At 44.6% G+C, this 284,048-nt stretch overlaps 7 protein-coding genes and 1 long non-coding RNA gene across 19 annotated transcripts; 3 read left to right on the top strand and 5 right to left on the bottom strand.

Moving 5' to 3' along the window:
• Window positions 1-5,217: 5,217 nt before the first annotated feature.
• Window positions 5,218-18,365, bottom strand: C1QTNF8 (C1q and TNF related 8). Of its 4 annotated transcripts, none has more exons than XM_081170224.1 (5): window positions 18,025-18,365; window positions 12,899-13,169; window positions 10,952-11,044; window positions 8,370-8,607; window positions 5,218-6,460 (listed from the first exon to the last, which is right to left on the bottom strand). In XM_081170224.1, the coding sequence occupies exons 3-5, from the start codon at window positions 10,982-10,984 to the stop codon at window positions 5,913-5,915; spliced, it is 819 nt and encodes a 272-aa protein (XP_081026350.1). In that variant the 5' UTR covers window positions 10,985-11,044; window positions 12,899-13,169; window positions 18,025-18,365; the 3' UTR covers window positions 5,218-5,912. The 4 variants fall into 4 exon arrangements, with proteins under 4 accessions (XP_081026350.1, XP_081026352.1, XP_081026353.1 ...); XM_081170226.1 differs by having other exon boundaries at window positions 12,899-13,240; XM_081170227.1 differs by lacking the exon at window positions 12,899-13,169.
• Window positions 18,366-43,384: 25,019 nt separating this feature from the next.
• LOC308573730 (tigger transposable element-derived protein 1-like) lies at window positions 43,385-45,550 on the top strand. Its single transcript, XM_081170967.1, has 2 exons — window positions 43,385-44,942; window positions 44,994-45,550. Exons 1-2 carry the CDS (start codon window positions 43,707-43,709, stop codon window positions 45,405-45,407), a joined length of 1,650 nt encoding a protein of 549 aa, XP_081027093.1. The 5' UTR covers window positions 43,385-43,706; the 3' UTR covers window positions 45,408-45,550.
• A 7,004-nt stretch (window positions 45,551-52,554) lies between these two features.
• Window positions 52,555-84,056, bottom strand: TEKT4 (tektin 4). Its single transcript, XM_081170203.1, has 6 exons — window positions 82,631-84,056; window positions 81,407-81,477; window positions 59,599-59,742; window positions 58,065-58,287; window positions 56,252-56,406; window positions 52,555-52,909 (listed from the first exon to the last, which is right to left on the bottom strand). Exons 1-6 carry the CDS (start codon window positions 83,162-83,164, stop codon window positions 52,693-52,695), a joined length of 1,344 nt encoding a protein of 447 aa, XP_081026329.1. The 5' UTR covers window positions 83,165-84,056; the 3' UTR covers window positions 52,555-52,692.
• A 10,987-nt stretch (window positions 84,057-95,043) lies between these two features.
• Window positions 95,044-121,153, bottom strand: HAPSTR1 (HUWE1 associated protein modifying stress responses). Its single transcript, XM_081170279.1, has 4 exons — window positions 120,573-121,153; window positions 118,712-118,792; window positions 109,262-109,537; window positions 95,044-99,226 (listed from the first exon to the last, which is right to left on the bottom strand). Exons 1-4 carry the CDS (start codon window positions 120,832-120,834, stop codon window positions 98,982-98,984), a joined length of 864 nt encoding a protein of 287 aa, XP_081026405.1. The 5' UTR covers window positions 120,835-121,153; the 3' UTR covers window positions 95,044-98,981.
• A 10,440-nt stretch (window positions 121,154-131,593) lies between these two features.
• Window positions 131,594-221,882, top strand: USP7 (ubiquitin specific peptidase 7). 7 transcript variants are annotated; one of them, XM_081170135.1, is made up of 34 exons: window positions 131,722-131,739; window positions 136,638-136,738; window positions 171,195-171,346; window positions 180,241-180,345; window positions 185,511-185,709; window positions 187,130-187,268; window positions 187,805-187,893; window positions 188,331-188,439; window positions 194,671-194,801; window positions 196,731-196,785; window positions 198,282-198,362; window positions 198,464-198,554; window positions 199,038-199,120; window positions 199,353-199,462; window positions 200,926-201,082; window positions 202,431-202,575; window positions 202,829-202,959; window positions 204,242-204,376; window positions 204,494-204,595; window positions 205,749-205,854; window positions 206,782-206,880; window positions 207,332-207,424; window positions 207,648-207,715; window positions 208,400-208,500; window positions 210,148-210,301; window positions 211,047-211,114; window positions 214,560-214,668; window positions 214,759-214,836; window positions 215,450-215,550; window positions 216,469-216,568; window positions 217,209-217,328; window positions 217,730-217,801; window positions 219,674-219,764; window positions 220,297-221,882. In XM_081170135.1, exons 3-34 carry the CDS (start codon window positions 171,313-171,315, stop codon window positions 220,401-220,403), a joined length of 3,363 nt encoding a protein of 1,120 aa, XP_081026261.1. In that variant the 5' UTR covers window positions 131,722-131,739; window positions 136,638-136,738; window positions 171,195-171,312; the 3' UTR covers window positions 220,404-221,882. The 7 variants fall into 7 exon arrangements, with proteins under 7 accessions (XP_081026258.1, XP_081026259.1, XP_081026261.1 ...); XM_081170132.1 differs by lacking the exon at window positions 171,195-171,346 and having other exon boundaries at window positions 131,594-131,739; XM_081170137.1 differs by lacking the exons at window positions 131,722-131,739; window positions 136,638-136,738 and adding an exon at window positions 142,162-143,274.
• A 6,975-nt stretch (window positions 221,883-228,857) lies between these two features.
• Window positions 228,858-240,441, bottom strand: LOC308573363 (lipopolysaccharide-induced tumor necrosis factor-alpha factor homolog). Of its 2 annotated transcripts, none has more exons than XM_081170230.1 (5): window positions 240,258-240,441; window positions 232,617-232,823; window positions 232,082-232,177; window positions 230,989-231,148; window positions 228,858-230,045 (listed from the first exon to the last, which is right to left on the bottom strand). In XM_081170230.1, the coding sequence occupies exons 2-5, from the start codon at window positions 232,807-232,809 to the stop codon at window positions 229,937-229,939; spliced, it is 558 nt and encodes a 185-aa protein (XP_081026356.1). In that variant the 5' UTR covers window positions 232,810-232,823; window positions 240,258-240,441; the 3' UTR covers window positions 228,858-229,936. The 2 variants fall into 2 exon arrangements, with proteins under 2 accessions (XP_081026356.1, XP_081026355.1); XM_081170229.1 differs by lacking the exon at window positions 240,258-240,441 and adding an exon at window positions 239,951-240,086.
• A 24,922-nt stretch (window positions 240,442-265,363) lies between these two features.
• Window positions 265,364-283,972, top strand: CARHSP1 (calcium regulated heat stable protein 1). Of its 2 annotated transcripts, XM_081170231.1 has the most exons (4): window positions 265,364-265,479; window positions 277,256-277,422; window positions 280,124-280,246; window positions 282,288-283,972. In XM_081170231.1, exons 2-4 carry the CDS (start codon window positions 277,265-277,267, stop codon window positions 282,448-282,450), a joined length of 444 nt encoding a protein of 147 aa, XP_081026357.1. In that variant the 5' UTR covers window positions 265,364-265,479; window positions 277,256-277,264; the 3' UTR covers window positions 282,451-283,972. The 2 variants fall into 2 exon arrangements, with proteins under 2 accessions (XP_081026357.1, XP_081026358.1); XM_081170232.1 differs by lacking the exon at window positions 265,364-265,479 and having other exon boundaries at window positions 277,237-277,422.
• Window positions 273,494-278,756, bottom strand: LOC308573369. Its single transcript, XR_014002061.1, has 2 exons — window positions 278,237-278,756; window positions 273,494-276,124 (listed from the first exon to the last, which is right to left on the bottom strand). It is a non-coding gene; the product is annotated as an uncharacterized lncRNA (long non-coding RNA).
• Window positions 283,973-284,048: the final 76 nt, after the last annotated feature.

A 284,048-nucleotide genomic window follows, 5' to 3' on the forward strand; every position in this document is an offset into this window, starting at 1 on the left:
AGAAGCAGAGAGGCTAATGGCTGTTCCCCTCCCCTCCCTTCAACTCACTCACTCTGCTGGGCTTATTATTTAGCAGAATGCCTTACTCCAGGAGTAGGCAGAAGGTATATTGGGGTCTAATGATAAATGTCTGGCTGATTTGCAGCAGATTAGCAAGTGTCTCTGACTGCCAATGGATTTCCTCCCCCACCAAAGAAAAAAATATTTATCATCTTATCATCAACAGGCACACCACATTTCTCGTAGAATTTGCAATCAGCAGCTAATCTGACAAAGGGCGAAGTGTGAACAAATATGGGGATCTGTAATTAAGCTGTTAAAATCACAAGGATAAATCATGATGCTGCTTTATAGTCAGTTTGCAGTCTCGGGAGAATCAAATTTATGATTTTTGAATGGAACTCCTTCCTTCAAGATGTAATGATGGCTGCCAACTTGGAGGGTTTTAAAAGAGGATTAGACAAATTCATGGAGGAGAATAAAGCTCTTGATGGCTGCTTGTAGTCACTGGGGAACCACAAGTGGGGAGAATATTGTTGCACTCAAGTCTTGCTGGCTGGCTTCCCACTGGGGCTTGTGAGAATAGGACGTATTACCTGATGGGCCTGAGATTGGAAGACTCTTGAGAAACTGCAGCTGGCAATGGCCAACCAATTGTTGAGAGGCTTGAAGTGAGCTTATCATATGCTGTCTCTTCCTAGCACAACTACCGTATTTTTTGCTCTATAAGACTCACTTTTTCCCTCCTAAAAAGTAAGGGGAAATGTGTGTGTGTCTTATGGAGTGAATGCAGGCTGCGCAGCTATCCCAGAAGCCAGAACAGCAAGAGGGATTGCTGCTTTCACTGTGCAGCAATCCCTCTTGCTGTTCTGGCTTCTGAGATTCAGAATATTTTTTTTCTTGTTTTCCTCCTGCAAAAACTCCTCCTCTTGTGGTCTGGTGAGTCTTATAGAGTGAAAAACACGGTATTTGCATGCTTCTGAGTCATTTAAAAGGGCCTGTTCCAAAACAATATGACAGTCAAAACCACAAACACAATTCAAAATTTGTACATCTACAGATTTATGATGTAGCTCTCCAACCTTCCCCCCTCCCAAATATGCATGTATCAAGGGGAAGTGTTTATAAAAAAATGAATATATTACAGAAAATAACATAATAAAAGAATGCATTATATAGCATAAATGCTTGCAAAAAAATGTACAATGGTCAAAACTACATTAAAAAATTATTTATTAGGAGAAATCCACACTACAGTGCTGAAGAATTTTCTTGAGGATTTGTTTGAAAACAACTTTGTGAATTGCTGATGAAATATGGATAACTGAATTTAAGACAGGGGGGAAATGAGAAACTGAGAGAATAAAAATGGATAGATTCTTCCCTATGGGAAAGGGAGAAAGCAGAAATGGACTCCTCTGTTTCTGTCCAGTGCTGTGCTTCTGCATGGTATAATTTCCACAGCCACATGACTCAAAGGTGCTTTCTATTTGTTTAAGCACTAAGTTATTTCAATGCACTTTAAACCTTGGTGAATAAATGTATCCTGAACATCTTCATTAAGCCTCCATTCAGCTTGCCTTAAAGCCTCTCCATTAACGGGATTGGTTGCCAGGCATCCTTATCAACGGAAATTTTTATCCGGCTGTTCCTGCCCTCAGAAGAGTTTCCTTACTCGTTGAAAAAGGAAAGATAAGACTGAAGGGAAAGAGGGAGGGAGAAAGAATGACAGAAAATTGCAATGAATTTGGAAATCCTCCCAGAAATCACGTCAAGTTCTTGTGTCCATTTTCAGCCTAGAATGGAAATTTGCAAGCAAATATGAATGGTATTTGCTGTCGCATTTTTAAAGGCCACACCATATATTAAAGCACTATGATGCCACTTCAACTGTCATGGCTTCCCTGCAAAGCATCCTGGGAACTGGAATTGGTTAAGGATGCTAAGAGTTGTGAGGAGACACCTATTCCCCTCACAGCATTTCCTGGGAAGAGGGCTTGATGGTTTAAATCATTCTAGGAACTGGACTGGACTGGTTGTAGGTAAACATAGGCAGGGAGGTGGAAGCTAGCTGAAGACCAGAGACCAGTTTCACTTTTCCTCCTTCTCACTGGTCCTCATAACATCTCCACACAGCGCTCCAGAAAGCGTTGCCAAGAGGATGGTGCCCAGGGATGGCCAGTCCGTCAGTGTTTAACATCTATTGAAAGAATCGGACGCACTTGGCAAACCCACCCAAGGGGTGGGAGGGGGAGGGCCTGGATAAGTACTTTGGCTCGGCTTTTTTTGTTGGTGTGATTTATTGATTTGTCTTCTATAAGAAGTTAATCTCACAAAGTGTTCCCGGAGCGCTGAGATACGGCGAAGTGCGTGGGCTGCCCTCAGTCACCTCCCAAATTCCTTTCATTTCACCCATGTCAGTTGAAATATGCGTCACCCCCCCAGTAGGAAGGAGGGAGGGAATTGCAGTGTGACCTGTGCAAATGTGCAAATTGCACAAAAGAGGAAGCTCTTCCCCAGTTCAAATCTCACCTTAGCCCTAACACCACAAGACCTACACTCTTAAACCCCGGGAGTAAGTGCCATTGAGTTCAATAGAGCTTACTTCTGAATAGACGAGGCTTCAATCCTAAACCCAGGGAGAAAATCCCAGGGACTATGCAGAGGATTGCCAAGGAAGTTGTCCTTGGCGAGGAACCATCATCGCAGCCCACTGCTACACTGAGCCAAATCAGCAAAACGTCATTGTGTCATATATTGAATGCAAGAGCCTTGCTGGATGAGGCCAATGGGCCATCTAGTGCAACATCCTGCTCTCACTGTGGCCAACAGCCTATGGGAAGCCCACAAGCAGGACCTGAGGACAACAGGGCTCTGCCTACTTGTGATTCCTAGCAAACTACTGCCACTACCAGTGGAGACAAAACATAGTCATCAAGGCTAGTAGCCGTTGATAACACTCTTTTTCATTAATTTGTCAAATCATATTTTAAAGCCATCCAAGTTGGTGGCCATCAGGGCTTCCTATGGGACTACAACTCCCATCAGCTCCAGCCAGCATGGCCAATGGGACATCTGGTAGTCAGCAGGCAAAGGTTTAGCTAATCCTCTGCCTGATCCAACAGCACCATTTCTCATGTAGTTGCACCAGCCCCATAAGTTTGCATGGTGGTGGCCCAGGAGAGGGCATGTATCTCCCATAGCTGCTGAACTCACTCACTCACTCACTCACTCACTCACAGGGTTGCATCTGGTGCCTTCATTATACAGCTTTGGAGAATGCTCTTTGGAGAATGCTGAAGGTGCACCTCTTTATCCTGGCCTTCAATCCGTGAAAGGTATATTTTTAGGACCCACCCTAATATTGTGACTTTACGTTGTTTTAAACTGTTTTTAATGTGTTTTACATTTTCATGAACCATCATAGGTCATCTTAGGGCAATAAACCAAATCATTATTCTAACTAGTACTAATAATATTTAAACAGCTTGATCCTTTTGCACGAAGGCCTTCTGCGCCCTGCTCATTGCCATGCCAACAGCAATGTGTCAATCAGAAACCTTTCCTCTAAAAGGCTTGCTAGCTCAGGTTTCTGAAAAGGAGGCATCTCAGCTGATGTGCATGTCGATAAAGGTCAGCTTTAGACCCACTTACATAGAACATTTGACTTTGGCCAAGTGCAAACAGCTCACAGAGCCTCTTCAGTTTTATCTGTGGACACTCTGGATTTACAAGGGCTGCTGGAAGCTCCCTGATAAAAGAAGCACATTGGCAGTGCTGGGTGGTTGCTAGCTAGCAAAGCGTGCCTGGGCTTGTGTAGAAAACATCTATTGACGGGGGCTAAATGAAGTTGTCTCCAACTAAAGAGATAGCAGCCAGATGATGGGAAGATGTGTAGCTGAGTGAGAGGGCAACTGCCTGTCAGCCCCAAATGCCTCCATCTTTCTGGATGGGTCCCTCGTCCTCAGCCCCAGAGAATCCCTGCCAGTCAGTGCAGACTACAGTGGTACCTCGGGTTAAGTACTTAATTTGACCTGGAGGTCTATTCTTAACCTGAAACTGTTCTTAACCTGAAACACCACTAATGGGGCCTCCTGCTGCTACAGCGCCACCGGAGCACGATTTCTGTTCTCATTCTGAAGCAAAGTTCTTAACCCGAGGTACTATTTCCAGGTTGGTGGGGTCTGTAACCTGAAGCATATGTAACCTGAAGCATATGTAACCCGAGGTACTACTGTATGCTAAGCTAGATGGCCCAAATGGGCTCTTCCAGATGTCCTTTTTATTGCACATTCATGCTGATTTGTGTTCATGATGCTATCAGGGCAGCCATATGCAATCCTGTTCTCAAAACCCTTTGCAGCTGAGAAAGGGTTTGGGCGGGTACACTGCTTCATTTCCACTTCGTATCTCATAATTTCCTGATAAAATCCTGCAACAAATGTTCTGGTTTTTGTTTCATTTCACTTTTGTTGCACCGTAGCCCCTTCTGGACAGTAATTATGTGGAAGAATTGGGGAAGCACCAGAGAGCAAACTAAAGCAGAACAAACCCACTGCTAATGTGTCAAGAAAAGACCTGAAGTCCCCCACCCGATCCCTGTACCCTCAAGGAGCGTCCCAATAGCTCTACTGTTCCCTAAGCTTCAGCCCAGTTGTTCCTGTGGCTTCCTTCATTGCAATTCCAAAGGAGCGCAGCAAATTTTGGGTGTGGTAGAAGTTGGGGAATCTTTTTTCCAGGCCAAGTCACATATTCCCTTGTGGGCAACCTTCCAGGCATTGTGTGCCTGCGGTGGACAGGGCCAGAGGCAAAAGTGAGAGGAACCATGGATGTGAATCTTACCTTTTATAAAGAAAAGGCTACCCTGCAGCCACACGACTGCCAGAGGTTTCTTCATACGCATCTCTCTCTGTCCTCCATGCGGACAAGCAAGAGGGGCAAGGGTCATGGACATATCCCAGCCAGGATAAGGCCTACAAGAAGGGGGTGGGATAGGACCAGTGTGTGGTGCAGCCTGAGAAGGACTGTGGGTAGGAGAGGGTGCCAAGGGCCAGGCAGAGAGGCCTAGAGGGTTGCATTCAGACCCCAAAACCTGAGGCTGTCCAGGCCTGTCACAGAAAGACCAGCGCCAGCCTCTTACCTCACCCATCTTCTGACTTTTCAGAAACCTTTCCAAAACACTTCTCTCACCTGAGTCAGTGAAGAAGTTCAGTCAGATGCTCACACATTGTTAATTTATTCTTAAGTGAACGTGCTTAAGCAAGCAGCCTAAACCCTAAAGTTCCCATCATAATCTCATTAAGCACATATTAAAGGGGGAGATCCTGCAAAACACCATCTCAAATGTCATTCCACCACCACCACCACCACTGCATTTAAGGCCCAGAGATCCTGCCCCGGGTCTGCTAGGCCCCATCCGCATTATACATTTAAAGCAGTATCAAAGCACTTTAAACAGCCATGTCTTTCCCCAAAGAATCATGGGAAGTGTACTTTGTTAAAGTGGCTGAAAGGTGTTAGGAAACGCATATTCTTTTTTTAAAGAAAAATTAAGTTTTTACATCAAGTTTAAAGTATATAAAACAAACAGAACAATAACAACAACAAACAAGTGTGAGACAATCAAATTGATAAGTCTGGGTGCTGTAGCTAATGGAGACGAATAGGGGTCTCCCAACAACCACAAGCTGCACTTCCCAGGATTCCTTGGGAGAAGACATGGCTGTCTCAAGTGGTATGATACTGCTTTACGGTGCAGATGAGGCCCTGGTGGAAACAGCAAGCCTCAAAGCACTTGTTCATGGGTTACCCTTCCACATTTCTCTTGGACCCCATGTAGGTAAGCAGTTCATGGACATGCCCCCTCAAGAGAACAGGTGGGACCACTTATCCTATGTTAGACCTGGAGCCCATTACTCTACGGCCGGCTTAATCAAATGGCCATTGAAGGTGATGTAGATGTCCGACTCCTCGCTGTAGATGCCGTTCTCCCTCTCCCGCTTGAACATCCGCACCCAAACCTCATCCCCTTCGTGGAGGTCGAGCATGAGGCTCTGGCTCTGCATAATACTCCGCTCGCTGGGCTGCGAGTAGAGAATGGCCACCTCGTTGTCGTTCTTCATGATGTGGAGATAGGTTTCCTTGTAGTTCCAGGTGTGGACATTGAGGTTGAAGAAGTAGATCCCCGGCACATAGCAGAAGAACTTCCCTGTGAACATGTTGAAGTGTTTATAGAGGTTGACAAACTCAGTGTCGAAAGTGACGTGCTGGTAGTAGTCAGAACTGTGGAGGGGTTTCCGCCGGCCCACAGAAAAGGCCACGTAATGTTGCTTGCAAGAGTTGCCTGGTAGCCCAATGTGGCCCTTTTGCCCTTTCTGGCCGCTATGACCACGAAGGCCTCGTTCACCCGCTTTGCCTTCCGGGCCAGAAATTCCTCGCTCTCCCATTTCACCTTTTTCACCTGAGGGCACAAGGAGAGGGCAGGTTGTGAAAGTGCTCATCTGCCATGTAGTTGTGGGCTGGAGGGTAGGGGTATCTGGCCAGGACAAAAGTTTGACTGCATTCCTGAATTGCAGGGTGTTGAACTAAATGACCATTTGCATCCCTTCCAACTCTATGATTCTATGGAGGCCAGGCAAGAACATAAGAAGAGCCTGCTGGATCAGGCCAATGGCCCATCTAGTCCAACTTCCTGTTCTCAGAGTGGCCAACCAGATGCCTATGGGAAACCCACAAGCAGAGCCTGAGCACAAGCTCACGTTCCCCTCCTGCACTTCTCAGCTACTAGTATTCAGAAGTGTTGCAGGCTTAGCCAAAGGAGGCAGAGTATAGCCATCATGGATAGGAGTCACGGATAACCTTCACCTCCATGAATTTGTCTAATCCTTTTTTAAAGACATCCCAGATGGTGGCCACCACTGCCTCCTGCAGGAGTGGATTCCATAGTTTAACTGTGCGCTGAGTGAAGAAGTACGTTCTGAATCTCTTAATATCCAGGAGCCAGTTTGCAAAGCTAGAATTCAGTTTTGGCACATGTGAAGTAAGGGGCGATGCCAATAACGAATGGATTTTGAACAAGTGGTATTAAACATATCTATAGTTTACTTGAAGGACCACCTTTACCTGTATACATGCCCTCATGCTGATATTTGCTTCTGGGGTCCTTCTGGATGCCCACTGCTGAGATGGCTCAAGTTGGCATGCACAGACAGTAGATCTCTGCAGGCCTCGTAGTTGAGCTCTGCATATATCCCTCTTCAATGCTATCTTTTACTGAGATTGGGATCAGCCTGAGTGCTACAGAAAAGCTCCTTAAAATATTCTGGATCCAAGCCAGCATTACTACTATAGCTTGATAATTTCTCTTGCTCTTGGCTGTGTATCACTTTGTGAGGGCAAAGCCCTAAAAAGCAACTTAAGGAAAATAAAGGTAAAGGGAACCCTGACCATTAGGTCCAGTCGTGACCGACTCTGGGGTTGCGCGCTCATCTCGCTCTATAGGCCGAGGGAGCCGGCGTTTGTCCGCAGACAGCTTCCAGGTCATGTGGCCAGCATGACTAAGCCACTTTTGGTGAACCAGAGCAGCACACGGAAACGCCGTTTACCTTCCTGCCAAAGCGGTCCCTATTTATCTACTTGCACATGCCGTGCTTTCGAACTGCTAGGTTGGCAGGAGCAGGGACTGAGCAACGGGAGCTCACCCCGTCACGGGGATTTGAGCCGCCGACCTTCTGATCGGCAAGTCCTAGGCTCTGTGGTTTAACCCACAGTGCCACCCACGTCCCGTAAGGAAAATACTTTTAGGTAAATACATAAACGTTGTTCAGCTGGGAGACGGAATTAAGGGATGAAGGTAAAGGTAGCTAAGTCATGAGGACGGCCCCTACAGGAACGTCCATCCATCACCAGATTAGTCAGCACTGAATTGTTTGCAGCTGAATGTGTGAATTTGTTCCAGTGAAAAAAGAGTACATTTAAAATGAGGTTGAGTGCTTTTCCTTTCCAGCTGGTCATTATGAGAACTCTGTAACTAAGAAACAGTGCCTGGGTTTGCTTTCTCCCGCCTCCTCCCTCCAAAGCCTTTTTCCTTTTGTGCTGTGTCTTTTCAGTTATAAGACGGAGGGTAAGGACCGTCATCATTGACATTATTGACATTCATAAGCCTTTGGTGGGGAGATGGGGATGTTGAAAAGCAGGGTTTTTTTAAAAAAAGTATGTTGCAAATCAATAAATAATCAATATCTATGGTTTCTGAATGCTATTCACACACACTAGCTTCATTGCTGGATGCTGCAGACATTGAGTGGTAAATGTGCCCACGTGAAGCGACTGTTGCAGGGAAGAAGGACTAACCTTGGACGGCTGCTTACCTTTCAAGATTGTGATGTTGATGGTGGGCTGGATCCTGGGCATGGCATAGACGGAGTCGCTGGTCATCCGAGTGTAGCGGGAAGCGGTGATGGAGCTGGGCTGCTCAGCTGGCCCGCAGCATCGCACACATGATGAAACCCTCCGGGCCTCTCTCTTTGGGAAGGCCTTTTCACCCAGTAGTCTTGTGGCATGCAGAGAAGAAGCCAGGAGCAGGAGAAGGGGCACCCTCATCTTGGACTAGCCAAATGAGAAGGAAGAAATGTTTTCCAGGGAGAGGGAAGGGACTCAGGGCCACCTAACTTACCCTTGCATTGCAGGTGTCTTGCTGAATCAGGGACCCCACCAACAACAACAACAACTGGTGGTGGTGGTTTTTTCCTGGCTGTCTTCTGAATTTATGGCTAATTTTAATTTTTTTATGTTGTGCTCCTTTGGCAGCCTTTTTGTATCTCCATTGTCTGCTGCTTAAAAACTGCGGGGTTATTTTGGTTGCCCTTTTCTGAAGCTTTTCCAACTCAACAAAAAACTGTTGCTTTAATTTAGTGCTTTTTTCTAAACAAAATGTTTAGGGGTACTCAAGAAAATCACCATTTTATAGTTCAAACTGAAGAAAAATAAACACAGTACAGTGGTGCCTCGCAAGACGAAATTAATTCGTTCCGCAAGTCTCTTCGTCTTGCGAGTTTTTCATCTTGCGATGCACGGTTTCCCATAGGAATGCATTGAAAATCAATTAATGCGTTCCTAGGGAAACCGCCTTCAGACCCTCCCCCCCGCCCCGCTTCGGAGCAGCGTTCCGAAGCCGGGCGGTGGGGGCAGGTGTTCCCTCCCCCCCGCCCCGCTTCGGAGCAGCGTTCCGAAGTGGGGCAGCTGGGGCAGGTGTTCCCTCCCCCCCCCCGCCCCGCTTCGGAGCAGCGTTCCGAAGCGGGGCGGTGGGGGCAGGTGTTCCCTCCCCCCCGCCCCGCTTCAGAGCAGCGTTCCGAAGCTGGGGCGGCTGGGGCAGGTGTTCCCTCCCCCCCCGCCCCGCTTCGGAGCAGCGTTCCGAAGCCGGGCGGTGGGGGCAGGTGTTCCCTCCCCCCCGCCCCGCTTCGGAGCAGCGTTCCGAAGCGGGGCGGCTGGGGCAGGTGTTCCCTCCCCCCCCGCCCCGCTTCGGAGCAGCGTTCCGAAGCCGGGCGGTGGGGGCAGGTGTTCCCTCCCCCCCGCCCCGCTTCGGAGCACCGGGAGAAGCGATCTCCCCGCAGCCCCTTGCTTCAAAAGAGGTCCGGGGGCAGCGGGAAGCGCTTCCCGCTGTCCCAGGACCTCTTTTGAAGCAAGGGGTGGTGGGGAGAAGCGATCTCCCCGCAGCCCCTTGCTTCAAAAGAGGTCCGGGGGCAGCGGGAAGCGCTTCCCGCTGTCCCCGGACCTGGGGCTGCGGGGAGAAGATCGCTTCTCCCCGCCGCCCCTTGCTTCAAAAGAGAAGACCCGCTGTCCCCGGGGCAAGCTTCGTTTTGCGAAGCAAGCCCATGGGGAAATTCGTCTTGCGAGGCAACTCGAAAACGAAAAAACCTTTCGTTTTGCGAGTTTTTCGTCTCGCGAGGCGTTCGTCTTGCGGGGTACCACTGTAAATGGACAAAAGTACAAAGATTCACAAAATGTTTAGGGTCATGTGTATCCCCAGAAAAAAAGCACAGCTTTAACTTATTTTCTTCCACAACACGCCTGATCCTTTTTCAGCTCAGGACTCTCTCTCTCTTTTTTTTTTTTAAGGTTTTCTGACGCCTTTGCTTCGCATGCAGCTGAAGAAGATCGGTAGGAAAAGAGAAAATGCATCAAATCTATTATTAACTATTTTGCCAGAGAAACATCCACCCCACAGTCTCATTTATCTGCTGTAGCTACCTGTATATAAAATGATGGATGAGTGCAGTGGGCCTGCAGTGTCTGAACATGGCAAAAACCGATCAAAGCCCTATTTGCTCACCATGACAGGTGCTTCAACGATGCAGGGTAGTAAAAAGAGTGATGGGTGAAAGGAAGCATCCTGGGGTCTGAGACACATATTTTGGCTTATTAGGTTGTTGTGGAAAATAAAGACACCTTCTATTAGTCCTGAAGTCACTGTGTTTAGTTTCCCCCACTTCCTCCTGAACAGCAAAGATTTGAAGGATCACCTGCTAAACATGGGACATTAGCAGGAATACACTAGACACCTGTAGTCAAAGATTTGGCTTGTGAGTTCAAATCATTATGTGGAATTATGTGTGGAGACTGGTCCATGGGGCCAAATAGGGACACTGCCCCACCAGTCTCAGCCTGTCTTCAACCAGTCCCCATCTGCCTGTTTTCTTACCCTTTTTGGGAGGGTCAATTGATGTTTGATATTGTTTCTTTCCTTGAGAAAGCAGGCCTTGCATCTGCTGAGGTTTACTTTTTGAGCTTCTGGAGCTCAAGGACATCACACCATGCTCACACCATACCCAAACAAACATTGCTTAGTACAGATAACATCTCAGCTTACTGTGCTTCTCAGTGTCCCTGTTATATGCAGATACAAATCCTTCAGAGGTGAAGTGATCGTCATTTTTACTTGCCATGAACTCACCCAGTTTAAGCTTGTCGTTTTCCCCTGTGGCATTACTAACAATCCAAAAGCTTGGCTGTCCTTGCAGTTTTATGAGAGGGTGTCCTAGAGAAACTGAGAAAAAACCATCAATTCATATTGGGAGCCTGTTAAGTCCCCCATTCAAATTTCACCTCCAGTAGAAAAAGAAGAAGAGTTTGGATTTGATATCCTGGTTTATCACTACCCGAAGGAGTCTCAAAGCGGCTAACATTCTCCTTTCCCTTCCTCCCCCACAACAAACACTCTGTGAGGTGAGTGGAGCTAAGAGACTTCAAAGAAGTGTGACTAGCCCAAGGTCACCCAGCAGCTGCATGTGGAGGAGCAGGGAAGTGAACCCAGTTCAGATTACGAGTCTACCGCTCCTAACCACTACACCACACTGGCTCTCCAGGTGACCTTGAACCAAGAGTCACCAACATGGCACACTGGCACCCCGATTTCTTTTCTGGCACCCATGTTTGAGCAAAACTCACTGACTTCCTGCTTGAGGGTGGCTACCTTTTTCTTTCTTGAAAAGCACATAGAGGAGGAAGTTGGGAAAGTGGTCCTCTTTCCATGTCTCAGATAAATTATAGTGGAAGTTATAAGAGCTGTGTGGCCCCCATGGCACTTGCTCAAAAATCCGAAAGGTTGGTACCCCTTCCCCCCCCCCCGCTATCTTAAAAAAACCACCCTTTTTTCAGACTCTGCTTCCTGATCTGAAATAAGGAAATAAGAATACTGCACACATGCCCCACAATATTTCATAGCTGAATATAGGGACATAATTGCAACTTCATACTTTTGGGTACTTTTTTCCTATGGAAGTCCAAGCAAGGCATTGTGGCTGATGTGTTGCTACCATCAGAAAGAGAAGCCCCAAATGTCCTCTTCTCTGTTGCATTTATTAACGAGAGTACTTGACAGGACGTCTTTCCATTATGAGTTTTCTCACCTCCATCTCTTTTCATTGGTCTGCTACGTTCAGGGATGGGGAAACTCAGAGTGCAATGGCATCACATCCAAGATCTTAGGGTATTATTATTATTATTATTATTATTATTATTATTATTATTAAAATTTGTATACTGCCCTTCATCCACAAATCTCAGGGTGGTTCACAAGAGAAAAATATAATACAAAAGCACAACATACATGAAAAAAACAAAAGCAAAAAACTCAAACCCATAATATTGAGAAAGAGCGAGGGTCTGACTTGTTACAAGGCAGCTTACTATGGCAAAAACTGGGGCACCTTTAGGCACCTGATCCAGCAAATGAATCCTAAGGTCTCTCTCCCCTTGGCACAAGAAAGAGTCAAAGAAAGGCTTGGAGATGGAGTTAAAGAGCTAAGCTGATGGCCAGGGGCCGTTCTGCTTTCGAAAAGGCAAGACCGAGATTACATTTCTCTGGGAGTATTCAAAGCTGGTCATGTTATTGAGAAGAAATCCTTATCTTTGAAGTGGAGGAAAAGGGAAACAGACCAATTGCTGGCTTGAAGATTATGGGAGCTTTTTCATTGCAAAGTCAGGAAACACAACGGGGTTGTTCTAAAATCAATAGTGGTGTTAATTTGAAACTGGCAAGTACTTCTCTTTTGTCATAGTGACTCCTGTTCTTAGGAACAAAGTACCTAATCCACTTTATGCCAAGTCAGGCCATTGGTCCAACTTGCTCAGGATTTCCTACACTGACTGGCAACAGCTCTCCAGGGTTTCTGGCAAGGGAATACACTTCAACAGTCCCAATTTTCCCAGGAAAGCTCCAGAATGTCTAAAGCCATCATGGCTTCTGTTTTGACCCCAAGGGCGCCCAATTTCTCCCGGCCAGTGGACAGGGGCAGCTGTGGCATTGGTAAGGAGACATGAGGGCTCCTCCCCTTTCCCCCCAACATAGTGCCCTTCCAGGACCTTCTGAACTACAACGCCCATCGGCCACCCATGTTACCTTGCTGTGGTATGGGAGATCTGAAGGTTCTTCTTTAGGACTGATGGGGAGGAAGTGACATCACCGCCACCCCTCCAGAGGAAACAGAGCTGTCTCCTTCACTCCGTCTTCCTCTTGGCTTCAGAGCTTCCCATGGACTGGGGTCGCTTTCCTCTGTGCGTTTGGGCAGACAGCAGGGGCTGGCATTGGTTCTCTAGCACCGTGTTGTTGGAGTCACGAAAAGGGATGGAGATTTCAGCAAGGAAGCTTTGACTTCAGAAAAGAAGTGCAGCTACAACAATGGTCAAAGTGTTTACAGTGTTTTCTGCTGCTTCTGGGAACATCCCGCTGATATAAGACCCTCTGCCGCCAAATGTTTTTGAGACATTTTGATAGTGTTAGTAGCCAAAACAAGTGGTGGTTCAAGGATTTTGGGGAACTGGTGGCTGCAGCTGCCCATTTTTATTACACACAAACACACACACACACCATGCAACTATTAAGCTCACTTTTCACCTTCCCAACTGTATGTCTTCATGCTAAGCTAGGGTCATAATGAGACACTAGAAATCCTCCCGAAGGGGCTGTATAAGGACAGCCTGGTATTTTAAGGTGTATATATAGGAAGGCATGGAAAAAGAGGGTGTAGAAATGGAAAAGGCACAGATTTCCTGCATTATTGTGACATACATTGTAATGTATAATTATCTTTCTTTATTAGTCGTATTTTTGCACTCAGGTGTCTCAAAGTGATTTACACAATAAAAACAGAAACAGCAGTTCTATACATGCAATGAATGGCCAGGTTTTGCCTGAGGGCCAAATTAAGATGTGGCATTAAGCATGCAAAATACTAATAATTAATAATAGTCATAATAGTAGTATGTATTATGATTATTTTCTTATTAATCGCCTTCCACAATGCATCTCAAGGTGATGTACAATAAAAATGATAAAAAGAACACAAAAAACAACAGAAATGTGTGTGTGTTGCCCTTACATTCCTGCTCTTTTTCCATGCGGCTCAAGGTAGAAGACATGATTTCCTCCTCTTCATTTAATCCCCACAACACCCCTGTGAGGTAGGTTTGGCTGAGAGGCAGCAACTGGCCCAAGGTCACCCAGTGAGCTACATGGCCGAGGAGGGATTTGAACCCTGGTCTCTCAAATCCTGGTCTGACACTCTAATGCTAACTAATACACCACACTTAGATAGATAGATAGATAGACAGACAGACACTTAGACAGACAGACAGGTACCAAAGGATGCCCATGATAGAGACCCATTCATCCAGCTAGGAAAGCTTATCAGAACAGAATTAGTAGCAGTAGTAGCACCCTGCCCCAGCCACTCTTCAGTTGTTTCCAGAAAGTGCAGACAGTGGGTGCCTGTTGTATCTCCACAGAACAGGGGCAGCCACACTGGAAAGCCTGTTTGCGTGAGTTCACAAAGGCTCCAGGGGGCTGCAGACCCATTTTGCCCCGTGAACAGACCCCCTTCATAAATATGGTTGCCAGCTGACCAAAATCAGCAGGTGAATCTTAGCATGGCAAGAAAATGAGCATTTTCCCCTGCTAAATGTTTGTTATGCATATCTGTTCTATTCTCTGCTGAGGCAACAGTGTGAACATCCAGAAAGGAAATATTTCCCCTTCTGAAGATAATGTAAGTTTCCTTCATCATCAGGCAAGGGATCCTGCACTGTCAACAGTCATAGCACAAGTAGATATCTTCTCCTTGGGGAAAGCTTTGCCTGTTGAATTTCTGCCTGTCGTGCAGCTGTTAATAGCACAGGAGCCCTACCAGAAGGCAGGGTGGCAACCCTAGTGGGCTGTCTTGGGCTGAAACGGAGAGCTGAATCATCATCTCAACACATTAAGTTGTTTTTTTTAATTGCCATTGAGTCAGAAGCAGAGCTGTTTCCATTACAGTTATGTTCCTGGCAAAGGGGAAACCTGGGTTTCATACCGTTTCCAGCCAAAAGTATTGGCTAGCAATGATCCCTCACTTTTTGTTCTTTTCCTAGTAGGGGAAAGTGGATGCAAAGTCAGGTTTAATAATTTGATGCAAAGTCAGATTTGCTTTAATTTTCCTCGAATGTCTGCAAAGTTGCATATATTAGAGGAACGTGTGCATAAGAATGCATACATTTGTGAAAATAGCATATTGTTACAGAAGTTGGGTGCCACCCCCACTCTCTGCCGAGCAGTAGCAAGGTTCCAGGGGGTTCCATCCAGGCGCCCACCCAGAGGCAGCTATCATAGCTTTAAGAAATATGGTTTATTTGCCTATTTACACCTTCAGTCTGCATGGAGGGAGTCCAGCTCTTACAGATTGGTCATTTCCAGCAGACCTTGTCCCCTACAGCAGTGCAGCACTGGAGGCAAAGGCATCTCTCCCAGCCAGCCTTCAGCCTTCCCACCCAAGATGGATCTCTGTCTGTCCTCTCCCTTCTTCTTCCCAGCACCCTTTGCTCTAATGCATCTCTTTTCCTGACACCTCAAACACACACCACATCACCATGGCAACCTTTGTCCGCCCAGGCCCAAGAATTCCTTTCCAGTGGGCCATCAACACCTTTTGTCATGTTAATGCCTCTATCCCAAGTGAGGCCCTGGCTTGGAAAGGAAGCTTAGCCTGTATTTTTCCACTGGCTTCCAATCTTCCCTTCTATACTCCAAATAATCAAAATCCTATCATTTATTAATTTCTAGAGTTTAAGCGGGGTGCCCCCCCCCAAATCTATAACAATTTTTTTTTTAATGCATTGTGTTTGGACAAATGTCCTGGAAAAAAAATGTATTAGGCAAATTACCGTATTTTTTGCTCCATAAGACGCGCTTTTTTCCTCCTAAGAAGTAAGGGGAAATGTCTGTGCATCTTATGGAGCGAATGTGTGGTCAGTCGCTGGCTCCCTTTCCAGCCCTGGCCCCTATAAAAACAGAATTTTCCCCCTCAAAAAATGGGGGCTCTTCCCCTTTGCAAAAGAAGCTGCACAACTGTGAGCTGATCCCCCCAAAACAGGGCTTTCCCCCTTTCCTCCTCTGAAAACTAGGTGAGTCTTATGGTCAGGTGTGTCTTATGGAGCGAAAAATACAGTATTTCCTACAATGCAGACAATGCTTAAGGAACACACACACAAATGCAGAGAACTGAACTGGAAAAGGGAGGTTGGGGAAAAAATTGGAAAAAGGAGAAAGTGAGAAACTGAAATTGATAGATTCCTCCACCTCTCCCCATTGGCAAGGACAAGGTACTCTGCATGTCCTCAGAGTGTTTTTCATGTTCGCGTCATGATACTCCTTCTCTTGGCCCTACAGCATAAAGTAGGGTTGCCATACGTCCGGAATTTCCCGAACATATCTGGAATAATGCAGTCAGCAGCAGTGTCCTGGCAGAAACTGGCAAAATGTCCAGGAAAATCCGAACAGTGCCGTTTTTCCCGAATTTCCATTTTTAAAAATAGCTCCAAAAGCTCAGCAACTTTTCCCTCTGGATTTTCACTGCTTGGAATCAGGCAACCCTATAGCAGAAAGCCATGCATCTAGGACTAGAGGGGACAGGACATTATGGTACTCTTGGGTAAAAGAGCTTTCCCTCCTTCTACCAGAGCGCTATACTACTCTGATATCTGCAACAACAGGTCAGTGCTCCTGGCTCAGAGGGTGAGGGTGGCACCTGTGGAATCCTTGCCAACAGCAGTTCAGAAGAATTCAGCAGAGAGCCTCCCCTCCCTGCCCAGGGCTGCTCTTTTCGTGTGACTGCATTAGCATGGCATTGATCATGAAAGTCGATATCACCACCCAGTGCAGGGGAGGCTTGCTGCGACGAGAGCCGCAGACAGACGCAACAGGAACCCGGCACCAGTCTATGCAGCTTTGATGTAATGAGGCAGGAAACCAATTCCATCAATGGTTGCTCAGCTGATCCAGACAGGCTTTCTGCTGCACAGTAGAGGGTGGGGAAAACCCAGCAGACTTCGCCCTACCTATCTATGATGCAACCGTCCCAAATCCTTCTTGATCCAATCTTGTCTTTGGCAAAGGGCTGATGTAGTATATAGGGAGCAAAGTGGCTGATGTAGTATATAGGGATCAGCAAGAAGAGGCCCCAGGGTGGAATCTGCCTTCTTCCTTCATCTCCCACCCCCGTTCATGTCAGGAGTAGGGATGGGGGAAGACATTCAGTACAGTTCACATTTAAAGGCAAGCCTACATAATTTGCACTCTCCCAAACGAAATGTGAATTGAAACTCAACCATGCTTCAGAATTCACACTTCTCTCAATTTTGCAGCGCAGTTCTTCAGCCAAGCAATGTGTGCAAAAATGCACATATCGGGGGAAATTGAAAAGAAAAATTGTGATATTAGGGGGTTTCATTTCATGTCTTGAAAACATGCTTAGCTATTCCATATAGAAAGGAAAATATCATAACAATGTAATCTTCCATGAATAAATCACCTGGATTATATGCCCATTTTTGCACCTCTGTCCAGATCAATCCAGGAAAGACATCACCACTGCCACAATTACCCCACTGACAGGTCACAGGGATGAACAAATCTGTTCATTTCAGCTTCTCTTGGTTTCTCATTTTTCCAATCTTAAATTCAGTTTCCCCCCCCCCTTTCCACAGCAGTTTGAAAAAACTCTCATGAAAATTCGTCAGCATTTGAGTGCATATTTTTCCTTAAAATACACATTTTTTTCTATCCATTTTTGACCAAGGCACACTTTGTTGCAGGCAACATCCCCTACTATAACGCATTTTTGTATGTTATTTTCACCAATATATGCATTTTTAGGCACGCTTTCCTCTAATATATGCATGGCTGTACACATTGTTTGATTGGACCACTACATCACAAAATTTGGATAAAAGTGCATTTCAAAGAATTATATCTTGGTTCGCATATTGGTTCAAGAAGTATGAATTAGCTAGTTTCTCATTGAATTGGGAACAGAGTCAAATTTCTCCCCCGATCCTAGTAACAGATCAATTTCTCCCCCAATCCGCTGTAACACTTCAAACTCAAAAACTTGAGCAACCAAACTGGTGACCTTCTCCGTTTGCCACCCCTATGAATTCCTTGGCATAAGCTTTCATTCTGTTGCATATCACTACTTCGGGTGTCACACAACTTACCTTTGTGACTCAAAAACTCCTTTCTCCTCAGCTTCCTAGCTGCCCTTTGCTCAGCCTGGAGATCTGAGTGCTCCCTTGTTCATTCAGGGATCAGACTTGTGGTTTCTCCCGCCGTTAGAAGCTCCCTTCCTGGTATCCAAACGAAACACTGGGTAGCAAGCCAACTCCTTATGAAACTCTGTGGCCTCACATGGCCAGCGGCTCTCAGGAAGATTTTCTTGGAGTTGCTTGCACACACATCCAATACAATGTTGTGGGTTCAGCTTCTGCATCTTCAGGTTAAAAGGAGGCTGAAAACTTAACCAGACCAATGTCTTCTGCATCCAAATGGATAAGGGGGAGACACATGGAATTCATTTTCCTTTGAGAACTAGAATCACTTAGAAGGCCACTTTTCCTCCCAAAAGAATTTATTAATGTGATCGACAGATGTTCTCGGCTTTGGCAAGGGAGTGAACTTTCCAACCATGCAACGTGCTTTGGAGTCTCAGATCAGCACTGAGCTGAGAATATACATTCTATGAACTTTAAGTGTAGGATTCAGGTCAGCTGTAGCCTTTTGCCCCAAGAAGACATCGCTTGCTTTCTCTTGCTCTTCCTTCAGAGCTCCTCCTACAAGCCATCTATTCCATGAAGCCTATAGCTTTACCTCTGTGCCTTACACAGCATGCTTCTGAATGTCTGTTGCTGGAAACCACAGAAAGGGAGAGTGCTGTTGGACTCAGGTCTTGCTTGCAGATTTCCCATAGGTCTCTAACTGGCTATGGTGCAACAGGATGCTGGACTAGATGGGCCATTGGACTTTTCCAATAGGCTCTTCTTATGTCCTCATGTTGTAGAGCAGTGGTTCCCAACTGGTTGTCTGTGCACCCAGAGGGGTCCACATAACCCACCCAGGGGGTCTGCAGCACCATTCACATAACAAAAACTACCATAGGGATATTAGAATTTTCAAAAGTAAGGGGGGGCGTCCGTGACTTCACTTTTGAAAAACTAGGGACCCCACATTACTTTTGTAAGTGGGAACCACTGCTGTAGAGCCTATGCTTTGAATGCCGAAGGTCCCATGCTCAATCCTTAACACTTCCAGTTTAAAAACAAGGATCTCAAGCATCAGGATTCCTTGAGGAACATCTGCCAGTTGCATAGGATACTGGTGTAGGTCACTTCCATTTGACCTGTTTACTGCACATTCAGCCTGATTTGTCTGCAAGGAGGTTGAGTGTTGTCAAATCAGGCTATTGTTACCCTACCCTGGCTAATGCATTTTGCTGTCACTTTCCTTACAGCAATAAGTTGGAGGGGAGGGGGGAGGGTTCTTGTGCAAAAGCACTGAATATGCTTTAGCGGCACAACCTGAATTTTCTGGGAGGTGATTGAATCCCACGCACAAAATAGCAAGAACCTGAAACCAGCCCACGATGAACCAGAGAAGCGAACACGGAGCAATGGATCCAAACTACAAGAAAGAAGATTCCACCTAAACATTAGGAAGAACTTCCTGACAGTAAGAGCTGTTCGACAGTGGAATTTGCTGCCAAGGAGTGTGGTGGAGTCTCCTTCTTTGGAGGTCTTTAAGCAGAGGCTTGACAACCATATGTCAGGAGTGCTCTGATGGTGTTTCCTGCTTGGCAGGGGGTTGGACTCGATGGCCCTTGTGGTCTCTTCCAACTCTAGGATTCTATGATTCTATGATTCTATGATTCTATGAACCAATCAATGGTCTAAGGCATGGGTAGGCAAACTAAGGCACAGGGGCCAGATCTGGCCCAATCGCCTTCTAAATCTGGCCCGCGGATGGTCCGGGAATCAGCGTGTTTTTACATGAGTAGAATGTGTGCTTTTATTTAAAATGCATCTTTGGGTTATTTGTGGGGCATAGGAATTCATTCATTCCCCGCTCCCCCCAAAAATATAGTCTGGGCCCCCACAAGGTCTGAGGGAAGTGGACCAGCCCTCTGCTGAAAAAGTTTGCTGACCCCTGGTCTAAGGATATTAAAAAGAGCCCACTGCATCAGACTGCAAACTCGTATGGCCTAGGATTCTGTTCTCAAAGTGGATAACCTCTGGGGAACAACAGCCCATGTATGATTCCTGGCAACTGATATTCAGAGACCTACTGCTTCTGACTGTGCAGAGAGAGCATAGCCATCATGATTAGTCGTCATTAGTAGCCGCCTCCTGCATGAATTTGTCCAATTCTCTTTTGAAGCCATCCAAGTTGGTGGCAATGACTGCTTCCTGGGGGAGTGAGTTTAACTATGTTTAACTATGCACTGCATGAATAAGTCCTTTCTTTTGTCTGTCCCGAATCTTTCAGCATTCAGCTTCATTCGATGCCCATGAATTCCATTGTTATGAAAGAAGGAGAAGAACTTTCCTTTCTCCACTTATGTCGTGCATAATTTTTAAACACTTTTATCATTTCTCGTCTAATTTGCCCTTTCTCAATAAAAAGAAATAGATTTATATCTTCACACAAAGACTAAGAATACATAACTGCATTTGCTCACATTTATAACATCTGCGTCTTCCTCTGCTCTCCTTCCTCTGTTGTCCCCTCCCCTGGCAAAATTTTGTGTGAATTAATTTTTTAATGGGTAGTACAATTTATGAGTTTGCACCCATCAGGCCAAAAATCAGCAAAGTCATAACAAAGTCATGTTTTGGTATGCCAGCTCAATTCAAAATGCTGCCCACCATCCAAATATCAATGAAGATGTCCATCCCCTCCTTAGAAACCCTGGTGCCAAACCTTTGTGATATCTCCAAAGGTGGAGATGCCAAAGTCATGCCAAAGTCACTTTTCAGTGATTCAAAATGGTGATTCAAAATGGTGGTCGGCTTCCAAGCATCAACAATCACTGCTCCCTCCTGCTTGGGAACCATTGTACTGAACTTAGCAATGACATCTAAAGAGGTGGCCAAACCTATGGAGAACAGATGGACAGACAGACCACTTTCCAACATATATAGCAGATGAAGAACATCCAGCTTTGTTTCATACGGAGCATCTCAAAACCCAAAACAGAACTTGAAATGGAGAGAGCACAGAGTGATTCAGAAGCACACTGAAAAGGGCAAATCTTGGGGTCTGGGTGAAACTGGATTCTTATAATGCCATATTTCAAATAATGCCATATTTCAAACAGTGAAAATCCAGACAGAAAAGTTGTTGAGGTTTTTTGTTGTTGTTTTTTGCAAAATTGCTAGTTTTGGGGAAAATTCAGCAAAAATGGCACTGCCAACATGGGTTGCCATGCATCTGGATTTTCCAGTACATTTTCCCGATTTCCACCCAAACACTGCTGCCAGCTGCAGTGTTCCAGATATGCCCGGGAAAATCTGGATGTATGGCAACCCTATTCTAACTGCCAGAATATTCGGGTCTCACCTCCTCCCTCTCTACTGTTCCCATTCCTTTTCAACATTGGAAGTCTAGTTCTGCTATCTGGAGCTTTTCATAGCACTTTTTAATAGAAACAGCAGGCGGGCTTACACAGTATCATGGCTACAGTGACAATTACAAGATGAGCACAATCAAGTTGAAATAGAGAGAGGCTATTTTGGGGGAGATCGTGGAGCTTTGCCATCTATTTTTTAGAGAGTGGAAAACGGAGCACTCTCTGACAGGAGAGAAATTGAAGAGGATTTGCAACGTCCAGTCTCCAGCAGCAAGAGAACAACCGTAATTTGGTGCATGCCTTCTCCATTCTTCTTCTGATTCATCTCCTCCTGCTGCCGCTACGATGTACAAGCAAATTGATCCATGCACCACATTGAGAAGTTTGCTGTGAACTTTGGAACAAAGAAATGCAGGCAGCAGAGCAATGGAAAGGCCATCCACAGGAAGTGATCTACAACACCATCTTGGTACCGGGCACTTTGCAAACAGGTTCCACAGACAACCAGGAACATCAAGGGAATGGAGTAATTCCCCTATGAGAAAAGGCTTCAGCCTTTGGGGCCTCTTCACTTAGAAAAAAGGTGAGTAGTAGCAGTCACTAGGCCCTTGACCACCTTTGAAAACCTTCCCCTGGCAGCAGAGGTACACAGTAAAGGGATAGTATCCATAATATACAAAATACTGCTTCAAAATCCCACAAATGCCCTTGACGTGATCAAAGAACAATGGGAGAACAACATAGGCTATGAAATTAACCTAACCCAGTGGACTAGAATGTGGTCTAAACCTCCCTGTGATGGCCTGGGAATCCAATTCAGAGGCTGAACTGGAAGAATCCCAGCCTGCACAGGAGTCCCCGCCTCCAAGGCTGGCTGAGCTGGGGCAGGGGCTTGAATCTGAAGGGCCCTCACCTGTGCTGGATCCTCAGGAGCAAACACCAGATGCATCCACTCTGGCTCCGGAGGTGATTGAGGGCCCATTGCCTGCAGGTGCGCCTCTCTCAGCCCTGTCAGGGGAAGGTGAAGCTGCCCCTGGGTCCAGTAACCCTCCAGCCTCTCCTGAGCTGCAGAGGCTCAGGGCAGAGAGGCGGAGGGAACTGGGTTCTCTCAGGAGGAGTGCTCGCCTTAAGGCCAGGAGAGGCGGGTCACCTGTGGGCCGGGACCGCCCCTGGCCTCAGAGGAGATAAAGGCCAGTCAGCCCAGTCCCAGGTTGTGGGAGCAACGTCGTTGGAAACCTGCTTCTGCCAGCACCCAGACCTGTTCTACCGGAGTTCCCGACCACGCCCGGCTTCTTGCTTTGGACCGCGCTTCGCCTTTTGTGGACTGTCTCCAGACCCTTGCCCAAGACCGGACAATGACCATGCCTCACAGTAACCTCCCCCCAGGACCAGCGCACTCCCTTTAAGTCCGTATCAGCCAAAAGAAGGGACCTCACTCTGAAACTCACCTACAGGTGGCACTTAACACCACAGAAACTAGAATCATAGAATCATAGAGTTGGAAGAGACCACAAGGGCCATCGAGTCCAACCCCCTGCCAAGCAGGAAACACCATCAGAGCACTCCTGACATATGGTTGTCAAGCCTCTGCTTAAAGACCTCCAAAGTAGGAGACTCCACCACACTCCTTGGCAGCAAATTCCACTGTTGAACAGCTCTTACTGTCAGGAAGTTCTTCCTAATGTTTAGGTGGAATCTTCTTTCTTGTAGTTTGGATCCATTGCTCCGTGTCCGCTTCTCTGGAGCAGCAGAAAACAACCTTTCTCCCTCCTCTATGTGACATCCTTTTATATATTTGAACATGGCTATCATATCACCCCTTAACCTCCTCTTCTCCAGGCTAAACATGACCAGCTCCCTTAGCTGTTCCTCATAAGGCATCGTTTCCAGGCCTTTGACCATTTTGGTTGCCCTCCTCTGGACACGTTCCAGTTTGTCAGTGTCCTTCTTGAACTGTGGTGCCCAGAACTGGACACAGTACTCCAGGTGAGGTCTGACCAGAGCAGAATACAGTGGCACTATTACTTCCCTTGATCTAGATGCTATACTCCTATTGATGCAGCCCAGAATTGCATTGGCTTTTTTAGCTGCCGCGTCACACTGTTGGCTCATGTCAAGTTTGTGGTCAACCAAGACTCCTAGATCCTTTTCACATGTACTGCTCTCAAGCCAGGTGTCACCCATCTTGTATTAGTGCCTCTCATTTTTTTTGCCCAAGTGCAATACTTTACATTTCTCCCTGTTAAAATTCATCTTGTTTGTTAGCGCTGATACACCCAGGAACCTCACCAAGATGTTGGAGAGGCTGCACCTCCAGAGGCACATACCTCCACATGTGGTGGGAATGCCCTAAAACACAACCCTTCTGGACAGCAGTCCTATAAGATATATGCAAAATAACTAAATAGGTATTAGAACTCACCCCAGAATTGACCCCATTGAACATCTCCCAAGACCGCAATGACCACTAACATTATAGAAAGCTTATAACTCACCTCCTCTAAGCAGCCAGACACTGGAGAGACCTGCCAGGAGTAAACATGAACCAATGGTATCAAATTATAAACACTAGAACTCGTGGACATCCAATGAAGCCAATGCAATGTCGGGAGATTTTCATCTAGTCCAACATCCTGTTCTCACAATAGCCAACCAGATGCTTAGGGGAGCCCTTCAAACAGGACCTGAGTGCATGAGCACTCTCCCCTCTTGTGGTTCCCAGCAGCTGGTATGCAGAGTCATTACTGCCTCCACCTAACCATCAAGGCCAGTAGTCGCTGATTGCCTTCTCCATTCATTTGTCCAGTCCTCTTTCAAAGCCATCCAGCTTGGCGGCCATCCCTGCTTCCTGTGGGAGAAAGTTCCATAGTTTAAATATGCTTTATAGTTTTATCTGTCCTGAATCTTCCAACCTGCAGCTTCATTGGATGCCTATCAGTTCTGGAAACTTTTTTCCACCCACTTTCTGCTCCCCATGCACAGTTTTATAATCTTATCTCACCTCCATTTTCTCTAAACTAAAAAGTCTGAGATGCTGCAACCTCTCTTCCTAGTGGAGTCACTGCAACATGGTGCTTTTCAGGTGTTTTGCAGTATAGCCCTGCTCGGCACAAGTCGGAAGGGATCAGGGAATATTCAATTCAGCTCATATTTAAAGCCAAATCTATCAAATTTGCACTTTCTGAAACCATCTGCAAACTGACGTTATCCTTTGAAACTTTCCCTGATCCTAATTTTGCTATGCAGTTCACCAACCAAACATTTACCCCCAAAAAATTGTATATTAAGGGAAATTGTGCATAAAAAGAATATATTGGTGAAAATGGCAGACAAAAATGCATTGTATTAGAGGAAATTGAAAAAATGTGTACATGAATCAAAACTGCATAGTTAAATGTGGTTATTAGGAGAAATTCACATTACAATGCTGATGAATTTTTATAAGAATTTACACACACACACACACACACACACACACACACACACACACACCTTGCAAATTGTTGCAAAAAGTGGAGAATGGAAGTTAAGATTGGAAAAATGAGAACCCAAGAGAACCAAAACTAACAGATCTTTCCATTCCTAGCAGTCAGTTCCCAATCTGAGCACTACTTAGACCAGCTTCCTTAACCCATTGCCCTCCACTTTGAACCACAGCTCCCATCATCCCCAGCCAGAACAGCCATGTCATCCACGGCTAATGGGAATTGCAGTCCTAAACATCTGGAGGACTGTGTTACAAAAGGCTGGTCTAGACAAAACTCTTCATTTTTCTACCTTTTGAAAGCTCTTCCTTTTACTTTTTAAAAAATAATATTTTTTAAAAAAATCTCTTGGGAGGGCGGAAGTTTGTTCTAGCCACTTTTGCCATCAAGCCTTCACCTTCCAAATTAAACAGCCATGGCAGAACCTCAGGTGTCTCAGCGAAAAACCTGCAAGCATAATCGCCGCATTCAAGGAAGGGAAATGTTTTGGTCTGCCCAGTAGATTTACGAGGCTTGGCTTTCCCCCTTGTTGGAAGCCTCTTGGAGGAGGGAGGCCTCAGCAAACACATACATGCTGTCTTTTTCAGCACACAGCAAATTCAAAAAAAATAATAATCACTTGTTTGCTTTTTAAAAAAGAACTCAAAGGTACACAGGACTGGAACATTTGCTTTGCCAGCCTAGCCATCTTCCTCCGGAGCCAGGAGGCAAAAGAGCCTCCAGATAGGAATAATAGACTCATCAAATTGTAGAGTTTGAAGAGACCCCGACGCTCATCTACTCCAACCCCCTGCAATGGAGTCCCAAATGCTGTTGGACTACAACTTCTAGCACTGCAGACAGCATGGTCAATGGTCAGGGATGATGGGAGATGTGGTTCGACAGCATCAGGATGGCACCCAAGCCCTACTGCATAAACAAGTCTTTGCCAACCCGGCACCCTCCAGCTATTTTGAACTACCTCCAACCGTTGGTCTGGGGCTTTGTCCTGCTGTCAGGGGCTGGTGGGGGTAGAGTCCAAGAACATCTGGAGGTCCACAGCTTCCCCACCCCTGCCCTAACCAAGCATGTACACACAAGCACAAAGACAGACATCACCCAAGAGCATTCAAAACGGCTTTCTCCAAGGGCACACTCATTGTTGGCGTGGAAGTTTCCAACTCTCTGCCAAGGCACCAGCGTTCTGCCCTGTCTTCCAAAACAGCTGACTAAGCCATCGCTGGAGGATAAATATAGACGCCAACCACAGGACCAGCTGAAATGTCTGCTCTGTGAGTTGTCAGCGCCTGATCAGAGCCACACCCTAGCAGAGTGAAGGAGCGGGAAATGGAAAAACTTTGGGCAAAGTCAGCAGAGGCTCACTGTTGACCAGACACGGTTCCCTTTTTCCTGTAGCTGCTTGTCTGCTAAATGTTGGTCCTCTTTAAGCCTTTGGGGGACATCTTCATCCCTGTTAAAATTTGGTTATTGTGAGTTGCTACAATGATCATTTGACCAAACTGCGGGAGGCAGTGGAAGACAGGAGTGTCTGGCATGCTCTGGTCCATGGGGTCACGAAGAGTCGGACACGACTAAACAACTAAACAACAACAACAACACAATTATCAAGCTTCAGGGTTCATCTCCCTTCCCAGGCTCTGAAGAGGGGAGTGGTTGTGGCTAATGTATTTTGTGTGTGTTTTGGGTAAATCCACACACATGGACCCTAAGACAGCATTTAGGATTGTTTCATGTAGTATTCTCAATAATTCAATACAAAACCATTATGTTTTTCCAAAAAATCTTTTACGCAGAGACCTCCAGCTGTTTGAGGCAACAATGCTTCTGAATGCTAGCTGATGGAAACCCAAAAGAATCATAGAATTGCAAAGTTGGAAGGGACCCATGAGGGTCTTCTAGTCCAGCCCCCTCAAATGCAGAAATCTTTTTGCTCAACGTGGAGCTCAAACCCACAACCCTATGATTAAGAGCCAGTGTGGTGTAGTGGTTAAGAGCGGTAGTCACGTAATCTGGGTAACCGGGTTCGCGTCTCCGCTCCTCCACATGCAGCTGCTGGGTGACCTTGGGCCAGTCACACTTCTTTGAAGTCTCTCAGCCCCACTCACCTCACAGAGTGTTTGTTGTGGGGGAGGAAGGGAAAGGAGATTGTTAGCCGCTTTGAGACTCCTGAAGGGAAGTGAAAGGCGGGATATCAAATCCAAACTCTTCTTCTTCTTCTTCTTCTTCTAAGAGTCTCACGCTCCACCGGTTGGGAGAGTAATCTGGTCCTACTTTGTGATGTCACCAAAAAAAGCTGAACAACGTTTCTGTCCAGATTTTCACTGCTTTAAATATGGCAACCCTAGTTGATGATGGTAATTCAACAGCTCATCATGACAGCTCCCTCTATCTATGCCAAAAGGCAATCAGCTTTATTGATCCATGATTGCACACACGCCAAGGAGCAATGTTTGATTAAAGCTCCCCCTGTTTTAAAGACTAACAAGCTATTTATGTGCCTGTGTACTAAGGACAGATCTGTGTGAAATGGCCTCTTGAAACACTCCAGCTAACTTACAGGGACAGTACTAAGAAACGGAGGAAGTGCCTTTATATCGAGTCAGAGCAATGGTCCATGCAGCTCCACTTACTGGCAGCAACTCTCCAAAATAACAAGTGTCTCCCAGCCATATCTTGAGATGCTGGGTTTGAGCCTGAGACCTGAGAGCCAGTGTGGTGTAGTGGTTAAGAGCAGTGGACTCGTAATCTGGTGAACTGGGTTCGATTCCCTGCTCCTCCACATGCAGCTGCTGGGTGACCTTGGGCCAGTCACACTTCTCTGAAGTCTCTCAGCCTCACTCACCTCACAGAGTGTTTGTTGTGGGGGAGGAAGGGAAAGGAGAATGTTAGCCGCTTTGAGACTCCCTAGGGTAGTGATAAAGCGGGATATCAAATCTAAACTCTTCTTCTCCTTCTGCAGACAAAGCAGGTGCTCCAACACTGAGCTATGGAACACAAGAAGGAACACAGGAAGTCATACCATCTAGCTCAGTATTGACGACACTGACTGGCCGTGGTTCTCAGGGGTCCAGGCAGGAGGTTTCTCCCAGCCCTACCTTGAGATGTTGGGGATTGAACCTGGCATCTTCTGCAGGCAAAGCAAATGCTCAGCCACTGAGCTACCTTTACAGCCTGAGGAAACAAAAAGTGCATTAGGAGGATTTTTGTGTGAGAATTCAGATGCAAGCAAGGTCTTTGGCAATGAGGACGGACTTTAAATTGGCATGTATTTTGAAAAGGTTATCTGTACCTATTAGGGCTTTGTCTGAATACTAAGTGCTAGCCACTATGCCTGTTGCCTTTACCCTTTTCCATTAAATTGAGCAGGATCAAAATGTCTGTGCTCCTTGCTTTCCTCTTTTATTTTTATTTTTGCATTAGAAGTCTCATTTCAGTTATTTGCACTGACCTTCTGCACACCTCTCTTGATGGGTTTGCTGTTGAGCAGCTGCTTGGTGATTCTCTAATCGCATCAAGAGCTCCTTGCCATGAAGCAGTCAAGAAGCAGAACAGTTGGGAAATGAGCAGCGCCAGGAGAGGGAGGCAATTAATAGATCAGACGGCGGTTCACTTTTTCAGGTAATGCTTTCTCCCAATGGAGGGCCGGGCATCCAAACCAGAATGAAGCACACCTTGACTGGCAATTGCTTTGTCCACATTTGCTGGTGGCTCTCAGACAAATCCATTTGCTGTGTTCAAGCAGAAAACATGAGCACTGGTTATTGGTAGCAGTGGGAGGGCATCAAGGGCCACATTCCCTTCCAGGGGCCAAATGCCAGTGTTGGGAGGGGCCAGAGGCAAAAGTGGGCAGAGCAACAAATGCAGTTTTCACCCCTGTCAAGTAGACTGGTTTCTGCACGCACTAACACATCTCTTCACCTTGCAGGGAAGCAAGAGGCATGATCAGAGTTTAAACACATTACAGCCAAGGGAAAATGCTCAGGGTGAGAAACATAGCCAGTGAGGAGCATGGCCTGAGAAGAGTTCTGAGAGCTAAATATCCAGAGGGTCACACACCCCATTGCTAATCTATAAGAGGAACACGAGAAAAAGGTTTCCTGTTCCACTTCTGAATGTGAAGCTCATTAAAAGGAATGGTGTGCAGGCAGTGACCCTACCCTTCTTCCAAAAAGAGAAGTCTCCCAGAGGTAACTGAGATGTACAGTCTAAAAAGACACGTCATGAAAGGAAAAGGTGTTGGGAAGGAAGAAGAATTAAGCAAGCTCTTTGTTACAAGTTCAGCCGGGTGGGAAAGTTCAAGCAGATGAAGAGCCAAAAGTTGCTGATCTTTCAGTGGTGCTGGCCTGTCTCCTCTTTCTACGGCCTAATGTAAGCTAATGATTGGCAGATGAGTTAAGGATGCTCATTTAATGGACAGCTATGTCCAAGAAGCTCATTATTTACTATGACCATGATGACTACAGTAAGAAGGAAGGGAGCCTAAATGCTATGTGAAGCCAGAGCCAATGACAGGGTGAACCAAATAATTCTAGTTTTCTTCCCATCTTCTTCCTCCCTGATGAGGTCTACAAGGAGCAACACTGAAATGGAGGGGGAGGAAGCTTCAGTGACACCCCTCAGAGTGGTTGTAAGTAAGAAGGCAAGCAGGCAGGCAGAGGGGCTGCCTGAGGTGGTGGGGCAGCACCCCATACTCCCTACTGGACCAGCCTCTGCTAACATTTCCAAGCAGCCGGTTGTTCTGGCAACACAAACAATAATCCCGAGTCATCCAGAAGAGAGAGTTCATCTCTCCAGCCCACAATATTGAGTGAGTCATTGCTGGCTGGTAATTAATTACATACTTGACAAGGCAACCTCTTGACTGACAAAAATCACAGCACCCTCTAGAAGGGAGCCCCTGCCATGCACAGCTTGCTGCTTTCCCCTGTCTGGATGGCGGCATAGGAAAGGATGCTCTTTCTCTGTGGCACCGTCAACAGCAAATCCCAGTGGAGAGCATCATTCATGTATTGTTATACAAATGTGTGTGTGTGTGTGTGTGCACGCACACACACACACACACAGAGAGAGAGGGAGAGGGAGAGGGAGAGGGGAGAGAGAGAGAGAGAGAGAGAGAGAGAGAGAGAGAGAGAGAGAGAGAGAGAGAGAGAGAGAGAGAGAGAGAGTAGAGACTGCTGCACTGGCTCACTCTGCCAACCAACCCCCTTTCCTCTACACCTGATCAACCCCTCCTCACTTCATTGCAGCATCCATGTTGGATGGAATCGAGGGAGGGAGGCCTTAAAAAAGAGAAGAGAAGTTTGGTAGACTGCTCTCTGAAGCAGCTCCCCACTTCATTAAACAGCTCACCTGGGCCACCTGCCACACATACTACTTGCCTGCCTTTGTGCCATCAGCCAGGCTGCTGGTGTGATCATCAACAGCCAGCCACGTGAACTGCAGCATGATGATAGCCAAAGATAGATAGATGATAGATAGATAGAGCTGCACCCCTGCTTGTGCCACTCGCCAACCCACCCACCTTCACCTCCCACCTAGAGCCCCCCCTTCCCACCCCATGCAACTTGCTTTTCACCTTTCCCAACCCCATTTCTGAAGCCACTTTTCTCTTCTCTTCTGCAGCCCTGCTTTGCACATTCACACCTGTGTCCATGTCTACCTGCTCCTTTTGTGCCCACAAACCACCCCCCATGATACCCTCCTGCATCTTCCTCCTCCCACGCATTGCAATGACTAAGCATCCTTCTCACTTTCTGCCCGGCTAAGAAGCCTCCATTCCTTCCTCTTCCTCAGACCCTTTCATGCCGCGGCTTTCATCTTCATCCCCATTCCCATGCCTCCTGTTCCCTCCCTTTTTGCAACCTCCTTTGCACCCCCATTTTCATATTCACTCCCCTTTTCTCCCCACCCTCCTCCTTACTTTTCCTCAGCTCTCCCTTGCACCCAGATCACACCCCATTCCCATGCCTCCTCCTCTTTCCTGCAATACCCCATTAGGATATCCATTACTGTACAGTGGTACCTCGGATTAAGAACTTAATTCGTTCTGGAGGTCTGTTCTTAACCTGAAACTGTTCTTAACCTGAAGCACCACTTTAGCTAATGGGGCCTCCCGCTGCCACCGCGACGCCACTGCACAATTTCTGTTCTCATCCTGAAGCAAAGTTCTTAACCTTAGGTACTATTTCTGGGTTAGTAGATTCTGTAACCTGAAGCGTATGTAACCTGAAGCATATGTAACCCAAGGTATCACTGTATCTTTAAGGTGAATGGACTTTTAAGAGCAAGCCTGTCCATAAGTTTGCTCATTTAGAGAAGGTTAAGTCCATTTGATGGATAGTGTACATATTATCACTACTGAATTACTACACTGGAGCTGGAACTTCAGGCTGAAGACAGCACATGGTACCAGAAATGAAATGCATGATTATGGGAAAGTATTATGGGATAGTTGAAACTAACACAACAGAGCCTTTCCCACGTCCCCTGCTCAGTGACTCTTCCTACTCATTCTACTCACACCTGTGCCATCCCTTAAATCACACTTTTTATCTCTATTTCCTTTATTTAAACCTCTGCTATATTTTTTTAAAAAAAACTATTTTAAAACCCGCCTCCTCTCTTTTGCTCCATTGCCTTGCCCCGAAATCATGACAATCCAGGATTGTGATGAGACCCTACGAATCTTCCAATGGGGGCTGTGCAATGACAACCTTACATTTATAAATATATAGGAAGATAGCTGTGGGATTAATAGAACATTGTCCCATGACCCAGTTTGTCATCCTGTATGTAAGATCCTGCAAATGTGGACCCAGACCAAGCCTTTCCTAAACCCGCGTCCACACCCCTTCCTCCAACAAGACCCCTCTCCTTTCATCAATTCATAAGCCTAAGATGGGCACCCATTATACCAAATTGCGACGAAAAGGTGGGGTAGAGAAGCTAGCAGCCTAAGCGACAAAGAAAATATATGCCATTATGTGCACTGAAATAGCTCCTTGGCTCACCCTCATCATGGCTTAGTGGCTGCAATTCATCTCTAGAGCACTTTCCCTGTGTTATCCTATGCAAAAACAGCTGCATTTCTGACCTCTGTGGATGAGAGCTCATTACATCTTGTTTTGACAGGAGCCATTTCAGTCTCCTGTAAAGAACATCCATGCATCAAAATAAGGGAATATGTATAGTAGCTATTAATATATTTCTACAGCATTTGTTAGTGCAAAGATGGGGAACCTCAGACTTTGGGGGCCAAATACGGCCCTCTGGGATCTCTTGATCTAGCCCTTGAGACTTTCTGTGGATCATGTCTCTCTGCAGGCCCTGTGGTGCACCCTCCTCAAGTATTTTTTGCCAGGCTTGAATATGTCAATGAACTGCATCCTCCATAGGTTTCCATGTGTTACAGCTGTCCTACATGCCCCCACACCCAAAGCCAGGACCTGACAGTGTGCTAGAAGAAATTGCAATGTGTTTCCTACATCTGTCTCAGCCATTGCCAACCTGGTGCCCTCCAGATGTTTTGGATTACAACACCCATCCACCTCAGCCAGTGCAGATAAAAGTTGTATCCCAAAAGATCTGAAAGGCATTGTTGGGTGTAGCTGAACTACAGCTTGATAATTCTGATCCTAATTTGTTTGATGCCCTCTCTCTCTCTCTCTCTCTCTCTCTCACACACACACACACACAGAGAGAGAGAGAGAGAGAGAGAGAGAGAGAGAGAGAGAGAGAGAGAGTCTGATTTAAGGGGGAAATACTTTGAAATAAAATTGTTATTAGAACCCAATGCAAGTCCCCATTCCCTAAACTATTTAATCTTTTGGAAGGAAATAAATGGAGCACTCTGTTTCTGGAACAGGATTATGATCACAGAAGTCAGCAGATATGCATTGAAAAATGAGCTAATAAGTTCTATGACGTCGGCTCCCTGTTCCTTTCAGATTCCCATTTCTTGACTGCTGCCAGAAGTGGCTGGGCCAGGCAGAAGAGGAGAGAAGCCGAATAAAGAAAAGTCTGTGGGAAGAACATATTTTGTCTTCTGGTCTTTAACCTGCAAGAGCTTCATCTGTGCATTTAGATCCATGAGGATGTTGTACCATTAATGAACACAGCAAGGGAGGGGAGCCTTCTGCAATTCTCTCAAGCGAAAACGAAGAGGACTCAGTGGTACACACCACACATCAAAAGCACATTTGAGGCACACGGTAGTATACCCCTCACAGAACTGCAACTCCCAGCACCCTTAACAAACTACAGTTCCCAGAGCTCTTTAGAAGAAGTCACGTGCTTTAAATGTGTGGTGCATACTCAGCCATTGCTATCAGTCAGGAAACACCAGAGAAAACAGAAATGTCTAACTCTCTGAGGAACCACACCTTTGTGGGTGCTTAACCCCACAGGGAGATCATACCACAAAATGGGAACCATAACAGAAAATATCCCCGTTCATATCCCAGGCAACCAAACATTATGTCAGTGGTTTTCAACCAGTGTGCTGTGGCACCCCTGGGCGCCTTTAATGATAGTCAGGGGTGCCACGGGCAACACTGGCCTCTGTCCCTCTTTCCTTCCCTCCCTCCTCTGCCTCCCAAAGGCTTGCACAGCTGTTTGTTGCAGCAGCAGCCCTGACTACAAGCTCTGCAGGCGAATGGGGCCTCTGGGGCTCCCAGGGGGTGCTGGTTGCCAGGAGCTGAAGCAGCCTTGGAGTAAGCAAGCAAGCGGGCAAGGGAGCCCAGCCAGCCAGTCTGCCAGCCCTTGCTGTTGGGAATGGACAGACAAGTCCGAGGCCCCTGGTGGGGCAGTGTGAGGAGACACCTCTCTTTGGGGCAGGCGGGGCAGCTCAAAGACCAGGGGTGGCAGCAGTGGCAGCCAGAGGACTCCCAAGGAGAGGGAAGAGGAGAGGAGTCTAAGGGAACACTTCACAAGAGAGGGTGTTCCAAAAAGGGTGAGAGGCTGCCAGCTCTGCAGACATGGGGTGATATAACTGATGGCTCCTGAGCCCCACAGAGGTGCCACAGAAAGAAGGACTCAAAAAGGTTGAAAACCTCTGCATTTAGTCAAAGAAGCCTTCCTGTGGTGTAATGGGTAATTGTGTCTAGCTGTTAAGCAGAAGGTTGGAGGTTCAAGCCCACCCAGGGACAGCTGTGGGCAGGATTCCTGCACGGCAGGGGGTTGGACTAGATGACCCTCAGGATCCCTTCCAACTCTGCAATGCTATGATCCTATGACCCACAACCACAGATTGCAGTAACCTGGGCAGTTTCAGAGACCTGCTTCCAAGCTGTTTAGGGTTTCAGAGGGCAAGACCAACACCTAAAATTTGGCTCGGTAGTTAACTGGCAGTCAGTGCTGATTCCTCTGCATCAGTGATATATTTGCATGGTCAGATTCACAACAGAGCAGCCTGGCTGCAGCATTCAGCACTGGCTGCTGATTCTGGACCAGCCTCCAAGGGTTGCCCCAGATAGAGCATGTTACAGTAATCCAACCACAAGGTTACCTGTGCAGGGACCACAGTAGCTAGGCTACCCCTGTACAAGAATGGTGGTATTTAGCACACCTGACTGAGATGGCAGCTTCTTGCCACTAAGGTTGCTCAGGCATCCAAGATTCCAACAGAAACAGAAATGGGAGTGGAAGTTGCTGTTGTTCACTTCTTTGCCCCATGTCTGCAACAAAATTCAACCCAGCAAATTGGTATTCCCTATTGTTGCTTCTTTCAGTCCACAAACAATATGTAGTTGATAATGTACTCTCCTCTGCCCCTCATTTGCATTGTGTTTCCCATGCATTGAAAGGAATGGGTTGGAGGAACATAATGATAACGTAATTTATACAATTATTTAAATTATGAAAGCTGCATAAATTCTCCACAGTGGGTAGCAAGATGAATAATGTTGTTTTGGAGTGGAAGATGAATTGCAGTGGAATGGAAACAGCACTGCAGGAGACAACCATGGGGCAGAACAGAAAATGGTGCCTTCTTCCATACCTTGCCTCCAGTGACAGAGATGGTTCCAACAATGGCCCCCTAAATGATACCCATGTCCTTTCAGAGAGAGCGTAGCACCGTCTAGAGTATGGAGAGAGAAAGGTGTGCTTGATGAGGGGGGGTGAAGAAGAGAATACTGGGGCCAATTTGAACACCCACCTTTTTAAGAGCCTCATTGGAGCTAATTCTGACCATCGAGAACCCAGCTGTCCTCAGAATGTCCTTGGTTTAGCCCAGGCAAGCTAGAAAATGTGCGTGATTCTCCATTCATTCCTCCACTCCAATGTGCTCACCTCCAGTCTTGGCTCTTCAGTCCCCTCTCATTGCAATCATTCCTCCCGTAGCAAAATCTCCTGGCTCACAAGAGAGCTGTATCCTCAGTTGGTTGTCCTGTTTTGCATAATCCCTATGCAGCTCAGAGTCGGCATACCTCTCCGAGCCTGAAGGACATCCTGGTTTTGTGTTATGATTCAGCAATTAACCTTTCCACGCGAATTGCTTGATTATGATTCTTATCAGTCCTATCTGCTCCATTCTTGGATTCCCACCAGAAGACCATATCCCGCTAAGGCAAAGAGTTAGGGTCAGCTTGGAACGCATAGTTCTTGTTGTACATGAAGATGCATACTTTGTGGATCACACTAGATCGGGATAGCCAACATGGTGCCCTCCAGATGTTGCTTGACTATAACTTTCATCAGACCCAACCAGCATGGCCAATAGTTAAAGATGGGCATGGGTGGGTGGGGGGAATCTGTGGGGTATTTGCAATGCAGTCAAACCAACAATGCATATTTGCTAGATAGGCTGAAGCTCACAGAGTTCTCTTGTAATTTTGCTAGAGTGAACACCAAGGGCCACTGTAACTGTACCCTTGACATGGGGAGGTCATAGCCACATACACTCTCCTCATCTGGCTGGGCACTTCCACTTTCCTCTTTACCTTATTTCAGCAATGTAGAACATATGCTAAGATTGAGCCACAGTTCAGACTCCATTTTAAACTACACTAAAGTATGTCTTTGTAACTGGATTACTATTTCAAGTCTGTCTGAACAAAGCTGGTGTTATTTGTTACTCTTCAACAAGTATTATGAATGAGTAAATGTTATTTTTACCGCTTACAAGTCAGTTTGTTCCTGTGTTGATCTATGCATGTGCGGTTATGAACATTACCATATATCTAAGACCATAAAATTCCTATCACAGGGGGAAATGGGGGGAAATACCAAGAGAATCCAGTCTGCCTTAAAGCATCATCATCATCATTTTATTATTTGTACCCTGCCCATCTGACTGGGTTGCCCCAGCCACTCTGGGCGGCTTCCAGCATGTACAGAAACATAATAAAACATCAAACATTAAAAACTTTCCTTTAGATGTTTTCTAAAGGTTATATAGTTACTTATCTCCTTGACACCTGATGAGAGAGTGTTCCACAGGGTGGGTGCCACTACTGAGAAGGCCTTCTGCCATGATGTTGAAAAATAGCTAAAGAAGCTGAAAACCAAGACCAAATAAACCAAATGAAGACAACCTAAGAGATATATATAAACCTTTTCCTCAATTTTGCTTTAGTCTGCTCTCCTTTTAATTCGTTTCTCCCTTTATTCCCCTTCTTCAAATCCTTTCTTTCCTTTTTCTTTCTTCCCTGCACTGCCCTTTACTCTATTTCCTGAATTTTTCCCTATCCCTATTTTTAATAATTGTATCCAAGTATTCTTTTGTAATTGTAAGCATGTTTTTATATATAATTGTATCCAGGTAATTTTAAATTTTATGTAGTCCCGCCCCTTTTGTAATTGTGTCTTTACTACTTGTAAGTGTGAATTCTTACTGTGACCCTTATGCAATTGTTACATTTGGCATCTTTGCAAAGGGAATCAACCCCTTTGAATACTTGCGTTTTTATCAGCGTTTGTTCAACTTCTCAATGATTGCAACTACTTTCAGGAAAATAAGAATTGGAACCCATGTATTCAAATTGCATCACTTTATTGTAACCATGAAAGTACAACTGTTATTTTTAGCCTCAAACCTAATCATTTCCACTCAGCTCCCCTTCCTTCTTCCTTAAAGTGCCAGACGACCAGATCCATTTCCTTTGATCCTGGGGGAGAGGAACTCGGCTGTTAGATAAAACTCTCATCCCTATTGTTATTCTAGAGAAACCGGATTACCATATCATTTGCCATCTCTCCCTGGATTTCAAAGTATTACCTTACTTATGCAGACAAGATTTGCACCCCACCTTGTATCTTGCACCCGAACCTCCTTTCTGCACCCTGCTCCCAGATATCTCCCCCTTACCTTGTAAACTGATGAACCTGTGACGAATAAGACTACCCACAATTGCGGCTGTATAAAATTCTGAACTTACCTTTGGGCAGGGTTCCTCATACCTTTTGCCACCTTTGCGTAGGGAACTCGGTTGCAACCGAATAAAGGATCTTTTCTTTTAAAACGCTTCTTGCTTCTTTCTCTCCTTGGTTGGACATCATCCATTTTCTCTGACCGTAGCGAACCCCTTTGGGGCCCCGGACCAAAATTCTAAGTATTTTACATCAGCCTGATTCCCTGTACAGTGGTACCTCGGTTTAAGAACAGCCCTGTTCACGAACTATTCGGTATACGAACTCCGCAAAACCGGAAGTAGTGTTCCAGTTAGCGAACTTTATCTCAGTCTACAAACGGAAGCCAAACGGTGGAAGGGCGCCAGCAGCGGGAGGCGTCATTAGGGAAAGCACACCTCGGTTTAAGAACAGCTTTGGTTTAAGAATGGACTTCCGGAACAGATTAAGTTTGTAAACCGAGGTACCACTGAATTCCCTGTATTAAGTAATTACTTAAACTAGAAGGCTAAAACTACATGCTGGTTTTTTATTGTTGTAAGTCGATTTCAGTTACTTTCATTTAAGGAGTGACTAATAAGTTTAATAAATAATCATCATTGGCAGCAAAAAGGAATAAAATGTTCTTAACTTATTAGATGGCTAGGCTTTAATTATGTTGTGGTTCTTCTTGCCTTTTTATGTTACTTTGAATATACTTTTTCTATGTAAAGAATACAGATACACTTTTAAAATAACTGCAATTCTTACAACATCCAGTTAAACTGCAGTGATGGCTTGTTCAATTTGCAAATTATGAGTTTAACACAATTTGCCTGCTGGATAGGGGGTAGGTGGAGAGGAAGAAAATCTGGGGTTTGATTTGTGGTATATCAAGCTTCCGAATCCAATGTTACTAGGTATACTGCCCCAATAATGCTAATTAATGCTGGTTTGTTTTCCCGAAAATCTCATTAACTCACTGGAGCGGACATATTAATTAGCAACTACATCCTGCTTCTTAAAAACAACAACAACGCACAAAACCAAATCCATAAACATTCCCTAAAAGAGTCAATTATATCATTAACATAATGGCTCTCAAAAGAGTCTAAATACAAACCCAGCAAACGAACTAATCGCCTAACAAGCCTGGGACAGATCCTGAAACCAACTTAATAAAGAAATTATATAGGCAGTGAGTAGAGATCAGTGTTCATATACCTGGTTGCTAAAGGGCAGAGATTTGGCTCTTCCTGCAACCAGTTGAATTATCCAACTGAGGAACGCAATGAAATCACAGCGTCAGGGAAGCACTGCCAGAGAGAGACCTAGGCACAGGCATAGGCAAACTCCGGCCCTCCAGGTGGTTGGGACTACAATTCCCATCATCCCTAGCTAACAGGACCAGTGGTCAGGGATGATGGGAACTGTAGTCCCAAACGTCTGGAGGGCCAGAGTTTGCCTATGCGTGCTCTAGAAAGTTGAGAGGCCATGATGGGGCAGGGAATTGCAGGACTCATAAGAACCATAGGAGAATATAGGAAGAGAAGATGATCTTGGATGCTGAATCAGGCCAGTGCTCCATCTAGTCCAGCATCCTATTGGCATCACATTGGCCACCCAGTCCATAAGCAGGACTTGAGGCTGTCCCTTGAGTCCGCTAGATGACATCGCAAGGGATCGTTGCCTTAGGAGAGCGAGAAAAATTCTCAGGGATGACTCACACCCTGGCCATCACCTCTTTAATCTTCTACCCTCGGGCAGGAGATATAGACGTATAAGCAGCCATACCAACAGGCTAAAAAATAGCTTCTATCCGTGGACTGTTAGGCTGTTGAAGGGAAAATAACATAGCGAAATTGACTTGCGAGGTGGTGTGTTGTTCGATAAGAGATTGAGTGTTTGGGGGGGGAGGCTTGTTTAATTTCATTGTACACAGGTTGTACAATGACAATAAAGACATTATTATTATTATAACAGCATTCTCCCCACTTGTGACTCTCAGCAATTGGGATGGGGGGGGGGGACAATTCACAAACAACTTTCTCTGCCCTGTGCACCATTTTATGCACTTCTATCACATCAGATCTTACTCACCTTTTCTCTAAACTAAAAAGGCCCAAATGCTGCAACCGTTCTTCATAGGGGAGTCTTTCCCTCCTTTGATCAACATTTGAGTCACCCTTTTCTGAGCCTTTTCCAACTCTGCAATATCCTTTTGGAAATGAGTTGACCAGAACCGTACGCCATACTCGTAACGGAGGCTTTTTTCAAGGTCAAGGGGTTCTTCAATATGTCTGACTTAGTGGAAAGACAAGAAATTAAAACTGACATTCAGCTATCCCAAATTGTCAGGAAAGGTTTCACCCTGCAAAAGTCAGAAAGGATGAGAGAAAAGCCAAGAGAGTTGTGGGTAAGCCAAAGGTAATCGACAGCAAAGATGATCTTGTTAGAAAGACGCTTTTAAGCGTTGCTATAGAAACAGCAGCATGCATCAACGGCCGAATGATCAAATGGAATTTACCAGTTTTACTGTGGAGAAATCATTGCCTCTTTATTCAGAGTGCTGGTTGTTGCCAAGGTTGATTGCTTGGATTTAGCAAGAGCTGCATCAAGATGTGTCAGCTCATGAAAATTGGTTTCCTCTTCATCAACAACTTAACTATTCCAAGGTTGGTGTAAGGTTTTTTTGTTTTGCAAATGGAGTAGAATCTATGATCAACTGGTGTTTTATCACAGTCTGGCTGACGGAATGGTTGTCAGACTTAAATGAGTTTGCTGCCTCCCACCAAAAAAAACAACACACCCTGTAGCATTAGACCAGGGATCAGCAACCTTTTTCAGCCGTGGGCCGGTCCACCATCTCTCAGACCATGTGGTGGGCCAGACTATATTGGGGGGTGCAGGGAATGAATGAATCCCTGTGCCCCACAAATAACCCAGAGATGCATTTTAAATAAATGGACACATTCTACTCCTGTAAAAACATGCTGATTTCCGGACCATCCGCAGGCTGGATTGAGAAGGTGATTGGGCCACATCCGGCCCCCGGGCCTTAGGTTGCCTACTCCTGCATTAGACTAACCAAAAATATTATACCAGCTAGTGACCATTGACCATAAGCTGCCAGAAGGAAGATCTAAAGACAATTCAGTGGTGTTTCTCTGAGGCTGCATCAAGTGGGGGGGGCACAAAGCAGAGCCCAGTTAATTCTGAAAGCCTTCAGATCTCCTTTTCCACATCTTTCAAAAGCCTTAATAAAATAGCTATCGAATGCCAAGGTACTCTACAGCTCATTATTTCGACAAGAAATACATGGCCGGTACAGATTTCTGGCAATATTCTTGAGCAAGTCTCCCAGATGTGTAAAATCCACTCCCGATTCTTTATTACCACCTTCATCTTGGCTGAATTGTCAAGAGCTTAGTTCTGAAGACACTTCAATGGTTTTATTAAAAAAAAATCTGTCTTTTATTACTATTACTATTATTAAATTTATATCCTACCTCCAAGGAGCTCAAGCTGGTGTACATAGTTTTCTCCCCACCATTACGTATATCATCCATTTAATCCCCACAATAACCCGGTTAGGTAGGTTAAGCTGAGAGTCTGTGACTGGTCCAAGCTTCAGGGTTGTGTAGGGACCAGAACCCTGCTCTCCCAGGTCTTAGTCCAGAACTCTAACTACTACACCACACTGGCTCTCCTTTTCATCATTCTGTCAGCAGGCCTTCTCTGTTGTGGACTCCGGACTCTGGAACACCCTTTTCTCAGAAGTCCAGTGGTGGAAACTCTGATGTTTTCCCAACCATGAGCTCCTTCTTTCAACAAGCCTTCTAAGTGGGAATTTTGATTCCTAACAGTACGTATCTGAATTTGTTTCAAATTGTTTCATACATGCAGTTCTGTTTACGCAAAACTAAGCCGGGGCGCTTGATGGACCTGGGTATGGTTAGTTTGGAAAAGAGGAGACTGAGAGCAGGTTGTTGTTTAGTTGTTTATATATATATTTTAAATATTTTTTATTAACTGGCCAATCACATCAAATTAAATCACATCACATAAAATTCCAAATTACAAAGCCAATTTTTTTAATTTTGTTGGGGGGAACCCATACTTCAAGATCCAAAGGGGGATTCAAATCATCATCTTATTACTGCATTAATGTCCAAATCAGTCCCAATCAGTCCAAACAGAGTTCATAGTTCTATCCAATCTTATCTTGGTGTTTCCACATCATATCTTATTCATATAATTTCTCTTTTTCCTTTACGATCTCTTCTGTTAGTCTCCTTACACCGATAAGCAAATGTAATAATCCTGTGTGAATTTCCCGTTCTTCCTAGTTGTTTAGTCGTGTCCAACTCTTCGTGACCCCATGGACCAGAGCACGCCAGGCACTCCTGTCTTCCACTGCCTCCCGCAGTTTGGTCAAACTCATGTTCGTAGCTTCAAGAACACTGTCCAGCCATCTCGTCCTCTGTCATCCCCTACTCCTTGTGCCCTCCATCTTTCCCAACATCAGGGTCTTTTCCAGGAAGTCTTCTCTTCTCATGAGGTGTCCAAAGTATTGGAGCCTCAGCTTCAGGATCTGTCCTTCCAGTGAGCACTCAGGGCTGATTTCCTTAAGAATGGATAGGTTTGATCTTCTTGCAGTCCATGGGACTCTCAAGAGTCTCTTCCAGCACCATAATTCAAAAGAGGAGATATGATAGCCATTTAGAAATATCTTAAAGGCTGTCACATGGAAGAGGGAACAAGCTTGTTTTCTCCAGCTCTGGAGAGTAGGACTCAAACCAATGACTTCAAGTAACAAGAAAGGAGATTCTGACTAAACTTTTTGACAGTAAGAGCTACTCAAAGGTGGAACAGTCTCCCTCCAGAGGTTGTGGACTCCCCTTCTTTGGAGGTTTTTAAGCAGAGATTTGATGGCCATCTGTCGTGGAGATTCCTGCATTGCAGGGGGTTGGACTAGATGACCCTTGGGTCCCTTCCAACTCTAAGATTCTAAGATTCTAATTAATTTAATTATGAAATGCCAACAGATCCAACAATGTTAGTGAAAAAGGAGAATTTTCAGAGGTGAACGCTGGACACATTAACATTGTATGGTGTCAGCCTGGAGAGCCTTTCTCAACCTTGCATCTGCATATGTTGTTGGGCTACAACTCTAATCATTCCTGACAATTGGTCTCACTAGCTAGGGATTATGGGAGTTGTAGTCCAAAAACAGCTGGAGACCCAAGTTTGGGAAACACTGACCTAGAGGATACTACAGTGGTACCTCGCAAGACGAATGCCTCGCAAGACAAAAAACTCGCTAGACGAAAGGTTTTTCCGTTTTCGAGTTGCCTCGCAAGACGAATTTCCCTATGGGCTTGCTTCACAAGACGAAAACGTCTCGCGACTTTGTTTCCTTTTTCTTAAAACCGTTAAAACAAAGGGTGCTTAGCTTGAACAGCTGCAGTTGCGACTTGACTTTGAGGAGCAACTGTTAGCACGTGGTTTTGTAGCCTTTTCTCAGACTTTGCTCACTTTTGAAGCTTTTCCAAAACTTTTCCAGAACTTCTCTTGCATCCATTTGGTAAGTTAAACTTTTAAAACTTTTTTGGGGGGTTTTGGATTTTGGGTTGGGGTGTTTGGGATTCAAGGACTTGGTGTTGTGGGGGGGATTTGTGATAATCTGGGAGCTTGTGGGGCTTTTTTGGGAATTTTTATGATTTTCTGTGACCATTGGGCCAGGTTGTTTTTTTTCAAAAAAAATCTCCTGAGTTTGAATTTCTGAGTGCTGGCTGGCTGGGGGAACAGTTGGAGAGGTTTCTGCAGGAATCTGGGAGCTTGTGGGGCTTTTTTGGGAATTTTTATGATTTTCTGTGACCATTGGGCCAGGTGTTTTTTTTTCAAAAATTTTTTCCTGAGTTTGAATTTCTGAGTGCTGGCTGGCTGGGGGAACAGTTGGAGAGGTTTCTGCAGGAATCTGGGACCATTGAGCCATGTTGTTATTTTTTGAAATTTTTTTTTTGTCTGGGTGGGGGAACAGTTGGGGAGGGGTTTGCAGCAGTTGGGGAGGGGCTGGGGGAGCAGTTGGGGAGGGGTTTGCAATTTCTGTGTGGTGGGTGGGTGGGTGTCTGTGGGAACAGTTGAGGTTTTTGAAGGCATTGGTGATTTTTGAAGCTTTTCCAAAACTTATTTTGCAGCCATTTGAGGTTTCTGAAGACTTCGGTGATTGATTGTTGAAGCTTTTCCAGAACTTCTCTTGCATCCATTTGGTAAGTTAAACTTTTAAAACTTTTTTGGGGGGGTTTGGATTTTGGGTTGGGGTTTTTTGGGATTCAAGGACTTGGTTCTGGGTTTTAATTTCTGTGTGGTGGGTGGCTGGGTGCTTTTGAATTTTTTGGATTTGAAGCACATCACTGATTTCTTTTTCTTTTTCTGAGTTTACGAAGGTAAGAGCTGTGCTGACATGGGACCCAAGAAGACTGCTGCTGCGGTGGCCGGCGAGAGGAAGAAGGAGAAGGTGACGCTGGAAATGAAGAAGGAGATCATCCGGAAGCACGACGGCGGAATGCGTGTGACGGACATCGCCAGGGAGTACGGGAGGAATCCATCAACCATCGGGACCATCCTGAAGATGAGGGAGAAGATCCTGGCGACTGATGCAGCCAAGGGAGTCACCAGGATCGTGAAGAACCGCCCAGCTGTTCTGGAGGAGGTCGAGAAGTTGCTGCTCGTCTGGATAGAAGAGAAGCAGCGTGCAGGGGACACAGTGTCTGAGGCCGTCATTTGTGAGAAGGCCAAGGCCTTGCACGCTGACCTCATCCGGGAACAGCCAGGAACCTCAGGCGAGCCAGAAGTCTTCAAGGCAAGCAGAGGTTGGTTTGAACGGTTCAAGACAAGATCTGGCATCCACAGCGTGGTCAGGCATGGAGAGGCTGCCAGTTCTGATGTTCCTGCAGCTGAAGACTTTGCAGCGGAGTTCCTGGAGGTTGTGAAGACGGAGGGCTACGTTCCACAGCAGGTCTTCAACTGCGACGAGACCGGGCTGTTTTGGAAGAGGATGCCCAAAAGGACTTTCATCACACAGGAGGAGGCCAAGTTGCCTGGCCACAAGCCCATGAAGGACCGTCTGACCCTGCTCTTCTGTGCCAACGCAAGCGGCGACCTGAAGATCAAGCCCCTGCTGGTGTACCACTCGGAGAACCCACGGGCCTTCAAGAGACACAAGATCGACAAGGAGCGGCTGAGTGTCATGTGGCGATCCAACAGCAAGGCTTGGGTCACACGTGTGCTGTTTGTGGACTTGGTCAATCTTGCTTTTGGCCCTGCTGTCAAGCAGTACCTGCTGGACAACAACCTGCCGCTGAAGGCTTTGCTTCCGATGGACAATGCTCCTGCCCATCCTAAAGGCCTTGAGGTGGACTTGTTGGAGGAGTTCAGCTTCATCAACATCATGTTCCTGCCGCCTAACACCACGCCACTGCTCCAGCCGATGGATCAGCAGGTCATCGCCAATTTCAAAAAACTCTACACCAAGGAGCTTTTCAGGCGATGCTTCGAGGTGACTGACTGCACCACCATCACCCTGCGGGAATTCTGGAAGGACCACTTCAACATCGTCACCTGCTTGAAGATGATCACCACGGCCTGGAACGGGATCAGCCAGAGAAATTTGAATTGCGCTTGGCGCAGCCTGTGGCCGGTCTGTGTGGCACCAAGTGACTCTGATGCACCAGAGTCAACAGTGGTGCAGGACATTGTTGCCTTGGGGAGGACCATGGGCCTGGAGGTCACAGAGGAGGACGTCTGCGAGCTGGTGGAGGAGCACGACGACGAGCTGACCACCGTGGAGCTGGTCGAACTGCAGGCAGAGGCTGCGCAGGAGCAGGCCTCACTGGAAGAGGAGGAAGCAACTGAGGAACGGCTGTCCTCCGAAAAACTGAGGGACATTTGCCTGAAGTGGAAGGAGGTGCAGACTTTTGCAGAGCAGCACCACCCTGAGAAGCACGTGGCACATGACGTTGGGAACATTTTTGATACGAGGGTCATGTCGCCTTTCAGGGAGGTGCTGAAAAGGCGGATGAAGCAGCAGACTATGGACAGATTCTTGAGCAAGAAGCAAAGAGTGGAAGAGGAGCCTTCTTCGAGTGGTCCCCCAGAGCCTTAGAAAATGTACTGTACACTTTGTTGATTTTTAAATGTTTTTCTGTCATGTTTATAAAGTTAATTTATTTTCCCTTCAATTTTTGAACTGCTCTTTACAGTATGTGTGACTTTAAAGAGCAGTTAATAAACTGTTGTTGTACCAAATTTGGCTTTGTTTGGACTTTTTTTGACCATAGGAACGCATTAATTGATTTTCAATGCATTCCTATGGGATTTCATGATTTGCAAGACGAAAAATTCGCTAGACGACAAAACTTGCGGAGCGAATTAATTTCGTCTTGCGGGGCACCACTGTACCAGCATTGATCCTCAAAGCTCTAGAATGGTCACCTTGGAAACAGCATCATTTTTTATCAGGGCAACTGATGGAGGCAGAAGTCAGCATGCTTTAAGAATTTTAAAAAATTCCATTTTGCTAATTACTGTAACAAATATATGGTCTTCTTAGTGATTAACTGCATATTGCCAGGACACAGAACAAACTTGCTTCAAGTGCTGTTTGATGCTTCCATTACTATATACTGTGGTTTCTATTGTAGTGTGAAATTGCTTTGATATGCTTCATGGAAAGATGCTTCACAAATGAAATAAATAATGATACTCCTGTCCTCACAGGCTTTTGCAGTAAAGTAGTAATCATTTTTGTTCAGTTTTTGTCCTAACACTGTTGTTCTGTCGCTTGTTTTTATTAATTTGGATTGTTTTTCATAATCATAACTATGATGCCTGTGTTTTCCCTCCACTGCCAGAGGCAGTAAATGCCTCTGTCTACCAGCTGCTATGAATACGGTTGCACTCAGGCCCTGCTTGTGAGCTCCTCATAAGGATCTGGCTGACCACTGTGAGAACAGGATGCTGGACTAGATGGGGCCCCGTTGACATGATCTCCTCTTTTGCTTCCCCATCAGTTGCTCCAGAAGAAGGAGGAGTGGGGAGGTAAACTTCTGACCCATCGTTTATTTAGCCTCTTTGCCACAGAGGCTCCTGATATACTTCAAAGCACACATAGGACTCCCAAGTCAGTGCTCTGCATACGTTACCATCCCTTAGATCAGTCCTCGGCAACCAAATAGCAGTCACATGGGAGTGAAGAATGGTGGGAGAGGGACAATGCACACAAGTCCTGCATATAGGCACTTGGCTGGCCACTCTGAAGACAGAATGCTGGACTAGATGGTCCATTGGCCTGATTCAGCTGCAGGGCTCTTCTTAGGTTCTGTGTGAGTGTGTGTGTGTGTGTGTGTGTTTTAGTCACTGTGTGCATTATCCCATAATCTTTGCGCCTTCATAACCCAGGTACAGTGGTGCCCCGCAAGACGAACGCCTCGCGAGACGAAAAACTCGCAAGATGAAAGGTTTTTTCATTTTCGAGTTGCTTCGCAAGACGAATTTCCCTATGGGCTTGCTTCACAAAACGAAGCTTGCCCCCACACCCCGGACCTCTTTTGAAGCAAGGGGCGGCGGGGAGAAGATCGCTTCTCCCCGTTGCCAGCCCCGCAATCTCCAGGGACAGAGAGGAAGGCGCGCGCGCGCCTTCCCCTCTGTCCCCGGACCCCTTTTGAACCAAGGGGCGGCAACGGAGAGAAGCGATTCTCCCCGCTGCCCCTTCCCTTGCTTTAAAACAGGTCCGGGGACAGAGGGGAAGGCCCGCGGCACTTCCCCTCTGTCCCCGGACGGTCTCCATAGGAACGCATTGATTGATTTTCAATGCATTCCTATGGGAAACCGTGCTTCGCAAGACGAAAAACTCGCAAGAAGAAAAAACTTGCGGAACGAATTAATTTCGTCTTGCGAGGCACCACTGTAATACAGTTGGGGGGGGGGAGACAGACCAATAGAGGTGGCTTTTTTAGCCATGGTTTTCTGCCATTTGCTGACAAATTCCTCATTGGTCAGGTGTTGGTACAAACCCTTCCCTAGATCAAACACTGAAATCCTGAGCCAATGTTTTAGGGCAGCCCACCACGCTTTAGCTGAAATTGGGCATTCACCAGCTTCTAACAGAAGTATGGAGTTGGGGACACAGTTGGGTACCTGCAGCAAAGTGGCAAAGTTTTTATCGGTGGTTGCAAGAACAAATGATCCCTATATTCTGAACAAAATGCTTGTTTAACCTGGAGGTAGGCTGTATGAATTGTGTATTGCTTTGTAACGATTTGTTGGGTCTCTGGACCATAATAAAGATTGTTGTTGTTGTTGTATTTTAGTCATTGTTGGAAACCACCCTGGAATGTGATGATGTGTTGCCTGTAAATGATATATTTTATATACAGTGGTACCTCAGGTTACATACGCTTCAGGTTACATACGCTTCAGGTTACAGACTCCGCTAACCCAGAAATAGTGCTTCAGGTTAAGAACTTTGCTGCAGGATGAGAACAGAAATCGTGCTCCGGCGGCGTGGTGGCAGCAGGACACCCCATTAGCTAAAGTGGTGCTTCAGGTTAAGTACAGTTTCAGGTTAAGAACGAACCTCCGGAACGAATTAAGTACTTAACCCAAGGTACCACTGTACAGTGGTACCTCAGGTTAAGAACTTCATTCTGGAGGTCTCTTCTTAACCTGAAACTGTTCGTAACCTGAAGCACCACTTAAGCTAATGGGGCCTCCCGCTGCTGCTGCTGCGCAATTTCTGTTCTCATCCTGAAGCAAAGTTCTTAACCCGAGGTACTATTTCTGGGTTAGCAGAGTCTGTAACCTGAAGCGTCTGTAACCTGAGGTACCACTGTAAATGATTTGCCGAGGGGGTGGGTTTACTGTTGTCACACAGCCCCCAGTGGAGGATTTGTAGTGCTGCATCGCAATCTCAGATTTGGATGAAGTCAGGTTTGCTTGGTCAGGCTGTGCGATGAGGAGCAAAGGAGAAGGCAGGTTTTTAAATGGCAGTTCCAAACAACAGCAGGGGTTTGAATAAAGCGGGGATGGAGGGACACAGAGAAGCTGTGGGGGGATGGAGATTTGGGTGAAGTTTAAAGGGAGGAGTGGGGTAGGCAGGGTTGGTGAGCAATAGGAACAGGGACAGCAGCCCCTCGCGTCTCCTTATCTGATCGATAGCTACTTGTGTGTGCGGGTTTCAAATTTTGCTGAATTTCACATTCATGCACATTTCATTTCAGTTCTAGGGCACGAAAACACTGCAAGCCATGCAAACCAGACGCCATCTCATTGTGGTCCCCTTTTATAAGCTCATGTCTAGACTTGCATGCTTAGGTTTTGTTTCATTCTAGCTTTGTCCCCCCCGTGGTCCTGATAACAAGCTTCACTGTTTTCTATATAAGTGTGCCTTCTTGTCGCAGAATTGCAGAGTTGTTCTTTTTCTTTCACTTAATCTACTGGTGCAATATTGAGGGGAAATGATAAAATGCTGAAATTCCAGGAGTAGTGATGCACACAAATAACTGCTCAGCCTGAAGCGCTTGGAATCTTTACCAAAAAAAAAAGGAGTCTGTTAGCAAAAGATTATGGCACGAGACAATGGAAGGGACTTCTGAATATTCAGAAGCAAGTTTTAAATTAGTAATTACTAAAGCACAGCAGTGTGAAATATGCAGCACCAACCCCCTAGCAAAGGCTCTCTAGAACAGAGCCATGCATTAGCCTCTTTCCTGACAGAGAGGGGTGGGTGCCAGGGCAGACTCCCCCTGGAAGAAAGCTCCATCAGGTAGGGGCCTCCACTAACTTGGCAACCTGTTCCATTTAGGCCCCACCTGCGCTACCCATTTAAAGGACTATGACATCACCGTAACCAGTCACAGCTTTCCCCCAAAGAATTCTGGGAACTATAGTTTGCTAAGGATGCTGTGAGTTGCTAAGAGACCCTCCTAGAGCTACAGTTCCAATAACAACAACAACAATAATAATAATTCTATTATTTATACCCCGCCCATCTGGCTAAGTTTACCCAGCCACTCTGGGCAGCTTCCAATCGAGTGTTAAAAACAATACAGCATTAAATATTAAAAATTCCCTAAACAGGGCTGCCTTCAGATGTCTTTTAAAGATAAGATAGCTACTTATTTCCGTCACATCTGAAGGGCGCTTTAACCATCAATCCCTCTTCCCAGGGAACTCTTGAGAATTGTAGTTCTGTGAGGGGGAATCAGGGTCTCCGAACAACTCCCAGCACCCTTAACAAACTACAGTTCCTGGGATTCCTTGAGGGAAGTGATATGACACAGCTTTAAATGTATAGTGCAGAAGGGGCCTCAGAGACAGGTGGCATCACAAGGACAAAAATACTGGAAGGCCTCAGATGATGACCTAGGCAAGCCTTCCCTGACCGAGTGCCTTCAAGATGAACCAAAATTTCCATCAGCCCCAGGACACTATGGCCACATGGTCTACTCTTGGCACATCTGTGTGGGTTTTGTATTCCAAACATCTGAAGGGCCCCAGGTTGGCAAAGGCTGACCTAAGCAATCAGATGCTTCTATTTGGGAAATGTGTAATTACTAGGGATTTTAAAAGAGTGCTAATTGTACTTATTTCTCTGGGTGATGATTCACAGGTAGATATTGTTGAATGTCACGCTTATCCATCATGGATCGTTAGAACTAAGGATCTACCCTGCAATTACTCCACATTATTTATTTTTTAAGGGAAAAAATACAACAAAGTTTGATAACTGCATTAATCTCCCAGTAGGCGACTCAGCAATTAAGCCTGATAATCGCCTTCAATGGCATTTCAGCATTTAACTGACGTTGCCTTCAGATCTCGCACTGAAAATGCAAGCGGGCCCGGCTGGATGTTTCTATGGCATGGACCAGGACAACACGAAGGGATCGATACTTGCAAAGATGCTATTACAAGGTCTTTTAGAGCCTGTGAAAAGATCCAGAGCTCAGACAGTTCTGATCGGTTCTTTTTTCAGGCAGGCCTATTGCTATTAGTAGCTCATCGCCAACATTCGAACGATTCTGCGATTAACCATCTTTTGTCCAAAGATCAATCTCTCTCTAACACCCCCCACAACCCATCTCTCCTGCAAGCACCACATTCCGCTTCTCAATAATGCCTTGTTTACAAATATTTATCAAGCCTCATGCCTGAATTCAGCCTCAAAGAAAGATGGGAAGGCATGCTGTGTCCGGAAGCCGCCTTCGGGCTTCAGGGAGCGCTGAAGTCAGAACGCAGGAACGAACATAGAGAGCTGGATTAAACCATTGATCCACTGGCAGCAATGGCTCTCTAGGGTTTCAAACAGGGAGTCTGTGCGACTCTGCAGTGTGGTGTAGTGGTTAAGAGTGGTGGACTCGTAATCTGGTGAACTGGGTTTGATTCCCTGCTCCTCCACATGCAGCTGCTGGGTGACCTTGGGCCAGTCACTCTTCTCTGAAGTCTCTCAGCCCCACTCACCTCACAGAGTGTTTGTTGTGGGGGAGGAAGGGAAAAGAGAATGTTAGCCGCTTTGAGGTTCCTTCAGGTAGTGATAAAGAGGGATATCAAATCCAAACTCTTCTTCTTCTTCTGCAGAAGCAGGAGACCATGTGGTAGTGCCACTCAAGCCTGTGGAAAACTGTTGCCTGCCGATGCATGCAAAGCAGATCAGGAAAAACAATACAGCTCTGAAGAGGGCAGGGCATCTTTGGCCTCATTAGAACAAAGCAGCGGCTTTTCTTGAGTAGGGCTGGGCGATATATCAACATATCGTCCACAGTGGCAGAGCATATGTCTGTGCTGCCCAGGGTGGGCATGCTCCCAAGGGGGGGGGCGCACTCCCAGGGGGCGGGGCGCAGAGGGTGCCCTCCCACGTGCCACAGTTCAGGGTAGGAGAGGGGCAGGGAAGCTGCTGCTCACTTTCCTCCTGCTCTCCGCAGCTGGGTCACACATGACCTGGCAACGGAGCTGCTGCGGCTGGGTGCCCCTCACCACGGCTGAGGAGGGCTGCTGTCTGCCGCCGGGTCAGAAGAGCTGCTGCCACTGGGCGCGAGGTGTGCCGCCCACTCGCCTGCCATTTTGTCACCCCCCTCAGTCATGACACCCGGGGCGGACCGCACCCACCACACCCCTTCCTGTTGGGAGACATTCTGCACAGAAACATGTGTGTGTACCTTTAAGAAGTTTCTGGGTTAATTGGTTGCAGCTGGCCGTGGCTACAAAAGGAAAAAGCTGCATTTTGTACTCTGCCTGCAGGAATAACATCCACCAGTTTCTGTTTATTGTTTTGTAATAAAGTCTTCGTTTTAGTTTGGTTTTACACCTATGTCTCCTGGAGTCACAGTCTGTCCTCTGCCACCAGTTGAAAATCCCCCTCCAATATTTCCTACGCCTCTGATGGTCCAAAACCTGTTTGAAGTCCATATTGTGATACCGGTATCAGGTTTTGACCTGGCAATATATCATGAATCATGATGTGTGTTAGGGCTGGGCGATATATTATCCCAAACCCAGTTTCAAGTCCATCTCATGATACTGGTTTCATAATTTTTGACCTGGCAATATATTGCGAATCGTGGTGTGTGTGGTGCAAAAATCACAATGTGGTGAAAACCATGAAACCAGCCAATGCCCCATCCTTATTTCAGACATTACATCGGTATATTGTGATGTTTAGCTGGTGATATATCGCAGTGTTGAAAACCACAGGTATCGCCCGGCCCTCTTCCTGAGCTCTCCCTTTCTCCAGGCCCGGAACAGATAATGAGTCAATTGCTCCCAAAACAGCTCAGCCAGTGCCCTCTCAAAGGCATTCAATTCACTCAGGTCTTCGCTGCTCCAACTGCTTCAGGTTCCTTTGTGCTTCCTCCACAGAAAGGAGGACCAGCACTCACTGATTTTATGGCCACTGGGTCAGTTTGTGACCAAGGTGAGATGGGAACACCAGAACATACCGGTAATAGGAAGCTCCCTTATGACAAGTCAGACTTCTTGGTCCATCTAGCTCAGCATTGTCCACACTGATTGACAGCAGCTCCTCGGGGTCTCAGGCAGGCAGCTTCTCCTGCGTGGAAGTGCCAGAGACCAAAACTGGGACCTCCTGCATGCAAACAGATACTCTACCCTTCTCTTAAGGACGTAGCAGCTTGCTCTCTTTGCCACAACACCGTGTTTTGAGGACACCACCACCCCTCCCCACGTTGGTGTTTATAAACCACCTAGTCTCCCAGATAAAAGGCTCCAGTCTCCAGGAGACAGCAGACAACAACTCCTGGCAAAATGTCTTCATTTTATTTCAACACAAACCAAAAACTGGGGGAGGGAAGAGAAGTTCACATTCCTATGCAACTGAATTTCTCGTCCGTCGAAGCAAGTGGGTCACTCTCCTCTACCGGAGGCAGCAATGGCTACTGATAGCCTGCTAGTCTAAGGATGGTAGGGTATCGCGATCGATGGGCCATGCATTTCTGCCTGTCAATAAAGATGCTGTTGGCCTTCACGGCAATCTCCTTCTCGAGATTCATCCGAGAGTCTTCGAGGTTGCGCAGTGCCTGCTCAGACTCCAGAAGCTTCTTCTTGAGAGCCTCGATGGATGCTGTCAGTTCTTCGATTTCGCTGACCAGCCTGGATAGTGGGAAACAGAGCAACGGATGTCAGAGGTGCAGCGTTTAATTTTCTTTTAAAGAAAAAAAAAGGTTGGGCTGGGGGAGCGGGTGGTCCAGCCTGCCTAGAAAACCACACCATCCAACATTTATTTCACAAAATTATATGCTGCTTGACTGTCATAAAACCTCGACGCAGTTTTCAGAAAGAGTAAAACAAAAAAATTACAGTGAAGGCATCTGTCCACAGGCAGGGAGTTCCAAAGTGAAGACGCTGTCACACTAAAAAAATAAAAAATCTATTTCCTACAATTGCAGAATGAGTATTATGTGGTGCTTGTAACAGTGTCAGTTTCACAGATTGAAGCAGCTAAGTGGGCATATATGTGGATAACGCAATCTCTCTTTTTCTTTTCTTTTTTCCAGATCTGTTAATAATACTTCATATATATATATATATATATATATATATATATATATATATATTCACTTTTACACATCAAACAAAAAAACAAAACAATTATCCATCACCACAAAGAGAAAGGGGGGGGGGAGGAAAGAAAACTTGATACATCAACAAATATTCTCCTAATATTGAAATAATAACCGTCTTTTTCTGTCGACCAGACTTCCCATTTACTCCCCACCTCAAATTCTCATTGTTTATACACTGCCACAAGTTCTATTAAAGTTTGATCATCTTTGATCTGTCTTATCTTTTACATCATACTTAAGACTACTGCTGAAATTATTCGAAGGCTGCAACTGACCTTAAACTACAATTGTTATTTTTCAAATAAGTTTTAAAGACTTCCCATCTTGAAGTAAATACCTGTTTTGGTATGTTTTTTATTTTCTCTGACAAGCTATCTAGTTCCGCATATTCGGCCAATTTTTGAATCCATTCTGATCTCGACGGAACTTTGTCACTCTTCCAATTTGTCGCACTCTCAAAGGTAAAGTGGCCCCAAGTTGTTAAGGGCTTTATATAGCAATAACAACAACTTGGACAGATAGCAAATGTCTGTCTCTATGCTAACGGGGTCTCACTCCTGTCAGCAATTGTGCCGCAGCATTCTAGGCTAGCAATAGTTTCTGGATCAAGCGCAAGGGACACCCCACATAAAAGTGCATTGGAGTAATCCAATCTCACATGAAAGAGGAATCCTCTTCATCCAAAGCAGGCGCTTCAGATCTAGACTGGTCAGCAGTTCTCCTTGCCTTCATTTGCATTTGCCTCTGGACTAAAACCAGGCTATATCGTTTATGGCTCATACAAAATCAATTTTGTAATACGGGGAATGAGAATTGCAAGCCATTTTTACATGTCTAGCGAACATCTTCTAAGGCGGAGGCCTATCTCTCCTTGGAGCCCGTTTCTAATTTAGAAGACCGGCAGGTGAAAAGGCATCAAGCAATTTCAGCCTTTTCTTCTCCCTTTTTTCCCCTCTCGTGTGTTTGTTTTGTACAAACATGTTGGTGACGGGAGACGTACAGTGTTGACAGTCTCCCTTCCCCACCGTCAAACATGTTTGCAAGGTGATAAATGCCCACTTTGTTACCTCTGCACTCAAGAGTTGTAGATAACCTTTCTGCTGTAATGACAGGCCGCAATTAGAAGCACTGGGGTGAAAAGATAGTGTATGTGTGTAGGTTTTTAAAGGATGTATTAGTAATATGTTGCAACTTGGAATCAATCTGTTCTGTACAATCCTGTACCCTAAGTACAGTGTACAGTCTGTCTCCTCGTCCCTCAAGTACCTTTCTGCAAGTGAGTCTGCCAACCAGAACTTAAGAGGAACTGTTAGAATTCTGTCTCACTTACACAAAACTACCGCAAAGCACAAAACACAGAGATAGGCCCATGCAGATCAGTTTCCTGGTAGCATCTATGCTGCTTATATAACCAGGTGTAGTGTGTGTGTGTATCAAAGACCAGTTACTATTTCTTCAGCAGGGTCCCAACAAGGTCCCCGTCTCCAGTATCCTAGAACCACTCAAGCAGCATGAAAGGGGAGCTTTCTCATCCCCAAGAAGATGACTTTCTCCCCTTTGTGGTGACAAGAGCCAATCAGAGTAAAGGAGGTGAGTCAGCCTCTGAGGATTGGCTCCTAGGGTCCTTCTGGAGAAGATGCGCAGGAAGAACACCAAAGAGTTGTTATTCTGTAGGCTCCAAAGCTAAGTGTTTAGGAACACTGGCTCCAGTTTCAAGGGACTGGTGTGCAGGTTCTGTTACGTACAATGGAACTTCAAGGAAAATTAAGTCATTCCAAAAGGATGTATTGGAGCACTCCGAATCATTTGCCCACATATAGGCACAGAAACTAGTAGATGTAGCTGAAGGGCAACACATGGAGATCTGAATAGAACATTGCAATGCCTTCCAAGTTCTTACCATTGTATATTTTTAATATTAGTGTGAATTCTTAGAAGGGGCTGTGAGGATGAGTGGCTGCGATGATCATGAAGGGATCCCGTATTCTTAATTTGCCGCTACATCATTCATTGTAACATCTGAATCAAGCTGGATAGTGAGTGGCCCATCCTTGGACCTGATCTTCTTGGGCAGTTTGAGAGCCAAACTGCACATCACTTTAGAGTTCCCCGATCAGATCTGCTGGTGCATTTTGTTCCATCAAACGACACCCAAAGGAGGCCATGGTTTGAATTAAGGTAGAGCGGCCATACATTACAGGGATTTCAAAGGTGGAATTGATATCCGGGGAGGATTTCTGAAAGGCGGTGCTTTTGGTGTTTTTGTAATAAATTTTTAAAACTCAAAAAAATTGGGGTCACCCCACTCCGCAACTCCAGCCCAGTCCTCCCCCTTCAGAGCTGCTATCCATCATGGCTGGCCAGCAAAGCAAAAGTGCTTGAAATGAAATCGAATGAATCTGTTTCTGGCCTCTTTATTATTTTTACCCATAATCCCATTCTGCCCTATATCCACAATAACCTATGAATTATTTTAAACCTATCAGCATATTTTATGAAAAATAGTCAAAATATGTGTTAGTGTATTTTCTCTCCAAAAGAAGTGTTTTAAATGGGCTTCACACACCCCCTTTGATGTATATTTAAAGGCATTTTTCCAGAATTCGTGTTTAAATGCATATTTTCTCTGAAAATGGGACTTAAAATTCATATCCCATATACGCATTTTTCTTGCAAAAAGGAATATTTCAGTTGCTGAGAATCATGTTACCACCTTCAGAGAAGTGCAAGATCTGCTGGGTAATTCTATTCCAACGTGCACATTAGGTTAGTGAAAATTAGGTTATTTCACAGAAAAACTAGCACAGATTAAAAAAAAAAAAACCCTCAAACCCCCCACCCCCCACCCCCAGGCTGGAACAACACTTACCTAAACTGGGCAGCATCTCTGCAGAGATCCACATTGGGCCTGAATGAACGGTCATAGAGCCTCGTCTGAGCTACCTTGAGTGGAGTTTCCTTGTCTTTAATAGCTTGCTTGAGAGCTTCAATGTTGTGCTCTTGATCGCCAATTTCCTTAAGAGTCTGTTTTAAAATAATTAAAATAAATAATAACAGTTTTATTGTTTTATACACCACCCATCTGGCTGCGTTTCCCCAGCCACCCCTGGCGGCTTCCAGCACATATGTAGAAAGGGGAGGAGGACACTTTGGGGCATATTTAGATTCCAAGTCTTTTATACACAAAGTACCATATTTTTCCGTGTATAACATGCCCCCGTGTATAAGACGACCCCTATTTTTTTGGGACTCCAAATTAAGAAAATTGGGGGGGGGGGAAATTGACAAGAGTTCTTGAGCTTTTTTTGGGGGGGGTTGCAGACAATCGCTCACCCGTCTGACTGCCGCTGCCAATCGCACGCTGAAGCCGCTATTGGTATGCCCGCTCATCGCCAGCAGCCGTAAATCGCCCAAAAAATTGCCGCCACAGCAGCCAATCACCAGCAGGCCACCAATCACCCGCCCAAACACCGCTGACAATCTCCTGCTCGTGACGGACACCAATCGCCCAACCCCCCCTCTGCACTATCCGTGTATAAGACAAACCCCCTTGTCTTAAACACAGAGAAGTACGGTAAATCAGCTTGGAGTATCCTGTTATGCAAAGGGTGGTGTTGGTGACAAGTCAATGCTGGAGACAGAGTCAACGCTTCAATTAGAGAGGCTGTTCTGAAAACAAGGAGGATACTACAACCCTTCAAATGGAAACTAATTTGCAGGTGTAAAGTGCACTGGCTGTAGCTTTGTCAGTGGCCTGGTTCTCACCTAACACTAAACCACAGGTTGCCAACATCCCCACTACCGCTTCCTATGATGCCCACTGGGGACCCCCCCTCCCAGGAGAAATTTTGCTCAACTTGCCCAAACACTTATTTTCTTCCCTCCAATCTCCTGTGTTTCTCCTCATTTGAATCTCTCTTGAGGTGAATGCTGGATGGAGAGCAGGGGGGCAAGTCAACTCTACCGTAGAACAATATGCTCGTGGCCGGAGAGTGTGACAAAGGAGGGGTGGAGCAATAAATATCAATTTTACCTTTGTACAGTAGGCTAGTTTCCACACACACACACACACACTCCATCCTCCATCAAAGCAAGCAAGGGGCATTATGGGAGTTCAACGACACACATTCCAGCCAAGCAAAAACACTCAGGGAGGATGTGAAGCAGGCCCAGTGAGGGCCTGTGGCCTAGGGACAGTTCTACAGGCCACACTGAGGCCTTAGGTTTCCTAGCCCTGCTTTATGGCATGCCTGGACTAGTGTCAAGGGCCAGCCTAGTCAGGTATCTGTCAAGTTGCCACTGTCAATGTCATACCCTCCAACAAGTTGAGTCCCGAAACCGGAACATGCGTCTTCCTGTCTGTTCTCCCATGAGAGATCACAGAGCCCAAAAGGACACACTTTTTCTAGGACTCAAAAACTCGTGTTCTTGACACGAGATCGGGGGGCGCTAAATCGTGTGAGATCATGGCGGCCAAAATGGCTGTGCTCTCACAGGGGGAAACGGGATGTCCTCGTTTTTCCCCGGGACACTTGTAGGGTATGTCTCCCCCTGAAGAAGTAGATTCACTGAGGGAAGCTGCCTTGCTCAAGCAACACCCCCCCAAACCCAGTGCTGATATTTGGAGTGGACCAATCCAGGAAGCTTCTCCCGCTCTGGGCCATAGCAAGGGGGCCACGTACTTTCTTCAGGTGGTGCTCCAGTTTGTGCTTGGCATCCTCCAGCACCTCCAACTGCTGGGCGAAGGCGTCGTTCACCCGGTTGCACTGCATGCGGAGGTCCTCAGCTGTGTCGCGGAGGATGTTGTCGATCAGGGCACGGAGATTGATGGACGCCAGCTTCTCTCGCTCGGCCCGGTAGATGTTGTCGTGGCTGTGCTTGGCCCACGTCTCGGGCGTGGAAGCACTGTGGCATGGGCCCCGGGGAGGAGCGGCGAGGGCAGGAGGAGATGGAAAACAAAACGGTGAGCGTCACAACGTCCGCCATCTCCAAACGGGGCTAGGGGATGTTTTGTCAGACTGAGGGCCATGTTCTCTTCTTGTGGGGAGCGGGAATGCCACATGGCAGTGGTGGGCAGGGCCCAAAGCAAACGTGGGCAGACGAAATGATGCAAACATTGCTTATGTATAGTAGGCTAGCTTCTACACAGATGTACACACTGCTGTCTCTCCTCAGGTATCCTCAAGGTTCAAGGACACATTCCAGCCTGGCAAAAATCAAGGAGGCCTGAGGAGATTTCCAAAGGCCAGACAGAGAAGTTCAGAGGGTGGCATTTGGGCCCCACTCCTGGACTGCAAGTAAAAGATAAAAAAAGTTAAAGGATCCCTGGACAGTTAAGTCCAGTCAAAGGTGACCATGGGGTTGTGGCACTCATCTCACTTTCAGGCCGAGGGAGCTGGTGTTTGTCCACAGACAGCTTTCTGGGTCATGTGGTCAGCAGGACCAAACCGCTTCTGGAGCAATGGAACACCGTGATGGAAGCCAGAGCACACGGAAATGCCATTTACCTTCCCGCCACAGCGGTACCTATTTATCTACTTGCACTGACATGCTTTCGAACTGCTAGGTTGGCAGGAGCTGGGACGGAGCAATGGGAGCTCACGGGGATTTGAACCGCCAACCTTCTAATCAGCAAGCCCAAGAGGCTCAGTGGTTTAGACCACAGCACCACCTGCGTCCCATCTTTGGGACTGCATCTATCTGGACTGCATCTATGGGGCATTTACATTTAAGAGACTGTGTATGGTTCTGCTCACCTCACCAGGGATGGGGGCGATGTGTTGGGTAAATTGTTCGAATCTCTACTCAAGCTGTGAAGGTCACTGAGCAGCCTTCATCCTGTAGAGGTTAGTCCATTGGGATGAGTGGGCCCAGCAACCTCAGCCTGCCTTTAGCCTGCCCCGCCCCCACCTTTCTTACTTGCAACCAGTTCAGTGGGGCAGCCCTCCCTATCAGCTTCCTCTATAGCTTCAATTCTGCCTTTGCACAACTCAGCAGAGGGGATAGTTACAAAACAAGAATTAGTTGGCTCTGCCTGTCATCAGCTTTGGCGCCACCTGCTGTTGGTCTCCTGGCCTTCCCTCCTACCAGTGGGCTCCAGCGGGCACTGCAAGTACCTCTCAACTATACAAATGGAGACACCTAAGGGTGGATACAATGGATTCCTTACTCTGTGCCGCCTTCCTTCCCAGGTGTAGGTGATCCAGAGGTTCTCACCTGTCCTCAAACCTTGATGTGCTTGGATGGAACTGGATGTTCGTGCTCTGGTTATTGTACCTCCCACATTTCTCGTCAATGTTGTAAGTTTCAACTTTGTCAGACCAGTCCATTTCACAGATCTCCTTGTGATCTCGATTTAATCTGCAGAATCAAACACCGCAAACCTCAGAACGGAGGGGGGCCTTGAAAGCACACCCTTCCACACCATTCACCTTTGTTTTGTGGGCAAAATGCAACCTACACACCCAATTTTAGTCAGCCCAAGAAAACCTTGTGAAGCTCAGTTCCTCAGAGATTTGTGTTTCAGAGAGCAGCCCATCTAAATAGGTACTGAATGCCTAACAGCAGCCTTGCCCAGCCTAGCATCCCTCCAGATGTTTCGGACTACAAATCCCATCAGCCCCAGACAGTGCTGCCGTGTTTAGGGTTACAACTCCCATCAGCACCAGCCAGCATGGCTGAGCTTCCAGAATTGTATTCCCATACCCTCCAATAACAGACCCAGAATTACGAAAGCCAATCCGATAGCTTTGATCCCCTGCCAGCGCCTCCAAGCTCAGGGAGGCGAATGAACCGGCCCTTGTCCAAAGTGGCAGTGGCAGATGCGAGGGAGCATCTCGTTGTCTCTCCATGGCTGCTGCTGCCACCCTCCTCCCTTGGGCAGCTTGTAGTGGTTGCTGGAGAGCGGGCAAGGAGGAGCAGAAGCTGCTGCCAGCAAGGCCCAGACCCACATAATGCATTGGCTCTGAGGGGCAGAACCAACCTAGGTAGGAAGAAAGGTGGAGCAGAGCGCAAGGAGTCTATATATATATATATATATATATATATATATATATATATATATATAGGTTTTGGTGTCTTCGGGTGTCTTCCCGTGTAAGAGTTGGGGTGTCTAGGCGACGTTTCGACGAGGTCTCACTCGTCATCTTCAGGCTGGTGCTTTCGGCTTCTTGTTACTAGAACAGAGCAGGATCTCAGTGTTTGAGTTCCTATAAATACTGTTGAGGGGGTGTGGTGTATAGCCTCCAACGTTCTGGGCAGATAGGAAGTTCCTAGGTTAATGTGCCTTTTCTTCTTTTGTTCATTAATTACTTGAGGGATATCTTGAGTGATTACTTGAGTGATATTCTGAGTACCACTTAGGAGGGTCATTAGGTGTGGATTAGTTGCTAAAGCTTTCGTGTCTTGACCTCTTGACCTTGTGAAGAGTTTTTCTGAGAAGATGGCTGTACTGCACTTAGTTGTGCTCTGGCTTGGCTTCGTGTATAGGGGCGAGCTGTGGTTTTGTGCCCTGTGCCAGCCAGATCTGTGTAGGGATTGCAGGGGGGTGCAGCATCCGGAGGTGCCACTATGGTTTGGCTACTGGATGGTGTCTGTAATTTATCTGTGGAGAGGGTCTGGGTTTGGGTCTGGTGTGGTTGATTGGAGATGGCGTTCTGTGTGCCTCTGGTTCTGGTGTCGGTTTTTGTGGGGAGGGCTAATTTCCAGATGTCTGGCAGGCGGGACGTGTCGTCACGCTTGTTCATGTTGTGAGGGTGTTTCTCTATCTCGATGGCTTCCATGATTATTCTCTTGTGGTGATGTTCCATGTTAAAGAGCAATTTGGAATCTGCAAAATTAATTTCGTGTCCTGTTTCTTTCATGTGTTGGTAAAGAGAGGAAGTTTTTTCTTCTTTTTTGACGGCATTCTTGTGTTCTGCGATACGTGCATTTATTCGTCTGTTTGTTTGTCCAATGTACGTGGCTGGGCAGACTTTGCAGGGTATTTCATAGACCCCTTGGTTTTCTAACTGGATTTTATCTTTTGGGTTTCTGAGGATATTGGCTATTTTTTGGTTGGTGCAAAAGGCTGTTTTGATATTGTGTTTATGGAGGATTTTGCTAATTTTATCTGTAGTGCCCTTGATATAAGGAAGGAGGGCCATGCCATTGTTTTCTTCTGTGTCTTGGTTTTTGGGGGGTGTTTCTTTTTGGATTAGCTTCGTAACCCTGTTTTGCTGGTATCCGTTGGCGATTAACACATTTGAGAGATTCTGTAACTCAGTTGTCAAGTGGTCTTTGTCAGCCAGACGTTTGGTTCTGGAGATGAGAGTCTTGGCTACGGAGTTTATTTGTGCAGGGTGGTGGTGTGATTGTGCATGTAAGTAGCGGTTGGTGTGTGTTTTTTTCCGGTAGATAGTGTGTCCTAGGGAGCCATCAGGTTTTTTGTAGATTAGGACGTCAAGGAAGGGAAGTTGGTTGTTGGCTTCTATTTCCATAGTGAATTGTATTTTGGGGTGTAGGCTGTTGAGATGTGTGAGGAAGCTATCTAGTTTTTCCTTCCCGTGTGGCCAAATTACAAAGGTGTCGTCAACATATCTGAGCCAAAGTTTGGGTTTGTGTTCTGACTTGTCTAAAGCATTGGTTTCAAAGTGTTCCATGTACAGATTTGCGATGACCGGTGAGAGGGGTGATCCCATAGGTGCTCCTTCTATCTGTTTGTATCTTTGTCCATTGTGGATGAAGTACGTGTTGGTTAGGCAGTGGTTGGTCAGGTCCAGGATGTATTCGGGGGGGTTGTATTTGTTTTGAATGGCTGTCAAGGCTTCATTAATGGGCACTTGTGTGAAGAGAGATACAACATCGAAGCTCACAAGTAGGTCATCGGGATGTAGGTTTTGCTTCTTTATTGTTTCTATGAACTGGAAGGAGTTTGTAACGTGTGAAGCGATAGATTCTGCATAGGGCTGAAGTTGCTTAGCGAGAAATTTAGCGAGATTTTGTAGAGGTGAGCCTATGGAGCTGACTATTGGTCTGAGTGGTGTTCCTTCTTTGTGTATCTTGGGGAGACCGTAGAGTTTGGGGCATCTGGATGATTTTTCTCTGGGGATGATTCTTAGCTGGATTTCTTCACTGATAGGAGAGGCTTTTATTTTGGATTTGGTGGTTTTTTCCAGATAGGTGGTGGGATCTGTTTTTATAGGTTGGTAGGTAGGGTCTTGGAGTAGATTTGATAGTTTTGCTTGGTAGTCCGATGTGTTCATCACAACAGTGGCATTACCTTTGTCTGCTGGGAGAATGATTATGTTGTTGTCTTTCCTCAGGTTGGTGAGTGCTTTCTGTTCTTCTTTGTGTAAATTGCTTCTGGGTGGTTTGCTGGAGCAGAGGATGTTGGTGACTTCAAGTCTGATTTTATTGGCTTCATCTGGGTTGATTTTGGTTAGGCTAGCTTCGACTCCGCATATGATGTTTTCCGTGGGGATGCGTCTCGGGGCGACTGCAAAGTTGAAACCTTTGGAGAGTACTTTGGTTTCAGTTGAGGTGAGGATCCTGTCTGATATGTTATGTACTGTTTGTTTCATGGGTTGTTGTGGAGGGTGGCTGGGCTTCTGGCGTTTCTCTAGTTTGTGGAGTTTGTTGGTGTGTATGTCTGTCTTATGTGAGGACTCTGTTTCAGCTCTCCAAACGGCTAGTTGTTTGCATTTGTCCCAGAGTGCAGGGTGGATTTTGTTACAGAGTTTGAGGTGAAGAGTGAGCAGATCTTTGTTGGTTTGGTTTAGTAGGTATCTTTTCTTATGTAGTTCGTTTCTGATTAGGGATAGTTCAGTTCGTTTCAGGATCCTTTCGGTAGCTGGGGTTTTAGAGTGGAATTTAAGTTGGAAGCATGTGGGAATTAAGTTGTTGTCTCGGCAGTTGCGTAGGAACAAGAGATCACATAAGATGGTGGCTCTTCGGATTTCTAGTTTCTCGTAGGTTCTTGTCAGCTGGAAGGTTTCCTCCCCGTAGAGGTGAGATATTTGCTTTCGTAGATTTTCACGGGTACAGGAATGTAGGTTTTGGTGTCTTCGGGTGTCTTCCCGTGTAAGAGTTGGGGTGTCTAGGCGACGTTTCGACGAGGTCTCACTCGTCATCTTCAGGCTGGTGCTTTCGGCTTCTTGTTACTAGAACAGAGCAGGATCTCAGTGTTTGAGTTCCTATAAATACTGTTGAGGGGGTGTGGTGTATAGCCTCCAACGTTCTGGGCAGATAGGAAGTTCCTAGGTTAATGTGCCTTTTCTTCTTTTGTTCATTAATTACTTGAGGGATATCTTGAGTGATTACTTGAGTGATATTCTGAGTACCACTTAGGAGGGTCATTAGGTGTGGATTAGTTGCTAAAGCTTTCGTGTCTTGACCTCTTGACCTTGTGAAGAGTTTTTCTGAGAAGATGGCTGTACTGCACTTAGTTGTGCTCTGGCTTGGCTTCGTGTATAGGGGCGAGCTGTGGTTTTGTGCCCTGTGCCAGCCAGATCTGTGTAGGGATTGCAGGGGGGTGCAGCATCCGGAGGTGCCACTATGGTTTGGCTACTGGATGGTGTCTGTAATTTATCTGTGGAGAGGGTCTGGGTTTGGGTCTGGTGTGGTTGATTGGAGATGGCGTTCTGTGTGCCTCTGGTTCTGGTGTCGGTTTTTGTGGGGAGGGCTAATTTCCAGATGTCTGGCAGGCGGGACGTGTCGTCACGCTTGTTCATGTTGTGAGGGTGTTTCTCTATCTCGATGGCTTCCATGATTATTCTCTTGTGGTGATGTTCCATGTTAAAGAGCAATTTGGAATCTGCAAAATTAATTTCGTGTCCTGTTTCTTTCATGTGTTGGTAAAGAGAGGAAGTTTTTTCTTCTTTTTTGACGGCATTCTTGTGTTCTGCGATACGTGCATTTATTCGTCTGTTTGTTTGTCCAATGTACGTGGCTGGGCAGACTTTGCAGGGTATTTCATAGACCCCTTGGTTTTCTAACTGGATTTTATCTTTTGGGTTTCTGAGGATATTGGCTATTTTTTGGTTGGTGCAAAAGGCTGTTTTGATATTGTGTTTATGGAGGATTTTGCTAATTTTATCTGTAGTGCCCTTGATATAAGGAAGGAGGGCCATGCCATTGTTTTCTTCTGTGTCTTGGTTTTTGGGGGGTGTTTCTTTTTGGATTAGCTTCGTAACCCTGTTTTGCTGGTATCCGTTGGCGATTAACACATTTGAGAGATTCTGTAACTCAGTTGTCAAGTGGTCTTTGTCAGCCAGACGTTTGGTTCTGGAGATGAGAGTCTTGGCTACGGAGTTTATTTGTGCAGGGTGGTGGTGTGATTGTGCATGTAAGTAGCGGTTGGTGTGTGTTTTTTTTTCCGGTAGATAGTGTGTCCTAGGGAGCCATCAGGTTTTTTGTAGATTAGGACGTCAAGGAAGGGAAGTTGGTTGTTGGCTTCTATTTCCATAGTGAATTGTATTTTGGGGTGTAGGCTGTTGAGATGTGTGAGGAAGCTATCTAGTTTTTCCTTCCCGTGTGGCCAAATTACAAAGGTGTCGTCAACATATCTGAGCCAAAGTTTGGGTTTGTGTTCTGACTTGTCTAAAGCATTGGTTTCAAAGTGTTCCATGTACAGATTTGCGATGACCGGTGAGAGGGGTGATCCCATAGGTGCTCCTTCTATCTGTTTGTATCTTTGTCCATTGTGGATGAAGTACGTGTTGGTTAGGCAGTGGTTGGTCAGGTCCAGGATGTATTCGGGGGGGTTGTATTTGTTTTGAATGGCTGTCAAGGCTTCATTAATGGGCACTTGTGTGAAGAGAGATACAACATCGAAGCTCACAAGTAGGTCATCGGGATGTAGGTTTTGCTTCTTTATTGTTTCTATGAACTGGAAGGAGTTTGTAACGTGTGAAGCGATAGATTCTGCATAGGGCTGAAGTTGCTTAGCGAGAAATTTAGCGAGATTTTGTAGAGGTGAGCCTATGGAGCTGACTATTGGTCTGAGTGGTGTTCCTTCTTTGTGTATCTTGGGGAGACCGTAGAGTTTGGGGCATCTGGATGATTTTTCTCTGGGGATGATTCTTAGCTGGATTTCTTCACTGATAGGAGAGGCTTTTATTTTGGATTTGGTGGTTTTTTCCAGATAGGTGGTGGGATCTGTTTTTATAGGTTGGTAGGTAGGGTCTTGGAGTAGATTTGATAGTTTTGCTTGGTAGTCCGATGTGTTCATCACAACAGTGGCATTACCTTTGTCTGCTGGGAGAATGATTATGTTGTTGTCTTTCCTCAGGTTGGTGAGTGCTTTCTGTTCTTCTTTGTGTAAATTGCTTCTGGGTGGTTTGCTGGAGCAGAGGATGTTGGTGACTTCAAGTCTGATTTTATTGGCTTCATCTGGGTTGATTTTGGTTAGGCTAGCTTCGACTCCGCATATGATGTTTTCCGTGGGGATGCGTCTCGGGGCGACTGCAAAGTTGAAACCTTTGGAGAGTACTTTGGTTTCAGTTGAGGTGAGGATCCTGTCTGATATGTTATGTACTGTTTGTTTCATGGGTTGTTGTGGAGGGTGGCTGGGCTTCTGGCGTTTCTCTAGTTTGTGGAGTTTGTTGGTGTGTATGTCTGTCTTATGTGAGGACTCTGTTTCAGCTCTCCAAACGGCTAGTTGTTTGCATTTGTCCCAGAGTGCAGGGTGGATTTTGTTACAGAGTTTGAGGTGAAGAGTGAGCAGATCTTTGTTGGTTTGGTTTAGTAGGTATCTTTTCTTATGTAGTTCGTTTCTGATTAGGGATAGTTCAGTTCGTTTCAGGATCCTTTCGGTAGCTGGGGTTTTAGAGTGGAATTTAAGTTGGAAGCATGTGGGAATTAAGTTGTTGTCTCGGCAGTTGCGTAGGAACAAGAGATCACATAAGATGGTGGCTCTTCGGATTTCTAGTTTCTCGTAGGTTCTTGTCAGCTGGAAGGTTTCCTCCCCGTAGAGGTGAGATATTTGCTTTCGTAGATTTTCACGGGTACAGGAATGTAGGTTTTGGTGTCTTCGGGTGTCTTCCCGTGTAAGAGTTGGGGTGTCTAGGCGACGTTTCGACGAGGTCTCACTCGTCATCTTCAGGCTGGTGCTTTCGGCTTCTTGTTACTAGAACAGAGCAGGATCTCAGTGTTTGAGTTCCTATAAATACTGTTGAGGGGGTGTGGTGTATAGCCTCCAACGTTCTGGGCAGATAGGAAGTTCCTAGGTTAATGTGCCTTTTCTTCTTTTGTTCATTAATTACTTGAGGGATATCTTGAGTGATTACTTGAGTGATATTCTGAGTACCACTTAGGAGGGTCATTAGGTGTGGATTAGTTGCTAAAGCTTTCGTGTCTTGACCTCTTGACCTTGTGAAGAGTTTTTCTGAGAAGATGGCTGTACTGCACTTAGTTGTGCTCTGGCTTGGCTTCGTGTATAGGGGCGAGCTGTGGTTTTGTGCCCTGTGCCAGCCAGATCTGTGTAGGGATTGCAGGGGGGTGCAGCATCCGGAGGTGCCACTATGGTTTGGCTACTGGATGGTGTCTGTAATTTATCTGTGGAGAGGGTCTGGGTTTGGGTCTGGTGTGGTTGATTGGAGATGGCGTTCTGTGTGCCTCTGGTTCTGGTGTCGGTTTTTGTGGGGAGGGCTAATTTCCAGATGTCTGGCAGGCGGGACGTGTCGTCACGCTTGTTCATGTTGTGAGGGTGTTTCTCTATCTCGATGGCTTCCATGATTATTCTCTTGTGGTGATGTTCCATGTTAAAGAGCAATTTGGAATCTGCAAAATTAATTTCGTGTCCTGTTTCTTTCATGTGTTGGTAAAGAGAGGAAGTTTTTTCTTCTTTTTTGACGGCATTCTTGTGTTCTGCGATACGTGCATTTATTCGTCTGTTTGTTTGTCCAATGTACGTGGCTGGGCAGACTTTGCAGGGTATTTCATAGACCCCTTGGTTTTCTAACTGGATTTTATCTTTTGGGTTTCTGAGGATATTGGCTATTTTTTGGTTGGTGCAAAAGGCTGTTTTGATATTGTGTTTATGGAGGATTTTGCTAATTTTATCTGTAGTGCCCTTGATATAAGGAAGGAGGGCCATGCCATTGTTTTCTTCTGTGTCTTGGTTTTTGGGGGGTGTTTCTTTTTGGATTAGCTTCGTAACCCTGTTTTGCTGGTATCCGTTGGCGATTAACACATTTGAGAGATTCTGTAACTCAGTTGTCAAGTGGTCTTTGTCAGCCAGACGTTTGGTTCTGGAGATGAGAGTCTTGGCTACGGAGTTTATTTGTGCAGGGTGGTGGTGTGATTGTGCATGTAAGTAGCGGTTGGTGTGTGTTTTTTTTCCGGTAGATAGTGTGTCCTAGGGAGCCATCAGGTTTTTTGTAGATTAGGACGTCAAGGAAGGGAAGTTGGTTGTTGGCTTCTATTTCCATAGTGAATTGTATTTTGGGGTGTAGGCTGTTGAGATGTGTGAGGAAGCTATCTAGTTTTTCCTTCCCGTGTGGCCAAATTACAAAGGTGTCGTCAACATATCTGAGCCAAAGTTTGGGTTTGTGTTCTGACTTGTCTAAAGCATTGGTTTCAAAGTGTTCCATGTACAGATTTGCGATGACCGGTGAGAGGGGTGATCCCATAGGTGCTCCTTCTATCTGTTTGTATCTTTGTCCATTGTGGATGAAGTACGTGTTGGTTAGGCAGTGGTTGGTCAGGTCCAGGATGTATTCGGGGGGGTTGTATTTGTTTTGAATGGCTGTCAAGGCTTCATTAATGGGCACTTGTGTGAAGAGAGATACAACATCGAAGCTCACAAGTAGGTCATCGGGATGTAGGTTTTGCTTCTTTATTGTTTCTATGAACTGGAAGGAGTTTGTAACGTGTGAAGCGATAGATTCTGCATAGGGCTGAAGTTGCTTAGCGAGAAATTTAGCGAGATTTTGTAGAGGTGAGCCTATGGAGCTGACTATTGGTCTGAGTGGTGTTCCTTCTTTGTGTATCTTGGGGAGACCGTAGAGTTTGGGGCATCTGGATGATTTTTCTCTGGGGATGATTCTTAGCTGGATTTCTTCACTGATAGGAGAGGCTTTTATTTTGGATTTGGTGGTTTTTTCCAGATAGGTGGTGGGATCTGTTTTTATAGGTTGGTAGGTAGGGTCTTGGAGTAGATTTGATAGTTTTGCTTGGTAGTCCGATGTGTTCATCACAACAGTGGCATTACCTTTGTCTGCTGGGAGAATGATTATGTTGTTGTCTTTCCTCAGGTTGGTGAGTGCTTTCTGTTCTTCTTTGTGTAAATTGCTTCTGGGTGGTTTGCTGGAGCAGAGGATGTTGGTGACTTCAAGTCTGATTTTATTGGCTTCATCTGGGTTGATTTTGGTTAGGCTAGCTTCGACTCCGCATATGATGTTTTCCGTGGGGATGCGTCTCGGGGCGACTGCAAAGTTGAAACCTTTGGAGAGTACTTTGGTTTCAGTTGAGGTGAGGATCCTGTCTGATATGTTATGTACTGTTTGTTTCATGGGTTGTTGTGGAGGGTGGCTGGGCTTCTGGCGTTTCTCTAGTTTGTGGAGTTTGTTGGTGTGTATGTCTGTCTTATGTGAGGACTCTGTTTCAGCTCTCCAAACGGCTAGTTGTTTGCATTTGTCCCAGAGTGCAGGGTGGATTTTGTTACAGAGTTTGAGGTGAAGAGTGAGCAGATCTTTGTTGGTTTGGTTTAGTAGGTATCTTTTCTTATGTAGTTCGTTTCTGATTAGGGATAGTTCAGTTCGTTTCAGGATCCTTTCGGTAGCTGGGGTTTTAGAGTGGAATTTAAGTTGGAAGCATGTGGGAATTAAGTTGTTGTCTCGGCAGTTGCGTAGGAACAAGAGATCACATAAGATGGTGGCTCTTCGGATTTCTAGTTTCTCGTAGGTTCTTGTCAGCTGGAAGGTTTCCTCCCCGTAGAGGTGAGATATTTGCTTTCGTAGATTTTCACGGGTACAGGAATGTAGGTTTTGGTGTCTTCGGGTGTCTTCCCGTGTAAGAGTTGGGGTGTCTAGGCGACGTTTCGACGAGGTCTCACTCGTCATCTTCAGGCTGGTGCTTTCGGCTTCTTGTTACTAGAACAGAGCAGGATCTCAGTGTTTGAGTTCCTATAAATACTGTTGAGGGGGTGTGGTGTATAGCCTCCAACGTTCTGGGCAGATAGGAAGTTCCTAGGTTAATGTGCCTTTTCTTCTTTTGTTCATTAATTACTTGAGGGATATCTTGAGTGATTACTAGTAATCACTCAAGATATCCCTCAAGTAATTAATGAACAAAAGAAGAAAATGCACATTAACCTAGGAACTTCCTATCTGCCCAGAACGTTGGAGGCTATACACCACACCCCCTCAACAGTATTTATAGGAACTCAAACACTGAGATCCTGCTCTGTTCTAGTAACAAGAAGCCGAAAGCACCAGCCTGAAGATGACGAGTGAGACCTCGTCGAAACGTCGCCTAGACACCCCAACTCTTACACGGGAAGACACCCGAAGACACCAAAACCTACATTCCTGTACCCGTGAAAATCTACGAAAGCAAATATCTCACCTCTACGGGGAGGAAACCTTCCAGCTGACAAGAACCTACGAGAAACTAGAAATCCGAAGAGCCACCATCTTATGTGATCTCTTGTTCCTACGCAACTGCCGAGACAACAACTTAATTCCCACATGCTTCCAACTTAAATTCCACTCTAAAACCCCAGCTACCGAAAGGATCCTGAAACGAACTGAACTATCCCTAATCAGAAACGAACTACATAAGAAAAGATACCTACTAAACCAAACCAACAAAGATCTGCTCACTCTTCACCTCAAACTCTGTAACAAAATCCACCCTGCACTCTGGGACAAATGCAAACAACTAGCCGTTTGGAGAGCTGAAACAGAGTCCTCACATAAGACAGACATACACACCAACAAACTCCACAAACTAGAGAAACGCCAGAAGCCCAGCCACCCTCCACAACAACCCATGAAACAAACAGTACATAACATATCAGACAGGATCCTCACCTCAACTGAAACCAAAGTACTCTCCAAAGGTTTCAACTTTGCAGTCGCCCCGAGACGCATCCCCACGGAAAACATCATATGCGGAGTCGAAGCTAGCCTAACCAAAATCAACCCAGATGAAGCCAATAAAATCAGACTTGAAGTCACCAACATCCTCTGCTCCAGCAAACCACCCAGAAGCAATTTACACAAAGAAGAACAGAAAGCACTCACCAACCTGAGGAAAGACAACAACATAATCATTCTCCCAGCAGACAAAGGTAATGCCACTGTTGTGATGAACACATCGGACTACCAAGCAAAACTATCAAATCTACTCCAAGACCCTACCTACCAACCTATAAAAACAGATCCCACCACCTATCTGGAAAAAACCACCAAATCCAAAATAAAAGCCTCTCCTATCAGTGAAGAAATCCAGCTAAGAATCATCCCCAGAGAAAAATCATCCAGATGCCCCAAACTCTACGGTCTCCCCAAGATACACAAAGAAGGAACACCACTCAGACCAATAGTCAGCTCCATAGGCTCACCTCTACAAAATCTCGCTAAATTTCTCGCTAAGCAACTTCAGCCCTATGCAGAATCTATCGCTTCACACGTTACAAACTCCTTCCAGTTCATAGAAACAATAAAGAAGCAAAACCTACATCCCGATGACCTACTTGTGAGCTTCGATGTTGTATCTCTCTTCACACAAGTGCCCATTAATGAAGCCTTGACAGCCATTCAAAACAAATACAACCCCCCCGAATACATCCTGGACCTGACCAACCACTGCCTAACCAACACGTACTTCATCCACAATGGACAAAGATACAAACAGATAGAAGGAGCACCTATGGGATCACCCCTCTCACCGGTCATCGCAAATCTGTACATGGAACACTTTGAAACCAATGCTTTAGACAAGTCAGAACACAAACCCAAACTTTGGCTCAGATATGTTGACGACACCTTTGTAATTTGGCCACACGGGAAGGAAAAACTAGATAGCTTCCTCACACATCTCAACAGCCTACACCCCAAAATACAATTCACTATGGAAATAGAAGCCAACAACCAACTTCCCTTCCTTGACGTCCTAATCTACAAAAAACCTGATGGCTCCCTAGGACACACTATCTACCGGAAAAAAAAACACACACCAACCGCTACTTACATGCACAATCACACCACCACCCTGCACAAATAAACTCCGTAGCCAAGACTCTCATCTCCAGAACCAAACGTCTGGCTGACAAAGACCACTTGACAACTGAGTTACAGAATCTCTCAAATGTGTTAATCGCCAACGGATACCAGCAAAACAGGGTTACGAAGCTAATCCAAAAAGAAACACCCCCCAAAAACCAAGACACAGAAGAAAACAATGGCATGGCCCTCCTTCCTTATATCAAGGGCACTACAGATAAAATTAGCAAAATCCTCCATAAACACAATATCAAAACAGCCTTTTGCACCAACCAAAAAATAGCCAATATCCTCAGAAACCCAAAAGATAAAATCCAGTTAGAAAACCAAGGGGTCTATGAAATACCCTGCAAAGTCTGCCCAGCCACGTACATTGGACAAACAAACAGACGAATAAATGCACGTATCGCAGAACACAAGAATGCCGTCAAAAAAGAAGAAAAAACTTCCTCTCTTTACCAACACATGAAAGAAACAGGACACGAAATTAATTTTGCAGATTCCAAATTGCTCTTTAACATGGAACATCACCACAAGAGAATAATCATGGAAGCCATCGAGATAGAGAAACACCCTCACAACATGAACAAGCGTGACGACACGTCCCGCCTGCCAGACATCTGGAAATTAGCCCTCCCCACAAAAACCGACACCAGAACCAGAGGCACACAGAACGCCATCTCCAATCAACCACACCAGACCCAAACCCAGACCCTCTCCACAGATAAATTACAGACACCATCCAGTAGCCAAACCATAGTGGCACCTCCGGATGCTGCACCCCCCTGCAATCCCTACACAGATCTGGCTGGCACAGGGCACAAAACCACAGCTCGCCCCTATACACGAAGCCAAGCCAGAGCACAACTAAGTGCAGTACAGCCATCTTCTCAGAAAAACTCTTCACAAGGTCAAGAGGTCAAGACACGAAAGCTTTAGCAACTAATCCACACCTAATGACCCTCCTAAGTGGTACTCAGAATATCACTCAAGTAATCACTCAAGATATCCCTCAAGTAATTAATGAACAAAAGAAGAAAATGCACATTAACCTAGGAACTTCCTATCTGCCCAGAACGTTGGAGGCTATACACCACACCCCCTCAACAGTATTTATAGGAACTCAAACACTGAGATCCTGCTCTGTTCTAGTAACAAGAAGCCGAAAGCACCAGCCTGAAGATGACGAGTGAGACCTCGTCGAAACGTCGCCTAGACACCCCAACTCTTACACGGGAAGACACCCGAAGACACCAAAACCTACATTCCTGTACCCGTGAAAATCTACGAAAGCAAATATCTCACCTCTACGGGGAGGAAACCTTCCAGCTGACAAGAACCTACGAGAAACTAGAAATCCGAAGAGCCACCATCTTATGTGATCTCTTGTTCCTACGCAACTGCCGAGACAACAACTTAATTCCCACATGCTTCCAACTTAAATTCCACTCTAAAACCCCAGCTACCGAAAGGATCCTGAAACGAACTGAACTATCCCTAATCAGAAACGAACTACATAAGAAAAGATACCTACTAAACCAAACCAACAAAGATCTGCTCACTCTTCACCTCAAACTCTGTAACAAAATCCACCCTGCACTCTGGGACAAATGCAAACAACTAGCCGTTTGGAGAGCTGAAACAGAGTCCTCACATAAGACAGACATACACACCAACAAACTCCACAAACTAGAGAAACGCCAGAAGCCCAGCCACCCTCCACAACAACCCATGAAACAAACAGTACATAACATATCAGACAGGATCCTCACCTCAACTGAAACCAAAGTACTCTCCAAAGGTTTCAACTTTGCAGTCGCCCCGAGACGCATCCCCACGGAAAACATCATATGCGGAGTCGAAGCTAGCCTAACCAAAATCAACCCAGATGAAGCCAATAAAATCAGACTTGAAGTCACCAACATCCTCTGCTCCAGCAAACCACCCAGAAGCAATTTACACAAAGAAGAACAGAAAGCACTCACCAACCTGAGGAAAGACAACAACATAATCATTCTCCCAGCAGACAAAGGTAATGCCACTGTTGTGATGAACACATCGGACTACCAAGCAAAACTATCAAATCTACTCCAAGACCCTACCTACCAACCTATAAAAACAGATCCCACCACCTATCTGGAAAAAACCACCAAATCCAAAATAAAAGCCTCTCCTATCAGTGAAGAAATCCAGCTAAGAATCATCCCCAGAGAAAAATCATCCAGATGCCCCAAACTCTACGGTCTCCCCAAGATACACAAAGAAGGAACACCACTCAGACCAATAGTCAGCTCCATAGGCTCACCTCTACAAAATCTCGCTAAATTTCTCGCTAAGCAACTTCAGCCCTATGCAGAATCTATCGCTTCACACGTTACAAACTCCTTCCAGTTCATAGAAACAATAAAGAAGCAAAACCTACATCCCGATGACCTACTTGTGAGCTTCGATGTTGTATCTCTCTTCACACAAGTGCCCATTAATGAAGCCTTGACAGCCATTCAAAACAAATACAACCCCCCCGAATACATCCTGGACCTGACCAACCACTGCCTAACCAACACGTACTTCATCCACAATGGACAAAGATACAAACAGATAGAAGGAGCACCTATGGGATCACCCCTCTCACCGGTCATCGCAAATCTGTACATGGAACACTTTGAAACCAATGCTTTAGACAAGTCAGAACACAAACCCAAACTTTGGCTCAGATATGTTGACGACACCTTTGTAATTTGGCCACACGGGAAGGAAAAACTAGATAGCTTCCTCACACATCTCAACAGCCTACACCCCAAAATACAATTCACTATGGAAATAGAAGCCAACAACCAACTTCCCTTCCTTGACGTCCTAATCTACAAAAAACCTGATGGCTCCCTAGGACACACTATCTACCGGAAAAAAAAACACACACCAACCGCTACTTACATGCACAATCACACCACCACCCTGCACAAATAAACTCCGTAGCCAAGACTCTCATCTCCAGAACCAAACGTCTGGCTGACAAAGACCACTTGACAACTGAGTTACAGAATCTCTCAAATGTGTTAATCGCCAACGGATACCAGCAAAACAGGGTTACGAAGCTAATCCAAAAAGAAACACCCCCCAAAAACCAAGACACAGAAGAAAACAATGGCATGGCCCTCCTTCCTTATATCAAGGGCACTACAGATAAAATTAGCAAAATCCTCCATAAACACAATATCAAAACAGCCTTTTGCACCAACCAAAAAATAGCCAATATCCTCAGAAACCCAAAAGATAAAATCCAGTTAGAAAACCAAGGGGTCTATGAAATACCCTGCAAAGTCTGCCCAGCCACGTACATTGGACAAACAAACAGACGAATAAATGCACGTATCGCAGAACACAAGAATGCCGTCAAAAAAGAAGAAAAAACTTCCTCTCTTTACCAACACATGAAAGAAACAGGACACGAAATTAATTTTGCAGATTCCAAATTGCTCTTTAACATGGAACATCACCACAAGAGAATAATCATGGAAGCCATCGAGATAGAGAAACACCCTCACAACATGAACAAGCGTGACGACACGTCCCGCCTGCCAGACATCTGGAAATTAGCCCTCCCCACAAAAACCGACACCAGAACCAGAGGCACACAGAACGCCATCTCCAATCAACCACACCAGACCCAAACCCAGACCCTCTCCACAGATAAATTACAGACACCATCCAGTAGCCAAACCATAGTGGCACCTCCGGATGCTGCACCCCCCTGCAATCCCTACACAGATCTGGCTGGCACAGGGCACAAAACCACAGCTCGCCCCTATACACGAAGCCAAGCCAGAGCACAACTAAGTGCAGTACAGCCATCTTCTCAGAAAAACTCTTCACAAGGTCAAGAGGTCAAGACACGAAAGCTTTAGCAACTAATCCACACCTAATGACCCTCCTAAGTGGTACTCAGAATATCACTCAAGTAATCACTCAAGATATCCCTCAAGTAATTAATGAACAAAAGAAGAAAAGGCACATTAACCTAGGAACTTCCTATCTGCCCAGAACGTTGGAGGCTATACACCACACCCCCTCAACAGTATTTATAGGAACTCAAACACTGAGATCCTGCTCTGTTCTAGTAACAAGAAGCCGAAAGCACCAGCCTGAAGATGACGAGTGAGACCTCGTCGAAACGTCGCCTAGACACCCCAACTCTTACACGGGAAGACACCCGAAGACACCAAAACCTACATTCCTGTACCCGTGAAAATCTACGAAAGCAAATATCTCACCTCTACGGGGAGGAAACCTTCCAGCTGACAAGAACCTACGAGAAACTAGAAATCCGAAGAGCCACCATCTTATGTGATCTCTTGTTCCTACGCAACTGCCGAGACAACAACTTAATTCCCACATGCTTCCAACTTAAATTCCACTCTAAAACCCCAGCTACCGAAAGGATCCTGAAACGAACTGAACTATCCCTAATCAGAAACGAACTACATAAGAAAAGATACCTACTAAACCAAACCAACAAAGATCTGCTCACTCTTCACCTCAAACTCTGTAACAAAATCCACCCTGCACTCTGGGACAAATGCAAACAACTAGCCGTTTGGAGAGCTGAAACAGAGTCCTCACATAAGACAGACATACACACCAACAAACTCCACAAACTAGAGAAACGCCAGAAGCCCAGCCACCCTCCACAACAACCCATGAAACAAACAGTACATAACATATCAGACAGGATCCTCACCTCAACTGAAACCAAAGTACTCTCCAAAGGTTTCAACTTTGCAGTCGCCCCGAGACGCATCCCCACGGAAAACATCATATGCGGAGTCGAAGCTAGCCTAACCAAAATCAACCCAGATGAAGCCAATAAAATCAGACTTGAAGTCACCAACATCCTCTGCTCCAGCAAACCACCCAGAAGCAATTTACACAAAGAAGAACAGAAAGCACTCACCAACCTGAGGAAAGACAACAACATAATCATTCTCCCAGCAGACAAAGGTAATGCCACTGTTGTGATGAACACATCGGACTACCAAGCAAAACTATCAAATCTACTCCAAGACCCTACCTACCAACCTATAAAAACAGATCCCACCACCTATCTGGAAAAAACCACCAAATCCAAAATAAAAGCCTCTCCTATCAGTGAAGAAATCCAGCTAAGAATCATCCCCAGAGAAAAATCATCCAGATGCCCCAAACTCTACGGTCTCCCCAAGATACACAAAGAAGGAACACCACTCAGACCAATAGTCAGCTCCATAGGCTCACCTCTACAAAATCTCGCTAAATTTCTCGCTAAGCAACTTCAGCCCTATGCAGAATCTATCGCTTCACACGTTACAAACTCCTTCCAGTTCATAGAAACAATAAAGAAGCAAAACCTACATCCCGATGACCTACTTGTGAGCTTCGATGTTGTATCTCTCTTCACACAAGTGCCCATTAATGAAGCCTTGACAGCCATTCAAAACAAATACAACCCCCCCGAATACATCCTGGACCTGACCAACCACTGCCTAACCAACACGTACTTCATCCACAATGGACAAAGATACAAACAGATAGAAGGAGCACCTATGGGATCACCCCTCTCACCGGTCATCGCAAATCTGTACATGGAACACTTTGAAACCAATGCTTTAGACAAGTCAGAACACAAACCCAAACTTTGGCTCAGATATGTTGACGACACCTTTGTAATTTGGCCACACGGGAAGGAAAAACTAGATAGCTTCCTCACACATCTCAACAGCCTACACCCCAAAATACAATTCACTATGGAAATAGAAGCCAACAACCAACTTCCCTTCCTTGACGTCCTAATCTACAAAAAACCTGATGGCTCCCTAGGACACACTATCTACCGGAAAAAAAAACACACACCAACCGCTACTTACATGCACAATCACACCACTACCCTGCACAAATAAACTCCGTAGCCAAGACTCTCATCTCCAGAACCAAACGTCTGGCTGACAAAGACCACTTGACAACTGAGTTACAGAATCTCTCAAATGTGTTAATCGCCAACGGATACCAGCAAAACAGGGTTACGAAGCTAATCCAAAAAGAAACACCCCCCAAAAACCAAGACACAGAAGAAAACAATGGCATGGCCCTCCTTCCTTATATCAAGGGCACTACAGATAAAATTAGCAAAATCCTCCATAAACACAATATCAAAACAGCCTTTTGCACCAACCAAAAAATAGCCAATATCCTCAGAAACCCAAAAGATAAAATCCAGTTAGAAAACCAAGGGGTCTATGAAATACCCTGCAAAGTCTGCCCAGCCACGTACATTGGACAAACAAACAGACGAATAAATGCACGTATCGCAGAACACAAGAATGCCGTCAAAAAAGAAGAAAAAACTTCCTCTCTTTACCAACACATGAAAGAAACAGGACACGAAATTAATTTTGCAGATTCCAAATTGCTCTTTAACATGGAACATCACCACAAGAGAATAATCATGGAAGCCATCGAGATAGAGAAACACCCTCACAACATGAACAAGCGTGACGACACGTCCCGCCTGCCAGACATCTGGAAATTAGCCCTCCCCACAAAAACCGACACCAGAACCAGAGGCACACAGAACGCCATCTCCAATCAACCACACCAGACCCAAACCCAGACCCTCTCCACAGATAAATTACAGACACCATCCAGTAGCCAAACCATAGTGGCACCTCCGGATGCTGCACCCCCCTGCAATCCCTACACAGATCTGGCTGGCACAGGGCACAAAACCACAGCTCGCCCCTATACACGAAGCCAAGCCAGAGCACAACTAAGTGCAGTACAGCCATCTTCTCAGAAAAACTCTTCACAAGGTCAAGAGGTCAAGACACGAAAGCTTTAGCAACTAATCCACACCTAATGACCCTCCTAAGTGGTACTCAGAATATCACTCAAGTAATCACTCAAGATATCCCTCAAGTAATTAATGAACAAAAGAAGAAAAGGCACATTAACCTAGGAACTTCCTATCTGCCCAGAACGTTGGAGGCTATACACCACACCCCCTCAACAGTATTTATAGGAACTCAAACACTGAGATCCTGCTCTGTTCTAGTAACAAGAAGCCGAAAGCACCAGCCTGAAGATGACGAGTGAGACCTCGTCGAAACGTCGCCTAGACACCCCAACTCTTACACGGGAAGACACCCGAAGACACCAAAACCTACATTCCTGTACCCGTGAAAATCTACGAAAGCATATATATATATATATATATATATACTTTGTGCATCCGCATTTAATCTTGCCCCTTTCTAAAATTTATTTCTTGGCGTGTGTTCTTCTTTTTGCAATTCTACCAAAGAATAAAATAAGATAAAATGGAGATGAAAAGGTTTTCTCAGGATGGTGGATGACATATGTGCTGTGTCCCATTTGTGTTGCGTGCTGGTGGCCCTCACCCATCTTCTGATAGGAAATGCTCAGAGGAGGAACACAATATGGAGGAGTTTGGATTTGATATCCCGCTTTATCACTCCCCTTCAGGAGTCTCAAAGCGGCTAACATTCTCCTTTCCCTTCCTCCCCCACAACAAACACTCTGTGAGGTGAGTGGGGCTGAGAGACTTCAAAGAAGTGTGACTGGCCCAAGGTCACCCAGCAGCTGCATGTGGAGGAGCAGGGAATTGAACCCGGTTCACCAGATTATGAGTCCACTGCTCTTAACCACTACACCACACTAGCTGGTCAGTTGGGGAGGGAGTAAGAAATGCCCTTATTTTCATCCAAGGAATGTTGGAAGGGATGTATTCCCCAAGATATCTGCAGGACACCAGAATGGAGAAGGTTACCTAACAGCAAGAAAATGTTGGAGAGCCCCGAGATTTGCCTTCATACATACAGTACATTATTTCAGGAGCACATGGTTTGACACCAGTTCTAGGAAAAACCCTTCCATTTAGATCCCCATGGGAAAAGTTGCTATTCACAGATAGATTTCACTGTTGGATTCGAATCCCAGTGAATATTCAAAAAAGGCCCTTTCCTTCCATCTCTCCATATGACACCTGGTGGCAGTTCCAACCCAGAATGTACAAGCCATCAGCCTTAACATTACGTTATGCAATACTGAGAACATTTCAGACTGAAATGCTCATCCAAGAGCAAAATCCATCCTTGACACACGCTCAAGTGAGTGCAATTAGAAGTAATTAGAACATAATTTGAGAAAAGCAAATCAAGTAATTCAGGGTACACATCAAGATCTCACTTTATATAAAAATTAGAGACAGTCATATTTGCCAAGAATGTTAGAAATGTTTAAAAAAAGTGTCTGGGAAAAGCCAGCCAGGCAGCTGCAAAATGAGGCAGAGTTTTTTTATTCTGCCGACAAGGGGAACCTGTGACCCTCCTGGTGGCTAGACTACATCTCCCATCATCCCCAGCCATTGGCCAGGCTAGCTGAGCTGAAGGGAGCTGTAGTCCAACAACATCAGGAGGGCCAAAGGTTCCCTGCAGACTTATTTGCAAGGCAAATCCATACATTTGTGCTATGGGACAATGGCATTATGCAGCTTAGGAAACCAGAAACCTCCAATTCTGCTTCAAGTTTCTAGTTGTTTGCATTTTTCCAGGATGCCCAAAGGGGGAGCTGTGTTCTTTCCTCCTGCAGTGCTACACACAAGCTTCATACTGTATATATTTTACTGTAGTGTGAGAGGGACACAGGCTCTGCCGTGGATGTTACAAGCAAGCGTGGGGGACAGGAAGCTTCAATCATGGATGATATTCTTCCCCGAAACCATCCCTTTCCATATTATCCAAAGCAGTTCTGCAGCTTGCCTGTGTGTTCTCTTGTTTCTTAGTTCATAGTGCCATCTGGTGGCAACTATAAGAACACATTTTCCCTGTAAAAAAGATATACAGTGTTTATTATAAAGGAAATTGAACATTAGGATGGGGCTAGTTTTGGCTCAGTTTGGTAGCCAACCAACTATGCTCTTACCATGAACTTATCCACAGCTCCAGAAGGAGGGGGACAAGGTCTTATGGCATTACACTAAGCTGAAGACCCCAGGGGTGTAGGAACACAGCCAGCTCAGAAGGAACTGGGCTTTGTACACTTGATACCAGCATCCCTTAATTGTGAAATACCCCAGTATTTCACAGGCAGCCAAAGGGGATATGTACTCTGCACAACAGCCAGGCAGCTGCATTCTGCAACAGCTACAGCTACCAGGCTGCTTCCAAGGGCAGCTCCATGAAGACTAGATTGAAGCAGTCCAGACAGGAGGTTATTCATGCATGAATCCCTGAGGCAAGTCTACTGTGGTCCACTAAAAAGTCTCATGCCAATCAATGATGCAATGAACCATTAATCGCCTAGGACTCTGGTAACACGCAGATAGATTTGTCTTGTTATTATCATTGTTTTATCATCACAATCACAACCATTTGCAAAGCAGTTCGCACACTTATTAGTTAATTAGTTCAATTCTATGCCCACCTTGCTTCTATCATGAATTGAAAGATGTGTGTGTGTGTGTGTGTGTGTGTGTGTGTCTGTCTGTCTGTCTGTCTGTCTGTCTGTCTGTCTGTCATTTGGTCTCCCATCTAGACAGTGACCAGACTCAGAACTGCTTAGCTTCAGAATGCTGGCTGGACTGTGCATCACCAAGCTCTGCATAGGGGCACATGATACCAAAGTTACAAGACATCAGTTCACACATACCACCCTCTGCAGAGCATAATGCTTTGATTTTCCTCCCGATTGATCACATGTTACACCAGGACTAGGTTCAAGAGTTAGTTAGAACACCAGCAACCCGCAACAGTGGAAAGGGATCTTACTGTATCTGGTTAATAGCTTGCTTCAGAGTTCGTTTCAGTAGCTCCTGGATGTTTCTGATGAGCTCAGCTTCCTAGATAAAAGCAGTAGAGAGATTAGCAGCTGGCTGGGGCTGCTGGGAGTTGTAGTCCAAATCATCTGGAAGGCACCAGGTTGGGGGAGGCTGTCTTATAGGAACTGCCCAATCTTCTTCTCTGGGTGCCCCAAACTTCCAAAGGTTATGCAATAGCCATTCCAGTTTGGGCATTCAGTGCCCTCCTCCCAACCAGGCATCAAGGTGAGTGTCTTTTAGATATCATATTAAGGCTATTATATTCTCCAAAGCTGAACTGTGCTTCTTCGATTTTTCACTTGTTTTGTATGGAGAAATAAGGTGCATTCAGCCACAGGAAATAATTGCATTAGTTTTCCTGATTATAACACTAGCCCTTCTGTTCCATTTCCTAATGTTCCTTCCACACTGCAGTGACGGATGTGTGATAGAACTGTGGCTTTTTGACCAATATGCCAGCACTTTGCGCCAAATTTCATTCACACCAGTGGGAGTAGTGTGGCACAATAAATGTCATTGACAAGATTGCTGCTCATGCCTCCATCTCTACCCGCCCCCCAGAGGACAAAAGCACTTCAGGAGTGGCAACAGGGCCTGCCCTAAACCACAACCCTTGTGACATGCCCCCCCCAAGCCCTGGACCAACCTGGCAGTGGGCCAGATACCATGCAGTTCTGGGAATGGGGGGGGGTCACTTCACTTCCGGACACAGTGCTTCCCGTAGACAAGTTTTAAATGATTGCAAATATACACGATGGTCTCTATTTGACTGGCAGCATCTATCTAGGGTTTCAGGCAGGGAATCTCTCCCAGCCTCACCTGAAGATGCCAAGGACTGAACCTGGGACTTTTTAAAGCTTTGGCTGCTTCCTGTTAGGGACATGGGATATATAACCTTACATCAAGTCAGACCATCAGTCCATCTAGCTTAGTGTTGTTTCCACTGACTGGTAGCCGTTCTCCAGGGGTTCAAACAGGAAGCCTACCTTTTTGAAGATGCAAAGCAGGTGCTCTTCAGCTGAGCTGTGATGCTTCCCCAAAAGAAATGAGGCCACAACAACATTGCCCCTTGAGAGCCAGTGTGGTGTAGTGCTTACGAGTGATCACAGGGGCCAGATCAGGGGGAAGCGGTCCTTCATGTCCTGAGCCCAGAATGAATAAGGAAATATCCTACCTTGAGCAACTCCACCTCCACCTGGTCCCTCACCAGATCAGGAGGCTGCCGGCGCTCACGGCATTGCAGGTTGTCTGTGGCGATGCTGTACGGGATCTCAGTAGCGTCGAGGGCCCTCTCCAGGCGCAGCTTCTGGGCTGCCAGCAGGTTCGTCTCCTCCGTGAGGTCCTCAATCTCCCTCTGGAGCTCTGACTTCCAGAAGTGGATGTCCTGGAGGCGTTCGCCTACCTTAACGGTGGAGTCCTCCTGGGTGCGCTGGGCCAGCTCCGCCGTGAAGGCGGCCACGTTCTGGGACTCGAGACGGACTCGCTCGGAGTGGTCGCGGTCAGCAAAGGCCTCATGGTACCGGGTGTAGTTGTGCTGGTGCCATTCCTCAGGCAGGTACTTGGCCGTGCGGAAGCCAGCAGTGGCCAAACCACTGGAGGAATCGGGGCCAGTGTTCAGCGCTGGCTCGTAGACCTTCATGGGCAGCTCGCAAACAGGGATGGTCTGAGGAGCCGGCTCCTTGGTCAGGAGGATACCAGGGTGAGACATGGTGCCAGTAGCTCTTCAGGCCTACCACGGGTCCAAGAGAACGCCACAAAGAGGATTCCCCCAGCCAGGAAAGTCCCCAGGCTCACTGGGGATGTTCACCTACTACAAGAAAACTGCAAAGCCTTGCTGAGGCTCCGTGTTGTCCTGTTGCCCATGGTGACGCCTGAAGCCAATGAGCCACGTGGGGAATGTTCCATTAGGCCTGACACGGCCTCTTGTCGCCTAGGGAGACTGCAGCGAGCCAATGGGGCGACAGGGCTGGGAATATCATTTGCAAAAGGAAGGATTCTGGAGCCGAGCCCCCGGTGCACTAATCAATGTGGCTACAAATTGCCCTGTTAGTAATTTCAAAAATATAGCAGCATCATAATCATTTCAGCTTTGTTTTTCCTTGTGCTGTAATTACAATGGGGCTTCCCACTGTTGTCCTCAATTGCTTTGCAATTGTTTTAGTCAATTTTTTGTTATTGCTTAATTACATCTTACCAAACCCTCCCCCTGGAATTAATTTTAATCAAAGGGCAGTATTTTAAAAAATAGATCTCGTCTCAAGGCTCTGAACTCACAGGAGATCTTAGGCAAGCAGTGGGGAAACTTTCTCAACCTAGACCCTTCTGAGGGGCACGTGTCAGTGGCAAAAAAAATAAAAAGGTGAAGCATCGGCTCATAGAATCAGAGCTGGACATCAAGTGGGCAGCAGCTGTAGCACATGATGAAACTGAGGTGGGGAAAACAAAGCTGTCATAGTTTATGGCTGTCTCAGGGCCTAGAAACATCAAGCCCAGAGTCAGATGTGTTCCTCCAGGCCCCTTTATCTGTCTCCTGGGAGGTATAGGCCACATCCCTCATGGCTTTGCCTGGCTGCACTATGCCACTGAAATGTAAGGAAACCCTTGCTTGCATGCATCGAATGAGTTGCCCCCATTTTTAGCTCCAGCCACCCCCTCCACTGGAAAGGGCCCCCCACCTCTATTGTAGTGTAACTGATGGAGGCACCTCTGTCCGTTTCCACTGCTGTCACTTGAAAAGTACATGAATTTACAAAACGTGTGCCAATTATCTGTACAGGATCCTAGTCAACCCATAAAATTGGATTTATTTGGGGGGTGGGGAGAGGACATTTGAAAGAGAAAATTCATCAAGTCCGATAGGGAGAACAACCTAAGCATCAAATGTCACTAAATCCAATATTGAACAACTTTCAAAAACAGACACATCCATTAAATTGGAAACTTAGTTACAGTGGTGCCCCGCAAGACGAATGCCTCGCAAGACAAAAAACTCGCTAGACGAAAGGGTTTTGCGGTTTTTGAGCTGCTTCGCAAGACGAATTTCCCTATGGGCTTGCTTCGCAAGATGAAAACGTCTTGCGTTTTTTGCAAGTTTGTTTCCTTTTTCTTAACACCGTTAATACAGTTGCGACTTGACTTCGAGGAGCGAACGCAGTGTGGTAGCCTTTTTTGAGGTTTTTGGTGATTTTTGAAGCTTTTCCAAAACTTTTCCTTTTTTTGTTGTTTTTTTAATAATATTTTATTAAAATTTTCCAAAAAGTTAACATCCACAAAAAACAACAAAAGTGAGAAAAAACAAACAACAAACATCAATAATTCCAACAGAAAAACAGAAAAAAAGAAAGATACAAAAGAAAAATTTAGCATAAAAAAACACTCTTTTGTTATTAATAACTTTCAAAACCTTATTCTCTTTGCTTCCACCCGCCTTCCCTTCTTGTATTCTACTTTAAAAGTTAATTCAGCAAGATCGTTTAATATTCCTTTTAAACCTTTATCCATCCCTTTATAATCTTATTTATCTTAATCGCTAGAACCCCTTCATTTCATTTTCAGAGCCTTCAACATTCATAAATTTTACAACTTTTTTGTAGATAAGCTTTAAACCTTTTGGCTAAGATCAAGTGTAGTATCTTTTCCAAAACTTTTCCGACACTGTGCTTCGCAAGACGAAAAATTTGCTAGACGAAAAAACTCGTGGAACGAATTAATTTTGTCTTGCGAGGCACCACTGTATTGAAATATATTAAGTGCTTTCCTGTGCAAAGCAAAATAGTTTGTTCAGGGATCTGCTGGAGGCACAGCAATCTTCAAGCAGTCCAAGGAAGGTTTAAAAATGGACATTGCTGGTCTATATCAGACCAGCTTTCCAGGGAACAGGTCTTCTTTGTTTTAGACCAGCACTTAGCTGGAAATGCAAGGGACTGGACAGGAGACCTGCCTGCAATACAGGTGGCTCTACCACTGATTGATGAGACCATTGCAGTCAGACCACTGGTCCAAACTCAGTGCTATCCAGTGAGAGTTGTTCTGCAGGATTTCCGGCAGAGGTCCTTCACAGCCCTCTCTGGAGATGCCATGGGTTAGAAGGTACCAGGTACCTTCTGCTTGCAAAGCAGGGGCGCTACCAAGATAAGGCTCTTCTCCAGGGAACAAGTTTGGTATTTTTGTTTTAATGCAAAGGGTTTTGTTTATTCACAACATCCATTTCAAGCAGCAAATGAAACAACTTGTTGCACCCGTCCAAGTACTTCCAGGTAACATTTGTAGGATAAATGGTATCAGAAGAGTCCTAGTTAATGTATTTTGACAGCTGCCCACAAGGTGGTGCTTGAAGTACAAATCCTATCAACACAAATGGCTGCTTTTTGGACTTTTTGCTCCCATCAGTCCCAGTATGCACAGCAGCATATTCCTCCGGCTGATGGGAGTTGTAGTAAACCATCTTGGAGAATACAAGTCCCCTTTTTTGGGCAGTCTGCAGGTAAACACAATTGTCTGGCCAAGTGGTGAGAATTTGCAGGCCAGTTTGGGATTTATAAAGAGGAGTGAAGATAGTTATTTCCACCCCTACTTGGAGATGTCTGTCAAGGATTACTCATGTCAGCTTAGCTGACAACTCTAACCTCCCCTACGGCTTTTTGAGTTCTACAACTCTACTGGCACAATAGCTGGGGGCAACTGGGAGGATTGGAATGGATTATTACAATGTGCTCTCAGTGGAGCTGGCCTTGCAAATGATGTGAAAACTTCAAGGGGTTCAAAAGGCAGCTGCCACAAATATAATCCATTTAAAACAGCTGCATTGCTTGCCAGTTCATTTCCGGGTCTAATTCAAGTTGCTCAGGTTAGTGTTTAAAGTCGTAAAAGTCTTAAGCCTCAACTACCTCCTTCCCTACAGACTATTTCAGGTGTTAAGATGATCAGGGTGGGAGACTAGTTTCACCACCCTCAGCTCAGGCTGTATGGCTCCAGAGTGCCTTCTCTGTGGCAGCCCCTAAATTGTGCAACTCCCTCCCTACGTAGATGCATCTAGCAACATCACGACAGCTTTCAGACAATGCTGACAGCAAGTCTCTTTACCTTGGCCTTTGCCAGCCAAGATGTAAGTCTACCTTTATGTGACTGCATGTTTTGTAATTGCAAATTTTTAAAGCTGTTTTTAAGGTTGTACTGCAAGAGTTTGTAACCCACCCTGGGATCTTAAGAGTAAAGTGCAGGTAATAAACTAAACAGTAATAATTCCTGTTTGAATGGGCTAGCACACTGCCTGCAGCCCCAGTGGTAACAGCAGAGTGGCTCAGCACCAATGTGACTTTGTGGGTCTAATGACCCCCTCAAATGCCAGGAGAAGGGGCATCACATAGAGGGATCCCATTTCTGGCTTTGCAGGGTGGACTAAAGGGGACATGAATTCCTTTTGTGTTCTTAAGTCCGGACAGACAAATCAATTCACTTTTTTGGAGAAAAGGAGAAGGGACAGTAAGTCAGATTCCTTGGAATCTGGGAAAGGGCTCCAGCTCAAAGGTCAAGCATGAGCTGCCTGCAGCAGGTCCAGTCATCTCCAGGAAGCTGCCTTATACCAAGGCAGGCTATTTGTCAATCTCGCTCAGAACCATTTACACTGAGTGGTTGCAGCTCTCTAGGGTTTCAGGCTGAAGTCTTCTCTCAGCCTTACTTGGAGAAACCTGGGATTGAACCAGAGAACCTTCTGCATGCAAAGCAGATGCTCTTATTACTGAGCAATGGCTCTTTGCTGCAACTGGGAAAGCACACCCCACACACACACACACAATCTCAAAAACCCTGGCAAACTGCAGTAGACTATAGAGATTATGAACCTGTGGCCCTCTGGATGCTGCACTAACTCTAAAAACCCCAGGCAGCACAGCCAACATGTCTTGGTAGTTCATCTGGATGGCTACAGATTCCCCATCACAGGTATAGACAATACTGAGCTGAATGAACCAATGGTCTGACTCCGTACGAAACAACTTCCTACACTCCTGCAAGAAAAATGGGGGTGGTGTTGATTTAGGTCATATGAGCCAATTCATGGGTTTTCTGAACCAGTGAATGAGTGATTAAGATTAGAAGCAGTTGCTGACCCAGAAGTATTACTTTAGGACATAATCCACACTTTGGCCAAATACAAGGCTAGTTGTATGTAATACTTGCCCGGAAACACAGAATATGTTTACTTGGCATGAACACAGGACCCCCAGCAGCTGGGCTTAATCTTTAATTAAAAGGTTTTTTTAAAAAAAGTTTCCCTTGCGAAGGCATTCTTAAAATCATGCAACCAATGGCAGCTGGTCTTGGAAACCAGAGAGGTGGTCATCCAAGTAAGTCTGGTAGGAGCATGGGGGCAGGACTAGAACACTACATGTATTCTTAGTGCAGAAATACCTTTTCTTGGTGCAGAAATATCTTCAGCATGGAGGCTACCCAGTGCTGATGACTTTGCTGTAATTTGGTGGAAGGAAATGGAGGTCCGTGTGCAACTGTGTCAAGAGCGATTCTGAATTCCACACCCATGTACTATAATGCCACACGTGGCCTAGCAAAACCTGGGTTCAAATCCCTAGTCCTGAAATTCACCCAGAGGTCATGGGCATGTCAACTCTTGCTCCAAACCTCACAGGGTAGCTTTGAGGGAAAAGCCACCACATACACAGGCCTGGGCTCAGGGAGAAGTCTACAACTTGCTCAGAGAAGTCTACAACCAAATGTGAGAACTGTCACAATCAATTATCAAGAACAAAAGGTTACCCATTTTAGAAGGAATCCCCTCCCACACACACACTGGATCAGATTTGACAGGGACTTGGTTTCCCCTCCATTCTGCCTATTTTATGGCTTGGGCCAATGGCACTGCCTGTACATGCAACACACAGAGGTCTCTGTTACCCAAGTTGACCTGTGTTTGTGCATCCTACAAGTGAGATGAACTCTCTATCAGGGATGGAGAATCTCCAGTCCGCACTCTACAGGCGAATGTTGGCCCACAAGCCCGTTTCCCCCCAAACTACAACCACCTGTCAATCAGCCATCACTAGGTGAAGCAGATCCCTCCTCGCACTCAGTGGGTGGGACTAACCATCTCACTCGCCTATCATCATTATGCCACATTACTGACAGGTGGGTAGCTCTGCACACTGGTAAAAGTTGACCTGTAGGGTGAGATCACAGATCTGGCCATCTGGGCCTGAAAGGCTTCCTTCTCCTTTAACAACAGGGACTTTTACAACTGTGCATCTCAAACTATCTGATGTGGCCGAGTGGCACTCCCCACCAGTCAATGTGCCAGATTTTGTCCTTGAAGTGTCCCACCCAACTGTGTTGTGGTGGAGTCACTGTGGACCAGCAGCTGGTGGCTCATGGTCTGTGAACCACTGCTTCTGGGAAGCAGTGTTTCAGACCATCCCTTTATAGCTCACTTTCTTCTCATTCCATGAAACTTATGCTACTTTTACGAAGCAGAGAAAGGATGCGCCGTTACAAAGCAATTCAATCCCAGCCTCTGGGCAGGCAGCTTCAGGAGTGCTATTATATTCACAGACTCAGCGCACAAACACACGTCTGAAAACAGGCAGTAACTGTCCTGCATAACACACACACAGTATGTTAAAACAATGGTGGCAATAACGTTCATAAAAATGTAATATAGAGTTGGATCATTTGGTCCCTCTAGTGTGGGGTAGGTGGAGAACATTATCCATGTTAGCATTACGGTAGCAACTAACATGGGTAATGTTAGTTAATCCAGCCCTGGAACCACTTTCCTTATGGGCTGTCTTCCAGGAGCCACAGGCCAGTAGTGGGTCAGGCCAGAGGCCAAATTTTTACCTTTGTACAATAGGTTAGTTTCTACAGACATACCTTTCTTTTTCTCTTCCATCCAGCCAAGCAAAGATCATTATCAGAATCCAAGGACACATTCCAATCAGGTAAACACAGGGCACTAAATAATGCCAATGAAGATTGTGGCCTGAGCTTACACCAAGACCCAGATGGAGATGGCCACATTTGGTCCCTGGGGCCCCTTGATCTGATGGCAGCAACTCTCCAGCATTTTGGGCAAGAATCTTTGTTTGTTAGGGTGTGAAACCTAAGACGCTGGCAAGTTAGCAATGTCATGTAACTTTAAGTAGTCAAGCTCGTTAAGTTGTTAAGTTGCTCAGTATATAAAGAGTGTTTGTTTTCTCTGCGTGGCTTGGGGCGTGAAGCAAAAATGTCCGAAAGCTCCGGAGGTGTTTCTGTTATCTTTCTGCAATAAACCTGTCTTTGGAAAGACAGGCTTCCCTGTGTTGTTATTTCTTTGCTGCTGAGACTCTGAAGCTTGTACTGCAACAAGAATCTCTGCACTGGACTTAATTAATACTCTGCAAAGAGAGCTGTTGCTGGTGGCGCAGCGGAAGCGTTTACTGGACCAGTACAGAAACTCTCTTAGGTTATGGACTCCTTCTACGTTTCTACAGCTGTATTGTGTGCAGAGAAAGTGAAAGCAGCTTTTGGATGAGAGAAGACCGGCTTGGTCATAAATCCAGCTCTTAAAGGAACTGAGAGGCTGGAGGCGTCTGAAAAGTGAGTAAGACAAATCCCAAGGGGGAAAGAGAAGCAAGGGCACACAGAGGGAGTAGCAGCAGACCCCAAGAATGGCAATGGAAAATTTCCAGGTTCCCTTTACAAAGTTGAACTCTGCTAATTACGTGCAGTGGTCTAAGAGGGCTCAAGTCTGGTTGGAAGCCAAAGAAGTGTGGGCTGACTATGTCCAGAGGCGAAAGCCGTTTGTGGCTGTTGCAGCAGATGCCACAGCAGAGCAACAGGCTGCTGCACATGCCCAGAACAGGGAACATGATAAAATGGACACTAAAGCTAGATGCATGTTGATGGTATCGATAGACGATTCCCAATTACCTCATGTGGAAAACTTAAGGACTGCATTTGAAATTTGGGAAGCTCTTAGGCGAATTCACCATAGAGCCACGCCCGGAGAGAAGGTGAACATTATACGTGCTTTGTATGAGTTGAAACTGAAGCCAGAGGATAGTGTGGTTGAACACACGTCACAGATGACTGAGTATTTCAACCGACTGTCATCTTTAGGTGTGAATTTTCCTGAAAATATTAAAGTTTATACTCTGCTTAGCAGCCTGCATGCAGGGTTTGAAAACTTAGTACTAACTTTACAAGTTTTGCCAGAGGACCAGCTGAATATGAATTATGTGACTGGTAGATTGTGTGAACAAGAATATCAACATCATCGAAAACGTATTGATAATTCAAATACCCCAAGGGTTGGATGTTCAGATAATTCCCAGCGTGGGGAAACTAGCAGGCAGAGCTGTAAGGAAGCCTCACAAGTGTCTGCTATGGCCAGCAAGTCATGTTTTCGATGTGGCAGCAGGTTTCATTTGATAGCAAAGTGTCCAGAAAAGCAACAGGAATTTCAACAGTCCAAGGCCAGTTTCCGGAGTTACAGGGGAAGACGACGTGAGAACTACAAGAATCAACGATCCAGAGGGGGAGCAGGTGCTGATAAGGGACTATCTGCAATGGCAGCACAACAGAGTCCTAAAAGGAGCCAACAAACCTTGAAGTGGATAATTGACAGTGGAGCAAGTCACAGTTTAGTTCCAGCGACATCTAGGGGCCGCTTGATGAACTGCAAGACATTGCCAGTTGCAAAAACCGTGACTATAGCAGACAATAGTAAACGAGAAATGAACCTTAAAGGCACAATTTATGTTAACTGTTTGCAAACTAACCTTCCTGTTTTTGTTCTTCCAGGAATGAAGAATGGACTTTTGAGTGTGTCATGCCTGGTAAAAAGTGGTTTTAAGGTTGAGTTTGAAAATGATGTGTGCACCATTTCGAAACAGGGAAAGGAGCTAGTTAAAATTCCCTGTGAGGATGGGCTTTTTGTTTTGGATGAAGAGCAGTTAGCAGCAGGTAGATGTTCAACAGGTGAAGCGCAAGCTAAGTGTGTAAATAAGGCTCCTCATACAGGTTGTGCACATCTACTACACAGAAGGTTAGCTCATATATGCTTTAAGTATGTAAGCAAGATGCCAGATTTAGCTGAGGAGTGTAACATTAAACCCTGTCCAAATTTTCTGGATTGTTGTGCTTGTAAACATGCTAAGGTTAAGACATGTAACTATCCTAGATCTGATAGAGTAAGCAAGAAACCCTTTGAACTTGTGCACACAGACGTGTGTGGCCCTATGCCAGTCAAATCGCTTGGAGGTGCGAGATTTATGCAAATTTTGGTGGATGACTTTTCAAGGGCTAGTTGGGTTTTCTTTCTGAAAGAAAAATCACAAGCAGCTTCCATCCTGATGGATTGGATTGAAGAAGTTGAATGTAAATTTGACACCAGGGTACGTAAAATACAATCAGATCGTGGTGGGGAATATGTGAACCACACGCTGGAGACGTGGTTAAAAAGGAAAGGTATAGTTCATAGACTTACCAATCCCTATTCACCACAGGAGAATGCAGTTGCCGAAAGAAAATTTCGAACATTACAGGAAGCCATTGCTGCTTTGCTGTTTGATTCTGGACTTCCACAGCGTTTTTGGGCTGAGGCTGCACTGTATGCGAATTATACTTTTAACAGAGTGTACAATAGCACAGTAGGCAACACTCCTTACTTCATGCTATTTGGGGAAAAACCAAAAATTGATCATCTAAGAGTTTTTGGATGTCGTGCTTATGTGCTGGTGCCTAGGGCACAACGTAGGAAAGGCGATCCTAGGTCTAAAGAAATGTTTTTCTGTGGTTATCAAGCAAACACAAAAGGTTGGAGATTTGTGAATGTAGAAGGCAATCAAACGAAAATCACAATCAGCAGAAGTGCGGAATTTTGTGAACAGGATGGTTGGAATAAAATTCATGGAAATCCTGACATACTATTTGATGTGGTGAACAGTAGCAATGAAACTCAGGCCCCAGGGCAGGTATTAGTTCCAGAACAGACTAAGGAATTTGAGTCTGAGGACAAGGGTGAGAAATCGCCTAGTTCACCCAAGTCTGTAAAGTCAGAATCTTCTAGCTCTAAAAGTTCACCTGTACAGCAAGAGAGACGTGTAAAGTCAGAATCAGAAAGTTCTTCAACTACTAGTGACAAACAGGTGACGACTAGTGATTCTGGGTCAGAGGGGGAAACTGAAGGAACATCACAGGAACTGTTAAGGCGTTCTCAGCGTACCAACAAAGGTAAACCTCCTGAAAGGTACCAAGCTATTAGTGTTTGGGCTGGTTTGGCAAATTGCGAACCTGAAAGTTTTGAGGAGGTTGAGCAATTACCCCAGGAGGAGGCCAGTAGATGGCGTGAGGCCATGCAAAAGGAGTTGAATTCTATGAAAGAACTGGGTGTGTTTTCCATCACCCAACTGCCAGAAGGTGCCAAGGCAGTAAGTTGTAGGTGGGTGTACAGGATAAAGACAACAGCGATGGGGAAACCAGAGTACAAAGCAAGGCTTGTAGCTCGAGGTTTTACGCAAAGAAAGGGATTACATTATTCCGAAGTCTATGCACCCACTTCAAGGAGTGAAACCCTACGGGCACTATTAGCAGTTGCTGCTCAGAAAGGGTTCAAAGTGAATCAATTTGATGTCTCTACAGCTTATCTTCATTCAGACTTGGCTGAAGAGCTCTATATGGAGCTACCGCCAGGATTGAAAGTTGGTAAATCAAATCAGGTATGGAAACTACATAAATCTATTTATGGACTCAAGCAATCTGCTCATAATTGGAATGAGTGTTTGAATGACGTTTTGGTAGGCATTGGTTTTAGCAGGAGCAAGGCTGACAATTGCTTATATTTCAGAGGTTCAGGAGATGCTCAAGAATCTTTGCTTGTCTATGTAGATGACCTGATTTATACTTCAAAGACACAAGAACAAGTAAAAAAACTAGCCAAAGAGTTAAATAAACACTTCAAAGTTAAGAATCTTGGTGATGTGAAGGTCTATCTTGGTGTTCAGATAGATAGGACCAAAAATGGCAGTTTTCTACTGAATCAAAAAGGCAAGATATTGCAAATGTTGAAAAAGTTTAACATGACAGAGTGTGCAGGTGTTAGAACACCAATGGAAATGGGTTTTGTAAAAGACAATGAGTTCAAGGATAGTGCTGAATTCAAGCGTGCTGAAATCTTTCAGTCAGCACTGGGAAGCTTACTTCATCTTTCGCAATGGAGTAGACTAGATATTGCTTACGCTGTTAACTTACTCAGCAGAGAAGCTTCGAAGCCTAGTGTAAATGCATGGAAAGGAATTCAAAGAGTGTTAAGATATTTACAATACACCAAAGATTTTTGTCTTGAATTATCTTCGGAAGGACAAGCACAGATTACTTGTTGGGCAGATAGTGATTGGGCAAATTTAAAGGATAGAAAATCAGTGTCTGGCTGTGTAATAAAATTTGGTAACTCTCTGATTGGGTGGAGATCCAAGAAACAAAACCTGATTGCTTTGTCGTCAACAGAAGCTGAGTTCTGTGCCTTATCTGAGTTATGTAGAGATCTAGAATTTTACAAATGCTTGGCACAAGAGATGTATGAAAAGGCCATCACTCCAATCACTGTATGGGGTGATAATCAACCGTGTCTTAAGTTAGCACAAAATGGGCAGTTTAAAGGTCGTACAAAACATTTGGATATCAGCTTTCAAAATGTTTGTCAAACGGTAAAAGCAGGAATTGTTAAATTAAATTACTGTCCCAGTCATGAAAATCAAGCTGATGGTTTTACAAAACCGCTTGGGTTTCAGCAGCATGAAAACTTTTGTGAAGAAATGGGTCTGAAGTAATTTTGTTTTTTGTATTGCCAGCGAGAGGGGGTGTTAGGGTGTGAAACCTAAGACGCTGGCAAGTTAGCAATGTCATGTAACTTTAAGTAGTCAAGCTCGTTAAGTTGTTAAGTTGCTCAGTATATAAAGAGTGTTTGTTTTCTCTGCGTGGCTTGGGGCGTGAAGCAAAAATGTCCGAAAGCTCCGGAGGTGTTTCTGTTATCTTTCTGCAATAAACCCGTCTTTGGAAAGACAGGCTTCCCTGTGTCGTTATTTCTTTGCTGCTGAGACTCTGAAGCTTGTACTGCAACAAGAATCTCTGCACTGGACTTAATTAATACTCTGCAAAGAGAGCTGTTGCTGGTGGCGCAGCGGAAGCGTTTACTGGACCAGTACAGAAACTCTCTTATTGTTAGCCTTACCTGAAGGGTTTGAACTGGGGACCTTCTGCATGCAAAGCATATGCTCTACCACAGAGTTATGGCTGTTCTCCCAATGTATGTGAAGAACTGTATAAACATTCTCATGTCCTACATCCAAAACAATACAAATTAGAGCTTTACATTCAGTCACAGCACAGCTAAACACACTCAGAAGTCTCCAGGACACTGAGAAAACGGAACTACCGGTAATCATTTTCTTCTTCTTACAAGTAGGATTAGTCCTCCATAAATGTGAGATTTTAAACAAGCTATGTTTGACCTCGTTTGAGTTTGGAGATACTTCCCACCCTCTTTTCCGGATGCCTAGAGAAAGTGAAGAGAAGTATTAAAAAACCAAACGAGCTAGGTTGGTTTATTTTGAATTTTATTAGGGTTTTAAAAAGGTATCTATTTCTCCAGCAGGGTAAGTCACATTTGAGGATTGCAGGAGTTCAGTTTCAGACAAAGGAAGAAGAAAAAAATCAGCTTTGCATTACTTCATTATAGCTCATGTGTTTTAATATTTAAATTGAACTTTTAGTAATATGCAAGCCAAGCTCAGCTTCAATGCAGGATACACTATTATGTAAAATCTGCCCCACATTCATGTTAAGTTTGGTTTACATGGGGAAAGAGATGAGACAAACGTCACTGGAAGGCATTCAAATTGAACCAGGTAAAAATGCGGAACTGCAATCGACTAATTTCCCACCACATCCCAAAGCGCTAAACATGTCTGTTTTACAATAGTCTTATTCTTCCAGAAGTCACAACCAATGGAAATAATCCACACTGGATATTTAAGTTAATTCGTTACACACCCATTTCCCAGATGAGGCCATCATGCAATCTAGCTTTTTGTTTGTTTTGGCAGGAGGCTGAATATTTCAACAGCAAATACAAGGGTTTCAAAAAGCAGTAAAAATAAATTTTGTCGAAAGACTTACAAGCACACACACTATTAGTGCAGCTAGATTATCAAAGCCAGCTTTTCTTTTACCAAAAAGGAAAAAAAATGGCACCAAAAATATAAAAAAAAAAACGCTTGACAAATTTTGTTCAGAGGAGCTAGACTGATAGCAAAGCTTCAAAGCATTAGTGAACAGAGGAATTATTATATTCTATCTGATAGGGGTTGAGGGAAGAAGAACTCCACACATCAAGATCCACATTTCAATCTTTTCAAACTCATTAAGCGACAAAACAAACGTATCGTATCCTGCTCCAACTAGCATTATGGGCTGGCCCTCACTTAACTACTTTGGAGAAAACATACCACTGATCAGAAAAACCCAGTGTTTAGTGAAGCCCTAGAAAAACCTTCCTCTACTAGTTCTGTACACCTATGAACTAAATCAATTTAGGAGTGAGGGGGTTGGGGAGCATAGCAGTGGCAGACGATATTATGCGACATTTGTCCATTCCAGGCTGACTGCTACCAAAATTACAAGACTCTGCCCAGTGTTCTGGGCTTCTCAATTAAACAGTCTCCTCCTATGTTTCTGAAGTGCCACTTTTTTTGGCAGAAAAAGCTGGTGGGTAGTCAGGTTATTTTGCACTGTGGTCTTAAGTCACTAGGGCACATACCAGTGTGAATTCTCACGATGGAAGCTAGTTCTAGACCACATGCAAATTACAAATGTCACACAGAAGCCGTGGTGCACTTTTTTTAGGTCAACAATAGTGAACTAGCTGTACATACATTGGCAACCTTTAGAAAGTGTCATCTCAGGGTTTGTTTTAAAATTCACGCATAGTATCATGAACTACAAACCTGTAGCCACAAACACCACGTAACTTTAAAAAAAAAATATTTGTTTAGCAACTCCCCCAAGCTGTTTGTATTTTAGCAATACTTAAAAGCTCTACAAAAGCAAAAAAGCAACATGCTTCTTGCAATGCATGTTCCTGGCCTCAGGAAGTTATACGAGTACCCTGTGGTTCAAAGCAGACTTCTTCTAAATGGTGGCAAAAGGGCACCTGTGCCAGGACACCTCAAGGCTGAAAAGGCAGAAAAATTCAAGAGCTACATGTGACTCGGTACCAGCCAACTAGTCATGCTGTTGCATCCCACAATCCAACAGAGTTCCCCGTAGGTATTCGAAGCATACAGATTCCCCCTCCCCTGCCTCACAATAGCCATTTGCAGGGCGCTTCCAGCCAGGAAGATCCACATGCATTTTGAGCTCTCCATCCTGTTAAGTGAAATGCGGAAGTGACCATGGAGGTGGAGACCTGGGTTTGCATATGCATTATATGGTGTAGAGAGGGTCCTGATGCCGCCTTGCTGGTCAGGCCAAGAAGTTTAAATTGAATTACTTGCAGGCTAGGCTGCTTTAAAAAGCCCCCAGTTATGGAAGCAGAAAGTAGGCAAGACATCATTCCATTCACCACTTGATTAAGACTGGGAAGATCTCAGGAACTAGGAATGGGTGGGGCCTTCTGCAACAACTGCCTCAGTTCACACATAACAGTAGCTAAACCATGGCTTAAGTGTGAATAGTTTGAACAAGTGGTGCAAGGGTCCCTGGACTGAAAACAGCAGCCACAGCGCCCTGCCCAAGGTGCCCCGCTAGCCTGGGTTAAGCCATAGCTTGGCTTAGTGTTGCATCCAAATCAGGCCTGTTGTTTTGTCTCTCCTGGAGTGAGAAACCAAGAACAAACCATGGCTACAGTTCATGGCTTGTCTGCCCACTGCAAGCCCAGGTTCGGGTGCACCACTAAGCCAACCATGTCTAACTTCACTGGGCAAAGAGAGTAACAGCTGCAATCTGGAACCAACCAGCCCACTTCATCAGTTGCGCTAAGCCACTGTTTTGACTTACCATTACATGCAAACTGGGTCACTGTCATCGGTTTCTTTCCCACACAGGTGGAGGAGAATAGCCCTTACATGCTGGTCCTCTTCTAAGCCTCCCTTCAACATTCTCCAAGGTTCACTTAGCTGATCAAACACACCACATGACTGACATTGAGAAAATATGGTACAGCCAGAAACCTGCTTCACCAAGGATGCCACAGTGTGGCCAGGGTGGCAAGAACTTGGCTATTAGCTCACATTCAAGGCCAGGTCATCTTAAACCCAAGACTTTTCTTTCAGTTTGCATCTGCTGCATATTGCACTGAAGCCGCTGGAAACATTTCAGGATTATTTCCTAGAGAAATTTATTTCATGGGACTTTGAAAACAGTCACACCTTGCCCCTGTCGGAAGACCTGCACTGGCTGACTTTGGTGATTCAAGTCATGGCTCCTTAAGCGGCTTGGAAGTCACACACAACATAGTGGGAAAACATCCAATATCCTTTAAAAAAAAACAAAAAAACGAGTCCCATTCATCCATTTCCTCATCATTCCACAATGATAATTTCTTCACAGGAAGCACACAATACAAGTCATGTAGTACCCAAGCCACCTGTTCGCCAGTGACAGAACATGTTCCTCTGTGGTAATTAATGAAGAATTATGCTGATTGCTTACAAGGGAATACTCAAGTAATAATGGGCAATCAGCTGAAAGACTTCCAATTAAAAGTTCTTGGGCCAGGAGGGTGTGGGAGGTGAGACTGGTGCAGCAATGTCAGAGTTCTCTCACACACAAAGCAAATCCAATGAAGATCCTTTTTAGCACTGATTTAGTTTCCATTGCAGAACCATCGTAGAACCTCTTTACATTACCACACGGCCACCATCAACTGCTTTGGGAACTTAAAAAAGGGTACAGGCCAATACTTAATTATAAATTTGCACACTTAACTATATAGAAATTAATGCGCCCAGTAGAACTTTTAAGAAGAAAATATTTATATATATATATATATATTCAAAAAAAGAAGCCTGCAGGTCTTACATGCCAAGTCATGTTTTTGACACTGTTGTCAAAATGGCAGTACTGTTGAAGCAAGTATTTAAACACAGCAAGAAAAAAAGGACAGAAAAGCATTTCTATAACCAAATAAATGTCTGATATTTCCTTTTTCCCTTTAAGAGTACAAGTAAGGTCACTTTTTAGCCTTGGAACGGATGCATGTTCTGCCTGCGATGAGCTTGCTAGCTACTACACAACATTGGAAGTCCTCTGCTAAAGAAATCTAAATTTGAAGAAAGCTGTAGTTACGAGAGAAGAATCTACTGTCAGTACGTAAGCTTTCCTTTATGGCAATTATTGAATCTGTGTGACTTGGGAAGAGAGCGCCTCAGGTTTGTTTCCCCAGCAGTAGGTACGCTGCGGATCGAGTGCCTTTAAAGCAGCATGGGGAGGGGGGAAATGAGGAAGAGTGAGAGGTGGGGATCAAAAGGTTTTGCCATTTAGATCATACGATTGCGTTTATGGGTTGGGGAGTCCGTAATGCCATCACCACACTGGGCTGAGGTACGCTTTCTAGTTCCACCATTGTCCAAGTGGAGTGCCATTTCTTCGGATATGAAAGTGTTCAAGTCAACGTCATGGAGTCCATTTCTCCTTCGACTACTGTTGGAGCCGCTGCTCACATGAGTGGGTGAGCCCGGGGTACTCGAACGAACACTTATACTAGCCATTGCACCACTAAGACCTGAAGGAAGGAAGGAGAAAGCAGAAATTAGAAAAAAGTCAGCATCCAAAAAAAGCCTCATCAGCCCAACTCCAAAGTTAGACAGCATTTGTCTTAAGGACCGTTCCCAACCCTCATGACCTAAAGATCAGCTCAAAATAGGAAGTCTCCTCCTGCAAAACAGCCTGCAACGTGACTGGCAGAATCAGAAAACACAAGTCACACAGAGCAATGTACAGTATATTTCAATTTATAAACTGAGGCCTAGGGATCTTCAGGTGCTTTATGACTTTTGAGGATCTCCAGAGAGCAGCCCAGTGGGCATAATCAAATCAGTTAGGAACATTAGAAGAGTCCACATACTTTCCACATGCAAGAAGTTCAGAACAAGTTGGGACAAGTTTATGTAAAGTACTTCCTGTGCCCACAAGATCAGGGTCAAAGATTGAATTGGATTTTTTTTCCCCTTGAAATTTCTCTTATGCAGATTAGGGTAACTTACATTGGAAAATTCTCTTGTGCCCTAATTTAGTATGTTGACATAACAACAGACCTGTTGGATCAGGACAAAGTCCATCTAGGCTCTACACCCAGTTCTCACAGTAGTCAACCAGATATGCCTCTGCGAAGCCTGCAAACAAGGCCCAAGTCTACTTGCATTTAACAAAGCCCAAAACTGCAGAGCCTGCCAAATATTGTATTCACAATGGCCATTCATTGTTATTAATGAATGTATCAAGAAGAAAACCTTCTTCACACATAAAAAAGTAATGGAATTTTGGGGAATGGGGATTTTCTGCCCCACATCACTGATCACAACCAATGTCCTAGTCCAGCCTTGAGCCCCCAGATATTGTTGGACTACAACTCCCATCAGCCATCTGAGGACTCAATATTAGAGAAGGCCACCCTAGCCCTCTTGAGGCTTGCACGGATGTGTTCTGCTTCAACCAGCATCTAATGGAAGGTATCATTTCCTGGCCCCCTTTTCCCTTCCCAGGCAGAGTGCCAATTCAGGCAAGACTGGGAAGAAGGCCAGGTTCTTGGTTGCCTTGGTAACCCACAATGTTATACAAGGGGTTGGGAATTCAAAACATTTTTCCAACTCTGTGTTCTGGTCACTTGCTTAAGCCACAGTACAAGAATTTCTGAATTGGGGGCAGCTGCTTGTTGTCTTTCTGTGGTACTTAGGAATCTGCACTTTTGTTACTTGTCAGAATGTTAGCGGTAGGTTCAACAACAGTATAAGGGTGATCTGGGTACGTTTATGAGATAGTCACATTGAACTTGGGTAACACCAAAGTCAGTCATTGCAAAAGCCACAGCTTGTCTACCTACCATCTAAACCAGGCATGGCCAAACTTTGCCCTCCAGCTGTTTTGGGACTACAACTCCCATCACCCCTAGCTAACAGGATCAGTGGTCAGGGGTGATGGGAATTGTAGTCCCAAAACAGCTGGAGGGCAAAGTTTGTCCATGCCTGGTCTAAACCATTGTTATGCTTGCTAGGTATTAATGCTGCAACATCCTCATCAGGCCATACCAATTTCTGGGGAAATATAATTACCAACTATACTGAAAGATACACAGTTTGGGGAGGGAGGGCTGGTTCTAGGAGAATATCGTTTTATCTGTATATCTCCAAGAAGCACGTCAAGACTACAAGGGGAAAGAATTTCAAAATTCCATTGTCTGACAGCAGAAGGGAGCCTAAAGGACGTAGCACTATTCCCAAGCAAGTACATGACAGAATGAGATGCCCATTTTAAGGAACTTGGAGGCAGCCTGCTGGAACAGCATGCATTTAACTAGCTAGTGGGCTTGTTGTCCAGTCACAGCTTCTACCTAAGAACCTAAAAGCCTGCTGGTTCAGACCAAAGGCCCATCTAGCCTAACATATCCTGTCCTCTTGTGCTGTTGCTCAATGGTGCATGCATTCAGAGGCATATTACAGTAGTACAACAGCACATTTAAAGTAAAATGTTTTAGTTGGTGGTAAGTTTCAATTCACCTTGGCAGATAAGGTTTCACATGTTTATGGTATTAACAGTGTCGCGCAAAACAAGTATTTCTAGCACATGCTTTATGGATATGGTCTGGAGTTCTCCAAATAGTCTGTGGCCCACCCAAGCCCCATCAGCCTTATAACTGTACACACAGACAGACAAGGTTGCAAGGAGGTAACATGCAGATTTATGCCTTGTAGCAGTCTGTGGAACAATTTTTAGGGCCAGGGTGTTAACCTATACTGGCACATAGCTCTAGTCAAGAATCTGTTTGATCGGTTACCACAAGGCGAGTGATCAATTAGGTTTAAAGTTGCATATTACAAGACCCTTAATATAGGTGCTTCCAAAACCTTAAAAGATGGTGGTGGTAATACCCTGCCCCTCTGGCAGGGTTGTCCCAGCCAGTCTGGGCCGCTTCCAGCATAATAAAAACACAGCAAACATCAAACATTAAAAACTTCCCTATACAGGGCTGCCTTCAGATGTCTTCTAAAGGTTGTGCAGTTATTTATCTCCTTGACATCTGATGGGAGGGCATTCTACAGGGCGGGTGTTACTACTGGGAAGGCCCTCTGCCTGGTTCCCTGCAGCTTCACATCTTGCAGTGAGGGAATCTCCAGAAGGCCCTCGGAGCTGGACTTCAGTGTCCAGGCTGAACAATGGGAGTGGAGATGCTCCTTCAGGTATACAGGGCTGAAGCTGTTTAGGGTTTTAAAGGTCAGCATCAATACTTTGAATCGTGCTTGGAAACGTACTGGGAGCCAATGTAGACTTTTAAATATATATGGTCCGGGCTCAAGATACCAGCCATTAAAAGCTACTTTCACTGTTAAAGGTTTGGTTTAGTTCAGACATTATGTCTGTAGCCATATTTTAAAGTAGCCACGGTGCGTCTTTTTTGCTTATTAATAAGCAATCAAGTCACAATGATGCTCAGAGCTACATATTCACAAAAATTAAAATACAGTACAAGAGAATGTGCTTCAGTCAGACGATAAAAAGAAGCGTAAGTGACCACCAGTTCGTGTTACTCTGCTTCAAGGGTTTATAGCGAAACGTTCAGCCTCAGAATGACAACTTTCTATAGAAGTTCTAAAATTCACAGAATTTATTCCTGAAGTGCACAGATTTGACGGCAATGATTTACAAAAGTCAACAGTACTCCCTGATTCAAGAACACAAGGTTCAAATCACATCCATGTTGATTCTCACTATAGACCTCTGAAATACTGTATTTTTTGCTCTATAAGACTCACTTTTTCTCTCCTAGAAAGTAAGGGGAAATGTGTGTGCGTCTTATGGAGCGAATGCAGGCTGCGCAGCTATCACAGAAGCCAGAACAGCAAGAGGGATCGCTGCTTTCACTGCGCAGCGATCCCTCTTGCTGTTCTGGCTTCTGAGATTCAGAATATTTTTTTTCTTGTTTTCCTCCTCCAAAAACTAGGTGCGTTTTGTGGTCTGGTGCGTCTTATAGAGCGAAAAATACGGTACTTGTTTCATTGAACAGTCAAATTGTTATGGCCAAATGCCTGCACAATAAAACTGAATGTGCACCAACAGTATGTAGTTTCCAAAGGCAGGCCCTTGCAAACCAGCAGTCAAGAAACATACTGACAGGCCCTTGAACAATACTGGATCAGAATCCAGAAGAGTAGCATCAGCCTTCTGCAACAGCAACAACAAAAACCTGTGGCACTTTTAACAGAATGTTAAACAGAATGCATCTGACATAGGGAATTGCCTGAAGAAGCCTTTGTTAACGAACACATTGTTGAGTAATGTGCACCAGGGTTCTTACGTTTGCATCTCCCTGCTTTCAGATCTGACAAGAAACAGTTGTCCTTACCAGTCACCAAAGAATCAGCCACATGAGAAAAACACCTTTTGCCTCACCTCCAGCCTCGGAAATATTTCCAGATGGTGTCACGTGAGACAAGTGTCCTTCCCTGCAGGAAGCCTCAGGGCTAGCTTATTTCCAATTAACACCAGCTCCGTCAATTTAATTCCTAAACCTCAACCAGCCCCAAATAAACTTTCCTTAAAAAACAAAGGGACACCTCCAAATCCAACATTCTGCTACACAAGATTCCCAGAAGAAGGAGGAAAGAATATCTGACCAAGTCACACATTCAGAAGACTAGCAAACATATATTCCTTTGGGTTTCATGAATTTACACACTAAATTGGGCAAATCTACCAACTCAATTAAATATATGGTTTCATTTCATGGGAGGCCACGTGGTGCCCTCTAGACATCACTGCCATCATCCTAACCAGTGGCCATTTCAGCTGGAGAATTATAATCCAACAACAGTATCTGGATAGCAAGATTTTAGACTGGCTCCAGGCTTAATTCCATGTAACCTATGCAACAATCTGAACTTGAGAACAAAGAACTTCTTAGAGAAGTTGACAAATTCAGTCACTGATGGCAATCACTTCTCTCCCCTAAGCAGGAACTCTCAACCAATGTCCCTCTGTTCCCTTATAGGAGGCTGTCTTACAGAGTCAAGATTATTGGTTCATCTAGCTCTGGAACATCTACATTGACTGGCAGCATCTTTCCAGTGTTTGGCAGAAGTCTCTCCCAGACCTATCCAGAAAAGCCATCCAACCAATCCAGTGAGTTGCTGAGAGGGACATGACACTGGGCTTTTAAGAAGTAATTTCTACTTATTCCAACATCCAATGCAAAGTGAGACAAAGTCCCCATGCTACCACCATATCCTCTACACACGGAAGACACCTGGGAGAGGAGGGAGAGAAGGTATCACTAATAATGGCTGGCAACAAAGCCAAGCCAGAAAATTGTGGACACCTCTAAAGATAGTCTGCTGTCACATTCTGACCGAAATAAATACTGTTCAGTATAGAAAAGTTGAGGGTCCACAACCAACAGAACCTCTCTCATGAAATGTGAAGACAGAGGTCCTATAGCCCTCGCTTGCTGGTTAACAAGAGTTGGTAATATGAAGTGAAGCAACTCCAAGTACACATTACTGCACAAGTGTACCACAGCTAATGGCAAACCAAGGGGGATGAATTATCGCTTAACAAAACAGTTAACAGAAAGGAAGACTGAGGCTCAAGTACCTGAAAAAGTATCTTCTCTAGTACTGCTCTACCCATCTATTAATATCTGTTCTACTTGTTAATCTGACTTCAACTTCTGTTGGGTAGGAGATGAAATGGCCCCACTCCCCCTAAAATTACAGAATTCCTCCCCAAATGATATTTGATTGTCCCTCATGCTGGCCTCATTTAGGCGCAAGGCAAAAACTTTTATTTACTCAGGCCTTTGGTATGTAATTGACCCTTCTGCTGCCATTGCTCTTCTGAACACTTTGTTATGATGTTAACATTTTTGTTGCTGTGACGTGTGTACAATAGTGTTATCGTTAGCCACTCTGTGCTTCCATCGGGAAGGGCAGGATATGAGTATGGGGAAATGAATTAGTATTCAAATTAACTCTACTCTTGATCTCTCCCAGCTATCAGAATGTCACTGGAGAATAGACAGACTCCAGGCCACTCAAAGTTGCTCACAAGAATATGGGAGACAAAAGCCAGGACCTGAACTGCACAACCAGTTCTCTGTGTCTGAGCAGGTAGCCACACCAGTAGCTGCAAGCCCTTATCCTGCCAAGTAGCAAGCCACTTTGACAGGGAAAAGACTTTTGAAAGCTGTTTGCAAGATGGCAGGAAAGCCCCATTGTTCAGAGAGAACTACAAATAGGGAACAGGGCACATCAAGCCCATCTGGGATATGGCCCAAAGTAGCTTTTCCTGCTGCAGCCAGTGTGTCAATATACTTCCACAGTGCACCAGAGAAACATCAGATGCAGGAGCCAATGGCCCTACAGACCTCTCCATAGGTTACACACCCTGTCAAACAACATCCCCTCTCCCTACCAGTCTTCACCAGTCCTGCTTTGAACCCTCCTTGGAATGAAATGTGTTCTTGAACTCTAATAATGCTTGTTTGGCTGCATTATACCTGAATCCGGAATGTGAATGTGAGATATGGGCACAGGAACATGCATGCCATGCTCCACTCTGAACTTTCCTGCATTGAATGGGAAAGCCTGAAGGGGCCTTCTAAGTGTGTTTGGGCAACTGGGGCTCCCAATTCTGGATCAACTGAATTTGATTAGAAGCCCCTTTCAGACCTCCCCACTCAATGAAGAAAGATCAGTGAGGGCATGTGGAGAGGCCAGTGTGCACACCCACTATTTGTTTTCTGAATCCCCATTCAAGCACAATGCCTGAACAGGGCCCAACCTGCTGATGGAGTGGTTTGCAGAAAGCACAGCTTTTCTAGGCAACAGCTGTCAAAAGATGCAAGGCAGAGATGGAATCCTCCATGTTCAGGGCAGAACTTTAGAACTGAAGTTGCTAAAGTCAATGAGAGTCTCCTAGGCAGGAAACCCGAGAAAAGGGGCTCAGTAACACTAAGCTTTTCTATCTAGGTTTTTTGACCCAAGTTCAGAAGCACAACTGGCAATATGTTGCCATGACTGGCCTGGTGCTTGCTGACCCCAATGACCCTGGTTGAGATTCAGACAAACATGTCCTGAAGATTCTTGTTAGGAAAAGGTTTAGATAATCTTAACAAATAAAACAAAACAATCTGAGGGTTTAGACTATACACTTAACCGTGTTTGCCACCTAAGTAGTGTAATTTCAGATGACTGTGGGGGAACTCCACTGTGTGCACAAGCTGGAAATAACCAGAGCGAAAGACCTCAAGGAAGGAAAAACCCACAGCAACCCCATGTGGACTAAACATGCTACATGGCCAGGAATTGCTACCCAAGGCAATGTAGCACAGCAGTTATGAGTACCAACCTAGGACTTGTGGGGACAGCATTCAAAAACCCCTAAGCCATTCGGCTTCACTGGGTAAGCTTGGGACAGTTATTTCTCAGTCTAACCTACTTCACCAAATTGTTGTGAGGATAAAATGGGGAGTGGGGGAAGCACTGAGCTCCTTGGGAAAAGATCTGATCTAAATGTAAGAATAAGACTGTAGGGATAAAAATGGAAAGCCAGGGAAGGAATAATGGAATGGAGTATCCTACGTGTGTGTGGCATGGATGGCACCCTAAACAGAAGCATTCCAAACTGCAATAACTTACCACAACCTGAAAGAGTTTCTATTCTAAAGCTACCAAAAAAGGACAGAGATTTCCTCAGTTCTGTCTTCCAGACCCAGCATATATCCAATTAGCACCTCCATCAATGCAGAAACATGCCCTAATCCTGGTCAATGGTAGCTTTCAATTCAATACTGGAACTTCAGGTTGTTTCTGAAGTCTTATTCCCAAGCACAAAACCCCACGACATTACTAAGCAGCAAGGCAAACACGAAAAACCAGAAGCCAAAAACAGCTCTACCTTGTTCCAAGTCATAGCACAGCTATGCCTACCTAGCGCTGCATTGTGCTCTCTGACTGGCAGCAGCTCTTCAGCATCTTGAACCCTGTTTCAGGGATCATTTAATTGGAGATGTGGGGAACTGAACCTTGTGCTGAGATGTAAGTCATTCTTCTCAATCCCAGACACAGCCAAATAGATACATAAATACGTACGTAACAGAAAGCCTGAGAATGAGGCGTTCCCACACTCTGGATATTTGCACTCCTACATGAGAAGGTAGAGCATATTCCTCAGCAATATTGGCCATGTTAGTAAAGAGGCAAATATTCATTTTATAGTTAGCAGGCATTTCTTGCAACTATAACTATCTTTGGTATTCATCCAGAAGGAAGAGGAAGCTTGTAGTTACAGCCACAAAGGCTAGGCATCAGCTTGCAACCTAGTAACAGAAGCACTTCCCATTTCCATCTTGCTTTGAAAACATTGGAAGACCAGTGTGTTTGTGGGAGGGGGTTTCAACAAAAGGCTCTGCCAAGATACACCTGTCTCTAATTCCAGTCTAGGCCAGTGGTTTGCATAATTTGAAGATAAATAGTAACCCAACTACAATCCATGCTATTATCTCAACAACTCACTATTTATATTAGCTTACCAAATGAGGACTTGAAGCCAAGAACACCTGCACAATCACAACCCAAACCACTAATGCATGATATTTAGTCACCACTAAACAAGCATCCACTTCAGCTCTCTTACTACTATAGGATGATTAGTGGGACCTGTGGGAAATGCTATCAGTGATCCAAACAACACAACCCACAAGTCTCCCAAGGCACACTACTGAATGTTTCCCTTAAAAATACGCAGTGCTTTGCTCTATTAACATTGGGGCTCTCAGTCTTTCCTCAGGCTGAAGGCCACATTCCCTTCTGGTCAACCTACCAGGGTTGGGAGTGGAGGGTGACGCAAGAGAGAACAATTTTACCTTTGTACGGTTTCTACATACACACATGAACGCACACACCCCTCCATTTTCATCCCAGGCAAGCAAGTCATTATTGGAGTTCAAGGACAATATTTCAAGAATTTTAGCCAGCCAGGCAACAACAATCGAGGAGTGTGAAGCAGGTCCAGTGAGGGGTGTTGCCTGAGCAAGTGAAAGAGGGGCCTGGAGGGCAACATTCAGCACTAGAGCCTGAAGTTCCCATTCCTGGTTATGAGTTGCACCAAAACTTTTTTTAAAAAAATATTGCCTTGCTGTGTTTATCCAAATCTAGGTAACTTTTAGAAGGGCATCATAGCTTATGCCTCTAAAAATAAAAAAATCAAACATTAAAATGTGTTTCTATCCCTCAAAACAATGCAAGTTAAATGTCACCTCTATAGTATGTGAAGTTAAGCAAGTGTGGGTCTGATCAGTGCCAGGATGGGAACCCAAATAAGCTATTCTGGAAGATCAGGTCAACTTGTTCTTCAAACATCCATTATTGAAATACCCACACCTCTGAATGCTTACAACCCTGGCGTCTTCCATCTTCTCAAAACTGAGTCATCAGTAGTAATTTATAAGAGAGCTTGCAATCATTCTAAATCAAGCCTCCTCCCCCATACATGCAGGTGACTTCGAATGGTTTTCTATTTCAGTTGCATCAGCCTGCACTTCAATTTGAGCATGTCTGCACCACTGGGATCTTTTCATAGGCATGCACTCAAGTGGTAAGTTTAGCACTGTGAAACAAGTAGAGAATAGCATTTCAGCAGGAAGCATGTTCTTTTCTTGCAAGGATGAAGGTGTCCAAACAAGCTAGTAATGTTTTAAATTCCTCCATGCTGCAAGAAAGCTTTCAAAGTAATAAGTACACATTCATTTGACTGCTGGCCAGCTACAGATTCCAAATTCATGTACACTTAGCCAAAAACAATCATGCATCACATTAACAAATAGAGAGCATGGATGCAAGCCTCATCTCATGATATACAAGAAGGTGTCAGCCAGTGTACCCAAGTGAAAAGTCTACAAAGCTGGAACTACTTTCACCTAAACTGCACCTTAGACTTTATGATTCTTGCTCAAGTCCCTGGGAAGACAAAATGGCTGAAAGCATGGCTTAAAGAGCCACAGGAGCAAGCCTGTCCCATGGACAAACAAAAAACCACTTAGCAGTTTTCTATCATCAAGCAGCATATCCATTTTGTTAAAAAAAAAAATCAATTAAACTCCAAAACTTAACATTTTTGAAGTGCCCCCTTTTCCCTCTACTAGAAGAGGGAAATGAAGAAAAGTTTCTTCCTTTTCCCAAAATATGTTTCTTAAGCCCTGCTCATCTATGTTCATAACAAGCAAGTGTTTTAGTGTGTTTGGAGCTTGCAGAGTTAAGGAACAGTGATTCAGAGCTATACAACCCTTTGATACCAACATGGAATATTCACTGGAAAGTGCACTAAGCAGTTTCCAGGGCAAGAAACAACAAATTACTCTACAGCTAGATGCAACTGCAGAAAATGCAAATGAGGTGTCAAGCTACTGAGAGCCAGTCCAACTGTGCCTTTACTCTTCATGTTAGCTGCCGTAACACCTCACGGTCATTAAAGAAGTTAAAAGAGTGTAGAGGCGTGAGCTTTAAACACCCATTCCTATGAAAAGCATTGAAAAAGCCAGAACCATTACCATGGAGAGCTATGGCTTCTCGGAAGGGCTGCAAGTCCGTCTCCACAGAGGAGCTAGTTTCTGTCGAAGTAGCTCGGTTAGGGGATACTACAGTTAGTCTTGGGGGAGCTCTAGAGTTTCGTGGAGGAGGCGCTTTCCCACACAGGAAGCTGATTAAGTCTTCTCTGCGAATAGTTCTTCTGCGCTTTTTAACCCAAGCCAACACATCCTTGTTACGACGCTGATAGCCAATATGGATTCCTACATCGAAACTCCGCTGATGGGCATCCACGCTTTCTGGAAAAAGAGACAAGAATTTTAGGAGGTGCATTAGATACATTTAAAATCTGCTTCTGGAGTCAAATACTGACTTCATGTGTCTCATTTAAAACACTTTTGAGCCTCTTTGTGCAACCTGTGAAATGTAGCACTAAATGTATGGTTTCTTTGCTTCCCTCCACCACTTCCCATGGAGTTGCACACATTTGAAACTGGCTTTTGTTTTAAAACATCTTTTTCCTGTGTGAAGTTTCTCTAAACATACAAGTGTCCTTTTAAAAGTTGTGCTTTGCTGGATGCAGCATGAAGGCAAAAACCTCTCTGGTTTGCTGATCTTGCAAGAGGGTGAGGGGAGAAGGAGCAATGCAAGTTCAGTCAAAAGAAGCATAGAAGTTAAAGAAAAGGAGTATACAAAACAAGCTGCCAGATGTCCTGGCTTTGCTCTCTGAGAATGTTTTGTGTCCCAGGGTGAGGAGATAATAAAAATAAAGGCAAAACGGGAAGCATTTATTTCATGATTATGATCATAGTTAGAAAGACTGGTCTGTTTCCTGTATCCATCTCCTCGTTGTCTCACTCCAATGGGATTAAAATGCGATTTAATCCTAATAAACTTCTGTCTGATTAAAAAATATATTTTGCCAACCTGATGCCCTCCAGATGTTTTGAAGAACAGCTTCCATGAGTCCCAAACCTATGGCAAAGTTTGGCTTAAAAGGTTAAGCACATAAACCACATACCTAGTAACTGTATAGTAATGATTGTAGCAAAGTATTATTTGAATATTTTAAGCTGACAAAATCTTCTTGGGGGCAACACTGACTAAAGTTCTTGCCACACATTCAAGAGCATTGTCTTGTGCTGCTAGAGGCATGCAATGTGTAAAAGCAGTGGCACACTCTTAGAGGGTTCCATGTGAACCCTGATGCATAGTGGCGCTCGTTCAAATTGGGAGGGTGAGCACAGTAATATTTAACACAGAAAAGTGTAACCTATAGATAGTGTCAATGCTCATTAACTCAAGGGGAAGATTTGAATTGAGCATTTTTGAGCACACATGTAATTTTACCCCAGGAGTTCTGTAATATCCCAAGGTAAACAGACTCTTGACATCAGACAGAAGCATTAGGAATACGTTTAGGAGTCAAGTACAACTTTATTAATCCTCCAAAAGGGTTACCAACATCACATCTGGCAAACTATTCATGCACGCTACCTAGAACAAACTATTTCAAATTTCAAAGTGGCATGAAATTTTTGAGGATAAATCATTTATACAGAAATACTCCTCAAGCACTGCAAACTGAACTGCTCATTTTACAAACATGAACAAACAGGAAATCATAAGACTTGCCTAGCCAACACATGGAATCCAGCAGCTGATTCTCAACCCAAGCCAAATGGTATCCATGGTAGATCATTCTAGCTCTTGCAACCGGCAACAGACTACAGTTTACACATTCATGCTTTCACATTTGATGAAAGCAGCACCCAACAGTGGCCTACATGTATGATCAAGACACGCTAGATCATTCTCCTATCAGTTCAGCTTAAACAGAATGTTTTTCAACCAAGTCAGTTTGCATATTCAGCAGTGAGACCATCAGGTGTTGAGTAACCATGCACAACAATGTGACCCGGTCCTTGAGCTGCAAACAGTGTAGAATATCCATTTATTCCCAGGAGAATGCCATGGGGCCTAGCCCTGCAATCTGAGTAAAGCCAGCAATGAGAACAGCCATAAGTTGTATCAAAACTACTCTGGCAGTTTGAAACTGCACGCATGCCTTAAAACTCAATTTAAAAATTGTTCCATTCTTCCAATTTAAGAGGAAACTATATATGACAAATTCTGAAATAATATCAGAACTTTTGGCATATGCAAGAGGCTTGCTTCACATAACCATTGTGCTTCACATTCTATTACTGGATGAGTATCCATTCTTAACAAGACAATTTAAGCCATTTAGCATACTGTACCAAACCCCTTTTCACTGCTAGATGTTGGGGGGGGGATCTACACCTATGAAAATGCATAAATCTTTTCCTGAGCTCTAGAACTATTCGATTTTCACACTATATGGCAACTGCATTTTCAAATTCATTCACAAGTCAGCCAGAGCTCACTATTCAGGATATCCACAGCTGATATCATATCAATAGGTTATCAAGATGAGTGGCTGTTCGCATGGGGTTCAGAACTGAACTACAGTCATTCTGCTGCTGACCCAGCAACTTATAATGCAGAACTATGACTACTAGGAAGAAAAAACTCCACAACCTGAAAGCATTTGTATTAGGAGAACATTATGCCTTTCAGTTTCTTCTATGAAGTCTCATTAAGAACCCTTTGGTAGAGTTACAAAATGCCTTGAAGTTTTACTGCTGATTTATTGCTGTTAACCACTGCAGGAGGTGCCCCATGGCTGTAGCATTTGCTCATGGCCAGTGGTAGTTTGGTGTTAAGTGATGGCTACAAGCACCAGGAATAATTTACAGGAACTACAATAAACTACAGTAATCCCTACCCTCCTGCAACCAACACAGCTTTTAAATAATTGTGTTTATTGTATTTCATATACAGTATCACTTTTATTGTTGCTGGACACCTTGACGCTTAGGGGAAGTAGATGTTTAAAGCAAATGAACTCAGTCAAGAGAGCCCTGAGTCACTTCCTCCTCTCTGGGTCAACTAAAGCTGCCAGGGGTCAGTAACAGACAGATGACAGCCAAAATCAAGCCAGACAAACAGATCACAGAGGAGGAGGATAATGGGGGTAGGCAATAAAAAGAAACAGGTGCAATCTGACAGCCACCTTTATGCTTCTTGAGAGGGAGGGTGAGGGTAAAACATCTGCTATTTAGTCCAGGCAGCACCATAGTGCCACATTGTACAAGGGTTTTGATTACAGGCAACTTTTAAAGGCTATGCTGTAAGGCAGCTATTGAGGTGAGCACCACCATCAGTTATTAATCTCAAGTGCCATGGTGTTTAGGCCCATTACCACCATCTTAACTTTCATTTATGAAACTTTGTTTCAATACACTTGTCTTATTTGTATCGGTGAATTAGGAGAGTGTACTGAGCAGTTTCATCAATATGATCCCAATCTGAACAAAGAGCTTGCCCATGGGAAACAAGCAAGTCTAAAAGCCTCCTCACATAAGTTTTAAAAATGTAATTGCATGCATAGAACTAATGTTAAAAGATGCTTCCATGACACAGAAATTGCCAAGGAAGCAAAAGCAAATTTATCTATCAATATACTAATGCTAATTACATTCAAGTTATATAAAAAGCATACCGAGCTGCTTTTCAACAGTAAATACATATCTGCAAAGGTGAGACAGAGCAGTATGAGAAGTTACGCAACTCACTTAACATGTTTAAGTCCTACTTTCTATGACTGCACACTGACAACCATCTGTACTTGTATCTGCCCTCTACACAGATACTTCAGCTAGCATCCAGAATAGACACACTCAAGAGTTGTATGACACCACATTCCAGAGTTGCAACGACAAGAAAAGCTTATGATCTTCATACCAGCCAAGTAGTCACATGTCATTTCAAGCTGAAGGAACTGAAAACAAGCCTTCAGCTTTGTTTTTAACAGACCTTATAGGGAGATTTCAAAACGTGAGCACTACTAACAAAAAAAAATGGTTAAACTATCATGCTTTTATTGGGCATCTTCAACCACTAGCAAACTACACAATTTACACCACCACTGGACCTATATATTAGAAACACTCCTAAAATTTGCTCGACTTGCAAAATCCTCAGCACAAGTTTTTACCTGCTAAAAAGTGTTGCAAGTTTGCACTTTCAATCCTATCCTTACTGAGTTAGGAAATACATGCATTCCACTTTGTCCTTGGCAACATTGTAAATTGCACTGTGATTTATCAACAGCAATATATCAAAGTGAGAACTACAGTCTTAGACTGACACTCCTTGTTTTTACACATCTTCCTATTCTGCCTGGTGCCATTATGCTTGGCATGATTATCAGCAATTTTCTTACTTGGGGTTAACAGACTGACCTCCCACTGAGCAATTAGACAATTGTATTGACTGGGTGATCAAAGCCAGTCCAGAAAGCAACTTGTTTTACCTTGAAAGGCCACCGTCAGTAGGATCCAAATGAAGAAACAGTTGTTTACTTGATGTATTATGAGTAATTGAACGATGGTGGATGAACATTTTTGTAGGACTGCTAACACATATACATGTGAAAGCATGTGTGTGCACAGTGTCAAAAGGTACCTGTGTCCATTCTTGGTGTGGAAATAGCAGTATACAAGTCTGGCAGTAAATAATAAAATTGACACCTTTTGCCTAGTCAGATTCATACATTTAGAATAATGTTCCTTGCTCAAGGAGCTGTTCCATTTTTGAAAAGATTAAAGCAGATTTGCTACCTTGATTCTAAGCACCCTTTGAAGATCCAACTGGAATTAATGTTGCCACATGAGCAGAACATACACACATAGATCCAGCTACTGAGGTTGAGGTAGAGGTGGCAAACTCAGTAAGAACAGGGCTATCTGCAAGACAATGTGAATCCATGGCAAAAGCCAAGCAGTTGCCTCTATCTTAAAATTATCAATGTGTCAATTTGAAAGTCAATGTAGTACAGTGGTTAGCACGTTAAAGGAAGGACTGGGAAGACATGGATTCAATCCTGCACTCTGTTAAAGATCACTGGGTGGCCTTGACACAGTCACTCTGAGTCAAACCTACATCACTGTATTACTGAGAGAATAAAATGTGAAGGACAAGGGCACATGCTACCCCAGTGTAAGAAGAGGAAGAGCAGGAAGCAAACAGCATTTATATACAATTTTTGCTGTACTATATAATCCTCATAAATTACATGTACAGATAGGTCAGTACTAACTTCAGTTACAGATGGAGGGTATAGATAGAGAGTCAGCTACACAAGACTTCCTAGTGAGTCCATAGCCAAGACGTCTACTGGAGATTTCACAGTTCACCTTTTTACCATTGTGCTACAGTACAGAGCTGGGAGATACCTGATTTTCAATATCACGATAGATCAACTAAACATCACAATATATCAATACTGTACGTTACAATGTCTGAAATAAATATGGAACTATGTATAGGATTTGGTTGGCTTCATGGTTTCTCCCACATTGTGATTTCACAATATACTGCCAGGTCAAAAATATGACTCTGGTAACACAAAATGGATTTCAAACTGGTTTTGGATGATTTGTCTACCTATTTGTGTAAGGAAAAGCTGTAGCTCAGTTGAAGAGCACATGTTCTCCATGCTTAAAAGGAGCCAGGACCTGAAGCTGTGGAGAACCACTGCTGGTTGGTGTCAACAGTGCTCCTTAAGTCATGCTCACTGTAAGGCAGCTTTCCGTGTTCGTATGTTCTATTCTATGTTCTTATATGAGCTGATGGGATTTCAGGAGAACTTCTGCTCAAGAACTAGTGCTGCTGCATTAGCACTGGCACAATTTCCTGCAGTATCCTGCAATTTAAGTGGGCTGGGCCACCAGCCCTGGTAAACATCCTGTCCCAACTCCACCTACAGTCGACTTTCCACAGCTTTGAGCAATGCTCCTGCACTGTCCCAAAATGCCCTGTAGTACTCAGTGCACCTGTTCCTACCCACTTTCTGCCTTACACAACTGATGGGCAGGATGCAGTTACAAGACTAGTCTAGCACACAGGTCTTTTGACTCCACATGGCAAATTTACAACCCAATTCCATGGGTTTTTATTTTTATTTTCAACAGGTACATGCATAAGTCACTGTTATCACACAGATGTCTTCCTTACCAAGCAATAAACTAACAAAATGGAAGCTGGCTGCACAAATAAGGAAAAACAGCACTGACTAATACTATTGGCTGAGTTGGCAAAGACCTCCCTTAATGACTAAGAGCTTGCCATTTTGAGTGTTGCATTCCATTCAAACCACTACACACTGGAAGCTACACCATCTAATTACACCTATTGCTCTAGAGCAAGTTACTCACATGATTGCAGAAAAAGTTAAGTCTGACTAAACTATTGTTACCCCACCATATTGGGTCAAAGTATCAAAAGGGTAACCTGTGGTTTAACTGAAACTGAAACCATTTTGTCAGATGGCTCGTTACTCCTTGAAGAGTCTCCTTATAGGAAATGGGAGCAACTTCAGACAAAGTCAGTAGCATGTAGTCCTGTCTTCAGTTTTCCACCATAAGTGGATGGAAGAGAACCTGTGAGCCTTATGGAGGATGTACCAGTAGCTGGCAAGCTATTTTAGTCTCAGTGTGCTAAGATTCCTGTGCTGGTCTGCAGTTCATAAATCAGAAAAAAACCCCAACCCACAAAAACCCATAGTCACATTCTTGCCCCCTTCTCATATAAGACAAAGCAAACACAAATTGATCCATTTAAGTCTAGCAGCACAGCACAGCTCGCTAATTTGAGGGATGAACTGCTGCTATTTAGTTATATTCCACCTTCCCCCACCCCATCGGTACTCAAGGCAACTTACTGTTAAAAATACAAATATGCAGATAAAACAGAAAAAGCTAAAAACATAGAAATGATAATCATTAAAAGTAAAAAGAGTAATATTAATACCCTAGCAGTCAGTATGCATGCTGTCTTCTGTGACTGCGAGAAGGAACTAGATGCTTTGTCATCTACATTCTGGATGCCAACTGATTTGCAATTCACTCAGTGTCACTAAGAACTAAGGTTTTTTAGAAGACAGTATAAATAGCACCAGACTAATACTAGATCAGTTCTCTCCACTGTCAGCTACTACACAGCCAAAGTGTAGAACCACTTTGTTCCTCTGGGAAACTATGCTATTATGTCAAGCTGGACACTATTCTAGGAGTCAGCCTCCCCAATTCAAGGCTGTCTGCTTGTAACATAACTTAAGGGTAGAGATTTAACCACTTCTAGACTTCCTTGTAGACTCCAGAAATTCCCCTTCCAAGTGTGCAAATCAACTTTCTCATGATTCCTACAAGAATGGAGGCCTTAGGGCACTGAGTCACAAAGCAACTTTTCATCCAGTAATGTGCTAGGTGACTCAAGACCCCCATTTCAAACTGTTCAGAAATTAGCCTGAACCACACCTAGGTTTCTTAGCTGAATAATACCTGTACTCCATATCCAAGGGCCAGGTGTACTACAATAGGTGAGACAGAAGCATTCTGCCACTTGACAGACAGACCAAGGTAATTCTGTCTGTGTTGTGATAATGAAGAACCTAGAAAGCTCTTAGTCATTCCTATGAGGCAGAGGGTCAGAATGAAGGGAATGAAGACACAGATGACATCCTGGGGCACCTCAACATTCCTGTTCTGGGGATAGGAAAACTGTGGTGCTCTAGGTACTGTTGGGACTCCCAATTTGTATCAGCACTGACGATTGGCCATACTGGCTTGGGGTGATGGGAATCCAACACCTGAAGGACCATGGGTTCCCCACCACCATTCTATTCTATCACAGTTAGGTCTCAAGGCTTACACCACCAATTCCACACTCTATAACCAAATCCACTGAGGAAAAGGTGGCTCTCAGACTGCCTTATGCACAAATGTTCAGCAATACCTAGGTGTTCTTAACTTACAAGGCTCTTTTGGTCAAAACATAGTTTGAGAAAGGCTTCTGTAATGAATGGACCTTATTATCTCAGTTCCTAAAAGGCACTCAGACCCAGGTAGACCTAACAGACTGCTGGTAATGCAGGTCAAGGACAATGCAGCACAAAAATGGCTGACATTCAAGATAGGGAAAGGAATGGACAGGTAGGCTCCAAACACTGGAGCAGTTAAACTGATTCATTTCTTCTTCCAAGAACCTTGGCAACTGTCACATCAGAGTACATTTGGCTCTGTCATTCTGGCCAAAGACTCCTTACAACGAAGATTTTGTCACTCACAATTCACAATGCATCTCCAAGAACAGTGAAGGGCATGATTCAGTAGCTTCTATCTATACGATGGAAGCAGAAGGCACTCAATACTGAGTTATTTAGATGTAGGCACCTCAACACATATTATAATTAACAATTGTTAACACTGAAAATATCATGGCGCCATACTCCAGAAGTGTTCTGTTTTGTAAAATGGAAACAGTTCTCTCTACAGTGTGCAGCAGTATTCTGGGAAAGGGTGGAATAGGCCTTATTCTACAACATACAGCACTGATTTCCAGACCTCAGCATTCTCAAATTTATCATTTATGAATCACTCCTCTCTTCCCAGAAGTCTATCATACATGTCTCTAGTCTGGGAAATACCCAGCTACACACTGCAAGTCACTACTTGAAGGCCAGTGTTCTTCAACCTTGTAGTCCCAAGAGCACCTGGACTACTGACTCCCCAGCCAGTTTAGCCAATGGTAAGGGATAATGGGAGCAATAGTGTAGCACCTGGAGACTCAGACCATTTATAAAGAACTATACCCCTGCTACCCTCCTAATCAAATATGCAACTCCACAACATTGCATTTTTGCCAAGCTATCTGTAACCACCAGCACCCTAATTCCATATTTATTGTCACAAATATACAACTGCACTGTCCAGCAACACTCACTAATTGTGTGGGAAGGCAAGAGGGAAAACCTGGCTGACCAGCCTAACTTTGAAAGTGACAAGTTATTCTGCTATCTGTAACTGCAGTACCACAGTCAGGTAAAGCACAGCAAACCTTTACCAGACTGAAGAACTGTGTGGCCACAATTTGTGCAACTACCGCAACAGAAACAGAGAGGGAGGGAGCAGGAAACTGCAAAACAGTCAGTGTGATGTAGCGGATAGCGTTGGGCTAGCTCCTGGGGGACTAGGTTTTAAATCCCCACTTGGCCATGAAGTTCACTAGGTAGACAGTTGCTGTCTCACAGTTTGGCTGACCTCACAGGATGGCTGCAGGATAAAATGGGGAGGGAGGGTTGAACTCCTGGTGGAGCAGAAATGCCCAAGAATATGAAGTGAAGACCAGTATGCATTTATTAACAAGACTATGATTTGAAGGAGGCAAGAGATGAAGAGGCACAGCATGACTTGTCGAACCACACAGACACACACAGGAAAAATAACTCAGTTATTCCTCTATTGAAGTCCATTTCCTACTTGTCCTCTTCAGGCCCCATTCATCCTGCCACCCTCCCCACAACCCACTACCAACCTGAAATCTCTCACCTTTGTACAGATTGGTGACAGCAGTGGCTGCATTCTGGAATGGGACCCACAAGGAGAGGCCCGGCTGCTGACACACACGGTCTGTGCGGGGGGGGGGGTGCCAGGAGGAGGAAGAACAAAAGAACAAAAACGAGAAAATGAAGAGAGAGAAAACCACCTAACTCGCTTTTATCTCTTTCTCAGGCTCTGCTTATGATCTGTCACTCAGACCCTCCCTCGGCCATGTTGGGCTTCGCCATTTTGTTCAGTTGCCTGGACAGAGGAGGGAGGGGGAAATGGGATACCTTTTTTGAAGGAGGGGGACAAAAAAAGATTGAAAAATCAGGATATGAAGCATCCTGGAATCAACCAAGTCTTCATGGAGGGGGGAGAGAGACTACTGGAACCAACCACATGTGAATGGAGGGGGGAGTAAAACTGCTTTCCCTCACGTAGGGGGAGACTGGCAGCAGGAGGAGGGAAAGACAAACACCATTAAAGGGAAGGGGAAAAGGGAAGCCTACAATAACTCGCTTTTTTCACGTCGTCTCCTCTCTCTCCTCCTGCCACAGGCCCCTCCCAACCCGAGCCTCCCTCTCGCCATTTTGTCGGTGGGAAGGGCCGACGACGGGAAGCTGAAGGGAGGGGCCGGGACGAACCCACTTGCCAACTACGCGGGGGGGGGGGAGAGAGAGAGGGAGAAAAGAACGAAGGAGAAACCAACATGCCTTTCTCCCCCTCCGCCCCCCACCCTCCTTATATTTATTTCGTGAGGGAAAAGAAAATGGGGCGCGAGGCGAGAAAAGGAGGGCGGAGGGATCCGCCTCACGCCATTTTGTGTGCGCGCCCGCCGTGTCTGTGTCACGGCGGCCGACTGGAAAGGCCGTGACGGGCGGGCGAGGCCTGGGAGGAAGGAAGGCCGGCCGGAGGGCCCACTGACAGGCGCTTCCCGCTCTCCGCCCGCGGCCACTTCCTCCTCGCCTCCCCCTGCAGGCCCCGTTCCCACGAAAGGGAGGGGGCAAAGGAAGCGAAGCAGACACGTCGCCGCCTCTGCCCCTCACACACGTATCAATGAACAGAGACCACACGTGTGTACGTACACGCGTCAATGCCCAGACACACGAGAAGCGCGGAGGCAGGAACGTGTAAGGCATACAGGCACACGCGACTGCGCACGTATGAACGTGCCGTGTGTTAACTACACGCATTAGCGCGTACACAGGCTTCTCCTTTCTCGCCCAATCCCAGGATACTCAACAGCCCCACGTAGAGGCAGAGGAAACCCCCTTCTATTAAGCTGCCCATGGAGACCCGTTTGTTCTTTGACCTGCTCCAAACCCGCCAGAATCCTCGTCTTCTCAACCTGCGCCTCCTTAATAGTGGGGGTCCCCCTTCCCCAGTTCCATGCCAACTGGCTTCCCCACCCCGTCTCCATGAATAGGGCCCCCTCTACTGATCCCAATCTTCCTCCAAAAGCTCGTCGACCTACCCCAAGAACCTCTCCAGGGTCTCCTCCTCTGCCGTCATGAATGGGGGTCCCCATTCCACACACCCCGCCTCTATACAAGGGGCTCCCCACTAACCACAAGCTATTCGACGTGCCTCCAAATCTCCTCCTCCATAAATGGAGGTCCCTATCTCCCTGCTCCTCCCCCCACCCCCAATATAATTAGGGGACCGGCTTCCCCTCCCCCATGAACTGGAGATACCTCCTAAAACCTCAGCCTCTCCTCCCCAAAAAGAAACCCCTCCCCCATGGCCCTGGCACGTCCTCTCTGCCTCCTCCCTCCCTCCCTCCCAGCCATCTTGAGAGGGGGCGCTCCCCGTTCCCTCCCCTCCCCCCCTTCCATCCCTCGGGGTCTCCCCCTCCCTTCCTCCTCACCCTTGTAGAGCTGCGCCACGGCCGTGGCCGAGTTCTGGAAGAGGTGCCAGAGCTTCTGCTGCTTGTGCTCGGGCTGCGGGGTGGCGGCGGCGGCGGCAGCTGCGGCGGCCTCGTCGTCGTCCTGCAGCTCGGGCGGCAGCGCCCCGTCGTCCTGCTCGGCCTCCGCCAGGCACTGCCGCTCCCACTTGCTGAACCAGTGCTCGGGCCCGTGCAGCTCTTGGATCTCGGCGTCGCCTTCCTCCTTGGCCGCCTTCTCCTCCATCTTGCCTCTCCCGCTTCTGTCGTGCGCCGCCGCTCAGCTACCTAAAGCGGGCGCCTCTCGACGGGGACGGGGACGCCATTAGCGGCCCCATAACGACGACGACGACGACGACAACAACAACAACAAGGCCGGGGAGCGTCCGGCCCCTCCGTCGCCTCCGACCACACTGAGCCCGAGACGCCGCCCCGAGCGCACCAAAAGGTGTCACCCGAACATGCTGGCTGGGTGATTGGTTGGCTGCGGCCAAAAAAAAAAAGGAGTGAAAAGAAAGGCTGAAAATCCCGCCTTCTCTGCCTTCGCTACGCCACTGCCGATCGTCCCTTTGGACGCCTCCGCAAGCCTATTGGGTGTCTGACGTGTCCATCAATGTCATAAAGGAGACGGAAACGAGTCGGGTCTTTTTCTCTCTCTCGCTTTGCTTCCCCCGAAACATATTATGAGCATTAAGGTTGGTTGCGCCGACAAAATGGAAGGGAGGGAGAAAAAATAGGAGTGGAGGGGCTAGTCTGCGCAAGCGCGGGGTGGATGTGAGGGAGTTCGGAGTTCTCTAACTCCCTCGCTCGCCCTCTGGTCTATGCTTGCGCGCAGGCGCATCTGCTTTCTATCTCTCTACTTAGCGTGTTGTTCTGAGTTTTGACCCTCCCCTAAGAGGAGGGTTGGGGGAGGGGAGCAGAAATGTCCAGAGAGTTCTCTTGTCATTGCAGAATAATTAATATTTTTAAGATTTCTGCAGATTTATCAAAGATTGATTGCAGGTCTTCCTTCGTCCTTGACTCCACCAGGCCCACTTAATAAATGTTGATGAACCTATGGCCGCGGACGTGTCATTTATTTTATTAGGCGTATGTATAAATTGGAACTCATTCAAAAAAAAAAAAGCATTAAAACTTTTATAACATTTGCGGGTTAGAATTGTGTAGATCGTCTGTGCACATCCTAACTGCCTTATGAACACAAATGTATCATAAATGTGCATTAAAAAATGGCATCTTTATTATACCTCCACCCGCCGGAGGGCAGTTGGGGCATTCCAAATTTAAGTAGCTATTATGAAGCAAGCCAGTTTTGCCATATGGTGGAAATCGTGTAATTCAATAAGAGAACCTACTGGCCAATACTGGAGGATATGGAAATTGATGGTGTTCTTTCAAAGCTGAAAAATCAGCTTTGATTGTTGGGTTGGCTTACTCTTCCCAATACATTTGTGTCATTTAGAATATAGAAAGAAATGGAAAAATGTTTATTTCAAAATAAAAGCAGATTATATAATGTGAAGCCATGGAAAGAACACCATTTATATTATTTGAAGGATTACTATACAAAAGGTCAACCTCTTACAGTTGCAGAGATTTAAGTATGTTTAGAAAATAACCAAATTTTATGGCTGCTAGGATATCAATTGGGATCATTTCTTACAAATATACAAATTAAAAATGAAGCAACAAGGAAAGTGAGAGAATGTGAAAAGAAAGTAGTACGATACAGCTCAATGGATAAGAGATTAGTTAACCTTTTATACAAAACTTATATTGAGAATCAATTTTGTTCCCCCCCAAAATAAAAAAAGCTGGTGGGAATTAAATTGGGATATAATACAGTGCTTTTTCCTGGTGGTACCCAAGGGTACGCAGTATCAGCACCTTTTTTCTAGAATAAAAGCACTGGTTAAAAGTGTGGCACTTATTGTAACAACTTCATAGTGAGTCCTGGCACATTTTTTCTAGTAGAAAAACACGGGATATAAACAATGGAACTTATGGGCAAAAGCAGCATGTAAATTTCTGTCAGCAACTACTAGGGAACATTCACTAAAATTGTTTATGGATGATACAGTATTTAACACTGAGATGCCTATCTTATATACAGCCCAATAGCTCTTCTGTTGGAGAGGATGCCAAATTTAGGTACGGTACATAGCAACATATGTGGTGGGATTGTCCACAAATAGGCCAATTTTGGAGGGACATTTGTAAAGAGATATCTCAGGTTACAGCTCAGACAAATGCAATAACCCCAGGATTATTAGCCTTACTTAATTTATGTACTGTACTTCAGATATGGACCAATTAAGGAGTAATGAATTAATAACACATTTATTAACAGCCGCTAAAACAGTAATTGGGATGCAGGTGGCGCTGTGGGTTAAACCACAGAGCCTAGGACTTGCCGATCAGAAGGTAGGTGGTTCGAATCCCCGCGATGGTGTGAGCTCCCATTGCTCAGTCCCTGCTCCTGCCAGCCTAGCAGTTTGAAAGCACGTCAAAGTGCAAGTAGATAAGTAGGTACCGATCTGGCAGGAAGGTAAACGGCGTTTCCGTGCGCTGCTCTGGTTCGCCAGAAGCGGCTTAGTCATGCTGGCCACATGACCCAGAAGCTGTACGCCGGCTCCCTCGGCCAATAAAGCGAGATGAGCGCCGCAACCCCAGAGTCGTCCGCGACTGGACCTAATGGTCAGGGGTCCCTTTACCTTTACCTAAAACAGTAATAGCTAGAGCTTAGAAATCCTTGCAATTAATGAATATTGATCAGTGGTATAATATAGTCTGGCAAACAGCCACAATGGAAAAGCTGTCACAAAAATTGAAGGTGGCAAAGGGAAAGGGAAAAAAACAAGATAATTTTTGCACTTTATGGTGTGATTTTATTAAATATTCAAATGAAACAACACACGGATGAGAAATACCTACAACATATATTGCAATATGGCCTAGATAAGCAGGCGCTGCTCTTTAGCTCACTTCTATTACTCTGTTATTTCCAAGTTGATTTATTGACAAATTCATTTTACTGGCTTACTGTAATCACCTCATTATTCTGCATTGTAAATATGTTTAGTATTTTACCCTCCTATTGACCCATTTTTTGTTAGTCATGCCATGTCTGATTATTTATGTGTGTAGAATTGGTAACAATATTTATTTATTTTTAAAGACATCTAATATGAAAATGTGCTTTCCTCGTGCATTATTTTAAAAATGGTGGCAGATTCCCAATGGACCACCATCGGCAACTTATACAACCCCAAAGGCATATGGGAATTTTTCAGTCTTTTTTAGTATCCTGAGACATCCTTTTCCTCTGGGGTGCAAAAAGAAATAAACTTCACAGATGGCACAGTGTGAGAGTTAGAACAGTTTTAAGTAAGAAGTGCCAATTGTGACACTAAATTTATTGCAGCGTGTGCACACCTAACACCAGCCTTTCCCATCCTGAGGTTGCGGGCTGATGGGAGCTGCAGCCACCGTGCAAAATTTGGTTACGCTCTCTTAAGAAATGTCCAAATGCATAGCAAAAAGACTGACAACGTTCTGAAATATTATTTATTAACACCATTTCTATAATGCTAATAATAATAACAAAATCTCTAAGCACTGCACAGAAAACTAAAGTAGCAACAGACAACTGAGATTACAAAATTACAAAAATGCAAAAATACAGAGATGACATATAAACATGTGGCATTGATACAGAATTACTAATAAATATCAACCAATACCAATTCTTTTGCCTTTGGACACACCCTCCCTCTCCACCTCCTGGCTCTCACCCAGTACTCCACCCACCCACCCAGGCTCTCACTCAGAGTCTTAAGCAATCTCTCAGCTCACCCACAAAAATCTCACAGCAAGAAGGGTTGTTGCTGACATCACTCTAGTCTCTTACTTTAGGGCACTGAGTGGCCACCATTTTCCAGAGAGCTCCAGGGCTTTATAGTGAAATAAAAATGGTGGCTTGCAGCTGCCCTTCAAACAATACCCTTTCCTTCATTGCATTTGGGGGGGGGGGAGGAGTGTTGCAGTAGACAATTAATAAACTTGGTGCTTCCTGCAGCTACATTTCCTTCAAGTGTTTTATCCGACCCTTCAACTGAAGCGTCTTCCAGTGCTAAGGCTGTCTGTGACCTCAGACTTATGATTTAAAAGATATGACACAAAAGGAAAATGGATGAGGAGGGAGGAAAAAACAAACTCAAGCGCTATATCTTAGCTACAAGACCAGCTGTAACAAGCCAATTTGGGAAGAGGGTAGAGGGAGCCAAAACTTCCTGGTCTTTCAGCAGAGCAGAAGGAGCAGCTCTCCATTTCCATCTCTTCCTTCTCTGGCAGCCTGATGGAAAGCCTGCTGTAGTTGACAGTTGAGGGAAGATAAAGTTGAGAGAAGCACATGGCTTCTCCCAAACAAACATGGGAACTGTGGTTTGTTAAGGGTGCTGAAAATTGTAGGTCTGTCTTTGGAGGAAACCATGACCGTTGTATATTATCTTAATTCTGCTAGTTTTTGATTACATTTTAATCATTGTCTTTTTATGTCTTTAGTTTGTTCTGGGGAAAAGGTGAGATGATATAATAATAATAATAATAGTACCGTATTTTTCGCCCCATAGGACGCACCAGCCCATAGGACACACCAAGTTTTTTGGGGGGGAAATAAAGGGGGGAAAATTTATTTTTCCCCCCCCCGGCGCTTGTGGGGCTGGCAGTGGGGAGAAGCGCTCTTCTCCCCACCTGGCCTGCAGACCAGGTCCGGGGACAGCGGGAAGACGCACTGCGACTCCCAGCTGTCCCCGGAGCTTGCGGGGCAGGCAGCGGGGAGAAGCACGCGTCTCCCCGCCGTCAGCCTCCAAACCACATCAGGAGACAGCGGGATGACGGTGTTCCACCTCCCCGCTGTCCCCCGACCTTGTGGGGCTGACGCTGCAGCTCTCCTGAAGCCTGGAGAGCGATAGGGGTCAGTGCGCACCGACCCCTCTCGCTCTCCAGGCTTCAGCGAAAGCCTGCATTCGCCCCATAGGACGCACACACATTTCCCCTTCATTTTTGGAGGGGGAAAAGTGTGTCCTATAGGGAGAAAAATACGGTAATAATGATGATGATGATGATGCACCCCTTCCGGAGAGTACCATCACTTAATTGTAGCTATGGCAACCTAGCTCATTCTTTGAGATGCTGATGAGAGTACTTCTATGGCCAGCTAAGGCCACTGTCTCACAAAGAAACTTGTCTGAGCAGTTCAGCAGCCTCTTCTACTAGATCCAGGACCAAGGATACCATCAAAACTGACCTACCAAACCAATAATAATAATAATATAATAATAATAATAATAATAATAATAATAATAATAATAATAATAATAATAATAATAATAATATTGTTGTTGGCCAGAGTGGCCAACAACAATAAAAGGAACACAGTTCACATAAAATCACAATCAATGGAAATGCATTCTAAAATCAATTCAAAATCAAATTAATGGCAACTATTGGGCTAGAGTTCTGTGAGGATTAACAATATCTTTTTCCAGCAAGTTGTCACCATGTTTGTTTATCACAAACCAAGAGCGCCCATCACAACACAGTTCTCGTTTCCTCTTCCTCTGCAAGCATAGAGATACCACAGTCTCCCACAGCAGGTGAACTTCCAAACAAATTCTCCTTGGCACTCCACAATAATAATTTCCCTTTCCGCCAACAAGAGTGTTCAAAGCACAGCACATGCACCGCCTCATTGTAACCCATTACAACAACCCTGTAATGTAGATCTGCAGTCATATCCCCATATTGCGTTTTGGGGGGAGAAGTAGGGGGGAACTGAGAAACAAGTGATTTGTCTCAAGCAACCAATGGAACCCATTGCAAGTTCTAATTCAGCACTTCCTGGGTCATACCAGGATCTCTTAGACACGATGGCACCCCAGCTCCCATAGACAGCACTAATTTTTGGAGTGTGTGTGGTTACATAGGAAACTGCCTTATCCAGAGTCAGACCATTGTTCCATCAAACTCAGTACTACCCCTACTGGCAGCTGCTCTTGAGGGTTGCAGCTGAGGAATGATCCTATACTTGGAGAGGACAGGGATTGGAGCTGGGACCTTTGCATGTAAATCAGACACACTACTAACAGAGCTGCAGCCCTCACTTGGCTTGGGGAAGGTCCTTCAGTGGCTCCCCCTTAATCCAGAAGATGCAGGATTTGGAACTGAGAATTCTGCTGCTCTGCCTTTGACCTCGCTGGGTGCCTCTGGCAAAATAAGAACAGAAGTGTTAAGGCAGGGGCTTTGCGCATGGGTCAGCAAACCTTTTCAGCAGGGGGCCGGTCCACTGTTCCTCAGACCTTGTGGGGGGCCGGACTATATTTTGGGGGGGAAATGAACGAATAACCCAGAGATGCATTTTAAATAAAAGCACACATTCTACTCATGTAAAAACATGCTGATTCCTGGACCGTCCACGGGCCGGATTTAGGAGGAGATTGGGCCTGATCCACCCCCTGGTCTTAGTTTGCCTACCTTCTGGATCCATCCCTTGCCAGACTTAGGTAAAGGTAAAGGGACTCATGACCATTAGGTCCAGTCATGACCGACTCTGGGGTTGCGGCGCTCATCTTGCTGTATTGGCCGAGGGAGCCGGCATACAGCTTCCGGGTCATGTAGCCAGCATGATTAAGCAGCTTCTGGCGAACCAGAGCAGTGCACGGAAACGCTGTTTACCTTCCCGCTGCTGCGGTACCTATTTATCTACTTGCACTTCATGCTTTCGAACTGCTAGGTTGGCAGGCGCAGGGACCGAGCAACAGGAGCTCACCCCGTTGCAGGGATTCAAACCGCCGACCTTCTGATCGGCAAGTCCTAGGCTCTGTGGTTTAACCCACAGCGCCACCCGTGTCCCTTTTGCCAGACTTACCAAGAGGTAAAGTGCAAAGTTCAAGCAAGTCCTTAAAATGGAAATAGGGAAAAGGAAGAGGGAGGTTCTGCCATATATTATCCACCAGAGGGCATCCTTATATCCCCAAGCAAAAACTGCAGTGGCAAATCACAAATTGTTAAAAATTGTTATAGGTGCTGGCAGGCTGGGGAGGAGTGGGGGTTGCATAGTTACTTATCTCCTTGGTTCGGGGGTCACATAACTCCATGCCTTCCAACATTTCTCTGATGAAAATAGGGACATCTTAAGGAAAAGCGGTACATTCCGGGATCAAATCAGAAACTGGGACGGCTTCTGTAAATCTGGGACTGTCCCTGGAAAATAGGGACACTTGGAGGGTCTGGTATATTCCCAGGGGAAAGGAATGTTTTTAGGCAGAGGGAAACATTCCCTGATAGGGAACTTTTGGGGACTGTGTGGCAGTGGTAGGTGTGGCCAGCGGTAAAGGTAGGTGGAGCAACAGAGGTCACTTTTACTTTTTTTAAAAAAGCGGAGGTACATTTCAGTTGCTTAAAAGTCACAGATTTTTTATTTACAGTTTTAGAATATATGAGTTGTAGAGACACTTTTCTAAAAGGAGTCAAGGCAACATATGCTGACAAGTCAGCAGAGTTGATAGTAAATAATGTCCTGGTTGAGAATTGTAAAATAACTAAAGGAACAATATAAGGCTGTCCATTGTCACCTATGTTTATAATAGTTTTAGAAGTATTGGTGCCAATAGTAATATGTAATAAAGATATTAAAGGCATAAGAGTGGGACAAAAATATAAATTAAAAGCATTTGCAGACAACATGGAGCTATCTGTGGAAGAACCAACAGAGTCAATCCCAAAAGTATTACAAGATACAAAAAAAAAATGGTGAGGTAGCAGGTCTTAAGATTAGTAAATATAAAACCAAACTCTTGGATAAAAATATGAATGCTGAGAGTAAAAATAAATTTCAAGATGTATCTGCATTAAAGATCAAAGGAAAGGTTAAGTATTTAGCTGTATGGGTAACTACAAACAATATAAATTTGTATAAAGATAATTATTTAAAAAACATGGGAAGATATTAAAGGAAATTTGGAACAAAATGAATTGACTATAAAACAGAGTGTTGACTATAAAAATGAATGCATTTCTGCATTTCTTGCATTTCTTGGAATAATATTCCAAGAATATTATTTCTGTTTCAATCAGTTCCGGTGATTGGCAAGACAGATTGTTTAAACACAAAGCGGGCAAAAAGATATTTCTAAATATATTTGGCAAGGGGGAAAAACAAAAATAAAATATAAAATATTGATAGATGCAAAAGAAAGAGGTTTTTCCCTGCCTGATATGAGACTATACCATGAGGTATCCTATCTTTCTTCATTGAAGGATGACATTAGAGAATTCACATATTCTAGACTCAGAAAGTCATGATAATATTTTTCGTTGACATACTTATTGATGGTATGAAAAAGTAAAAGTACATAAAGGATTTACCAATCATATAATTCAGAAAAAAATGTATAGAGTATGGGATAAATACCAAAAAAGAAGAAGAGGTAGAAACATCACTTTGGCTCTCACCGTTGGAAGCTTTAGCGGTAAAGAAAAAGTATATGATAGAATGGTGAACAACTTATAGAAATTTGTTAAAACAAGAGAGAGGAGAGTATAAATTAGAAGAATTTAAGGAATTATCAGGAAAATTAACAACACAGATACAATATCATTATTTGAATGATTTAAGAAAGATAGGGTATGAGGGTTTGGGGAACAAATATCACAACTGGAGAAAGACCTGCTGGAATGTAATGTAAAAGTGCTGTCTAAAATGTATAAATATTATTGGAATGGGAGACAAAGGATGAGCAGGTTAGATCCTCAATGATACATTGAGCAATAGATATTGGTCATAATATAGACATGGAAGCATGGGAACGATTGTGGAATATGGATATAAAATTTACAGCATGTTATGGTCTAAATTACAGCATATGAAAATGATATATCGATGGTATCAAACACCGGGTAAATTAGCAAAAATGTATTAATCTAAATCAAGTAAGTGTTGGAAATGTAAAGAGAAAGAAGATTCTTTTTATCATAAGTTGGGGTCTGATATATAATGAATTGAAAAGGATGTTTACAATAATGTTTGTAAAAAAAAACCCAGAAGCCTTCCTTTTTGGAATTATAAGAACAGAATTAACCAAATTGTACAGAAACTTATTCATGTATGCTACTACAGCAGCAAGAATGTTACTTGCCCCAAAATGGAAAGAAGTAGAAGTCCCAGCAAAGGAAGAATGGACACAAAAACTTGTGGAATATGGGAAAAACTGGAAAAGTGACTTGAAGTTTACAGCATGTTGTTCTTTGAAGGAGAACTACCTAAAATAATTCACAGATGGTATTAAGATGTATAAGACTGAATCAGGTAAGTGCTGGAAATGCAAAGAGGTGGAGGGAACGTTCTTTCATATGTGATGGGCTTTTAAAAGGGTAAAAGAGTATTGGGAAAAGATCCATAATGAATTGGAAAAAAAAATGTTTAAAAGTACTTTCCCAAAAAAATCCAGAGTCCTTTCTGCTGGGTATAATCCGGACTGAAATTCCCAGGTGTCAGAAAAGGTTATTTATGTATGCTACTACTGTGGCCCGTGTTTTGTTAGCCCCAAAGTGGAAAACAAGTGAGAATGGCAACCAACCAAAGAAGAATGGCAACTTAAGTTGACAGAATATGCACAACTTGCAGACATAACATACAGAATAAGAGAACAAGAAGAACATACATTTAAAGAAGATTGTAAAACGTTTATTGAATATATTGGAAATAATTCTGTACAGCTGAAAACGCTGACAGCATTAAGATAAATTCGACAGTGTAAATAAGTTTTGATGGATGGAATAATGGAATACTGAATGGTATAGTTTTTGTAAAATATGCAAGAATTTATGACATGTAAAATGAACCATGGAAAGAGAAGAAGCAAAGTCATTGATATCTTAAAGACATAAAATCAGTGTTAAGCTAAAAACCAAATTAAAACATGTCAGCAATCTACATATCTGGATAGGCTTGCAGAAACAATAATGTTTTAGGCAACAAAAAAGTACAGGGAAGGCACCTGCCTGATGTTATTAGGCAGGGAGTTCTAAAGTATGGGTGCTGCCACACTAAGAGATAAACTCTATGTCCATAAACTCTACGGACATTGTTAAACTGAATGTGTGGAGGTTGGAATTGGAAATAGAAAGTGTGGTCCTGTTCTCGCTGTCCCCATCCAGTACAAAGTTCAATATTACAAAACTATGTAGTTCCTACTTCTTTGGACTTTACAAACACACATACTGTATATAAGTAATAAAAATACCTAAAATGCAGATCCACAATAAAGCAGCAATCAAAATTGTCCCCATAAACCCTGTAACAAATGTTGGCAAACGTCTTTCCAAAAATTGCTAGAATTTTAGCATTTCAAGTCCTATTCCCATCACAGAGGTACAATTACTTGAGTGGTTCAACAGTGAATACCTCCTCACAGAGACCTGTGGGAACTGTAGTTCTCTGAGCGGGATGGGGTCTCCTAACAACTCTCAGCACCCTCAGCAAAACTACAGTTCCCAAGGAATCTTTGGGGGAAGCCATGGCTGTTTATATTGGTATGATACTGCTTTAAGCGTACAGTGCCGATGCAACCTAGGATGGTTGGATTCCACATGCAGAATCTGGGGACGCCACCTTATCCTTCATTTCAGGCAGCAAAATGTGCTGGAGTGGCCCAATGAATGTATGTTGGACCCAGGGCAAATATTCAGTGAATAATAGCCGGAAAATATCTAGCAAATTTTAGACTTCACAGTTTGCAAGGGAGAATTCTAAGGAGGAAGGTTTCATGAGCCATTTCTTCATATTTTGACCCCCTGGATGCTACAGTACATGCATGCATGCATGTATGCACACACACACACACATCCACCCTATTGTCTGTTGCCATGCTCAGCATTCTGTTTACCACACTTTCCCTTTCTTAGCTGTGCCACAGCCAATGGGGAGGCAGGGCTGTGTGCTGAACATTCCGCCACATTTGTGCAGATTCCAATTTCAGAACACTGGTGGCTCACTCACCTGGGTACCTTTTCCAACTCACTTCAGCCAGCAACGAGACAGCAGTTGTAGAGGATCCTTGACCCCACAGCCTCCCAAGTCTTTATATTCCAGGTACATGTAGATCATCAAGTCAAAGCTCTAGGACAGGGATGGGAAACTCCAGCTCCCATCAGCCCCAGCAAGTCTGGGGTGGTGGGAGTTGTAGTCCAACGGCGATTGGAGGTTAAGCATCCAGGCATTACACAAATTGAAATGTATTTTTTTAAAATGATATTTATTGGGAATTTAAAGTTACATAAGAAAAAAGAAAAAGGAAAAGCAAGAAAAAGAGATTAAACAATACAAATCAATAAAAAGAGAATAAAAAGTACAAAGCATACAATACACTAAAATCAAAAACAAGAGCAAGAGAATAAATTTAAAAACAAATCCAGTATTCCCATATCCTTATCTTCATTAACTTGTTTCATCGACCTCCTCACACCTCCCTTTTTTGTATTCTAATTATTAATTATCTCAGCAAATCCTTTTCATCTTTCACTGTATTCTGTCCTTTAGTTGTCTTAATTTATTTTAGCCTTATCTTGCCATTAAAAAAAACAAACCTTAGAACTTTAAAACTTATTTATACATAACTCCTTATAACATTTCTACTAAAGCCTAATAGTTTCCTTCCAAGATTTTCCTAACAGTCATTAATTTTACAATATTTCTCTAAATGAATTTTTAAACTTTCTTCCAATCTTCATCCACCGTCTCTTCTTCCTGGTCTCGGGATCTGTCAGTCCTTTCAGTCTGTTCCATCTAGTCCATCAACCTGGTGATCTTATGTCCGAGGCTCTTAACTCTTTTCCATGTCCCTTCTGCAGATCTTCTTCATAATTGTACCTGCACTTTACTTTCTCTTCTGCTGGTCTTGTACTTAATTTCCTTCCTTTGTCTCTGAGGAGTAGATCTCGGGGGAACCACCTAAGAATGTCTTTATCCCTTCTCGACCGGTCAGCCCGTTCTCCATGGTTAGCACTAAAATCCAAAAAATATTCCAAAGCTGAGGGCCTCGACCCACTCCAATCTCCTCCTGGCCCAAAACCAAATCCCAAAAGTCAGGACATCCCTGCATAGGAGGATATGACCAACTTGCCAACTTGCCATCTCCAGTCCCGACAGGACTCCGTCTCTCCAAATCTGACTCACTCCAGATTCAGTCATCAGAAACGACAGCTTATGTTCCTGCAAGGCTGCATCTCTCTCAACTTGTATTACTTGGGGTTCAACAACAACCTCCTCCTCTGTCTTCTCCGCAGCTTGCCCTGTCAGGGCAGATTCCTGGGTCAGTTCTTGAGCAGGTTCTATATTGGTGTTCACTGTTTGACCGAAGTTATCAATTGCTGTAGTCATCAAATCCATCTTCGCATGAAGCTGCTCCAACAAAGAACTTGTCCTGCACAAAGCAGACACTAAGGCTTCCTGTGTCAACATTCTTGTCCAAGGTCAATGTCTGTTTCTCACGATCCTTAATCTCTACAGGTCCACTCCAACAACAGTTCAAAAGCTCCCTCTAGAGGAAACAATTTCAATTTGTATCCATCCTTTTACAAGCAGATCCAGCAACAAAATTGCTTTCGTTTTTCAAATCTTTGTTCCCTTTTAGAGCAAAAGGAAACATTGGAATCAATATGTTTCTCTTATTTGACTATCTGTCAACATACGTTATTATTCACAGTCAATGAACTTTCCCAAAACGTCTATTTTTTACAGCCCGTTCCCAGGTTCAAGACGATAGAAATTTATCTTTCTTTACTCCCTCTCCTGCAGGCTTGAACAATTTAAGATTCCCCCCGCCTTCTCCTGCTTCCAAGGGGTTTTTTGTAATTTTAACCGATGGAAATTTAGTCCTTTACAGATAACTTTCCAGACTTTAGCTTGCAATGTCTTTGCTTCAAACTATTTACAAAAGCGGAAGGCGGACTTCCTGTTTAGACCTTCCCGCTCCGGTGCCAAATTACGAAGTTTAATAATCCAATTTTCCGTTCTACTCACGGGTACTTGTTTAGAGTCCAATTGTCCACAGGGAAAAAGTCAGTGCTCTCCGACAACAGCAATGCGGCTTCACTCCGTGAAAAGAGCAATCGATTTGAAGCACCACGCCGCTCACCCCACATCACTCCGGATCCCCGTAGCCGGGTTTCCCCGCGAGTAGGGGAGGCGCAAAAGGTGCCAGCCGAATCCCAGGTCCACAGGTTTCTCCCGCCTGTGGTTTTTGATGGGTCTCCGCCTCGCCGTGGCAGCACAAATTGAAATGTACAGGGCTGAGAAGCCTTTTTTCAGCATGAAGGCCACATTATCTTCTAAGCAGCCTTCTGGGGCCCACATGCTGGTGGTAGGTACGACGAGAGGCAAAATTGGAAGTGGCAATGTTTCTATGCATTACAAATCCCTCTCTACCCTTCATCCAGTTTCAGTGGAGGCTGGTCCATTAATAATCATCATCATCATCATCATCATAATTTGTACCCCGCCCATCTGGCTGGGCTTCCCCAGCCACTCTGGGCAGCTTCCAACAAAGATTGTTGGAATGTCACACATTAAAAACTTCCCTGAACAGGGCTGCCTTCAGATGTCTTCTAAATGTCAGCTACGGTAGTCGTTTATCTCTTTGACATCTGGTGGGAGGGCGTTCCACTGGGCGGGTGCCACTGCTCAAAAGGCCCTGTGCCTGGTTCCCTGTAGCTTTGCTTCTCGCAGTGAGGGAACCGCCAGAAGGCCCTCAGCGCTGGACCTCAGTGTCCGGGCAGAACGATGGGGGTGGATATAGGCTCCCTTCAGGTATACTGGGCCCAGGATGTTTAGGGCTTTAAAGGTCAACACCAACACTTTGAATTGTGCTCAGAAATGTACTGGGAGCCAATGTAGTCTTTCAGGACCGGTGTAATATGGTCTTGGCTGCTGCCCCCAGTCACCAGTCTAGCTGCCGCATTCTGGATTAGTTGTAGTTTCCGGCTCACCTTCAAAGTTAGCCCCATGTAGAGCGCATTGCAGTAGTCCAAGTGGGAGATAACCAGAGCATGTATTAGGGTAAACTGGGCACAAGAGGAACAGCCTGCCTTCAGCCCTCACCTTCCTTCCTTGCTCACAATTAGTCCCAGGAGTGGCACTGCCTGTGTCAGCTTCCTGCTCCTTACAATCCCTCTGCACCATACATTTAAAGCAATATCATACCAGTTTAAACAGTCACAACTTTCCCCAAAGATTCCTGGGAACTGTAGTTTGGTCAGGGTACTGAGAGTTGCTAGGGGATCCCCTATTCTCTGCACAGAATTTCCAGAGTGCTTTAACTGTCAATTCCTCTCTCTCAAGGAACTCTGGGAATTGTAACTCTGTGGGTGGAATAGGGGTCTCCTAAGGACGATCTGTACCCCTGAAAATACAACAGTGCGTGGCATTCTTTAAAAGAAGCCATGACTTCCTGAAGTTGAATGATTCTGTTCTAAATGCATAGTGCAGATGAGGCCTTAGTCTCAGTGCCATCCAGATAGAATTGAGCAGGGAGGAAGATGGGGACAAAGCTAGAATTAGCTGGTCCTGCTTGCAATTGGCTCTGGGTCTACTTGCTGTTGGGTTCCTTGCCTTCGGCCCCACCAGCCGCAACTGTCAAGTTTAGCAATTTTATGCCGGAGTCCCCTTTTAAAGATGCTGTCTGATGAAAGGACACTAGAAACAAGAGCGTATTTCTGGACATAAATGTGACGTCAACCCAGAAAGATAACCTGTATCTCTGATAACACTCGACTACATATTCCATCCTCAGTGTTCTGTAACTGCCACCTTGGCTAGAATGCCCTTTGATCCACATCCACATGGCTGAATAAGGCAAAAGCCAAAACATTTTACTTTAAGACTTTAATCTGTTTCTTAATTTATTTAATTTACCGTATTTATATCACACACACAAAAATTCCTGTCAAGATGAAATTAGTTAAGTTTAACCATAAGAATCAGAGCAAAAACTCGCTTAAAATGCCTGTTGAATTTTATCACAAATGAGACCAGGCAAATACTTTCCCTTCCTAAATTTAGGCTAATTTAGATGTTTGTTGTTGTTGCTGCTGTTGTTGATGCACTGGCTTTTATGTTTCTTGGATGGAATTGGATATTTTAATTGTGTTGGGTTTATGGATTGATATTCATACCTGGTTGCAAACTTTGAGGGACAACCTAAAAGCCAAAAGCAAACCAACAAAGCGCTTCAAAGTTGGAGCCAGCTCGGTTACTATTCCTTCAGCCTTTTTTTAAAAAAAAATGTTTCTCAAACATGTATTAAATATAAAGTTTCAGCTTTCAAATATAGAAGACCCTAAAGATTGGCTGTAGCTTATTGGCATGCAGAAGGTCTGTGTTCTATCCCTGGAATCTCCAGGTGGGACTGGAAAAGCCTCCTGAAAGTCCATGTCAGTCTGTGTAGACCAAGCATAGGCAAACTCAGCCCTCCAGATGTTTTGGGACTACAATTCCCATCATCCTTGACCACTGGTCCTGCTAGATAGGGATCATGGGAGTTATAGGCCAAAAACATCTGGAGGGCCGAGTTTTCCTATGCCTGGTGTAGACAATATTGAGCTAGATGGACTGACTCAGTTGAAAGTAGCTTCCCATGTATCTACTTTAGGGAATATGTGGATGCTCTGACACCTGAGGCCACTCTGATAGAAAAGTATCATTTGTTTCATAGTGTGCCTTCCCTCCCAAAGGAGCCCAGGGCAGCAGTATTTGGTACTGGATTATCAGGTTTATCAAATCTGAAATATTCCACCAACATCAGAAAGGTACATTGCAAACACCACCATCTCCTCCTCCTCGTGCTCTGCAAAGCATCACGGACATCAAAAGTGCTATGTGAATAAGGCCTTCACAGTAATTCATACTGGGGGAAATTGAGAAGAAGGAACTCCATTTTAGTATATGTTCTTAATACATGTCATGTCCTTAATACATGTTTTTAAATATTGCAGGGGAATTTGTGGAGGACAAGGTTATTACATACTCATGTTTGGGAAGTTAATCCATTCAGCCCTTTCTGCAGACGACTGGGACCTTAGGAGGCTATTCTCAAGTAAGTCATGCATGATGAAAGACTTCCACAAAGAATCCTGGGAACTGTAGTTTGGTGAAGGTATTGGAGATCACTAGGCTCCCATTCCAAAATAAGGGAAGAGAAGCAATGACTGTTAAACCAGTTCAATTATTATTGTTATTGTTTATTATATAGTTTAAACCTACGGAATAGAGATATCTCACAGTCCCAAGAAATTAAGAAAATGAAGACTGGTTTCCAAGACCCAGTGCCTTTTCTTTCTTAAAAAAATGTTTAGGGGTACTCTCATTTTCCTACTCATATTGAAATGCTGATCCTCAATGAGGCCAAACTTAGATTCACAAAATGTTTAGGAGTACGTATGCGTACCCCTGCATCCCCCCATAAAAAAGCACTGCCAAGACCCATGGGGGGAAAGCCAGATTTTGAAGGTTTATAAAACATTCATTCCATCCCTCTGGTTCTATTGTGTTACGATAATAAGCAGGGTGTAAATATATTTCAGTTTAAACAATTTCTTTTAAAAAACAGAATAGTAATCAACAAAAAGCCCTTGAGTACTAGAATAGTTTAGAAATATGCTATGACTAGGTTGCCCACAAAGGCAAAAAAATTCAGGCGACATATTTATGGTGACATCAAGTGAGGCAAATTGCACTTTTGGCTTCACAAGAGCTATCAGTGAAATAATGCAACATCTGCCTTTCAATCACGTCTAATGTAAACAAATCTGCATACTGACAAAACTAAAGCATAGCCAGCTTTTTAAGATACTGAGGATTGTAGAATTCAATTTACAGTTACCACATACAGTATATTTTTGGAAAAATAAATATATTAAGTACTGAATGCAATGACACACCAGAATCAGTGCAATTTCACTCCCTGAAACTGATCACCGGTTACTCAGTTACAGAGCAGTCCTTACATGCAGTTACTTGAAAGTTACTCACATTGAACTCAGTAAAACACTTTCTAGCAATCCCAGTTAGGATCGGATTGATTAATCCTTGAAATTAGTAGATATGAATAACCTATTCCTATCAATGTCAGTGGGTTTACTTTGGGTAAAACTTAGTTCGATATGTCCTACTGGGAGTATCCAAAGGCCCCAATCCACTTTCTCCCCTCTGAATCTGTCAAGTGAGAGCTGTGTGTTCCCAAAATTCCGAAGTAAGGTGTGTGGCTACCACAGAATCTTTTCCAGAGAGGCATGAATTATTTAAATCTTTTCTTGGGAATATTTGCGGACTCTTACATTGCTATCCTTTAGGCACCAGGAATTGTCCCCAACGAATTTCTACTCAGAGCCAATAGAAACTACTAGACTTAAATTAGTCATGTCCATGCATTTAAATGGGTCTTCTTTGAGTAGAACTTAGCTCCTGTAGAACTTAGCTGGAGACAACCTCATGTAAAGTCCAGAGTGCATTTTTAAAAAATAATTATCGGTTCTAGGTGTTGTTTTAAGCTTGCTGTTGCTTGTTTTGCCTTTTGTAGTTTTTAGTCTAGCTTTTATTCTGCTTTTGCTATGTAAATTGTATTGGGGGTACTTTTCAAAAAGCTTGACAAATAAAGCTTGCAAATAAGAGAAGCATCAAAGCTGGAGTGCCACCACCAAGTACCTTGAGACGGTCTTGGAAGCGTACTGGCAGCAGTGCAGCTCTTTCAGAATTAGTGTTACGTGCTGGCAATAAGCCAGGTAAATGTGCTGTAAATTTAAAAAAAATGAAAAAGCGGAGGAGAGTATGCTGGAAGCTATGGGGTAGAAACTGCAACTCTCTGCAGCTGTTTCTTTGCCCAAGATCATCAACATCACCTTCTCACAAGCACTGGCTGTTTGCCACAGGGTTCTTTCAGATTTTAGCAAAGCTATCACTTTGGGGGTTTTGTGTGTGAGGGGTTGCACAACCTTTCATGACACAGAAGTCTGTGGCTGTATCTCCATCAAATCTATAGTAAAACGTATGCATGAATGCTAGGGGTCTACAAATCTTAGCTTAACTTGGTAACCAGCCAAATTTGTTTGTGCCATGATCCTACCCTCCCCTTCAAGAAGGAGAGAACGGGGGTCTTCTGGCATTCCCCTGAGCTCAAGACCCAGCACAACTGTCAATAGCAAGCTCCTTCCCTTCATTTGCAAAAAAAGAGGAGGGGAATCCCCATAAGGCCAAAGCTCAGAAGCATGAAGTCTTCCAACAGCTCTCCAAGTAACTCTGAGATTCAACGCGGCATCAGGGAAAAGGTCCTTGCATTTCTCTTGTGCTTCTGAAGCAAGCCCGGTATTGCAAAGTTCTCATGTTCTTCCAGGCCTAAGAGGCCAGGGGCTCTCCTTGAAGTGGGATGTGGTAGGGTTGGCCTGTGATCTAAGGCACTGGATTTAAGCTCATCATTCTGACTGCATATGGATGGTCTACACTCATTAAAGTCCCAGGTTCAATCCCCGGTGTCTCCACAGAAGGCTGGAAAAGACTCCTGTCTGAAATCCTGACAAGCTGTTGCCAGCTAGTATAGACAATAGATGGACAAATGGTCTGACTCTCTATAAAGCAGCTTTTTTTCTATTTATGCAAAAGTTGTCCTCACCAGCAGTGACGTGGCAAGTGTATTTGTGAATCCTTGCTAAAGGATTAGGGCTATTTCTTCCCATGAGCTCTCTGGAACTGCATTAGATGTTAAATTCTGTTGTGAGATTTCTGAGACCTGTTCCACAGAATTATGAAGCTGAAGATTATAAATTATCTGTGGCACTTTTATAGCGCATATCTACTCAGAAGGAAGCTGGGGCTTACCTAACAGTTAAGCCTCATTCAACCAGTGGAGGTTTCTTCTGAGTTGGAATGCAAACCATTGAATTGTTAAAATGAGCTGTCATCTCTGCCTGCTGCAATCCCTATCTATAATATCTCATTTTGTTCAACCTCTCTTTTTCCTTACTTCCCCAGTTCTCCTTACTCTTCCCTGTTCTACCTGATAAAAAAAAATAGGGGGCAACACATGTGCTGTTTTTTTATATGTTTCTTAGTCTTGAGCACCATAAAGATCAACAAATTTATAATGACATCAGTTTCCCCATCCAGAATTCACTCCGTCCACTCTAGTCCATGGGTTTTTTGCAATAATTATTAAGAGTTCGACTTTAAGGCAGATAGGAGTCTGTGACCCTCCAAACCAAATCTTTTTCCATATCAACCTGACTTTGTTTTGACATCAGATGAGGTCTCTACACGTGATGACATACCTGGTGTGAGGGCCCAGGAAGGTTTTCAGTGGTGGCTCTTTGCATGTGGAATTCTCTTCCTATTGAGGTGCAACAAACCTCATCTCTTTATAGCTTCAGGCAAATAGTCATGATGCATCTTAGAAAGAGGAAAGGCTGCTGCTATTAGTAATTGTGATTCAGTGATTTGTTGTGTTTTTTAATGCTGTTTTTATTGTTGTTATGCATTCTTATCTCCCTGGTTTTATTGCAAACTGCCATGTGGCCGGTTCAAAGGGTGATACTTAAATTATCCAAACAAATAAATAATCTCTGGAGTTGAAGGGAGTCCTACAACATCCGCAGGGAAGCAGATTCCCAATGTTAAGATGCTAGAAGCCTCTGAGATGTTTTTGCTGCAGCAGAGGGACTTGGCTTGCTCTCTGGAAACAGCACTTAAGAGCAACATCTTAGAGAAAGCACTCCCCTGCTGTGAAAGAGACTCCAAGATAAATCTCTGGTGTGACTGGGAAAGATCCATCTGAAACTCTGGAGAGCGTCTTGGAGTAATGCTCTGACTTCTATGTTCTTCCTTCTCTGCACCATACCTTGCCACCACAAGCCATCGCCCACTCCCTTCTCTTCAAAGAGGACCTTGGGGCTATTGTCCTGCTCTTCACATATCCCACAAAGTTTTCCTTCATTTTTATCTCTCATATAATATCCCTACCCATCTTCAGTTTCTTTCATTACAACCTCCTTAAATCTCCTGATGGTGGCGCTCTCTTCCCACCTCCCCAACACTACCCTCTCTATGCTCTTCCCACAGTAGAGTCTCATAGCCCCCTTCTTAACTCCCGAATCAACTTCCCCAGTCCCTGTTTGAACCACACCACTCCACTATTTCCTGGTACCTCCACCAGCCCCCAGCTTCCTTTTTTACATCTCCTTCCACTTGATTCTCCTTATCAATATTGCCCTAAGTGGGCGAAGGCCGCATTCACACCATACATTTAAAGCGCTATTATTCCACTTTAAACTGTCATGGCCTTCCCCCAAAGAATTCTGGGAGCTGTGGTTTGTTAAGGGCACAGTTTCATGTGATTGTTAAACCACTCTGAAAAGTGTAGCCCCATCTGGGGAATACCCACTCTCAGCACTCTTAACAAACTGCAGCTCCTAGAATTCTTGGGGGGGGGGGGGAGAAACCATGACTGTTTAAAGTAGTATCATCGAGCTTTAAATGTATGGTGTGAATGTGACCTACCTCCTCCAAACCTTCCCCTTATACCTCTCCCACAACTGACTTCCCCTCCTTTCACATTCCAAACATTTCATCAGTCTTACACTGCTTCAACAGAACCCCCACCTTACCATTCTTCTCTATCCTCTGGCATGCTTTCTGCCCTGGCCATCTTCCACATTCCTCCAGCTCCTCACACCTGACTGTTGCCCCTTTCTTCAAGGGTCTCTGATTTGCATCTCTCTGTACTCTATTTTTCTCACATCCCCCCCACCCAGCAACTTCCCATTCTTCCGCTCCCTCGGGTACGCCCCCACCAGTCCTCCCTGCTCTCCCCACCCTTACCTCCCATTTCAATTTTGCCCACCGCCAGGCACCCCTGCCCCGAACCCTCCAAATAAACCCCAATTCCTTCCTGCTCTCCTTCATTCCTCCAAGACACCCACACTTCCCTCCCCCTCCCCTCCCTGCTGTTCCCATTGCCATCTCCTCACCCCTCCACTAAGCACATCCCCAAGTACATCCTTAATGCCCCGTCGTAATGTTTCCAGGGTCCCCTTTGTTTTCATCTTGCACCTCCCCAACTTTTCGCATCCCCTCCCCTCCCTTTTCGAATTACACCCTTCCTACTCCCCTCCCCCCGCCGTAGGACCCTCTGCCTTTCATCTCTCTCTCCTCTACCCCCAACTTTCGCATTCCCTCCATCTCCCTCCTCTTCCAGTCTCACCCACCGCCAGCACCCTCTAAGTGCACCTCTCTTCCTTCCCACCTTCCCTAGTTTACCTCTACCCCCCTTGTTCCCACCCCCTCTTTCAATCTCACCCACAACCTCGCACCCCTCCTTCCCCCATACACCCCTCTTCCTTCCCAATCTCTCCGGCCTCCCCCATATTCTGCTCTCACTCTTTCCTTCCGACCCTCCCCCGGGACAGCGTGTGGGTCTGTGCGTGTGTTGGGGGGGGGGGTGGCGTTCCGCGCCCCGGCCGGCCTTCGCCTCAGTGGCTCCTCCTCCTCCTCTTCCCTTTCGCTGTGGCGGCGGTAGCTGCTGTTCCCGGGGCTGCCGCGGCGCTGCTCTCTCTCTCTCTCCCTCCCTCCCGCTTCCTTCTTTCCTTCCTTCCTTCCGTCGTCCTGAGCTCGTCCCTCGCTCCCTCCCACTCTTTCGCTCACTCTCCTCCTCCTCCCGGCCGTTGCAGGCCGAGCTGAAGCAGGCGAGGCGGAGCATCTCGTCCTCCGCTGCTGCTGCTGTTACCGCCGCGGCGGCCACCTCCTCCTCTTGCCCTCCCTGGCTAGCTCGCCAGCCACCCGGTCGGCCTTCTCTCTCTCCCTCCTCACGCCGCCGCGACACTCCGGCGGAGCCCCCATCCTCCATGCGGATGTGACATTTCGCGGCCGCCATTTTGAGAGGCAGCGAAGGCGGCGGAGGAGGAGCAGGCCCGACTCGCTCCCAACGCCGCCTGTCGCCGTCGAAGGAGCCCGCCCGCCTTGGCGCTGCCCGCGCCGCCGGGCCTCCCTCCTCACCGGAGCCGGCCCAGCCCGGGGGGAGGAGGAGGAGACCCAGCAGCAGCAGGGCCTAGACGTCGCCCTCCTCCTCCGCAGCCACCGCCGGACCGGGACTTTGCCTCAGCCTGCACCCGCTCTGAGGCGAGCTCGGCCCTCCATCCTCCTCCTTCCTCACTCCTCCTCCCACTTCCACCCCCGCCGCCATTGGGCGAATAGCCAGTAAATACGTGCGCGTCTCGCTGCCTCCCCCGGCGGCCGCCCGCTCCCTGCCCGCCGCCGGAGTTCAGCAGCAGCAGCAGCAGCCCGAAGCCCAACAGCAGCAGCAGCAATTGCAGCCTCACCAGCTCCAGGCCGCGGAGCCGCCCCGCCGTCAGCCCCAGTCTCTGCCTCAGCAGCTCCTGCCTTTCCAGCGCTCATCGCCTCTCGCCGCTGGGCCTCCGCAGCAGCTCCTGCCGCCGCCGCCTCCTCGCCCTCCTCCCTCAGCCAAGGCCCAGGCCGCCGAGCCTGAGCTCCCGCAGCCCGACATGAACCACCACCAGCAACAGCAACAACAGCAGCAGCAGAAGCCCGGGGAGCAGCAGCTGAGCGAGCCCGAGGACATGGAGATGGAAGGTAGGGGCAGGGGGTTTTGCGCTGTTTGTGTGTGGAGGATGCAGCCTCCCCTGCTTCGCAGATTGCAGTCTGCATTTACTCCACCTCCCACACTTTCTTTCTGCGCCCCCATTTCTCCCTCCTTTCAGCATCCTCCCCCCACCCCCTCATCTCAAGTGTCTTTTGCAATCCATTCCCACTCTCCTCCCTCCCCCCAGGACGGTGACTCCTCTGTTTTGGTTCTGCAGTTCCTCCACAGACACCTACACCCGCCCCCCTCAACATCCTGGATGGCACTGGATGGTGGTAGTCCCTCTCCCCTCCCTCTTGTTTTTTAAACCTTCTTTGAAATAAATAATGAGCATACACCCCTGTTCTTCCCCTTATGATTTCTCCTTTTCCAACTATGTTTCCATCCTGGCACTTATTTATTCCTGCACCCCTACTGCAGTCCCTCCCGCATATTGTATCTAGCTATCTTTTACTTCTCCTGCTGACCTTAGGGGCCTCACACTTTTTCTCAGCTTTTGTATCTTCTATTTTAAGTTTCTCTGCTTTCTTCAGCATCTCCCCCCATGCACCCTTTTCTCATACACTTAGATCCATGACCTCAGTTCCAAAGCCCCCAGATTCTGTGTTTCCCCCATACACTTACTTTCCCCAAACACTTTCCCCCTTTGCATACCTTGACTCTCTTCCTTATTTTCTTCTCCCTTGGCCCCTAATACTATGTAGGCTTTTGATTTCCTAACTTTATAGTACCCCCTCCCACAGTTTTCCCCTTCCTGGCATTATCTCAACTTTGTGAGAACTCCAGTCACTTTATCTTTCAAGCCTGCAGCTATCTCATCACTTTACTCTGCATGTGCCTCCACACAGTCTAACGTGATACTCCTGCAGCACCATATCCATGTTCTTATCCATGACATATCCGTGTAGTCATATTTTGATTCCTTTCAACTCTGTGCCTAAACTGCGCCTTCAGATCTTGCTTTCCAATTTCTCTTCCTTAGGCATATAAAAAAGCTTATACCTCTCTCTTCCAACTCATTTGAATGTTGAAAGAGACACATCATCTCTGTATTCCATAGTTCTGCACCCATTTTACCCACCAACCTTTGGATTGCCTTGACCTTTACAGGTCTCCTGGTTCTGTGCTCTCTCCATTCTCAGTAATCCCTGCAGCATATCCCTGCACAAGGCACTGCTTGGTCTTCTGGAAATACACCCTTAATTCCTCTCTATTCCTCATCCACTACAGGGACACGTATCTTAGTTCTGTGGCCGGCATCCTTTCCCTGTAGCCTTCCTTCCCCTTTAGGGCTGGGGCCTCCTTTTTGTCTCCTGCCCCACCGGCCATGCCTGCTTTTCCTTGAAGATACTGGGCAGATAAGGCTGCTGCTCCAGGTCCTATCCCACCAGCCGACTTGGAAAGAGCTTTTGGGAAATATAAGGGCTGGCTTTCTCCAGATCGGAGAGCCGCTTTCATTTGACTCTTGTGTGCGCCGTGAGGCCGAAGTTGAAAAGTTTTAGGAAGCCGGCGAAGAAGGGGTGGCTGCTCTGCTTGTTTTCCAGGCTGGGGAACGGGGTGCGCGCGCCTCTGTGTATGCGAGCTGGTTTGCCGCTCTTGGGGCGGGGCGCGGGGCGGTGTCCCGGAGGCTTCTAAATTGGGGGTGGGGAGAGAAAAGAGGTGTTTCCCATAAAGAGAAAAACCGGGGGGAGGGGAGTTTGTCCCTGACTTTCGTGGAAGTTGGGAGTTCACTTCTTGTGGAGAGCTCTGGCGTGAACATTATGAGCAAAGCATCTTTCTCTAGCTGCAAAGCTTGAGAAAGCGGCGGACACTTCGGGTGCCCCAATATTGCTTCTTTGCAGGGCTCCGAGATCGGTTGACCTCGAGCAGGAGGTGCTTCTTTGCAGTGTATTTTGGGGGTGGGGGGTGGAGAAGGAACGGTGTCGAACTGGTTCTGGCAATGGGGGGCCTCGGTGATATCCCTTTTCTTGGGACAGATCGCTGCGCTCAGGAATGCTGCTTTCTCCCCAATCTCCCCTTCCCCCGACTGTTGATTCCGGCAGCCGCTTGGCGTTTGGGTTTTTTCTTTCTTTCTAAAAGCTTCCAGCCCCCTTCTATTGTATCCTGCACACAGCCAGCCACGCGAGATGCTCGCCATTTTTAATTGGGCCACTGCTCTGCTCGTACTAGGGGTTATTTACAGAAAATGCATTGGGATGGGGAAGGGCTCTCGATGCGGGACGAATCCTCTCTCTGGGTAATGCTCTTAAATATGTAGTCATAGGGCACTGACCCTGCTCAGTCATCCCAGGGTGGGGGAAGGAAGAAAACACTCCCAGGGATCATGCTCCAGGTCTTAAAGGTGCAGTCCTGTGCCGGTCTACCTGGGGCTCACTCCCATGTAATTGTGTATAAGACTGTAGCCATAGTGGTTTAAAATAAGGAAGGCTGCATCATATTTAGATATAAAAACAACAAAAAGGTTTTCTTTTTTTCTATGCAGAAAGTGCTGATGACTTCTTAGAAACAGTATTAAAACCCACCATCTATTCTCTCTATATCTTGATCAGTAACAAGATTAAAGACTTTGGGGATCAGAAAATCAAAAGCATCCCTGCAGAAAGGTGATCAAGATGTTGCTATCCTTAAGAATAATAAAAATATTCAGACTGGCTTCGGTGTTAGCCTAAAAGGTGATTAAACCATAAAAGTGCAGGGCGATTGGTTAAAATAGAGCTAAAATGTTGTCACTTTTGCTACTTATGGTAGAATTAAGATGGGATTGCCATGGGCACTGTGAAAATAGCATGCTGAATTAGATGGGCCTTTGCGCTGATCCAGCTGGGTCTTCTGATATTAATGTACATGAAAACAAATATGTGATATGATTGTGTGTGTGGAGATTTTTGTGTTTCATATGCAGGAACTTCTTATTACTGTATCTTGAGAGACTTCACCTAATATCTGAAATGGTACAACCCACCTAGAGGTTTACCAATAGAGTGAGAACTAGTCATGTGTTACTTTGTGGCAAGTTAAGAGACATGTACAAATTTATTGTTGAAAGAGCTGTATCTATATCTGCTTGGTATCAAGGCACAGGCTCAGAGTATGTATTCTAGTTCCCTACATCAACCAGAGCATTAGCTGAACTTTAAGGGGTCATTCTCCTCCCCTTTCAGTGGGACTTAAGGATTGAGTATCTTGAAATGTACTGGTTGACCTTTTGCTAGCTGAAAAGTACAGAGCATCTTGCAAATTCAGGTTTGGACCTTGGTTACAATGGTCAATTTGATCTTGCTTCATGCTTGAAGGTCCTGTGTCCTCTACGTACTTAGTTTTGATATTGTTGTAAATTAAAACACCACTTTATTCATTTATTTGCCAAATTTTTACATTGCCAACATTAAAAAAAATTCTTTGTTATTTACAACTAAGTTTGACCCCTCCCACATCAGTATGTATGAACTTAGACCTTTTTCACTTGAGCTCTATTACTGATATTTGAAAGATTTCTGATAACTTTCCAAGGAATCCTGGAGTATTCCACCACAATGCAGTTGCTCTGATGAACATTTTCTGTTTGTAAAAGAGAAGAGGGCTGCATCTTTTTACCACAGTCAAGCTGCAGAAGAGAAGAGGAGAAAATGCACTTGACCATATGGGGCTGAAGAGAGAATGTTTTGGGTTAAAAAGGTTGAACTGCCATCCACATAAAGGTGGTGCTCAAATCCACACGTGAGGAGCCCCAGACCGGAGAAGGAAAACATAGGAAGGACTTCCCCAAATGGGAATACTGAAATGAAACTTAGAAAACTAGGAAGAGAACCAACTGAAGAAAAGAACCACAGAGAAAGGGGGTCAAACAAGAGAGGGTTTTCAACTGTAGCCAAGGCAGCAGGGATGTCTTGGGAGATGAGTGCTGTGTAAGGAGACCTTTGGACTTGACATGAGATCTTGGTTTCTATACCTTACTAAGGATGCTGCTCCAAGTAATAATCAGTACTGATTATATATGGGAATGGGGTCCTAGACAAAGGTTGTGAATAGATTGTCTTGGTATTTACATAAAGCTTTACTGTAAGCGAGAATGCTGACAACATTTTCTTAGAATGTTCTAAAGCTGATGCAGACCTATTCTCTTTCTCCTCTTGACTTCTGGAAATACTCCTAATATTTTTCTTAGAATTATTCAGAAGCTTTCTCCTTTATTGCAGCAAACATGTTTTTCTTTTTGTTGTTAATGCTCTTGTGTTTAGACTCTGATATTGCCTTCAAGTCATTTATAAGTCAATTCTTTTATTGCTTCCACTGTTCTTAATTACTTTCCCTTTCTCAGTAATATCCAGTTTAAAAAACTCCAATCAATGTATTGTTGATTTTGCAATTTGATTTTACAGCACTGCAAAATAGCATACCACCACAAAAGATTATCTGTATACAGAAGAAATGTGATCAAATACTGAACTTGTAACATCAGGCAATAGCTTATAACAAAGCTTCAGATTTTTCATTTTTTACCATACTTATTTGAGGCAGAATAAAAACAGTGGATTCAGTTCACTGTGAAGAATTTAGTAAAAATAGTTGTTGTTGTGACAGGAGCAGTTTTCATCTGCAAAGCAGTCTACAGTACTGTAGAGTGGGATGCTGTTTCTGCCTTTTGGGTTGTTATTTACTAATATCATAATTAACTTATCAATCAGCTTCTACACAGTTGTCTCAAGACAATATACAATAATGCTGCCAACAGCTCAGAGACATGGATGAGAGAGTCCACAGGCCTCTAATTGTACTGTGAGGGATCAAAAACTTCTAGCTGTTCTTGAACATTAAGATATCCTGGTGCTGTTTAGGAGAAAGGAGTTTTCCCTTCTTTTAGAAGAAGCATTTCACATGACTATTTCAGCTCACTTTTGGTAATTGGCTGGGTGAATGCTCCAAAATGAATCCACTGGCTACCTGGATCTTGGCTTGGTGAACCTGTATATGTCTGGGAGATGTCCAACCCTTCACAAGTCTTGTTGCCATAAAAATAGAATCCTAGTCTACCTTTGAAGCAAAATGCACTTGGTTTTGCTTGTTATCTCTCTTTGAATTATTGAAATGAGTGCTGCTGTTGCTTGTTTTAAACATGGTTTTAAGCAAGGTGGATTTTGATGTTGTTTGCTTCTTTGATTGCCTTGTGGCAGAAATTCAGTTAACATATTTTATAAATATTTGAATATAAATTATATTTAAAGAATCAGAAACTATTGTTTCAGACCTCTATAGTTTTAAGGCTTGAGAGGATGACATAGAAATGTAGGAGGACGGGGAAAGGAAGACATCCATTTATACCAAAGGGTCAATGCAAAACTTTCTCGCTTTCCTTTCTCTTTTGAAACACTTCTTTCTGCCATTAGTGCTTCTAGTAAATGCTGGACCTATATAGCACTTGAGAATCAGAAGTGTTGTAAACTTTCAGGAGGGAGGTTGGTGGAAAGAGGTAAATGGTAAGCTGGCATCACTTTGGTCCTTGACAGACACACAATTTAATAGATAACATCAATTTTATAGTAAATTGTATTAAAATACAATAATAAATAAATCTGATGTCAAACCAAATCAATCTTGTTAACTGACTAGGTATGCTTCATACACACTAGTCATGATGTTGGTCATTATAGTGATGCATAAGGTTTCTAGGATAATATACTTTGGACTAGCATATTTATAACTCTCATTTCCAAGGGGAATACCATATTTTTCGCTCTATAAGACGCACCAGACCACAGACGCACCTAGTTTTTGGAGGAGGAAAACAAGAAAAAAAATATTCTGAATCTCAGAAGCCAGAACAGCAAGAGGGATCGCTGTGCAGTGAAAGCAGCAATCCCTCTTGCTGTTCCGGCTTCTGGGATAGCTGCGCAGCCTGCATTCGCTCCATAAGACGCACATACATGTCCCCTTACTTTTTAGGAGGGAAAAAGTGAGTCTTCTAGAGCAAAAAATACGGTAGTTGTCAAGATTTCTACTGTTATAATTGCCCCTTTGTCAGTGTGGTAAATATACATTGGGTTGTATTCAAAGTTACTCATACTCAGAGTAGACCCTCTGAAATGAACTGACACGATTACTGAGGTTCATTAATTTCAGTGGGTCTTCCCTGAGTAAAACTTTGTTGGATACAACCCACTGCTTGATCTTTGAAGAATAGCGGTGTGCACTTGAGGACACAGTAAATAAAAATATAACGTATAGCTTAGAAATGCATGCTGAAGTCCATAGGGATGTTTGCCTGTTTCATGCATATTGCTAAACCAAAGTTTAGTATTCCGTAGATGCAGGAGCCTTGCGTTCATGTGATTTTTTCCCCTGTGTGACCAGAAGGAGATTAGAAGGCTCCTCTTGCTCAACTGGTTTGCTATGTCTGAACCTGGATAAAGTGAAGTTTGTGTTAACTATGGGTTATTGAAATTAGTCAGCTTCAAACCATTCTTAATGATCTGGAACCTAGGAGTTGTCATTGGATGTAATTATGACTTGTGAAGCCTCAGTTGTTAAGATTTGTGCTTCTTCCTTGTTCTGTCAGGAAGAGTCACTAAAGATGAGATAGTGTCTTGCTGCATATGTAGTTCATCAGGAAGCACCCAGGCTTTTCTTAGCTGATCATATACTTTCATTTGCAGAACTGAAACACTTGTTAAACATATTTCCACCAATTGTCTATTGCTAGACATATCCTGGCTGCTGTTGATTTTGCTCATGCCCAGTGGCAGTTTGATGTTTAATTGGAAGACCAAGCAGTAATTTCTTGCTGCTTCTTTGTATACATCCCCTCCCCCAAACCAGGCTACTATGGAGCAGAATATTTGATTTTGGCCCTTCACTTTCTGTTCTCAATTTGGCATCTTCCATAGGCTTTACTAAGTATAAAGGAGTATAGGATAGCTACTAACTTTCTTAGCAAAACTGCTGATGCTGTGTGTGTGTATGTATGTATCTACCTATCTGTTTTATCATGTTGTGTAGCACTTTGAGACTTTTAAAAAAATTTAAGCAAACTATAAAGGTGGTATCCCATGAAATGCTTCCACTAGTGTAAGGACTTCTGGCTTTGTGGTGGAACTTCTCCTTCCTTTGCCTACCTGTGTCCTAAATCTGTTCTGGATTTCCCCCCAACCTTCTGGTGCATATTTGAGAAGGGAGAGAGGAAGCTCCATTACACAAGAGGAAATCCTTGCAGTAGTAGAAGCACTTCAGTGAATACCACCTCCCTAAGGGATTTCTAAAAATATATGTGTGTGTGGAGTGTGTGATGAGGGGTGGAAACCCCACACATAAGTTTGGGAAAGGCAGGACCATGGCAGAAAGTCCGAAGTTACATTCTCCTCTCATTTCACTGGAAAATATTGTGAGTGTGACTTAAACTTAGCTATATACTGTTATGACTCGGGGAGGGGGGCAAAGCTGTATTTCTAAACTGCTATAACCCACCCTTGGACCTTGTAGTGAAGGAAAGATAAGAAATCATGTTATATTGAAGAATAATAACGGTGATTATAAATTAAAAAATTGCCCAGTAGCACCTTAAAAGGTAAAGGACCCCTGACAGTTAAATCCAGTTGCGAATGACTCTGGGGTTGCGGTGCTCATCTCGCTGTACTGGCTGAGGGAGCCGACGTTTGTCCGCAGACAGTTTTTCTGGGTCATGTGGCTAGCATGACTAAGCCACTTCTGGCGAAACCAGAGCAGTGCACGGAAACGCTGTTTACCTTCCTGCCAGAGCGGTACCTGTTTATCTACTTGCACTTTGACGTACCCAGAACAAACTTAGTTGGTCTCTGAGGTGCTACTGAACAATTTTTTGATTTATTTTGACTGCATCAGACCAACACTGCCACCTACCTGAACAGTGATTATGTTGTTGTTTGGTCCAACAGGTCACCCTGTACACAGTAATAATAATAATAATAATAATAATAATAATAATAATAATAATAATAATAATAATAATAATAATAATAAATTTATTATTTGTACCCCGCCCATCTGGCTGGGTTTCCCCAGCCACTCTGGGCGGCTTCCACAGAGACCAAAAATACATTAAAATTTCACACATTAAAAACTTCCCTGAACAGGGCTGCCTTAAGATGTCTTCTGAATGTCAGGTAGTTGTTTATCGCTTTGACATCTGATGGGAGGGCGTTCCACAGGGCAGGCGCCACTACCGAGAAGGCCCTCTGCCTGGTTCACTGTAGCTTTGCTTCTCGCAATGAGGGAACCGCCAGTAGAAAATGGCACATCATGGCAAACATTCTGAAGCTGTGTTTATAGTTTAAAAAAAAATTAAAAAGCACCAAATTTCTCCAGAGCCTTCAAGGCATCTTGAAAGAATGACAGCAAAACAGGAATTTAACTTTGTTTAAATTTTTTTTGTTTAAACAGATTTTGACACTTAAGATCATGTAAGTTCATTTAAACATGAATACATTGTTCTGTTTGGAAAAATAAGAAATACAATTACATAGTGTTGTGAGTTTAGTTGCAGTGGGGATGGAAGGATGTATGCTCGAGTCCCTTTCAATTCCTGGATCCAACAGGGATTCAATTGCTGCAATAGCTAGACAAGTTTCTTTGTAATGGCCCCCTAAGTATGAATTGTTAAGGAAGTGGCTGTGTGCCAGAGGACAAATGACTGTGCCCCCTCCCTCAACTGTCTGGTAGTTAGAAATACAAAAAGCCAGAGTCAGGTGTGTTAGCTGAGGCAGCTAAGAGACAGAGCCATGCCTGATTTCAGCTGGAATACAAGGCTGTGGCTATGGGAGAAGCAAGACCTTCCTGCTTTTGGGGTGCTAATGGTATAAGCCCCTCTATCATATGCTCATGTTTGGTTGGTGTGTGTGTGTGTGTGTGTGTGTGTGTGAGAGAGAGAGAGAGAGAGAGAGAGAGAGAGAGAGAGAGAATAAACCATATATCATAAAGACACCACAGTCTCTACTACCCCTCATTTTGAGAAAATCAAACCTGGGTAAGTGCTTGGAACCCCTGGAATCTCACACTGCTGTGAGGTTGGTGTGGCATGCAACCATACTGTTTCCAAATGGTTCCTATAGTGGCTTAGTAACTTAGTTCATTTATATATTGTGTGTACCGGGAACACACATTACTTTATTGTAAAATCATGTTCTTCTTGAGACTGGCTTAACTTAGTACAGGTAATTAACTTACTCAAGTGAAATTGTGTTGTGCATCTAAACTGTAGCAGTTAAAGCAGTCTAGCCAGTACCTTAAATGACACAACAGGGTGTTTGGAATTGGCAGTGAAGGTGCAGAGGCAGGAGTAGACTGGTGATGAGCTGCAACTTGCCCCAACTCTCTCAAAGAGTTATTTATTAATATGCATTATTACTAGAAAAACTGGAACAATGACAGCACTGTTCTGAAGTCCTGCAGATTGTATGTGGATGCAAAATATGTCTTGTAGAATAGAATCGACGGATGGAACCAAATCATCCTCTTTCCTTTTCCCCAAGGAAGATCTCTTTCCTTGTTATAACATTTGCAGATTAATTCAATTTTTTACCGAGCAGAGTTAATTCTTAACATTTGTATTTATTCTTTGTATTGTATACAGTTAACCAACTTGTGTATTTGTATCAACCTTGCAAATAAATTCACAGCAGTTGCTAACTTGCTCGTCTGCACACTGCTATGTTTGTCATTGACAGTTTTGAGGAGGAGGAAATACCGTATTTTTCGCACTATAGGACACACTTTTTCCCCTCCAAAAATGAAGGGGAAATGTGTGTGCGTCCTATGGTGCGAATGCAGGCTTTTGCTGAAGCCTGGAGAGCGAGAGGGGTCCGTGCGCACCGACCCCTCTCGCTCTCCAGGCTTCAGGAAGCTATCCCAAGTCTTGCAAGCCCGGCGGGATGTCCCGCGGGCTCGCAAGGCTTGCGGGCAGCAGCCTGCACCCAAAAGCTGGGGACAGCGGGGAGGCGCAGAGCCGCCACCCCGCTATTCCCCGACCTGATCTGGAGGCTGGCGGGGGGAGAAGCAAGCCTGCTTCTCCCCCCCCACCATCCCCACAACCTCCAGATCAGGTCGGGGAATAGCGGGATGGCAGCGCTCCGCCATCCCGCTATTCCCCGACCTGATCTGGAGGCTGGGGGTGGGAGAAGCAAGCCTGCTTCTCCCCCCCACCACCACCATCCCCACAACCTCCAGATCAGGTCGGGGAATAGCGGGATGGCAGCGCTCCGCCATCCCGCTATTCCCCGACCTGATCTGGAGGCTGGGGGTGGGAGAAGCAAGCCTGCTTCTCCCCCCCACCATCCCCACAACCTCCAGATCAGGTCGGGGAATAGCGGGATGGCAGCCTGCTTCTCTCCCCCCCAGCCCCACAACCTCCAGGCTTCAGGAGAGCCCCACCGCCAGCCCCACAAGCTCGGGGGACAGCGGGAGAGGCGCAGCGCGCCCTTCCCGCTGTCCCCCGACTTGGTTAGAAGGCTGGGGCGGGGAGCCTGCTCCTCCCCGTCGCCAGCCCCGCAAACTCGGGAGACAGCGGGAGAGGCGCAGCGCGCCATTCCCGCTGTCCCCCGACTTGGTTAGAAGGCTGGCGGGGGGGGGAGCCTGCTCCTCCACGTCGCCAGCCCCGCAAACTCTGGAGACAGCGGGAGAGGCGCAGCGCGCCATTCCCGCTGTCCCCCGACTTGGTTAGAAGGCTGGCGGGGGGGGGGAGCCTGCTCCTCCACGTCGCCAGCCCCGCAAACTCGGGAGACAGCGGGAGAGGCGCAGCGCGCCTTTGCCGCTGTCCCCCGACTTGTCTAGAAGGCTGGCGGGGGGAGAAGCCTGCTCCTCCCCGTCGCCAGCCCCGCAAACTCGGGAGACAGCGGCAGGGGCGCAGCGCGCCATTCCCGCTGTCCCCCGACTTGGTTAGAAGGCTGGCGGGGGGAGAAGCCTGCTCCTCCCCGTCGCCAGCCCCGCAAACTCGGGAGACAGCGGCAGGGGCGCAGCGCGCCCTTCCCGCTGTCCCCCGACTTGGTTAGAAGGCTGGCCCAGCCCCGCAAACTCGGGGGACAGCGGGAGAGGCGCAGCGCGCCATCCCGCTGTCTCCCGACATGGTTTGGAGGCTTGCGGAAGGCTTCCTCCTCCCCCAGCCCCGCAAGCTCCCAGAGCGATGCCAAAGCTGCGCGCAGCTTCGGCATGGCTCTGGGTCCCGTTCTGGGGGAGGGGGAAGCTCGGGCTTCCCCGCCCCGCCCCGCGCCTGGCGGGGGGGGGGGGATAAATTTTTTTTGCCTTTATTCCCCCCCCCCCCAAATCTAGGTGCGTCCTATGGACCGGTGCGTCCAATAGTCCGAAAAATACGGTAACTCTTATCCAGTTTATGAAAAATGTTTAATCACCTGGGGGTAACTTTTACTCAGCCTGGGCAAGTGGATATTTACAAGCTCACATGCACAATGTAAATGAGGCTTGCATCCTGCAAGTAGAGCATATGGGGCGGCTCTTGGGTCTGGTTCAGAAACTCCAGCTGGTGCAGAATGCTGCAGCCAGGTTGCTGATGGGTCAAAAACATCTGGTCAAAAACATGTGACGTTTAAAACAGCTGCACTGGCTGCCCATCTACTACTACTGAACCATGGTTCAAGATTCTTGTATTGATTTACAAAGCCTTGAACAACCAGGGTCCAGGATATCCCAGAGATCACCTGAATCCTTATATTCCAGCTTGATCACTTAGATCATCTGCAGGAGTGTCTTTGTTCATTCCCCAAGTTGGTGAGGTTCCACGGACAACAATGAGAGATCATCAGTCCTGTCCTATGGAACACCCTGCCAGTAGAGATTCAGCAGCCCCCTTCTGTGCCAACCTTTAAAAGCATACTGAAAACTTTTATTCTGCCAGGCCTATGCAGACAATTAAGAATACATCCCCCACAATGGACTGTTGAGGTTTGTTTTTAATTTATTTTTGCTTTCAACTTGTTTTTAACTTTTTATGATGTTTGGTTTTTTGTGGTATATAAATATTTTTTCTAAATAATTACTACATATGTTTTCTTGGCTGCTACTGGAAGTCCAGTTACTCCCTCCCAAACCAAGCCTGAAAAGGCAATGACATTCCATCCCATGTACTACCACAACACCCTGTACAGTACTACTCTATATACAGTTTGACTTGCTCTGTTATTGGACTCCGTTATGAGGTAAATTGTAAAGTGTAATTTAAAAACCCATCCTGTTTAAGTCATATGGTGCTCAGGATTATTATTACTGTTGTTACTAATTATCCTCCCTTCACACTAAGGTGCCGGGTGGGTTACACAGTTTAAAATACAGCATTTAAAACAGTTTTAAAACCTTCTAATTACTGTACAATAAAACTCCTGCAATCACAAAACATAGGGTGACTCCAGGGATCAAATGCATTGTGCAACTGTGATAGAATACATCTCATTGTTTTTAAGTTGGAAATTAAATTCATTCCCTCCCCCCTTAAAAAAACAACAACCTAGTTTTAAAGGAAAACTGAATTTATTGCAAACATACAATTTCTTAAACTGAATTATGGTATTTTATCAAACACATTGTGTTAGAAGCTGCTTTTCTATGTAAGAGAATATATTACATCAAACTTAGAAGCTTTAAGTGTTGTAAAGTCTGTTGTGTATTGCGTATTTATTATGGTAACAACATTGATGTCTATGAATATTTTAGATAAGCAGATGATTAGAAAGGACCGTGAACAGTAAGACCCTTGCACAAGGTTGATTGTAAATGTGCTTCAAGGGCAGAGGCTGGTTGTGAATGTCCTTCATCATGACTTCCTGAATGTTCATTTGAGACCATTAATCAGCATCTTAATAATCTTTATAGAAGGGAGATGGAGCAAGATTCAGATCCAGCGCTTTGCTGCTGTGTAGCAGGCTACCATGCAGTACTTTTACTCTTTATTGACCATAAGGCCAGGAGGCACGGAAGCTGGTGGGGAAATTGTGTCTTTCTGTGAGCTTGCAGCAGGTCCTGGGAGTTATGAGCTGCTATGCAGTCTGTGTGTTTCAACCAAATTCATGCTACAACACTCCCTTTCCATGTGCGTAAGAAACTGAATGTAAATGGTTCAGAACAGATCTGACCTGGAAGCAGAGGTGGCTTCAATGTGTTCCCAGCCCCTGTGTAAATTTTTGTGACAGCAAAAGTGATGACAACATCTTAAGCCAGCTGGGTTTCTTCATAAAATCTTGCTCACCATGCAAAGGGCCATGATAATTTTTGGGCTGTATCTTCCTCCTCCTGCTGCTTAATACTTAGCACAAATAGCATGTTAGCCACTGTTAATGTGATAAATTTAACACATTGTGTAGGACCATTGTGCTGTGAAGCATAAAATGTTGATTTTCATACAATCCTGTTGATTTTTGTAAATGCTTTTCCTATAAAACAGCCTTCACCAGCCTGGTGCCCTCTAGATGTTTTGGACTGCCAATGGTTGTGCTGGCCGGTGGTGGTGGGAGTTGTCGACAAAAACATCTAGCGGGTACCAGTTTTGCAAAGGTTGCTGTTAAGTTCTTCTTACTGCTATATAGTTTTATGTGCAGTCTCACCATGTAAACTGAAATGAAGACTCTTCCATAATTGAGATAGCAAGCAGAGAGTTGTGAAATATATGCATGATATAAAAGGCTGTATAGATATATATGTGGGTTAACTTGCTTCTTTTCTAGAAAGTGACTGTTCCAGTACCTAACGGTCTACATACTCTAATCAATGCACGTGTAGAAAAGAAAATATTTAAACTTCAGAATAATATACTGTGATTATTGGATCAACAGAATTACAGTGAAAATATTTATCTAATGAATTGGCCTCTTTGAAGTTTTTCTCTGCCCTCAATTTTTTTGTCAGCAAGAGATCCAGGTCTGTAAACAAACTCATTTGGAATTAATGTGGTAATCGATTAATTGGTACAGTTAACCAGTTAAAAGTTCGATTGCCATCTTAAAATAGAACACAAATTGGAGCCATGCCTCTAGAGATTTTTCTATATCTCATTTGCAACACACTTCTTTGTGTTCTGCCTCTGCCTCCTCCCCCTTTCCCTGCTATTCCGTAGGAGTCCTTGGAGTAGTTAGCAAGTGGAATCTGGGCAAAGTCATGAAAGAAATTTTGCAGAGCAGTTTTCCTTCCTTTCCTGCAGGGACTTATTCAATGGCAAAAGAGAAAAGAGCAGCCCTAGGTATATTATGTGGGGTGTAGCTCATGTAAAATAGGGGCTTGCTAATACATTTGCAACTCAGTGAAGTATCTACACTGAAAAAGGTTGGTTTAAGTGTCATCTTGTAGTTATATGAGCATTGAAGGACAGCCATGACAGCAGTTACAGTGCATAAAAATAAAACTAATTTGTAGGTAAGGTCTGCATGTCAGTTAAGGGCATGAGCACCTCTGAGATTCCTGATCTAGTTCTAGGATCTGGGAAGGAATTTTTCCAGATCCATAGACTGTTATGAGTGATGGCTGGGGTTCCTAGTCTCTTCACAGCAAAGCAAATATAACACAAGGGTAGCCAACGTGGTACTCTCCAATTTTCCCCAAACTACATATCCTGTTTTTCCTGGCTGATGGCACTGAGGGGAGTTTTGGTCCAATAACATCTATAGGAGGCATGTCCAATAGGTAGATCACTGGACGTCTGCAGTAGATCACAGGTAGATCATTGGCTCCCCCCAAAGAAGCTGAACAACTGTGGCTCCCCTAAAAAAAAGCTCAGCATTTTGCCTCCTCCCTGAAAAAACTCAACAAATTTGACCCGAACCCCCCAAAAGGGGGTAGATCACTGCCAGTTTTTAACTCTGTGAGTAGATCACAGTCTCTTGGGAGTTGGCCACCCCTGATCTATAGGATACCATGTTGACTAACCCTTATGTAAAGTGTTGCTTTGCTGTTCTCAAAAGTGTATAACTGGGCTTCAGACAGAGACAACATTTTTGAGGGAGTACGTAGGGATGGACTCCTCACAGGCCCTCATAGATGATGGCACTTAAAGGACCTCAGAGGTTACGGGCACAAAGCAGTCTGAAATACAGCACCCCAAGTTATTGCCTGTGCACAGAATAGTGATTGAATCATATGCTGTCTTGGGCTACCTTACAGTTTGTCCTGAGGGTGGGCTGAGTAGTTGGCCTGTCGGCCACTATGCTTCTGCTGCTTTACGCCGAAGTCTACAGAAGCTGTATGTAATAAAACTGTGACCTTTTACAACCCAGCTCTGTTTTTGTTGTCTTCCTTTCTACCCCTGCTTGCCACTGCTGCAAACTCAACCTTTGATCTCAGACACTAGTGTTCTCCTGCAAGTACCCTCTGCCCTCTGCATCAATTGTGGATGCATGAACCAACTCTGTCTATAGTATCACCAAAGAGGAACAAGCAGCTTCTTGACATTTGTAAAAAGTTTTGTCGGTTTTCAGTGTATAAACACAATTACAGAAATTCCCTCTCCATTCCAACTTGTCCCCTGCAGGACAGATCAGTCCATTAAGTTTTGCCCCAGTCCAGTTTGTGATTCCAGTGGATGCTATTCTTCAGGATTATCATTTGACTATTTTATCAGAGGATGGCAAATTTCAGTAAAGTCATCTGCATCTCTTGTATTGTTCAATGTGTGTAGTCTCTTTGTTAATTGTTTTCTGATAAAGCAATTACCCATACACTCTGTTTCCAGCAAGGTGTATGCAAATATTCCATTCCTTTCCAGTTCTGTACTACTATTATGTGTGCTGCCACCAGAAGAAAAATGGTTGCTGTAATTCTTTTTAATAGAGGTCAAGCTGCTCTTCTCTTAAAATGGTTAGCAGCCCCAAACTTGGGGTACTTTCCACATGTTGACCTGCAATGTGGTTTATTTCCATAAATGGACTCTGCCAGAAGGGCTGTACGTAATCACACGACCCAACATGTGGAATGTTGTACCTATCTTGTTGCAGCCTCTCCAGCAGAGGTGGGAGTATTTTTTTTTATATAGCTACATGCCACCGATGTAGTAATTTAAATGTTTTTTAGCCCACAAATTATTCCAGTCCACCTCCTTAATTTTGATACCTGTGTCAGATTTCCATTGTTGTTATAAAGAATTGCATCGTCCAATTGCTAACTCATTATTTTTTCTATAAAGCATAGATAGAAGGTGGGGTTTTTTGCATGTCCGTTTGTGTGTAAAATTAAATTTTCAAATGGTGTCAGAGGTCTTGTGGAATGTACATTAATTTCTGAATTTGATATAAAGTGCATTATTTGATGAACACATAGCCAATTTACATTCTGCATTCCAACTTTTTGGAAACGAGCTGCGTATGCACCATAAGGCCACTGATACTTTGAGGTTGAGGTACTTAGTCACTAAAAGTGACTAAGAGAAGCTGGTTTAGATCAGAATGTTCAATGCTGTTGGGATTTTGTGGAATTTAAGAAGTAGGAGGGGGGTTGAGCAATAGCTTTCAGTGTGCTGTAACCTGCATTGAATCCACAGGGTAATTTCTAACTCTTTTTGATAGTATTAAGCCAACTGGAGAATGATTGGAATTAAGGAATTTTTGTATCTTGATAACTCAAAGCATAAACAGGCCGTTAACTCCCCCCTACCTCCTGGCCTTAGATTAGTCCTCCTTATTGTATTAAATAATTCAGACACTAGACAAGGAAAAGTCAGTGCACTGTCATACCAGGTCCCCTTCACAGGACAACAAATTCTTTGATCTGAGCTGCTCATTTTTATTTTGTCAGCAATTCCTTCTCCAAGTACATTATGGCAGTGGATTTGCACTTGCCATGATCTGGGAGAGATTGCGATAAAGAGTGCTCAGCTCCCACTCTTCTCTACTTGGAAAGGATTGTGAGATCCACCTTAAAGCAAGTGCAATGGATTTTGCCAGGTGGTTGGGCATTATATTCTTGACAGGTGGATTCTTCTACCCAGCTGTTAAAGTTAGCCTGGGAGTGGGGACAGATAAAATTTCCCCACTTATTTTAAGTTATTTCTAGCAATCCTCCTCTGATGGGAGATTCAACATTTGCACAGTTAAATTTTCAGGCTCTTCAGTATTCTGAAAGGTAGTAGCTCATGGTGTTTGTGTCCAGCATTTTTATGCTGTAACTGTATTGCCGTAGCTGGTGATGAGTGTAGTCTTTAAATATGTATATTTACTGGATACAGGCTTAAGAATAGATAGGATCTCCTTGGCCCATGTTCAGTGTTCTAACTAAATTCTCAGGACTGCATTCAGATTGGGATGGGGATAGAACGAGCATGGGTTGTATGCCATCATGAGCTCTTTGGAGGAAAGGCAAGGTACAAATATGACCAAAAAGAAAGATGGGAAAATGCCATCGACTGGAAAAGATCTTCTGTAGCTTTTCTGATCAATAATGGTGTTGGATTTATAGCTGTCACTTTTCTTCCTGATGAATTATGCTGGTATAGCATTCATTTCAGAGTGTACTGTATAAAGGACCATAGCTCAGTGGCAGAACATCTGTGTTGCATGCAGGGTACCCCAAGTTCAACCCTTGGCATTTCCAGGTAAGGTTGCAAGAGATGGTTGTCTGAAAACCCAGAAAGCTGCTGTCAGCCAGACTCAATATAAGGCAGCTTTCTAGGTTCCTATAGTTTTGACCTGTTACTTTGGTGAGCAGACTAGATTTCTGTCTTCACTTGATGTTTTCAGTTGCTACATTTGGGGTGAATTCCAGAGGAATTTAGTACTTTTCAATATTTTACAGCCAAAATTAGTCTTACTAGTCTTTAAGAGGCCACAAATGTATTTCAGGATAAACTTTCTTAGGCAGTAAGCTATTTGGTAATATGAAAGAAGTAGTCACCTGTAAGCATTTACTAGACTTGAAGGTGCCTTGAAACAATTAAGATGAACATTTATGGTCATCCAAAGCTGTCTTGTGTTGAGTCAGACCTTTCATCTGTGTAGGTCAGTATGTCTTCAGTGGATCTCCAGATTTCAGACAGCTGCTTTTCACAGCCTTTCCTGCAGATACCTTCTGGTCTTTGCTCCCTAAATTCACAAAACTTCACAAAATACAACGTGTCATTTAAGTGGGGCAAACACTCCCTAGGACAAAGATCTCAATTCACATACATACCACAACCATCCATCCAACAAGAAACAATTGATAGACACACTGTACCAAGCTTATATCGAAACCGGTCAAGTGATCTTATATATAATGATAGCACTAGCAGCAATGCAGTGCCCCCATACATAACCTACCCCAATAACATCTTTTCCCAACAGTCTTTTCCCATTATTGACCACTACCCATTCTTTCTGATTCATGTGGGTACAAATACAGTGGTACCTCTGGTTACGAACTTAATTGGTTCTGGAGGTCCGTTCTTAAGCCGAAACCGCTCGTTACATGAGGCGCGATTTCGCTAATGGCGCCTCCCACTGCAGCGTGATATCCGCTCGCATTCCAGGGCAAAGTTTGCAACCGGGAGCATCTACTTCCTGGTTAGCAGAGCTCAATCCGAAGCTTTCACAAGGAGGATGTTACGTAACACAAGGTTCCACTGTACTACTGCCACACATAGCAAGGGACTATGGGACACTGGGCAGGGAGCTGAAGAGACTTGGGGCACAGGTAGTCTTTTCATCACTTCTTCCTGTTGAAGGTCGAGGCCCAAGAAGAGAGAGGAAAATACTTGAGGTAAACTACTGGCTATTGGGAGACAGAGAAAAGGCAAAACTACTCAACGTCTACTTTGCCTCTGTCTTCACCCAAAAGGAAAGCGATGCCCAACCTGGTAATACCAGAGTAAATGATGTAAGGAGGAAGCTGCAGCCCAAAATAGGAAAAGAGGTACAGTGGTGCCCCGCAAGACGAATGCCTCGCAAGATGGAAAACTCGCTAGACGAAAGAGTTTTCCGTTTTGGAGGTGCTTCGCAAAATGAATTTCCTATGGGCTTGCTTCGCAAGACGACAATGTCTTGCGAGTTCCTGCTGTTTTTTTTTCCCTTTCCCCCCTTTTTCTAAGCCGCTAAGCCGCTTATCAGCTGATCCGATCAGCAGATAAGCCGCTAATAGCGCTAATCCGCTAATCCTTCAATGGGCTTGCTTCGCAAGACGAAAAAACCGCTAGACGAAGAGAATCACAGAACGGATTCTTTTTGTCTTGCGAGGTACCACTGTAGTAAGGGAACACCTAGCTACTTTAAATGAATTCAAATCTCCAGGGCCTGATGAGTTGCATCCAAGGGTACTAAAGGAGCTTGTGGGTGTAATTTCAGAGCCTTTTTATTTTATCTTTGAGAATTCTTAGAGAACAGGTGAGGTCCCTACAGACTGGAGGTGGTCAAATGTTGTCCTCGTCTTCCCCTCATCTTCAAAAAGGGGAGAAAGGAAGACTCAGGTAACTACCAACTGGTGAGCTGACCTCAATACCAAGGAAGGTCCTAGAACAGATCATTCAACAGTCGGTCTGTGAGCATTTAGAAAAGGATGCTGTGATTACTAAGACCCAACCCAGCATGGGTTTCTCAAAAATAAGTTATGCCAGACCAATCTGATTTCTTTATTTGATGGAATTACAAACTTGGTGGATCAGGGAAATGCTGTGGACATCGTATATCTTGATTTCAGAAAGGCTTTTGGGAAAGTCTCCTATGATATTCTCGCAAGGAAGCTGGTAAAATGTGGGTTGAACGAGGTAACTATTAGGTGGATTTGTAGCTGGTTGACCGACGGAACCCAAAGAGTACTCATTAATGGTTCATTGTCATTCTGGAAAAAAGTGACAAGTGGGGTGCCGCAAGATTCTGTCCTGGGCCCATTGTTGTTCAACATCTTTATAAATGACTTGGATGAAGGAATTGAGGGGATGCTCATCAAACTAGCAGATGACACCAAACTGGGAGGGGTAGCTAATGCCGCAGAAGACAGAATCAGAATTCAAAATGACCGTAACAGATTGGAGAACTGGGTGCAAACTAACAAAATGAATTTCAATAGGGACAAATGTAAGGTTCTGCACTTAGGCAGGAAGAACCTGATGCACAGATATAGGATGGGGAACACCTGGCTTACTAGCAGTACATATGAAAAGTATCTAGGGGTCTTGGTGGGCCACAAGCTTCATATGAGTCGTCAGTGTGATTCAGCAGCAAAAAAAGCTAATTTTTTTCTAGGCTACATCAACAGAAGTATAGTGTCCAGATCAACGGAAGTGATAGTACCACTCTATGCTGCCTTAGACCACACTTGAAGTCCTGTGTCCAATTCTGGGCACCACAATTTAAGAAGAATGTTGACAAGCTGAAACGTGTGCAGAGGAGGGACTGAAACTGCCTTGGTCGCGCTGGTCGATGATCCCCAGTGGGCTAGGGACAAAGGTGAAAGCTGTTTCCTAGTTTTGTTGGATCTCTCAGCGGCCTTTGATACCATCGACCATAACATCCTTCTGGACCAGCTAGAGGAGCTGGGGGCACTGTTATACAGTGGTTCCGCTCCTTCCTCCTGGGCCGTGTCCAGAAAGTGGTGTTGGGGGATGAGTGTTCAGACCCCTGGGCTCTCACTTGTGGGGTGCCTCAGGGTTCCATCATCTCCCCCATGCTTTTTAACATCTACATGAAGCCACTGGGAGAGATCATCAGGGTGTTTGGGCTGGGTATTCATCAGTATGCGGATGATACCCAGCTCTACCTCTCTTTCAAATCTGAACCAGTGAAGGTGGTGAAGGTACTGTGTGAGTGAGAGCCTGGAGGCGGTTGGAGGATAGTTGGCGGCTAACGGGTTGAGGTTGAATCCTGGCAAGACAGAAGTACTGTTTTGGGGGGACAGGAGGTGGGCAGGTGTGGAGGATTCCCTGGTCCTGAATGGGGTAACTGTGCCCCTGAAGGACCAGGTGTGCAGCCTGGGAGTCATTTTGGACTCACAACTGTCCGTGGAGGTGCAGGTCAATTCTGTGTCCAGGGCTGCTGTCTACCAGCTCCATCTGGTACGCAGGCTGAGACCCTACCTGCCTGCAGACTGTCTTGCAGGAGTAGTGCATGCTCTGGTTATCTCCCGCTTGGACTACTGCAATGCACTCTACGTGGGGCAACCTTTGAAGGTGACCTGGAAACTAAAGCTAATCCAGAATGCGGCAGCCACCAAGACCACATAACACCAGTCTTGAAAGACCTACATTGGCTCCCAGTATGTTTCTGAGCACAATTCAAAGTGTTGGTGTTGACCTTTAAAGCCCTAAACGGCCTTGGCCCAGTGTACCTGAAGGAGCATCTCCACCCCCATCGTTCTGCCCAGACACTGAGATCCAGTGCCGAGGGCCTTCTGGCAGTTCCCTCACTGCAAGAAGCGAAGTTACAGGGAAGGAGGCAGAGGGCCTTCTCGGTATTGGTACCCACCCTGTGGAACGCCCTCCCACCAGATGTCAAAGAGATAAACAATGTTAGGGAAGTTTATAATGACTGATGTTTTAATGTATTTTTAATCTTTGTTGGAAGCTGCACAGAGTGGCTGGGGAAACCCAGCCAGATGGGTGGGGTATAATAAATTATTATGATTATGATTATTAACCAAGATAATCAAGAGTCTGGAAACTAAGCCTTGAAGGAGCTGGGCATGTTTAGCCTGGAAAAGAGGAGATATGATCGCCATCTTCAAATATCTTAAGGGCTGTCACATGGAGGAGGGAGCATGCTTGTTTTCTCCTGCTCTGGGGGGTAGGACTCAAACCATTGGTTCAAGCTGCAAGAAAGGAAATTCCAATTAAGCATTTGGAAGAAACTTTCTGACAGTAAGAGCTGTTCAGCAGTGGAACAGATTCCCACGAGAGGTGGTGGACTCTTCTTCCTTGGAGGGTTTTAAGCAGAGGTTGGATGGCCATCTGTCATGGATGCTTTAGCTGAGATTCCTGCATTGCAGGTGGTTGGACTAGATGACCCTTGGGGTTACTTCCAACTCTAAGATTCTTTGATTCTATGATTCTTGTCAGGAGGGCTTATGTAATAAGAGCCATAGCAGTGATGAATATGGGAGGTGCAGTGACTGTAACGTATGAAAGAGGTTGGTAGGTTGTTGGTAGCATTGACAGCAGTGCTTAGAGATCACAAATTGCCACCTGTGCTACAGTGTTAATGGCATTAACTCTGGGCAAAAGAGAGCACACAGAGTGCCTCTCAATTCTTGCATGCTAAGGCTACCAGCCAACGTAATACAGTACTGTATTTCTTTCGTCTGATTTTGAAAATTTAAACACATGTTGCAAAACCTCATTAAGGGTGGCTTTTTGAGGAGTTCAGAGGAAGGCTCTCGGTCTACTTATAATCAAATGTTAAGCAAAAGCTTTCAGTTATACTTTGAACAAGGGGTGGAAGGTTCTTGCTGATGATGCTTATGGGCAAAGATTCATATCACCCAGGTGAGAACCTGGGTGAGGAGGACAGGGGGGGGGTGAAAGGTGTAAAATTGCTCAAAGGCCACTGAATGAGACAGTCTGTTGTCACAAATAGGGCCTGGGGCCTTCTTTTTGCGAGAAACAGAGGGAAAGTGAGTGGGTTGTCAAAGGTAAAAAATGAGATGGGAAGTGCTGCTAAGACCCATGATGGTTTAAAGTCCTATGTTTATTTTTTACCAAAGTATTTGGTTAAATTGGAAACATTAGTTTTTGTCATTGTGGTTTTGCTTGTTTGCCTTATGACAGAATTGTTTATAGGATTTTGTAATTTCTATATATTGATGTCCCCCAGTTTATTTTTACTAGTTTTTTTCTTAAAAAACTCTTATCCTGTTTATTAAAGAAATCAATGAGAGCAGACCAAATTCCATTAAATGAATATTTCCTTTTGTTGTCTTTATGCCCAAACTTTACTAGTTCAATTTTTTTGCCATCATAATTGTCTATACTTTATTATGCCATGCTTCTGACATTAGATGGTTCAAGTTCTTCCAGCATTTTGCAACTGTAAATGCACCCCTACAAATAATCATATTAAGATTTACCTTATGTCTGGGATGTGAACATTTTGCTCACTTTTTTAAAAAAATCCATCTGTGTTTCCTTTTACCATAAGACTATATTGTTTTATTTTTATTTGTATTGTTTTGTTCCCTTGTGAATAAAATAAATAAGATGAGAAGCCATCTTTTAATGTTTCCATCATCATCAATAGTAGAGAAATAATATGGAGTGTTCTGTTATTTCCTAAAACAGTAGTCTTCAGCTTTTCAGACCTGCGATGAACCTTTAACCCAAACATGCATTTGGGGAACCCATTTCTTACCATATGTTTATATGGTGGTAGTGCTGCTGTTACCATCCACCTTAGATCAGGCCTTTGACCTGGTAATGGATCCTGACCCACCAGATGTAGACCAGTGTTCTAACACATTGGAGTTAAAATAAGTTCAAGTCCATCAGTCCTGTGGAAGATCCAGGTTTAAAAGACAGAATAATGTTTATTTCAGTTATTGTGAATCAATTGATTAAATTGATTGATGCTTGTAGACTTAGATACAACTTAAGCTGCACTGAGGGGAGAGTCATTAAAAGTTCATCTTCATTAATAGTTTATATTTGTGTACTTTTAGTGTTTGAGTTTGAAGATACAGCATCTTGGTTATAACCATACTCCCAAATAGGCAGTAAGTTGTGCTGAAATTAATGAAAGTCATGTATGTATGAATGAATGAATGAGGGAGGGAGCGAGCTGCATCTAACTTAATTGCTCCAAAGCACCTTGAACAAAGTTCTAACTGCAAATGACAAAATTAGGAACTTCAAATGAAAGAATACAACAAATAAGTTATTTTGTCCAGAGGCAGGACTAGGTGGGGTTGAGGCAGACTGTAAATGCATCTCTAATGTATCATAGGGTGTGCGTGCTTAAATCAGCCATATACTTAAGCACTCACCTTGTAGCCATTGGTGGCAAGGAATCTCATCTGATAGGTGAGAGGGAGGCAGCAGTTTGGTCCCAGTGTGAAGCACATTTCGTGTTCTCCATAATAAAGTTAGGGGAGAATGGAATTGATTATAAAAAATAGTTATTTCAGTGTGATGGGTTTGTGGGTTTGTTTGTTTGTTCATTTAGATGCTTACCATGATTTCCTTTTTTAAAAAATAATAGCTTGCAACAGTTATATATACAAAATATAAACACATAATAATTAAGATTGGAAAAGGATTGCATTGGTGTTTCAAGGTTTTTGGCAGACCTTGGCTCCTTTTTTTGTTAATAGAAGTACAATTTCTCACAGCTGAAATCTTCAGCCTTTTAATTCCAATTTCACTTTGCAGTAGGACTAATTTCCCCAGAATGGTCAACAAGGACAATATCATTTAATTCAGAAAATTACCCAGTGACCATGTTGTTTTGCTCACAAAAGGTTGTTAAAAGTAACCAAGTGATTTCCTTCCCTCTTCCAATATACACTTATGAATCAAGTGAGGATTCTTAGCCAGGTTAACAATTATGAGGCGGTGTCTTAATTCTGGATTAATTATTGTGGGATATAATTTCCAGTTGTGTTGGAAGGGTGATTGGCAAAGCATCTCATTTTGTCTCAGCCCTATTGAACCACCACCCTAGCATGCTGACTTGTATCCAAAGAATCTGCATTGGCAGGATCCAGAACTGGTTGGAGCAGCTCTGCTTCTGCCTCTGGATGAGTTTCAGTAAAATAGATGCAGGTATGAAAGCCATGATGTAGGTCACAAGCCTTCCCTGTATTCTGTATAGCACATAAAACAATGTCATGCTCACTGCCTCCCTCACAAGAAAATGTTTTTACAGGAAATCAATGTTCCTTTTGAATAAGGTGATTCCAAAGCACCTTGAGTGAATGTAGTGTGAGGTGAAAACTTCCTTTCCAGGGAATTTGATAGCTATGGATTCTTCCCTTTATTGGCACCAAGTTCTGCTTGCTTTTCCCAGCAATCAAGCTAGATCATGCTAGAATCTGATGTCTCTTAAATTTTGACGCAATGCAAAACAGCATTTCCTTTTTTCACAAGCATTGCATCATTGTAGCTGTTACTACTTTATCCAGGCACATGAGGCAATTTCAGCACCCATAGTTCATGCAGCTCATCAAAATGTGGGATAAAGGGGAGGAAATTTGTTTTGTTTTAAGCAAGTAACAATAGTAAATAGTTAGCTCATGTTTTATCTGCAGAGTGTAATTACATCTGATATATAGTTTAACAACATTGTTACATTGCTTAATAGACAGAATAGTTTCTTTTTATCAGTTTCTCTGTTCCACAGTTTCATGGATTTACTAATTTTGGCTTGGGTTGGAATCCTATTTTTTCAGCACCAAAAACAAATCCCTATTTAGGGTGGTAAAAATGGAATTTACCCCTAACTCTTCAGTCTTGGAACTGAGTCTACAAGTTGGCCTCATTGCTGAAAGGTCAGCCTGAGTTTGTACTGTTCTCCCCTCTTTCTCCCCAAACCCTGCTTGTGTTACATCTTGACTGATTAATAGCTCTTGAGAACTCAGAAGCTTCCCACACCTTTGTGGCATTTTGGGTGAGCTCCCATTGCCCAGTCCCTGCTCCTGATAACCTAGCAGTTCGAAAGCACATCAAGATGCAAGTAGATAAATAGGTACCACTCCGGCGGGAAGGTAAACGGTGTTTCCGTGTGCTGCTCTGGTTTCACCAGAAGCTGCTTAGTCATGCTGGCCACATGACCCGGAAGCTGTACGCCGGCTCCCTCGGCCAATAAAGCGAGATGAGCATCGGAACCCCAGAGTCGGCCACAATTGGACCTAATGGTCAGGGGTCCCTTTACCTTTAATAAGTATTACTCAACTTTTAGGAGCGTTTTTCTTATGGACCAATGCAGCTGCATTTGCTAGATCTCTTATCTATCTATCTATCTATCTATCTATCTATCTATCTATCTATCTATCTATCTATCTACTGTATTAGCAGTTGTAAGACACGTACATGATCATTAACTCAGATTGGAACCTTCATTGCTTACATTCACACATTATAAAAACTATGTGTGTGGGGGGGATCCACTCTGATTGTGCATATATTAAAGAGATTAGATTATTTTTATAAGAAAGTATTATATATTAAGTAAGCATAGAAACATGCTTTTGTGGGCATTCAGAATTTCATTCCTGCTTGGAGGTGGGGTTTGTTGGTATTTCTTATGTGTGAAGTAAATACCACTTTTTGGTGTACTAATTAGTTTGACCTCATTCAGCCCTTTGCTTTAATTTACCGAGTTTTCCTGTCATTCAAACTCTGTTTATTTCTCTGAGCCTTGCAGTAAAAATCCGTTGCACAGCTGCTGATTTGTTAGGTTGCACTCCTTCTCTCTTAAGAATGTCCTTTTTGGCTGCAATCCTATATCTTTTCCTTGGAATGATCCCTATCAGATACAGCTGAACTTCCAAGTAAACATGTATAGGATTGTGCAGCAAATGCACTGCTTCTTTGGTTTGTTTTCCATCTGGTATAGTCTGGACTTTATGGTGTGCATTTCCCTTAGAAAGTAAATGCTATGTTTAAAACACTGTCGAAGTTAGAAATATTCAGTGCTTACTCTGAAGGTAGATGATGAGATAGTAATTCAGATTAATTTTCCCATTAGTGTTTTGTTTCTTTGATTTGGTATGTTTTCTTACTTGTAAATTTCATTTCCATGTCTCCTGCCCTATGGGACTTTAAAACGAAAAAAGTATGTGTGGCTGGAGATAAGAGCTTTTTTGAAATTTAGCTTCCAGCCAGTGGCTGAACCAGGGACAGCAACTGTCACGGAACTCTTGGGTCCAGCATTCTGACTTACCTGCTTAAGGAATAGTAGAGCAACTACCAGTTTTCTCCATTACTCTCCAGTATTCGAAAAACCAGTTGTGCTTAGCAGAGCAAGTGATTTATAAACTTTATGGTTACTGAGCTTTATCAAATCAAATTCTCCTGAACGACAATGTGCAGCCAACACCTTTGAGAAAGTGAGCCTCCCCCCCCCCCCCGTTCCTCCATCATCAAAATCGTCTTGAGCAGCACTGGCTTGATTGATTTGGGTGCAGTAAAACTTCGGCTATCTCCATTTAGCATACTTTTCTCTCATGTTTAGTTAGTTGTTTGAATTGTTCAGAGTTTTATGGAAGCTCTCTTGCAATTAGTACAGTCCCCAAATTTGGTGATTATTTTCCTAGGTGGGCGAAAAGATGCAGGCCCTGTTTCTCCTAACAGCAGTAATATGCTGTTGTGTAAATGTATTGGATATAACCTCTGAGGATCTTATAGTGGTAAAAGCATGCATTTTCTTTTAAGAGCGAACAACAAGTGAGTCTTAACTCATCTGAGTAATACAGATTCCTCCCCCATTAAAAACAACAACTCATGTTCCTTGATTTGGTTGATTCCATCTTTGTAGAAAAGCCATACAAATTAGCAGTCATCTGGTTATCTGAAGGTAGTGATAGCTACTTCTGGGTGCTAGGAACATACCAACTGGCAGTAGAACAGCATTTGCAGCCACTTAAACAGAACAGCAGTGTTATAGAGGCTGCTTACAGGGCTTTCTTAGTTGGGCTACAGGCTACTGGCCCCTGACTAGCACAGGAGAATGAGCCAAGCATGCAGAAAATTTCATAGCACTTACCATGTTAGTGGACAGTGCAGTGCAAAGTGCCTTGGATTAAAAGGGAATGGGAGTACCTTGGATTAAATGGGAGACCGAATAGCCCCTCCTTGAAGCTTCCATAACTAGCTACAGTAGCACTCCCTGCTATACACATTTAGAAGAGGGCACACTACATTGGTTTGACCCAACTTAGCTGAGAGCTATTGGGAAGGAGTTTGTATAATTTCAGAAGCTGTTCCTGATTAGGGAACTTTATCTTGTATCTTGAGAACCACGGACGTTGTCTGGGTGGGTTAATCGCTTCTCTTGCAACTCTCTAGGTGATGTAGCTGATCATCAAGCTGGTTGGACACAATAGATAGATGTTAGGCCACTCTTTACCACTACATTTCTGCACTGGTAGGAACGATCTCCACCTGCCGTCACTTTTAAATCATCATGAGCCTACTCGAACTCTATGTCTTCAACTCAGGTGAGATCTTAATATCTGGCTTAAGCTTTGCAGAACTTTTGTTTGCAAAAGTACATAGAAAACCACATTAAGATGCTTTAGTCCTTCAAGGGAATATTTGCAAACTGTGCAATTCCTGATGCCAGAGAGAATTCTGATCAATTTTTATGCAACAGATACACCCTCTCATGAGGGGGAAAATGCCCTCCCTTCTTTTGAAGTAGAGGAGCAGCAGATTTCTTTTGGAGAAACTGAAAAAAATGCAATACTACTTTTTTAGCACTCTTTTAGATGTTGAAAGCCACATTGTTACTCTAAGAATATTAAGTGTCATCACTTGGTTTACCATAAAGTTATCATGTCTGATATTTTTAAAATACAGCTTATTCAGACAGTACTTACAGATTTAATTTATTAAGGTTTTGTTACACCTGGATGTAGAAGCTGCTACACTGTAAGGAACCTAGCATCCCTTTGGTTTTGCCAGTTTATGAGGACAAGGCAAAAACAATAAGAATAGAAACCTTCAACGTTATAGTAAAACAAATTGTTGTGTCTCCTCCAGTCCTCCTGTCAAGCAGGTAGAAAGCATGCATTTCCATAAAAAGAACTGGGGGAAAGAGGGGAAGGGAAACAAAAATCAATGAACACTACATGATATTTAGTCTTTTTCTAAGCTATCGCTATCAGTTTCTCTTTTCTCATATTTGTCATCATATTTATCATGGACTTTGAAAAACTGAAAATTTGCCCAGATCGAAACTAGCTTCTACCCTTTCATATGCCAGTTTATTTCTTGATTTGGTGCATTTCCAACATACATCAGTTTCTTTCACATGCTGCAGAAGATGGAGGAATTTGAAGTAGGTAAGAAGCAAGAGGAGTCAGAGACCATATTGTGCACAGGCCTAGCCACTATGTTGCAGGAGGGATGCGTTTGGCAGAATCCCAGACTGCATCTGTTGGCCAAATACCTGAATATGTTCTGTATTCTGCAACATCTGACAGTACCTTTCCTATATCAAGCCCTCAGTATGCTGCTTGCTTTGTAATCCACTCAAAATGCAGAAGCAGTGCTATTATGACTTCAACTTTGAGAGTTATACTCTTATTGTACAGCTCAAGACCTACTTGTCCTCAATGTACAGGAATTGTCTTCCTGTTGCACAGTTTTGGAAATCATTTTGAGTGAGCAAATATCTGAACACCTTGTCTTAAATATTTAATAATCCAATTATTCTCAATTTATTCCAATTTTTCAGAAAAACAAAAAAGGCTTTAACAAAAATGGGAATCCTCCCCCCCCCCCCGGCCCTCACATCTCTAGGTGAAAATGTTAATTTTGAAATGATTTGCTGTACTTCACTTGAGTATATCTCTGGAGGATATTTTTTTAAAAAAAAAAAAATTTAATGATATTTATTGAAAAAAGATTTTTTTAAAAAAATTACAAAGAAAAAAGACAAAAACAGAAAAATAAAACAAAAAATAAAACCATCATTTACAAATTCTCCACTTTCATTACCTTATTTCCATGACCTCCTCCTCCTCCCATCTCTTGTATCTTGATTAATAATCGTCACAGCAAATCCTTTCCATAATTCTTAATATTCTGTCATTACATTACCTTACTCTATTTTCATCTTATCTTATAAAAAACCTTAAAACTTAAGATTAAATCTTATTTTTACCAGCTTCTCATAACCATTACCTTTTTACCTAATTCTTTAAACATTTTTACAAGAGCCAAGTAATTTCATTTCAACATTTTTCCAACGTTCATAAAACATTTCTAATGATAAAAAAGAGAATAAAAACAATCCAATCTTCTTCCAGCTTCCCCTCCCCCCGGTCCCGGGATTGTCAGTCATTTTTATCCCATTAGTCTGGCACATTAACCTGGTGATCTTATATCCGAGGCCTTCAAATCTCTTCCATGTCCCTTCCGCAGCTCTTCTTCATATTTTCCTTTCACTCGTGGGAACTCCAGCTTGGTAGTGTTTTTGACCCTTTTCAACAAATCAGCCCCTTTCCCATAGTCCAGACTAGACTCCATGTAGTATTTTAAAACATGTTTCAAATTCCCTCCAAAATTGGAAGTCCCAACAGCTCCAAACCTCTGACGGCCCATTGCCAGACTCGGAAAGTCCAAACATCCCTGCATAGGGGGGGTCAGTCCAACCCCCCATTTCCAAATCAATCCAAACTTTGTCTTTCCAAATCTGGTTTTTTCCAAGTTCATTTGTCAAATCCAAAGGCTCATTTTCCTGCTGGGCCAAAAGTCCCTCCATCTCTGGCGCCCAAGATTCTGCAACATCCTCTTCTATCATCTGCTCTGTCAGGACACACTCCTGTTTAAGTTCCTGGGTGGGCTCCATACAATTTCCCACTACCTGTTCAAATGTTCTGGCCGCATTAGTCATCAAATCCGTCTTCTGACTTAACTGATCCAATAGGGCATTTATTTTACAGAAAGCAGCCAACAGTACTTCTGAAAACATTGTCCTGCAAGGTCACAAGTCCTTTCCCACGGTTGTAATCTGGCAGCTGCAAGCTCCCTAGAATTGGTTACAGTTTCACAGTCCCCCTCTAGGGGGAAACTTCTGGTTGTTCTTTCTTTTAAGGACAATAGCAACAAAGTTTCTTTTTTTAAGATATTTTGTCAATATTTGTTCCTTTAAAATGCGAAAGGAAACAGTGGAATCACAATGTTACTATTCTTTTAACTATCTGTCAAAAACATTTGTCTCTGGTCAATGAGCTTCAAAACGTCAATTCTGACACCCCGCTCCAGGGTCAGGACGGTGGAAAGTTACTTTACTTTAAAATCACTTCTGCAGGTTTAAACAGTCCAAAAAAGGTCCCCCTTCTTCTCCTGCTACTGAAGGGGGGTTCAACGCTTTTAGATGGTGAAAACCAATCCTTTAAAAGTAATTTTCTAAGCTCTGGTTTACGTTGTCTTTGCTTTCTTCTGACTACAAGGAAACGGAAGGCTGACTTCCTGTTTAGACCTTCCCGTTTCAGTACCAAATTAAGGTAAAATTTTAAGTCCAATTCCTTTCTAATCGCCAGTTCCTATTTGAAGTCCAATTGTTCAATGTTTGAGTACTCACGGGTGATTACTTTAGATGCCAAATTGTCCCAGGAAAAAGGCAGCGCTCTCCGGCAACGGCTGTGCGGCTTCGCTCCACGGAAATAGCAGTTGACTCACAGCACCGCGCCACTTCCCCCTCTTCGCTTCGGAGCCCGTTAGTGGGTTCCTTTGCGGGTTGGGGGGGCGCTAAAGGTGACCGCCAAGTCCCACGGTCACAGGCTGTGATTTCTGAAAGGGTCCCCGCTTCGCCGCAGCAGAAAAGACCCGTTTCGCGCGGAGCTGCTCCCTCCGGTTCAGAGGGAGTCCGCCATTGCCGAAGGCGCCACCCCGGAAGTTCCTGGAGGATATATTTTTATTCCCATGACAGACAGACATTTAAATGTAAGTGACAAGACTTTGGCACACCATTGTGAAACTAAGTTAATCCTTAAGTGTCCTAGGGAATTCAAGCACATATTTTGCTGTAGATGGGCTGCTATTATGGGAAAGGGGTTGGTAGAAATGGATATATCGGGATGAGAGGTTTTAAGTAACTAGCGTCTAGGGAGCTCTTGGCCACCATCTGGTCCTAGTTGCATGCCTATAGATTTTGGATGAGGGTCCTTTTGAAGACTCTTGTCCCCTCCCCCTTTCTGCCACACCAAAAGCTCTGTTGGTAATGCATTGGTCCATTTTCACCCTATTTACGTGTGGATCTGTATTGGACTGGTTGCAGGAGAAACTCCTGTGGCAACCATCATGTTTATAAAACTTATTTTTCAATAACAAGCTTTTCTTTTAGTTAAGTAGGAAGACTTGTATCTCAGTACAACTAATTTCCAGCCCTGGAAATACAGTTCAGATTTCTAAATGATCTTGAGAGTCACATACAAGCAGGCGCCTGCGATTTTACTTGAATTCCAGTGCCTTCTTTCAATTACAGTGGTACCTCGGGTTAAGAACTTAATTCATTCCGGAGGTCCGTTCTTAACCTGAGGTACCACTTTAGCTAATGGGGCCTCCTGCTGCCGCTGCGCTGCCAGAGCATGATTTCTGTTCTCATCCTGAAGCCAACCCGAGGTACTATTTCTGGGTTATTGGAGTCTGTAACCTGAAGTGTCTGTGACCTGAAGCATCTGTAACCCAAGGTACCACTGTATTCCTGTTACGTTGCTATCCCACCTTTTCTCCAAGGAGCTCAAAGTGGTATATACCGTATTGGTCTGAATACAAGCCTCACTTTTTTACCAAATTGCGACTGTGAAAAGTTAAAGTGCGGCTTATATTCACAACCTTACAGTATGCAGCCAGGAGCGCGGGACACATAGTCTTCTGTCCTCTCCCCCAAGTTTGGGAAGGGAGAGAACAAGGAATAATAATAATAATAATAATAATTTTTTATTTATACCCCGCCCTCCCCAGCCAAGGCCGGGCTCAGAGCGGCTTACAAGCAATAATAAAAACAAGATGAGTGATTACAACTTAAAAACAAAAATAAAATACAACATTAAAATAATGGAACATTAAAATATTAAAATGGAGCCTCATTGCAGGAGAAGGAAAAGAAAAAAGAAAAAGGGGGCGGAGGGAATCAAATTGGCTCCAATCCAAAGGCCAGGCGGAACAACTCTGTCTTACAGGCCCTGCGGAAAGAGATCAGATCCTGCAGGGCCCTGGTCTCATGAGACAGAGCGTTCCACCAAGTTGGGGCCAGTGCTGAAAAGGCCCTGGCTCTGGTTGAAGCCAATCTAACTTCCTTAGGGCCTGGGACCACTAGGGTGTTGTTATTTATGGACCTTGAGGCTCTCCGTGGGGCATACCAGGCGAGGCGGTCCCGTAGGTACGAGGGTCCTAGGCCGTGAAGGGCTTTAAAGGTCAAAAGCAGCACCTTAAATCTGACCCTGTACTCCACCGGGAGCCAGTGCAGCTTGAAAAGCACTGGATGAATATGCTCCCATGGCAGAGACCCTGTGAGGAGCCTCGCTGCAGCATTCTGTACCCGCTGGAGTTTCTGGGACAGCTTCAAGGGCAGCCCCGCGTAGAGCGAGTTACAGTAGTCAAGCCTGGAGATGACTGTCGCATGGATCACTGTGGCCAGGTCGGGGCGGGAAAGGTAAGGGACCAACTGCTTGATGCGGCGAAGGTGGAAAAATGTCGCCTTGGCTGTTGCTGTGACTTGCGCCTCCATGGAAAGGGAGGCGTCAAGGATTACACCCAAACTCTTAACGGAAGGTAATGGCACTAATTGGGCCCCCGCAAGAGAAGGGAGTTGGTCCCTCATCCCCATGCTATCCCGACCTAGCCATAGGACCTCTGTCTTTGAAGGATTTAGTTTCAATCGGCTCCCACGAAACCATCCAGCCACAGCTTCCAAGCATCTGGTCAGTGTGTAAGGGGCCGAGTTGGTGTGGCCATCCATCAGTAGATAGAGCTGAGTGTCATCAGCATATTGATGACAGCCCAGCCCAAAGCTCCGGATAATCTGAGCAAGGGGGCGCATAAAGATGTTAAAAAGCATTGGGGAGAGAATTGCGCCCTGCGGCACTCCACACACCAAGGAGTGGCGTGACGACATTTCCCTCCCTAGTGCCACCCTCTGTCCCCGACCAGAGATAAAAGAGCACAACCAGTTACGGGCTATGCCCTGTATCCCCACGTCTGCAAGGCGATGGTCTTGGAAGGGGAAAGGTCGCTGGCAACACAGTGTGGCTCCCCCCCCAAAGTATGCAGCCAGGAGCAGCGAGGAATGGAGTGGCTTATATTTGAGTATTTTTTTTCCTCCCCCTCTCCATTTTTAAAGGTGTGGCTTGTATTCTGTATTCTGATGCAGCTTATTTTCGGGCCAATATGGTACATGGATAACAGTGGGGGGGGGGTGATAGAGAAAAGACAAAGCAAATTTATATACAAATGTTCACACAAAAATTTGTGGTTTGGGCCAGGCATAGCTTTGTTTAGCACCGAGCGTAAACATTTCTTTGACTATATATAGTTTTCCTTTGCAGTCTGAGTTTGAATCTGTTATGCAGAAGGCTTCAAAAGAAGGAAGATCAGGGACAGATCCAGACCAAACACTCAAAACACATCCAATTCACGTTTAAAGCACATGACGCCTACCAAAGAATCCAGGAAACTGTGTTTTTCCACATTACAAATTCCCAGCATGCTTAACAAATTACAGTTTCCATGATCCTTGGGAAGGGTGTGGAAGTCATGTGCTTTAAATGTGCATTGGACATCCTTTAAATATATGGTGTGGATCTGCCCCGAGTTGGCAATCCACATTTGCAGGCTGGCCTGGGGAATTTATCACTTCCACAGCCATAGACATTTGGTTTTATTACATTAGTATAGATTTGAGCTTAAAAAACTCATCTTTTTTGCTTTGCTCTGCAACAACTTGAATCTGCATGAAGAAAGTAGGCAGTGTCTGTGTGGTCAGAGAATGCATGTAACAGATCTACATTATTGAAATCTCTTAAAGCAAATCATTGGACTTGAACAACTCACCCCCAACTCCCACTGGTGTTTTGAGGGGCATGCATCAGTCTATTGAAAGGGACAATTATTCTGGCATGCCACTGAATGCAATAGTGCACACATGTTCACTACCATAATTTTGTTGCATCACACTTGGATGGTAAATACCAGTTTAGCCTTCCACTCCATTTGATTCCCATCTCTGCAAAGTGTTTTGGTCTTGCATATCGTAAAATGGCTTATTCAGAGCTCTGTGTTAGAACAATATTTGGTTTGGGTCAGTGGCAGGAGATGTTTTAAATGGGAAAGTGCCTCTGGAATATGTGAGCTTAACTATCCCCCACTTCTTTCCCAAATCTTGTTATTTAGGCTTCTGTGCTCTCCTGATGTTTCAGGGATTTATGGTGGATCTTTATTAAATTGTTGCTTTCAAAGAGTTTTCAAATTCCTTTTTATTCTCATAGCTGTGCTGTGAGGAAGGTGGAGCTGTAGACATTATTGGCATTTTGTATAGGTTTGGATGCTGAAGCTGCTGAAGGCTCAGTTGTGACCCAGAAGCCAAGCTTTTTATTCATTGAAGCACAGAAAACATGCTCAGTCTATGTATTTTAAACTGGTTCCATTTGCAGGGTACACAAATCAGGTGAATACCTCTAGTTATCTAACCAAACGTTGAGTTTCTAGGTGTTGTTTTACGGGGAGCACATCCTCTTAAAATGAAGGTGCATGCTAAGTCATTGCAGGGTATTAAACCTGGGTGGAAGAAGAGAGGAAAGTAATCTGTCTAATTGTGACAGCAACAATAAATGCTCTCTCACAGGCAGAATTCAGCAACGCCCATTCTGTGAGGAAATACTTCTTAAGAGTATAGATCTTTGAGTTGTGCTATCAGAGAAAAACTGATTTGAAGTGCACACTCTTAGGAAGTAAGCTTTTAGCATTGCAGACTAACCTGGAAGCCTTTCCAGAGCAGGAAGATGCAGCAGGTGGATTGTGTAATGAGTGAGGTCTAGAGCTGGTGAAGACTTAAGTGCCAGAGCACCATTCATGTTAAGCATGCATTTTTAAAAGCTGTTCACAGAAGCTGCCTTCTCTTCAGAAAAAACAGCTGGATTGGGACTGTAGCATGGGTGCAGTAGAACTTTTACCCTTTCATCCTGTACCATTTTATCACTAAAAATAGCCATCCCAAGGACAAACCACTCTTGATGTGTTCTGGATGTAGATCAGAGGCCTCCTTGGCTGCTTTTTCCTAAAAGCCACCTATTCTAAGCATACTTAAACGGGGAGGCAAGCACCAATGCATCTTGTTTAAAAGCAACAACACTTCTCTCTCTCATTCAGACGTACAGGTTACAACAAACAGTTCATGAAAAGAAAATGGCCACAGTCCATAATTAATACAGCCTAAAAGATTTTAAAATGTGCCCTTAGCACTGTGTGTATGTTGTCTCTAAGACTTTGTGAGAGTGCTGAAGTCAGCCTTCCTTTAATCTTGAAAATCTTTACTTGAACAGGCTTTCTCTTGTGTTAACACTGAAGGCACCATCATTGTACCATAGACCAGTGTTAACTTTGTATAGCTCTGTCCTGGGTGCTGAATAGGCTTTGAAGGCTAAATGTGTAATGTGAACTGGAGAAATGCAGCTTTTGAGACTTGTTTTGCATTTGTTGCTGGATTGCGTTGCTGCGAGGAAGGAAGGAAATAATAAAAATGGAACTTGACTTTAACAGTGATTCTTGATAAAATATGGAAATATTTTTGCATAAAGTTAGATAACTTTTAGTAGCATAGTATAAACAAAGTAATGGAGTCAGAAGCCTGCTAAAGGCTAGTTCTGACAGTGTTGTGGGCACAGAAGGTTGTATCTAAATAAGCTTTATTTAAAGTAGACCCATTGAGTTTAAGGGACTTAAATTAGTTACGTTCATTTGTTTCAGTGGGGCTGCTCAGAATATGGTTCACATTTGATACAACCAAATGTGAAGAACCCAAAGTAAGATCTTAATTTATTTTAGAAGAAATATTAGCTTTTTACTATATTGCATAATTATGCTGTGTTTTAGATCTGCATACAGTGGTACCTTGGGTTAAGTACTTAATTCGTTCCGGAGGTCCGTTCTTAACCTGAAGCTGTTCTTAACCTGAAGCACCACTTTAGCTAATGGGGTCTCCAGCTGCTGCCGTGCTGCTGGAGCACGATTTCTGTTCTCATCCTAAAGCAAAGCCCAAGGTAATATTTCTGGGTTAGCGGAGTCTGTAACCTGAAGCAAATGTAACCCAAGGTACCACTGTAATTTGTCAGTACTACTGTCAAGATCCAGGTTACTGATCTATTTCTGTTTTCCTTATCCCAATAAGCTGGAGATGCTGATGATCCACCAAGAATTACTCAAAACCCAGTCATCAATGGGAATGTAGCAATGGCTGACGGTCACAACAACACAGAAGAAGACATGGAAGATGGTGAGTCACCCTTCTACTTGCTTTGATGTGGGTGGGGAGCTCGATTGTTTTTTTCAGTGAGTAGTATGTCCATTTGATGGACCTGAAAGGCTTTTGCATCCTCATGTATGTATTTGGGAGACATGGTAGAAGTTTACAAATCAACGTATAGTGTAGAAATAATGGATATGGAGTTTTTCCTCCCTCTCTTGTAAGACAATAACTCTGGTCATCTAATGAAACAGGACAAATGGAAGATTTTCTGCACACTGTGATGGCTAGTGGGTAAGAGGGCTTTAAATTATGGCAGATTCATGGAGATTCTGTAGTTTTGCCAGATTCTGTGGTTTTGCCTGATGACGGCTACATGGGATCCCTGCGTTTAGAGGAAGCATGCTTTTGAATACCAATTTCTGGGGAGCAGTGGCAGGGGTGTGTTTCTGTGTGTGGCCTTCCTGAAGACTCAGATTGGCCAGTGTGGGAACTGGGGTGCTGTACTAAATGGACTTTTGCTGTGATCCAACTCACTTTATGGCCTGTTCATTCACAAGTTGTTAAAAGTATTGTGCTTTTTGCCTAAGATTGGCAAAAGGGCTTTGCTTTCCAGTAAAGTATGGCTCATTGGGCGGGGGTGTGTGTGTGTGTGTGAGTGGGATAACTAGCCGTGGCTTATTGTCTGCTTTGTGGGCCTTAATCATGTGAGCAATACAATGCAGGAAGCCATAGCTCTGTCAATACTTTAAGCATCTGCGGGAATCTCCAGATGCCTTCCTAGATTACTTTGCAACTGCACCTGTGTTTTAACTGTAACCCAGTACTATGGGAATAAGTCAGTATGGTGGTCAGGCTGTCTTTTGCATTCAATTCAATTAAACATATAATAACAAAGCTTCCTGTTTTCGGAAGCATTCCTTGTGGGCTGGGCCTGCCATGTTTGCTCTTTGTAGTCTGCATTTATTATATATATTTTGTACTAAATTTAATATTTCATTAAGCAAGACTTTGAAGTGGTTAATAGGTGGCTACATCAGTCTTGTATTAAAGCCTTTGTTTGGTAGTCGTAGGTGACAAAGAATTGGATGCAGGTGAGCACACAAAATTATATGCAGGTGAGTGAGCAGGTTAGTGTAGAAACTAAGTGGACTGCCAGAGAACAAGGCAAAGGAGCTCTCTAATCATTTCCTTTGAGTCCCCAGTGAAGTTACCAATGTATGGGCCACCATGGCAAGGTTATCCTTGTCTGGCACACCAACTGAGGTTGGTAAAGGTCACTGACGCGTCTTGTGACAGCAGTGGATCTAGGAGTACCCCCAAACTGTCCACCAGCTCCTTCAGATGGAGTGCAACCACATCCAGAGCTGGTTCGAAACCCAGTTCCCAGATCTAGGAATCACCCATCCATAGGGTTTCCATCTTGTGGGGATTCAGACACATCTTTAGTCCACTTTGAACTACGTGCAGTGTAATTTTGGTCATTCCTGGCCATCCCACCATTCAGCTTCATTGAATGTCTCTAGGCTCTAGTTTTATGTGAGATGTTGCTTCTTCAAAGTATCAGACCTCTGCAAAGCTTTTAATGGGACCCTTCTAAGCTGCCTGGCTGAGATGATCGCAAGGAGCATTGCATTGTAGTGGTTTGCACCTGCCTATCTGATAGGAGGACCAAGCATGCATTGATGGTTTTAATTCAGAAGGTGGTCTGTTTGACTCTTTTGGTTGAAGTGGTTTTGATTATGTTGTTGCATGGCACCCCAATCCCCAAGAGGTGCAAGGTTCCAGGAGTACCTATGGTTTGTTTTATTTGTAATGAGGGACAGCAGAGACTGTGGTAGCTTTAGGATATATAATTTATTTACACATGGTATATACATGAACCTATGATGGAGGGACTCACAGCATTAACACCCCAAGAAGTTATTGCTCCCCTCCCCTCTGGCTTTTGTCTTTCTACCAGACAGTTGAGGAAGGGGGCCCACCTATTTGCCCTCTGTCACAGAGCCACTTCCTTTTGCCTTAACAACCCCTACTTAGGGGGCCATTAGCAAGAAACTTGTCTGGCTATTCCAGCAGTTGAATTCCTCTTGGATCTAGGAATTGGAAGGAACACCAGCATACAGCCTGCCCCCCTCCCCACAAAAAACTTGCTAAGATGATGTTTAATTGTTCTGATTTTTTTTTATTCCAGATAGAACAATGTATTCATATTTAAATGAATTCACATAAAATTAAGTACCAAAATCCGCTTTAAAAAAACCTTATAACCAATTTAAATTCTTGCTTTACTGTTCTTCTTTCAAGTTGTCTTGAAGGCTCTATGGAGAAATTTGGTGTTTTTTTTTTTTTATTATGATAAATGCAACTTCAGGAAGTTTACCTCTAAAGCCCGGGCTCATTGCTTGTGGTGTACAGTTTCCTAACATGGACCAGATAGCATCATAATCATAATCATTATTATTCAGTATAACTTGATTTCTTATCTTCCCTTCACCACAAGGTCCAAGGGTGGGTTACAGCAATTTTAAAATGCAATTTTAAAATCAGTTTAAAACAAATTACAGTCAACAGAATAGGAGGATTATTATTATGGGGTCAATAACATATTAAGTGGATGGGCTGTGCCCTTCCTTGAGGTCACTCTCACTGCTATGCATAGAGAATGAAAGCGAATCATATAGAGTTAAAATGATCACTAACAATCCTGGGTGAGGTATGTGCCCTTCCCCATCACTTGTGACTTGGCTTAATTTACTTGGGTCACTTGGAATGATTAGCTGCAAGGGAGCTTTCAGCCAGTTCATTTCAGTTCATTCCTCGTGAAGCACATAAATAGGTTGGTCTAGACTCTAGAGCTAGTGGGACTGGGATGTATGGACTTCAACTGTTTGGCCTTTAAAAACTTCTTCTGGTTGTTATAATTTGATAACTTTTTAAATGGCCATTGCTGCTTAATCAGAGGTTAAGCCCCCCTACTGAGGACAGCCATCACAAATGCCAGATGTGAATGGGCCATTACTCCCTTTGAAATAACTTATGTGAGGCTTGAGAGTACTCCTTGATCCACCACTGTGGAGGACACTTTGCTAGTGTTGGCTGGTATACCAGCTACAACTACTCCCATTTCGCCCTGGTCACTTTGATCTATGAATGAAGGTTGACTGATGGTGCCACACACCTCCCTGTCAAGCCTTGTGGCTCAAATGCATGCTTTCAGTGTTGTGGCACCTGTTCTCTGAAGTTCTTTTCCTTAGCAATGAAGGAAGCCCCAACCAACATTATGTTTTTGACATTAGATGAAAACATTTGTTTTTCCCCAAGCCTTCCAGATCAGTTCATTTTAAAACTTCAACTTTTGATTCATGTTGACTTCCAAGTTTTTTTTACAAAAAAATTGGTTTATCATTTGTATTACATGTTATAAACTTTTTTGCACTGCTCAGTATTTTTGAGCAGTTTATAGATTCTGAAATAAATTTTAAAAATTGGAATACTTTGGCATTTTAAGAGGGAGGCTTTCAGAAGACATTCATGGTGGCATAACAGCTTTGGTTTCACAAGTAAAAATCTGGCCTGGGGGAGTAACTGTGCCTTTACTAATTGAAATTCATTTGGGAATGTGTGTGTGTGTGTGTGTGTGTAAGAGAAAGAGGGAGACCCCAGAGGCAGGGAGGAAGAGCGAGATTGAAAAGCTATGTAACAAAAGCTTGTCATTTGAAATACTTCTATTTGACTGCTTTGTTTTTCTGTGGCAAAAGACCATAATGGAATGCTGAGTTGGCTGTTGAAAATGCAAAAATGCACATTGATTTCATTTTGTGGCTGCTTATTGCATTTTTTTCAAATAACTTGAAACGAAGCTTCTTCTTTTAATGTGAAATGCCATTCAGTTCACCTCCAAACTGAACTCTGTCAAGAATGGATCAATGTTTACATTAAAAAGATAGAGCTGTGTTTATTTTATTATCAGGGGATCTGTGACTTTACATTTTGATGTTTTGAATCTGAAAATGAAGATCCCTCCCCCAGACTTTTTAGAAGCCTCTTGGTGTGAGAAGAATAAATGTTGCACAGTTTTTCATCACTGAACATACACAATATTCTCCTTGCAGGTGCTGTCAGCAACTATTAGGTACTGATTATCTAGTAACAGTAGTTATGCGGATTCCTCTTTATGCTGTTTTTTTAAAAATATTTTGTACCAGAGGTTTCCCCATATCTAATTATGTCACAGTTTAAAACCTTATGCATCCTGTATTTTATGCCCCTTATGCTTTGTTGCATAATTGCACTGATGATGTTTTTTTTGTTTTGTTGTATACTTCTTTGTATGGGTTGTATATATTTGTATATATTTGTAGTTGTATATATTTGTAGTTGTATATATTTCGTTGAGCTATTTCAAGCCAAATTTGGCTTACAGCTCAATTGTTATAAGCAAAGTAGTAGTGAAGTGTTTGTTTGTTGTTGTTTTGCAGGGGGCGGTATATGCACAGTCCAACCATAAACTAGATATGTAGACTTGTTAATATAAAACACTCCATAGCAGGGGGAGGCACATTTCCCATGGCAGGAAGTTCCAGAGTCTGGGTCCTGCACTACAAAGAAGTCCCTCTTTTGTATCCACATCAACTGGTGGTGGTGGGGAATTAATGATAATCTTAGTGGGCAGACAACTCACACAGGGAGGAGATGAACTTCTAGCATTTGAACTTGGAACCAGCCTGTAAGCCACTGAGATTGGCATGATGACAGAGGTGCATGATTCAAGTATCTGGCCCTGGTCAAAATTGCATTGGTACAAATTGCTGCAACTAAAATTTTCAGCTTTCAAAGGCAGCTGGTGGTACAGTGTACTTTTTCTACTGCTTCCTTAGAATATGATGTTGGAAAGGGGACAAAGAAAGTTAGGCGTCAACTGCATACTGGTGCAGTGCTCTCCAAATCTCTGCACAATAAATTCCCATTGTAACTAAAAATCAGAAATAAAATAGACAGTCTATTAAAGACTTTATCCTTGCTCTGCAGTGTTCTTACTGTTTCTACATCTGACTTGTTCAATGCATATGGGGTGTTTTCTGCTCAGATGAAATGCCACACGGTGAGTGGAGGCCGAGCACCTTTGGCCTTGCATGGGGACTGAAAGACCAGGCTGATTAATTTGCATTTAATTGATCTTTGGTATTTTGCAGACACAAGCTGGCGGTCGGAAGCAACTTTCCAGTTCACTGTTGAACGTTTCAACAGGCTGAATGAATCAGTCCTAAGTCCCCCCTGCTTTGTACGGAACCTGCCATGGAAGATTATGGTGATGCCACGACTCTACCCAGACAGGCCGCACCAAAAAAGTGTAGGATTCTTTCTTCAGTGCAATGCTGAGTCTGATTCCACGTAAGATATTTAATACACGATACATTTCTGTATAGCACCATCTTAACCTATTGCATTTTCTGACTATAACTTCTGTGTCGATTGGTAGGACAGCATGAGGAATGGGGCTTCGGCATTCAGGAAGGGTGTATAGGGGCATGTGCTTAGATGTGGAGGAAAGAGGCAGAAAGTCGCATTAGAGAGGCCTGATCAGTCTGATTTAGTCTTCCTTGTTGTCTGCTGTATATTGGGTATAGTATGTTGAGTTTGACATAACTTAATTTGGGATGAATGTAATGTATGTTAGTTCTCAGATATATATTGACCAAATTAATAAGCTATTCAGGCTGGCATTTAATAGTTTTGAATAGTTAATAGGTTAATTACCAAATACATGAACCAGATGAGGATGCAGACTATTTGACCTTTCCCAACAAGAAGAAAGCAGCAAGTGCTCAGTGAATCTATATACAGAGCTGATTTATTGAAGCATAAATTGGCTGCACTGTTGCATACTTACTGCTGCTTCCTTCTGGTGAGGTGCTGCCTGTTTGAATTCCCTCATGCATGAGCACAAAATGATCTGAGCATGTTGGAATGCTCAGTTGCTCCTATTTTGTTTTGTTTTTTGGTAAACAAAAAAACGCTAAATGGAGAAAGGCCTCCCGTAGGAAAAGACTAGAGCCTGTCACTTGATTTAAAAAAATGGGTAAATCAGCTAATTTTAATTAATAAACTTGAATATTACCAAAGCTGCTAGGGAGGGGTCCATTTGAAAAAGTGAGCACAGGTTCCGAATTGTATGTTTTTTAAAAGTTGGTTTTAACATCTAAAGCTGATGTTGGCTGACTCAGTTTACGTTGTTAAAAATCAAAGCTTACAGTCTTAACAAAACAGGGAATGGAAATAAGGTGACTACAGCAGATTTTTGTATACATGGGATTGGAGCACATCACTCTAACAACTAGAAGCCACAATCTTGGTTGAGTGGGAGGCATAGTGGAGTTCATGTGCAACCTTTTGAAGGAGTCTCCTAACCCTCAGGTTGAGAATGCAAGCAAATAAACATTCAGAGAACAGTGGCATCTCCATTTGCTGTTTCTTAACCTGTAGTAGCAGAAGTCTTTTTAAAATATTCCTACCTGCTTTAGAGGAGTTGTAGCATTCTTAGATAGTTATAGAAGAAAATGCACCGAGCTGGAAAAATTCCATGGTGAGTGAACACATAAAAACAGCTCTGTGAGAAACTGAGCCTGAGCCTCTACTCAAACTCTTTCCGTGATGTTAATAGTTTGTAATGGCTCTGAGAGCATTGAAGCAGTTTTGTTTTTTTATCCAGAGGTGGCAAGAAGTAAGGTAGGCTTGTTCAGTAAAGCACAGTTTATTAGCATCTTTTTTCTGCAGCTCAGCATGTCAACTGTTATCTCTTTAATTGTTGCAGGTCATGGTCTTGTCATGCACAAGCAGTGCTCAAGATAATAAATTACAAAGATGATGAGAAATCATTCAGTCGCCGTATCAGCCACTTGTTCTTTCATAAGGAAAATGACTGGGGCTTTTCCAACTTTATGTCATGGAGTGTAAGTAACAGCGTGCAGCAGCGCAATAGCCAGTGTGATGGTTATGAATAAGTTTTGGACTAGAAAATCCATGTTCAAATCCTCACTCAGCCATGAGGTTCACCAAATGATTCTGAGCAAGTCTCCTTCCTCCTTCCTTTATTTCTTCCTCTTAGCCTAACCTACCTCACTGGGTTGTGAGAATAAAACAGGTTCATAGGTTGGAGAGAACTGTGAATACCTCCTTGAGATCGTTTGAGGAAGGGTGGGATAAAGAATACAACGCAATGCAATTGACATTATGAGAAAGAAGTCCCATGTTAAGCTCTCAACTGGTGGTCTTGCTCACATAAATTGTGACGAGCAGTGATCTTCCTCTCTGAATAGCAGGAGACATTCCTGTCATTCAGACTCACTGTTAAAAGTTAGTGTGCATTTATAGACTTCAGGTTTTAAGAAAAGAGCTTTCAAGATTGCCAGCCATCAAAGTGAAGTTAGTTTGGCCTTATATGTGATTTGATTTTTAATGTTCTTGTTGTCAATTTTACTTTTTGTAGGAAGTTACAGATCCAGATAAAGGCTATATAGAAGATGACAAAGTAACTTTTGAAGTGTACGTTCAAGCTGATGCTCCACATGGCGTGGCGTAAGTAGCTTATGATGCTTTGACTGGAATAAGTGGTTGGATTGTGGGTCAGTAACCAAGTTTCTTAACAATCTTTGATATCCGTTGTGAATTTGGTAAGTGTCTTGTGTTCAGTGTTCAACAAATCACTTCACATTACTGTCAACTGCTAAGCAGCACCTGCTTATTTTGTGGTTTAGAAATCAGTCCGCCGTGCAGTCTTTCTTCAGAAGGTCTTTGAAGAGCACACTTAAAAGGATAAAATTTATAAACAGATTTCTGGATATATGGAACAAAATTCTAAATAATCCATGATGGATATATTGCCTTAATGACCAGCAAGGTTGTGTTGGTGGATACAGCTTGGTTCCACAATAATTGTCCATTGTATTCACACACTGGAAATACATTAATTTGTGTGTGTGTGGTTCTTGTAACCCAATTCATGGTTTTTATAGGTGGGATTCCAAGAAGCATACAGGATATGTAGGACTGAAGAACCAGGGAGCAACCTGCTATATGAACAGCTTATTACAGACATTATTTTTCACAAATCAGCTACGAAAGGTAAACCAAAGTTTTTGTGACTTATTTGTTTTTATGCTGCTGAATGACTATGGGGATATTAGGAGCGACCCTCCATAGCTGTGCAGCCTAACGTTATTGCACTGGAGATGTGCAGGATGCTATAGGTGATAATCCATGTTATGAATGCAGCTGGTAAATTATTCTGTAGTAGCTGCTTGTCCTGCCCTGCATCTACAACTTGCTGCCTGAACCAGCACCCACAACCACACCGAGGAAACAGCACCACAGAGCTATTCCAGGTCCTGGAAGGCAGCCTTGGCAGTAGAGAAGACGATAGAGATGGCAGGCCAGTGGAAGGAAGAGGTAGAGTAGCTTGATCTCTTAGTTGGCAGTAGTTGCCATGGAGTTCATCCTTGTGGCAGAGAATACCTCTGAGCTAGCAAATGCCAGTTGCCGTTTTGAAGTTCAGGGCAGCCTCAACTTAAAGCATTCTCTAATTGTAAATCCATCTTGTAGGTCCCCTGCATTCTGCTTCTTTGTAACTTGTGCCTTCGGACTCCTCTGTATTTCTTCTACATGCCCCACCCTAGCTGATACCTATCCATCTTAACATTATTATTCTACCCAATGGTTAAGTGTGCATGAGATTTTACCAGAAGGTTATAGTCACTAGCTATCTCCAGTGCTGTTGCGAACAGCTGCTGCTTGTGTCAAAACCTGCCTGAGGTACCATTGATCCTTTTGGCAATGAAGAAACTCTCGAAGGGTTTTCTTCTAGAACCCCAGCAGTCCTTGAAGAAGAGGAGAAAACTTGCTGCTGCTTATTGTGGCTTACAGGGATTAAATGAAGCCATGTTCTCATTAAATGTACAGTGGATGCCTGATGCAAGAGTGAATTAAATGCTCCATTGAAATCACCAGGTTGTATACAGCTAAGTTAGTTATACCCATTAATTTAAGTGGGTCTACTCTGAGTAGGACTAGTACTGGATATAGCTCCTTGTCTGTGCCCATTATCTCTCTTTTTCTTCCTTCTGCCTACAAAAAAGGCCCCTGCTGGATCAGAATAAGGCCTATTCAGTCCAGTATTTTGTTCTATGGGGCCAGCCCCCCCACTCTGGGGTTAAGCATGCAACTGATTCTAACAAATTACTACTGTCTATGGTGTCTAGGAGATGAATGGTTCATTCTGGAGGTAGCACTGTCTGCTATGATCATTCAGGAGTGCAGCGAGCATAGTGTTTGGCCTTTCACTTGACCTGATTGCTCAATTCATAGTCTTGCAATAAGCTTAAATTTTTTTTAAGTAACTTCCCAACCACCCAGCTATTCAACTTCCTTGTCACAGTGTTTTAGTTGAGCAATGAATGTGCTTTTCTTAGGCTTTTATGCAAACAACCACCACCTGTTACTGCAAAGAGTGGTATCTTTTGTCTCTTCCTGTCTTTCTGGTTCTTTTATGGTCATTCCCTAAGGGAGGCTTCTCTGATATTAATACATTCCTGATTATGATTTCCTTTTAGGTTGGTCAAAGAAAAGAACTCTTGCTTTCTCACTTTTGCTTCTCCTTGCCACTCTCAATTTATCAGGCTCTACTTTGTGTACCCACGTTTAGGGTTCTGCAGGGTGTGAATGAATTAATGAATGAATCTTTATTTGCGTCAACCATCAGCCATAGCCATAAAACAACAATAAGGTAAAGGTAAAGGGACCCCTGACCATTAGGTCCTGTCATAGACAACAATACGATATACAAATAATAGAAATAATTATATAAAATTATATAAAATACATTTTAGGGTTTTGAATCAATAGTCAAATAATGGATCTTATTCTGATGGCCCCAGGTAAAAGCACTGCAGCCTTTGCTGTCACCTTCTCATCTTGATCTGCCAAGAGAAAGGACACTGTAGCCTTTCTCAGAATGGATAAAGAGGGGTGATATTCTCATTCCTCAAGTCTTTATAAAGAGTGCAAGCCAGAAGGGCATGCACCACCGATTCAGTACTGCCATCTCCACAGGCACATAAGTGTTTTTCATGTCTGTTGGAATCGTCCCTCAAGTACAGTCGAGGACAATACATTCAATCTTGCAAGAGTAAAAGCGCGTCTATATTTTAGAATTGCTAAGTTATGCAGATAGGGTGCCAGAGAGTCGAAATGGGAAGGTGGAAAATATTCATACCATGGGCAAAATTTCCTTATTGTGGCCAAGTTGTTCTGATACTCAGTATCATTTAGGCGCTGACAAATTAGACTGTTTGCTTTACTCACCCAAAGTAGCCTTTGTGGTGATAAAGCACAAGAGTGAGGTTTTTGATAGACAGTTTTAGTCCAGGCACTCTTGTGACAATCTTGAAGCCCTAGGGATAGTAGACGGGGGGGATTTGAGTTTATGCAAAGCCAATAGTTAAGTGTTCTACGCCAGATCCGCAATTCTACCGAGGGAAGATTAGCCTCTAGGCGCAATGAAGCGTTTGGGACACAGGATGGCACAGATAAAATTTGCCTTAAGAACTTTGATTGGACAGCTTCCATAGATACAAGGTGAGTGCCTGTCCAAATCTGAGCCCCATATAATAACTCTGCTAGGGGTTTAGGTTCTGCAGGGTGTGATGTTGGCCCAGTTTACTAAGGATCTCATCTCTTTTAAAAGCAAGTTTTTAACAAAGAGCTGTGTGAGGATACTGAAGCTCACCTGGCAATTTTACTCTACCACCCAGAGAGAAAATTGAGACTTTGCAAACTCAGTTCCATATGCATTCTGTATCCCCCCCCCCCCGAACCGATATAAAATTGTGAATGACATACAGTCCAAGTTGCCAAGAGAAGTTGCAGTTTCAGAACCTCCTTTTTTGACAACCCTGCCAAATAAATTATTTTGTTACTTTGCATTTATGCAGTGATTTCAGTTGCTTTTCTCCCCAAACCCTTTCTTTGTACCATGCTAAATTCAGTCACCTACTTTGTATTGTTTAGGATTTCCATTCATAATCTGCTAGTTATAGAAGCAGATTTGTTTTATCACCTAAACCAGCTCCTAAAGTTTTTCAGCTCCTGTTAACTCCCCAGCTTCTCTCTACTTCAGTGGTTTAATTTCGCTATGTAGCAGGTGGGTCAGAACTACTCTTCATCTCCCTCCTCTTCCTATGGCCTCCTTTGTCTCTATTGATACCAGCCATTAAAAAAAAAAAAAACTTGCTCAACTTCCTACCATTGATGTGGTCTTGTTGGCTGGGTGTGCCCCTTCCCCTTTTTCCCTAGGCATATCAGCCTGGCATGTTACTTTGCCCACTGAAATATCAGCAGGCTTTGTACTGAGGTATTGAGATGGAACCACAGCTCAGTGGTAGAGTGTTTTGCTTGCAGATGATCCCAGGTTGAATCCTCACCATCTCTAGGTAGGACTGGGAATGTTCCCAGTATGAAATCCTGGAAAGCCACTGCCAGTAAGTATAGACAGCACATAGCTAGATATACCAGTGATCCTGGCCCCTAAGTTTCCTATTTGTTTCCCTTTTATTGGCTGCTTGTCTTCATTCTTCAAGGGTGTATTTCTATTTTTTTTCTTTTACGTGCTTGTAATATGCCTTGCTATTCCTGTTCTTAGTCTCTCCTCATCCTAATCTTGTATTAATCCCCCAGAGTTCTACTTTCCTTTCTTGTGGTCTACTCATTTGTCACTAGCAGCTTTTAACCCAGTGTTGTTTGTTATTCTAAGAAACCAAAGAGACTGTGCAGTTTTCGAGTCAGTGGTTAAAATCAGGATAGTCTTGAAAGGTTAATTTTGCCACCTTGAGCAGCCAACCCTGCTCCTTGATCTCAGAAACCTTCATGCGAACTTTGGTTAAAATAAGCAGGGTCCAAATGCATATCAAACACACATTTTCAAAATACATAGTAGAGTCTGTAGCCATTAAGTGTACTATTTATTTATTGCAGTTAATTCTTTCGGGATGCAATCCTTCCAATAATAATAATAATTTTTATTTATACCCCGCCCTCCCCAGCCAAGGCCGGGCTCAGAGCGGCTTACAAGCAATAATAAAAACAAGTTAAATAATTACAACTTAAAAACAAAATTAAAAATACAACATTAAAATATTGAAACATTAAAATATTAAAATGTAGCCTCATCGCAGGAGGAGAAGGAAAAGAAAGAGAGGGAGGGACGGAATCAAATTGGCTCCAAGTCAAAGGCCAGGTGGAACAACTCTGTCTTACAGGCCCTGCGGAAAGAAATCAGATCCTGCAGGGCCCTGGTCTCATGAGGCAGAGCGTTCCACCAGACCGGAGCCAGAGTTGAAAAGGCCCTGGCTCTGGTTGAAGCCAATCTAACTTCCAAGGGAGTTTAGCAGCATAACATGGCCCTTGTGATGTCAACATTTTCTGCACAGCCTTGGATTGCATTAGTCTCCTTTTCAGACTTTTCTACACAAGCTGCTCTCCTAATTCCCTCTCTTGTGCATTCTGTGTTTTTAGTTTTCTCCCTCACTCCTGTGTCACCAGTGAATAGTTGGAACTATTCCCCTGCTCTTCGATTAAGTCACCCACACAATGCAGCCTTTTGCCATGTCACATTTTAATCCCTTTAGGGCCCTTTGTCTAAATTCACTGATGTTCTCAGTCCTTCCCAGTTGAATGTAACCTGAGAATTGAATTGGTGTATGTTTCCTCCCTCTTTCTGGCGATTAACAGATAAGTAAAACCCATCTGACCCCTTTCTTGCATGCTTTTAAATGGGCATACTGTCAATCACGTAGGAAGCTGCCTCATACCAGCTCAGACCATTTAATTTAGCATGGTCAACACTAGCTGGTAGTGGCTCTCCAGGGTTTCAGGCAGTTTTTCCCAGTTCTTCCTGGAGATGCCAAGGATTGAACCTGTGACCTTCTGTGTGCAAAGCAGGTGCTCCATTACTGAGCCACCGCCCTTCCCTTCAGGAACATAGGAAGCTGCCTTGTACTGAGCCAGGTGGGAATGTCCCCTCAATGACTAGAAGATTCCGTCTCTTTTCTGCAATGTGAAAATACCTAGTCTTGAAATTGAATTATGCATTCTCTTAGCCCTAGCTAAGAGTGATGCAGTATTACCTATGGCAAATGTTTCCCTAGATTTATACAGTCCAGTATGTAGCTGGATCCTCGGGTACTTGAACCACTGCATCATTGGGAGCTGGAATATTTCCCTGGTGTAGGGAAATGCCCAAGATGTTGGATCTATGTATTGAATTGAGACAATACAGCGATAAAAATTGTGCTGTTGTGCATAATTCCAGTTCTGCAAGGTGCTGAACATGATTTAGAGGAAACTTTACTGTGTTGTGTGTCTGGTAGCAGATTGATTAGAGTCAGGCAGGACAGGACCTAGGACAGTTCCCATTACATGCTCCCACTCTCATTGTAAATTGCTCTGATAAGGATCTGAACTGAGATGGGCACAAAAATAGTAAAGCCGTCCTGCCGAGTGTTGACCAAGACCAGCCTACCCTTATCTGCCCAGCTTGGTGCCTTGCACTCCAGCATCACTTGATGGTCTTCAGTTAAACTTCCTCTCCTCTCCTCAGAACTTTACAGGTGAGGGTTGACCTGTGGAGACATGATGAGGCTGTGCATTCTGGTTCCTTGTTTGAGAGGTCTGAACTCACCTCTAATTTTCAGAGGGTTAATCTGGTGCCAAGATTAATTCTTCCTGCAGATTGTTCTTCCTCAGGCTAGCTTGGGGTCCATGCCATCCCTAAGGGAGAGTTGTGCTGTATAGTGGTCACCTCTGTATCAGAATTGCTCTCTGAAACATCTGGAGTTCTGGGCATGACAAATTTCAGATATGTTTGGAAAGGATGGGGGGGGAGAGAAGAGAATACTAAGGGCAGCCTTTTTTAGAGACACCCCTCCCTCCAAATAATCTGGTGCAATGTCATAATGGAAGGTTCATTTAAATAAGCATCAAATGCCAAGGCCCAAACAGAATGTAGGATGGCAGTTAGCTTGCTGTGTTGCAGCAATAGTTTGGGCATCTTGAAAATTAAGCTGTCAGTCGGATTTGAGCAACTGTTCCACTGTAAGCAATATGATGAAACTGCTGGATATTGCAGGGCCTTCCTCTCCCCTTTAGTGTCAGCAGAGTACATGGGCAGATTATTCAAATATGTTTTACTGATATTGGCCTGTCTGACAGATTTTTGATCACGATGAAATGGATTAATAAATGCAACCATGTGAGCTATGAGACCCTTTTCTGTAGTCCTAATTAAATTGGTTTCTTTTTTAGGCTGTGTACATGATGCCCACAGAAGGAGATGACTCATCAAAAAGTGTTCCTTTAGCATTGCAGAGGGTGTTCTATGAGCTTCAGCATAGCGACAAACCAGTAGGAACTAAGAAGCTGACAAAATCCTTTGGGTAAGTGCTGCCAAGATATCAGATGGCTCTTCATGGCTGGCCAGTTTCTTAACCAAAGATTCTCAGCCTACCGTATTTTTCGCCCCATAAGACGCACCGGCCCATAAGACGCACCTAGTTTTTTTGGGGGGAAATAAAGGGAAAAAAATTTATTTCCCCCCCCAGGTGCGCTGCGCTACACCAGGAGCTTGGGGCGTGCGGAGCTCAGCGCGCCCCAAGCTTCTGCGTGCCGGCAAGGTCTCCGCTAGCGTGGGAGAGCCGGGCGCCTCTCCCAGGGCTAGTGGACCCCTGCGCTAATCCAGAAGCTTGGGGCGAGCTGAGGTCAGCGCGCCCCAAGCTTCTGCGTGCCGGCAAGCAGTCCGCTAGCCCTGGGAGAGCCGCGGGGCTCTCCCAGGGCTAGCGGATCGCTGCGCTACACCAGGAGCTTGGGGCGTGCTGAGCTCAGCACGCCCTAAGCTTCTAGGTGCGCGCAAGCAGTCCGAAGCACGGGGAGCCCGAAGCACAGGCTGCCGCCCCAAGCCTCGCGCACCCGGTGGGACCTCCTGCCGGGAGCGCGAGGCTTGCTGACACTCGCCCAAGGCAGGGGAAGCCCTCCGGAGGGCTCCCCGTGCTTCGGGCGACAGGCTGCCGCCCCAAGCCTCGCGCACCCGGTGTGACCTCCTGCCGGGTGCGCGAGGCTTGCAGACACTCGCCCGAAGCAGGGGGAGCCCTCCGGAGGGCTCCCCGTGCTTCGGGCGACAGGCTGCCGCCCCAAGCCTCGCGCACCCGGTGGGACCTCCTGCCGGGTGCGCGAGGCTTGCAGACACTCGCCCGAAGCAGGGGGAGCCCTCCGGAGGGCTCCCCGTGCTTCGGGCGACAGGCTGCCGCCCCAAGCCTCGCGCACCCGGTGGGACCTCCTGCCGGGAGCGCGAGGCTTGCTGACACTCGCCCGAAGCAGGGGAAGCCCTCCGGAGGGCTCCCCGTGCTTCGGGCGACAGGCTGCCGCCCCAAGCCTCGCGCACCCGGTGGGACCTCCTGCCGGGTGCGCGAGGCTTGCAGACACTCGCGCGAAGCAGGGGGAGCCCTCCCGAGGGCTCCCCGTGCTTCGGGCGACAGGCTGCCGCCCCAAGCCTCGCGCACCCGGTGGGACCTCCTGCCGGGCGCGCGAGGCTTGCAGGCATTCGCCCCATAAGACGCACCCCGATTTCCCCTTCATTTTTGGAGGGGGAAAAGTGTGTCTTATGGGGCGAAAAATACGGTACTTCTTCTCAGAAGTGGCTTTCACCATCTGTTAAATGAACCAAGACTGAGTATGTTAATTGTGGTGAAGCCATCCGTTCCTGACAGGCTCTTGCTGAAGGGGATCCTGCCATTGGTTGCATGCACCGACAGATCCTTTTAGTATAGCAAACCCTTCCATGTGCATTTTGCCCACCATTTTGTCAGGAATCTATGGGGAGGGATCATAGCCCAGTGGAATGGCGCAAGCCTGTTTGGAAGTGCTCTCCCACCAACAGTCAGGTGATTTTTCAAAGGGAAATCAGGATCAATTTTTCTTTGAAAGAAAAGTTTGTTCCAGTTGTGCTAAGCCTTTAAGCCCAAGGGCTGCATTAGCTATTAGGCAATCTCCCCACTGCAGTGCTGGGCTTGCTTGAGATATATGCAGTTGCACTACACGCGCACGCACACACACACACACGCAAGATATGGAGTGGCAGGCCATTTGAAATGGTAATTGTGATCTAGGTCACAGGTTTTCTGCCCGTTCTTCATGCACTTACGTGTCCACACATGAAAAGAATGGTTCATTCTGGGATTTCATAAGTTGCACAGTCTTTCTTAGCTGGGCTTTTTGTTGGTGTACAGCACGAGGTAGTTTTTTAATAACTTCACAATTGTTTTCAAATGTTGCCATTTTATAAGTGCCTTTTCCCCCACTATTTAATAAAGATGGGAGACGTTAGACAGCTTCATGCAACATGACGTTCAGGAACTATGTCGAGTGGTATGTATTTCCCCTTTTTCTGTTCAAGATTAGCATACAGTTTTGTTGCAGTTATTCATGTCGTGTCACTCACAGGGTAATCCAGAGGGAGACTGTTCCACACAAGCCCCACTGAAATGAACTGAAGTTGCAGAATATCTCCTGGTTTGATTAGGCTGTGCAAAATTGCTTCTTGCTAGATTGCACCCTAAATCATCTTTTACTTATGCTCCAGGTTTAGTTAGAGCCAGTGATCAAATTTAATTTAATTGTTGAAATCTCAGCCCTGGAATTTGTGCAGACATCATTAGTGTCCTGCCCTATATGTGCAGAGTTGCGTTTCCTGCACACTGAATAGGAATATCTGACAGGGGGAAAAACTTAAATTTTAGAACTCCTCTAAGTAGGGTCTCTTTATAGTTCTGTGTTAAGAAAGTGCCACCCTGAGGCATTCAGGACCTTTAGCCAGAATTAAAACTAAACAAATAATTTTCTGTTAAGAAAGCAGAAGTAGCTTGAAGTGTGAGAGGGTGATCTGAAAGCACTGTAGTTTGGAGGCAGTGATGGCCTGGATGAGGACCAATAAACTGAAGTTGAAATCCCACTTGGGTAACACTGTGAATTAGTGGTTCCTCCAGTCTTGGAATTGAATGGATAGCCTGTCTTGGGTGGGATTCTTCTCCCTTAGAAGGGGCAGGTTCATAGCTTGGGGATACTCTTGGATCTAGATCTGCCATTGGCTTCAGTGGCACAGATACCCTATATTGGGATACAGTTGTTGCTGGCTAGAACAGCTCTGGATGACGGCAGTAAGGTTTACCTAAGGCTACCATTGAAGACTGATTGGAAGCTGCAGTTAGAGAATAATATGGCTGCCAGAATTTTGACTGGCAGAGCCAGCAGGTATCTCATAATACCAATTCTGACAAATTTGCATTTGTTGCCTGTATGCTATAGAGCACAATTCATTGTGTTTGTATGTAAAGATTTAAAGGACTTAGGATCCCAAGTACCCGAAGGAACACTTCTCCCTATTGCAACCAGCAGAGGCCCATCCCATCACTGGGTGAAATACAAAGTGCCAAGATGTGGCACCTCAATTACAGAACCCCTACCTTCCATGGTGCCATAATGACAGTTCTGTTGACCTTTCAACACCAGTTAAAGTTGTACCCAGAATTTTTAAAGATTTTGTTTTACTCTCAGCTAGCTGTATCTGAGTTATTAACTCACTGCTCTGTGAACAAGTCAGTTGGATTTTAATTCATGTTTTAATTGCTATTTTTGTATGTCATGGTGTTTTTTGGTAGTGTTGTAACCCACCCTGGGAGTCATGACCTGATGGATGGATGGAACAAAATAAAATAAATGTTGCAGTGTTGCTGGAACTGAGGGGAGGTGGGCCAGATCTGGATGGGAGAGCAATGGGAGCCCCCATGCACCACCCATCTTCTTTTAAAGGGTATATAAATTAAATAGATGTGTGTTTCCAATACAAACTTTCTGCTTTCTTTCAGTTGCTTGATAATGTTGAAAATAAAATGAAAGGCACCTGTGTAGAAGGCACTATCCCTAAATTATTCAGGGGGAAAATGGTGGTATGTATTTGGTTTAAAAGCTAACTTTGAGACACTGTTTGTGTGTGTTACTTTTGTTGTTTGTATGCACTGATACCTCTCTACCCTATTTTTGTTTGCAGTCTTACATCCAGTGCAAACACGTAGACTATCGTTCTGAACGAATAGAGGATTATTATGACATTCAGCTAAGTATAAAGGGAAAGAAAAGCAGTAAGTATATAGTTTATAAATCCATGTGGTTTAGATAAGCCGTTTTTTTTCTAAATGTCTGATTCTCTAGAACCTTTCAACCTGACAAACATGTTTGCTACACTCATTTTTCCTTGGGGATATGTTGACACCTGAACCAGGTTGTACCAATTCAGTTAACGCAGTCTTTCTCTTGCCCATGTTAATAGTCTCCCCACATGAGCAGGGTATGAGTCTGCAACCAAGGCTCCTGGCTGAGATTTTTTCCAGTTACTAATGCCTGAATAGGTCTAGCGTCCACTGGCTGATTGTGGCAGATACAGAGTTGAGCAGGGCTGTTCATCCTGGATCTTAATTTTCCTTAACCCGCACTAGTGTCACTGCACAACTAGGGTCTGGGGACTGTGCTGAGTGCTTGAATGTGGTATTTCTCTCTTCCCGCACATGGAGCCTCTGTGTGTGATTGGTAACACCTCCTTTCTTCATACCCCTTCTCTTTTTCAGTATTTGAGTCCTTCATTGATTATGTTGCTGTGGAACAGCTGGATGGGGATAATAAATATGATGCAGGAGAACATGGTTTGCAGGTATGCTACTCCTCATGGAGGTCTGTGTGAGAACAGACGTTTTCAGGGTAGTCCTGCATGCTAAGTATCATGTTGGTAACCTCAGTTCTGTAAGTAAAATTATTGTTTCAGAGTAAAATTATTGTTTCAAAATTATTGTTTCAGAGTTGGTAACCTCAGTTCTGTAAGTAAAATTATTGTTTCAGATGTCAGTACCACTGTTAATGCAGATGTTTCTTCCTTTAACATGCAGGAGGCAGAAAAAGGTGTAAAGTTCTTAACGCTGCCACCAGTGTTGCATCTACAACTCATGAGGTTCATGTATGATCCCCAGACTGACCAGAACATCAAGATAAATGATAGGTAATCAATATTGTGTTATATTAAAGCCAAAAATTAGATACCTGGAAATGCTAAATCCTTATCAGAATTCTAGCTTGCCACATTTAAAATTTATTCTGAAAAGCCAAAGAACAGCAGCAACACATAGCCCAAGGTAACGATGATTCCAGAACATTGACTTAATAATTTTGCAGTCTTGTTAATCATTGTTTGTAGTCTAATCATTGTGTGTAAAAGGATTTATCTTCAGGAAGCACGGAGATAAATCCTTTTTGCCCAGCATTTTGTCCAAATTCCTGTTGTGTACAACACTTAGACACATGTAAATTAGTGGACATGACTAACTGAGGCCCATGAATGTAAACTGGTCTACTTTGAGGAGAACTTAAATCAAGAACAATGCATAAGTACAACACATAGATGTTATATAGTGCACAGTGATATTTGCACTGATGTTATGAAACTACAGGTTTCAGATGCAATATGTCAGCTGCAATTCTTTGCATAGTTACGCATACATAGATTGGTCTAGAATGAGTTGAGGACTCCCAGTGCTGGCACAAGGTGTGTCGTGCCATCTTGTGCCCCTCCATGTTTTATGAAGAGAGATAGCTGAGTGGCACCATACATGTTTTGCATGCTGAGGGCCCAAAGCTCAATCCTTGGCATTTCTAGGTACAGTAGGGCTGGAAAGCTCCTTTGTCTGAAACCTTAAAGAGCTGTTGCAAATCACTATATACCAGGGTTGGGGAACCTGTGAGCCTCCAAATGTTGCTTGACTCCCAGCTCACATCATCCCTGGTCATTAGTCATGCTAGCTACTGGGAATTGGAATCCAACCTCATCTGGAGGGCCACAACTTAGACACCCCCAGTATGTAATAGTGAACTTGATGGAGTTGCTTGATTTGATATAAAGCATCTTCCTACACCTGTCTTTCTCACCTTTGTCAAATGGGGTAAAGATATTCAGCTTCACTCTGCATGCCTTCTGCAGGCTGCTGCTTTAGCTGTTGCAATGCTAGCAGAAGCTAATGCAGTACCAGCCAAAGGTTGGGATGGGGCAGAAATCAGCACAAATGGACACGGAATTAGAGCCACTGTGGGGAAACATCCCTACAGCATTGTGTCTATGCATTTTTGCAATGTTGAATAAAAAGTAATTCATCTGCTCTTGGTTCTCCACTGCATCTTTGCGTGCAGTTATTGGAAACAAGAGTCTAGTCTCAGAGCCTACAAAACTACTTCTTGACCTTTGGCAACACCCCATAGGATTCTTCCTTTGATTACAGAAAGTTTTGTGCCAGTGAAACGTAGCACCTATGAGCCCAGTCAGTGCAATTGATGTCAGAGGCGATGTACTTACAATTTTCCAACCTTTTCTTGTCCTAAGAGTTGTTTGTCAGCATTCATTCACAAAAATAGTTCTTTTTAAAAATAAAAAATAGCCACATGTAACACTTTTTTTTCAAAAATGAAAAACAGGTTTGAATTTCCAGATCAGCTGCCTCTTGATGAATTTTTGCAAAAAACAGACCCTAAGGATGCTGCAAACTACATACTTCATGCAGTGCTAGTTCACAGTGGAGATAACCATGGTGGACATTATGTCGTTTACTTGAACCCTAAAGGAGATGGAAAAGTAAGTAATGGAAAAACAGCCAACCTTTTAAGTATAGCTCTATGAAGATATTGTAGTATCCTTTCAAAAGCCTGCTGAAAATCCTTTAATAGAGCAACTTTGAAACCTTAGCTTAAGGTTTTTGTTACAATATAGGCTTCTAAGAAGGAGAGTCTACTCCAGAGAAAATGTACAGGTCAAGTTCCACAAATACATGGCATGGTTGGCTCACCTTTACTTCTGCTGGTGGGCCCTCCTGCCTCATAGCGTGTTACTCTGGAGGGCCCCTTATATTTGGGCAGGGAGGGTGCACTGTCAAAGAAAGTGGGAAACTGCAAAATCTCTGTGTATGCCTGAGCATTTTGCTTCCACACTTACTGCTCTCCAGAAAATACTACTTGCTGCGTTTTGTATTCTGATACGGCCTATGACTAATATAGAAATAAGATTGATCTGGAGCTTTAGGGCAGGAATGGGGAACCTACTTCTCTCCAGATACAACTGGACTCCAACTCCCATCATCCCTGATAACTGAAGCTTATAGGAGTTGGAGTCCAGCTACATCTGGAGCCACAAGTTCCCCCATTTCCTCTTTAAGATAACTAACTTCACATTGGTAGCATTTGAATGCAGTAAGCTGAGAGGAGGACCAGGGTTATGCTTGTTGTGATATGAAGTTAATCTTGAAGGCATGTTTATGTACCAGCAAGTCAGCTAAAGGAAGCCCAGCCTAGCATTTTTTAGACTTCATATCACCCACCAGCATTCTGTGTATCAGCTGAAGAACCACAGTGAAAGAAACGCTACTTAAATTTGTGTTTTTAGAATCTCAAGTTATATTTCTCTTCTGCTTCATTAAATTCAACTTAAATCTATGCTTCTAGGGGTGGTTTGGGGAAAATTGCAGCTTAATTCTTTGGAGAAAACATTGATGGCTTTTGATGTAAGATGGCACACTAACTTATATTTCTCATTTAAAGAAAACTTTAACTGTTTTGGTTTTCCATCTGACCAGTTCTGTGAGGTATGCAACATTTACCGTTTTAAAAATAGGAAACTTAAGCTAGGAAGGAGACTTTACTGCCCAACAGAAGCAAGGCCAGCTCTCTTGACTGGACCACATCACATATAAGCTGATTTCTCTTAATTAAGACTTAAGGTTGACTAAGGTTTCATGAAAGTTTTGTAATTTGAATGACTATTTGAATAGTTCATTTTTTGTACTGTCAGTTTGTAATATTGCGTCGAAAACAATATCATGTTCTTCCAAGGAGACAGATATGCAATTTTAAAAGACATTTTAGGTTAGATTATACATATGATGCTTAACTCTGTTAAATGTTGTTTGTTTGTTTGTTTTCCTTTACAGTGGTGTAAATTTGATGATGACGTTGTATCTAGATGTACAAAAGAAGAAGCAATTGAGCATAACTATGGAGGCCACGATGATGACCTATCTGTACGGCACTGTACCAATGCGTATATGTTGGTTTATATCAGGGAGTCAAAATTAAGTACGTATATTTTCTTCAGTTCTGGGTAGCACTAGGGATCGTCTTTCAAAACATTCAGCAGACATTCACAGTTAAACTCCCAAGTCTGTATGCATGCAAACCAATGATGATTGGTTGAGCTGGGGTGCAGGAAGGATAGTGTTTGCATGAATATTACATATCAAAAAATCAGGGTTTTCATTGTGCTTGATGTTTTTGTTTGGATGGCAGTATTTGAAAAGGCGCAATAATTGTCACACTTCATATGTTCTAGGTGAGGTTTTGCAAGCAGTCACTGATCATGATATTCCTCAGCAACTAGTAGAACGGCTGCAAGAAGAAAAAAGAATAGAGGCTCAAAAGAGAAAGGAGAGGCAAGAAGCCCACCTCTACATGCAAGTACAGGTAAGCTTTGCCACCCCAGGATCCTTTGCCTGGAAATACATACCAGTTCCTTTTGCAGTATTTGTTGATAATGTTCACATTTGTATCCCACTGTATATGGATGTGAGTTAGGTTAGTCTGAACGAAAGCAGCCCAAGGTCAGCTTCATGGTGTTTAAACCTGAACATCTCCAGTCAAAGTCCAGCACTCAGCTACCTGGTGTCTTGTGCTGATAACCACTTAGAATCCTATTTTGGCATTAAGTGCTTTATAATGAATAAGAAACTGTGTCCAACTCAGTTATCCTCAAAGAGTAGAACCATTGAAATGAATGAACCTCAGTATTGTCCATTAATTTCAGTGGGTACGCTCTGAGTAGGACTAGCAATGAATGCCACCTTCTGCTCCAAACTGACCAGTGTTGTTGGGTTTAAATTGTGGCATGGCCAAGAACATCACCTGTTTTGTGTACTTGCCATTTATAATGGCTAATTGTACACGACACTCTTTTTCCAAGTTCCCAAAACAATGTATATAGATTCCCTCTCAATTCCTTGTGATAATTTTTATTAATATAAGTTAACATTATTACTCTATCTTACGTATGTGGAGCTGCGGCTGAAAGAGAGTGACTTGCCTATAAGAGCTTAGATGTCAGCCAGGAACCTCTAAGTCACAGTTCATGCTTCGAACCACAGTAGTACCCCAGTTTTCACTGCAGATGTTTGTACACTAGCTTGCACTGTTACAATTGTAGGATGCCTGAAAATTTCAGCAGAACTGCCTTGGCAGGGAATCCTTATGTTTGCTACAAGAAATAACCACTTTGTGGGCTGGCCTTCACCGCATATAGCCATAGGATTGTTAGACTGCAGGATATTCTTACTGAGCAGTGTAGGAGCCCCTTGCTTGAGCCTTCTGTACTAAGCAGAAGTCATTGAAAACACATGAGCACAGCTGTGATGCTGGAACCCAAACTGGGTATTAATGTTGGCATAGGGAAACCTGGTCCTTTTGTGCTACTACTAGGATCCTCACACTGGGATTTACATGGGTCGGGGGCATGCCATGATCCTATAAGTCAGGTGTGGAGAAACTTTGGCCCTCCAAACGTTCAGCTCTGCAACTCCCATCAGCCTCAGGAAGGGACGATAGGACTTGTAGCTGAGCTACATCTGGAGCGCCAAAAGGTTCCTCAATCCTGTGGCGTGGTAAGGCCTTGAAGAAAAGAGGCTAAGCTTCAGTTGTGAACTCCTGCAGTTGCTTGACGATTTCAATAACAAATCATGTTTTGTAATTTCAGATAGTAACAGAGGACCAGTTCTGTGGCCATCAAGGCAACGACATGTATGATGAAGAAAAAGTGAAATACACTGTGTTCAAAGTGCTGAAAAATTCAACACTAGCAGAATTCGTTCAAAACCTGTCTCAAACAATGGTGAGCTTTCTGTGAGAGACCTTAGCCAATCAGTTGTGTTACTTTTTATGGAACCGTTTGTAATTCTGTAATGACTGACCTCTTTCTAAATGTCACCCCCCACCATCACCTTTGTAGGGCTTTCCACAAGATCAAATACGGTTGTGGCCAATGCAAGCCCGAAGTAATGGGACAAAAAGGCCAGCCATGTTAGACAACGAAGCTGATGGCAATAAAACTGTGAGTGTGCCGTGGTAGCGGGACTGTTAATTCTAAATTTTGTTGTAACACTTATGCATTGAGCAGTAAAACATGCACCAGTGAAATAAGAGATTCTTTTTCTTAATACATGTCAGTGAAGTCCTGGTTGAATGCTTAATTCTTTTGTAACTCAGGTCATCCAGAAAGCTAATAATCATTTCATAGCCTCTTGATAATAGGGCAGCGTTTCCAGAACTTCAGTAGAAGTGGGATGTAAGGAATTGTCTCATCTGGAGGTTGGCAAGATTGCTGTTCAGATGCCAGAAAGGCATGGCTTGTTTCGAAATGATAGAACACCTATCCTTGCCTCAGTGCATTCTGATATAGGGGTGAGGGTAGAGGTGGATATGCAGCAGGATCTAAACAGAGCCAAAACATGGATCTCATTGTAGAGATGTACTTCACTAGGAAAATGCTTTATCACTGCCCCTTTAGATGGATGTTGTGAATGGCGACAACTTCTATAGCTTTACAAGGGGGTTAGATAACTTCACAGATTAAAAGTTACTAGCCACATTGACTTTGTTCTATCTCCACTGTGGGAGGCAATATGCCTGTGAATACAGGCAGGGCCTCCCCACTTGTGTGTGATCAGCACACGGACTCCTGCTGACAGACGCACCATCTTTAACGCCAAAAAGGGGCCGGGGCGGAACAGGGGAATCACTAGAACCTCCACATAAGTGGGGATTCCCCTGTACCAGTTGCTGGGAATGTTAGTTGGAAGAGAGGTGTGGCATGAGAAGGGGTGTGTGATTGCATGCTTCCCATAGGTATCTGTTTGGCCACTGTGAGACCAAGGTGGTAGACTAGATAGGCCATTGGCCTGATCCAGCAGCCAGGCTCTTGTTATGTCCTGTCACATCTCTATATTTCAGGGCACCTTGATCAATGACTCCGGCAACCTATTTGTCCAAAAGAGATTATTATTTTCTCTAAGTAGCTGTGGGGCTGATGTAGGCATGTTTGTCATCTTTTTATCTCACCCCTCCTCTAAGTAGTCCACAGCAGTATTTCACACTTTCAAACAACCTGTTGCCACCATAACAAATATATACTGAATAAAGCATTTCTTCACAGTGTGACCTCTCCCCTCCCCACCCCAATCTGGTGTCTTTCCTTAACTTCACAGATGATTGAGCTTAGTGACAATGAAAATCCATGGACAATATTCCTAGAAACTGTAGATCCAGAAATGGCTGCTACAGGAGCAACATTACCCAAGTTTGACAAAGACCGTAAGCATTCATTTAAGATGTTGACCTGATTCCTAAGATCCTTGTGGCTACCTTCCCACATATCCAAGTTATTTTTTGTGTATTTGTTATCACCGTTAAAATCACTCCCCTCTCCCCGCAAAATAGCAATTCCCTGTACCACATGGCAAGTTTCTTTTAAACCCGAGGGAAGTTTTGCATGTAGTGTCCATTGTGCTCTGGGAATCTTCCATTCAAGGTGAAGAAGTCAAAAATTCCACTAGGTATATCCAGGCCATTTGGATCCCAGCCATTGGAATGTACAGAAGCTTAAGACTTTTGTAAAAAAAAAAATGCTTGGAAGTGGAGTGTACAAGTTTTCAGGTGACACAAAGTTGTTCTGAGAGTGAATAAATAACTGTCACTTTGAAATTACAGCACAGACTGCAAATTTGCAAATCCCTTTAGGTAGATAAGAGCCTGATAATAAAAACTCTTTAATACTTAGGATAGTGTTCAATGAAGTAGTTCTATTATCTCAAGGACTTCTGGCTGTGCAACAGAACTGCCCATCCTCCCAACCCTCTCATCATCCTGTGCCCCTTTCTAAATCTGTTTTGTGGTTCTCCCCAACCCTCTAGAACAGATTTGGTAGGGCATGGGGAGAGGAAAGGGAATAGTTCTGTTGCACTAAGGCAAGGATGTGGAACCTTTTTTTCAGTCTGAGGACCACATTCCCTTCTGGACAACCTTCTGAGGGCCATGGTTGGCATGTGCCTGTTTCTGGAGACAACGGAGGAGTGCACCTTTGGGGTGTGAAGTCAAACTGTTGGAAGGTTACAGCGCCTGCTGTGGCTGTAGACACTGATATGGGAGAGACATGTTTTGTTGCAGCTGGGGCATGTGAAGGTGTCCGGTTGTGCTGCTGCAGAAGTACCATGGCGTTTCTTCTCTCTGCTCTCCTCCTAGTGGTCATTCCTCCTGTGGTCACTGGTACGGATGCACGAACTGTCTGTCTGTCTCCAGGCACTGTCTGCAGTCATCTCCAAGGGATTCCCACACGGCAGGGTAGATATTGCCAGCCTTCATGTCATATTTGCAGACGTCTTTGTAACGCAGAATTGGTCTGCCAATGGGCCTGGTGTACCTGGGTGGAAGAGTGAATGTAAATTTTACCTTTGTGTACAGTAGGTTCATTTCTGCAGGTACACACCGCTCTCTTATCGTCCATTCAGAGAAAAATGGTATTATCAGAGTTTAAGGACTCATTCCAACTGGGCAAACCATTTTGGCTGAAAAGTAAAACCAGTGAGGGGTGGGGCCTGAAGGACCATATTTGGCCCTTGGGCTAGAGGTTGTCCACCCCTGTGCTAATGGAACTACTTCATTGGATAACGAAGTATCCATACCATTTCCCCTCTTCTTGATTTAAAGAAAGTGTTCCTTAACCTGCACAATAGTAACTTGTCCTCAAATGGAGGCTTTCTTCTGCTACAAACTTTTGTTTCTCAACTTGTAGATGACGTAATGCTGTTCCTGAAGATGTATGATCCAAAGACACGGAGTTTGAATTATTGTGGACATATCTACACACCTATATCCTGCAAAATACGTAAGTCCGCAAGGTTATAGTTGTAAAATGCTGTGAAACTGCATATGTTAGTGCTACAGCCTACCTGAACTCAGCTGGCTGAGTAGCTTCATCATTTTATCTTTGTTGTGTTATAAACTTGAAGATGGAATGTTTAAAAAGCAGGATGTTGTAAGAAATGTCTGTCCCCTCCCAAATTTGGAGTAGTAAATGGTAAATACTCTTTCTTTTCTTTTCCTTAAAGGTGACTTGCTGCCGGTTATGTGTGAAAGAGCAGGATTTCCCCAAGAATCTAATCTTATCCTCTATGAGGTTTGGATCACTTACTATTCCTTAAGCTAGGTCACAATGTTATGGTTGTTTGTTTAGAAACTTTTGCTGAAGTACTGTGTATCATTACAACAAAGGAGTCTCAAAATTCCATGATTGCAAGATAGACACAATGCAACCTGAACTAAGGAATTTCTTGAAAAATTGGAATTTCTGTAAAATTACTTTCTTTAAAATGAAAAGCTCACATCTAACAAAAACTACAGTTTCAGACTTTACAAAATTGTTCCCTGGTGTCAATAATGTGATTATACCCCCCCTTTAAAAATACCATTTGAATAATAAATTTCACCCAGCTTAAAAATACTTTGTGGAATCCAGTGTTGCTCTATTATAAACATCATTAGGTGAATCCTGCCTACTGCTCAGAGTAGACCCATTGAAATTAATGAACCTTCCTGGTTTGCTTCTTTTCTTGTGTAAAAGGGCTGTGTGTAATCAGAATGATGGTTCATGTTTTGGCTTATGAAGCTGAGATGTCATTGTCTGCATTTTGTCTTTGGAGTGTTTGGTGTGTGTACTATTGATACCTCCCCTTGTGGCTGCTGTCACAGTGCACTGTGTATGTATGAATGGAAACAACACAACATTAATTTTGGATTGGAAGGAAATTTGTTCCTCCTTGATGATAACTGTCTTGTGATATCTCTTTCCTTTTTGTCTCAGGAAGTTAAGCCGAATTTAACGGAGAGAATTCAGGACTATGATGTTTCCCTAGACAAAGCTCTTGATGAACTCATGGATGGTGACATCATTGTGTTTCAAAAGTAGGTTATCACTGAGGCTTACTACAATCATTCACCACACAAGCTTTGCAGTGCTTTTTAAAAAATAGAATTGGTATAGAAGTCTGCTTGATAGCTTGAACCAGTGGTCAGGAACTATCAACCCCTCCTTGTCCCTGCACCCACCTGTCCTAGTTAGGCTAAAGTGGAGAAATCTCCCAGGCAAATTTGATTATTGTTGTGTTCAGGGCAGGGGAGCGTGGCTTTGGCGGGTTTGGGGGCAGCTGGAAGAAAGATGGAAGAGAATCATAGAATCATAGAGTTGGAATAGACTACAAGGGCCATCGAGTCCAACCCCCTGCCAAGCAGGAAACACCATCAGAGCACTCCTGACATATGGTTGTCAAGCCTCTGCTTAAAGACCTCCAAAGAAGGAGACTCCACCACACTCCTTGGCAGCAAATTCCACTGTCGAACAGCTCTTACTGTCAGGATGTTCTTCCTAATGTTTAGGTGGAATCTTCTTTCTTGTAGTTTGGATCCATTGCTCCATGTCCGCTTCTCTGGAGCAGCAAATAAAGTGGGGAGAGAAACAGGTAGCAAAAAAGGAAAATATGTGGCTCACCATCAGCTCCAGTACTGCCCACTTCTGATTCTGGCCTCACTCACCCTGGTTTGTGGAATGCAATCCTTGACATAAGGTTCCCAATGCTGGTTTGAACCTACAAAGACTCTGTTTTCATTTGCCACATAGATGATGTAATTTTCACCATAAATGGTTGATTTGGAGGGAGCACTGTGTCAACCCTCTGTTTCCTAAAGGAATAGGCTCATGTATGTTCATATAGATCAGTGGTTCCCAAAGTGGGCAGGTCTTTCCCCAGGCAGGCGGTGGGATTACCTGAGGGGGGCACTAAGAGTCATGGGGGGCAGCAGGGGGTGTTAAAGTTGGGCCCCTCCAAGTGTGTGGATTGATTATTTATGATGGACCAGTCTAGAGCCTAGAGCAAACAGCTTCCTTGCTTCATGTTTAAACTTGCTGCTCTTAATCACTTTCAAAATGATTTCCTTTGGTCATGTTTGTTTGTTTGTTTGCATTTATTATTCTGAGTTGTCACAAGTCACAAGATGGCCAATTATTGGCAATAGCTATTGATTTTCCTATAAATTAGTTACAGTAGGTGGAGGTTTGTGCATATTTGGTAAGAGGTTATATATAAATATTTTAAGCTAATTTTCTTCACACTTATGTTTTCATTAGTAAGACTGTGTAAAGATGCTTTTCATGCAATATCATCTCTGTATCAAGTTCATAAATTTTGTTAAATAGTTTCAAACTGGATTTTTAATAAATGTGCCATTCATTGTTATGGGTTTGAATTTTATTGTGTTATTATCTTCCTTAGTGGGTTGTGCAAACAGCTATTCTGAATAATGCTTTTTTATAGGGTAGGGGACACTGGGCTGGGGAATGGCCCAAAAAGTCTGGGTACCACTGATCTAGACCTGTCTGTGCTTTGTTTAGAAACTCTCTTTATGCAGCACAGATAGCACAGATCTATGCAGCTGCTTTGGATTATTTCTGAAGGCCGCACAAAAAGCTTCAAGGTTTTAAAGACTTCCTGCGTCATCTGAGCTTTTAAACAACCTTTGTGTAGTTAAACCAGCTGCAATCTTTTCTGTTAACAGGGATGACCCTGAGAACGATAGCAGTGAGCTACCAACAGCAAAAGAGTACTTCAGAGACCTTTACCACCGAGTTGATGTCATCTTCTGTGACAAGACCATCCCCAATGATCCCGGTTTTGTTGTCACATTATCCAACAGAATGAATTATTTTCAGGTACAGTAAGCCCTCAACTTACACAGGGGTTATCTTTGGGGAACTTGCCTAAAGCTAAAACAGTGTATAGTCAAAAAACATTGGGTTCCCTAGTAGGTGGGATTGCCAAAGCCTTTTTTCCTGGACGCCTGTCTCCTTTCTGCCTCTTTTCTGCCATACACACACACACACACACACACTTTTTTTTTTTTTTTGCCGAGTGCATAAAGCTGAATGTGCATAAGTGAAATGTGCGTAAGTTGCGGGTTTCCTGTATTAAATATACTCCCTTACATTTCCATCAATGAAATTAGGTGCAAAACCATCAGATTGGCGAACGTCTTTGAAAATAATGCCCCTTTATTCCAGATTGTGGTAGTCACATAAAATATTTCTGGAATGAGACATATGAAACTTGCCTTAAACCAGGCCAGACCATTGCTTCATTTAGCTCAGTGTACCTGGTGGGGTATTCTGACAGTGCACCACCCTTCTCCAACTTGACATGTTATAGTCACCTCTTCCACTTTGTTCTCTCCTGCATGTGTACGGTAACTTCGTCTTACTTAAAATTAAAGCAAACCATGAGCCCCGTCGTGTACTAAAAGGGCTCCAATGCTCATTAGCAGCAAGTATCCTTCAGAGAAAAGTGAGAAAACCTAAGCATTGTGGACTGTTCCCAGTGCAATCTCAAATTCACTGTCTTACCTTTACCAAATACTAGGCTTCTTTCTATTCTGATTTTTTTAAACATTTATTTTCCTAGGTTGCAAAGACAGTCGCCCAAAGGCTGAATACAGACCCTATGCTACTACAGTTTTTCAAGTCCCAAGGGTAAGAAGCAATCATCTGAATTAATATTTCAGCTGTAGTGCCTTTTATGCAGTTTTAGCACAGTACAGTGGTACCTCTGGATATGAACAGGATACGTTCCGGAGCCCCGTTCGCATCCTGAAGTAAATGTAACACACGTCTGCGCATGCGCAGGTCGCGTTTCACCACTTCCACGAATGCGCATGATGTCGTTTTTTAGCGTCTGCGCATGCGTGAGCGGCGAAACCCGGAAATAACGTACTCCGTTACTTCCGGGTCGCCGCGGAGCGCAACCTGAAAATACTTAACTTGAAGTTACTTCAACCCGAGGTATGACTGTAGTAGTCTTTGGGGTAAGTTACTAAAGCCCTAAATCTAAGTTATAGTTCCTGTGGAAGATGTGCCTCCTGGTTACAAACATGTACACATGAGAACCCAGGTCCTAAGCATTGTCAGTGCTGGGTCTGAGAGAATTGGAGAGGTCTTAAGTCTAGGCACAGGGAACTACCGTATTTTTCGCTCTATAACACGCACCTGACCATAACACGCACATCGTTTTTAGAGGAGGAAAACAAGGGAAAAAATATTCTGAATGAAACAGTGGACGTATCATTTTTGTGCTTCATGCTGTGGCCACAGACATGTGATCTGATGGTGAATTTGGGGTGACCCAATGCAAAAATCCTGAGAATCCCTGTGGATCCATGCTTTGTAACCACGTTTTTGCACCATTGCAGCCCCAGGCAACAGTGGGTGCGTGATTTTTTTTTGGGGGGGGGGACAGGCTGTAGCCATGGACATGCTATGTGCTCTGATGGTGAATTTTGGCTGACCCAATGCAAAGATCCTGAGGATCCATGTGGATCCATGCTTTGTAACCACGTTTTTGCACCATTGCAGCCCCAGGCAACAATGGGTGTGTGATTTTGGGGGGGCAGGCTGTAGCCATGGACATGCTGTGTGCTCTGATGGTGAATTTGGGGTGACCCAATGCAAAGATCCTGAGGATCCATGTGGATCCATGCTTTGTAACCACATTTTAAGTGGGGAGGGAAGGAAAAACACAGAAGGCTAAGAATGCAGGAGAGGGCTATAACGTGAGGAAAGGAAGGCAAAAGTTTCCCCCCATCCACCCACCCAAGCCAGCCAGCGTGCGCTCTCTCTCTCTCTCTCTCTCCCTCCCACCAGCATGACAGAAGAAAGCATTTTAACTGCATTAAGAACTATTTAGCAGCGAAACCTAAGCTTTGCCATCCCTTAAGAGGTACAGACACTGTAATCTTCCAGATCGCATGAATTTACAGGCAAAACACTGTTTAAGGATTTCATCCTTTTAAATGGAAGAAAGCATATTTGAATGCTGTGTGTCTCCAAAAACAAAAAGCAGGAAGTCAAATCAGAATTTTAAGCCGAACCTGTAATCTCTCTTCCCTTCACAAACATTGTTCCCTCCGGAGCAGGGAGAGGATAGAGCGACGCTCTGCTCTCCTCTCTACTTGCCTGGAGGGGAGGGGCTTTCCCTGCTCTTTGTTTGGACGCTCTGCTCTCCTCTCTACTTGCCTGGAGGGGAGGGGCTTTCCCTGCTCTTTGTTCCGTTTGAGCAAACACAGCAACGAAACAGAGCAGGGTGGGCAGTAAGACCCTGAGGCAGAATGAAGGAAAGCAGCTTCCTGTCTCACGGAGCTCCCTTCTCCCTGAAGCGCGGTTTGATTTTTGCCTCATTTTTCGGCTCCAGGGACACACATTCGCTCCATAACACGCACAGACATTTCCCCTTCCTTTTTAGGAGCAAAAATCTGCGTGTTATAGAGCGAAAAATACGGTAACTTGTGGCAGGGAAAAGCAGGCTAAAAATAACTACCTCAGGATAAATAGAGTCAAAAAGGTAACATCTGCATAACTGCCTCTGCCCCATTCCTTAGAGCAGTGTTTCCCAACCGGGGACCCCCAGGATATTCAAAGGGGGGCACAGGTGAAAATTACGTAAATGGGGGGCCACAGAGGGAAGTGAGAAGAAAAGGGGGCAACCCACTAGAGGGCAGTCTAGCGCTTCTTTTTGCCACATGCATTTTCTTGGAGCTGTCCTGGTTTGTTTCCAGAGTAAGGGCAATCGCTGAAGCTCCAGTTTTTGACTTCTTGTAGCTGCCGCCAGTGCTGTGCTAGTTGGCAGCCTGGGCGTGACTCTACAAGGCGCGGGGTTCAATCCACCCCAGTGCCTAGCAGATCAGGGCCTTTGGATGCTGCCGAGGGGTGCAGGGCCTGTCGGCAGCATCTGCTTGGCTCTGCAAGGCACGGGGTGAAATCCACCCCAGCGCCTAGCTGTCTGGTACTGCTGACTTGCATCTAGTAAATAACTAAGTGCCTACTCAGAAGAAAGGGACGTAGGTGGCGCTGTGGGTTAAACCACAGAGCCTAGGACTTGCTGATCAGAAGATCGTGGTTCGAATCCCTGCAACGGGGTGAGCTCCCGTTGCTTGGTCCCTGCTCCTGCCAACCTAGAAGTTCGAAAGCATGTCAAGGTGCAAGTAGATAAATAGGTACCACTCTGGCGGGAAGGTAAACGACGTTTCCGTGCGCTGCTCTGGTTCGCCAGAAGCGGCATAGTCATGCTGGCCACATGACCCGGAAGCTATATGCCAGCTCCCTCAGCCAATAAAGTGAGATGAGCGCCACAACCCCAAAGTCAGCCATGACTGGACCTAATGGTAAGGGTTCCCTTTTTACTCAGAAGAAAGCTGCACTGAGTTCAGTGGGCCTTACTCCCAGGTAAAGGAGCCAGGGCTCCTCCAGATGACAAGATCATTTTGCACTAGGTCAGTGAGGACCACTTGCCTTTTAAAATTATCCCATATATACAGAAATGCGCCTTTTTCAGACCCTCCAAGTGTGTCTATTTTCCAGGGACAGTCCCTTTCTGGTAGTGTGGTGGTGGTGGGGCACAGGAAGGAAAAAAGTGCAGAAGGGGGCCATGGTTGAGAAAAGCTTGGGAAACGCTGCCCTAGAGTAACCTGCTCCTGTGCCCTCTCCCCCAAATCTCCCAGTTTTGTCATATATAGAAAGAACATAATGAGAGGGAACCTTGCACAGACTAAAAGCTTGGGACAAAGCACAGTATCATAATTGCATCAATTAAAACACAAAACAGTGATCCAGCTTTTGAGTTTAACAGGACTCTTCCTCAAGTTTTATAGTCAATATGGTAAAAGTTATAGTAGCAGCACTGATAGTAATATATCAATCTTAAGATGATGGTCCAAGAAACTCTCTGCAGATGAATATGAGCCTGCCTAAGCCCTTCGTTTCTCATTGGAGGCCCTCTTCTGGGCCTTATGGCTATCTAAAGTTTAATGGATAGTGACTGGGGTAGGGTAGGGGTTTTCTCAGTTGTGTCACCCAACTGTACAGATTGTGAGCACTGAACTAACTTTGTGTTTCAAAAACCTTCTCTCCTGGTTTTCTTGTTCAGTTATAGAGATGGCCCAGGTAACCCTCTTAGACATAATTATGATGGAACTTTAAGAGATCTCCTGCAGTTCTTCAAGCCTAGACAGCCCAAGAAACTTTACTATCAGCAGGTAGGAGATATTCCTGTCAATATATGGAGGAAGATTCTTTGGTTCATCTGCATAATGACAACATTTCTTTTCCCCCTCTCTCCTCCCTAGCTTAAAATGAAAATCACAGACTTTGAAAACAGGAGAAGTTTTAAGTGCATATGGTTAAACAGCCAGTTTAGAGAAGAGGTAAGTTGTTTTTCCTTGAAAATACTGAACCTAACCTGTAATCAAAGAAGTAGGATTGGAGGATTAGTTTAAATGCATTCACAGATTAAAATTTGCCCCACAATTGTTTCCTGAGGCAGTGATTGCAAAATATTGGTTAGTTACAAAATTCAAGTTCTGACATCCCTTTTTCTCATAATGCAAAAATACAATGCCTTGATATTTCCAAAACTGAGAATGAGTTTTTTCTGTCTAAAGTATTGGTCTTTCATGTCATAAAATTCAGTGCCATAAAATTGTGGATTCCTTATGTGAACTTCTACCTGAGTAATTGCACAACAGGGTTCCAATTTGTCCAGTTGTGTGTCACATAAAGGGTGTAATTAATAGACAAGCTGTGCGTGTTTTGGAGGGAAGTTGCCTATGTTGCAAGCCCCATGTTGAAAGTCATGGAAACAGATGTGCTCATTCATTTTGGTTCAGGGGAGTCCCTGGGCAGGTCTCGGCCCTTGCCTGTAGCAACAAGAACTTTTTATATTCTATGCTTCATTTCCTCGTGTTTCCCATAGCATTTTATTTCTTTACTGATTCCCTTCTCTCCTCCCCCCCCCCCCGACCTTTATTGTTTGTTTAGGAAATAACACTATATCCAGACAAGCATGGGTGTGTACGGGACTTATTAGACGAATGTAAAAAAGCTGTAGAACTTGCTGAGAGAGGTTCAGGGAAATTAAGGCAAGTGTTTGTTCATTTACTTTCATATCACTTTTTGAGAGGGCAGTGTGGGTAGCCCTTATTGCGTGTCACTCTCATGAAGGTAGTTCCATAAAGAAGCTACACTTCTCAGCCTGCTCCAAACAGATCACTGCACTAGTCCTGCCCTGGACACCAGTTCCCTGCTTGTGCATAAAGGGAGTTCTTTGGACGAGGGGAGGGCAGGAACAGCACAGGGTTGCAATGTGTGGGCTGGGTGAGAAGGCCAGCCATAATCCCTTTTCCCTTTGTGACTGCTGTACACGTAAGTAAGGCTTATGTGTGTACCTCAGTGCTTTTTTTCGGGGGGGGGGGGGGTTGCAGGGGTACACATACCCCTAAACATTTTGTGAATCTAAGTTTGGCCTCATTGAGGGACGTTATTTCAATATGAGTAGGGAAATGAGACTACTCCTAAACATTTTTTTTAAGAAAAAAGCACTGGTGTACCTAAACATCTTTACAAAACAGAATCTTTATTTTGTTGTAAATCTGGAATGTTTTCCCATATTCTTGAATGAATTCTTCCACAGTTCACCTAATAACATTCCAAGTGTCAATTAAAGTATCTCCAGCATCAGACATTAACCAAAACTCCCTAAAGAAGTGGGAAACTCTTGGTCCTCCATATGTTGTTGGACTCCCATCGGTCTTGAGACCGAAGCTGGCAGGGGTTGATGGGAGATGTTGTTTAGCAACATCTGGAGGGCCAAATAATTAGCTCAGCAGAACTCGATGTCTGCTCCACTTAAGACATTGGGTACCATCTGCTGGGAGCTGCTTTTGCACAAACCCAGTCAGTGCAAAAGGAAATTTGCCCCATGACACTGTTGGTTTATATAGACCATTAACCCTAATACTTAGTGTTTTTACTTAATCTGTTTCTCTTCCTTTGTTAAGGCTGCTAGAAATTGTAAGTTACAAAATAATTGGTGTCCATCAGGAAGATGAATTGTTAGAGTGTTTATCACCAGCAACAAGTCGAACGTTTCGAATAGAGGTCAGTGTGGTGTGGTATGAAATGTGAATATTTGAACTGTCATAGTTAACAGCTCCAAGTTTTAGTTATTGAGGTTATTGGCAGACATAATGTGTCTAGAGCAGGATTCTAGTTAACTATATCCATTTTAAAGTTTCTGTTCCATTCTCTCTCTCTCTCTCTCTCTCTCTCTCTCTCTCTCTCTCTGTGTGTGTGTGTATGTGTGTGTTTATTTTTTTTATTTTAGCTGTATTTTGTGCCCAATTTCATTATGTTAACACCATGTTTGGTTAAGCAATTTATAAATCTTTCTAAATAAAAAAAACAACAAATATATAAAATAGCAACAATGGATGGTGGCCATTCTACCTCATTAGCATTTGCAGCAACCTTCCCCAGCTAAGTTGCAGGTGGGTGGGTGGGGCTTACTTATTCCCACCCCAATGAAGAGGAACCAGGAAGTCTCCTTATCAGGGCCCAATTCATCTCATCACAAAGAGAATATTGAAGAAGTTGTGCTGCTGCTGTGGCTTTCATTATTTCATGAGTTTCATTTTTAAAAAAACTCAGTTTCCATTGGTGGTGTTTCTGCCTGTGGTGGTTTTGCTTCTGGTGGTACATCTGCCTGATGCGAAATGTGTGCTGCTGTCTTTGAATGCAGGAAATCCCCCTGGACCAGGTAGATCTAGATAAGGAGAATGAGATGCTCATCACAGTGGCTCATTTCCAGAAAGAGGTTTTTGGGACGTTTGGCACTCCTTTCTTGCTAAGGATACACCAGGTGAGAGTCCTGTTTCTCTTAACTATGTACTATTGCAACGCAGGTGGTAGCCTTCACCAATGTTGTGCCATCCTGGTTTGCTGCAGGGCACCACATTGGAGAAGACTGGTGTTGCTAGAAGGGAAAGTTTGTTGCATTAAATCCTGGATTATCCAGGAGTAGCAATAGTCACCTGCGGTCATTGTTTCTTGTATGCATATTTTATTCAGCTTCTGTGATTTGGGTGGCCTTGCATAAATTGGTCTAGTTCCTTTTTTTAAATTATTTAGAGGTTCGCTGATACCCAAGTTTGGCCAAGTACATTTTACTACATGTTCAGTGGCATCTTTAGCCACATAGGTTTCAGAACTTTGGTTGGCATTAATTTTTTTGCACGGCTGGGGTTGTGCTTTTCTGCCTAGGGTGAACACTTTCGAGAGGTGATGAAGAGGATTCAGACAGTGCTGGACATCCAGGAGAAGGAATTTGAAAAGGTATTGCCTCAGCAGATCACTCAGGAAGATTTTGCTCAGCATAGCATAGCTTCTGAAAGGACCTGCATCTTTTAGCCCTGCCAACATGTTAGCCCTGCCAACATGAATGTCTCTTATAATTCTGCAAGTGCTCCTCTTCCCACTGCGTCCCCACACAGGAAGTCGCTCTCTGCATATTTTTATGCTCTGCGATTTGAGGGTGGTATTTTAGGAAGTCCTGCTCGGTCTGGCATCAGCATCTGTGTATCGGAACCACCTTTGTGGAAGTTGTTAATGTTTGACATTTTATTATGTTTTTATATTGTGCTGGAAGCCACCCAGAGTGACTGGGGAAACCTAGCCAGATGGGCAGGGTATTATTATTATTAGATGGGCAGGGTATTATTATTATTATTATTATTATTATTATTACTACTACTACTACTACTACTGTGGTACCTCGGGTTACATACGCTTCAGGTTACATACGCTTCAGGTTACAGACTCCGCTAACCCAGAAATAGTACCTCGGGTTAAGAACTTTGCTTCAGGATGAGAACAGAAATTGTGCAGTGGTGGTGCAGCAGCAGCGGGAGACCCCATTAGCTAAAGTGGTGTTTCAGGTTAAGAACAGACCAGCGGAACGAATTAAGTCCTTAACCCGAGATACCACTGTATTATTACTACTACTACAGTTGTACCTTGGTTTTCGAACAGCTTAGTTCTCAAACATTTTGGCTCCCAAACACCGCAAACCCGGAAGTGAGTGTTCCAGTTTGCGAACTATTTTTGGAAGCCAAACGTCCAACAGGGCTTCCAATTGGCTGCAGGAGCTTCCTGCAGCCAATCAGAAGCTGAGTTTGGTTTCGAAACATTTTGGAAATCAAACGGAATTCTGGAACGGATTCCATTCGACTTCCAACGTATGACTGTAGTATTATCATCATCATCATTATTATATCTTGCATATATCAATAGCTGGTAGAGCCCGGCCTCCCCACCCCCTGCCAGTCGCTCCACAGATGGTGAGAACCACTGAGCGAGCCCCCTCTGAAATTAACCCCACCAAACGCTTCCCATCAGGCCTGTATCACCTCTATCTTAATTCCCCATAATTCTGCTGAGGGCGCTCCACGACATTGTATTATGGGACATTAAAGATAGTGAATGCCTCGATCCAAGCAGCCACTGGGCTCCCCTAGGAATCGCATTGGCACTGCGAGGTATGGTAAAGGGTGGGTCAGTTGACAGCCACTTCAGTCACGGTGGCACAAGGAGGGGCAACAGCACCACTGTGCCAGGGGGCCATCTCCACTGGTGCTAGAATAGTGGGATCCTGCTTGTAATGTAATAGGCGATCAAATCTTACTGTCCTGGCAATGGGAAAGGCAAGAAGCCCACCACAGCTGAACCCCCTGTGCCCTCCAGATGTTGTTGGATTCCAGCTGCTGTCAGCCCCAGCTGCCAGCATGGCCAGTGGAGGTCACCAGGTTGCCCACCTTAGGAATTGGCACTTGTCTATGGTATGGGGCTGGTGCTGATAGTAAACAACTCAATGAGAACGCTAACTTTGGCCTGTTTCCATGCTGTGGGTTAGAATCATAGATTTCAAAGGGACCCAAGGGTCATCTAGTCCAACTCCCTGCAATGCAGGAATCTCCGCTGAAGCATCCCTGACTGAGGGCCACCAACCTCTGCTTAAAAACCTCCAAGGAAAGAGAGTCCACCACCTTCCAAGGGAGACTGGGTTGAGAGATGAGAGCCAAGGAAATGCAAGCACAAGACTGGGAGGCTTTGAAGTCTACGAAAATAATTTTCTTAACAATACTCCTTGAGAAATTAGCATTTGAGCTCTGACGTTTTTATTTATTTATTTATTTGTTCTTTCTGAAGTTTAAGTTTGCCATTGTAATGATGGGTCGACACCAGTATCTAAATGAAGATGAATATGAAGTGAACTTGAAAGATTTTGAGCCCCAACCTGGTGAGTGTCCATTTATTTACTTTGCTTCTAGGAGGGGCTTATGGTTTTTTTTGGCTCCTTGAAGATCAATGGGGCAGACTTCCATGTGTGGCGTTTATTCTCTGGCCTGCTCAATGTCTTGCCCTCCAAGGTAAACACAGCCCACCAGCTCCGTATATTTGAATACGTTTTGTCATAGAAGCCTGTGTTAGAGTGACAACTTTACTCAGTGCAGCATCCAATGAAGTCGTTCCATTAGAGCTAAGACTTGGCTGTGCAAGAGAACTTCCTCTCTCTTTCTTCTTCCCATGGGCCCCCTAAATCTGTTCTGGGGGTTCCCCCATTGCTGGCAGAGCTGAATCAGGGAGGACACGCACAGGGAGAGAGGACAGGGAGGGGAAGTTATTTTGCACTGACAGAACCACGTCACTGAATGCCACCCTCAGTTCTTGACATTCTAAATTTTGTACAAAACATTCTGAAAGTGTGTTCATTCTGTCTCTCCCTCTCCCTCTTTCTCGCTTCTTTCTTCTTTGTTCTTCTTCCCTTCCAGGCAACATGTCTCATCCCAGGCCATGGCTAGGGCTTGACCATTTCAACAAAGCCCCAAAGAGAAGTCGCTACACGTACCTTGAAAAAGCTATTAAAATCCATAACTGACTTACCCTCTCCAGTTTGTTCGAGGCAAAAGGGGCAACAATGTGTGTGTGTGCGTGCGTGTGTGTGCGTGTGTGTGTGTGCGCACCTTTTTAACAACTGTAGGACTTTTGGTACACGTGCACTCGATCGGAAGTCTCCAGCAAGAGGATTTGCTGCTGATTTATTAATTTTATTTTGAGGCTGTTCAGTTTGGCTTCTCTGTATCTATTATTGACTGCCCTTTCTTTTTTTTTTCTTTTTGAGCAAAAATGAAGGTGTTTTATAAAAGCTTGGGTGCCAATGAGAGTTTTTATGGGAAATGTAAACAAAGCGAGATTGTCAGCATACGAAGGAAAGGGTTGAGTTAGAGCAGTTGACATTGGCGAAATATTGTCTGTAGTACGTTAACTGGACAGCCTTTTCTGGCTGACCTCCCCCTCCCTGGCCCTCCCCTCCTTCCTCCCCCACTTCCCAAATGCGTGGTACCTGCCATCACTGCAGCTAGTTGGCGCTATGGTTAGGCTCACGCCCAATTTATTTCCTTCAGTTATATACTTTAAATGACATTTTTGTGCATTTGTAAATGCAAAGAGAAACTCACATCATCAATAAATAGCAATCTCTACTTCATTGTGTACACTGTTGGCACTTATTCGAGGGGGGGGGGAGATTTTGTCTCTTCAGTCAGCCTAGAATTTCTCTTTTTATTATTATAATATTATTATTATTATAAATAAATGGATTTTGAGTCAAATTTGTTTTTCTCACATCACCTTTTGCCAAGGAAGAAGTTGGGGAACCCCCCCCCCCAAAGGAGGTGCAGTGTATTTGTATCCCTTTAGAAACGGTTTGAGAGTAAAATCCCTTGGTTGCAGTGAGATTTACAAGCATAGTACCAACTTCCCAGAGAATTTGAAGAAGGAAAAGGCATCTGTTTTATAATTAATTTAGTTAATCTGGGAAGACATAGGAAGACAAAACAAAATAGCCTTTTAGCACTGAGGGCATGTTCACTAGCATTTAGTAAGCTGTTGACTTTGTAAAAAATGTGGGGGTGGGGCTTGGGAGGGGGAAGAAAACAAATTGTATATTTAACAGAGGAACATGTACAATTTAACATTTGGGGTTCCTTTGGGGGGGGGCTGGGGGGCAGGGTGAGTCTGCAAGTGAATTTCACAGATGTCAATATTCATTGTGTGTAGTTTTATTTCAATCCCCAGACTGCTTTTCCATTTTAGTTTGGAGCTACAAGCAGCCCCATGTGTCTCTCCTAAGTTTTTGAGTGCAGTAAAAATATAGAAGCAGCAATTTACACTCCCCCGCCCAACATTATTTCTCATTATTTCTCTTCTTCCCCCCTCCTCCATTCCCTCCTGCCAATATTTTATTTTGTTTCTGTAGCTGCGGTGTGCAACAATTCTTCCTGTATATTGCCTTTTTTTTCTTTTTTTGCTGGAAAAAAATGTTGTATGTTGAATAAAAATTTTCTATAAAATTTTACTTCAGTGAGTGATGGCCTGGACGTTGAAGAAGATTTCCACTCTCCTTGCAAGTTTTCTGAAGATTTTGCTTAGACAGAATCTTCTATTTTTATTTTGCCAGTTAATCCACATTTGAAATCTGGCCTTAATTTAGGGATAAGGGTAAGTGTCATCCATTCATCATATTTGAACTTTTGAGCAGCATCAGTTATCTAATCCTCAAAACGAAAGGCACTGCTCCAGAGGCATTGCTGTATCTGGGTTCATACTGATAGGCAATAAAATGACTATGCAGAGCTGTGTCTGTAGCACAAAAAGGTGCGGTGGTGAAATTCATAGAGGACTGTCAAACCTCTGCAGCCAAATAGTTCAAACTGCACTTGGGTAAATTCCAGACACTCGGTGGGAACACTGGTCAGTTAACCACATTCATACTGAGAACTTAATCCAGTTGTGGTGCAATTTCCACTGATTCTACCTGCTTTCTTTGCCCTCTAAACACATTTCCATGGTGGCTCATAGAATTGTACAGTTGGAAGGGACACCAGGGGTCATCTATTACAGCCCCCTGCAATACAGGAATGACAGCTGATTGCTGATGCTGTGCCAGGCAGCACTCACAGACAGCATCAACTAGTAGACCTGCTTCCCAGTTTGAGAGGATGCCCAAGCTGCCCTCCACTCTCTGGGCTTCTGTCCCCATTTCCACAAACTGGCCAGCCCTGCAGGGGTGCCCCTCTACAGCTCTCTTTCTCCCCTAAACATCTGGATCAGAGGAGGCACTCCCACACTAGTTTATGCACCTGGCACTATCAACTCGTAATTCCTTTTCTCAGTACCACTTTCCTGCCAGCACACATCAAAAGGGACTTCCTTCTGTCTTGCCTTCTCTCTGCCTTGATAGTTCAATGGTTTTGGGGTGGGAGCGGCATATGGAATGCTTTCCGCTGCCCAAGTCTTACAGCAGGAGTGGTGGGGAGCCTTTTTTTCACCCCAGGAGCCAGATCCTTTTTGGTCCCCACCTCTGTGAGCCAGTTTTGACAATCGAGTGGTGCAGTACAGCTGCCAGCCATCTTATGGCAGTGGACTAGGTGCCTGGGAACCGCAGTGCAAAGGGACTTTTTGAGCCCTGTGCTGGGGGTTTCCAGACATCAAGCATGGAACTCAGTTGCACAGTCAATCCCTGCGGAAAGCAGCTTTCCCAACCCCATTCCAGATGTCACATATGACAAGCGGATGCCATTTGGGGTAAACTGCATTGTGGGCTGCATTGGCCAGATGTTCTCCATTTCTGCATCACTGGTTTGCACCATTATTTATGTGGTATATTTTCTGAGCACCTCCTTTTCTTTTGATATTCTCCCACCCACATATGATTTATGCCATGTGAAGGGCTTGACTTCTTTATCACATCTCTGTGCCCCTGGCCATGGATTTGAAAACTGGTATTTCTGGGGTGCTTTTCTTTTGTTCTGTATTTCTTTTCAAGAGGCACTCTTATTTCCCTGCTCTTTTTTAAAAAAGAAGAAAAGGAAGAAAGTTCCCTCTCGGTTCCCATGTACATGTTGGGAGCCTCATGCGTGTGCAACACTATGTGCAGTTCAGACCTATTCAGGCCTCTTCAGGGACAGCGGAAGGCCTGTGTCCATTCTGTGCCTCAACTGACACCACTCCCTGGGCTGCGAGAGTCTTGAAACGGTCTTGGCAGAGCAGGGGGGTGGGGAACTATTTTCCATTCACCTCTTACTGGTGGCGGATGGAGCAATAGGTTTGATTTAAACTTTGTACAGAGCCTAGGGCTTGCCGATCAGAAGGTTGGTGGTTCGAATCCCCGCGACGGGGTGAGCTCCCGTTCCTCGGTCCCTGCTCCTCCCAACCTAGCAGTGCAAGTAGATAAATAGGTACCACTCTGGCAGGAAGGTAGACGCTGTTTCCGTGCACTGCTGTGGTTCACCAGAAGCAGCTTAGTCATGCTGGCCACGTGACCCCAAAAAACTGTGGACAAACGCCGGCTCCCTCGATCAGTAAAGCGAGATGAGCGCCGCAACCCCAGAGTCGTCCGCGGCTGGACTTAACGGTTAGGGGTACCTTTACAGTAAGCTACCTTCCAGCCATGCAAAAGCCAGAGGTTTCTAACACACACACACAAAAAGAATCTCTTCCATCTCATCCCACCATCAAAGTAATAAAGAGCCATTATCACAGGTCAAAGCCCACTCTAGTGAGGTCTGTGACCGGGGGGGGGGGGGTCATGAGAAGCTTGGAAGGCTGCGTTTGGCCCGAGATTCCCCATCCCTGTGGTTAGAGTTCCAAGTAGCAACATTTTGGAGCTTTACCAAGTTGTGTAAGCATTAAATGACGCTTAATTGTGACGAAGATATTCCAGGTATCAAAAACATCTCAAGCACAGAGGCTTTGTAGAGTTCTGGGCCCTCCTGGCAACGTTGTCCTTATGTTCATAACCACCTCTGACTGTGGATGCAGAGCATAGCCATCATGACTAGTAGCTGTAGGTAGCCTTCCATTTCATGAATTTGTCCAATCTTCCTTTAAAGCAGGCTTCCTCAACCTCAGCCCTCCAGATGTTTTTGACCTACAACTCCATGATCCCTAGCTAGCAGGACCAGTGGTCCGGGATGATGGGAATTGTAGTCTCAAAACATCTGGAGGGCTGAGGTTGAGGAAGCCTGCTTTAAAGTCATCACGCTTGGTGGACATCACTGCCTTTTTGGGGAGAGAGTTCGATATTTTAACTGCACTGCACGAAGAAGGGCTTTCTTTTATCTGTCCTGAAGAACCACACGTGGTTGGATGCCATTTTGAACAGCTCATAATCCAGGCATAGGCAAACTTGGCCCTCCAGAGGTCTTGTTAGCTAGAGATGATGGGAGTTGTAGTCCCAAAACATCTGGAGGGCCGAGTTTGCCTATGCCTGTGACATCATCTCTCCCTAGCCCACCCTGAACTGCAGGGTTCCACCTCTTGAGCACCTAAAATTTATTTGCTGGTAACAGACTGATGGCTGCAAAAATACAAATGTAGCAAAAAGAAAAGAAAAAGTGGGCATCTTCGGAATCGTACTCAAGAGTTACACATGCACACACAAATGAACTAGAAAAATAATTGAGTTAACCACAGAATCGGAATTGGAAGGAACCAAGAAGGCAATCTAGTCCAACCCTCCTGCAATACAGGAATATCTTACTCAGTGTGGGGCTCTAACCCATGACCCTGAGTTTAAGAGTCTTGTGCTCTACCAGCTGAGCCATCTCAGCTGAAACTGAATGATTTTTTAAAACATTAGAATTTAGGAAATTTCATGAATAATTTATCCCAGTCAAGATGGGCTACTATTAGAATTCCTGAAATACTGGCTTTAGCTGACCATTAAGTGATGCTTTTTCCTCAAAATTAAGCCTGCCATATTGTCAATTGTGCTACAAAAATCCAGTATGCACTGTACTAAAATTAATAATAATAATAATAATAATAATTTTTTATTTATACCCCGCCCTCCCCAGCCAAGGCCGGGCTCAGAGCGGCTTACAAGCAATAATAAAAACAAGATGAGTGATTACAACTTAAAAACAAAAATAAAATACAACATTAAAATAATGGAACATTAAAATATTAAAATGGAGCCTCATTGCAGGAGAAGGAAAAGAAAAAAGAAAAAGGGGGCGGAGGGAATCAAATTGGCTCCAATCCAAAGGCCAGGCGGAACAACTCTGTCTTACAGGCCCTGCGGAAAGAGATCAGATCCTGCAGGGCCCTGGTCTCATGAGACAGAGCGTTCCACCAAGTTGGGGCCAGTGCTGAAAAGGCCCTGGCTCTGGTTGAAGCCAATCTAACTTCCTTAGGGCCTGGGACCACTAGGGTGTTGTTATTTATGGACCTTGAGGCTCTCCGTGGGGCATACCAGGCGAGGCGGTCCCGTAGGTACGAGGGTCCTAGGCCGTGAAGGGCTTTAAAGGTCAAAAGCAGCACCTTAAATCTGACCCTGTACTCCACCGGGAGCCAGTGCAGCTTGAAAAGCACTGGATGAATATGCTCCCATGGCAGAGACCCTGTGAGGAGCCTCGCTGCAGCATTCTGTACCCGCTGGAGTTTCTGGGACAGCTTCAAGGGCAGCCCCGCGTAGAGCGAGTTACAGTAGTCAAGCCTGGAGATGACTGTCGCATGGATCACTGTGGCCAGGTCGGGGCGGGAAAGGTAAGGGACCAACTGCTTGATGCGGCGAAGGTGGAAAAATGTCGCCTTGGCTGTTGCTGTGACTTGCGCCTCCATGGAAAGGGAGGCGTCAAGGATTACACCCAAACTCTTAACGGAAGGTAATGGCACTAATTGGGCCCCCGCAAGAGAAGGGAGTTGGTCCCTCATCCCCATGCTATCCCGACCTAGCCATAGGACCTCTGTCTTTGAAGGATTTAGTTTCAATCGGCTCCCACGAAACCATCCAGCCACAGCTTCCAAGCATCTGGTCAGTGTGTAAGGGGCCGAGTTGGTGTGGCCATCCATCAGTAGATAGAGCTGAGTGTCATCAGCATATTGATGACAGCCCAGCCCAAAGCTCCGGATAATCTGAGCAAGGGGGCGCATAAAGATGTTAAAAAGCATTGGGGAGAGAATTGCGCCCTGCGGCACTCCACACACCAAGGAGTGGCGTGACGACATTTCCCTCCCTAGTGCCACCCTCTGTCCCCGACCAGAGATAAAAGAGCACAACCAGTTACGGGCTATGCCCTGTATCCCCACGTCTGCAAGGCGATGGTCCAGAAGATCATGATCGACCATGTCAAAAGCTGCTGACAAATCTAAAAGGATCAGCAGTCCTGACCCGCCTCGATCCAGTTGTCTACGGATATCATCTGTTAGGGCAACCAGAGCCGTCTCCGTCCCAAAACCAGGACGGAAACCGGACTGAAATGGATCTAATGCCGATGTTTCCTCCAGAAACCTACCAAGCTGTTCAGCAACCGCTCTCTCAATTACCTTACCCAGGTATGGAAGATTTGAAACTGGGCGGTAATTGGATAGGTCTAAGGGATCTAATGAAGTTTTCTTTAGGAGTGGACGCACCACTGCTTCCTTCAGTTCCCCTGGGAATGTCCCCGTGTCAAGGGACAAATTGATAATTTCAACCAGGGGGGTCCGCGCAACATCTGGACACTCCCTAATCAGCCAAGACGGGCACGGATCAAGGAGGCAGGTGGTGGGCCTACCAACTTGGAGGAATCTATCCACATCAGTAGGGAGTATCCGATCGAAATGGTCCAACACTGGACCTGAAGTCAGTCGAGGGGCCTCCAGTTCAGTCACTGTATCTAAATTGGCAGGGAGGTCACGGCGGAGCAACAGGACTTTCTCGGCAAAAAAGCTCGCGAATGCCTCACAGCTGTGGGTCGAATTTGTGCTTAAATTTGGTTGTCCTCCTAAGGACGTTATTGACCTAATTATTCTAAAAAGTTGTGCCGGGCGAGAGCTAGCGGATGCAATGGAAGCTGCAAAGTAAGATTTCTTAGCAGCTTTCATAGCCATCTCATAGGCTTTCATAAGCGTCCTATAAGATGTTCTTGAGGCTCCGTCACGAATCCGTCGCCATACTCGCTCTAGCCGTCTGAGATCCCGCTTCATTTTCCGGAGCTCCTCAGTAAACCAAGGGGCCCGGTTTCGACGGGGTCGCAGAGGGCGCTTAGGCGCGATCTCATCAATGGCTGCCAAGAGCCGGTTATTCCAGTCCTCAACAAGGTCATCTAATGAGTCGCCAGGAGGAGCAGGGTTCCGCAAGGCTTGTCGGAATCTATCAGGATCCATCAGTTTTCGCGGACGAGCCCAAATAGGTTCGCCACCCGAGCCGGGGAGGAGCGGGAAGTCAATCTTGGCTTTTAAAGCGTAGTGATCAGACCATGGCACTTTCACAGCGGGGAGCATGATCACATCTATGCCAGCCCCAAAGATCAGATCCAGCGTGTGGCCTGCTTGATGAGTGGGGCCCAAAACAAACTGGGAGAGCCCTAGTGTTGCCATGGAAGTCACTAGGTCTAGAGCCTGTGAGGAGGGAGCGGCATCGGCATGGACGTTGAAGTCTCCCAAAACCAGTAGGTTTGGGAACTCCAAGGCCCAGCCCGCCACCACCTCCAGCAGGTCTGACAGGGTGGCTGCAGATGTGCTGGGTGGTCGGTACACCAGCCAGACAGCCAAGCTCTCCTTGATGAGGTGTATTGAAGCCTGAAGCCTGTGGCATTGCCACTAGATGGTGCACACTCTCTTGTTCAATGACGTTCAGCAGGAAATTGGTGGGATTTGATGTCTCAAAGGTACAGGAGTTGATGGTTTCGGCGTGCTAATTTATTAGCTAGCTGATGCTCAAACAGTAGCCAACTCAATCACTTGGACCAAGAATCTTGCCCTAGTTTGTACCCCTGTGAATAAGGTAAGTACACCCACACCCTGTTAATCAGATCTCTGAACTATTTTCCTGTTTTTTATCATATGAGATGAACAGGTAGGGGCAAGTTGTTCTGTAGTAGACCGTGCTTTGCAGTGGAGAGCTTGTGTCATACTCAAAAGAGATTTGGTGTGGAAAGTCTAGATAGCTGGTTGTTCTGCATTTCCTTTTTTTAAATAACATTCCCAGTTTTGCCTACTGCCAGACTAACAACAACAGCAACATACTTTATTTTGCATGTCAAAACAAGTGCTGTTGCTATAAATTTTTCACACAGTTTTGTTGGGAAGTATTGTATAGTTAATAATGTCAGCAAGTTCAGATTTATGCAAAGTTAATTTCTGCTGCTTCTAACTTTGCAGTTGTACATCGTTTTAGGCTTTTTCAGGGCATGTCATGAATGGTATCAGTAATCTGCACAACAGACCAGCAGAGCAGGTCCTGCATAGCAATCCCTATATTTCAGAAAGGGTGAGGCATTAAGACAAAGCTGCTTTGTCTGAGTCAGGTTTGAGCTACAGAGGAAAGATCCATTACCACCACTGATTTTAACAACATATCAATTTTTTTTAATGGTTTCTTAGAATTTCTGAATAATGCAAAGTACAAGGCTGCACACAGGAAAATGAAGTGCCACGGAGGTACAAAAGGTGATCCAGAAACATTTCTCTTTTTTCTAAACAATGTAATATTTCTCCTGCATAAATTACACAAAGGTCTAAAGCTTTGGTGTACATCAAAGTAAGGAGCTCTATAAATAGTCACAACTTGTTGTAAACTTCCAAAAACTTTTCACCATCCATTTCCAATATGCAAACAGTCTGGGAGAGAATGAAAGAAAAGTGATTTGCTAAGCTCAGACCCTTTTCAGCCGAAGGGCCACATTCCTTCTGAGACAACCTCGTAAGGGTCACATGGCAGCAGTGGCTAGGACCAGAGGCAAAACTGGCAGATCAACAAGTGTAACCTTTGTACAGTAGTCTAATTTTTATAAACCCACACCCCTCTCTGATCCATTCAGGCAAATAAATAAATATAGGATTTCAAGGACATATTCCAGCCAGGGGAAAAAAAAGAGGAATGAAGCAATGCTGGTGAGAGGTGTGGTCTGGGGAGAGTCTCAAGGGGCAGATGGAGGAACCTGGATGGCTGCAAAACAACTTCTACTCACAGAAATAGGTGTGTTCTAAAAGGAGCTTTGGGGAAACGGGTGCAAAAGGTGCAATTTCTGATTTGGGAGTTTGTGCATGATCAACCAGGCCACAGGCTAAGAATGGCTGTGATTGGTTCAGGGAATAAGGCTAACAAGGATGCGAGGCAAGTATGAAATCAAGGGATGCCAAAGCCCAGGCAAAAAGCCAAGAGGTTCCGCACACAAGCTGTTGACCAACCTACCAACAGCCTCTTCCTGCTTCATCCTTCTGGGGTCAGCAGGGGCAAGGAGACTGCAGCAACCACATTCCAGGCAAGCTTTACTGAAAAGCTGGCAGGAGTGGGAAATTGCTGAGCAATTCTGCACCCGCAACAGTCCCAAGAGTCAATGCATGAATTCACCGAAGGAAAGGAGATTCTCTTCCAGCTTGATTTCCTGCGAGTTGGCCTCAAATGGCTTTTCTTCCAGGCATCTATAGTCTCTTGTATCGGTAGATGTGGTACCTGCATTTAGGGCAGTAATGGTCTACGTCCTTGCAGCAATTCGTCATGAAAGGTATGAGGCAGCAGCCCATGCAGCCTCTGGGGGAGAGGGCAGAAAGTTTTAAAGAGGTTTGTTTTTATCCCTTCATCAAAAATTTGATTTCAGGACAGTTTGCAATAGTTTGACAATTTTAAAAATATAGCCCCAATAACACTAATAAAACACAAGAGAGAAAATCTCAGCGATAGAATGCTCTTTAAATGACTGGGCAAATGAAAAGGTGTTTGGTGCTTACAAGATAACTAGGTGGATGCCAGGCAAGACTCACTAGGATCTGAAAAGGCCCTCTTAAGAACAGAGGAAGCAGCCTTCTGAGTCAAACCATTGGTCAATCTATGTTAATATTGTCTACACTAACTGGCAGTGGCTTTCCAGAATTTCAGGTGGTGCTACTTGGGAGATGCTTGGGATTGAACCTAAAATCTTCTGCATGCAAAGCAGGTGCTTTACCTGTAGTCCTTCCCTTTAGGAAGTTAGGATGCTGTCTTATACAGAGACAGAAACTTTCATCTCCCCTTTTTGATAGCTGCCTTGCCTCTGAAGGAGGAGGCACTCTTCTGTGTGTGTTGCGTGTGCATGCATTTTGCAAGGAATGAAATCTCACAAAGCTTCAAATTCAAGCAAGATTACTTATGTTTTCCCAAATACTGCCAAATGCCAAATGTGGAGTGTATTCTTTAGCATTCAAGAGCATCCATCCATTTGGACCATGAGGGATGGCCTCTTCCCTGCTTTCAATGGGATAAGTATGTATCTGCATTCCCAGACCGTGCCTAGTGTCAAAAGAGCAGGGTCTTTCCAGGAGGACAACCAAGGACTCCCAGTGCGTTGCAGTTGTTTGCCCATGCCCACCCCTATTTGCTGGCACCAGGCAAGCTTCTCTGCAGGGCAAGAGGACATTCACATTTTATCTAGCACTGGCTTTAATTGTGGAATTACATTCTGTGTTCGTACATCTCTTTGTATAGAAAAAGCACTCACCCCATCACACACACAGCACTGCAAGCTATGTATGTCAGAGTTCCCACACGATAGACGACCTCCGTCGTAATGATCTGGCGGCAGCAAGGGCAGATGGTGGACGCTGGCTTGCTCGAGAAGATTCCCGCAACCACCACTGGAGGACCAGAGTCCATTTCAACTAGGAGTTGCAAAAACAAAATTGTTCTGTCTGAGCATTTACCTTTGTTCCACTATCACTTCCCAGCTGCAGCCCATCCATCGAGAATACCTCCCCACAGCGTTTGTGATATAGCAGCCACTTGGAGTTGTTGGGCTAGAAGGGTTTAATTCTTTCCTTCACATCAAGCTCACTGGGCCAGTTACTGTCTCTCAGCCAAACCTACTTCATTGGGTGGGTGTGAGGATATAACGAGGACGATTGGGGGACAGTTTATGCTACCTTGATTTGCTTGGAGAAAAATAATAACTTCAAAAAACCCTCCTATTGGCACCCATATGATGTGGATGTTTTCAAGTCTAAACATGGTGCTGGGTAGAGGCTTTGGCAAGGGAAAGAAGCTGTGGGGTGGGTGTGGAGCCCTGTATTGCCCACAGACCAGCAGTTACTCATCTCTGGGCAGAAGGTCATTAAAACAACAATATAAATGTCAACACACCGGTCTGGGTAGGTTTGCCTACCCAGGTTTTAAGCTGTTACTGAAAAGAGGACAGTGATGGTACCTGCCTGATGCCAATGGGCAGAGAGTTCCAGCTGCCAAAGCTCAATTTCCTACAAGTGATGCTTTAAAAGGAAATCCCAGCTCCACAGGTTATAATGGTTGAGTGGGCATATATGGTACAAGGTGAGCCTTCAAGTTAACTGATCTCAAGCAGTTACAGGTGTGTTTTTTTTTTAAAAAAAGATACTAACACCTTGAATCTGGCTCAGTAAAAAATTGGCAGCCAGTGCAGATGACTGAGCCAGGAGTGTTATATTCTGATGGGGTCTTGATCTGGTCAGCAACTGTGCTGCAGCATTTTGCACTAACTGCAGTTTCCGGATCAAGCCCATGGAAATCACCACACACAGCACATCGCAGTAATCCGATCTGTATAGGTTTCTAACACATACTTGGTCCTACTTGATCACAAGGGACATCTTGACATGAATATGGTGGTGGAGATGGACAGTCGTAGCCATCGCCGCTTTTTCCATAGCCATAGCCACCTGCACCAAAATATAAAGAAAAAACAAGCAGGAGAACCTTTAGTTGCATAGGATTTCCCAGGCAGCTTCAGCTGAGAACGTACGAAGAGCCCTGCTAAATAATTGCAATATAACCCATCTGTTGTTGTTGGCATCTGTTTCAAGAGACAATGGAATGCACCTTCAGTGAAGTCACCTCCCCTGCTCAGCCTCGCTGATGTGGTCCATAGGAAAGCGCAGCAATACGTTTGGTGCCAGCTTGGCTGCAGGAGTTGCCAGAAGGAGGCGTACAAGGGAGTAACCCATCCTAGTACCTGGGATAAAGTGTGGGTCATAGCTTCTGTTAGCGGTATTGAACGTGGGGCTGGCAAGTGGCCAACCTTCCTAATTTAGTTTGGACTAAAGCTGCCCACTTGTGAGTGTGTTTCTGTGCATCCTATAACATTTGCCACTTGCCTACCTGATGAAGTAGAAGGTTCTGGCCAGAATGGATCTGGTGCATAGGGTTCCTGGGCGTAAGGTTCCTGGGCGTAAGGTTCCGGATTATATGATGACTGTTGTGGGTATGGTGATGAATATCCTGGTGCAAATGGTTCCGGCTGCTGTGCCAGGGGTATCATGGGGATCGAGACGGTCTTTTTTTGTTGCTCCATTTCTGGTGGTTTGTCTGCACGTGATACAGCAAAGGCAAGGTAAGGGGTGGAAGCTAATGTTTCACTGAATTAGAGAGAGAGGCATCATACACATAGGTTTCTACCAAGGAGATCAGGTGCAAAATCAGGACATCACCAATGTCAGATTAGCCAATGTGAACATCTTTGAAACTATTGTGGTGGTTCCATAAAGTATTTCTGAAGTGACACATAGGAAGTTGCTTTGTACCAAATGTGACCATTGGTTCGTCTAGCTACAGTGACTGGCAGTGGCTCTCTCCAAGATTTCCATCTGGAGTCTGATGGGAGTTGGAGTCCAACATCTGGATAGCCGCAAGTTTTCTATCCCTCCCCTAGAGCAGCCAGTGCTTGGGTCCCCAGATGTTTTTGAACTACAACTCCCATCATTTATAGCAAGCAGGACTAGTGGCTGGTCTAGGGTGTGCAGCTTCAGGCATCTGACTTTCACAATTTCCAGGTAAAAAGGTAAAGGGACCCCTGACCACTGGGTCCAGTCATGGCCGACTCTGGGGTTGCGGTGCTCATCTAGCTTTATTGGCCGAGGGAGCCAGCGTACAGCTTCCGAGTCATGTGGCCAGAATGACTAAGCCGCTTCTGGCGAACCAGAGCAGCGCACGGAAACGCCGTTTACCCTCCCGTTGGAGTGGTACCTATTTATCTTCTTGCAGTTTGATGTGCTTTTGAACTGCTAGGTTGGCAGGAGCAGGGACCGAGCAACGAGAGCTCACCCTGTCACGGGGATTCGAACCACCGACCTTCTGATCAGCAAGTCCTAGGCTCTGTAGTTTAACCCACAGTGCCACCCGCTTCCCTTTAAAATTTCCAGGTACCCCACCATTATCTGTTCCAGAGCAGGGGATCGTTATACAAAAAGCAGGCTTGCCAGTAAGGAAATGCTCTCTCTTCCTCCCACCTCCTACACCAACATACAATGTAGCAAAAAATCAAAGACTCTTGTGGCATCCTAATGACATGGTTGTTGGACGATCCAACTCATTTGCAGTGCTGATGCAACTGAGAACAAGCTGCAGCTCAAGAAGCCTGTGGTTTGGACCTTGCATCTGTCCTGAACGCACTATGTAGCCTTGCACCCAAGCTAAATCACCTGTGTGTGATGCAATTGTTTCTTAATGTCAGCAATCTCTAAGTTAATCTATGCATGCTTATGAAGCAACTTGACGATGGAGATCGTCAATACCAGGGAAGGTCCTAGGATGGAAGAAGGGACCTTCTATATGCAGAGCAGATGCTCTGCCGCAGCTACATCCAGTGGTCCATCTAGCTCAGTATTGTCAGCATCACTGGTCTTCAGCATCACCGGCCATGGCATGATCCAAGGTGAGTCACAACAGGAGCACTACCACAGTGCAAATATATGGTAAAGGTTTAAGAAATGTGCAGTGAAAGGTTAAGCCTGAGACATTCTTCATGCAAAGCAGATGCTCTGTCATTTTGCTGCAGCCCTTCCTCGGTATGTAGGTTGATGAATCTAAAGCTGAATGTAAGAACATTACAAAGAGCTCTGCTGGATCAGGTCAGTGGCCCATCTAGTCCAGTATGCCCTGTTCTCACAGTGGTCAAACAACATCCCATCAGGAACCCCACAGGCAGGACCTGAGTGCCCCACATATAGAGACAGCCTAGTTCTCGAACACTGAAACCTGGAAGTGACTGTTCCAGTTTTTGAATGTTCTTTTGGAAGCCGAACATCTTATGGGGTTTCCACAGCTTCTGATTGGCTGCAGGAACTGCAGAAGCTGTGCTTTGGTTTTTGAACACTTTGGAAGTTGAACACATGTCTGGAACAGATTCTGTTTGACTTCCAAGGTATGACTGTAGCTTGCTTTTACGTAACTGGGGATTCTCCATAGGACTTATATATTGATCGTTTGCCAATATTGGCTTGCCCAAGGCTTACATGGAGTAAATAATAATAATAATAATAATAATAATAATAATAATAATAATAATAATAATAATAATAAAAAATAAATAAATAATTTATTTATTTATTTATTTATACCCCGCCCACCTGGCTGGGTTTCCCCAGCCACTCTGGGCAGCTTCCAACAAAGTATTAAAATACAGTTTAGATTACGAGCCTCTCCCAACATCCTTTTTATTGCACATTCGGCAAGGTTTATGCTCATGATGTTATCATGGTGGTTGCACAAGATCATGCATTCAATACCATTTGTACCTACAAAAGTTTTGGGGCTCCCACAGTACTTTGTTTGCAAAAGATGCGTGTCCTGCTAAATTCCTGTAGCTTTTCAAACCACAAATATTTGTGGGGTGGGCAAGGGCCTTTTAGATGGCAATAATGCAGGAACAGTGAGGAAGAATCACAGAACCACTAATGTGCTGTGATTAAGGCAATCATATGTTGCAGAAGGCAAGGCATTATTGAACATTCATTCTGATTTGTTTGTGGGGTGGTTATAGGCGATCGCCCCAAGTTCCTCTCAGGCTGTTTATGCAAGTCTTCATCTTATTCATTTTTTCAATACATTTCCCTGTCACTTTCTTAACCAAAAAAAATCTGTTTATTTTTAAGTGTAGATTTGTTGTGCTAGGACATGGCAGGATGCATACATTTGTTGAAAAATACTAAGGTTCATTATTGTTTCACAAGATGTGTATCTCTTTAAAGGCCAGAGCAAAAATTATGACCTAGTTTTACAGCTGTAAAGCAGTATAGCAGGTGCTGTTAAGTTGTGTTAATTAAGCTGTGTCAGCAATTGTTTACAGTACGTAAAGAGCAGCGTGTACCTCTCTCAGTACCCTGGTGAATGGGTTGATGGATGGTTCATACTTATAGATGTAATGTAATTTAATGTAAGAGGAGTTTTTGTTTTTGTAATTAAAGCCAAGCAAAAGTTATTTTTGTGTTTCTTTGTTGTTTCCTGAACGTGTGGTCTCCCCAGCATGCTTTCCGCAGTGCAAGTAATCTGCCAAATACGCAACAAATTTAGCAAAACCTAAATTTTCCCGGACATGCTTGAATTCCACTCAAAGAAATGCTGACAGTCTGAAGACAGCCCACTTAAAGAGAAATTAGTGAGTAATTATTCATTTAAGAAAAATCCCTCCAGCTAGATCAGGCTAAAGGTAAAGGTAAAGGGGCCCCTGACCATTAGGTCCAGTTGTGGCCGACTCTGGGGTTGCGGCGCTCATCTCACTTTATTGTCCAAGGGAGCCGGTGTGCAGCTTCCGGGTCATGTGGCCAGCATGACTAAGCCGCTTCTGGCGAACCAGAGCAGCACACGGAAACGCCGTTTACCTTCCCGCTGGAGTGGTACCTATTTATCTACTTGCACTTTGACATACTTTTGAACTGCTAGGTTTGCAGGAGCTGGGACCGAGCAACGGGAGCTCACCCTGTTGCAGGGATTCGAACCCCCAACCTTCTGATCGGCAAGCCCTAGGCTCTGTGGTTTAACCCATAGCGGCGCCCACGTCCCTCTAGATCAGGCTAGCTAGAGGCTTATCTAACCCAGCATGCTTTTTCCAAAATGACCAACTGGATGGCTCTGGGAAGTACAACAGCAAGAAGGAGGAGCATTTCCCCCACTTATGGTTCACAGCAAGCAGTATTTAGAGGTATACCACCTCTGATCCTGAAGGTTCTTTCTATACAGCCACTATGGGCATAAGAAGAGCCTTGTTGGAGCAAGCCTATCCAGTCTGGAATCCTGCCCCCCCCCCATGGCCAACCAGATGACCCTAAAGCAAAGCCAACAGGCAGGACATGTGTGAAACGGTAGCTCTCCCACTTGGGATTCCCAGGAACTGGTCTTCAAAGGCACCATCATAATCATTAATACAGGGGGAAATAATTCTACATAACCTCAACGCAGAGCAAATGCATGCAGCACTGGTTCACATGCCTTTCCCCCTGCCCCTGTGAGGAAACAAGCCAAGGCACTGGTCCCCAATGGCCTGGGGCAGGCTTCCTCAACCTCGGCCCTCCAGATGTTTTTGGCCTACAACTCCCATCATCCCTAGCTAGCAGGACCAGTGGTCAGGGATGATGGGAATTGTAGTCTCAAAACATCTGGAGGGCTGAGGTTGAGGAAGCCTGGCCTAGGGCTACCTGCCCAGATGAAAAGGGAGGGGCAGGGCAGAGAGGCAAGAGGCTCTGAACCCAGCTTCAGCTGGGGAGGGCGGGATATAAATAAAATTTTATTATTTATTATTATATTGCCCCATGAGATCACTATGTGCAATGAAGCCAGAAATAGACTTGCCTGTCATTACAGATACCTCTCCTCCTCCAGTGGGAGGAGAACATCACTCAGGCCCCATATGCACTATGCATTAAAAGCAATATCATACCACTTTGAACCGTCACGACTTCCGCCCAATTATATTGGGCACTGTAAGCGCTGAAAGGTGTTGATGCCCATCTCCCCAGAGCTTCAGTTCCCAGAATGGTTTAGCAATCAATCCATCTTCCCAGGGAACTCTGGGAAATGGAGCTAGCTGCCTGAAGGGAACAGGAGTCCCCTAGCAACTTTCAGCATCCTAAGCAAACTACAGTTCCCAAGATTCTTTGAGGAAGCCATGATAGTTTAAAGTGGTATAATTATGCTTTGAATGTAAAGCTCAGATGAGGCCTTAATGGAGGGGCATGTGCTTTGCACAGGTATGAACCTTGTTCTGTCCTGTCTTCTCCAGTTAAGGAACCTCGAGCAGCAAAGAGATGGGGTGAAACCTCTGTGGGAGGTCTTGGAGAGTCATTTTCAGTTAGGGTGGACAATGCTGAGCTGGATGGACCAAGACATGACTCTGCAGAAGGCAGCTTGTGTCAATTCATTCCTGAAACTAGGGATGTGAGGAGTAGCAGCTATTCTCATCCCATTGAGTGTTCTCCGCTATCAGCACTGCTTCCGTTTCACTGCGGTTTGTTTCCGCTAAAAGCAGTCTGCTAGCCTCACAATTCGCTATGGCCAAAGCTGGCATAATTAATAATTGTGTAATCAATTTCAATGCATTTCAGAGGAATGTATTGTCAATGCAGACAACGGCACACAATTATTTACATAACATTTGTGGACTTAAAAAAGCAGCAGTAGCAAATACCACTTGTATTTGCTTGCATGATTTCCATTCCTGACCTCCAAACATGGAACCTGTAGCAATTCTACTCCTCTTTCTGCTTCTCATGGAGTTCTCCAATAGTCTTACCTCCAACCCACCAATCAGGGTACCCTTTCACTTCTCCTCTCTCTCTATTGGATGACTACCAGTTTCTACTGTTTCCAGATGGAGAAAAATATTTCTATGTTGAATTTCTCAGATTTGATACACCTTTCTTCATGTCCTTCTTTCCTGCCTTTTTTCCAAACTGAAAAGCCCCAAACGCTGTCCAACTTTCTTCATAGGGAAGTTGCTCCAACCCCTTGATAAATTTGGTTGCTTTTTTGGAACCTTTTCCATCTATTTTTCTCCAAGGAGCTCAAAGCGCTTCATGGTTCTCCCCCTCCTCATTTAATCCCCACAGTCCTGTGAGGTAAGTTAGGCTGAGAGGCACTGACTAGCCCTAGGTCACCCACTGAGCTTCATGGGGCCGAGTGATGATTTGAATCCTGGTCTCCCAGGCCTAGTCCATACCCCAACTCAGACCTTTCCAAACTGTGTGTCTTGACACATGAATGTGTTGGCTGCTGTGTGTAGGTGTGTTGCGCAAATGTTCCCTGTGCTCCTCCTGGGGCTGGAAAGAGGTTAATTTAACCTCTGGTTTGCTAGTAAAATTGAATTACTGTGTCACAAAATGATGCATGTCTAAAAGGTGTCACCAGCATGAAAAGTTTGTAGCTCTAAACACTACAACACCACTTTTGAGGTGAGGCATCCAGCACTGTCCATCGTTATTCCAAGTGTGGCTGCACCATAGATTCATATCAGAAGTTAAAAGCCAAGTTTAAGAATTCCCATTAATCTTCCACCATCCGTTCCAGTTTTAAGTCTTTTCAAATTTGACTTTACAAGCTGGTAAAGCTGGTAACTTTTTCTTTTTTTTAAAAGAAAGACTTAAGCTTAAGTCTTCATGACAAATTAAGCTAGGGTTGCCATATTTCAAAAAGTGAAAATCCCCCCCCTCCCCAATATTTCTGCCCAGACACTGTTTCTGATGGACAATGGCCGGCTATGTCCACGAAATTCCAGACGTATGGCAACCCTAAATTAAGCCATTATGGAGCTGGTTGAATCACCATGTCTCAGCTTTGCAAGATATGAATGAACCTTTTCCCTGCACAGGCAGACTCTTCTCTCTTTGTGTGAGCCACAATTTAATCAGGAAAGCCTTTAATAAATCATAGTTTCCAGTTTCATCCAAACTGGGAAATTCTGGTTACTTGTTCCAAGTCAGGCTATTAAACCAACTTCAACTGTTGGCTTCAACATCCTGACTAGTTCTGAAGCTCTTAACCAAAGTTTCCCCATTTGGGCAAAACGGGGGAAACTGTGTTTAATTGACAACTTTCTTGGTTCTTTGAAAGGTAGGTGCACAGGGACTGCAGGCAGGCATAGAAAAGTCTTGTACATATCTTGGCTGAATAAACTGAGATATGGTCATCCAAACATAGCTTGGGAATAAAATCCCATCCTAGCAAAGTCCTGTACTGCTGCTGCTGTGTGCTGCCCACACGCCATGAACCAAGGATGGGGAACCCTGTGTCCCTCTCCTCCCAGTATGGCCAATGCTCATGGGAGTTGTAGCCCAAGACCTCCTCTTGGGAATTCCAGTGTGAACCACCTGGAGTTTCACCACAGTACATTATTCAGCCAAGATCTGAATGAAAGATTTTCTCACGCATACACCCTATGTGGCAGGAGCAAAGAAGCCAGGAAGCTGCCAGTTAAACACAGTTTTCCCCATTTCACCCAGACTGGGAAACTAAGATTGCCAGCTTTGGAACAAGCCAGGATGTAAAGCCACAAACTGAAGTTGGTTTAATATCCTGACTTGTTCTAGATCTGTTGACCATAGTTTCCCAGTTTGGATGAAACTGCAAACTATGGCTTATTGCAGGCTTTTCTGATTAAATATAAATATATTAAAATAAACAAAACACAGCCCTAATATACACAGATATAAAGAATTAACATTTACCGTCATCCAGCATTTAGAAGAGACTCATCTATGTTTTGCTTAGGAATCTCTGCCAAGTGGCCGATCTGTTGATGTGTTGTATCAATTTTGACAAACCTCACACCTTGGGGGGATTGTCTCCAATGCTAGTCCTATTCAGAGTAGACCCACTGAAATGAATGGACAAGGTTAGCTTTGCTCCATTCATTTCAGTGGGTCTACTCAGCGTAAAACATAGTTAACTATTGCTTTCATTGCTGCACCTTCTGTTTCATTTCCCCAGCAACTCAATGGAACAGCAAACTTAACTACCAAGGAAATTCCATACCTCAGTAGACTGTGAACAAGATGAGATGACTGGTTTCCCCTCCCAAAATTTCCAATCACTTTATCCTCAGGTTGGATGCTGTCGTTGTCCCACGGAAGGGAAAGAGCATGGTGTTGCCCTTGTAGAGATGAGGATGCTGACAGATGGCTTATCCCAGTTTAAAATGACAGGAAGGGACTGTTGGCAGGTAGGTAGGCAGGTAGCATTTAATTACCCCCCCAGGTTAGCCAAGTGCTCCAGCCTCCGCCATACACTTGGCTTGTTGCAAACATCCAATTAAGGAATGTCGGGGAACGAGTTTGCTGGGAGGGCTGGGATGTGGCTCATTCATCCCATGCCAGCTATTTGGGTTCATGCTTGACATGGAAGGTAATTGAAGATAATCCCCGGAGCATTTGCTCAAGGCTTTCTTTAAACAGAAGAACCACAACACGGAAAGGTGTTCACTATTATTAGATCAACACAGGCACAAGTCCAAGACCTGACCCGCTTGCACTTCCACCCTCCTGGGCAAATTCCATTTCAAAGTTCACTCGTGTAGAAAGCATCTTCTTTAGCTTAAAGAGTGGCCAGGGCTCCTCAAAACTTCGAAACAGAACACCCAGTGGAGAACGGGTTTTCTTTTTTAATGACATCTCATGATACAACTTAGGTAAAGGGACCCCTGACCATTAGGTCCAGTCGTGGCCGACTCTGGGGTTGCAGCACTCATCTCACTTTATTGGCCGAGGGACCCAGCGTACAGCATGACTAAGCCGCTTCTGGCGAACCAGAGCAGTGCACAGAAACGCTGTTTACCTTCCCGCTGGAGCAGTACCTATTTATTTACTTGCACTTTGACGTGCTTTCGAACTGCTAGGTTGGCAGGAGCAGGGACCGAGCAACGGGAGCTCACCCCATCGTGGGGATTTGAACCACCGACCTTCTGATCGGCAAGTCCTAGGCTCTGTGGTTTAACCCACAGCGCCACCCTACAGAGGTGTAAATGTGTCACTTGATTGGTTTTACAGTTTTGAAGTTAACTTTTTATGGCCCTGACACACAAATGGCTTACTTTCGAAGTCCCCATCCCCCCCAAGAGATATCCCCCCCAGTGGAAAAGCTGTTGACCAATTCAGATTCTGTGCAATGGAAGCTGCTGAAATCTACCAGGACCACAGTCAGCTCAGTGCTCAGTTATATAGAAGCATAGAACTGTAGATCTAGAAGGGACCCAAAGGGCTGTGAAGATCTTCTCTATTTGCAACTCTTTTCACTGCAAGAAAATCCAGACCCGCCAAGTGTCCCTATTTTTCAGGGACAGTTCTGGATTTACAGAAGCTGTCCCAGTTTCTGATTTGATCCTGGAATGTCCTGCTTTCCCTTAGGACGTCCCTATTTTCATCGGAGAAATGTTGGAAGTTATGGAAAATCATGTTTTGTATGTAGGGTTGCCTTGCTGTCCTTTACAGAGGACCGTCCTCTATTTGAAGGAATCCTTTGAAGGGCTCTCTCATCACAAGGCTATTCCTCCCCTATACGTATAAAACAGTATACAATGCAGTCTTTAATGTATAGTGCAGATGCAGCACAAATCTGATTTTAAGGTTAAGAACTATAAGAAGCAAGCACCCTGAAGCTGGAGGAGTGGGGAGGGCTTGAAGTTGCCCATCAACAGTTTTAGCACCTTGACAGCTGACTGAGCAGGAATACCAGTCACCTTGGCCACATTCACAGGAAACATTTAAAACACTTTGATACGCCTTTAAACAGCCATGGCTTCCCCTAATGAATTCTGGGAAATGTAGTTTGTTAAGGGTGCTTGGAGTTCTTAGGACACCCGCTATTCCCCTCCAAGAGCTACAATTTCCAGAGTGGTTCAGCAGTCACTCCCTCTTCTCACAAAACCCTGGGAATTGTGAGAGGGGAGCAGAGGTCTCCTAACCACTCTCAGCAGCCTTTAACTACAGATCCCATTTTTTGGGAGGGAGGAAGCTGTAACTGCTTAAAGTGGTGTCGCAGTGCATTAAATATCTTGTTCCTCACTCTGTTGAGGTGCATTATCTTTCTATTCAAATAATAGTAATTGAGATGGATCATATTGAGTCATACACAGAAGAGACTCATTAAAATATATGGACATGGATGACTTAGATCTGTTAATGGGCTTATTCTAAGTAGAACTTAGCTGAATGCAACCTATTATTGGGGTTAGGGTTAGGGTTAGGATTTGGACAAAGCACAAACCAAATCAGCTTGATTCAGGCAGAATGGGACTTTTGTCGAGTTGGGTCAAGACAGCTTCAGGTCAGGTCAGGCTGCTCAGAGTAATCCAAGGCTGTCAAGGGGCAGGGTCTTGGGTGTGAGGTGAGAAGAAGATGGAGCATAGAATAATAGAATTGTAAGGGACCCTGAGGGTCGTCTAGTCCAGCCTCCTGAAATGAAGGAATATTTTTGCTGAACGTGGGGCTCGAACCCCTGACCTTGAGATTACGAGTCTCTTGCTCGACTGACTGAGCTATCCCAAATGTGCAGAAGCAGCTTCAGTCCTGCTCTCTTCAGTGAGGACATGGGGATGCAGCCTCCCCTTCTTTACTCTCTCAGCTACATACCGGTAGTTAATTAGACTTTAAAAAAAATACTAATGAAACATTCGCTCCAGCCCCTGAACCAATTTGGGACTGGATCTGGGTCATGTAAGCTCCAGATTGTGTGTGCTTGTGTGTTTGGAGGGCAGGGATGAATTTCCAAACACTTTTCAGCCACAACTGGTGCTATGGGATTCATACAAGGTTGGGGAATCCAAGCTATAATTCCCACAGAGGAGCCTGATTAAAGCTCATCTATGGGTGTAGGAGTCCAATGCATTCAGGTGATAGCAAAGCCCCAGGAAACTGATGAGCTTTTGTTGGGAGAGAAACTCCCAACAAAGAAATGATAGAACAAAGAAACAGGAAACCAGTGAACGTCACATCCAGTCTCCCTTTCCCGTGGGAATCCAACAGTAACTGAACTGTGGAATGAAAACATAGTCCCATGACTTGCAGCTGCTGCTCAGTGAGGGAAAGAGAAACCAACATTCTCAACCGGACTTCCAGCTCCCAAAGCAAATCCTAACTCCTGGCAAACCGTTAAACTTCATCCTCACTAGATATGAGATAGAGAAGGGATTAAGATCTCCAGTTTCTATCTTACTAATTAATGAAAGCCAGTATGGCTTAGTGGTTAAAATGTCAGGGCCTGGGAAAGACCAGGGTTCAAATCCTCACTCGGCGCCATGAAGTTCACTGGGTGGCCTTGGCCCAGTCGCTGCCTCTCAGCCTAACCTACCTCACAGGGTTGTTGTGGGGATGAAATGAGGATGGAGAGAACCGCGTACGCCACCTTGAGCTCTTTGGAGGAAAACAGTGGGCTATAAAGGCAATAAAATAAATAAATGCCCGCAAATATCATTTCGGTCAGAATGTTCATGAGCCACTGCCTGCTCATGTAAAAGCGCTGAACTGGCAATAATGGACAAACTGACAGTTGCAGATTTGAAGAGACAGGGCTGGACTAGATGATTCCTTGGTTCCCTTCTGTAATTCTGTGATGAAGAAATAATATATTTTCATGGAAATGTTTTGTGGGCTATTGGAATGAGCCATATGGAAACTAAACACCGGAGAGACTATTTAGCAAACAATTGCTTCACTTTTGTTCACTATTGTATTATATGTTTTTGAGCAAATATTATTATGATTGTGATTATTTATTGAATTTATGTACCACCCTATACACAGAGGGGGATCATAATGAATCATACACTCATAGAATCATCAAGCTGGAAGAGCTAATGGTGTTGCCTTTTCTCACAGCCTGCTCACTGTGGCTTCTTGCTCACCCGCAACAACTTGCTAGGAATCTTCCAGAAAGCTTCCTCGTTCCTGACTCCTGTTGCTCAGGTGTGTTTGTATCACAAATGATGGTTTTATGGGAGGTTGTATTTGCTCAAACTCACCCATCCAGAGGCAGGCTATGCCTTTACTGTGGTAGCTTGATTATATCCAGGCAGTGGCGTAGCGTGGGTTGTCAGCAAGGCAAGTAATTTGCGCCCGCTAACCCGTGGATTTTAGCAGGGGGCAGAGAGCTGTGGGTGCGAGCGCCCCCCCCAGATGTTGCGCCCGTGGCGGCCGGCCCCCCCTGCACTCCCCACGCTATGCCACTGTATCCAGGCTTGGAAAGTTTTGGCTGTCTTTAATGTGGTTTTTCTGATGGCTTTGAAAGGAATAACCTGAGTTCCACCCTCTCAGGTACATGCACCTTTCTGGCAAACCTTGTTTTGTTTTGACCTTGTTGGGAGTTGTCAACACCAAGACGTCATCTGTTATCTTTTTGCTGGGGCTCCTATCAAGAAGGGCTTGCATGGGCTTTGGTGTGGGTCCTTGCTTCTTATCTCATTGGCTGCCAAAAGTTTTATTGTTTAAGCAATTAGGTGGTTGCAACACTGCTGCCTGTCCTGATTACAGACCAATAAAAAGGCTTAAAGAAAGCTTACGCCCATTGTGGAAAAACAAAGCAGGTGGAAGCCCTCTACACCATGGGTAGGCAAACTAAGGCCCAGGGGCCAGATCCGGCCCAATTGCCTTCTAAATCCAGCCCACAGACGGCCTGGGAATCAGCTTGTTTTTACATGAGTAGAATGTGTCCTTTTATTTAAAATGCATCTCTGGGTTATTTGTGGGGCCTGTCTGGTGTTTTTACATGAGCAGAATGTGTGCTTTTATTTAAAATACATCTTTGGGTTATTTGTGGGGCATAGGAATTCATTCATTTTTCTCCCCTTCAAAATATAGTCCGCCCCCCAACAAGGTCTGAGGGACAGTGGACTGGCCCCCTGCTGAAAATTTTGCTGACCCCTGCCTACATGTTTAAAGGCACATCTGTGTGTACATTTAATTTTTTTTAAAAAAGCATTTGTCATGGTAAGTTTGGATCTTGAGACCTATGCTAATATGGCAGATTTTGCAATGGGGAGGGCTGCAGCTCAGTCACAGAACATCTGCTTTGCATGCAGAAGGTCCCTGGTTCAATCACCAACATCTCTTGGTAGAGGTGGGGAAAAGCTCTGCCTGAAACTGTAGAGGGCTGCTGCCAGCCAGGGTTGACATTACTGAAATAAATGGTCTGACAGCTTTTGGTGTTTCTAACTCCAAATCCATTTGTCTGTATCCCATACTAGTCCTGCTCAGAGTAGGCCCACTTAATGGACATGGCTAACTTAGGTCCATTAATTTCAATGGGGTTTCTCTGAGTAGAACTTAGTTGGCTGTACCCCATCATTTATCAGGTCTGGGAAAAGCACAACTTGAAGGTCAAGTGTTGTGAAAACTATGTGGATCTTCAGATGCCATAATTCCTGACCTTTAGCCATGCTGGCTGCCTGTAGCTGGGACCCAGTGACATCTGAAGGGACACAGATGTTCTCCACTCCTGACAAAAAGCTACTTGGTTAAGAGGGCAAAGCACCCATCAATACTCATGCTGCATAACGTCAGCCACAGTTTTCTCCTTGCTGAAGGAAGTGTCAACAAAACCCAGGCATTGCTATTCCATTGGGCCACGTTGGGTGGGTTTATGAATCAGCTGGAAGATCACAGATTGATTTATTGTGCTTTCCCCCTTCCTGGAACCATGCCTGAACTTCTTGAAAATTGTTATTGGAATCAGTTCTCCCAACCGGTCTAAAAAGAAATCAATATAAAGTTCTGAAGCAACAGCAGGTAAACAAATTGGGCTGTAACTATTGCTCATGATGATTATTGTCCTTTTCCAATTTTATCATCCCTCTGGAATCTTTACTGCGGGTGCTTGCACAAGATGGCCATTTTACCTCCACGAGAGCTCACCAGTCTGTGCCTCGTTCAAGAAGTTTTCTCAGCGCTGGTCCCTGGAATGGGAGGCAGAGACCATCTCACCTTTTGCCCTGACTGCAGAAAACTATCTTAGGAGAGCTTTGCTAGGGTGAGGTTCAGATCACCCTCCAAGAGTGTTGAAATTTTAAGCCCTAGAGCTGAAATTCGAGCTTCAGGTAGCTGTGCATTGTGTACTAATGTTGTGTATCTATAACATCAACAAGTTGTCAGGTCATGTACGGATTATACTTCTCACAAATAGTTACTGGGGCCAACCCTACCATTTAGATGACGTGGAATGAGGTGAGTGGCAGCAGCCTGGCTGTTTATTAAGGACATCAGAAGAGCATGGCTGCTGGATCAGGCCAATGGTCCATCAAGTTCACAGGTGCCCCTGTGATTAGTAGCCATTGATATGCTTCATCAAATTGCTCTAATTCTCACTTAAAGCCACCCAGGTTGGTGGCCGTCACTCCTTCTTGTGGTATTGAATTCCATACTTTGGTTACACATTGCGCAAAGGAACACCCTGAAGGACCATGCAGTGCTTAGCTTTATTGGATGACCCTGTGAGGTTCTAGGCCTGCGAGAGAGGGAGAAAAAATGGTGGGATGGCTTGGTCAATAGAGCATGAGACTCTTCATCTCATGGCCATGGGTTAGAGCCCCATGTTGGGCAAAAAAAGATCCCTGCATTGCACTAGATTGTTAGATTCCTGTTATGCCACTGTGCAGTTTTTGGAGTCACAAGACTCTGTTGACATTCCAGACTGTTGGAAGTCTCACAGGAGACGGGAGATGGATGTTGATGTTACTGGTTTCCTGTTTCTTTGTTTCCTGTTGTTCTCTGTCTCTCACAGAGAGCAGATGCATATTCTTTTCTGTCCTGAGTAGTTAGAAATAAACATAGCAATGTAGCACACATCTCTCGCTCTTCTGCTGCTGTTCGGGTACTCTGCGGAATGGGGAGCGTGCCTGAAGCCTCATTAAGGGCTTAGGTCGTTAATCACTGTCAGAGCAGAGGTCGATGGATTCCAAAGATACGATGAGGAGGAGAGCCATTACAGCTCGGTTGTATGGAAGCTCCAGCATAGATGACCCTCAAGATCCCTCCCAACTCTACAGTTCTATGATTCTATGATTCTAACTTCTCTCTGTCTGTCTGTCTCTCTGTCTTTCTTCACACGGTTTAAACATCTCCCCATTCTTTTGGAAAGCTCTTGAGCCCCACCCAGCCATTCCCAACTGCTGGAAGATAGAGCCAATCGGGCTATTTAGCTTGTCCACCCCAGCCCCATTCCCCCAAAACTAGCTTTCTGTTTTGGATGCAGAGGAGGATTCTGCCCCATTGCCAGTGTTGGAATCAGATTCATCTGCCCGTCTCAATGGGGAAGGAGGACCATTTTGTTCTTCTGATTAGGCAAAATAATGTCATAAGCCAATCCTGAAAACCTTTGACAGTTGGGAAAGAGGGACCCCTCATTGGCTCTCACATGCGGCCCAAAAACCCTGTTCCTGTACATCCTTCTTATGTGATATCAAATGGCTCACAGGATTCTTGGCATGGTTGGGACGCCCGCTGGCAATTTTGGACTGGCGTTTTTGAGGATTTTTTTTTTTTTTTGTAAATTAAATGCTCCATTCCAGCTTCCCCACAACTTGCCCTTTTTGAGTTTACGGGATGATTGAACAGCAATTCTCTGATCTAAGGAACTTATCATGTGGGTGCTGGCTGCAGCGAGATCTTCTTTGCAATAGAAAACACTGCAGAACTTAAATTTTCTGTAGTACAAGAATATGTGGACTCTGGCTATTGCAGAGAAAATAACTCACCAATGATGCATTTCTGAGGTTAAGGAAGATCCAGAACACTCCTACGCCATTTGGTGGAATTTCATTTCTTACATGTCGGATTCAGATATTCACATATCTCTTCCCCCACCAATGGATTTAATGATGAGTCTTGCTGCTTTTATTTTCCTACATGATCTGCTGTCTATTTATTTGTACGGATCCTACGTTTTGTAGCTTTGATTATGCTATTTTTGTTTGTCTCTGTTTCTCAATTTACATTACTAAAAAAAGAAAAATAAACTTTAAAGAAAGTTTTACAAAATGATTACGCTCTCTCCTTGCACCACCTCTGCCTGAAATGGTGCTAATGATTACTTTCGGACAGTGTGTGGTGTGTAATGGTTGCACTTTAGGAATCTGCCGCAAGAAGCAATCCCTTCTCTCTATAGAATCATGGAATTGTGGAGAAGGAAGGAACCGAGAGGGTCATGAACCCCCTGCAATGCAGAAATCACAGCATGATGAATGCCAGCCTAGCTGTAGCTGAGATTTGAAGCAGAAGCCTGCGAGCTGGAAGCTCTGAGTATGCTTGGACCCCAGCTCCTCTCTGGTCTGAGTGTTTCCCCTGGCAATAGGTTGAGTGCATCTACATCTGAAGTCCTCGTTTTACTAGCAAATGGTGGGGAGGTCACCCTGGATGGAAATAATGGACAAACTGGTGGGTCAAATTTAATCCAGGCCTCCTCTAGACTGTCATTAATTTGTGTGAGTGATTCAAGTGCGTACCGGAAATATAGGTCTCTGCAATTGCAGTAGATTGCAGTCTGTGTTCCTTTAGTGCAACGAAACCCCTCCTAAAAGGAAATGGATTTTTTGTTTGTGTGTAGTTAGGAAAATGACAGAAGAATTAGCTGAAAAGTATGGGAAGATGTAGAAATCTGGGTAAATGCTCATTGTTGCATCACCTCCCCACAAACAAATCAAAATAAATGCTCAATAAATACTGGACAGAGTCTATAACCAGATAAGTTCTGAGCGAGACCATCAGGATGGATGGTCAATAAGCAGGGCATTTGGAAGATTCCCCAGGAAATAACCACTGTAGGGCATCTACATTGATTGAAGGTCCTGAGACCTTAGACTTTGTATATATATATTTAACATGAATCCTAATAAATTAATAATAATATAAAATAATAATACATTATTTATACTCCGCCTATCTGGCTGGGTTTACCCAGCCACTCTGGGCGTCTCCCAACAGAATATTAAAAAACACAATAAAGCATCAAACATTAAAAACTTCCCTAAACAGGGCTGCCTTCAGATATCTTCTAAAAGTCAGATAGTTGTTTATTTCCTTGACATCTGGTAGGAGGGCGTTCTACAGGGCAGGTGCCACTACTGAGAAGGCCTTCTGCCTGGTTCCCAGTAGCCTCACTTCTCACAGTGTCTGGGCTGAACCTCAGTGTCCGGGGTGAACGATGGGGGTCCAGCTCACTTCAGTCACTACAACACCCATCATCCTGCAATGATTTTCTGTCCTGGTGACTCAAGCAGTGGATGTTGATATGCACACACTAGCCTGCTGTGCCTGCACAGGTCCCCAAACAGGTTTGGTCATCATCACTTCTGGATAAAACACAATTCTATGTTTGGCGTCATCTCCTTCAGGTGTTGTTGGATTCAACTCCCATCAACCCTAGCAATCCTGGCACAATGAGCAGGCATGATGGGAGTTGTGGTCCAGCAGACTCCCCATCCTTGCCTTGGAAGACCACCACTAAGTCTCAGCAAGACATCAGGAACCCAAGAAAGGATGGTGGATGTAAATACACCTGGGTGTTGGTAATATGACAGGCTGCAACCTAGCTTGCCCTGGGCTCTCTGCGGAGTGCTTAGCTGAACGCTTAATCTAACTTAAACACAGCTGAAGCAAACCACACATAACAACCACCTGTTTCAATTGTGACTCTCTTCAGATCTTTTAATCTTCCATCTTAGAACAACGCATCTTGTTTTCTTGGCCACTTTGCTGTATAATGCAGTTGCCAGCAACTAATTCATACAATTATAGGTCTGCAACCACTTTGAAGACTAACTGGTCCAGATCTTTGTCTTGACGTGGTGGATGCTGCAGCTGCCAAAGTAGCCTACGTAATTATCTAGATTATTACAGACAACGTACGCTGATAAGGTAAGTAGAGCCAAAGTCCCATCTAGTCCAGAATTCTGTTACCTACGAAATCCCCCCTCCTGTCCTTTCCAGCAATTGGTATTTGGGGGGGCCTCAACCTGTGGAGGCAGCACATAGCCATCAGAACTGGTAGTCACTGATAACTTTGTTCCCCATGAATTTGCCTAATCCTGTTTCAAAGCCATTCAAGTTTGTGCCCATCACTACTTATTGGAGCAGTGAATTCCATAGTTTAACTACCGTATTTTTCGCTCTGTAAGATGCACCAGACCACAAGACGCACCTAGTTTTTGGAGGAGGAAAACAAGAAAAGAAATATTCTGAATCTCAGAAGCCAGAACAGCAAGAGGGATCACTGCGCAGTGAAAGCAGCAATCCCTCTTGCTGTTCTGGCTTCTGGGATAGCTGCGCAGCCTGCATTCGCTCCACAAGACGCACACACATTTCCCCTTACTTTTTAGGAGGGAAAAAGTGAGTCTTATAGAGCAAAAAATACGGTGTGTGCTGTGCTTTTATCTGTCCTGAATCTTAAGAAAACAAGAAGGGTCAGGCTGCTGGGAGAGACGAAGCGGAGATTTTGCCAGCATTAAAACATAAGAATAGCCCTGCCAGTGGCCCCTCTTTTCCAGCATCCTGTTCTCACAGTGCTTTCCCCAGATGCCCCAATGGAAAGCCTCAAAGCCAACAATTGGCATTCCGTAGCATTACTACTTCCAACATGGAGGCAGAGCATAGCCACTGTGGGTAGTATCAGTAGCCGCTGGTAGCCTTTGTCTCCATGAATTTGTCTAATCCTCTTTTAATTTCTCAAATCTTGGTGTCAGAGTAGCCAGCCAGTTTCCCATTGGAAGCAGGACATGAGTGTAGGACTTGAGTACACTGTGGCATCCTCATCATGTTAGATTTAGGATAGCACAAGTTGGGCAAAAACACACGTGTGGATACTCTTTGGTCTTTGAAAGCCACTCTTTCTCAGCCTCATCCACCCCATACATTGATCAAAGTGTTGTGGGTGCCGGCACAAAATGGCTGCCAAGGGCAGTGTCATGGACTGGCTGAACGCAGAGGAGCGGGGGAGGGGGAGCCCCCAAGGGAGGAAGACTCAGAGCCAGGGGATTGGTGGTGGGCTGATAAGGAGTTGTCAGAGGGAGAAGAGGGGGTAGACTGGGGGCAGGAGGTATCACAAGCTGAAGAGGCACCAGGGTTTACGGAGCAGGAAGAGGCTGGTCCAGAAGCAGAGGTGGTCAGAAGGCTGATCGAAGGCAGTCTGCTGAAGAATCCAGGGAGTTTCCCCTTCCTGCGGCAACCAATACCCAGGGGCGTAGCAAGGGGGCGGTGCTGTAGGTGTGGTCTGTCCCGGATGTCCCCACTGAGGGGGTGACAAAATGGCAGGCAGCACTCACCGTGGGGCTTGCAGCGCGCCTGAGCCACTCATCTCCGGCACCAGCAGGCTCCACGTTGTCTGCCCACTGCTTCCCCCTCAGCTGTAGGGTGGCTGAGGCCCCGCGGCATGCCCCGTCCCATCCCTATGGGTGCCATGCACCCCGTCCCATCCCTCCCTAAGGGCGCTGTCACCCTGCCTCATGGGTGCTGCGTGCCCTGTCCCTCCCTAAGGGCGCTATTGGCCCGCCCCACCCCTATGGGTGGTCTGCCCCGCCCCTATGGGTGGTTTGCCCTGCCCCTATGGGTGGTTCGCCCCGCCCCTGGGCACGCCACCCCAAGTGCCTGAGAGGCTTCCTCCACCGCTGTCAACAGCCCTCCCCCCTGGTCTCCCAGAACATGCAGAGAGATGCAAAGAGAAGAGGAGAGATTGGCTGCACACAGGTGCAGTCTCTGATTGCTTGGGGGAAAACCCTGCAGAGGAGGGGACCTTCAGTCCTTGCAACTACCTCATTGGGGCAAGACCTACTGGGATCACTGGGCCTGCACTGTTTTTGTTTCTTTGAATAATTCACTGACAATGGTGTGTTTTTTATTGCTGACTTTCACCTGACTCTGGCTTCTGACAGGCAGCAAACAAAGGAGTGACAGCACTCCATACTGGCATAGGAAGCTGTGTTATACTAAGCGGGACCGTTGTTCTATCTAGCAGAGACACTCTTGGAGATGCCATGGGGGATTGAACCTGTGACCTTCTGCATGTGAAGCAGCTGCTCTGCCACTGAACTACAGCCCTTCCTCCTGCAGGCAGAACTTTCCTATTCTCCCCAATAGGAATGCTTTTGCCTTCAACAACAAGCCACCAGGCACCAAGGAATGCTGTATGCAACCTATTGCAAACCAGTCCCATCAGAAGAGGGTGGGTCCAGTCATCTAAGATGTCGTGATCACTTTATTGTTCCGCCTGGAAGTGTGAATCACCTCCCAGTACCTGTGAAGTAGTCCTTTGTGTTTCCTGATGAAACACTGCCTAGTCTGCCAGTCATCTCTGATGTAGGTGTGTGGCATTGGCTGTCACTGGGACCCTGGCCCTCTGAGCACAGCATGGGCATTTTGGCAATGTATGAATGGCTTCGCCCAGTTGCATTTCCTCTCCATTCATATTTGTGATCCATCGCAGATGACAATGCGCTGAGTCATCTCTTCATCACTTCATTTCTGAATGAGAGAAGCAGCCAGCCAATATCTCTCTTTGTGCACAGGCGGGTGGGTGGGGGAACACATCACTACATCTTGCAAATAAAATACATGAAACTGAGTCACAGTGTTGATCCATCTCGTCCAGACTGGGGATGGGGGCATGGTGCCCACCAGATGTTGTTGGATCACAACTTTACCCAAATTGTTGGCCCTGCTGATTGAGGCTGCTGGGAGTCCAGTTAATTGATTGGTTAATCAATTAATCAATTAGCCCCCCCCCCAATCTCTGAGTGGTAAGAGCATGGGTAGGCAAACTAAGGCCTGGGGGCCAGATCCAGCCCAATCACCTTCTAAATCTAGGAATCAGCATGTTTTTACATAAGTAGAATGTGTCCTTTTATTTAAAATGCATCTCTGGGTTATTTGTGGGGCCTACCTGGTGTTTTTACATGAGTACAATTGTGCTTTTACAGTGGTACCTTGGGTTACATACGCTTCAGGTTACATACGCTTCAAGTTACAGACTCCGCTAACCCAGAAATATTACCTCGGGTTAAGAACTTTGCTTCAGGATGAGAACAGAAATCGTGCTCCGGTGGCGCGGCAGCAGCGGGAGGCCCCATTAGCTAAATTGGTGCTTCAGGTTAAGAACAGATTTCCTGAACAAATTAAGTACTAAACCCGAGGTACCACTGTATTTAAAATGCATCTCTAGGTTGTTTGTGGGGCATAGGAATTCGTTCATTCTCCCCCCCCCAATATAGTCTGGCCCCCCCACAAGGTCTGAGGGACAGTGGACCGGCCCCCTGCTGAAAAAGTTTGCTGACCCCTGGGTAAGAGATTCCAGGGGTTCCAGGTGCTCACGCAGGGTTCAGTTTCCCCAGAATGAGGGTGACTGTGGCATCTCTAAGACATATGCTTTACTTTTGCATATATTTACACAGTATATACAACCTGAGCCTAGAGGGGCTCAGAGCATTAACACACCAACAGCGTGTGCTTTCCCCCTTAGTCACAGCCTTCAGTGGTGGAGGAAGGGGGTGTGGGGAGTGCGGTCCGCCCCAGGTGTCATCACTTGGGGGGGGGGGAATAACAAAATGAGTTTTTTTAAAAAAAAATGGGCTCACGAAACTTTTTAGGAGTGAAATGGTGGCTTAGGCGGCTGCAGCTTCCATGCTGCCTACTGCCTCTCCCTCAGCAGCCCTACAGCTGAGGGGGATGCGGTGGAGAGGCTCCAAGCGGCAGAGAGGCTTGCCCCACCCCCATGGGCAGATTGACCCACCCCTGGCTGCAGGACACGCCCCTTCACCAGAGTGGCTAGCTACGCCACTGCAGCCTTGGATTCCAGTCCAAATCAAGCATGGCTCTGTCTCCAGCTTTTCAACCCGCCTTCTTGTTCGACTCTCACACACCTTCCCTGCCTGTTGTCCTTCAAACTACCAGCCAGGTGAGGAGAGGGGAATGCCGACCCATTTGTCTGGAGGGCACTGTCAGTTGTAGTGCTGATCACGGTGCTTAACTACTCAGCCAGCAGCCATTGACTAGACCAGGGGTCTGCAACCTTTAAGACAAAAAGAGCCACTTGGACCCGTTTCCGAAGAAAAAAAACCTGGGAGCCGCAAAACTCGTCATTATAAAAATAACTTTTTTGTCACTTTTTATTATTTCTTTGTTTGACCCCTCAGAATTACTCCTCCTCATAGAAATCAACGTTAAATTTACAAGTTACCTTTTTGTGTGTGTGTGTTCTTCGCTCCCCTTCAAAACAGTGACCAGCGTACATGCCCCCTTTCAATGCAGTGACCAGCGTACATGCCCCTTACAATGTAGCGGGCGGGCTGGAAGGTGACGTCGGGACGGTGCGTGACTAATGCACGCACCGCCCCCATGCGACGTCACAGCCAGTACAGTGCCCGCCACAGTGGGGAGTGTCGGGGCGCACAATGCGCCTCCTCCCCTCGCTAGTATCCGCCCCAGAGTCGCGGCAAAGGTGTAAAAGAGCCACATGCGGCTCCAGAGCCATGGGTTGCAGACCCCTGGACTAGACAAAGGGACTGATTTAGCAAGCTTAGAATCATAGAATTGTAGAATTGGAAGGGAGTCATTCAGACCAGCAATGCAGGAATCTCAGCTAAAGCATCAATGACAAATAAAGGTTACTCTCATAACTTTCTACCAGGTACAGGAACCCAACATTTGGAAGGGACTCAGGCATCATGTGGACCAAGCCCCCAAAACATACAACAATACATTTTATTTACTGATAATTATTTTATATTTATATCCTGCTGCTCCTTTGTCAAAGCAACACCGACCTTGGTCAGACCACACTTGGAATACAGTTATACCTCAGAAGTCCAACGGAATCTGTTCCGGAAGGTCATTTGATTTCCAAAACGTTCGGAAACCAAGGCGCAGCTTCCGATAGGCAGCAGGAAGCTCCTGCAGCCAATCAGAAGCTGTGGAAGCCACGTTGGACGTTCGGGTTCCAAAGAACGTTCACAAACCGGAACACTCACTTCCAGGTTTCCAGCGTTCAGGAGCCAAAACGTTCAACTCGCAAGGCGTTCAGGATCCAAGGTATGACTGTACTATGTCCAGTTCTGGGCACAATTTAAGAAGTAGGCTTAGAGCTAGGGTTGGTAAGCAATGCAAACAGGGGCAGCAACCCAACCCCTAGTAGAGTGCATGTAATAGAGGACGGTCGCCTTCTCATTATTATCTCTACTGAGATAGGGAAAAACTAGTGCTACAGAATTCCAGCTCCTGGTTAGGAGCTGCCTTTTGCAAAACACAAGAAGCTGCTAACACTCCTGTATCTCTGTGTTGACTTGCCCTGTTGGCGTGACTTTGGGTGCACCTACACACAGCTGTGTTTTGTTGGTGACCAGCCTACAGTCCATTGTCTTGCAAGTCCTGTTCTTCTAATCTTTATGACTGGAATGCCCAGTATAAGTAAGAGCAGAAGTCTAGCTGTAGCTTAGTGGTAGAACATTTCCTTTGTGTGCAAAAGCTCCCAGGTTTAATCCTTGGCATCTCCAGGTAGGGCTGGGAAAGACCACTTTGTAATCCTGGAAAGCTGCTAAAATTCTGATGTGGCTGCACCAAGGGTCTCAATTGGTATGAGACAGCTCCCCATGTTCTCTATGAGAGCTATAAAGAAGAGAGGCAACCCCTTGCAGAACTGTCCTGGTGTTTACACCTAATTTAACCTATCTTTCTATGTGCAAAGTCATAACCAAAGTTTAGGAAGCTTGCTGGGATGCACAGCAGATTACAGATTCCTAATATTCAAGGCTAGATCAGTCTTCCCCAACTGGGTGCCCTCCAGATGCTGTTAGACTCCAAGAGCTTGTGTGAAGGGCCAGGGCAGTGCGGTGGCTAGGACCTGAGAGAGACCAGGGTTCAAATCCCCACTTGGCCGTGAAGCTCGCTGGGTGACGTTGAACCAGTCCCTGCCTCATCCCACTCTCTTGCTTCCACTTCTGCTTCTGAGTCTGGACTGCTGTCTGCCACAGGCTCTTCCTGCTCACTCAACCCTGTTACCTCTTCAGTTTCCAATGCCTCCTTCTTCCAGTCTTCTCCCCCTTCTCCTTCTGACTGGTCATCATCATTCCACCACCAATCCCCAGGCTCTGAACCTTCTTCTCCTGAGAGTTCCCAAGCTGGTTCCTACCACCATTCCTCTGCTTCCAGCCATCCAGAGGTTGTTAGACTGCAACTCCCAGCAGACAGTGAATGGGAGTTGTAGTCCAATACATTTCTAGGGCATCAGGTTAGCTGCCTCATACTTTGAAGGTACCCAGGAACTGATCTGTGGTGTAATTCAGACAGAGTCCAGAGAGAAAGAAAGCCTGACAACCCTTTACTGAGGAAACGGAACAAAACACAGGAAGGAGAAAGGAACAGAGAGGGTTTATCTTTCTGACAGTCAGGCCTTGTACACAGCAGGGAGACATTCAAACAAACATACAAAGGGTGAGGGGAACTCTCTCAGAACTACACTGCTGAGAGACTTACTGATAACAGAATTAAACCTTAAGTTCCAAACTGAATGATCCCTGCTGTTGGGGCTACTAACATTCCATGTGAGCAGTGTGAATACAATTGTGTGTGAGAGAGCAAAGGGGAATAAGCATAGTGAAGATATTGCACACAGACACAGAATCAGGCAAACACCTCTGGTAATTTATGTGGGACTCCACCCAGATAGATTAATTGCTTTGCTACTCATCAAAGGCACAAGCACATAAATTAAACTAAAGAAGAGGAGTTGTCCCTCTGCGGCTTTGCCTCATACGGAGATATCTTGAGTAAGTGCCCATACTCTCCCACACACCCCTACACAATACAACAGGGGTGGGGAATCTTTTTCAGTCTGAGGGCCACATTCCCTTTGTGGGGAAACTTCCAGGGGCCGTCGGCCGTCGGTGGGCAAGGCCAGAGACAAGAGTGGGCAGTGCAATAAAAGTGGTTCTTACCTGTGTGCAGCAGCTGCTCACACACCTGTCCACACACACCTGCACACACGGCAAAAGTGCTCAAGGAAGGTGTGAAGCAGGGCGGTGAGGGGTCAGAACCTTGAAAGAGCCTGGACAAGGAGAGACCTGGGAAAACAACAACCAGAACAGCAACAACAATGCCCCCACATCTGGTTTACCACAATGGCCAGTTGTCTGAGGTGATTTGTATGCATTGTTCATTTAAATCAGGGGTCAGCAAACTTTTTTAGCAGGGGGCCGGTCCACTGTCCCTCAGACCTTGTGGAGGGCTGGACTATATTTTGAAAAATAATAATGAATGAATTCCTATGCCCCACAAATAACCCAGAGATGCATTTTAAATAAAGCCACACATTCTACTCATGTAAAAACACCAGGCAGGCCCCACAAATAACCCAGATATGTATTTTAAATAAAAGGACACATTCTACTCATGTAAAAACACACTGATTCCCAGATCTTCCGCGGGCTGGACTGAGAAGGCGATTGGGCCGGATCCGGCCCCCAGGCCTTTGTTTGCCTACCCATGCTTTAAATCAGTGCCTGAATCAGCTAAACTGCCCAATGTTTATGAAGAGGCATCAGTCCTATTTGTCTGTTTATGGTTGGCATCTGCTCTAAGGGAAAAAAGGGGGGAGGGGACACTTAAATAATCCTGATGGCGAAGATTTCCATCCCAGGCAGTGACTCGGCCTGGATTATCAAGTCCCACAATGGAGAGGCTGGCCTGGAGCATACCTGCGTAGCAGGTTCATCCCAAGTGCCATGACTCAGATCTGTTTGGGAAAGCTGCGAGTCACAAGATCCTTATTCACTCCTGAGCAACATGACTGGTTACCTGGTGCTTCTGATAAGTCCTCTGCCCCAAAGAGCCTGCTGGTCAACTTTTCCACAATGTTGTGGAAATGTGGGCAGGAAGGGAGAGGTGTGAATACCAATTAGCACCCATTTACCTTCTGGACAGTTACTGAAGTAGGATGAGGACCCTGATTAGTTCCTGGAATGGCTTCTGGATATCCTCTCTCCATTTCCAGGAGGTGGATCCGAGGGAGCATCCCGTCAGAGACTGAAGCTCTTTCCCAATAGATGTGGAGAGGACGTCTAAGAGTGTTTTGGAGCAAGGCCAGAAAAAATGAGCATCATTTTTCTGGGCATGGTACCAATACAATGGCTGTGTGCAGGTTTGCTTTGCTGCTTTGATCTGAACAGGCACCATTCTAGGTGTCATGTAAGGAATCAATCTTTCAGGGCGTCACCAGAACCTACATTTGGGAACTCCTACCTGTTGACAACCAGACAGGTGCCTTCGCTGTTCCCTTTCTGCCACCTGCTTAAAACATTTAGGCAAGCCTGTCCAGACATGTGGAATGCGTTTTAACCTCTTTTTAGCTTACTGTAGATTTTAATTCTCTTTTGAATGATTTTAAATACTTGTTTTAGCTGACTTTTATTGATAATTGTAATGTTGCTGCTCTTTTTGTAAACCACTTAGTAGTTTTATTACAATCTAGCAGTATATAAATTATGTTGGGGAAAATAAAATAAATGCAGCCTACTTTTCACTCAGGACCGGCCCTACTAGTAGACAGAGTGAGGCAGCTGCCTCAGGAGGCAAGTGCCCTGCAGTAGTTTTAGCGATCTTACCCCATATTGCCTTGAGGAGTTGATGGAAACATGGTTGGAAGGTGTGATCCTGCCTGCCCGCACCCCCCAATTTGTGAATGCTTGAGCATGTTAGTAGCTTTGAGAACACCATCCAACCATCTCGTCCTCTGTCGTCCCCTTCTCCTTGTGCCCTCAGTCTTTCCCAACATCAAGGTCTTTTCCAGAGAGTCTTCTCTTCTCATGAGGAGGCCAAAGTATGAGAACCTCAGCTTCACGATCTGTCCTTCCAGTGAGCACTCAGGGTTAATTCCTTCAGAATGGATAGGTTTGATCTTCTTGCAGTCCATGGGACTCTCAAAAGTCTCCTCCAGCTCCATAATTCAAAAGCATCAATTCTTTGGCGATCAGCCTTTTTTATGGTCCAGCTCTCACTTCCATACATCACGACTAGGAAAACCATAGCTTTAACTATATGGGCCTTTGTCGGCAAGGTGATGTCTCTGCTTTTTAAGACGCTGTCTAGGTTTGTCATCGCTTTTCTTCCAAGAAGCAGGCGTCTTTTAATTTTGTGACTGCTGTCACCATCTGCAGTGATCATGGAGCCCAAGAAAGTAAAATCTCTCACTGTCTCCATTTCTTCCCCTTCTATTTGCCAGGAGGTGATGGGCCCAGTGGCCATGATCTTTGTTTTTTTGATGTTGAGCTTCAGACTCTATTTTGCACTCTCCTCATTCACCCTCATTAAGAGGTTCTTTAATTCGGGATCAGCCTACAAATAAAATCAGCAAAGCAGGTCATGTTTCTATGGGTCCATATGGGCTTGCGCAGAATTCCCAATCCTATATCAGTCTCCTAACAAGTAATTATGATGATGGGGTTACGCTATACGGGAATACAGAGGATTTATTTTCATTTTATCTTATAGTGCAGCAGATCAATACAGCTATTGGTCTGGAAAGCAAGTGAACTAAACACGCACAAAACTGAGCCCTTCTAGACAGTCAGGTGAACATCTTATTTTCCTTCAAGCCATACAGTTGGAAGTTTTTTAAAAATCAAAAACAAAGCAAAAGCACAGCAATTTATTTTGTGGTTGGGGCAAGCAACCCAGCCAGATGGGTGGCTATAAATAATAATCATTATCATCATCATCATCAACATCAACATCATCATCATCATCATCAAATAAAACATTATCCCTTTTGATTGTTCTGAACTACATGGAAAGAAGGAAGCATTTCCTAGCATGGTATGGATACGGTAGTTATTGGCTTGCTAATCAGTCTTGTAGGGGCCACCTCTGGTGATTCACAGGAAAGCACTCTGCACGTATTCAGAGGCCACCTTTGTACCTTGGCACTGGGAACTGGTTTGATTGCATTTCCCCATTTCAGTGGAACCGCTCTGAATTTAGGTTGTGCTACACACTTTGCTGCCACCTGGAGGTTTGGTGAGGTATTATGTTGTGTGTTTTCAGCTTGTTTTCACTGGAAGGGAAAACAAGACACGCCATCCACGGCAGCTTCCCACGGAAAGAGTAAGCTCTAAACTCCACCACCACTGAAGTTCTAAGGAAATTCCAAAGTGTTCTGAGAAGGAGGCATAAGAAAAGGAAGCGCCTTCGGTAAGGAAAGGCACGTTCCGCAACAGACCAAGGACCACAGAGGAAGCAGCCAGTGAGGCAGGGCATAGGAGAAAATAAAGACCATTAAGTCCAGGGATAAAAATGACCTGCCACATGTGAAGCTGTATGTCTGTATATGGGTGAGGCCGGTTCGGTCTGAGCCTTTCCACCCGCCTCTGAGATACCTTGGCCTGGCCTTCATTCAAAATGATCCAGAGCTTGTGACCATTATCTGTTGTCCAGCAACCTGTTGCTTGGGGGTGAGGGCTAGATGGCTTTGTCAGCAAAACTGGCACAATGGGGGCACTGCAACGAATGGGCGAGATTTATCCCTGCTCGTTGCTTCTGCCGGTGTGTGGTGAAAGCAGAGCGGTTCTTGAATTTTGCTGACCATCAGTTTCAGGAGGGGTTAAAAGGCCCTCATTCTCCCTGCCCTGTGTCACGAGGGGAGATTTTATTCTTACCTGCTATTTCATCTGCAGATTTTATAAACGGCGTCTCAGGGCCGGCCCAATACACTTTGGCACCTGAGGCAAACCACAAAATGGTGTCTCCCGGCCCACCCCCACTCCAAAGGAGGGAGTGAAGACTTACGGTACAACCCCAACAAATGGGGAATAAAGATCTACATTGGGATCTGCTGCCCAAGGCTTTTTTTTCTTCATCTGGAACTCGCTGGAACTCAGTTCTGGCACCTCTCAGGCAGGTGCCATTGCCATTATAAGAGACGAGGGAGGAGTTCGTGGTGAGTTCCGGCACTTCTTTTCCTAGAAAAATAGCAGTGCTGTAGATCCTGCCAGCTGAGGCAATCACCTCACCTTGTCTCATGGATGGGATGGCCCAAAGTGGTGTATCATAAGATAATATGCAAATGATTAAATGATCAGTAAAGCTAAAAGGATCTTGACCCCTCATAGAAATTGTGTCTTAAAGAGTTTAATTGTGATGTCCAAAGCATATTGGACTGGTAGTTTCTAAATCTGAAAGCACAAACACAGGCTTAGGCTGTGTGAGCAAAGCGAAATCTGACATATTTAGGCTTAGAGAGCAGTGCAATACAAACTTTCTGCGGGGAGGGAGTGAGCACTTATGCTGCAAGGCAGCCCGTCTCCCATAATCAAGAATGTGTGATTAAGCATTGCCAGAAGCCATTAAGACATGAAGCTGAGCAATTTGCGTTTGGATCCTGTGAATGACAGGCGGGCATTGACTCAGAAGCTTCAGCTAGGCAGGGGCGTTGTTACTAGGGATCTATAAATCTACAAATGTAGCTTTCTCTCAGTTTTTCAGTTACTACAGTCTTCAGTTCTACACATTTGCACATCAGTTTGCTAAACATTTTTTTTTAAGAACTCCTGAAAATTCACCAGCTGTTTAATGCAACTTATCACACACATTTTTGTATGCATTTTTGCATAATATATACATTTTTGCAACATACTGCATTTGTTAAGCTTATATTTACTCACATATGGAATTATAGGCACATTTTACCCTAATGTAGGCATTTTGTATACATTACCTAGAGAACCCCACTGCACAATATCAAATTTTGAAGGAGGGCTGCATTTCGGTTTTGTTTATTGTTCCAGAAAGTGTGGACTACATTTGCCTTTAACTGCAATGAGACTCAGAGCTGCTATTTCTTCAAAAGTCTTGAGGCACAAGCCCTTGAAACGGTGGGATAACCAGTCTCATATAACCAACGTGCTTATGTCTAATTATTGTGTGAAGGGCAATGGTTTTCAACCAGTGTGCCGTGGAACCCTGGGGTGACTTGAGGAACATTCAGGGGTGCCCCCCCTTTCATTAACTTGCAGCCCATTATCTTCCTGCATATATACATATCTCCCCAGGGGCAGAATGGGGATATTCCCACTAACAGTGTGTCCTGTAATGGAACCCCAGTGTAATGCTGTAGAAAGAATATGGTTGGCCAAGGGAGACATGGACTCAAAAAGGTTGAAAACTGCTTCCCCTCACCTTGGAAAGAATTAAAACTCGTGATTATTGTTAAACTCCCACTCCTGTCCATCTGAGAAGCTCAGCATGTGAAGAGGTTTGAGTTGGTTGCTCCAGCTCAGACCACATGGCTCTCACAAGCCACTCTTGAGTGCCTACAAGAGTAGCAATCATAGTTCTCCCCCATTCCCATTTAATCCCCACAACAACCCTGTAAGGTAGGTTAAGCTCAGAGTGAGTGACTGGACCAAGGCTACCCGGTGAGCTACATAGCTGAGTGGAGATTTGAAACCTGGTCTCCTGGGTCCTAACACACTTCCCCCCCCCCCTTGGCCACACTGTCAGAATAAAAATTTGCTCGCGCCACACCGAATATTTTTTATTGATAAGAAATACATTGGAAAACACAAAGAAACGACTCCTAGCAGTGCTTGGTTTTGAAAAGATACCTATCCACATTCTGCAAATAAAAACAATATTTGGATACTATACTGTACTGAAATGTTAAACTGTTTTCTCTGAGTGTCCTTGAATCTTCCTGCCACACTTGCCATCTTTTCATGCCACACCAGTGTGGAGTGTTGCATCCTTTGAGAGCCACTGCTCTAACTGCTACATCTTCTGCTGCCTCACTTCAAAAGGTGTTTCCTGCAACCCTCTGCCTAAAACCCCTCTATCTGAACATTTCATCCTGTTTTTTGTTGTTGAACAGAAGCAACATTAATTTCACGCGACCTTCTTTTTCTGCTGTGTAGACAAAAGGCACTGTGTACCACCGCAGCTCAGGACGGCACTGTGTTCTGGCTCTTTCGAAAATAAAGGGCTTCTTTGTTTGGCTGGCCAGGCTGGGTGAGAGCTTTGGGTGAGCCTGGGCTTCTCCTGAAAATGGGTTCAGGGGAGGAAAAAGCCCCCTTCAGAATTCCAGGCCCAGATTTCCAAAACAGCTTATTGGAACGGAAAGTCCTTCAACATGGAGGTGTACAAACAAACAAAATATATAAATACAAAATGCAAGGGGAAAACATTCCACTGCCTAATATGTTAGATGATACAGTGGTACCTCAAGTTAAGAACTTAATTTGTTCTGGAGGTCCGTTCTTAACCTGAAACTGTTCTTAACCTGAGGTACTACTTTAGCTAATGGGGCCTCCTGCTGCCACTGCGCGATTTCTGTTCTCATTCTGAAGCAAAGTTCTTAACCCAAGGTACTATTTCTGGGTTAGTGGAGTCTGTAACCTGAAGCGTTTGTAACCTGAAGCGTCTGTAACCCGAGGTACCACCGTACATGTCATGAGAAATCTGTGTTCAGTGACCACATCTTCACCAAATGTAGTACTGCTGCTCAAAAGATGTTTACTATTATTATTAAATCTTGTTCTTCCTCCCCAAGGAGCCTAGGGTAAATAAAGACATGATTTAAAAACAACCCAGAAGCAGTTGAAACATTCCCAAAAACAAACAAATTACAATTAAAAACAGCTAGTTCCAAACATCAATTTGCAGAAAACCCAGTCGATGTTTGCTCTGATTCAGCTGTAAAGATTGTGTTTCCTCAAAGCGAAGCGTCAAGTCTAGCTGAGCCCAAAGTGCTTTTTTAAAATTAACAAGCGTTCTTCATCCTGCTTTTCGTTGCACAAGTGGGTCACTCCTGACACCAATAAAGCGTTAGTTGGGGAAACATCCCAGTCAGGGCACGGCCCGCCCATGAGGTAGACTGAGGCAGTTGCCTCAGGCAGCAGAAGTCCAAGGAGCAGTGACTCTGTGGAGAAGCCGTACCAGCTGCAGCAGCGGTGTCTTCTGGTGAGATCTCACCAAAATCTCACGAGATCTTGTAGAGCACACAAAACGATGTGCAGCACACAAGATCTCACCAGAACCCACCTTTGCTACCACTGCTTTGCAGGAGCTACTGTGCAACGCAGGTAAGAGAGAGGCTTTGGTGGGGGCCTGTTTTGCATCAATGACAAGTTTAGTATTTGCTTATTGCATTTGTATTCCACCTTTTCCCTCCAAGGTATAGATAAGATTCTTTATTTGCATCAGCCACAAGCCCTAGCAATAAACAAAACCTCCAAGGGAACTCAAGGTTGATTGGCTGATTAATTTCTATAGCACTAGTCACTTAAAACATTAAAAAATACCGGTATTTTGGTTTTGGAGATTTAAATACAGACATTTAAACCCCCTTCAAAAATAGACCACTTTAATTTTATACGCATATGGTCTAAGTTTTTCTCCTATGTTAACGCATCCACTAAACCTCCTGCTCCACAGGTAAATATGTGGACAAGCTTTATTGAAAACTAAATTGACTCACCTTTTTCGTCTGTGATAATTGTATGCGGCACTGCACTCTTGTTATTTCTTAGTCGTCCCCCCCCCCCCCGCGCTGGATTGTCTTTTTATTTATTTTTATTAGTTACATTCAATATTCTTACTGCATTCTGTATGTACTTATGTCAATGACCATTCTGTATGAAAAAGGACAATAATAATAATAATTACACTATGATGGCCATTCAAAGCACATAAATGCAGTTTGTCCCAAATTTTACCCCTGGAAAAGAGGACGTGTCCTGGAAAAAGAGGACACATGGCAACCCTATGTCCAGATCTCTAGCTGCGATTCCTGTATTGCATAGGGTTGGACTAGATGACTCTTTAGTTCCCTTCCAACTCGGCAATTCTACTATTCTGAATTCCCTGTAAACCAACAAACCACCAATCTCTACCCCAAGCCTTGGGCAAACCACCTTATCTTTGTTCCTCGTTTTCCTCCGCGTTCTCTAGATGGCAAGCTCCCTCGGGGCGGAGACCTGTCCTCTTGGGGCGAAGCCCCGGGACCGCGAGAAACCTCCGCGCTTAGACCATGCAGCCAGCCAGCTGCGTAAGCGCACCTCCTGCAGCGGCGCAGGAGTCCCCGCCCCGAGGGGCCTCCCTAGCCGGGGGCTGGCCTTCCCGGAGCCGCTCCACCTCCCGACTGGGGCCCGGGGAAGCGCAGAGGCGCGCGCACTGAACGGCAGCAAGTAAGCAAAGGTGGCAGCAGCTTCTGGCGAGCCCCGGAACCTCTTCGCAGAGGGAGATAGGTGAGGGGTATTTTTGGATTTTATTTTCGTTATTTAATTTTTTGCGCGGAAGGGAGGCTGCAAAGTTGATGGATGCGCGTGCAATTTTGAAAAAAAAAGAGGAAGTAGCTCGCGGGTCTACTCGGAAGTAAGCCCCGCTCTTTTAAACGGGGTTTTACTCCAGGGAAAGCGTGCCCGGGGTCGGGGTCGTAGCCTCAGCTGGGCGCTTGGAGGATGGAGTGAAACTTGCAAGCCGTGGGGGTCGGGAACGTGGGGACGAGATGAGAGTAAGGGTGGATCTATTGAAGTTTGCAACAAAGAGAAAAGGGGGAGGCAACAGCCCTGGGCGTCTGCAGGGGGGGGGCAAGATGGGGGCAGAGGCCCCAACTGCGCCCCCGAATAGAATCTCCAGATCCCCAGCTTCCATTTGTTTGAAAAGAGCAAGTTTCTAGCATTTGTAGAACCTGAGATATGGGGCGAAATGTGTAAACGCTGTTCTTCTCGTTTTGGGGAGGTGGAGGAAGTGGCCTCGGTGCTTTACTCCTTTTTTCCGCCCCCCTCCAACACCCGGGGAAAATCCTGCAGGTTCCCCCCCCCCCCGGGACAATCCCACCAAAGGACATAGCGAGAATTGTAAGGTAAGAGAAGCAAATCACCAATGGGAAATGATACCAGACGTTGAAACTTGAGGATTCGCTCGTGTTGTGTGCGTGTGTGAAGTTACTTATAAGTTGCGTGCCCACCCCCAATTTTTATGGGGGGGGTGCAGACAAAGGGTAAAGGCTTTCATTGATTTGAGGGGGGGCGTGTATGGAGAGGTGCAGCACTTCCCAAACTAATTTAACCCTGGAAGAGTTGATATAAGGGTGGGGAGATGGTCGCTTTGTTTGTGGGGCTAGGTTGGAAGATATAAAAAAGTGTTTTTTTAATCAAAGCAACCTTGTGGCACCTTAAAAAATTCAAGGTGTGGTCTCCTTTCTGAAAATTAAAGGGTCCCACCCCCACCTTCAAGGGGAGGAGGGAATGAAAGGCTTTTTTTTTAAAGGGACATACTAAAGCTGATGGGGTAAAACATGTTCTCTTAGAATAGCAGTGCTGCCCTAACTATGTCTACTCAGAAGTAAGCCCCATTCAACTCAATGGGACTTGCTCCCTAGTAAGTGGGGTTTAGAATGGCTGCTTCTCTGTTAAAATGAGAGTTTTTATTCCATAATCATGGGACAACTCCATGCATGTTTACAGAGAGATAAGTAAGTCCTGCTGTGTTGGATGAGGCCTGATCTTTTGTAAATAGTTTAGGATTGCTGAATCTGCAGAAATCCTAATGCCGCTTACTGGAGAGTAAGCCCCACTGAATTCCACAGGGCCTACTTCTGAGAAGACATGGTTAGGATTGCAACATTAAAGGTATTTGGATTCAGGGGAAAACATGTTTGATGGGCAGGGGAGCGATAACACAAAGCTGGTATGTTGCATTTTTTAAAAGTAGTATTTTGTGTGCGCATGTGTAACCTCTTTGCCACTTCAGTTGTGGGGAGTGTGAGAGAACCTGACTTGCAATGGGCAAAACTTAACGTGAGGAGGCCACAGTTTTCCAGGAAGGAGCTTGGCATCCGGTCTGGGGTTCCAGAAACAATTGGCCAGCCTGATTGTGCAAGTCCAAGGAAGAAGAGGCAAGCCTGCTATTTCCTCCCAGCCCTACTCCCAATAGAATTGCTACTTATATTTTCTTCTCTCTTGTGGTGTTTTGCCTTTCAATAGCTGCCTAGCAGGCAGGAATTCTACGATTCACCAGTCCTTCAAGCAAGGGGACTGCACCTGTTGAGTTTCTGGCTGCAGGAAACTTAACCCAGAAGGTGGCAGCCTGCATCTCTTGAGTGCATTCAAAAGATAATGGTTTCTTCTCCTTGTATCCCGTCATTCCTCCCAAGGAGCTTCCATGTGTCCCCACCCACATTTAATTCTAACCAAAACAATAATATGAAGCAGGTTAGGTTGCACCATAGTTCAGCTGCAATAATTGAGGGTGGATTTGAACTCTGATCTCCTTGGTCAAAAAGTCTTCTGCATGCTGCCAACTCTGTTTTATAATCATTCACATTTAAAGTTGTGGATTTCAAGTTTTCAAAACGGCTTCACCCACATTAGCTTGGCAATTTGGGCAAAAGCCCTGTAATATTGACCAGCCCTGTATATGCAGAGTGTGAGGAGAGAGAGAAATATAGCATGCCCAGGACCAGTGAGTTTGTGACTGATGTGACATTTGAACTGGAGGTTTATTTTACACTTTATTGCATTTATGCCCATCTCCCCAGTGTCCTGCATCCATTTTATCGTGAGTTAGGCCTAGGCAGATTACAGCCCAGTGTGTACACTGTTATGTAGCCTTATGATGTGTAGTTTCAAGAAGTAGAGACTTAAGTTGCTCTTTTAGACCAACAAAAAATACTAATCATTTATGCCAGGGATGGGCAGACAAGACCAGGGGCAGGTGTCAAACATGGCCCTCTAGAACTCTCTTTCTGGCCCTCAGAACCTTCACCAGGCCACACACTCCTACATACCCTCCAACATTGATGAAAATGGGGACATCCCATTTCATAATGATAATTTTACTATTTATACCCCACACATCTTACTGGGCTGCCCCAGCCACTCTGGGAGGCTTCCAACATATATAAAAACATAATAAAACATTAAACAAACTTCCCTATACAGGATTGCCTTCAAATGGCTTGGGGGTCGGATAACTCCATACCCTCCAACATAGGGACATCCTAAGGAAAAGTGGGACATTCCAGGATCAAATCAGAAACCGGGACGGCTTCTCTAAATCAGGGACATCCCTGGAAAATAGAGAAACTGGGAAGGTCTGCTCCTACAGGCTGTGCTTTGCACTCTCCTTGAGTGTTTTTCCCTGACTGGAAGGTGCACCTTAACTCTTATCAAGCCTCTTGTTTGCTTGTATGGAAGATAGAGAGAGCTCTCTGTGTGTGCATGGGTACAAACCAGTTTATTGCACCATATATATTGAGTGATCCGCCCACTTTTGCCTTGCCCCCCACCTAATATGCAGACCTTGTGAAGTTACCCCAGCAGGGAATGTGGCCCTTGAACTGAAAAAGGTCCCCGCCCCCCCCCACTGGAGTTAGTTTCAGCAGATGCCTAAGCATGTCTACACAGAAATAAATCCTATTGAAATCAGTGGGGTCTTAATCCCAGGTTAGTAGGGGGTTAGGATTGCGGCCTTCGTTAAGGACTTATTTACAGGCCTCCTTGGGGAGATAGCTCAAGCAGGGGAAGGTTTTGTCTCATGAAAGCACAATACAGAGATACCTTGGAAGTCGAACTAAATCCGTTCCGGAAGTCCATTTGATTTCCAAAACGTTCGAAAACCAAGGCGCAGCTTCCGATTGGCTGCTAGAAGCTTCTGCAGCCAATCGGAAGCCATGTTGGATGTTTGGGTTCCAAAGAACGGTCGCAAACCGGAGCACTCACTTCCGGGTTTGCGTCAGTCAGGAGCCAAAACGTTCGACTCGCAAGGCGTTCAGGATCTAAGGTAAGACTGCAGAATGGAAAACGAAAGCAGGCAACTTATATGGCAGTGGTACAAAACTCTTCAGAATGTTAGGCTGGGTAAAAATAAATAATTCTATATAAGGAAAAAAGCAGCCCAAAATAAAATCTGGCTAAGATCCATTTCTTCCAAGTGATCTTCCAGTTGTTGTTTTTTTAAGCCCCCTAACAAAAGTTGAAGCTTGGGAGTAAGATGTCAATTTAAATATGCAGTAAAAAGTCATAAAAAGCAGTAAAATAGCATTCTGTGATAGGAAATGCAGAATGCAGCAACATACACTCAAACAGGGGTTTCAGCCTGAGGGCCAGAGGTAAAAATGGGTTCAGCAATGAATGAAAATGATACTTTTGTACTGCAGGATGGTTTCTTCACACACTTGCAATCCCTTCCCAGTCCTCTGTCCAGGGAAGCAAAGAGGCACAGTCAGCATTCAAGGACACTTTCCAGCCAGGAAAGAACACTCAAGTGGGGTGTGTGTGTGAATGCGTAGTGGACTGTGGGGTCTGGACAGGCAGAGAGGGAGGGCCCGGCAGAGAGGCCTGGGGGGCTGCGTTTGGCTCCTGGGTCCAGGATTTCCCAGCTCTGCATTAGCTAGAGAGAATAAAGCAGCCCTTTCTGGGACATGAAAGCTAACAGCACTGAAGTCTTTGCAACCAGGGTGCCACCACAAAGAAGTCTCTGCACCAGAAGAGCAGTTGACTGACTGCCTATGCAGCTGGCCTTTCATATATCCTTGCTCGTGAAAGGTTACTAGAGTACAGTGGTGATCTTTAAAATGTTTGCAAAATATAGTTGAGCTTGGCAAGTCCCAGGAAATATGGTTATCTGTCCTGAACCTGATTAAGACTTCTGAATAGTCTTCAAGGGTGGCCCATTGTACCATTGTAGCCCCCGACCCAACTGCAGTAGTCAAGCCTCGATGTGACCAGACGCTGGATATTTGTGTCAAGACTTTCTCCCAATGCAAGAATAACTGTCAAGTCAGTATATTAACATTGGTTTAGGAAAAGGGGCTGGATTAATTGATGGGCCACACATTCAGTGTTGATGGTGAAGATGAGCGGTTTTGGCTTTTCAAAAAGTGGGTGAGGATCCTTCGGGTTGCGAGGTGCGTTGAGCGTGGGCTGCTTTTCTGACAACGCAATGAAATGTATCTTAATTGCTAGGTGGAAAAATCTCGTGACAGCGTGATTGATGAATTGCTGTTGAATCATCGGCATCCGTGCTGAAAGCCTTGTTATTGTTGGTATTGTAATAAAGTTATCTCCATCCCCAGGGACTTGGAGTGGGAAGCAATATTTCCCAAGGCCTCAAAGCTTAGTGGCTGGAGCGCACACTATGCCTGCAGAAGGTTGGAAGATTCAGGACAGATAAAAGAAAGGACAAGCACATAGTTACACTGTGGAACTCCCTGCCACAGGAGGCCGCAGGATGGCCACCAACTTGGATAGCTTTTTTAAAAAGGCACAAATTCATGGAGGAGGAGGCTATCAATGGCTTCTAGCCATGATGGCTATGTTCTTTCTCCACTTTTGGGAAAGCAGGATGCCTCTGGATAGCAGTTGCTGGAAGCCAGTTTCAGGAGAGGCAGGAATATTCTTCCTGAGGGATTTCCCCAGGCATCGGGATGGCCTTCCTTCCTGTTACAGCTTGGGCTGGACCAAAGGCCTGATTCAGTATGATTCAGTCTATGCTCATGGGTGAAATGGTGTTGGATATACCTCAGGTTATGAACTTAATTCGTTCTGAAGGCCCATTCTTCACCTGAAACTCTTCTTAACCTGAGGTACCACTTTAGCTAATGGGGCCTCCCGCTGCCGCCGCGCGATTTCTGTTCTCATCCTGAAGCAAAGTTTTTAACCTGAGGTACTATTTCTGGGTTAGCAGAGTCTGTAACCTGAAGCGTCTGTAACCTGAAGTGCCTGTAACCTGAGGTACAACTGTATGAGGAGCAGATGCAACGTGCCTCAGGCCCACGCACGTATCTTTTAAGTGCACCAAATGGCAGAGCCGGCCGGAAACGTTTTGCTGCTGGCGGAGACAAATGTTGGAAGATTCAGGACAGCTAAATTATTCATGCGGTACATAAACAGTGGAACTCCCTCCCACAGGAGGCAGTGATGTTTGCCAACTTGGACGTCTTTAAAAGAGGATTGGACAGATTTATGTAGCCAGATATGTGCCTCAGTGGCTATGTTCTGCTGAGATGGTGCTGTTGTGCTCAAGTCCTGCTTGCAGGTCTCTTAGAAGAGCTACATAAGACCATGAGACCAGGGTGCTGGGCTGGGTGAGCCTCTGGCCTGAACCTGCAGGGCTCTTCTTGTATGTTCTTCTGTTGGATCACTTGTCCTGTGTCAGGATAGCCACATTCAGGCGTTTTTCTGAGCACACAAGCTCTTTATCCCTGGACAGCAGCAGCGGGTATTTAGAGGCACTGAGAGGAGAGGCAGAATATAGCCCTTTTGGCTAGTAGTCATTGATAGCCTCCTTGTTCAGGAATTTTCCTAATTTTCTAGGAAAGACACCCAAGTTAGTAGCCATCACTGCCCCTTGAGGGAGTGAAATCCCGTAGTTAAACTATGCGCTGCATAATGAAGGACTAACTTTTGCCTGACCTAAATCTCTACCATTCAGCTCCATCAGATGTGTCTGAGTTCTCGTGTTACGCGAGAGGGAGAAACAACTTTTCTGTGTCCATTTTCTCCTCTGTCGTGTTTCCTCTTGCTCGCCTTTTCTCTGAACCTAAAAGCATGATGGGACTTGGAGTGCGGCAACATCCGGAGATCGCCCAAGTTGAGGATGTTCTGTTTTCAATCAAGATTACAAGACAGTGCGATGCTATAATAATAATACATTTTGCCTTTTCGCCTGCTTTGTGTTCCTGTCTCAAGGTCTAGAGAAGCATCTCTTTTCACCAAGGCAAGGTTGCTGCTGCCATACTACTAGATAATGCACGGAGGGGCCAATGGGGTCTCTTTTTCCCTTCACAGAGCTGCTGGGCCATGTTGCAGCCAGCCCTCTGTTCATGTTATGATTCTGTGCAGAAAAGCCACCTAATGAGGGCAGGACTCAAGTTTCCTGAGAATCAGTGCTTCCATTAAATAATAATAAAAAGATACTAGGGGCTGCTTCCCGTGCCCACCAACCCACCAAGCCCCACACTGCAGCTACAGTTTTTCTTACAGAAACAGTATAGAGAGACAATCAGGTTTCTAGACCTTATGGTTGTAAAATATATGCTAGAATGTAAATGGGCTGTGTCAGAAGCCAGAGAGATGGGTGGATAATCTTTCTCATTTTGGTGGGCAGTGCAGCCCTCGGCTTTGAGCCATGACTCTGGCCCAGAAACCGGTCTTAATTTCAAAGGAAAACATGTTCCACAATGGTCCAACTTGGTATAAGGGCAGCTTCTTGAGTTCCAAACCTCTTTGGAGGGTGGGTAACAAGGGTGTTTTGTGTGCAGGGGCTTCTTAGTGGTGGCCCCCGCCAGTTACAGAGCTTCACCTCACACCATCTTTGTGGTCTTTTGCTCCAACACTAGACCTTTCTGTTCATGCAGGCCATTTGTGTTAGCAAATTAATATACTGCATGATTGTAAAAATAGCCAATGAACCTCAAGTGGTTTACAAAAAGAAGAAAACAATGAAATAAATAAAAACAGTTAAAAACACTCATGCAGAATGTTTTTCAAAACATAATTGAAAACAATGGGAAGCAAAAACCCAGATCGAAACACATGCAAACACATGTCTTTTGTTTAGACAAGCCTGTACGGAACATATAGACATGAGTTGTCAGCACGTGTTTTAATATAGTTTATCACTGATTTTAGCATATCGCTGATGGCATTACTCGCCTTCAGGTGTTCTTGACATGTTCCTGGCTGGGATTGCACCTTTCTCACATCTGGAGTTGTAGGCTAAGCCAGTGGAGATTGATTTTAATGTTTTTTGCCTATCCTTTGTGCACGCATATAATTTTTGTTTCATGTCTTCTCTGTTTCAAAGCACATCTACCTGTTTTGAGCTTGTGCACATGTTGATCTATAAATATGGTCCCTATTACCAATGTTTCCTGGCATGCCTCTTCCTCTTGCTTTGCCCATCTCAATTTGAGCAAGAGTCAGGGGTGTGGTTTTGCCACCCGGCCAAGTGGCTTCCCAAACTCCACAGATGTTTCTCTCCTATCTTTTCAGATGGGGTGATATTGTGAGTCCTGAATCAATTTGCAAGGGAAGACAAAAAGGGATAGAAAAGACTTCTGCTATGATCCTAACCCTGCTTACCTGGGAGTAAGCCCCATTGAATTCTGAGTAGATAGGGTTAGAATTACCTGGGAGCAATTTATCATTGTTTTCAGCAGGGCTGATTTCCAAGTTGCCGGAATTTGCATTGTTAATATGGCACGTTAATTAGCCAGATCAAGACCTGCACTATGCAAGCAGCACAATGAGATGGTAGAGTGAACTGTACTACTTCAGACTGCATAGGTGGGAGATACCTTTAGGAGGACTCCCTCTACATAAAAAATAACCCTTCTGCAAGGAGAAAGTTTGCTCGCCAAGGAGGGCTGGAAGCATTCTTCCTGATGTGCTCATTTTCTCACTGAAGAGATGCCTGTCTGTTTCATGAAGGGGAGAGTTGAATAATGTTATTTCTGAGCTTCAGTCTAGGTCCATCCTGGCACATTGAGATATTCTTACGGTAATTACTTCATCCAGCTGCTGTATGTAGATTTGGCAAGAAGGCTTCTACTGGGAGGAAGGAAGTAGGGTTGTGTCTGTTTCTGGCCTTTGAAAGCATTAAGCAGAGCAAGGGCTGCTTTTTTATTTTTTAAAAAATGTAGTCATATTTGTTGTTAGACTGCTGCATGCCTCAGTTAGCAGAATTGGAATTTGCAAATGCAAAGCGCTTAAGCCATAGCTTTGTCTGTTGCAGCTTTTGAGTTTTTATTCATGGATGCTATATAGCAGCCTTCACCAACCTGTTGCGCTCCAGATCTTTCAGGCAGCCACTGCTGTAGTCTGAAACATCTGAACGGTACCCAGTTGGGAAGGCTGATCTGTTTCCTATGCAGTATTCTTCTTCTCCTCTGATGTTGAAACAGTTTGCGGTGTATTATTCCTTTCCCTGTGACCATCCTGTGACAAATGACAGAAATCTGTTTTCTTGGTCTGGCCTCAGGGGATCTGGCTGGGAGGGAGACAAAGGCTTCGTTTCCGCTGAACTGCTGCTTGTGTTTTGTGTTCTGAGCAAGCAGGGCAGAGAGCAAGGGAATTGGATAAGCGCTGGCAATTAAGTGAGTCAGCCTCTGTTGTGTTTGCCTTGATGTGTAAACTGAAGGGCGACAGCGTGCTATGGAGGCGGAAGAGTAAAACTATGGCTGTTGGGTTTCCCCTCTCTCTGCACCGCGTGGTTTGTAGAAATCCAGAAGCCCTGTGGCAAGAATCGGACTGATGTCGTGTGCTGGAAGCCGCAGGCTGTGCTTTAGCTGATTCATGTTCATGTTTTGCTCTGGGGTGGCCAGAATTTGGTTATTGTTTTGCATCAATAGAAGATCATCCCTGCTTGCCCAGCCAGCCATCCTTATTTATTCGGAACATTTGTAGCTGGCTCTTCATTCAAAATGGCTCCCAGAGCAGCTTATATACAGGACAGTTCCTGCCTGCAGGTTTCTGGGGGGAAAGCCACACACATAAAAGAAAAAGGGGACTAGGAGGGCAGAGGAAGAATGCAAACTCAGGTAGTGAGTCTGACAGGTTAGATAGTAGTCCATGACTTGCTAGGATGGAAATTGTTCAGGGGCAGGATGACTGCTGGTGTGTGGAATTCACAGAGCTATATGGCTACTGAACATGGGGGCTTCAGGAAGGCCAACCTGGCTAATGCTTAAAAATATAAATAAATATTGGAGTATATACTTTTTGCCCCTCTTGAACAAATACACTACTCAGCTCCCACCCTCCATAATTGCTTCAGTTTGTGTATCAAATCTGCCAAGTGAAGCACTGTGGAACTTTCCCATAATTGCCCTAGTGGATCAGGCAAACTGCTTGCCTAGATGGCTCTGGAAATTTATGAGCACAGCATGGATATTCTTTCTCTTTCCCCTGTTGTTTGTCTCTGACATCTGGTATAGTGCCCCTGATAATGCAGGTTCTATTGAGAGCTCTCACCTCCAGCAGCTGTTTGGGATAACTTTTCTTCTTAAAAGCCTCTCCCCTGGCCGTACATTTAAAGCAGGCACACACTAGTTTGTTAAGGGTGCTGGGAATTGCAGCTCTGTGAGGGGTAAACTACAGTTCCCAGAATTGTTTAGGCAGGGAGGTGGGGAATGTGCTTTAAATGTATGGTGTATTCACAGAGACAGTATTGCTTAATTTGTGTCAGTTGCTCTTCCCCTTTTTAACTGCCTTGCGCCAACTTCCCACTGAGTTTGGACCTTTGGAATCTTAAAGCCATATAAAATATCAAATACTCAATGTTTGGTCTTCTTTAATTTATGGCACTTGCGATTTTGAACATTATTTACGTATTTAACCATTTTGACAATTATTAACAATAATCAATGAAACCCTGCTTCAGATAAAATTCCTTCAAATCATAAGTATTCCTGCAAGAAAATATAACATAAGTTAACATTTGCTTTAAAAACAAACCTCAAAACCTACTTGAATTTGCTTTTGCGGGAGATAATTGTTTTCTGGGCCACACTGCCAAGAGGGAGACTAGTTTTCCCAAAATTTATTTCTGCATTTGCTTGCATATCTCGCTTTTAGATAATATGTTATTTTCACCATTATGGAGATGGCCCAAACTCTATTAAGCCATTCCTTTCAATAAGGGAATAACTTAACTTTCCAGTTTTGGGCCATCAACATTTTATCTTTTTAACACGCTCTGACTGCTATTTGGTTCTAAGTGTGTGTGTGTTTACCTAGTTAACATGAAGTGTGAGAAATTCCTTGTTTCCAGCAGCCTGATGATACTCTCTGGAATTTGATAGTGGGTTGGAGTGAATGCATATTATTCCTCATGGGATCTTGACTTCATTTGTTTTGTTTTTAAAAAGTTATAACCTCTTCATACCTGGAGCAATTAAACAGAGGATGAGGAGGGGGGGGGAGAGAGAGAGAGAGAGAGTCTGTTCCTGGATGCTCTTCTACTAATAAGCCATAATTTTTTGTTCTTTCCACTATTGTTACAAGGGGTGGAAAATTGTCGCATTGACATGAGATGTCAGGCAAAGATCCTCTGCATAATTCATGCAGTCGTCTATGTGGGAGCTTCATTGATGTTGGATCTGAACTCTCTGTGTTGAATTGGTTTCCTGTTGTGTTTTAGGGCATTTTCCTGAGCAAGAGTCTTAGTAACGTGTTGTCAGTTCTGTCATTATTTATTATTATCATTATTTAGGATAATTATTTGTCGCTTACTACCAAAAATTTCTTTTTGGTCTCAAAGTGATTTATAGGTTTGTTTGTTTTTAAAGAAGCATATAATACCAGAATAAAATACAACAAAAGATTGCAAAGCATGATTAGCTAAAAGTTCTCAGCCTGCAATAAGGTAAAAAAGGACACATTCTGCTCTACCCAAAGATGGGCACTAGGGCTGGGCAATATGGTGATATATTGTCCAAAACTGGTTTGAAGTCCATTTTGTGATATCAGTTTCATAATTTTTGACCTGGCAATATAATTGTGAATCCATGTTGTGTGTGTGTTTGTGCACATGCTATGCAAAAATCACAATGTGGGGAAAACAGTGAAGCCAGCTAATCGGTATATCACAATGTTTAGCTGGTAATACATCACAGTGTTGAAAACCAGATATAGTGGTACCTTGGTTTTCGAATGTAATCCATTCTGGAAGACCGTTCAGCTTCCAAAACGTAAAAAAACCTGAAGCATTTACTTCTGGAAAACTCAATACAGAAGCCGCGTGGCATGTTCAGGTTCTGAAAAGGGTTTGAAAACCAAAGCAGTTACTTCCAGGTTTTTGGTGTTTGAAAGTCGAAACGTTTGACTTCTGAGGTGTTCGAAAACTGAGGTACCACTGTATCGCCCAGCCCTACTGGACACCACCTCAGAGCATCATTGTAATGGATAGCTGAGAGAGAGCGGCTGACATTCAACTTGCAAGAGCAAAAACTAAATTAATGAGAAGATTGGTCAACTAAACTCCCGCTTCTAAAGCAAGACCTCCTCTCCTGTTTAGGTCTTTGAAATGTCTTCAGAATCTGCTTCCTCTCACGAGCAGCCTCCGTCTCCACGCAACCTCCGGCTTCCAGAAGGGCGGAGGACGAGAGAGCGTTCCCCGTCTCCGATGAGAGGCTACCTCATCCCAAGCCCGCTTCCGACGCGGAGGACACGCACATTTTCAGCGTGAGTATCAAGGGGAGCAGGTGGAATGGGGTTCTTTCGGTGCTCATTTAAAACAATGTTGCTTAGGCAAGCCTAACCAGGCATACTGATGTTGCTGTGTTTTAATCTCCTTTACTGTTAATTTCAATCTTCTAAAACAGTTTTTCCTTGTTTTCGTCTGTTTTTTATTGTTAATGTTAATATTTATTTATTTATTGTTAATGTTAATATTTCTTGTTACGCCCCTTAGAGGTTTTGCTACCATAAAGTGGTATATAAATTTTGTTAGGTAGATAGGGATAATTTGCTTCTTACCTGACTCTGAATTGCTGGTACCACAATGAACATTTCAAACTTTTTTGCTTTTAACTTGTTTTTAACTTTTATGGTTTTATGTGTTTATTGCTGTGAATCGCTTCAACATACATTTTTATGATATAGCAGTATACAAATATTTTTTATAAATTAATAACAAACAAAACAAACGCTGGTGTTGTCCCTGGTTAAAAAAGAAAAAGTAGCATGAACACCGACAACTGGGAAACACTGGCCTGCAAGTGCACCAATTGGAGAATAGCCTTTACCAAAGGTGTCATGGACTTTGAAGACGCTCGAACTCAGGACGAAAGAGAGAAATGTAATAAGAGGAATGGCAAACCCTCAACATGATCAACTCCTGCCTAGAGACCTATGTTCCTGCTGTGGAAAGGACGTGTGGATCCAGAATTGGCCTCCGCAGTCACTTATGGACACACTGTTGAAACCGTGTTTATGGAAGGCAATCTTACTCGGCTATGAGTGACTGCCAAAGAAGAAGACAACTCTGGTCACTCACCTTTGCAAGCCTCACCCTGCCTGGTTCCTTCTGTGATCACCTCCATACAGCCCACCTAGGAAGCAATTACTCTGGCCGTAGATGGTTGAGAGGTCACTGTAGATTTCCACTGAGAGTTGGTCTTGCTGAGACAAATCCCTGATAATACAACTCCTTCCCCCACCTCCAACTCTGCAAAATACCTAATTGAGCAGCAGAGTGTAATCTCTCAGCTGTAAGTTGGGTGTGTCACTGACTGAATCCCCTGGGGCTCTGAAGGTTAGCTCAGCTTGCAGCTGAATGACATTATGACAAGCGGGGAAGTACAAATGACTCTGGGATGGCTGGCTATGTCACAATCGCACCCAGGCCAGAAGCTCAGAAGTTGTGTTGAGAGGAGGGAGGTGGCGGGCGGGCGGGGAAGCGAGAGGGCATGGGAGCAGAATGGCCTACCATGCTCTGTAGAAAGTTGTGCCCTCTCTCACTCAAGGCAGGCAGGCTTCTCCATGGCGTCAGAAAGTCTTAGGTCCAGTTCGTCAAGGTGAGGAAGGCGGCAGAAGGATATTGCAGATTTTGGGGAAGATTCAGAAAAAAAGGGGAGACCAAAAGGGTCCAGGGGATGGAGAGGCTCCCCGGATGCAGAGTTTGGGAATTTTTAGTTTAGGGAAAAGGCGAGTACGGAATATTATGGAATTATGCATGGTGTGGAGGGAACAGATAGGTGGAGAACCCCTTTTCTCGCTCCCACTACTAGGTGGGCCATTGGCCTGATCCAGTAGGTTCTGATGATGTTCTGATGATCTTAGAAGGGCATGTCTTCAAGGCCAGTTATGAGCTCTGCTTTGTCCTTGGATGATTCTGACACTTTCCCCCAGATTCTGATTCCTACCTACAAATGTAGGAAGCTGCCTTATACTAAATCAGACCATTGGACCATCTAGCTCAGCAGCTGTTTCGGACAGTTCAGTCCTCGGTGTCTCCAGGTAAGGCTCTTGCCTCAATCCCAGGAGAGCATTGTTGATGACTGGGTGCTAGATTGGCCCTTGGTCTGTTCCCTGTGGGTTGCACTTGATGCTTATCCAACTCTTGAGTAGACCCTCTTAAATAGGTGGGCATGACTAATCAAAGTCCATCAAGTTCAGCAGGTCTACTCTGAGTATAATGTAGTTGGATGAATCTCTATGGGTGGGATTCACTTAGAAGCCTTGCATGAGGGCATCTGTTTGCGCAGCAGGGCTCCCCACCTCCCGGAATTGGTTTGTGGGGGGAATTGGGGGAACCAACAGAACAGCACGTGGGAGGGGGGATCTGGCAAACGGATGGAATATTTGTAATAGCATGGTGTTGAATTTCACCCTATTTTCCTAAAAAGAGCACTACATTCTACAGCATCGTGCCCAGGTCTCTCTTGCCAATCTGAATTCTGCTACCTGCATACATTTGCCTGATTTCTCCTCATTTTGCATGGTTTGTTAAGAAAGTAGGGATACAGGGAAGCTTCCCTGTGCCATGTTTGACCATTAGTCCGTCCAACTTAGTATTGCTGGAGGCAATCCAGGGTTTTTGCTAGGTTTCCCTCTGAGCCCTACCTGAAGATGCCGGGATCATACTTGTGGCCTTCCACGTGTGAAGTGTGAGCCCTGCCATTTTTCTTCTGCTAGTTGTAAGTGGGTGGTGGGTAGTTCCATAGGACACTGAAGCACCCTGTGGCATCACTTGAACTCTTATTCAGGCTTCTCTCAGGTTTCTCAGCTTTCAGCAGGCATTTTGCTCGCGTTCTTTCCCCCATATGGACAAGAAACTTGACTTTCAGAAGCAGCCACATTAATTCCCTAGAAGCTGACTTCCGCGCTCTAATGTAAGAAGAGGTGGGGAATGGTTTTCTGAACTTGCTTTTGTTCCTCACAGGACGACGAGAGCCTCTGAAGGGCCTACCTACAAAGGTGTGTGTAAATGTTTCTGCCGCTCCAAGGGCCATGGCTTCATTACGCCTGTCGATGGCAGTCCAGACATCTTTGTGCACATTTCTGAGTAAGTGGCGGGGGGGGGGGGGAAGAGAGAGAATGGATTTGCCCTTCATTTTTTTCATCCTGAGGGCTGCTTTATTCCTATCAGGGCAACCTTCTGGGGACCACATGTCAGCAGTGGCAGGGCAGGATTTAGGTTTGATGAGACCCTAAGCTACTGAAGGTAATGAGGCCCTTTATATGTCCAGCTGTCCTTTGACATCAACAAATTGTCGCTGTTTTTTAGTGTTGAATATATGCTATATGGTAATTTATGGACTAAAGGTAAAGGGACCCCTGACTATTAGGTCCAGTCGCGGACGACTCTGGGGTTGTGGCGCTCATCTCGCTTTACTGGCCGAGGGAGCCGGCATACAGCTTCTGGGTCATGTGGCCAGCATGACTAAGCTGCTTCTGGCGAACCAGAGCAGCGCACGGAAACGCTGTTTACCTTCCCGCCAGAGCAGTACCTATTTATCTACTTGCACTTTGACATGCTTTCGAACTGCTAGGTTAGCAGGAGCAGGGACCGAGCAACGGGAGCTCACCCCATTGCAGGGATTCGAACCGCCGACCTTCTGATCGGCAAGTCCTAGGCTCTGTGGTTTAACCCACAGCACCACCCACGTCCCAATTTTTTTGACCTAATAGGTATCTAAAGCCATTTGCACATGTTGCCATGCAACCAGTCCATGCAGAATGTAGGCACCCTATATATAGAAATGAGCAAACCAGTGATATTTTAGGGAGCAGGCTAGCAGGCGGGGCCCATTACTTACATCATAAGAGCCTACACAACAGAAAACATTATTGCTGTTTGTAGGTTTTCTTTTATTTGTTTTTTATCTTATATTTTGGAAATGTACGTCCAGTCTTTTTTTCCTTTAATTTTTTTGGGGGCCCCCAAGAGAGAGGGGCCCTAAGCTATAGCTTGTTTAGCTTATACGTAAATCCGGCAGTGAGCAGCGAGCCAGGGCCAGAGGCAAAGCTGGCGGGACAATGAATGTAAATTTTACTTTTGCAAAGCCAGTTATTTTCTGCACACTCCACTCCACCCAAGGCAAGCAAAATGCACGATCAGAATTCCAAGGACACGTCCCAGCAGCCAGGCAAGAATGCTTGTGGTGCAGAGCAAAGCTGGTGAGGGGGGCAGGGTGATGGCCTGGGGAGGACGAGATGGAAAGAGTCCTCACCTATGCCCTAGAATGAAGCTGAAGCCATGGTTTGTCACTGGCTTACCAAGCTTCATTTGTCTCTTATCTATGACTCAGCATTACGTGCAAATCTGGCCCCCTTTCTTAACTGTGGTTTGTACAGCTAAGCCACAAAGGCCAGAGGCCAAGAGCAGCTGGAAACCCAAGCAAGCTGTGGAGAAGCAAACCTTGGTCTGCGTGATTGTCTTTCAGACAACTCGTGGCTAATCTGTGGTTTGCTGAACACAAAGGACAGGCTTAGCATTGGCTTTCCCAGGCTTCTGAGTTCATTGACCCCTGGATGAGATATAAAACATTGCCATCGACCACACTACAACTTCTTAGTCATGTAAATGAAGCAAAGTCATGAAATATCAACATTTATGAATCACCAGTCACTGTTGTATTGTGGAATCATTAAGATACAGAAGTGGCAAAGGAGGTGTGTTCTGTACATGCCCATGACCTTTATTTCTGAGACTCAAATTTCCCTATTATTATTATTATTATTATTATTATTATTATTATTATTGGAGCATTATGATGATTATGATTTACCCACTTTCACCCCAAGGTCCCAGTGTGGGTTACAACAATTAAAACCCAGTGATAACAGTTTTGAATAGGTTACAACCACAGAAACAGGGTGCGGCCTAAGAAACACGGTTCATACACTTGTTTTCCATCCCCAGGGGTGAGTGAGTAAATATCGACCACTTTGGGGAAACCACTGTTTAGTGTAAACCAGATGAATGAATAAAAACATTTTTGTGGGTTCTATGTTCCCTTTTTTGAGTTTGTGGCAAAGTCCTGTGATGGGAACCACTTGGGCAATTATTTTGTTTTGTATCTTCTCCCCCTGCCTCCTGAAAGCATTGAAGGAGAATACGTCCCGGTGACCGGGGATGAAGTCACCTACAAGGTGTGCACCATCCCTCCGAAGAACGAGAAGCTCCAGGCCGTGGAGGTGGTCATCACTCACCTCGCTCCGGGGATAAAGCACGAGACGTGGTCAGGAAACGTGATCAACTCCTAGGCCGCCCTGACGCCAAAGCCGCCCCGATGGAGGAAATGCTGGACTTTCGGTATTGTTCAACAACTGATACTGACTTGAGACTTGACAGACGAGTTTTCTGCGTATTGAGTGAGGTGGAAACACCATTGTAATGGGGGTCCAAAGGTGGCCAGAGTAACGCCCCCGCTTTTATAAAAAAAATAATTAAAAAAACGCAAATGGCACAACACTTAAAGTTGACCAAGAAGACGGGATTTAGTTATGGCTTTCTATTTTTTTTTTTTTACCAGCACGTGTAGATACCCAAAGGCCTTGGAAAGACTTAACCAAAATATAACAAAATGGCGCAGGTGCCATCTCTCCAGATGATGGGGAGCATGACTTGGAGCCTGTAAATTATCTGTTTTGGTGGGGACTCTGCATGGCAAGGGATACCAGCATTGCCTGGGTAGATCACCCCATGAAGAACTTTTCTGCTTGGCACCACGGGGCCTCACCATTCTAATCAGCAACAGCACTGTGAAATTTGCCTGTCATTGTAGAAGTCATCTGCTGGTGAGACCCACTTTCCTAGAAACATAGGAATTCTCCTGGTGTGCCCTCTGGGTTTCTAGGTCCAAGGAAGCCCCCTCAATGGAGTACCTGGGGGAAGCCCTAGCTGGAAACACCTTTCCCTTCTTTTGATTTTGTGCTGGCAGAAAAGCACAGCCCGCCTCAACATTTCATATATAAACATCTGAGACGCGGGAGTAGTGTCTGCCGTGGTTAGCTTGTAATTTGGGTTGATGAAAACTTTCAGGGTTTTTTCTTTTTAAAAAACCAGCTCTTGATTTTTATGTCCTCCTTGGCCCCGTTTGCACAACTCACACCAAACCATGGTTTGCTTAACAAACTACAGATTTGTCCCATGGACAATAAAACAAACCCATTGCTTGTTTCTCTAAAATGCGGTTTGTTTTCCAGCTGGTCTTTTCTGGTAGCTTGGCAAGTGTTTGTGGTGGGTTGGCTAACCAAACCTTGCTTTGGGGACAGTGCTGGCTTTCTTTGTGACACCAAGCCACAGTTAAAACAAACCAAGGGTTGTGGGTCAGTGACAAACCATGGCTTCAGCTTGTGGTTTGTTGGCAGTAAAGAAGCCATAGGTAATCCACTGAACAGGGCCCAGATGATCAGGTAAACAACAGTTTTAGTAAACCATGGCTTTGTAGGAGGAAAACAAGTGACTGTATGTCACGTGAACTGGTTTGACGTTTGAACCCTTCTGTGCATTTCTTCAGCTGGCAAAGTATAATATTTTTAGTTAGTGATGTGTGTGTGTTTAATGCACAGCTAGCTAATTCCTGCCTCCAACTAGGTTTGTAGCTAAACCATATTTCAACCATATTTTATTTCAACGCCATCTAGTTGTTTTTTTTTTCCTAGTAGAAAATGTTCTGAACAGTACATATGTGTGTTGTGTTCCCTTCTCAAACTCCCTAACAGCTGGAAATCTTTGGGGAAAAGAAATAAATAAAAAGGTTGGAGTGAATCTCCTCTTCTGGAATTGTGTGAAAGGCATTTGTAATCATTAGATTCGTTCTGGCCTCTAGTCCAGTATTCTAGCCACTACAACACACTGG

Source organism: Podarcis bocagei (assembly GCF_964188305.1).
Source record: "Podarcis bocagei genome assembly, chromosome: 14".
Taxonomy (NCBI): Eukaryota; Metazoa; Chordata; class Lepidosauria; order Squamata; family Lacertidae; genus Podarcis; species Podarcis bocagei.

What these genes read in the sequence shown, in the direction of transcription:
- CARHSP1 (XM_081170231.1), top strand. Translation starts at nt 277,265, where the DNA reads ATGTCTTCAGAATCTGCTTCCTCTCACGAGCAGCCTCCGTCTCCACGC. An exon ending in AGGACACGCACATTTTCAGC is followed by an intron (nt 277,423 to 280,123) that starts GTGAGTATCAAG and finishes TGTTCCTCACAG; the next exon opens with GACGACGAGAGCCTCTGAAG. An exon ending in ATCTTTGTGCACATTTCTGA is followed by an intron (nt 280,247 to 282,287) that starts GTAAGTGGCGGG and finishes GCCTCCTGAAAG; the next exon opens with CATTGAAGGAGAATACGTCC.
- C1QTNF8 (XM_081170227.1), bottom strand. Translation starts at nt 10,984, where the DNA reads ATGCCACAGGGGAAAACGACAAGCTTAAACTGG. An exon ending in AAACGACAAGCTTAAACTGG is followed by an intron (nt 8,608 to 10,951) that starts GTGAGTTCATGG and finishes TCATTTGGCTAG; the next exon opens with TCCAAGATGAGGGTGCCCCT. An exon ending in CAACATCACAATCTTGAAAG is followed by an intron (nt 6,461 to 8,369) that starts GTAAGCAGCCGT and finishes TTGTGCCCTCAG; the next exon opens with GTGAAAAAGGTGAAATGGGA.
- LOC308573363 (XM_081170229.1), bottom strand. An exon ending in AGAACCTTCTACTTCATCAG is followed by an intron (nt 232,178 to 232,616) that starts GTAGGCAAGTGG and finishes ATTTTGGTGCAG; the next exon opens with GTGGCTATGGCTATGGAAAA. An exon ending in TTGTGATCAAGTAGGACCAA is followed by an intron (nt 231,149 to 232,081) that starts GTATGTGTTAGA and finishes TGCAACTCCTAG; the next exon opens with TTGAAATGGACTCTGGTCCT.
- TEKT4 (XM_081170203.1), bottom strand. Translation starts at nt 83,164, where the DNA reads ATGTCTCACCCTGGTATCCTCCTGACCAAGGAGCCGGCTCCTCAGACC. An exon ending in TGGAGGTGGAGTTGCTCAAG is followed by an intron (nt 81,478 to 82,630) that starts GTAGGATATTTC and finishes GCTTTTATCTAG; the next exon opens with GAAGCTGAGCTCATCAGAAA. An exon ending in CAAGCTATTAACCAGATACA is followed by an intron (nt 59,743 to 81,406) that starts GTAAGATCCCTT and finishes TTGATTCTGCAG; the next exon opens with ATTAAATCGAGATCACAAGG.
- USP7 (XM_081170134.1), top strand. Translation starts at nt 143,187, where the DNA reads ATGAACCACCACCAGCAACAGCAACAACAGCAGCAGCAGAAGCCCGGG. An exon ending in TTCAGGAACTATGTCGAGTG is followed by an intron (nt 196,786 to 198,281) that starts GTATGTATTTCC and finishes GCTTTCTTTCAG; the next exon opens with TTGCTTGATAATGTTGAAAA. An exon ending in CAGTTTTTCAAGTCCCAAGG is followed by an intron (nt 211,115 to 214,559) that starts GTAAGAAGCAAT and finishes TTTCTTGTTCAG; the next exon opens with TTATAGAGATGGCCCAGGTA.
- HAPSTR1 (XM_081170279.1), bottom strand. Translation starts at nt 120,834, where the DNA reads ATGGAGGAGAAGGCGGCCAAGGAGGAAGGCGACGCCGAGATCCAAGAG. An exon ending in CGTGGCGCAGCTCTACAAGG is followed by an intron (nt 118,793 to 120,572) that starts GTGAGGAGGAAG and finishes CCCCCCGCACAG; the next exon opens with ACCGTGTGTGTCAGCAGCCG. An exon ending in TGTCACCAATCTGTACAAAG is followed by an intron (nt 109,538 to 118,711) that starts GTGAGAGATTTC and finishes CTCTTTTTCCAG; the next exon opens with AAAGCGTGGATGCCCATCAG.
- LOC308573730 (XM_081170967.1), top strand. Translation starts at nt 43,707, where the DNA reads ATGGGACCCAAGAAGACTGCTGCTGCGGTGGCCGGCGAGAGGAAGAAG. An exon ending in CTTGGCGCAGCCTGTGGCCG is followed by an intron (nt 44,943 to 44,993) that starts GTCTGTGTGGCA and finishes ACAGTGGTGCAG; the next exon opens with GACATTGTTGCCTTGGGGAG.